This window comes from Agelaius phoeniceus, chromosome 17 (assembly GCF_051311805.1).
Source record: "Agelaius phoeniceus isolate bAgePho1 chromosome 17, bAgePho1.hap1, whole genome shotgun sequence".
Taxonomy (NCBI): Eukaryota; Metazoa; Chordata; class Aves; order Passeriformes; family Icteridae; genus Agelaius; species Agelaius phoeniceus.
The window spans coordinates 11,301,976-11,577,400 of record NC_135281.1 but is presented as its reverse complement, the minus strand read 5'-3'; the positions used below and the strand labels follow the sequence as shown (position 1 = coordinate 11,577,400).

Genomic DNA, 275,425 nt, shown 5'->3' with positions numbered 1-275,425 from the left:
TACACCACAGTGAAGGTGATAATTCTCTCTGCTTATTTCTCTGCAAATTTTTGATTTCATCCCTGGTAGTCTGATGCTTCTGCATGGAACATCCTTAAAACAGGGTTTTAATTCTGAAAAAGTACAGGTCAGCTTGAAAGCCTGCACTGATTAATAAATTATGGCCAACCAAGTAGTTACCTCTCCTAAATTCACATTCTGAGTATTTCTACTTGTGGTCAGGTGTGGGGAGTAATCTGTGCATTATAAGCAGTGATGTTGGTATAAAAAGGATCAGGAAAAATTCAAAACCAATATTAAATCCTAAAGTCTCTCCTGTGTTTTGCTTCATCCCTGAGATTTACTGAGTTGAATTAAATAGAAGTTAATATTCAGCTCTGTTCTTCTGTTTGGATTTGTGCAGCATTTTCAGGCTTCACTGCTGTTCTTCCTGCTATTGCTACATGCTTTTCAACCACTTTTAATAAAACCAGGGGAAGGTTGCCTGAACATCAAAGCTGGTGCATCTTCTTAGCAGATTCTTTAATACCCACAGAGGCTTTTCACTCTCTCTGGCTGTGTTTGAGGATGCCAAGGGCTGCTCCAAAAGCCTCAGTACTGTGAGGAGCTCCCAGCCTCCCTTCAGGGCTCAGGTGTCCCAGTTCCTGCAGGGAGAGCAGTGGTGTTTGCTGCGGTGTGAGAAGCACTGCAGGTTTCCTCTCACCTCCCAGAATGTGCCATTGATCCTGCTCTGGGCTCTTTGTTCTCAGCGTTTCAGCCACCTACCCTGAGGTGACAGCACCAAGCTCCTAAGCCGTGTTCCTAACAGGCTTCAAAGAGGCTTTGCAGCCTCAGGTACTCCCTGGAAAGTGCCAAATACCTCCAGCTTTGCTGTTGGAACAGCTCTTTGGAGAAGCTTGGACTTCCTGTAGTCTTTACCAGCTTGGGTCCCGTTTCTCCAGGGTGCTCCTTCACAGTTAGCAAGAAGAGCTCTTGGGTCCCATTCCAGTGGAGCACTGGACTGAGGAGGAACCTCTGGTTCTGCTGAAAATAAAGTATCTGCAAAGGAAATGCATTTTGCCTCTAAAAACAGGGAAAAAAATCATTAGTTTAATGGTGAATTGTTTTGGGGAACTGTTGTGTGCTATAGGATGTCTTTCCACTTTATTTTGGCAGGGGCTGGGGTGGGTGGGCTTGTTTTGATTTAGGTTTTGGTGGATTTCATCTGCATTATTCCCTTTTGCTTTCCTCTGCTGAACCCTTTGATGGTGACTTTGCTCCTTAAGCTACCCAGAGTAGAAAGATATGGTAGATTTTATTTCTTATTCTGACAATAAGCCATGGGAATTCAATGTGAACTGAAGTGCAGTCAATTCTATTTCCTGGAGAAGCCTGAACCATAATTTTGTTTAGCACTTTACAATTCTAGTACTCTTTTGAATCTTTTCAGTACACAATTACAACATTATTTCAGTGCTAATTGTAGGGGGTTTATATTTATTTTATTTTATTTTATTTATTTTCCACTTTGTAAGTCCTTGGAAAATGTAAGTGGTATCAATTGCCTGGAAAAAGAAAATCAAGTGCTAATGTAAAAGCAAGCATTAGAAAGGACTGCACTTTTCAACATGTGGATACTGAGGACTCATTGCAGTACATTAACTAAAGCCTTGAATCTGTGTGTTTAAGCATGAGATGTTTTGCAATCTACTTTACTCACTGTTTCCTAAAGCACTTTTTTATATTACCTAATTTATTTTTTTTTTTTTTTACATTAGGGAAAGATCTTCCATTATTGCCTGTATCCTTATTAAGAGTCTTCATAGTAGATTTGTGGTAAGTGAATAAGTACTCTTGACTTGAACGTGCTGAACAACCTGTTACCTGTTCATGAATTCAGATTAAAGACTGACAGGAGTGACTGTGAACCAGAGATGCTCATGCACATGGAGTGGGATCTGGTCATAGTTTGTACAGGCTGCTGGACATGGATCCACCATCCAGCTGCTGTTCTGTCCTGCCTTCCATGGGATCTGTTAATGGGGCTCACTGTCCAACAGTGCACTGCCGTGGAAAGGGCTTTGGTGAGAATTAAAAGAACCCCCTGACACTGATAAACTTCATCCCAAGGTCAATTGTGTGCCTGGCCTTTGAAGAACAGCTCTGTTTTCTGCTAGTCTTCCATGCTGCAGGTCCTAATGCCATTCCCCAGCAACAAATTTTTGGTTTTTTAAATAGGGATTAAATGTGCCTGCACTGCAGAAGTCTGGAAAGACTGCAGTTATTGCTTGGAAGGGAGTATTTATTTGGAGGGGAGGTTAAATTTGTATGCCAATAATGATAAAAGATGATTTTGCAACTCTTGATAACAGAACAAAGCTCCCTTCAGGCTGCACTCTTGATTTTTCTCCGAGCAGTTCTGAAATTAATCATGTGGTGTGTGCCCATTTTTCTGAGTCATAAAACCTAGCTGGTAGAAGGACAAAGGCAGGGAGATTTTCATCAACCTTGTTTTAATGTTGAGATTATGTTTGTCCTTCGTTTCCCCACTGAGAGTAATTTTTCATCTCCTCTTTTCTGATTGAAATAGAATTGTCCAAGGAGGCTTTAACAGCATCTGATTTGTCATCCATAGGGTTTGGGGTTTATTTCTCTGCCCTTGTATATATAAAATATAGCCCTTGTATATATAAAATATAGCCTTGGCTCCTTGAACTGTGCATTCCTTACTCAGCTCTCTTCTTTGCATGTTGCTATATTCTGCCATCAAGTTGAGGACATGTATTTGTGTATTTTATAGACATTTCCTGACTGATGAGTGAGAAGACCAATCGTACTACAAATCTATATGATTATGGTTTAATAACTCACTCGTGTCTGCATGTTCCATTTCATTAAGGCTCTGGTTGGTTACTTTGTTGCAATCCATTTTATTCTGGTAACATTCAATTAATGTAATTGGAGTAAGTGGCATAATGCAGTGGTGACCTGGGCTCAGTTTGGTGGGCTTTTAACCTGGCTGTAGCACTGCAGCAAACTCAGATGCTTTTATGTCATAATGTGTACAACAAGACACAAAACATCCTTGTGCTATTCACATATGCTGAAAATGTTTTATCCAGACACAACCACCTTTTAAAGTACAGGTTTAGAAATACACTTTAGATCCAGACATATTAAGACTGATTGAAAAGCTGAAAATGAACTGCTGAGCAAATTATCTTTTGTTATTCAAATCCTAAGCGGGGCCTTTTTGTCTTTGTAACTTGAGAAATCGATAGGCAATTAATGTGCTGGTAACAGTCAATATTTTAGAAAGCATCTGACGGTTTGGGATCAATTTTTGCATATGGAAAAGCTTCATCATGGTTTAAAGATTTCTCATTTGAATCTTGGTGTTCGGGTTCTTGGTGCTTAATTACCTTTGAGACTGGAACATCATTGTTTCCCAAAGACTTGTGAATCCCCACCCAGCGCTTCCTTTGTACACACACTAATCAGCCACTGTCAGAAGTTACTATTCCCTATCTAAATCCAGATAAATTAATCTTCCCCTAAAAGTGGAAAATGCTTATGACAAAAAATATTTGCATGAGACAATGTAATTGCTAAAACACTGGTTGTCAAGAAGACATCTGTGATATTACAGATGAAGTATCCCTATTTTGATTATCTTATTCATGAAATCATACTGGTTTGTGGCTCTTCATTTCCTGTTGGTTTCCTCTCTTATAAATCAGGAAGATGAGTTTGGGCAGCCAGAGTGCTTTGTCCAGACAGGACTCACATTTATCACAATGTCCTGGTTTGACAAGGAAGTGAGTTTTTCGGGAATTTGAAGTCAAACCAATGAGTGGTCAGATTTGAATATTGGCACCTGAATGGTGTGGCCACTGAAGACGTGGATACACCTCTGAGAACAAGGGGCTAAAAGCAGAGCACTCCCAGTGGACTCCAAGACGATGTTGCCGCCGCCCCGCGGGTCGGGCCGCTCCGGGCCCAGGCGGAACGAGGGGCGCGGTGTCTGCGGGCCGGGCCCGGGCTCCCGCTCGCCGTAGGGGCCGAAATTCGGCCCTCAGCGCCACCGGCTCCAGCACGTGCTCCCCGCCCTGCAGCACCCCTGTCCCTGAGGCTCTGCCCATCGAGGCCGGCTCCTGCTCCACCGTCAGCCCCTGCACGTCCCGGGCACTGTAACGCTCCCGCCGGCGCCTCCTCCATCTCCGGGCTGAGCCCGAACTCCTGGTCCATCTCCTCCAGCAGCCTGGCCCTTTGTCCTGCCAGCTCCTTCTCCCTCTGGAGCGCCCGGCTGCGCCCGATCCGCGCGGCCGCCTCGTCCAGCCGCGACTCCTTCTGCCCCAGCATCTTCACCTTGCCCAGTTTCTGCCTGGCAGCTGCTCCTCCTTGGCCGCTCCTCACGGATCCCCCCACGCTGCCCCAGCCCAGGGGATTTGAGCACCTCGGCTCCTCCTCGGTGCCCGCCTCCTTCCTGGCCGTGCTGGTCCCAGTGGCTTCAGTCCCAGTTAGGCTCGGACCTTATTGGTTTCTTCCACGCTCAGGGAGGATTCCCCTCTGCGGATTCGGGAGGGGCGGCTCCTCCCGCTCCTCCTTCCTCTCCCTCTTCGCTCTCCGCTCGTTCTCGGAGCCCCCCCGGCTGTGGCCGCTCCTCCCGGCCTCCTCGGCTCCTCCATGCCGGGGGGAACCGGAGCCTCCCACGGAGCCCCCACACCGGCAGGAACCGGAGCTTCCCCCGGAGCCTCCCCGGAGCCCCCGCACCGGCAGGAACCGGAGCCTCCCCGGAGCGCCCGCACCGGCAGGAACCGGAGCCTCCCCGGAGCCCCCGCACCGCGGGGCCGGTGCTTGCGGTGCCTGCGGTGCCGCTCCGCGCTGCCGCCCCCGGGTACACCCGTGAAACACATTTATAGAGTACCCTGGAAAAATGTCACCGTATTAATCTGAGAGGAATAGCGGATTTGTCTTTACAAACAAGCTGTGGGTCTGCTGGTAGATAAAACCAGCACTGGGAGATAAAAGAAACAATGGGAAGGATTCCACTGGTTGATGAATGGAAAAAGATCTTTGCTTTTACAAATAAACTTCAGGTTTGCTGATAGACGAAATTAGACGTTGAAAGGTGAAAGAAACAATGGGGAAGAAAAACCCCGAAATTCAGTAAGAATTAAAAATGAAAAGGGAGGGTTGTACATTAGAGGGGAATCCTTGGGATCAGGCGTATTGGGAAGTCTGAACCTCTCAAGTACCTCAGCCAATGGGGAAAGAGAGAAGGGAAATGCGGCTGGGAAATTGGGATAAAAAGGGAGGCTGTGTCCTCCAAAAATCGGAGCGATCCCAGGGGAATGCCCCATGGCCTCTCCCTTTATTCGAATAAAGTAAAAGGACTCCTCTGTCTCCTTTTTGGACATAAACCTCTGGTGTTTGTAGATTAATTTTCCTAACAAATCGATGTTTTCTTACTGCATGGCTTTACAAAATGTTTCTTCTCTTCACCTACCCACCCCCACAGCAGACGTGTGATGGAAGTTTAAAGCAGTGGTGCAAACGGGCAATTACTGGGACGCTGAGGTCTTTCTAAAAAACCCCAAATCTGATAACATTAAATAACTCCAGAGCCAGGGGTTGTGGGTTTGAAGCTTGCCCCACTATGCTATGGGTTGGGTGCCACATTAGCTGTGCTTGTGCCCCTTGTATCTATCTATAGGCTGAAAAAAAATGTATTTTATTCTGGCAAGCTAACACAACTCTATTTCTAAATCAACCAAAATTTTCCAGCTTCATTAACTAATTTATGGCCATTAGGAAAATGGTTTTGATGGGTGAAAATTTCATGGGTTTGAATTTTTTTTTTCAATTACTGAACCTTACGTTTCTGAGTGATTTTTTAATCTGATTTCAGTGGTAGAAACTGAATCGTGGAAGGCTGAGGTCCAAACGTAGCCAGGCTTGGAAAAGCCTATATCCCACTGAATTTTAAGCATTTTGAATTAAAATATCTGTCTGGATTTGGACCATAGCAAGTTGCAGAGTCACACAGAAATTCTGTGGCAAAACAGAGGACCTGGAATTTGGGAAATAATCCTCCAGTATCCACTTTACCATCTTCATGCAACTGCAGTCCATGGCAGTGTTCAGGAGCTTTAGGAGAGCTCACTCACACAACTCCTATTTATTTTTTAAAGCATTCAGAAATCCTTTCACAGTAGATAAAACTTAATCTGTAGATGGATAACAACAATTGCCATGTGAAACATGTACAATTTACTAACTGGTGCAATAATTATCACTAATTAAATGTTCTAAAGATAGTGATTTTTGTAATTGTTATTCAATGGCTTGAAGTGGCTTCTGAAGCTGATCAACAGAACAGTTCTAGAATTGTATGTTAAGACTAAATTAAATTAGTGCTACAGAAGTTATTTTCCTAATGTATTTAGCCTGAAATAAAACTGATATCACATTTAGCTTACCCGGGCACTTGATAAATGGGTGCACAGTAGAAGATTTGCTTTTAGTTAATACTCAAGCTGAAAAATAGCTATATTTCCCTCTTTCATGCCAGGAAAGCCTAAGTGCTCATACATTAATCAAGAAAATAATTGCAGAGGGCCACAAATGTGCTTGAATAGAGAAAGAACTTGTTCAGATTTTCTCAGAAAATGCTATGCCTATTCTGGTCTTTCAGTTAATAGACCTGCTTTTTCAAAGGGAATTTGGTAGATTCTGTCAGCACACAGATACCTCTTCAGAGTCTGTTGTAAAAGTGGCATTTAGGCTGACTAAAATGTATGTTCTGTGTTCTTTTGTTGTGAAGGAGGCAATTCTGATTTGATAGCTTGTTATGCCAGAGTTGGGAGTGATTAATATTGATTACAAATATTTCCTTTTTACAAATGGCGACTGGAAGGCACTTTTCTGAAGTGGTGCATAGTGCTGGTTCTCAGTGTAGTAATTGTTGAGGTGAAAGCATGGTTATTAACATGAGTCAGTGGTAATGACCTTAAATTCCCGATTTTCCCAGCTTTTAGTCATTTCTTCAGTACTGCTGGAGCATCTCTCAAGAGGTGAGTGAAGGAAAGTTGAATTTCTGGGTTTTTTCAAAGGAAATCAGTATAATCCCTGTGTTCTCAGGGATTATCTAATTTTTGAGATTGTCACTTCGTAGTAGAGGACAGGAACGTGTGGGACTTGTAGGGGGAATTTCTAAGGTGTTTCAGCTCTTATCTCTCTTAAATAAAGATGAACTGTTCTGCAGGCTTCTGTCTGCACAAGCTCTTCCCAGTGAGAGCTTCAGGAAGGATGTGTTGGGCATTTTGGTCCTCTGCTGAGGTTTGATATTGCCCTGGTGCTGTATTCTTCCAATGACAGTCATATGTGACTTCAGTATTTTCCTTACTCTTGAATTAGCTGTGTGTCAGCATTCCTCTGCCTATACAGTTCCATAAAGTGTTTGCAACCTTCATTTTGGTTAAAAAATTTAATGACAGCAACAAAAGACCTTGTTCCTTTCATGAAAGCTCTTGGATAACAGCTTAATTCCCAGAGCACTGACCACAGGCTTCATAAAAGTATTACACATATTATTTTATCCCTATATGTTTTGAATACAAGCTGTAACAGAGATCTTAAATGGTGTTTTAACCATAGTGGTCTATTAAATTTGTGCTTCTTAGAATATAAAGTATAAATTATTTTCATAATGGAGGGTGATTGCTCTGTTTTGTCAAACATGTTTTCAATTCATGGACACTGCAGGGTGTACTTGCAGCCTTGTGTTCAAGGGTTTATATGCAACCCCCATTATTGTTCTTCAATAAACAGCTTCTAAAGGCTAAAGTCGTGTGTGAACTGTGAGTTAACAGCTAAAATATTTGCCAGAACTGTTGTTGCCCTCCTGGTAGAGAGGTTGTTGTTTGTGAATGCTCAGAGAGATCTGGAATGAGATTATTAACTACTTTGCAATCAGTTTTCCTTCAGTGTTAATTGTGCTGCTAAATCCTAGGATATTGTGTTAAAAATAATTCCAAAGTCAGTGTCACACCACGGACACATTTTTGTGTTTAAAAGAACAGATGGAACAGATGTTTAAGCTGTGGGTCCAGTCTGCATAGAGAAAACTCCAGTTTTGCCATGAAGCCTTTACAACCCAACCAAAGGTCTTGCTTAGTGCCTCTAAATCATTTAAAAAAAATAAAAATCAGGTAATTGCATTTTAAAAATTGAAAAATAGTCTTTTTCTTCCCCCACAGAAGTGCACACATAGCTCTACCTATGATGTTTGGTATTTGGATAAAGTATTAACTCCCTTTTGCACCCAGACTGTGCAAGCACATTGCAAATAATGGAGTAAAAGTGTGGGGCTTGTAAATAAGTAATGCTCGTGCATCCTTAGCAATAAAAATGGTGCTGGTTGAAGGAGTCATTGACATTCCTGAGCTTGCAACAGGAGGTGCAGGGACAGAGCTGGGTTTTTTTGCCTTTGAGGTGCTCACAAGTGTTCCTCCCTCAGGTAGGGGTGGGTTTGTTGAAGTAAATACCAACGATAGTTTTAAATCTCAATAAATGGTGGTGCTGGATTATAGGTTAAGACCTTTCACTCTGCAGAATTCCTAATTTCTGTTCTAAACCCCCATAATTCCTTAATCCTGCAAATGCAACTATATTGACAGAAAATTGTTTTAAGGAGAAAGGAGGAGACTTAAAGATTAAGGGAATAGAAAAGTGCTGTGAGTTCCCTACTGTCCACAGGAACATCTGTGCAATCTTGCATGAAAGGCTGGCTTTGTGGTGTCAGAAATTGAGAGCTTTTCTCTTTTGTGGCACTCATCCAGGGCAGCTCTCAGAGTTTTTATTCTTGTCTGCAATTCTCACTTCAGAAGGAAAGATAACACTCCTTACTGTGCCTCATCTATTTGCAGAACAAGCTCTGTAGAGTGCAGGAGGTCCCTTTTAGGACCAGATCTGTACTGCAAAGTTGTGCTGGTGTCACTGCTCCACAGATGGGGTGGGGAAAAATCAATCCCCTCTCACAGAAATCACATTGTTAAAATTCTTTCTGGCAAGGATATTAACCCCCTGGTCTTTCCATCCTAGTTCTGCTGTGAAAATGAATGGTCATTTACAAACCATTAGCATTCTTTCAAATCAAAATATAATCACATCTTGCTACTTTCAAAGCCTCTCTCTCTCAGCAAATCTCATTAATTATCACAGACAGGTGTTTTTCAACAAAAGATCCTTGCATTCTCTCTTCTTCTCCAGCCTCCTACTTGAGCTAATGAAGCTTCAGTGATGTCTGTAGAACAATGGAGCAATTTCTATAACTGCAGGTTGGAGAGAAAAAATAAGGGATGGTAATTGAGGAGGGGCTGGAGGAGAGGCTGTGGAGCAGAGTTCCTCTGCCTGTGCAAAGAGATCTCTCATTACTGGTGATTAGGGAGGAAGCATTTAGAGAGACAGAAAGAAAGTAGCTGTGCTAAAATAAAAAATGGTTTTTTGATAGTTTATTGATATACAGATGCTGCTGTAGGAAAAGACCACAGACTTCTTTAGGGCAGCCTTTATGTCCTTGAGTTAATGGAGTGGAGATTTGTATCAGGAGAGGGGAACTGGCATCACCTCCACTCTGCTCCTGTGGGAAGTCTCTTATCCAAAAAGCTCCCTGGCATGACTTGCAGCTGCCTGAATGCTGTTTACCAACACTCCCTGCATAAATTGGATGCTTCTCTCTGGAATTAGCCAGGTTTCTTTTCTCTGTGGAGACGTGCTGTGGAAATGAAGCCTGTGTGGTTCCCCAAATATTTGAATCATATTAATTATTACAGCAAGTCCTCCTTCATGGCTGTTGTAAACAAGTCCTGCCTGCTTAGCTTTTGCCAAGACAATAGGAAAGAGGCAATTTTTTAGCCTGTAAAAATAAATGATACACAGGTGTTTTGCTGGGCTGGATGACAAGCACCCCTGCCTCATCCAGTGGTTCTGCATTTTCATAATTCATACTGGATTATGCCTAGAAGCTCCCCAGCCACTGCCTCTTCCAAATGTATATAGACATTTATATTCTGAACACTGACAATCAGCAGAATCCAAATACTCTTTTAAGCATATTTGAATTAGTCATCAGCTACTCTGAAACTTCAGAGCAGTTCCCAACATTTTCAGTATGAAAACCAGGCTTAGGTGTGACCTCATGTCCAAGCATAAATAGTTATTTTTCCTTTTATCTGACAAAGCAAGGGCTCTTATTTCAGGAAGGAATATAAGTATCTTCCCTGCAAAATCCAACAATGAATAAAATTACTTTCAGCCAAGTATAGATAATTCTGCCCACATGGAGGTCAGAGACCATGAAAATACTGTGCAAAAAGCTCACAAGGAAATATATTCTTTTCTTCCCTCTGGGAAAGGAAGGTGTCACACCAGGCACCTTTTTTAATCAGAATGGATGATCCAGTAGTTTCACCTCTCCTGCTGAACTGAAGAGAACTACAGCTGGAAACTGGTGCCTTGGGCATGTTATGGCTTTGTCATTTTTGAGTAAACCAGTGAGGTTTGTGAGTTATAGGAAGAGTTAATTCCGATGGAACCTCTCCAGATCCCAGTTGCACATAACATGCTCTGGAAAAGACCAGAAGCTGGAGAGAACTGAGTGATGTGCACTCACCACATCCTCAGGGGGCTCTCAGGAACCTGCTCACCACAGGTAAGGGACACTCAGCTGTTTCAGGAGCTGGTTTTACTGTGACATGAGTATCTGCCTCCTCAGGTAAACCCATGGATGTTTTGCTTCCAGTTGGATTTTATCATTTCTGACAACACCTTTTTCACCATAAAATATGCAGCAAGCTTCTTATAAAAATACTTTATTGAAGTTTTGAGAAGGGAGCAGACACAGGGAAAGGTACTAGCAGGCTCAACATTTATCCTGTCAATTCACAGCACACATACTTTGAGGGGTGAATTTTAACCCATATATAACAGCCTGACAGAACATGTCACAAGTCTGAAATATCACATACACAGGACAAGACATCATTTAAAACCTGACTTCAGTGACAATACTCATCTACTTGACAAATATCACTGAGATACAGTCTGATGGCATTTTCTTTTTACTTTTAGCAGCAGCCAAGAGCAGTTTGCTTGCAGCAGCAAAATGTAATTGGCGATCACAACATCATAAGCTTTTGGGTACTGCTTTACAATATTTGGGTTTCTATTTGTAAATGGAGTTTTCAGACTTAGGATCTTGAGCTCCCCTGTGCAATACTGTTAAATGCAAGCATTTGCCATGGCAACTAATTACTTATTTGTGTTACTACATCTCTGAGCAGTGCCAGCAGTGGAATTAATCTACTTTTTGGTCATACTGCCTCTGTGCCCAAAGAGGCTGCAGAACAAATGGGCAACTGTGATGGAGCATGAGATGAGAAGCAGACTAGAATGACCAGGATTTTTTGGTAGGACCAAGGCTAGAGCCCTGGTCTCTTGAATCTGGTGCTCTGTCTAATTAGTTGACAGCTCTAAAAAAAAAATTCAAATTAAACAGTAAAAGAATTGATGCTTGTGTTGACTGAATCAGCTCAAGCTAGGTCTCCAATCATGTGAGGTATTTTAAAAGAAAGAATGCAAGAGTTCTGAAACTTGAAAAATTTAAGAGGTCTGAAAGGAACATTTTAAAAAGGAACATAACAAAAACAACACAAGATTTGCTTCTATCTGAGCTTGTCATTCCCTAACGCAGTGCCAGAAGAGTATCTTTAAGATCCTGCAGGAGAGATTTGAAGATGTCTTTGGGTTGTCAGGATGGAGTCTGTGGAGAAGCTGGCGCTGTGCTGGCACCTTTCCTTTGCCATGGGCACAGAAGCCTTTCCTAGGGCCCTTGCAGGGCTGGTTCCTGCTGCATGGCTCTGGCCAGCAGGGAAGCACCCCCACAGGAGCCCTGGGCAGTTCTGAAGCTGGCAGGGATCAAGCAATGCCAACAGCACAATGCTCAGTGCCTCAGAGCCTGGCTGTAAACTCCTCAGGGCAGAGATTTGCCCCTTCTTGGGGTGTGGAAGGGACATCTATTGCACCCCATGAAACAGGGATCCAGATTATGGCTGCAGTTGCTGTAACAAAAATGGTAAATGAGATGTTTTCCTTCTGAGGTTTGTTCTTTTCTTTCTGTATCATCATCATCTATGTGTAATAGGTGTGAGGAAAAATCTCTCCCATTTATGAGGAAGATCAGGTCTGCCAACAGCTAAGCTGTCGTTTAGCACAGTACTTTAATCCAGATATTTATTTTTATTAGCTTTTTCTTTTCAGTTTTCAGTTTATTGGAGCAAAATGCTGGTGCTGCTCAGGCTGTCTAGGTGGCAGCAGAGCTCTTTTGTGGCACCTGCAAGTGGCAGACACAGATTTCACTACCCGTGGTTAATGTCAATAAACCCCTTTATCTTGCTCTGCGGTGGGCTTGTTTGTTGATGAACTAAAATAAGTTAATAGTGGGCTCTCTTCTGCCTTCCTCACCTGCCCCACACCACTGCTCCTGGGCTCTTCCATGGAAATAAGCTCCAGTCCCACACCAGTACAGCAGAAGTAAATCAAGGCTTTTCTCATCCTCACACTGGGCTGACTTCACCCTCAGTAGTTCTGAAGGGCATAGTGAGGCTGAATCTTCAGCTTCTTGGGACAAAGGAGTTTAATAAAAGCCCTTCTGAAGCTGGAGTGGCAGAGAGGGTACAGGACAGGGTTGACAGCTGAGTTGATCCACAGGAGCCAAAAAGAAGCCTCATACCAGAACTCAGAGATGCACTGGCCATGGCAGCCAGCACGGATGATCATCAGGAGAGTGTACGGTGCCCAGCAAATCCCAAAAATGCCCACAATGATTGCCAGGGATTTGGCCACTTTCTTGTCTCTGGAGAGCCTGAAGTGTTGAGTTGTGCTCTGGGACACAATCTTCACCCGTTTCTCTGAGGACAGAGTGGAGGCTGAAGCTTTGCAGCTCTTTTTGTTGCAACACTTGGGTTTCCTGGAGCTCTCCGAGCTCGTTTCCAGCAGGTCTTTGGCATCCAGGCTGGAAGTGGAGGCTGCTGCTTGAGCTTTGCTCTTAGAGAGGTCGAGGGTTTCAGCTGACTCCTTCTGCTCCCACTTACAGCATTTCAAGGAAAGCTTTGCCTCTGGGCTCCTTTCCATCTCTTCGGTGAAGGACTGGCTGTGCACCTCGTGGAGAACATCCAGGCGCATTTTGGTGCGCTTCTGGATGTTCAGGTAAATGCTCAGGTTGAAAAACATCACGCTGATGAAAGGGGTGAAAAACTCCAGCGTGGAGGCTGTCATGAGGAAATACCAGTTGTAGAAGAACTCAGCATAGCATTCCCCACTGGGGATGATGCTCTGGCCTGAAATGTACTCCCAGCTGATAATGGCAGGTCCGTACAGCAGGAATGCCAACACCCACACCATCACCATCTTCAGCACTGCTTGCCTGGTGTTGCTTTGCTGGGCTCTGTAGGCGACCTGCAAGAAGAAAGCCTTGTCTTACACACAGTCCCACACCCCAGCTGGCTGAGGCTCCTCACAAATGGACTATTAGCATTCCTGGTAAAGTTGCTAGGCAATCCCCCAGCAGTCCAACAAATTGATATGCCATAGGCAACAGGAGCAATTGCTAGATAAATCACACTCTTACAGGGAAGATTTAGAACACCCATTTTACAGCTCCAAAATATGGTGTCTGCTAAGTGGAAATGTATTGATTTGGTTGGAGCTGGCAGCTGTCTGCACCCACCACTTACCTGAGCTGTCCCAGCTACTCCCTGTAAGTCCCAAGGAGAGGGACTTGACCAACTCCTGGGCTAAATCTGTGCTGTATTTGTAATCAGGGAACAAGCAAACAGCAGTGGGTCAGATCTGCTGTGAACTGCTCATTACCTCCTGCAAAAGGCCGAGCATTTTGATCTCTCACACTTTCAGGGACCTCTCCACATTCCCTGCCAAAGCTGGCAGTGCTATTTACTGCTGTGAAGCTGTGAGTCTGACTGTAATCCACTTGTTTGTCCTGGGGATAATAAGCTCTTGCAAGTTAGTTTAAAGTCTGCTTACCTGGCTCGCTTGCTTGTACACTACTACCCTGTCACCTGGGAAGGGAACACCTGCACAACGGGGACTGAGCCTTAAGTGATTTAATTATGCCAGGAATGCTAATCTGAAACCACAGCTGAATTATGCATTTGTGGATGACTATTGCCTCCCAGGCTGAAAGATTCATAATTTCTGGAGGATTCAAAGAACTTTTAAGTATTGCAGACAATCTGGAGAATAAAGCAGGAGGAGAGTTATGTCCCTCTCAGCTGCCATGACAGGACTCACCGCTCTTGTCACCGAGAGGAATCTGTCGTAGCTAATTAGTACGATGTTGAAGACCGAAGAGGTGCACAGCAAGTAATCAACCACCAGCCAGAGTTTGCAGAGGCTTCTCCCGAAGATCCATCTCCCCGTCAGCACATAGGGCACGTAGAGGGGGATGCAGAAGGCACCTGCAAGCGGAGCGGTCGGTCCCGGTGAGAGCCGGGCTCTGCCCCGGGGGGGACCCGCGGCTGCCGGGGGCTCCTTCCCTCTGTGCGCCCGGGACTGCGGGAGGGGACCGGGACTGCGGGAGGGGACCGGGGGCAGGAGCGGAGCCCGGGGGAGCAGCCGGGCAGCCCGAGTCGCTGCCGGTGGACTTTACCTACGAGGAAATCCGAGATGGCCAGGTTGAGGAGGAAGAAGTTGTTCTGGGTGCGCAGGCTGGAGTCCGCCACGAAGGCCAGCATGACCAGCGCGTTGCCCGCCACGGTGACGGCGATGAGCAGGGCCATGAGCGCGCCCAGCGCTGCCGTGCCCGCGGCCGCGAAGCGCCCGGCGGCGGCGGAGCCGTTCAGCGCCGCGCCGCTCTCCATGCCCGCACCGCTCCCGCCGCGCCGCCGCCGCCGCGGGGCTGCTGCCCCTCCCCGCCCCGCCCGCTCCCGCCTCCCGCTCCGGCCCCCGGCACCCTCGGTACCCCCCGAGCAGCCCCGAAACCCCCAGAGCATCCCTAAATCCGCCCAAGCGTCTCTGCGTGCCACGAGAGCAGCCCTGAGCATCTGCACAATCCCACGTAGCTTCTCAGCCCCGGGAGCATCTTTGTACTACCCAGAGCATCCCTTCATTCCTCCAGGGCACCCCTGAGAATCCACACATTCCCCTCTCAAGCTTGTAACATCCTTGCATTACCCCGGAGCATCCCTGATCCCCCCCTCCCGGAGCATCTTCTCCCATTTCCCTTCCCTTCTCAACGCTGGAGCATCACTGCATTACCTCAAAGAATCCTTGCCACCCCCTAGAACATCTCTACATTCCTCTTTCCCCTCTCAACTCAGAAGCATTCCCGTGTTCTCCCAGAGCATCTTTGCATGCTGCACAGCAACATTCCTGCATCTCTCCAAAGCATCCACCATGAGTTTATTTCTCCTGCCGTGGAGTTTGTGCCTTAATGAACAGAAGTGAGGTCAGAACTTCATTTGCCTTTTAATCAGCCAGGAGAGCTCCCTGGGCAGGTGGAACACAGAGGGTGATGATCTTGCCTCTGCTCCTCATGGGCAGCAGGAGGAAGAGGTAAAACTGCTAGGTGCAGGCAATTCTTGGTCTGCAAACCAAGGAGTCCTTGTGGTTCCCAGTCCCAGCTCCAGGAAGGTGATTAACTCTTCCTTCTTCCACCACTTGTTCACCTTTCACAGCTAAAGAGAATAATTTCTGTCTGAGGACTTGTTTCAGCTGGTGATTCTGCAGGATGAAGTCACCTCCCACTGCACAACCCCTGTGCACGGTGTCTGCTCCAGGTGGCAGGACAGAAAACATCCCCACAGGTATTGCCACAGGGGCAGGATCAGTTCTGCTATCACCACCTCTGGAGAACAGCACAGGGATGTGCAGAGCAGCAGCTGCAAACACGGAGAAGGGTCCAGGCTGGAGACCCTGAGCAGGCACCCTTCTGTCTGGGGAATGCGAGAAACAGAGAGAACATCAGCTAAGCTAGAAAACTGTGCAAACCCAGAAACAAGCCTGTAGTTAAGGCCCAGGGGGTCTGCCACCTTCTGATTGCTCCAGAAGCTATTTTCACCTCAGCAACTACTACAGCCTCACCGAATTCCTCTTGAAACACGCAGCCACAGCCTCTGCCCTGCCGGCGGCGGCGGATCCTGCTGGGAGAGCTCTGCGGTCGCTGGGAATCGTTTGCTGCCGGCAGAGCCGAGCGCTTCTCAGCACCCCCGCAGCGTGTTGCCCTTGTGGCACCCACCGAAGGGTGGCCTCAGCAAGGGCCAGCCTCATCCTGTCCTGACCCGGCCCTGGCACAGGGCGCTGGCTCCGCGCCCAGAGCCGGGCTCGCCTTCCCCAGCTGTGCGCGCAGCGAGCCGGCAGCTGCCCGCACGTGTGTCCCCCTCCCTCCTTGGGGACACAAGCGTCCCCAGGCCGGTGTTCCATGGGTGGCCGGGGCTCGGCTGCTGCCGCATCCCGACAGAGGATGTCACTGTGCGCTCGTGGAGCCGCGGGTGGCAGCGCTGAGGATGCGGCGTGCCCGAGCTCCCGCTGCAGGTGCTTGGTGCTGCTTCAGCACTGCCCGAGGGGGGGTCAGACCTGACCCTGGAGGTGCTTGGTGCTGCCCGAGGGGGGTCAGACCTGACCCTGGAGGTGCTTGGTGCTGCTTCAGCACTGCCCGAGTGGGGTCAGACCTGACCCTGGAGGTGCTTGGTGCTGCCCGAGGGGGGTCAGACCTGACCCTGGAGGCGCTTGGTGCTGCTTCAGCACTGCCCGAGTGGGGTCAGACCTGACCCTGGAGGCGCTTGGTGCTGCCCGAGGGGGGTCAGACCTGACCCTGGAGGTGCTTGGTGCTGCCCGAGTGGGGTCAGACCTGACCCTGGAGGTGCTTGGTGCTGCTTCAGCACTGCCCGAGGGGCGTCAGACCCAACCACCCACCCCACCACCCTGCCCGGGCCGGATTGCACCACAGCCCAGCAGACAGGACGTGAATTTTATGCCGATCACCACAGATGGGGAAAGATTTTTTTTTTTTAATTTTTTGATGCCCGTGATGTTTAATGAACCCACGAACCACTTTTGCTATGTGGCTGTTTGTGATCTGGTGTTATGTGTAATCTCCAGCCACTCAGTCAAGCATTAGTGTTCATTGAAATGTTTACAAATTCCAGACGATGGGGTGTGTGCTGTGCAGCTCCTATCCCCAGGAGCAGTTTGCTCTTTGTTAGCTGTCAGCCATTATTCAGAATTTTCACCACCCCGATAGAAAACAAACCCCCTACTTTGTGCCTGAGATAATTTATAAAGTGATATGATACAATGTGGACAAATCACAGTTATTTTTTATCCAGATTAAATTGCCAGGATTGTTGGATAAATAAGAGGTGATAGAGCTCAGATTACAGGTTTCTGATCCTGATGTTTCTCTCTTGCTTCAGCAGACAGGACAAGTGCATTTCTAATACATTTCAGGAAAGGAAATCACACAACTGTAGTTAAAGCAGAGCACACTCAGACATGCAAGCAGATGGTCTGACAGCTCACGTTTGGAGCTGGCTCACACACTACACAGGCCATGTGTAGGTACCCCTTGTGCTCATAAGTGCTTATATAATTTGGCATTGGGTGTTCTGACCACCCTGCATCAGGCCATGGGCAGGGAGAGCTCCTGACACTGCTCAACCCCTGTGTCCTGCACAGTGGAACCTTTCTGGATGGTCTGAGCTGTAGCTCAGCCCCAAGATCTCCTGAGCCTCATTTCTGTTTGTTCTGAGGTTGTGCCTGAGCAGCAGCAGCTGGGGGTGGCAGATCACAGGGTGGTTCAGGCTGGAAGGGACCTCTTGAGATTTTCCAGGCCAACTCCTCTGCTGAAGCAGGGCAGGTACAGCAGGTTGCCCAGGGCTTTGTCTGGCTGGGATTTGAATATCTCCAGGAATGGACACTCCATAACCCCTCCAGCTGTTCCAGCTGCCCTCCAGACTGCCCTCACAGCCAAAAAGTCTTCTCTTGTCTGCACCATCATGCCCACAGACAGCTCTCCATAAAGCTAGGACTAGGAGGATATGCACAAGTTGTAGTTTTTCCATTGTTTACTTCTGTCCCATGGAGCCAGTTTGTCTCTGAAACAAACTTTAAAGAAAGAGATTATTAAAAAATCTCTTTGTGTTCATGTCTTTACTGATGAGGGTTGAAAGTCCTCTGGCATTCACACAAGTATCTGTGACTATGAAACCTTTGTTTTATTTCCTTTTCTTCTGCCTTTCATCATGGGACATGTTTATTCTGTTTGGAAAATTCCCTTTTTAAAGATCCCCTCACAAGTTACCAGCACACTTGGGTGAAGAGAAGGGCAGTGTGGCAGAGAAAAGAGATTCCAAATTGGCTGAGGGCAAAATCTTCAAGGAGCCCTTCAGCCCCTGCTTTGCCAGACCCCCAAGATACAGCACAAACCCTCAGTATAAATATTTCACACATAGCACCAATGAGTAGGACGCAGAAAACACCAGGAGAGCATTTCTCATGCTGGAGATGCTTTTGCAGTGAAATGCTACTCTTTGATATATATTTCTCTTAAAAACAAACCCAACAACAACTTGTCTGTCAAGGCTTGGGGAGCTATTAGGACTGAAAACCAGCATGGCAATCCAGACCTGGCTGGGACATGATGAAATCAGTCACTGGATGTGCTTCATCCAGCTCAGCCAGGTGTCAAAACAGCTTCTGCTGCTGGCAGGAGGTCTCTTCCTTACCGTACTGCAGGGGACAAAATTGAGTGAGTTTGATGTCAAACAAAGACAATGATGACCAGAATAATCCTTGGAAATGCTAAGAAATAACCTGTGAGCCAGCTTTCAGAGAGGTGAGAGAAACCAACATCTCCACTCCCAAAGCAACACCTGCTGAGAGCTCTAAATGGCACAAAGCCACCATGTCCCTGAGAAGGATCACAGATTCTGGAGGGGAATTGTCCCCATCTGGGCACAGTGTATGTCCACCTGTGCTCAAAACGTGTCCCGTACCTTTTCACTTCTTTCTTTTCCTTCCTCCTTTCCTCTTCTTCCTTTGTTCTTTCTCTCCATTCCCAGCACCAACCTGCAAATCCAAACTCCCAAAGTGTTAAAAAATGCATCCTTTACTACAGGGAGACTTTTCATAGTTGGACCTGTCTCAAACTGCCATGAGTGCTTTTGGCTTCTTGGGAAGAGCTCCTTAAAATTACAAATCTCCTTGTCACCACAAAAAGTCACATTTCTATCCTTGTTCAATCCAACAGCACTTTTGTGAGCAGGGAAATGCTCACAAAAGTTTGGGGGAGGAAAACAAAGCAGAGCAGGATGAGTAATGCCATTAGTAATGAAGTAACTGTCTGATCAGAGTTAACACCTGACTCTTGTCAAGGCCAATTCAGTGTTGTATTTCAAAACGAGAATTTCAGAGCACGGTGGGGAATGGAACCAGAACTCATCCTACATCTGTCAGCCTGGACTGAGTTGGCAGCTGCTGTTCAGACTGATAGATGTTTGCAGAGAGAGACAGCAGGGTCTGAATATGAAGATGTGAAATCCGTGTGCAGCTGCTACCAACCGTGCTGGAAGCATTTTGCCACATGGAGGAGTGAATGTTGAAGCTCTGTTGAAAAGGTAGCCATTAAATTTGGTACTCCATCAGGCAGTGGTTTAAGAGGCAAGGCTGGCCTTTGTTTCTAATTCTCTTAATGGTAGCAAGCAGGGTGGGTTAGGAGTGAGAAAAAGAGATTTGGGAAGGACTAAAACATTGCTAATCAAAGCCACTTCTGTTCCCAGGCAGATGGAAAGCAGAGCAGCTGTAGAGAAATGAGCTGGGTTTCTCTGGGCCGTGCTGCAAGCTGTGGCACCGTGGTTTCCTTTGCACTCCATCAGACTTCATAAAACTGCAGGTCACTAAGAAATGAGAGGGGGAGGGTTTAAGCCCATTTGTGGAGTCCATGGATATCTCCAGAGCTACCACCAGGTTCTCATGTGAGGAGAACTACAAATGTCAGCTCGCTTGCTTCCTGCAGGAACTCATTGGTAACCTCATGTAATATTTAACAGACTTCCTGGGCTAATTAAGTATATTACTTTATATAGTAACTAACATATCTCTAATATGTATCAAAATTTAATTCAGTTTAATTCATTATTGCTGCTCAACGTGGGCCCAGTTCTCTTTCCTCTTACAAAGATGCAAATCCATTAATTCTTTGTGTGCATCAGGGAGGATGATGGAGCCCTGGGTTCACCAGACCCCTTCCACACACAAACATGGACAACTTTGTTCTTGTCTCTGCCCAACTTAACTGGTCCAAAAGAGTTTCTTCTGAGTCATGCCAGGGCAGTTGAGAGCAGAAGCTGTCCCCAGAGGCTCCCATCAGGTGTCTTACAAGCTGGAGGTCCTTCAGGCACAGTATTTGAGGGATTTAAGTAAAAGCTTGTTTTTCCTGTATGAGACTACTTCCCCAAGCATGTGTGGTTGTATGAGCAATATGGAATAGAAGAAAACACATTTCTCTGGAGGGTAGAGGGCAAACAAATCTCTGTGTCTGAGATTAGGAGACTCAGCAGTCTAGCTAACTTCATCTTTTTTATTTGGCCATTTGGCTTCTGTGAAAATGAAAAATGGTGTCCCCAGGTGCTGGGCAGTGTTTAGCCAAGAGGGTCTGAAGCTTGTTGTTATTCTCCCCCTCTCCAGTGGCTCCTGTGAAATGATGCAGCAGCATCTGCCCAGGCAGCACTCCTTCACCATCTCTGTTATCTCTCTGCAGATGCTGCCATTTCAGGCAGGAATCTCAAGTGTTTGTGTCTCAAAAAGCTCTCTCAAGGTTTAAGGTCCAGCACTGAAGTGTCAGTTACCAAGTGCATTTTCTCCAGAGAAAGGTGCCCTTCCTAGGGAGAGGGTAACCCATCCCTCTGTCCTTCCAGCCCTTGCCACCTCTGCCAAGTTCCCTATTTCACCCCTGTCAGCCACTGTGGCCACTTCTCCATCTTTGCAGGGGCTGGATTCTGTTCAGCTCCCTGGTTTGAATTTGCTGCCGGGGGATTCTGCTCCCTCTGCCTGCCCATTGCCTTCCAAAGCCTGCCCCACATTCTCCAGATCACTCTAATTCAGAAAAACCTTCATCTGTACAAGGATTTTCCCTAACTCCTGGCTTTTCTCATAAAAAACGCCCATGTCTCAACCCCATCTCTGTCTGCTGAGACAATGCCAAGCCTGCCCTTGGATCTGTAGCAAAGGCAGATGGAGAATGTATTTCCTATTGAGCTGTGGTGTGCCTAATGTATTCCCTTCTATTAGTGATTGCTCTGGGTCCTGATCTCCAATTCATCATCTTTTCATTCTTTTGATGTTCATTATAAGGCAGCAGAGACTAACAGAGTGTGTCAGGCATCCAACTACAAAGGCATGGGGAAGAGGAGTGAAAAGGGACTGGAGGAAGGTGAAGCATTTAGGAAGCATCAGCTCACTGCAGGCAAAGCTGCAACCATGCTCAGGACGTTTCTGTGACAGCTTGCTGTTATCTACTGTCTTCCTCTTCCAAGCCCAAATCTGTGTTGCTGAAGCTAGTTTGACCTCTAGAAAAATCATTTGGAGTCAGATTTGTGTAAAGATAGTACAGGGCGAAGGAAACAGAGCCCTCCTGGGTCTGGAGAGCTGAGACGTCCAACAGGTCTCTTTATTGGTCTGGCTTGCAGCAAACAGGGTTTTAGCAAATAAATCCATCTCATCAGCCACCCTGGGCTTTGCTGAGGCTTCTGGCCTGAAGAGAGGGAGTTTGCTGTGGCTCTAAGTAACAGGATTCTCTTTTGTCTGACTGTGATGATGAGAGGGCTCTACTTGTGAAAGCTGCCTTGGGTGACTCCAAACACTACAGAGCTGCCACTGGATGTCACAGCTGCTGTGATCTGAGTTCAGACCATCCTGGAACCAAAAAAAAAAGGGAAAAAGAAGAACTGAAAGTCCTTCCCTCTCCAATGAGTAATCATGTCCTGCTGGCTCTGACCTCTGCTTAGCCAGAGTGCAGCCGTGCCGGAGGGAGAAGGTGAGGACAAGGAACATTAATCACTTTCAGTGGAATTTAAAGGACTGAATAACACAGGAGATGTAGCAAAACAAGCTGTGCAGGTGCTGGGTCATCCTTCTGAAGGGTGTTTGCTGCCATCCCCCTGGCTGTTCTCTGCCTCAGCACAGCAGCATCACTGCTCAGATCCAACCCCTCCAGAGGATGATGGTCAGGCAGGGAATTTCCTGCAGGGTGTAGACCCAGAGTAGAGAAGAAAGAATTTGGGGGATGTAGAAGCCAGATCTCCTTTTAGGCTGCATGACAAACCTGCTTATCCCAAAACCAGTGGCCATAGAAACTCCTCTTACCCCTTTGCTTCACACACATCTCCTCCCTGTGGAGGCTGAGAAACATCACCCTGGCAGGGCAGGGATGCATGAAATCATTCCCACCTGTCTCTTTCCTTTCTTTCCTAGGGCCTACAAGGCACTGTGAAGCTTGGAAATCAATGTCAACCACACAAAATCCTTGCCTTAAAACTTTTGCAGGCAGTATTATGTGATGAAGGCTGGGTTGGTGCTTGGTGGGTGGAGGATTCCTCAGGAATTTGCTTGGGAAAAGAGAAGAGCAGCAAAAATAGGAATGAGATGCAGAACCGAGCATGGAGTGAGGATGCCAAGGGTTCCAGAGGTTACACAGCTCCCCTGGAGCCCAGGGGTGTCTCTGGTCACTACAGAGAGGAGTTTTCCTACAATAAGACAAAAATCAATGATGCCCCATGAGCAGAGAGGTTCTCCTGGAGCTGTGGCTGGAAAAGCAGAGCCAGGACAACTGGGAATAGAGGAGGGGACCAAATTGCAGCCAGGTACCATCAGCATTTTCCTGGTAGGTAAAGGTTTTGGCAGTAGGTGAGGAACTGGGGCATTCACCTTCCCCACAGGGACCCGGGTCCCACCACACTGCCACCCCCTCTCACGGTGCAATTTCTCTTTTAATCTCCCCTTGTTCTGCTCTGCTTCAACTCTGTGAGTGAGGTGCTTTGTGGGAAAGGCTCTGCCTGTCATTTCAGGTGCTATTTCCCTTTTCAGGTGCTATTTTCCCTTTTCCCTTCCCTTGCTTCATGCTGTCCATCAGCATTGTCTGACAGCATGACACAGTTCATTAAAAAAGGGAGGGATCAGGTGCAAGATTAATTTTCCAAATAATTCTGCAAACGACTGCGTGTAGAGGCACAGAAGAGCTTTCTGAAACAGAATTAATAATTCCAGTTGTTAATAATGCACCACTCACAGCTGATGCTGCTCCCAGCACCCACGGCCAGGCTGTGCTGATCCCACTTGTTTGCAGGCAGGTTGGGAAGGAGAGAGAAGTGTTTCTGAATAATATTTCATGTGACATCTGGCATTTAAGAATATGAATATTATGGCATGGTTTTACAACTCTTCATGATTTCTAAGCAATCCTGCCAGAGATTGCATGTATAAAAATGTGCTTATTTGTTTCTATAGGTTGTCTTTATACATGTGGTCTCCTCAGCTTGTCACAGCATTTTTTGAGCATTGGGACACACCACAGACTTCCCCAAATTAAATTGTGCAAAGTGTTTTGAAAAACAGTTCCTAAATAGATACTGGGTATTGAGCAAGGAAGGTGAGCAATTGGGAAAGCACATGAGTTGCTATTTGCAGCAGCTAGATTTCAAAAGCTTTTAACAAGTACAAGCCCTCTTCAGAACAAGCAGGAAATATTCCACAATATTCCTTTAATTCAATTATCGTGATTAAGTTGGGGTTTTTTAATGACACTACTTTTAGCAGCTCAGACCACCTGCAGTGGACCTCCTGCTTGCTGCCCTGGCCAGCAGGGCTGCAGAAACATGAAGGGATGATCAGGGCTCGTGGTGCTTCAAAGAGCTTTTTTATTACTCTGCTCATCATCTTCAGAGCTCTGGTTGCTGTGTCAGGCTCTCAGCAAGTGTGGAACAGTGGAAAAAACAGGGCAAGGACAAGGAAGAGGGAAGATTGTGCCTGTAATTGCTGGCCTGTAACTCTGCCATTGTGCATTCTGTGGCTGCTCCTCATTAGCACAGAGCCGGAGTGTTAATTGCAGCGGCGTTATCTGCGAGCAGAGCAGGGCAGCTCAGCCTCGTGGGCCCTGATGGGGCTCGGGAGGGGCGGCGGGGCCCAGCTGCTGCAGATCGAGAGGCAGAATACAAATCAAGGGTGCTGGGCTCCAGCCTGGGGGTGTACAAGTGCTGCCATGAGCAGGCTGCTCGCTTCTTTCCACTGATCACTGGGTGGTGGCAGAGTCCCACATCCCCCTCAGCGTCCCAGTGTGAGGCCGGTGTTCCAAAGCATCCACGGCTGGCTGTGGGGACAGGGATTTAGGACTGCACCCTCCTGGCTGTGCCTCATCATCCTGTCCTGTGCACAGTCATTGCTCTGAAATTCAGTCCTGGGCTTGCACAAGGGCGGCAGCTGCCTGGAGAGGAGAGGAGGGAACAGAGGTGTGCTCTTGGGAGTTGTGTGAGGAGGAGTGAGGCTGAAGAATGCACTGAAGTCAAGCCATGACTTGCAGCAAAGAGGCTCTGTGAAGCAGTGAAATGTCCCTGGCCACAACTCTTTGTTGATGCTCATGGTGGGGGACAAGATGAATTTGAGCTGCTCTGAGTGGAGCAGCCAGAAGTGGAGGGAGAGCTCTCAGCCTTTACCTTCAGTCTGGCCTGCAGCACAGGGGGAGATGCTAAAGCTGTCCCTCCCTCAGTCCCTGCTCCTGTCACCTGGGCTGGAAGCTCAGGCCCCATTCACGCAGGTGAGTGCAGTGTGGAGCCTGCTGAGCTGCCTCAGGCTGGGGGCACAGAGCTGGGCACCAGGGGGTTCCAGGGAGCTCTCTGTGCCACAGAGTGAGGGTACCAGGGCATTCCAGGAGCTCTCTCTGTGCCACAGAGTGAGGGTATCAGGGCATTCCAGGAGCTCTCTGTGCCACAGAGTGAGGGGCACCAGGGCATTCCAGGAGCTCTCTCTGTGCCACAGAGTGAGGGTATCAGGGCATTCCAGGAGCTCTCTCTGTGCCACAAAGTGGGGGCACCAGGGCATTCCAGGAGCTCTCTGTGCCACAGAGTGAGGGTACCAGGGCATTCCAGGAGCTCTCTCTGTGCCACAGAGTGAGGGGTGGGTTTCAAACCAATGCTCTCTGCTCTCAGCTGCCCTCTCCCCTGCAGGAAAAGGAGTTTTTCTACGGCCTGGCCGGATCTGTGCTCAGGAGCTGATCTGACCTGTGAAGAGGGTAAAATCAACACTGTTACTTTGGCATGTTATCCTGAACATCCAAGTCACCACACAGCTCTGCAGCCACCTCATCTCCTGCTCCCACTCCCACAGCCTCTGTGCTGGTGCCCTGAAACTCTGCCACCAGCATTAGACATAACAGCAGGCCTAATTAAAGGGTGGCAGCCTGCCAGCATCCAAGAGGCAGAGCTGAGCTGGCTGCACTGCTTTCAAAGGGGTATTGGAAAAAAAAACCACACTGGGAAATAGCAGGGCAGGCCTTGTCACACTGCTGCTGCTGTGGGTCAGGCATCTGCTCTGCCTCAGGTCCAGCCCCAGGGAGGAAGGGTTGAGCAGGGGCTCAAGTGTGGCTGACCCCACTCCCAGGATGCTCACAGGGACCTTCCCAGTGGGATGCACAGCCTGGTGTTGAGTCACATCTCTATCCTGCCCTGCTGGAGAGGGAGATGGAAAAGTGCAGGCTGGGCTGGAGCTCAGGAATTTATTCCTTTCTGTCACAAAATGAGATGACACAATATATTTCCATGGTTATCAGAGATCTCAACATCTCCCCAGAGACCCCAATAGGAGAGAGGGATGGTGACCACCTGAGCTGTGTCCCAGCCCTGCTGTGGAGTTTTCATGGCATCTACTCCTCCACCTGATGGTCTCAGTGCAATCTGGATGCTGGAGGATCCCCATGGATGGATACTGACAATCCCTCCTAGAGGAAAAAAGCACCTTTTGCATCTGGCAGCAAGTGGCAGCAGCTGCACAAAAGCAGGACAAGGACAGAGCCACAGTGGGAGGAGAAAGGTGCAGCCCTCGGGTACCCCTGTGCACAGGCAGATCCCTGTGGCACATGTGCTGCTCAGCTCGAGGCAGATAACAGACAATACCCTGATTATTGGAATGCATTTAGCACTGTGCAGTGCCTGGGTAAAGAATAGCTCTTCCAACAAAAAAAGAAAAGACCCGAGAAAAAAAAATCAGCCTTTAGCTTCTGAGTCGTCGCTTTGCTTCACCCTCAAGATTTGGTCTGCTGTGTGTCCAGCATAATTATTAAGCAAGTTCTGATGGAAGAATTTTATTTACTCAACCTCAAAAAGGAAGAAAGGAATCCTTAATAGTGGATTAGATCAAAAAAACCATAATTTATTTTTCAATAAGTGCTTCAGATGTAAGATCAATGGCTCGAGGCTGATTGATAGGAGCTGTTTGCAAAGACCTCAGATCTAATTGTACCCAGGCAATCACACAGACCTTTTCTTTGACCAGCACTAGACACCATCCCCCTTGTGCAGATGGGGGAAGGGACCAGAAAATAGCAATACTTTGCATTGGAGAGTTGCTCAGCAACTGCCCCATATTATTTTTGAGTTATTCTTGAGCACAGCCTCTTTTCTCTTTGATCTTCACGCAATTTTTGTTGCTGTTACCTCTCAAAAAGACAATGTTTTAAAAGAATTGCATCTCCATTTGCCACAATATTTTATTATTTTTTTAAATATTTTTTTTCCCTCCAGCACAACCAAAGCCTGATGACATCAGGGAAAGCAGTGCATTACTTTGCAGAGGAGAGGAAATTAATGTCCACCTACTCTGCTGGAGCCTTTCATAGGGCATGGGAGACAGAGGTTTAGCATCTTTTTCTCTACATGGTCCACAGATGGTATTCAGAGGCAAAATAACTGTGTTTAACTCCTGCCACCAAGCAGCCACGCAGCTGGGTTTGGGCTGGCAAGGTGGTGTTGGAGCTCCCATTTTGGCAGCCTTTGATCAAGAAATGTCTGTGGGGGTTATTTGCCAAGGGAGGAGAATTCCAGGGCTGGGGTTTCTCACCAGGCTGTAATTGCAGACAGAGCTTGGCATGGAGAACATTACTCTGAGGTCCTGATTTGGAAGGAGCACCACATCTCATCCATCAGTTATTATGAGCCCTGCTGATAAATGCCTTCATGTGACACAAAAAGTGATGAAACCCTGAGCTGCTCAGCCTGAACCAGAGCTGCCTTCATGCTCTGGATGACACAGATCCCTCATGGGGCCCAGCAGAATGGAGCTTCTGATTATTGGGGTCCCTCTGATCCTTTTCTCTCTCATTCATTTTCTGCTATTGTCACACACAGAGGGAAACAATCTTTGCACTGCTTTGGTCTCTCCTTGGTACCACACAGAGAAAAAAAAACAGCAAGTATAACACCAAGTCCCTGAAACAGATTAAAAAATAACCAAAACCCTTAAGAAACATAGTGAAGAAAATAACCCAAGATTTTAGATGCCATTTGCAAATATGAGTCAGGAGCATCTTCTGTGAAACTGCTGCCAGCTACACGGACTAATGATGGAATGATTCCAGCACAGCCCCTGCCCAGGGAGCACACAGCCACTCCTGAGCAGGTTCCAGCCCAGCCAGGGGATGTTCTCAGAGGAAAAACCAATTTCATCACTTCTCTGCCTCAGAGTAACCCTGTTAGGCAATCCCTTGCCCAGACAGAGCAGGGGATTTCTTCTTGCACTCCTTCCCCCCAAAGCAGCTTGTTTGTTTTGCTGCTTTCAGGTTTGACCCCCTGAAGGACAGAAAAACAAAACCCTGAAACTTTGCACGCAAATTAACCCCTGAGGCAGCAGGAGGGAGCAAATTTCTACATCTTGTAAAAATCTCAGCTGCAAAGAGCTAAAAATAGACTTTTCCTGCCTGGGGAATTCTAGCCTTGCCTTATGAGTCGTGGTGCTGCAGATTATTGCATTCATAATTTAAATGTTGGATGGGTATAAAATTACTGGTGTGGGAGTTATTCAATTTCTGGTGAGTACATTTACATCAAATAGTGGCTGCACACACAAAAGATAGGAAAAAGTCCTTCCACTTGTGTTTGCCTGAAGCACTGAGAGCATGTGAAGCCTCCAGAGCAGGGCTGTGCTTCGGGTTCAGGGCATCCTTTATTTGGCATGGAAATGAGGACAAGTGGGGATTTTTGCCATCAGGGTGAGCTGCAATTTCCACCAACCTGCCTTCATCGTTAGAGAGGTCTGATTTGACAGTAAAAAAGTCAATTTTTTCAGACTGAATCCACCTCATTCTTCTGATACCAAATATACAAACAGAAACCAAAATTATTCATGGTACTTTAATACAAAATAAAACAAACTCCTTCCTCCACAACAGGGTCCTTTCTTTCCCTCTGACAGCCATTCTTCCACCTCATCACTTGTTTTCTCCCATTTTCTGAAAGAGCTTCCTGGACAAAAATAATGCTGATCATGTAAGAAAGCATTGTGAATATCAATGAAGGTTTCTCTTCTTTTCCTTCTGCTCCCAGTTCCTTCTCTGGGCAAAAAGTAAATAGAGTCAGCTGTAGCTGACACAGAAGCTGACGAGGGAGGCACATTAGTTTGTCTGCCTGTCGGGGATTTCTTGTGTAGCAGCCTTCAGATCCAGAGCCAAACTTCCCAACTCCATCTGGGACAGGATCTGGGACAGGATCTGATTTTTTCTTTTTGTTCATGCTCAAATATCTCATTTACTTCATTGCCTTCTTTTTTTTTGTGGAATTTCATGATGAGACCTTTTTAAAACCAGTCTGTAGATTAGAATAATTTAATTTTTAAGCCCAGAAAATACAGAGGCACCATAAAATTAACCTGGATCTTGTTTTGATGCATATGTGTGAATTTGTAATTACTAATTAATTTGTTCTAGTGGTTGCCTAGGGACAAGTGGACAGGACTTTGTTATAAAGTACAGGAGACCATTCCAGCAAGTAATATGTGCATATAAATATTTGCTGGATCAAAGGTGCTAATTTTACTAAGCTAGGGAAAATTACGTGCTAAACCAATCCATAGTGTATCAGTAAACACAGCTGACAGTCTGCTTTACACAGAGTTTTTTTCTTTTTTCCTGCTTTTAATTTTTTTTCTTCTTTTTTGTAGATGTTGTCACAAGTCATGGGGTTAAAATCCAGGGTTTTTTTTTTGAAAAATCACAGGGCAGAACTGTGCTGAGCCCATTCCTGGGGTCAATAGATGCCTGAGCTCTCTGCTGCACCGTGAGGAGGTGCACCCTGGGTGCCAGGGCAGCTCTGCCAGGGGGCACAGTGCAGATATGTCATCAGGAACACTCTTGGAAAATACATGTGCATGCCACAGAGAACGTTTCATTGCTGTGCCTTCATCCACAAAGCTGCAAAATGGAGAGGGAGCTGGTGCTGCCTGGGGGAAACAACAGCATTGAATTTAGTGAAAAAATGAGGTTAAATTGGCCAACACCGGTCACATCTAACCTGGGCAGTGGGAATCTGGCAAAGGGAATATCTAAAGGAAAATATCCCTTCCCCTGTTGCCTGTGAGGAGTTTTCCTTCACTCTGCCCCATGCACACCCACCCTGCTCAGCTGCTCCTCTGAGTGTGACATCCTGGTGACACAGGGAAGTTACCAAGGAAGCACTCAGGTTAAATTTTACTCCCACGTCAATTCTGACCTTGCATCAATAAGTATAATTAACTTCTATTGACTTGAGTTTCCAGAAGGAAGCCTCACATGAGCTGCTGGATTGATCCACTGCCACCATAGAGGGAAATGTGCCCCAAGAGAACAGGGGTCACTTGCCTCACATGCAGCTAAACCCACACGTGGGAATTAATTCTAAATAAGATGCTTCTGTGGCCAAGTTTGACAAATAAACACCTATTAGTGTATAAAGCATCACTGACTGAAGGCAGATCAGCTGTCAGCAGTGGTACATAGGCATTGGTAAAATCAAATTTCTTCAGGTCTGCTCCTGGAGCTCAGGCTGAAGCTCACGTGTACCAGCCCCTACTGGGAGGGGGTTCCTAAAAGTCAGGTTCCACAGCATCCCCCTAAGGAGCTTCCCAAATCCTACACAGGTGTGTGAAGGACTGAAGATGTGAGTTAAATCTGATCTGTCCCCATCTTCCCTGCCATGAATATCCAAAAAACCCCATGGATTCCCATCCCAGGGAAGATGATGTATGCAAGTGAGCTACTTTGGCCCAAATATTTTTGTCCTGAGCAAATTCTCCTGCTCATCTCTACTCAGCTCCAGGAACAGGATTTCCCAGCACCAGAAGTCACCCAGGGAACTAGCAGAATTCAGGGTTCAGCAGAGGGGTACATCACATATTCCAAAAACCTGTGGATATGGCACTTGAGGAAATGTTTTAATGCTGACAGTTGGATTTGGTGACCTAAAGGTCCTTTCCAATCTTAACAATGCTGTGATTCTGTGCTTGTGTCTAGACTTTGTGAGAAAAGGTGTTTTTAATAAGCTTTCTGGCTTCCTGCAGAAAGCCCCTTGCACTCTCAGGTTTTTATCACAACTTGGACCACAGAGATTCTCCAAACTTTATTTTATATTGAATGGAAGCGGCTCAGCCCCTGAATTGCCCTCAGCTGAACGGGTGCAGCTCCCAGGGAAATTATCACTGAAGCGGAGGATACAGCCTGTTGTGCCTTTTCCTTTCCATGCCACTACAAAGAACATGCTTATTCAGCCCTTTAACAGACTGGCTATTTCTACTTATTCAGCTTTTGCCATGTTCCTCATTATTTACAGATTCCTTTTCCTCTCAAATTGCTTTTCTTCAAGGTACTGGTTAAAATTCACGTGGTTTCAGCATTACCACGTTTTTCATTACAGCCTTATCAGTATTACCAATGTCTGCTTTTTTAATATTTTTCTTATATTAAATAAATTTCTGTGACTGCAGCTCTTTCACACTATCTCCCCTTTTTCAGTGCCAGCAGCTCAAAACAATCTATTACTGCCAATAGAACTCAAAATTACTGTCTTTTAAAATGAGGTAGACTGCAGGAGGAAATCTTTATTTTTCAGACTATGGAAAATTTGTTTGTTTCCCATTTTGCAGAGCTGTGTCAGGCTCGCTCATATGGGGATGCAGGAAGACAGAGACCTTGAAAACCCTTCCATCAACTGCTTTGATCACTTGGGGCTTTTTTTTTTTTGCCCAGAGATATTTTGGGATTCCCGTTCTGCTTTCAATTCACACTGTCCCTCCATCCAAATAATCTTTCAAGTGTGGACAAGCCCCTCACTCCTCTAAGGTGAAGCTGTTGGTGACCAGGAGGGCTGGGAGCATTTCCATTTGGGCAGAGCTGTGAGGACTCTGCTGGGCAGGAGCAGGGGCTGGGAATTCCAGCCTGGAGGAGGGACAGGAGCACCGAGCTGGAGATGCTGGAGCCTTCACAGAGCAAATGGGTTTGGTTTTGAAACTCCCTGGCAATGAGTCAAGAACTAAAAAGAGCTTCCCAGAGCTGGACAACTTGCCTGAACATGTTGGGACTGAGTGACTGCTTTGGCTGCTGGAAGATTTGGAGGAGGAGGGAAGAGGCCTTTTTCTCCATGGGTGATGGATGCACTGCTGACAATCAGCGTTTCTGCTGCAACATGCCACGTTTCCTTGCAATATCTCTGCAGCAACATCTCTAGGTTTTTTGGTCTTCCATTCTGCCCTTGTATCACCATTTAGGATTCCTAAATCTGCTGCAGTGACAAGGTTTGCTGGGATCAGTGTTTCTCCACAGGAGGGAAGCACTTGGGATTATTGCAGGTGGAGCTGATGGTTACACCTATGCCTGAGACAGTTGCCCAACACTTTCCCCTGTAAATCCCCTGTTTAATTACTTTTACATTGCAAAACTTTGCCAACAAGGCAAAATTTCCGTGCCATCTCCTTTAAGAGGTAACTGCTCTCCTCCCTCAATGCCAGGGCAGAAGGGAGGCAAATACAGAGTTAAATTCTTCTCCCTGTCCAGTTTTGGGGTTTTATGGAGTTAGATTGCTAGAGAATAGCCCATGAATATTTAACAAAGGAAGAAATTGTCAATTATCCTCATTTTTGCTAAGCATGGAAATCTAGCTGAAATGCTTACAAACTTGCCCATGAAGGATGTCCATGCCTTCAATTAAGACCAGAAAAAGCTACAAAAATTCAATATATCTTGGTCATCTAATCAGTGGATTTGTCTTGCTGTGGTCCTTTTGGAGAACTCTTCCAGATCAGCTGCTCAGTCATGACAAAGGCCTGCACTGTCAGAAAATAATAATAACAATTTAAATTCCTGATTACTTTCTGTTTGTGGGGCTTTGCTTAAAAGTTGCAGCAGAAATATTTCTATGCTTCATGTTGAGACTTCTAAGGTTGAGCAACCCAAGAGGGGTAGCTGAATTAGAGTTCGCAGGGAAAAAAAATGTATTTCTGAGCAAATCAGGAAAACCTTATAAAGATATTTGGAGTGATACAAATTATCCTTTAGTCCCCAAGATTTGTACTCTCTAAAGAGGGGTAAATGAAGGGGTGAAATAACATGTGGGTATGGCAAAACTGGACTGAGAAGGACCAAGAGACATCCTTGGAGGCAGCTGTTCCTACCCAAAACACTCCTCAATCCCAAGGCGTGTGAGAAACCCCCCTGGGGATTTCATTAAATGTTTACACTTGTGCCAGAGCAAGGAGCATTATCACTGGTAATTTGTGTTTTGTACATTGTCAGCACATGGCTGATGGGCAGGAGCCGCCAGCCCGTTTGGGGGTGAGTAACACTCCAGAATCAACAGCAAAAGTATTTGGGGATAGCCGGAGAGAGCTCTGCAGCAAAGGAGTGGTTCAGATTCCCTGATGATTTTTGGTTCAGATTTTGTGACGATTTTTGGTTCAGATTTCCCCCATTGCCCTTGCAGCCATTCCCTCATTAAAGAACATTTGCATCCACCTCTGATGAGCGAGCGGTAAGAGAAGATAATTTCAAGGATAAGTATTTGTGTCTCATCTCCCTCCTTCACTCCTACCCTTTCATACTCATACATGGCTCTGTGGACCATTTCTCTGGGTTTTGAGGTGTCATTGAGCTGCTGTGAGTGACAGGACATGGAGGATGTTGATGGGATGAAGGAATTCACAACCACAGGGATGATGGTTTATCACTTATATAACCCCACAAACCTGCTTGATTCCATATTAGCTCTCACCTACTTACAGCATCTACAAGTAAACTTGCAGAAACTGACAAAGGGCATGAATTTTAAGTTCCATTTGTGTTTGAGGATACCATATTTTCCTACAAGGTTACAGCGAGCCGAGTTTGCACTGTGGAATCACCTTCTAGTTAAAATATCCCATAAATCCCACAGGTGAGAGCAGCCACAAGGGGGTCATTCTTGCTGAGGAAACCCAAAAATCCTCTGGGAACTCGTTCGGTGAGGCGTCCCCAGCCCCGGGGGCTGCCGGTACTGCCTCATCTGCATAGCCACGCCCTCATCTGCATATTCCCTGCGCCATTGGCCAGCGGTCTCCCCAGCGGTGGCGCGGCCCGGGGCGGTCAGTCTCGGCGCCTCATTAGCATTCGCCCCGCCTCCCAATGGAGGGACGGAGAGCTGATTCGTGGTTTTGGCAACGGCGGGGCGCGGCCGCGCTCTGCGATTGGTGGAAGTGCCTGTCAATCCACCGCGGCCAGGGCCGCACTTCCGCCTCGGTGTCCGCGGTGCCGTCGCTGGAGCCGGTGCAGGTAACGCCGCGGGCCGGGCCCGGGGCCGCCGCGCTGCGCTCCGCGTTCCGCTACCCCGGGGCCTCCGCTCCCCTCGCCGGCCCAGCGCCCCCACAGCCCCGCTCGGGCCCGGCTCGGGGGTCCCGTCCTGTCCTCGGCGGGCCGCGGGCCGCGCTGTCAGTGCGGCGGGGGCGGGCGGTGGAGCGGCCGCCCCAACGCTCCTCTCCCGTCCCGGCGGCCCGGGGCACCTTGGTCTGACGGGGTGTCTCGGGGAGCTGCGGGCCGCAGGCCCGACCTGCAGCGTGGGCAGCGGTGGGCTGAGGTGCTGAGCCCTGCCCGGTGCTGTAATTCTGCCCGGTGCTGTGGTTTCTCTCGGTCCTGCGATTGCTGCCCGGTGCTGAGCCGTGCCCGGTGCCGTGATCCCGTCCCGGCCGAGCCGTGCCCGGTGCTGTGACTCCTGCCCGGTGCAGAGCCATGCCCGGTACCGTGATTTAACCCAGAACAGTGATTTCCCCCGGTACCGTGGTTCCCCCCCGTGCCGTGATCCCGTCCCGGCCCGGCCCTGCCCCGTCCCCCCCATCCCGGGGCTCTGCGGGACGTGGCCGTGCAGAGGCCGCGGGTCAGTGCGGCTCTGGCAGCCCCAGCCTTGGGATATTTCTGATTTTCCCAGATTTTTCCGATTGCTTTCGCAGCTGGGTGGTTGAGCAAAGGAGGCTCCGGCGCCCGGCTCCCCAGAGGAATGTGCTGGGCTCGGTTTCAGCACAGTGCAGAGCCTCAAGGGGCCTTTTAGGTCACAGCTGAAGCAGTTGGGGTTTATTTGGGGTTGGTTTTTTATTTTTAATTTTGTTTCTCAGTTACCTACTCGATGTTTCTCTTACAGAGGAGGAGAAAAGCAAGATGGGAAAAATAGCAGGAAAAAAGGCTTTTTTTTAAATAACATGCCACCAGAACTTCTGCATGCTAAAAAAGGTATAGGTGCCATTTATTTAATTTGGTTATTGATTATGTTTGTGCTCTATGTTTGGATTGAGGACTTCTTTTGGAAGCACTTTGTTACTGTGCAGCACTTGCAGGCCAGAATTTCAGATGTAGTTTCAAAATCACCTCTTGGCTTTTATGTGTGCAATAACTTTGTGTTTCCTCTCAGAAGTAGCTGCCAAAGCGTGTTGAGTGCAAGCAGATACTTCTGCCATTTACTGTGAATTTTCTCAGCTAAAGTACATAGCCTTCATTTGCTATTCCAGGAAAGTAAGAAGGAAACGTGGTGGATCTGCAGTGCTGATTTGCAACACTCTTCCCATAGTGTTTCCTTTCCTAAAGTTTTGTGTGCAAGGGAAAATAAATTTGATCGTTCCAGCTTAACTTTCTGAAGTTCTATAAATCCACATTCATTTTGCCATCTGGGGGCAACCACATGTGTTAGCAGCTTAACAAACTTTACACCAGCATGCTCAGGGACTTCTGAAACCTCAGGGCAATTTCTGGAAGCAGTGACTTGGGTCACTTCCAAACATGAGGCGCTGTTCCGTGGGATGGGACCAGGAGAACTGGCTAAACTAGCATGGAAGCAAGAAATTCCAAGTGCTGATTTTCCCCCTGAATAACCCCTTGGGTTTTCAGTTACAGTAAACACAGCTTTTTCTTAAAATAGTTGTGTAGCCATACACATGTTAGACCACATGACAGAGAGCTGAGGGCAGTCTGGGAGAGGATCAGCAGTGATTCTTATTGGTGCTTTCCTGAACCAACAGCACCTCATGATGAACTTGTAACTTCAGGAAGTCCTCAAAAGGAAACGCTGAGATGTCTGCTGTCCAGGAAAAAATATGGCATTTTTCATCCAGAACTGGCTCTTCAGCCATGCCAAAATTATCTGAGAAACAGAAGGCAAAAGTTTGAGATAAAAAATGGTGATTAGACAACAAACCCTGTGCCTACAGGCAGTTAAAGACTAGATGGGCTAAAGGTTTCAGTTGATGCAATATTGGAAAGCATTGTGGTTATTTGTTATTTGTTTGCTGACATCTTTTGGTAACTGACCACAGAAGATCGTTTCCACCCTTGGATGGTTTTTTAAAGTCACTTTTAGTACTGTAACTGCTTTCCATGATAGGTGCTTGCTGGCAGGTCTTATGACTGGAACTGGTATTTCTTTCAGTCTTTCTTCAGTGAATTCTACTGTGTGAACTTCACATATGCTGACCTAGAACAAAGGTGGAAAGCTTTGCTTTCTGTTATCTTAGTGTTGGCTGGAAAACGTCCCAATCAGGCTTTTTTTGCTTTGATAAGGCTATATTTTTAAATCACTGTTTGTAGTGCCAGTCAGATGATTTCTTTTTTTTTGCTGTTGTTTGAAAGCAAGATTAGCCTGCAACTACGCTGAATTTTTAAGCAGTTAATTTATTACCTTTGATATTTGAAGGAGCTTGTCCTTGAACAAATGCAATGTTACATCATGCTGTTCATATCTAGGCTTTCTGTTTATGAGGTGCCATTTTTCTAGTTCTTCACTCAGCATCAGTTTTGTCACCTGTCTCATGGAAATGTAAGAAATGTCTGTATTTGACACTGGTATGATGTTGTAAAATGCTTAGTGTTTAGTCTCTTCTTTGTGAAGTAACTAAAATGTTTGGTTCTTACAATTCTTGGAAGAAATGCACAAAATGAGGTGTGCAAAGAATATGTGTTAAATTAGGAGTGCTCAAGAACTGGAATGTTGTTGCTGAGCTTGCAAATATGCAGCTGATCACGTGGCTATCTTCTCCAAGCTGAATAAATTGGAAAGTGGGAGCAAGGAACAAATTGGTCACTCTGTGTCTGCCACTTTGGAGATAGGGGACTTTGATGTTTTTTCTGTTGCAAAAAAAAAAAAAAAATAGAGGTTATGCTTTATGGCAGATCTTTAATGGGTTTTATTATTTTATGGAATAGACCACCACAGAACTTGGAATTAAAGAATTCATTATCTCAATCCTTGCATCTTAATAATTATTGTGCAGACAAATGTATGATGATGTAATTATTTACTTTGTATCCTTAAAGGCTTGTAAAAGCAAGTTGCAGGAGAGAGCAACAAGCAATTAGATTGTGTCAAATGTGGCTTACCATAACTTTCAGTTATACTCTTTAAAAATGTATTGTTAATTCAGTGCACAAAGATAATGCCTTCATTTTCAGGATCAATAAGTTACAAGAATAGACTAAGCTTACTTAAACTTGATTTTTTTTTCTTTCCTTAAATACAGTTACAATTGGAAATTCATTTGCTGGTCTAGACAGATCATTTAGATTAATTCAGTTTATTTTATTATGCACTTAATTTAATGAGACAGGTTTGTAGTAGATTGCAGCAGCTCTCCATTCAGAAAATGCAGAGGCTGCAGAGTGTTGTCTTCCTGGGCTTGTTTATCCATCTGCTGGGAGGGAGGGTTCACAAAAGGTGAATTGTCCCTGCAGCTGCAGAAGCTGAGCTGGACTTTTCAGTCTTGGCCCTCCTGGTTTTGTAGTCCCAAACTTGAACTGTCTCTGCTCTGTTGGACACGTAATGGTTGTGCTTGGTGTTAGACCAAAGTCTGTGCTGTTCCTGCTCCAGTCCAGTTCCTTTGCTGTACTGGCCAGTTTTGGATGAGATAAAGGCTCTTGGGACGCTGTGAATCTCTGGGGTGTTGCAAAGTTTGTGTGCTTAGGGTATTTGTCAAGAAATGTGTTTTCATGACAGCATAAATAACTTCATTATATTTTTACTAGCATTATTTTTACATTTCTGAGTAAATTTTTTTTAGGGCTCCCAAAAGAATCTGTTAGTAGATCTCAGTGTTTCGATTCTAGTGATAGTTACAGGCAGTGGAGGTTGAAGGTGGTGAAGTGTGAGAATTCTGTGGTGTCTGTGGTTCACATCCCTGTTCAGCTCCCTACCTCACTAAGCAGCTCCTCTGCTCCCTACAGCGTGTCAGGGCAGTCAGGTGAGGATCAGAATCCCTTTAGGAGCTCTGGGTGATGAATCCTGTGTGTGTTAAGGCTGCAGAGAAATTCTCTCTCCAGCCTGTACCTAAGGGGCCCTTAGCAGCCTGTGCTGACTGAAAAGAAAACTTTTCCAGGAGAGCAGAAGTGCCCCGTGCATGGATTCTTTCTGGGCTGTGCACTAGAACAATGAAACTGTTGAGTGGTTGTTTGACAGTGGAACAGAAATGTTACCCATCTTCAGAGGTGTAAATAACTTTGTTTACTTGTTCTTGTTTGGTTTTAAACAAAGTGCACGTTTTGTTACCCATGTAGGTTAATGTTACTGAGCAGATGGCTGGGTGGGTTCTTTATTAAAACTGGGCTCTAAATGGGGATGTTTGTCCTGTCTTGAGGAGTCAAAGTTAATTTTGTTTAATTTTTAAGCGAACGGAGTAGCAGCATTATACTGGAATCCAGTAGGTATTTACTATAAATGCAGCTTTAAAGTAAATTCCATCATAGCATAAAGTCTGACTTCCTAAAGCTTTTGCAAATTTGTGGTATCACCTTGAAACTCCCTTCAGAAATTGTCTGTTAGCTGTGTGCAGGTGCTCATGCTGTGGAATCTGTGTGTGTGAGGAGTTGGTGGTAGGCATAAAAATATGGTTTCTTCTACTGTAGGGCTTTACACTGGGTTAGTCACCGTCATCCTCCTGCTTTATTTGCAATATAATTGCTGCAATAATTGTCTAAGAGTCAATTATTTACAAAATACCTTGTGCAGAGTGAATGTTAACCTGCATCTGCCTGGAGAGAATGAGTCCACAGAGACAAAGCTGCCTTTGAGGAGGAAGATCTATGAACTTACACATATAACTATTTTTGCTGTTCTAGGGGTTTTCTCAAGTAATATTTTATGCTGAAACTGTCTTCATGTTCATAAGCTTCAGTGATCAATTTGCAGGGGTGGTTGCATTATGATGAGAAATACCCAAGCATCCTTAATTTAATCTTCAAAGAAGTGTTCCTAAATGATTAATTATGTATCTACTGACACTTGTGTCCAAAGCCACTGTGCTTGGAGTTATTGATTACTTCCCACCTTCTCTCTTACAAGTAAGATAAAACAGATCCCCAGGAAACAATTAAGAAATAACTAGTTGTACAATACAATATTGAATTATTTATTTTTTTAACAGTGTGGCTAGAAATGAGCTGATTTATCACTCCTGATCAAACCTAGCATTATGCATCATGCATGGAGAGGTGTGCTGAACAGAATTTTGTCATTTTTTACAGCCATGGGCCATGAAATAGTTTCCAAGGGAAGGTTACAGAGTCTGAAAAATGCAGTATCAGATGCTCTCAGATGGAAAATGTCTCTGATATTGAGGTAGTGTTAAGAAAGGAGAACATTTACAGAATTCTGTATGAATTTCAATGAAGTTTTGTATCAAAAACTATTAATCTGCTGGAATCAAGTTTCTTTGATCTGTTTGTTACACTTGAGGGAAGTTCTGCAAGCCAATATCCTTGGCTGTAGAACAGAATTCTTGGCTGAAGTGAAAGTGGGGAATAGCCATTGATTCCACAGGTAACTGAGATTATTCTAGGAGGATATTTTCTGTCCAGATTCATCTTTACAATTTTTATGCTAAATAAATAATGCTTGTGGTAGCAGCCCTGGAGCTTTGGGCTGGGACAGTGATTAGTGTGTGGGACATTTACTGTCATTTGTTCTGATGCAGAAACAAGTTTTGTGGCATTTGCTCCTTTGAAAGCCAGACTTGCAGTGTTTCATTTGTCTCTTAATTCCTGTGAAGCATCACCAAAAATTGGTATTTCTGAGAGAACAGAACGTGATTCTGCCTGTCATAAATGGCTCAGCTCATTTGTTCAAAGCCAACCTTTCAGATGTTCAGTGTGCTGTCATCATTGTTTCAAGTGCTGGCACTGAAATGTCCCCAGGCCATTTAATAACTCCCAACTGCATAAAAGCCTGTGGTAGGGACAGCTGCAATCTCCCAAGAAATGGAAAAGTGACAGTGGGCTGAGTGTTCAGCTGATCCTCCTCATTCAGCCTCTCTGCACTTTATTTAAGAGATTTGAGAAGGAAGTTGCCCTTCTCTTGCTGTGGTTGCAGAGAACTTTATCTTGCCAAGACATCTGGCAGATGGTATTACATGCAAACTTTGGACTAAAACAAATCTCACTTGGTAAAGAAAGTCCTCTCCTGGCTTCTGCTGTCTGTGTGGCTGTTCTCTGGCTGAAGATAATTTAAATATGTAACAGTTAATCTAAATTGCCAATTAAATTTGCTTCTTGGCTAATTTTTTTGGATGTTTTAGATCCAGTGTTGGTGGTAACCTAATTTCATGAGTCAATTAAGATTCATCCTCGCTGAAGCTTTCATTCAGAGATGAAACACTGCAGTTTGATGTTTTCAGGAGATGTGTATGAATTAAACACACATGAATATTTATCTGTTAGTTCAAGTTATTTATTTCTGTCCCTTGAAGTACTACAGCTATGTTTTATTTCAGCTGGCAACTCAAGAGACGATGGGGTTGGCTCTTATTCCACCAGTCACACTGGGGGATTTTGTGGGGTTTTTTTTTTTTTTTCCTATTTCTTATTTTTGTTGTTTTTATGAAGGATGTGAATGTTTGATCTTCTTTTGGCTCTTTGGGAATCTCTTTCTGGACAGAAGGTACATCTTGAACTGAGGATGTCACAGAATGACAGAATTATTTGGGTTGGTAGGGACCTTAAAGCTCATCTCATTCCATCTCCTGCCATGGCAGGGACACCTTCCACTGTCCCAGGCTGCTCCAAGCCCTGTCCAGCCTGGCCTTGGACACTTCCAGGGATCCAGGGGCAGCCACAGCTTCCCTGTGCCAGGGCCTGCCCACCCTCACAGGGAAGAATTTCATTCGAATATAAAATGTAAACCTGCCCTCTGTCAGTTTGAAAATTCACATTCTCCCTTGTCCTATCAAAGTAATGAAAATGTTTTTCATGGGCAAGGTCCCAAGTGACTTTTTTTTTCCTTCTTCCTTTTTCTTAATTACTTGTGATTTTTCTCCTTTTATGTTAAGAAACTCAAATGATTTTAAAATTTACTGTAGAAATGCACACCCAATAAAACCTTGTTAGGCATGTGAAAAAGCTGATGAATGTGCTAGTTCAGGAATTCTTTGGTGGCACTCTCAATTCCAGGGCATTGAACTCCTACCACCCTACCTGCTCATGCTGGTGAACCTCTGGGGTTATTTTAATGACTGCTTATTGATTCTCTACTTGCTTTTACTTAAATGCTTCTGGATTTCACAAGTAGATTCAATATCTGTGTAATGAGTAGAACCAAGTGTTTTTATATATCATGTAGAGCTAGAATATGTGATTTCAAAGCAAAAAAAAAAAAAAAGGGATTTTTAATTTAGCAGGGTGATGTCAGCAAAGCTTTCCAGAATTGCTGCATGATGATAAATTTCAGCTTGAGGTCTGGAGGAAAAAAGGCACTGCAGCTGTCCCCAGCCAGCTTCAAACCTGAGCTTGCTGAGCCACATTCCAGCCCTGTGAGCCACTCATTGTAAATGCTGCTCTTTCTATAGAAATGTAAATGTTTCTTTAAGGAGGAGTGACTTTTGGTTATCTAGCTGGGTCTTTGTTGAGAATTAACCTGGAAGAACAAGTTAGGATAGAGGAACTAGTCAGTCAAATTAACTTAGGGTAGTTACAGGTTGAAACTCTTACAGAGGTACAAGTTTTTGGGGTTCTTTAATTGATGGAGAAGCTCCTAGGATCCAGGAGCATGGTTGAAATAAGTTGGTTGTTTTTGTTACTTTTCTCCTGAAAAATGAAATTTGACAGGGAACAAGCCTACGAAGTGACAAATTTGAGGGATTACTAATTTCCCAAGATAAAGGCAGTGTGTTCCCACACGCTGATTTTGGAGAGCAGCCCTGAAGGTGGAATGTGCATCTCCTCTCAGAGAGATGCTCACATGCACGTCACAGAATGCCTGCAGCACATTAAGCAGTTTATCAAGTGATTTATAAAGTGATTTGCGAAGTCTTGCGCTTTTGTTGTCCTGGTTTTAAAAATAAGTTCAAGTGGGAGGAAATGGTTTAAAATAGGAATTGTGCAGAGTCTGGGGCTGGTGTATTTCTGGAAGGGAATTTGTGTACCTTGTACTGCTGGGGCCAGTGACCTTGTAGGGGACACTGTGACCTGCAGGGAGCTTTGCATGCAGAGCGAGTTATTGGCAGCCACATCAACTGGGGCTCGTCACTGCGGAGTGACAGGTTCAGCTCTGTGCCTGACAGAGCACTTTGTGGGACGTTATTCACAACCACTTTGTTCCTCTTTGCTCATGGGCCCTGGCTGGGACTGTGGCTGGTGTGAATGGTTTGTTACACGCTCTGCATCAAGGCTGTGGAGAAGGGGGTTTGCTCCTGAGCTCCTCCTGGCACCTGTCTGGTGTTTAGGAACTGCCCTTTCTGTTTGTTCCCTCTCCTGTGACAGGCCCAGTTCTGGAAGGCAGGAATTCTGGAATTCTGAGTCATCCCTCCCCTCTGTAGAACCTATTTCAAGGTGTGCTGTGGATGTGTTCCTGCAGTTTTTACTTCAGCTGCACGCTTTGTTTTGTCCTTTGCATTTGCAAAATCCTCATGCCCTTTAATAAAGGGGCTGTCCATGGTCATCAGTCAGGAATGTGTGATCCTCTCTGATGAACTATGAGAATTTAAAGGAATTTTAATGGTTATCACAGTGTCATAGGATGGTTTGGGTTGGAAAGGGCCTTAAAGATCATCTCATTCCATCTCCTGCCATGGAACATAATAAATTAGTTTATACCTATCCATAGCCTTTAAATATGAGGAAGTAGATAAGCTTTGTTGCTTATCCTGTTAACCACAAAATCCATCCTGGTTGTGGCCAGGGGTGTGTTGTCATCATTAAATGAGGATTTTCCGGTTCTCTTAAGGTGCCTGTACTTGCAGCCTTTCCCTGTTATTGATAAGATGGTTTGGGGAGTGCAGCTGGGCTGAGATCCCCTAAAGAAAAGCACATTTCTGGGTGTCTATCTCTCAGCTGGGCTGAGATCCCCTAAAGAAAAGCACATTTCTGGGTGTCTATCTCTCAGCTGGGCTGAGATCCCCTAAAGAAAAGCACATTTCTGGGTATCTGTCTTGGGCACTCAGGCCCAGCCCCTTGGCTCTGCCTGGAAAGTGAAGCCCACTAAGATAATTTTAGCCTGTAAAGCAGCAAACCTCAACTGCTGAAAGTGTTTTCTCAACAAGTGAAGTCTGTGTGGAAACCTGTTTGTTACATTCCTGTTGATTACTGTGTGCAAGAGAATATCCAGACAGACTTTGTGTTCCTTCTGCTCTGTAGGACTGAAAGGTGAGACCATGACAGGATGTTTATCTGTGTGAAAGGTTTTCCAGGAGAGCAGCTGGGCCTGAGCTCCTGAAGGGCTGTCTGACACAGGAGTGGTGCACCCTTCTTTCAATGGCAATTTTGATAAAAGCTGCTGACCACCCTTGCTGGTGTGCAGGTGAATTCTTCTGGGAACGTCAGGGAATGGAAGAGGAAATACAGATTACAGATGCTGAATATGAAGCCACCAGGATGTTTTTGTCTTCTGGTATTTCAGCCTAGTTAAAAGTAACTTTTGCCGTTGCTCTTAGTAGGAGAACAGGATTTAATCCCGTTTTTTTGGCTCATGAAAGCTGAATGCTGTTATCACTGTGTGTTCAGCTACATGCAAATTCATGTTAATCTCTGCTGTATAAAAGAGCTGAATGTAAAAGAAGTGATGCAAGTGGGAAGTTATTCCTTGTGTAACTCAGCAAAATATTTTTTTTCTTTTTTAAAATGTTCCTAACACCTTAGGAAAATTTGTGACTGTAATTATTTAAAGTGATTTCAATGTATATTTTGTATGTAACTTACAGGCATATGATTGAATTTTCAAATAGCAGTGAGCTTCAGGTGTGGTGTGAGGTAGATGTCAGGAGAGCTCAAGATAACTCTGCTTTTCATTTGTCTCTGATTCTGGTCACTTCATTTTTACTTGGTGAGTGTTTTTATAGGAAAGCTTTGTTGTCTCTGCAGTGAAACTGCACACTGTGGGATGCAGTTCCACTTCACAAGGCCTTTTGTAATGCAATTATTATTGTGCAGGAGAGGGGAGAGGAGAAACTGGCATTCATCTGTATGACCTTATTTATTCTAAGGCTCTTAATGATATTTGACAGTTTTGTAAGTCATAATTTTTATTTCTTAGTGCTTTCTATACAACACTAAACAGAAAAAGGGAAGATGCAAGAAAACATGGAGAAAATAACGTAGTTGTAGTCCTGATCATGAGAGGGCTGTGTCTTGTACATATATAAGTTTCCTTCTGGAAATATTGGCAGCTGTTTTGCTAGAAGGATGCAATGCTTGCAGACAATTGAAAGCATAAATGTCTTGCATCTTCAAAGATACTTGGTGGGTGAGGACTTGTAAATATGATATTGCTGGTGCAGAGATTGATATAAAACCCTGTAGTAGCAAGGAGATGGGAGGTTCCTAAGGGAAAAGTGACAAACTGAAATACCTATCCTTGAAAGACATGAACCACTTCAAGGCAAACCCTAAATTCATTAACTTAGATGAGTCCCACAATGGGCTGGTTTAGCTCCTCCCTCTGAATGGACAGTTAGAAGAACTGAATGTATGAGACATTCAAACAGCTTTTGTTCTGGGCAGTGAGGGGAAAAAGACTTGAAACACAGTCTAGTTTCTGGCAGAGAAAAAGAAGGAATTGGCTTCAAACATGGTACACTCTTCTCCTAGGAGCAGAGTGCACTTCTGCCTTTGTTTCTCTTAATTGGAATGGAATTGTGCAATTATAATTACTCTGGAGAAACTACTGTCACAAAAGCAGTGGAATCTTTGGGATCAGAAGAAATTGAGATTGACAGATTGAGGTTGTTTTGGGGGAGATATTGATAGCATTGCCATACTGTCATTTATTGCTGTGTACTTGGCTCATTGTTGGAACCTGGTGAACATTTGTAAGAATGAAAACAAAATTTTCTCATTCTTCTCCGTAAACTAAAATTGGGTGAGGTAAAAATATTTGCATTACACCATTGTCAACCATCTGGAAAAAACCTAATTTAGTCCATCCATAAAGTAGAGGTAGGAATGCTACATAAATTTGTTATTTGCAGAGTGCGTGGTTCTGTTGAGGAAGAGTTTGTTGGTTCTTTACATTCCTTCTAGAGGGAAAAATCTCCAGTTTTCTCTTGGAGAGTGCAGAGCAGTAGCCTGACAGAACTTCTCTCAGGGTCACTACATATTGATTGCATGATGCAGAGTCAGGCCCAGCATTTTCATGCTGTGGTCAGACTTTGAGATACCAAGGTTCTTTTCTTGTTCCCAGCTTTCTTGGTTAAAGATGCAGTAAGGCTTATCCTCCTGCTAAGGAGAATTTTTGGTTTGCCAGCTGGCTTTTTCTTCTGTCAGTTCTCTGCTCCTTCTAGCTGTACTTGCCTGAAATTTAACTTGCTGTACATAAGATGCATTTTACAGTAATGTATATGAAGTATTTATACAGAGAGAAGTGTGACACAGTAAATCAGCTGTTCTTGTGGCAGGTAGTAGTTGTCTTCAAAATTACTGTGGTTATCAAAGAAAGCTGTTTACTTATGAATGCAGAAATCCATCTTTTGCCATGGGAAGAAACAGGAAAATTAGTGTTTGTCAAGTGTGAGCGTTTGTACACAGGAGAGATGTGGAAGCTGCTAATTCTGTTTCCCTGTCTTGTCAAATAGATCATCTAAAGCAGCTGGATATTTGCAAAAGAAGACCCTGACAGCACTCAGATACTTTAAATCAAGTTCAAGGATGCATTAGAGAGAGCTGCAGTGGCTGCACCAGATTTCACCCTGAAGGATGAACAGTGAAGAGGAGTTTTATGATGCCGTTACGGGTGAGTGGTGGGCACGGTGCCAAGGGGATAAAACCCCTATAAATTGCATTGTATGTGTGGTGGGGGGCTGGTGATGTATGGCTGTTAATAATAAATCAAAAGTGAACTTGAGTTGGTAAAACTTGTAGTGCTGTCTTCTGAAAAGTAGAAGAGGAAAATTGTAGCTCGTGTTCAGGCTTGGAAATGAGGGGGCTTTTTGTTAAAGCTTAATGCCAGTTATTATTTCATCACTATAACAGTCTTTTAGTGGCCAGGTCTTGCTTTTATTTTCTGTGAAAATCAATTTAATAGCAGCTTGAGAAGTAGGCCCTTTGAAAGGTGAAGTCTTACCTGTGGGTTGTTTTTATTGTTATTGTATTCAATTTTTTATTTTAATGGAAAACTTATCCTAAAGAATTGAAGTAGAAAATGTTTTTCTAGTCAGAAACAAATTGCTGTAAAAGTATGTTTTCAAGATAGGGAGCCAAAAGTCTTTGCAATCCTATTTTCTCTAAAAAAGCAAATATGAATCACTTCACACTTGAGCAGTGTATCAAATAGTACTTTGCTTTCAACTAATGAGAATGAATAGTTATTTATAGGAGCTTTAGATGGCTTTAGTGGTGAAATAAAATGCTTGAAGTATTTTAATAAAGAAAAAGGAAATCCTCTTAAAGATTTCAAACAATTTTAAAAATTTCCACTGAAATGTCTCTCAAGAAATCCTGTAGCAGAGGTGAAATGAGAAATACTGAGTGTACAGTAGTTAATATAAAATCACAGGAAGGAAAAGAGAATAATGGTAAGTGTGAAAGCTGCAGGAATGGAAGCAGCATGGAAGATAGAAGTGGGTAAGGTAGACTTAGACATGGTTGGTTGGAAATTCATGTGAGGAACAAACAGAGGGGGCTGGGTGAAGCAGTGTGACTGACAGCAGACTGTACAGGACTTGTCACAACTATGTCACAGAGGAGAGAGGAAATTTGGTTTGCATTCATGCCAGCTGGGAGTGATGGGGACTAGTACTCCAAATTCATGTGTAAAATCAAACCATTGTACCATTAACATCTTTCTGTGTGTCATTAATAATGGTGAGCTCAGGGTTACTGCCATAAATGAACTAGATTTTTTTTCCACTGAAAAAGATGTGAAAAGAAATGTACCTCCAAACATGAGGTCTGTGTTGTACAGCTTTGATGGTGATGCATTCCTTTGTCCCTTGCTGCAGAACTGCTCAGCCCTTGCAGTTTGGCTCATCTGCATTTAGACACTCTGGTTTTGTCCTCTTTCCTCTTCCTCCTCTTTTTTCCCCCCACTGGGGTGTTGTGTATCAGTTCTGTGAGCACTCCTTGTTCCATCCTCATCTTATGCTTCCACAGGGGTGAATGTGCTGGCAAGAGATATGTATATGTGTATATATATATATATATGTATGTTATATGTGTTTCTTGGAGCCTGGTACTTGGTTTAAGAGGAGTGCAAGGTTTGGAATACTTTGCTTCAGATTTGTTCTCCCTCAGGACTGTCTGTCTTTAAGGACAGGTGCTCAGTGCCTTTCTCCAGCTGGGTGCTTTAGGAGATGCTGACAGTTTGATGAGTTATTTGCACAGACCTAGTGAGGTCAGACCTAGGTTCTTTGTGGCTGTGTCTTGTCCAGGTCATTCAGAAATGTGACACCAAGAACCACTGTAATGGGCCTGTCTGCATTCATGTTCCCTGGCTGCTGATGTCTGTGGTAATTCTTTGCTCCTGTTTACACTGTGGATCTTTCACGTGGTGCTTTAATGAATTTTTTAGGTGTTAATGGGTCCTGGTAGTGCCTGCCTGTCTCTTAGTTTTTTAATGGTCTGGACATGGCAGATGTAGGTGCAGTACTCCTAGGAGATCAAGTCCACAATCACAATCCTCTCTGAGCCAAGGTGAGCTTCCACGTTTCCCAGGGAAAACTTCAGGATCTGAGGTTCCAAATTTTGATTAAAAAAAAATGAAATTCCCTTGGCAGGCTCCTCAGTCTGCTCTTTCCAAGGATGCTCTCCTTGTTTTTAGGTCAGATCAGTAGAAGGGCAGAAGCTGCCTTCAAATGTGCTTAATCTGCTCAAAGTCTAGGGTTGGGATGTGCCTGCCAGGAATGAGCAGATTTTCCAGCTGTGTTTTAGTGTTGAGATGAAAACAGTGTTTGCACCATACTTTTCTCTTGTTCCTGCTGCATCCTGGGTCTTGGTTTCCTCAGAAGGAGCTGCAGTGTGTTCCCAAAGTTCACTGATTTTAGGGAATGGGTGCTGGGGTTTGTGTCCTGTAGGGAGTAAACCAGGCTTAGTGCATTTGGACTGTGTGGGAGTTACTCCAGAATTCTGCAGCACACTCAGCAGCAGCCCAGGTAGTTTCCTGCCTCCTTTGAGGTAGTATGGACTCACTTCTTGAGGAAGTCACACCTTTTCCATAGTTATTAATTAATGACATCCACTTGTGGAATATGAATGTCTCCTAAGGAGACCCCTGATTTTTATAGTGCTGGATTTAACTCCTTGGCTGAGAAGTTTCCTGTTTCTGACACTGTCCTCATCTCATCCAAAAGACATGGTCATGGGAGGGAATTGTGTGCTTGGGAATCATCCTGGCACATGGTTTGTCCCTGACTGGATGATGATGGCACTTGGGGAGCTGCAGCATGGACTGGGGTGGTGATGAATCAAGGGGATGGATGAGTTGGTGACAAAGTTTCATGGGGAGAAGTTTCTTTGCAGTCAGAGGTTATTAGCATTGCTGACACTTGACAGCCTTTCCTGGTGAATGAGTACTCCCCTAGGGAATCCCTTGGGAATGTTACCTGTGATCTCACTTCATTCCACACATCACAGCTGCCAAGAATCTGCTTTTTCTCAAATTCCAGTGGCCACCTTCTCTGAGGCTGGATCAGGATAAAGGTGGTCAATCCTTAGATGAATTTCAGGTTCTTTGAATTTTTCTGTGACACAAGGAGCATATAGCTTTGATCTCTGTCACCTCGGGTGTGTTAATGCCATTACAGACTTTGTAAAGACTGTGTGCCATCAGGAGCCTCTTTTGAGCTGTATCCTTCATTAATATTGTCAGGTATCTTTTTGCCAAAGCATTTTGTGGAAGTGTTGCCACAAAGCAGGAAAATATCTGGCTGTTTACCAGGGTAATTTATTTTTGAGAACACAAATAATTTAATTTTGCTTTTTTAAATATTAGCCTGCAGTTCCACAGAAATGTGTTCTGTGCCCATGAGGCTCAGCTGATTCATCCAGCCAGGTGTATTTGTGAGGGTGTTGTTGCTCTCAAGTGGGGAGGAGGAAGTGGGGTTATCTGCCAAACTGATATATTTTCCTTCTGTCTGGATCAGACTGAATCAATGGCTGTGTACGAATTGCAGATGTTGTGAAAGGCCAACCTGCCCCCATCAGCTGCAGCTCGTGACAATGCACTTTGGAAAGGGGAGAATGGTGAATTTCTGGCGAAGAAAACCAATACCTCTTGCTCCACTTGCTGTCTGCACTTGCAGCATGTTTATCCCTATGCCTTTTGTGTGTCTGATGGTTCTCAGTACCAAGGTGTTTTGATTCCCTGTCTGCCTTGGCTGACAATTAATTATTGCTCAGGGAAGTTGCTGGGTGTCCCAAGGGGAGGTGGTGTCCCTGCCCATGACTCAAGCAGGGCCTCTGCTGCCTTGGCTCACGGGCAGCACACTCTGAGTGGACTCAGTTCATTTGCAGGATGTGGAAGAGGAAGGCTAAGAGAACTAAAGTTACTGGCAAGTCACTTTTTCTTTAAGCTCTTGAAATAGATTTATGTTGGCACCCAACTTAAGTATTTTACTTTGAAAGTTTAAGACTTTTTAAAAGCTTTTGTTTCACTCTTAACACATGTGAGTGGGACTTCTGATTAAGCTAATTGTTGACATTGTATTTCTGCCTCTGGTCTCCTATTCTCCTTTTAAATCTCCATTTTTATCCTCACTCCCAGTGGCTTTTCAGTATGAAAACTGTTCCTGTAAGTAACTCTAACTTGGTTTCTCAAGTTCAAAGCTTTATTGGCAGCTGGTGTAAGGCTCTTTTTGCTTAGAAAAATTACAACAAATCACTTCTGTTTTTCTTCCAGATCTACTTTCCCTGCATAAAGCAGTGTCTGGATAGTTCTTAATAGAGCTATAATACCTAGAACTTCATTGAGAAGCATCTTCCTAAGCTTTCTCAATGGGCTTGCAGTGGATAAGTCATGTGATGCTAAGGTGGAAAGTGCAGCTGAAAGTCTGTGATTATCTGGCTGTGTACCATAGTGGTTTTGGTTTGGTGTTTTTTTTAAAGTAATTAGGTAGAAGTGCAGTCTAATAAAAGCAGACTTACCCTTCTGATGTACTTCCTTTTCTGGAGCAGGGATTTAATTTTTGTTGTTTGTCTGCAAGACACTCATTTGAATTGGCATTTATTTACTTACCAATGACATATTGTTGTCCATAAATAATATATATACTCCAAATTCCTCTTGTGCTTTACAGGAACAGGACAAACCAATTCTGAATCATAGGAAACAAACACTAATGTGGATAACACAATGACCATTTGATAGGATTTGCAGGGTTTCAAGTACAATATAAAGACTGAAATCACAGTAACATTTTTCAGAACTATTCCCCTAAAAGCTAGTGGACTAAAAGTGAAGCTTTACTTTTACATTTAGGTGTGTTAATCTCATTGAAGTGATGCTGTTCCTTGTTGTTGTGTGAGCTTGATCAGATTTTTGGGTAAGGGTATTGTACCAAAAAGCTTTTTTTTTTTTTTTTAACTTACAGTTAAGCTAATAAGTGATTTTGCTGCATGTACTGTAACAGGTTCCAAAAGAGCTAATATATGGTTAAAAATACAATTTTAAAATCAGAAATATTTTGTTGTAAGTTGACTGAAGGATTTTTTAAGACAGGTGTTTCAGGGTTGTCCTCATTTTAATGATCTGAATCTATATGTGACTGTCATGCATCCCTTGAGTGCTAAGAGTGCCAAGGTGTGGTTATTGCTGTGTAATTACATTCTTGTGACATCAAAACGTAGGAGACAGGGCAAGACATGACATCACCCATTACACCTGCTGTTTACCAAATAAGATCATATCACTGGGACTTCCTGGTGCAGTTCTGGGTGTTATTGCCATGGTCTTGATCCCTGAAAAAAAACAAAAAAAACCAAAAAGTGCAGTTTTTTGTTTCATTGCCTTGCATGAATTGATCTAATAAAGCAAAAGCAGCCATTGGAGGGGTTAAAATAAAGTTGAAGTACTGCTTTGTAAAAAAGTTAATGGCAGAAGACACAGCATTTAGTCTATTTAAAATTGAAGGAAAACTACATAACTGTAACAAATTACTGTAATTACAGTGCAGCTCTGGAAAAGAGAAAATGCAGCTAATCTGATTAGGAGCTACTCAAGAACTTTTAAGATTCTAAATTAGTGTTATATTCAGCAGTGTGAAAAATGATAATTCTTGATTCTAATGCAATAATTGGCTCATAATATTCCTGGAAATTAGGTCACTTAATAAGGGTTTTCACTCTGATACTCTTTGAAATAAACTAACCTAGTCTAAGTGTACTTCAGGTGTGACACTTGCAAAATGTGAGTGGTACTCTGTGGCATGGTAAGGCTCCTAAGAAAACTGTTGCATTTTGGTTTTTATACAGGCTTTGATTCTGACAATTCTTCAGGAGACTTTTCAGAAGCAAATCATAAAGGTCCAGAAATGCTTGATCTAGAGCCACACCAAAGCAATAAGACTGAAAAGCATAATGGAGAAACAGAAATACAAGAAAATGGAATTAAGAGACACAGGTAAACACAGAGAGCTGCAGAGGAGGTGGGAGTGGAGCATGTGCTGGCTCACACCCTCTGGGGCATTGCTGTTCTCAGAGGGTAATTCTCTGGGGTTGGAAAGTCATTTCATGTGTCTGCTTCCTCTGCCAAGTCTGGGGTGATGCTTTGCTTCCTTTATAAGTTGCTTCAATAGAAAAGAAAAGGGCTTGTTGTTTAGTGGGCTGATAATGACAGTTGGATTTTTTTTTTCCCATTACAGAACATCATTACCTGCCCCAATGTTTTCTAGAAGTGATTTTAGTGTCTGGAGCATATTAAAAAAATGCATTGGACTGGTAAGTTAGCTTGAATGAAGCATCTGTGTTAGGGCTCCTGATGTCAGCTGATTAATTTTATTGCTTAAACATCAAGACACAAAATAACATATGGTGCATTTTCCTTTTTTTACTAGGAAGCAACTCCCAAAATCTCAACATTTATTTATTAACAGTACTATTTCCATATCTTCTTTAGGTGTTAGAGTATATGGATTGGCAGTTCTGAAGCTGTCCTTTAAGAACTAGACTAAAGCCGTTAAAATATAACCAAATATGTTTGATTGACACAATCCTCTCTTGCCTGCTCTTTTTTTTTATTCTTTACTCAGCAAAAGGTGTTTCAGGAGTTTATTTTATTAATTCATACCATCTAGGAGCTACAGTTGTTCTCTCAAAACTCCTTTTGGTGGGATGAGTGACCTATCTATTCAAACTTTTGCTTGGACCAAATCAGTTGCAGTTAGTTAAGGTTAACATTTTTCTTCCCTTCTCTGTGCCAAGGTGAGGAAAATGTTGCATTAACTTCATCTGGTGGCATCCTGCTTTCTGCTAAATTTTAAGCACTTACATAGCTGTTTTAATGCCCATGAGTGCAACTTTAATTAAACAGCCAAATTTGCTTGGGTGTAGTAAAAGACCTGGGGAGTTGGAAATCTCTGTATGAACTTCGTGTCTGTCTTTATCCACACAGGGAACCAGAAACGGTCTGACACAAATAACAGGCTGCTTAAATAAACCACTAAAATCTGTTAGAGCAATTCAAGTGCTATTCTTTATGTAAATGTTCCTTTCAAAAAATAATTTGTGGTTGCTGCAGTGAAATAGATAGATTTTATGCAAATAAGCATGTGAGGTTTTCCAAGGAGTGTGTGGCACTTCAGTATCAGCACGGAGCTGCTTGGCACATTATTGCTGCTACCTAGGGAAATGTTAACCTCTTCTGCTTTACACAGAGCACAGCAGAGAAGCTAACATTCTCTGTGAATTTATTAGGTTAGCTGGATCAATGTTTTAAGTTGTTGTTTCAGATTGCAAGTGGGGTTCTGCAGTTCTTTCAGCTGTAGCACTTGGAGGTCTGCATCAGTCTTGCCAAATATCCTTTGAGGAATACTATAAATAAACTCATCCACATTTTTCCAAAATTGTTGTTGTTGCCAGTTGTTTACTTAGTGTTGTGCCTAAGAAATCAACCTGCCCTTTGGTTATGTAGGAGCTGTCCAAGATTACAATGCCCATTGTCTTCAACGAGCCCTTGAGTTTCCTTCAAAGGATAACAGAATACATGGAGCATATATACCTCATCAATAAGGCTTGTAGTCACACAGATCCCCTGGAAAGAATGCAGGTAAGAATCCCCACCACCTTCTGGGTAATTCACAAGTTTTTTTTCTCACAGTCTTTGATTTTAAGACACACTCAAGTGAGAAACTCTCTCTTTCTCAGGGGCTACAGTTAGAATGCCCAGTTTGTCTGTCCAGATGAGTTTCTTCTTTCATAATGGCTGTGTCAAATATTTGTGACATTTTGACCCTTCATGCATGCAGAGTTTAAAAGGAAAGTGCCACAACTGACCATGCCCAAGGATCTCAACTAATTTCTTTAACTGTGACTTTTTTTGTGGTTTTATGTGTTGTGAGGATGAAATCTTGGCTTTATGTGATTCTAAATTGGTCTGTTGAGTGACCTCATGATTTTGAAGTTCCTGGATGAAAAATTATTGTGACAGAGACAAATGTACCACCATTTTCTTCTCCAAAACTGGTTGTTATTGGGATTGTTATTGAATTTTCTCCTCCAAAACTGGTTCTTATTGCCTTGCTTTCACACCAAGGCAGTGAATATGGTGACACCTGTGTGCATCAGGTTGTGCTGGTGTTGCTCACAGCTCTGGTTTTACTGAAGTGCAGTGGAGGGTTTATCTTGGCTCCTGTGTTTGTGTGCTCCAATCCTCCATTTCCCAGCCTGCAGGAGCTCCTCAGTGTCACCTGAACCTGCTGGCCTGGCTCAGGAAATCTCCTCTGTGCTAGAAATGGTTCTTACCTGGCACAAGGAGAGTGAGGCTCTGTTCCCAGTGAGCTGAGGGTGGGGGCAGTCAATATTGGGGGAAAGTAGATTTAAAAAACCAGGCTGATCTTCTAGAAGTAGGTGAGGCAGAGTATAATCTGGCAGAATTTACCACAGACATTAATTAGAGTAGGAAATTAGATTCTTAAAAAGTGCTTGTATTTCCCAACTTCTCTGTCATTTATTCTATGGCTTACAAATGTTTTTGCCTTAAGAAATATAAAGCAATTCCTTTTTGGAATAATAAATACTGTAATGTGCAACAAGTCAAGTACAATAAACTTGGAGTTTCAATGCACTATTCTCATAACAATGTGTTCTTGATTTGCTTACAGGCTGTAGCTGCTTTTGCAGTTTCTGCTGTAGCTTCTCAGTGGGAGAGAACTGGCAAACCATTTAACCCACTGTTAGGAGAAACCTATGAATTAACCAGGTAGTAATTACTTTCATTTGGGAGCTGGGGCTGTTTGTGTTCTTGAGTTAGCAGATTCTTACACTGGTCTGGTTGTAGTAAAATACCACTAAAGTAGATTTCTGAGTATAGCTAAAATTCTTTTCCTCAAACTATCTCAGAATTTCTGAGAAGTTGCTATAAAAGCAAATAATTTTATTTCTAAGTTTAGGCAGAATATTCTTTGAATTATTTAGAGAAAAATTGGTTCATATTCGTCCACCAAAGATGCTTCCTGAGCAGACACCATTAATTAATTTAAATATTGTTTTGTTGATCATGTCAGATAGAGAAATTGGTCTGAAGGACTTTGAGCTTCCTCAAATAAAAGGGTGATATGTCTGCAGTAAAGAATTTTCAGTCAGACCTTTTCATGTTGCCCAAAGGCTTTCTGTATTTTCATGAGTTATTTCATGAGAGGCTTTTCTGGGTAGAAGTCTGGTTTGGGGCATAAAAAGAAAGTGTTCAGAGTAGAAATCCTTTCATTTCATTAATTGTAAATGTGTCACAGAACTAGAAAAGGAAAAGTCTCACCTTCAGTTTAATCTAAAAATACTTCACTTTTTTTAAAGTATCAACTCTTTTCTCTTGCAATATTAAAATATGCTTACTGTTTAATGCTCTTTTTTTGTTGTTGCCAGGGAGGACTTAGGATTTAGGTTTATATCTGAACAAGTCAGCCACCACCCACCTATTAGTGCATTTTATTCTGAAGGCCTCAATAAGGACTTCATATTTCATGGATCAATCTATCCCAAACTAAAATTCTGGGGAAAGAGTATAGAAGCAGAACCTCGGGGAACAATTACTCTGGAGCTTCTGAAGTGAGTATGAGAAGTAAATAACTTTTTTTTTTTTTACTTTTTGTAATAACCCTGTTGGCTTTTCAGAGGTGGTTACCTAAAAACCCCTTGCTGAAGAGGTTGTAAGAATTGATTTACAAGTTAATTTTCACTGCTTAATTTCAGAGCTGGGTTTTTTTTTTTTTTGTGTTATGCTTCCATAGCTGTAGCAATTTGACCCAGTTTTTCCATCATGAAAATTAGCATTTCTTACATATTGGTTGCTACTGAAAGCTAGTTCTGTGAAGGCATGTCAAATGTAAATACAGAGATAAAATTCTCTTACTGGGCTGTTTGTGCTCATCTCAATTTTCAGTATTGCTATTGGTTTTGGTGGTTTGTGTAGAAAGAGCTGCATCTCACAATAACTGTTCTGTGTGGTAAAGGAACAGGAGAAACTTGTCAGGATTCCACTTCCAGAGAAGGATCAGCTTGCTGCTGAAATCAAGATTGCCTCTGCAGCCTGCTCCCAGGCTTGTCTCTCAGGAATTACGTGAGGTCCCACGAGTTGGTTTGTGTCCTGGTGGCACAAAGACTCCAGAGCTTTCCCAAGTGGGACATGAGGATGCACTAGAACAGTTGCAAATAAAGTATTCTGCATTTGGTGCTTTTAGAAAAGCCTTTCTGAGGCCTAACTCTGAGGTGGTTTTGAAATGTTGACTTCAGAAAGTTCCAGACATTTGGTTTCAATAAAAAACCAACTTGCCTCGCATAGCAGGCATTGACTTTTCCTGTACTTTCTTTTGGAAGTCGTTCCATTTTTCAACTGTTGGCATCTAATATTCCAAAGTTCATAAAAGTATGAACTGGTCTTGGAGAAAAATGATGATGGAAATGAAGGAAATTTCTTCTGAATGTAGAAGGAACTGTGAATGTTAGTGCAGAATGCAAGTGTTACCAAAATTTTGTTTGTTCCTCAAGAGCCTTTCTTTATAGGACTATTAAAACTCTTGTTGAACCTAATCAAGGCTGAGATTTAAACTGGAATATAAACAGTTAAAGCATTTATTTTAAATAATTGCTTCAAGCAGCAGAAGTTGAAATGAAATTTTGAACCTCTCAGTGTTGTGATTCAGACCATTCTCTTACTTTGAGGAGTCTGAGAACTGCTCAAAGCCTAAGTGAACAAGGAGCTGTTTGGGAAGCAAAGCTGTGAGTCAGTATTAAATTGTACCTTTATATTAACCAAGAATATTTTTCAGAGCATTAGAAGACACTTTTCTCTCACTTCTCCAGCACAAAAAGTGCTTCAATTCATCAGCCCTGACCATAAGTGCTTTGTGTTGTGTTTTGGTTTATGCTGTAAAGCTTGTGGTGTCAGAATAGTTCAGGAATAAAACTATGTTTAAAGGCTGGGAGATTAATTGGAGGCATTCTGGTATTCTTTCCCCCAGCTGAAGAGTAGTCATTGTTCTAAAGACTCCTTGAAGAAAAGGAGCTGTGGGAAATAGTGAGACTTCAATGATCTGTTATTTCTCTGCACTGGAAGATGACAGATGGGTTGGAAACGTGACATGGGAGTGTTCTCTCCATACTCACTGGAAGTAGAAATACAAGGCACTTTTTACAGACACTGCTTTTTCTCTGTTTTCTGTTAAAACAGAGTTTACAAACTTTTCTAAGATAGATTGATTGCCTACCAGGTGGCTTCAGTATTTCCTTTACCAGCAAGGAAAGCTGAGTGTGAATAAATGGCTTTGACTCTGCTAGTGATAATAGGAATCCTGTTGTTTAACTTTTTGATCAATTGTGGAATAATGGCTTTTAAGGATTTAGAATCTGTAAACTCACCTTTAAAGCTTTTCACAGAACAACAAACCAAAGATAAAGCCAAGTGGAAAATCAGTTCTAGAATTTTTCCTTCTTCTCAGTAAATCTTTGGGGAAAGGATGGAATTGAGTTGTGAACTGAATTTTAAAATGTCACGTTTGTGGAGCTTGCAATAGTTCTGTTGTGTCCCAGTGCTGTTAAACAACCAAATAAAAAGAAGCAAAAACCACTCACACCTCCAAAATTACCTTCAGTGGCTCTGGAACAGGCCTCAAATACAGATGAGAAAACTTGTGGCATGTTTGTGGAAAGCACTTGTGCAATTTACTGCTGCTGCAGCAATTGAATAGAAGACACTGTTAGGCATTAGTTGGTTAGTCTGGTTCTCCTGCAAATACTATGTTTTATCATTTAAAACTTCAAAAATGCAAATGAAAAAGATGAATTCCTGCACTGCTCTTGATGTTGGGCTGAAGTTTGTAATCCAAAGCACAGCAACAGTAAAACTCACGTGAGAAGGGAGAAGAATAAGGGCAATGCCACTTCATTAACTTGTACTAATGCTTGGATACAACACATTGTTGGCTTGTAAAGAAAAGTCTGTTTCTTTTCTGTTTTGAAGCTGAGTGCTGGCTGTTCAGAGGAGTGCTAAATATTTTGCCTTGTCATGAACAGAATTGAAAGCAGGCTTCCATCTCAAGCTCAAGAAAATGATTGCTTTCTCTTATTTCCTTGACAGGCACAATGAAGCTTACACATGGACAAATCCAACCTGTTGTGTACATAATGTAATTATTGGTAAACTGTGGCTAGAACAGTATGGAGTGGTAGAAATTATAAATCACAGGTAATGCAGATCATGAACCCAGGGGCTGTAGGGATTGTTGTGGTCATTTGTGGTACAGAGATTTTGATTTTTGTCATGCACACAGGAAGCTTTGTTTTGTAACTCAAGTCTTGTGGGAGTTTTTTGTCTTTTTGTGGGGTGTTTTGTTTTGTTTTTTTCTTCTCCTGACACATGCAAGCTCTCCCTAGGCCTGGGATTACTATCATATTATTATTAATGAAAAGGCACAAAGCCAGATGGCCTATGGAGAGCAAAGGTTTTACATTTTTGAGTTACCCATCCAAATTCAGCACCATTACTAGAGAACAGAAATTAAATTTAACTCCAGAGCCATTAAATGGAATAATTTTCAGAGGCAGGTTGGACCTCCATTGTGTTGATTGTGATTTGTCACTTTTTTTAGTTTAGATAATGGACAATGTCTTAAACTAAGGGCACAGCACAGAAAAATGACTGCAGAGTTGGGAAAGGTGAACTTGGAGAGTGTCAACTGCTCTGCCAACTGCCTGTATCAAAGCTTTTTACTTACATAAAATAAATTACCTTCTAAATGATGAGGGAAAGAATTTTGTGAGCAGCATTACTCCTGCACACATTACTCTGTCAGTAAATGAGAGTTTCAATCCAACAAGCTGCTGTTTGATACTTCTCATAGTATCAAATCTGTGATCCTGTCTCTGTACTTGCACAAAATTTGTTAGTTCCGTGGAATTTTAGAATTTGTGTGCCATTTTTCATGTTCTGGTCAGATAATAAACCATAGTTAAATCAAAATAATTATATTTATATAACTAACCAACAGCTGACTGTAACTATATTAAAAAAGCTAAACAAGGTAAAATAAATTTTCTGATGTGTTTAGGGGCTTGCTTCTCTAAGCATGTACTTATTTCCTCCACAGTACTGGAGATAAATGTGTCCTTAATTTTAAACCGTGTGGACTGTTTGGGAAGGAGCTTCACAGAGTAGAAGGATACATCCAGGACAAGCAGTAAGTGAGAAAAGCCTCTTGGTCTCTCTGTTTTTAACACTGGGGCATTTCTATTGCTGGCAATGTAGTTTGTAACCCATTTTAGTTCTCTGTGTCATTATTAAACCCCCTGATCCCAGGATGATAATTTTTAAGCATTATTAGAAAAACTCTCCAGTCCAGGTTTTGGAAATAAAGGGAAAATGCAGAGTAGCTGCAACTGATTTACTATTGTACAGTCATAATTCCAGGCTTCAGTTTAAAATAATGAGAATGTGGTTGTTGAAAGTTTTTAATTAACCCAGACCTGTTTTGTGACTCTGAGTCTCTGTATTATAATTGGCTTTGATGTACCCACATTCATTTAACAGTGGCAGAAGCATGTGACTGTCATGAGGATCTGTTCTGGAGAGCTGCAATGAGATGAAACCTTTTCTTTGCCTATCAAACATCTGTGTTTTCTAAGAATCACCCATTCTGTGATTCTGTGAAATCTGCAAATAGAAACATAAAATGCAGCGAAGTAGGAAGCTGAGTATTTCATGCAGATCAGAATCTGCAAGGCTTGGCTTAGCAGGCTCACTCAGAAGGAAGAGCTCAGTGTCCTTTGCTTTGCTTTGCTTTGTCTGTGCAGCAGGAAGAAGCTGTGTGTGATCTATGGCAAGTGGACAGAATGTTTGTGGTGCACTGACCCTGCCACGTACGAGACCTACAAAAAGAATGAGAAGAGAGGCAGTGAGCCGAAGAAGAAGTCGGTAAGGTGAAGGATTCTTTAGGGAGAAAAGATTCTGAAATGTCCAAAATTAAATCAAAACGTCTTATTTAGGTGAATGGAGCATAAAAGCTGTCATTTGGTAGAGGTTGGATGGAGCAGTGAGAAGGCACTTGGAGCTTTGCAGGCTGTGGTGTGAGCTGCTGGCATGGAAGGGAGCTTGTAGGAATGGTATCTGCTGGAGATTGGTCAGAGGAATCATCAAATATCAACCCCCAAGCTGATGTTGTCCAGTCCTTGAATGAGGAAAGTGGCTCTACTGCCAACTCCAGCAATAAAAATAGTAGGATTTGGGCAGTAAAAGCAATAACAATTTTGTTTAAGTCAGATATGCTTTTTGGTGGTGCAGATTCTCAGAACTTAGTAGAAAGTCTTTACAAAAAAGAGGTCTGAAAACATACAGGGTTTTTACTTCAGATGTAAGCAGTGTCAGGGAAGTTGCTGCCAAGACCTCAGTGTCACATGGAAAATGGGAAATGTTGTATGGTACAGCAGAGGACTTTGGGTTTCCTTATATCAACAGTTACTCACTGAAAATGAAAAATTAAACAGAAGCTAATCACTCTTGATGTTAAGAGTCTCAAACTTTAAAAGTATTCACGTCAGAAGAATCTAGAGCAACAACAGGCCTTGCTTTTGGCTCTGGATTCCATCATGGTACAGGCTTATATTTGGACTCTTTTTAAAAAAATAATAAGGTTCTGTTCATCTTAAGAAAATCAACTCTTTCTTTCCTTCCTTCCTTCCTGTTGAGATTATTTTTAGATGGGGAACTGTCTAACAGTAAACCAGATGTTGACATGGAAAGTAGCCTAGAACTGTCTTTTTAAATAATGAATACTCAAACCAAATGATTGAAATTAGACTCTTAACCATATGGAGCTGTTTTCTGGTGTATAAAACAGGCTCTGTTTAACCTAGTAGGGTATTTGTGATTGAAACAAATGAGCCATGTCAAAGAGGGCAGAAAGAAAATAGAAAGGGGGTGGGAGTGAGGAAAACTGTTACTGTCACTCCAGGATGTTATTGCCTCAAAGTTCCCTTCTGGTTGTTGTGGTTTTAAATGGGTTCTCATGGTGAAATCCTCTGAAATTCCACAGTGCTGCTGTCTGTGTCCTGCAGCAGTCAGATTGTCTCAGATTCTGAGAGCAGCCCCCTGAACCATTGGGGTTTTACGTGTGCAGCACAGCAGTGCAGCTGCTAACAAAGGAACTTTGAAGGAAAGTCACTGTATTCATAAATTTAAGGACACAGTCTTCACAGTGAGAAAACTGGCAGTGATAATTGTGATTGGATCAGACTGAAATGAGGGCCTGTCTTTTTTTAACAACACATCCAAATGTTTTGCAAACGGTGAAGCAATGTCCAAAACCAGGTGTGCCCTATTTATGACTAAAGAACTAACTTGGGAACTGGTTTAAATTTCAGTCTTGGCTCTTTTGCACCTGTAGAAATAATGGTCATGTGAGGTGAAATTAAGCTATGGCATAGGATAGAAAGGAAGCTGGAGAAAACACTTCTGAAAGACATTCATTTACTACTATTACTATTACTGATTTTTTTAAACAGATATTCAAATTTTATTTAAGTGTTGGGAGACTATTCAGGGATATCAGGAGCAAGACATGATAAAAATGAGAGAGGCTGTATACAGAGTGAGGAGAAGCAAACAGGAGGGGTGAGGCAGAAGTACAGGAGTGTTCAGTATCTCAAATGTGAACAGATTCTTCAACAGTCACTGCAGAATCCGAGATGAAACCATCCAATGTTCCTTTGTTCCTCTGCCAAATGTTATCTCTGTTTCAGAATGAAGAAGATATTAAATCTGAAAATGATGAGGCTGATGATATGCCAGAGGTTCAAGACACAGTGCAGTTCATACCAGGCAGTAAATTGCTTTGGAGAATAAACTGTAGGCCACCAAACTCATCACAGGTAACTGTTTCAACCTGCCCCTGCTTTGCTCTTGCTGGTGACTTATCCAGGAGAACATGAGGAATGGTCCAGGGAACCTTGTTGAGTGTCACTCCTTGGCATAGGAGCAGGCTCTGGCAGTTCTTGCTGCACTGAAATTATACTCCAGCAAGCTGTGCTTTGGTCCTGTGCTGAAAGCAGCCCTGCTGTGCCTGAGCTGGCACAGGGAATGTGTGCTCCAAGTGCAGCTGGGAACATGGGGACTCAGCTTAACCTGTCTGGGAGATCTTTGCACTGAGAGTGGCTGAAATGTGGATATACATTCCCTTCTGCTGGCCCTGCTGTTCCAAGACAAGCTGCCACAGGGTGCAGTAGCTGGGCAGCAGGATATTAATTTCAATAGTTCAGCAAGATTTTTTGGTCTTTTAGGTGTGGGTGGTTTTAGTTTTTTTTCTAAAAATGATGATGTTAAATATCAATATCGTAGGAGATCTATCTTAATCCTCACAAGCAAAGACTGCTTAAAAAAATGAAAGCTGTGATTTCTATCCCCATCTGCCCTTTCTTGTTCTTCCTCTCCAACAAAAAATCCACCTGGTGTTGTATGAACCTAACCTTGCCTTCAGGGCAGCCAGTAGGGGTTTGACTCAGCAATTTCTCTTGTAAGTTTTGTATCCATTCATCGTAAGGGACCCAGCACTGCTTTGCTGGAATAACTTGTGTGTTCTCTTCAATTTGCTTTTCAGATGTACAATTTCACCAGTTTTGCTGTGAGCCTCAATGAGCTGGAGAAGGGCATGGAGGCAATCCTGGCTCCCACGGACTGCCGGCTACGTCCGGACATCAGGAACATGGAGAACGGGAACATGGGTATGTGTTTGCTGCAGGAAATACTGGCACTGCAGTGAGTTTTGGGAGGGCTGCCTGAAGGGAGGTCGATGCAGGAAACAGTCTTCAGTTTCTCATTCTCAGAGCAGCCTTAACTCTTTCATCCTGTGCACTGAACATGCTTTTGAACAGTGTATGATGTCTGTTTTCTCCCAGAAGAGCCTGGGAGAGCAGATGCATCCCAGGGCTGCTGTCTAGTCTTGTGATGTTTTTGCATATTTGTTAACTTGGGAGGAGCTGCAGATGTGCTCCACTTGCTCTGGAGTTTGTCTGGAGAGACATGTGGTGAGCAGACATGCTTTGCTGCTCTGGTGTTTGTCAGAGGGAACACACGGCCAAAGAGTGAAAAAAATCACTCTCTCTGTTATTGCCTAATCTCAGTTTTCCCTGCTGTCTCAGTGCAGTGTTTCTGAGAGATAAAACACCAACATTTCAGTTTCAGCCCCATGTTTGTAGCAGCAACTTCTCTGAAATGAGTTTTAGGTTTTTGTTGCTAAAGACTGCGTACAGCAAAAGCTTTCTCATGCTTAAATGAATTCTATTTCATTTCTCTGGTCTTTCCTGTGTTTTCAGCATTTTTGTTTCTTTTTTGCTAAATTACCAATTTCTCTTGAAACATTGGCTAGATGTGGCAAGCAGAGAGAAGGAGAGACTGGAAGAGAAACAAAGAGCTGCTCGCAAGGAGCGTGCGAAGGACGAGGTGGAGTGGCACACACGGTAAGGGGCAAATAAGGAGCAATTTGTTTAAGCCTGGAATAGTTGGGTACACTGCTTGAATTGTTTTTATTCAGGACAGCATGTGTCTGATTGCTTCCATGACAGCACAATTTGTAGTGTCACTTAAAGCATTGCTGGGTCAGCAATTAAATCTGTAGCTGGAAGCCAAAATTGCAGATAAGTCTGTCCTGGAAAAAATATCTAACAAGAAATGCTGAAACTTGTCATAATTAACTACTGTGGTAATGCTGAATTTTTTTTTGTTAACCTACAGAGGTCATGTTTTTGTTAGAATGAATGTTAAAATGTTGACTGTCATCCTCCTTTAACCAATACCTGTCCAGCTTTTGGTAGTTGAGCAAGACAATGTGGCCCTCTAGGACCTTTTATTTTCACACTCTTTGGATTTCTTGGCTTGGATACTTCAGAAATTGCTTTTTTGATTGCATATTCAAGTGATTTCCGAGTCACAGAGTGCATCAGGGAGTGATGTGTGATTTGGCTGCTGCTCCCACAGGGTGCTTTTCACAGCTGCCAGTGCTGTGCAGTCAAGTGTGTGCTCATGGCCAGTTGCTTCCTTCAAAGGCAAGAACTTTGGGATGCTCCATGATTTTATGAAATTCAGAAGAGAAAGCATTCTTTTCCCAAAGCCTGGAGGAGTAGCTACAGATTAATTCCAGTTCATGCCTTGAAAAATCTCTTCCAGAGAATATAAAATTGGTTTTGGTTAATGTGGTTAAAAAGTAAGCAGCTGTTGATGTTCTGTGCAGGGCATAGCTCCATAGAACAGAAACCCTTGGGAGAAATTTCCAAAAATGATTGCGTAACTGATTTGGCATTCTTTTAAAGTAAAAATTAATATATATTATCTAGAGTGTCAGTGTTATTTTTACTTGGAATGGGACAGGAATTTTAAAATCCATTTAATGCTCCTTGACTTTATGCTAAAATAAAAGGTTCTCTACAAGGTGATGATAATTGTGTAGGAAGTTAAATTATTTTCATGTTCAGAATATTTCCTAAGAATTTTTTTATAAGAAATACCAGTGTATTTTTAGAATGTTTTGTGAAAGAAGCAACACTGGGTTTTTTCCCTGTTAATAACTATTCATTCTGTTTGCTTTTTTTCTTTTATTGTTTCTCTCCTTTTTTTGTTTTACAGATGGTTTCATCAAGGCACTAACCCATACACTGGGACTCCAGATTGGCTGTACTCAGGTGGCTATTTTGATAGAAATTTCTCAGACTGTCCAGACATATACTGAAATTCCAGAAGCAATTGCTCATCTCATCCGGACATCTAGTTACTAGATTTCATTCCAAGCCAGTTACTCTGGTTTTGTTGATAGCAAAAACCAGCTTTTCAAAGTAAATTTTAACAGAAATTCTATCAGTCAACAATCAATGATTTAATTCTCACTAACGTTGGATTGCCAAATATTTAAATACTGTTGTGCTCATTCCGTAAAGCTGCACCTGGAATCATCAAGTTTTCACTAATTTTCAGAGGGACCTTTGGTTCTCCATTTCCTCCCCTAGTTTCTCTGCCAGGAGGATATGCTGTATCCGTAGAGCACATAACATCCTTGAAAACTACATAACTTAAATAAACTAGAGATAATATCCTTGATATTTAGTACAATAGAGAAGCAGCTGAAGTTTTTGGCACTCGGAGCAGGGATGAAAAGCCAACGTGGTACCAACAGGATCAAACCCAGTCCTGTCACACTCCCATACTGTATGTAGCACTCCCTGGGGACAGGAGCTCCTGGCCCCACTCTCAACAATTCCATAACTGAGAGGCCTGGGAACACAAAACCCAGCCCAAGCCTCTCACACTGTAGTTGTCTGTTACAGAGTCTTCACAACTTTGGGACACTGTGAGCATTAAACTGTATACCTGTGATAAATCCCATAGAGCATACGTTAGGAGAAGGGAAGGGCACACCCAAAATGTGCTTTTCCTCAGGTCAAATGCTGTTAAATGCTGTTCTTACCATAGGAGAAGCTTTGGAAGCAATAGCAGAATGTCGAGGTGGTTCCAATGTACAATATATTGCTTGCTACCACTTGGAGGCTTAACTCTTGTGCACTACCTTTGGCAGCTTTGGCACTGTGTATGCTTCTAGACTAAACTTTCCTTTGGAAGCACTTCCGTGTGTGTGTCCACGCAGGTTCATGTTTTGGGGAAGTTTTGGTTTGCATGTTTCTCATTATTAGGTCATGTCTGTTTTGTATGTTGTGAAAAAGCAGAATCAATTTAAAGCTTTGGCAGAGTTATACCTATTACAAGTTTCCTGTGAGCACGTGATGTCAAAAAGTGGGATTTTTTTTTAAATTTTTTTTTGTTCCATTCAAACCATCAAAGCCATATAATACTGGAAATAATCAATTACTGAACTGATGCATTCATTTTCTTTCAAGTGGTATACTTCAGAGGCCAGGGTGTGGAGAGAGGCTTGAAAAATTTGGTCCAGTAATTAAAATTTATCCTTATGTTGCTGCTTTTTTGTGAAAGTTTTTAATTGAGTAACAAGGCAAAAATGGAGAGTGGCTGTGCTGCTGTGAAGCTTACAGTAATTTCAAAATTGTTGGTGTTAAGTGCCAGCAACATGAGGAGTTCAAGAAAGAATTGGTCTGATTTGTGTCCAAAACATCTGTGATTTCATCCAGAAAGTAGATTTTTGAAGTGTTTCTCTCTCAGAGGATTAAAAAGCAAAAGAAAACATATTCATAGAGAAATTCTTCCAGCAAATCATGTGTGTGACAATTGGATTACATTTGGAGGAAATTTAGTTTTCTTCATTGGAAAAATAAGAGAAGCTGTAAAAATTCAAGGCAGTAAGGAAGGGCACAATCTGACTCTTGTTCATGGCAACTTGATTCTGTTGCCAAAAATTGTAATTTGTGTTGATGGAAGTCCTCAGAATTTGAGCTGGACTTAGTGGCACAGTGGGGTTGTGTTTGTTCCTGGTATGGGCACAGGCACTTGTGAAAAGACACTGCTGATCCACATGGATCAGCATAAAAATAATTTTTATAAAAACCCGAGCTTTAATGACAGTTAACCCCTGTTAATCAGGCACTGTTAACCCCTTTCCAAACGTGCTGCACGTGCCATAGGGAATTTTTTTTGTTAGGTGAGGATTGAAATGAATCACATATTAGACCAGTGGGAGTTTAAAACTTACTTTAATTACATAGTGTGTTCGATGCTGGAGTGATGTTTTTAAAACAATGCCTATAAATAGAAATTGCCTGAATGGAAAAAAACTGTACAGATGTTCTAAGAGGAGGTGTACAGGTTAGCATCCCTTTTGTCTAAGCCAGGATTTAAATTCAAAGACCTAAAGCCTTGTCATTATGTGAAAGCACGAAACAATTGTACCAATGTGTTTAATCCAAACTTCAGTATAGAATCTTCATGGGATATAAAAAGAAACTGGGAACATTTCCAGTGTAAGAACACTTCATTAGTTACATCTTCACCCCCGTCTCCCTTTCCTTTAGTCTGAAGTTTTCAGAAAAATTTCAGATTAGTTCCAAACCCATTATTTTAATTTATTATTCTTCATTGGCAACACTTTCAGAACCCTTTCCCTGCGCTGCTGACACGGCTCTGCTTGGCCAGCCCTGGCATTCCTAATGCTCTCAAAGTCCGAAAGTTTTTATTTTCGATGCAGATCTCGCCTCAGTAGTTTACGTGTCAAAACATTAATAACTTTGCACCTTTTGAAAGAATGTCACTTTTATAACTTGATTAAACACTGTATATAAGATAACTGTGTTAGTATATGTTAATACAGCTACATAGAGAAACCAGCTAGAAAGAAATTATAATAAATACTTAATAAATAAATACCCTTTGGGCCTCTGGATGGTGACAGAGATTTTTGTGAGACCTGTACAGAGCAGCTTGTGGGGGGCCAGGAGGACTTGGGCTTTGCTCAGCCACCTTGATTTCATTGTGATGGTTACTGGACAAAGATGATTTAAATTGGAGTTTTGGACACCTCCAGCCCTGGGTGGAGGTGCTGGGTGGGAATTGTCAGCAGGAAGAGCCTCGGGAGCACTCCCAGCTCTGACCTCACATTTCTGTGATGATGGATGATGATGGAGAGGCCAGGTGTGAGCTGGAGCTGGGGAGAGAGTGGGCTTCTGGTAAAAAATGTTATCAATGTGAAAGTTCACTTGGTAGTTGCTGTACAGCATTTGTATCTTGGAGGTGATGTCCTGCTGTAAATGAGGAGCAGCTTTTCAAACATCCTGCATTTATAGAACTCTTGGAACCTGGATTGACAAGGACAAGGAACCATCTATCCTAGAAGAGACCTAATGAGAACTATTTAATCTTGTTCAATAATTTAAAACAATTTCCCAGTAAATTTTTCGTCCAAAACCACTTTTAAAAAGCAAACCCCAGACTCTTCACCTAGCGCTGCTGTTGGGAACACACCTGCATTGGCTCTTAGCTAAACCTGCGATTTGGGTCAGGGAAGCAATACTGAAATACTGTGAGGCAACCCGGGCTTTGGCCATGGGCCCTGCGTGCCTTTCGTGGAAGGATTTATTTTTTGTAACCATTCCCAGGAATAAAGGTTCTGTTGGAGACGCGCTGGCCCTGGGCTGTGCTCGGCTGAGGGACGGGATGGGGCCGAGGGGGTCATGAGGGCCTAGGGAGGGTGAGGGGGGAGCGCCGCCATGTTCCGTGACACAGCAGGGGCGCCTCGCCCCGCCCCCTTTGATTGATAGCCGCGCCAGCCAATAGCGCGGAGCCGCGGCGGCGCGCGCCCCGCTCGGGGCGGGGTTCCGGCGCGCGGGGCAGGAAGAGCTGAGGCGGCGGCGGAGGAGGAGGAGGAGGAAGGAGGCTGAAGGCTGAAGGTACCGCTTGGGACCCGCCGGGCACCCCCGGGACCGCGCGCCCAGCGGCCGCCGGGCTAAGGTCTCCTGCCGGGGGAAGCCACGAGGAAGGCGGCACGGCGGCATCGGGGGGCCCGGCAGAAGATCGCGGCCTCCGGGCGGGCGGGGGATGCCCGGGCCGGGCCGCGAGCCCCCCCTGTCCCGGCTCAGCTCGGAGTGTTTGCCCGGCGGCGGCGCCGGGGCCGGGGCCGGCCGGGCTGGGAGCGCAGCGCCACCCCCGAACAGCCGCACAGTCCCGCGGGGCCGGCCGGGCCCGGCAGCGCCGCCAGGCCCGCGGGTCGCTCAGTGCGGGAGGGAGGCCGGGGGTCACCGTGAGGGTCGGTGGAGCACGGGGCAGCCTGCGGGGCTCTGCGGGGTCTGGAGCCGCAGTCTGAAGGTACAGCAGCGCTTCCTGCTTTGAAACATGGCTCGAACTGAAGAAGGAAGCGCCAGGGGACGGTGGCTTCATTTCAAGTGCCTCAGCACACAGGCTGCCCTTTATTAGTGGAGGGCTCTACAGCCTTCTGTCTTCATCCAGGGTTCTGCTTTAGCTCAGTTGAATCACCCTGGAATTCTGCAGGCAGCAGAACAGATTGCTTTTGTGAAGCCACCTGGTAAAGGTTGAAATTTGATACTGGGAAGAGAGGATGTGGGAAGGTTTCTCATCACACCTGCTGCTCTCTCTCTTTCCAGGATGTCTTCAGGTGCATTATTTCCAAGCCTGGTGCCAGGCTCTCGTGGCTCCTCGAGCAAATACCTGGTGGAATTTCGGGCAGGGAAGATGTCCCTGAAAGGCAGCACCGTAACTCCAGACAAGAGAAAAGGCCTCGTTTACATCCAGCAAACCGATGATTCCCTCATTCACTTCTGCTGGAAGGATAGGACTTCAGGCAATGTGGAGGATGTGAGTATGAGCTGATGTTTCAGTGCTGAGGTGTTATGTCATGTTCTGATCTGCTGGCACTGCAGGAAGAGCTCCTCCAGGACAAATTAGGGTGAGAATGCCACTGACAGACCTGCACTTCCACATGCTCTCTGCTCTGAGGAGCAGATGGAAGAAAGTTGGTGGAGGAGGGCATAGGGATTTGGGAGGGGAAAAGGAATATTGATGCATTTTCTCAAACATTTGTTTCTCCTGACACACTTTCCAGGATTTGATTATTTTTCCTGATGACTGTGAGTTCAAGAGAGTCCCACAGTGCACCACAGGCCGTGTGTATGTATTGAAGTTCAAGGCAGGATCAAAACGACTCTTCTTCTGGATGCAGGTTTGTGGGAAGCCAAAGACAAAGGCCTTGGATCAAAATCCCCCCAGCATGACTCATACCAAGAGCAATTCTCTTGCAGGAGCCCAAGACAGACAAGGATGAGGAGCACTGCCGTAAGGTGAACGAGTATCTCAACAATCCCCCCATGCCAGGGGCATTGGGTGGGAATGCCAGCGGAGGCCACGAGCTCTCAGCACTGGGAGGTACAGTCCATTCTCTGCTCCTTCATGTCAGAGGTTTTTTTTCTTTTTAAATTTATGTCTAGACTAAGCCCCTAGAGTTCCCTAGGAAGAAATCCCTGATGGCTGTGGAGGGTGAGCTGGGGACAATGTTAATACCAGAAGCGTAAATGTGCTTTTAGCAGAATAAACTGTGCTGTTAAATAGGTGTAGGTTGAAAGCTAAGACTGCCAGGAGAAATCTCTTTGTTTCCAGTAGATTCTCTGGAGTCTTACCTCTTTATGAAACCAAGTTACATTTATCTTTTATGAAGATCATGAATCAGTAAACACTTGAAACTGTTTCTCCATACAGAATGTGATGCCAATTAATCTCCTGCTGTTTGAGCCGGAGTGCTGTGAAAAAAACCATGTGAATATGTTGTGTTTCAGAATGTTTTTGTTTTTAGGTGAGGGTGGCTTGCAAAGCCTTCTTGGAAACATGAGCCATAACCAGCTCATGCAGCTGATCGGACCAACGGGCTTAGGAGGACTTGGTAAAATGCTTTAATATCTTTATGCCAAAATGGTATTTTCTCCTGCCAGGTTAAATCTTACCTGACAATGTTCTCAAGCAGTGCTATTGATCTCAATAGCGCTTCTTTCATGTGAGAAGGCAAGGCCCTGCCTCGGAGATGAGCTCAGGGACAGAAAAAGGGTACCAGATTCTACACAGCACTCATCTCAGGGCTTGATCTGCAAGGAACTGTGGTTCTGCTCCTTGCTGCACTGAATCTTCTGTTTTTTTCCCTTGTTTTTTTCTATTCCACTTTTTCTTCCCAAATATTCACTGGATCAGGGCCTGAAAACCAGTGATTTGCTCCTGGTGAATGTGCTGGTTACCAAGCTGTGGAATTGCTTGTGTTGTCTCTGATTCAGTGAATATTTGTGTACAAAGTAGAAAGAGTTCAAGAGGAAGGTTGGAGTGGTCCCACCCCACAGCACTCCCCAGTCAGGGGGGCAAGGCTCAGGGCAGGGCTCTCTCCTGGGCAGCCCTGGGGAGAGCTGGAATCACTGGGTTCTGAAGGGGCTGTGGTCTGTTCTCAATGCCATCCATGCTCCAGGAGCATTTTCTGACAGGTCAGACCATCAAGTGTAAATAGGCAAAGGAACACAGCAGTGACAAAGATTCTGTGCTTAAGCTCAGGAGTCCATTTTTGTGGATCTGGCTGATGTCTTTTTAGCTTCAGATTCAAGTCTCATATTGGTGGGATGCTCAGATGCAAATCTCATGGTAGTGTTGGAAAAGTCTGTCTTTTTAGGGTGTGTTTGGAAAAGATCTTCCTCTTGAAGCTTCACATAATCCTGACACTGTCCTCCTTTTTTCCACACTTTTCCTCAGCAATTCCTCTTTCCTTGCCTTTACATCCAGCCCTAAGCCAGATTGACATGTAACAGAAAGAGAACCATCTGCTTGCTGCTGCAAACAGTGGTTATGCTGAGTCCCTGGGGATCATTTCCCCTGGGAGTGTTGTCTTTGTCACAGCTGGTTTACATCTCCTGGGGCTCTGCAGAGCTCCAAAGGAGCTCTCTTGCTCCTGGGTCACTTTTACTGTGAAGTGGAGCAGAGCAGTGTGTGGTGAGCTCCATGTGCCATGCCTGCTGCTGGGGAAGCTCTGGGATAAGTGACAGGAGGTGTTGGTTCCATGGGATTGTTCTGTACAAGGAGGGACTGGCAGGGCTCACTCTGACCTGCAGGCTCGGTAGCAGCAGTTGGCCACGGGTTTGCTCACTGAGTGCTGCTGTTCTGTCCTCTGTTCCCAGGTGCTCCCAAAGGTGGGTGAGAAGTGCAGGTGCTTTGTGTGTATAATAAGGTGTGAAGGAAGGAGCTGCTGATGGGAAATGGAGTGTTTGGCTGATGTGGCTCAAAGGAGTTGTAGGGGAGCAGTCAAGTCCCTGACAACTCCAGGGAGGGCAGCAGCCAGCCCTTTTCCCAGCTGAGGTTCTTGACCCTGCTATAAGTCCTTGGTAGTTGGGAAGTGTGATGGAGGAGGCTGATTGTGGTTTCTTTGGTATAAGGCTGTTGGTTTCCTGCTGGCTGCTCCCCTGAGAGTGCTTGGTGTGTGGAGCTGTCCTTCCTTTGCCTGTGATGTGTTTAAGAGCTTGGCTGATTCTGTTGCTGCATCTCCGCTTTAGGTTTGAAGCTGCAAGCCCCTGGTCTGTGAGGAGAGAGTGGTAGTGACTCAAAGATGCCTCTGGGATCTTCCTCTGAGGGCCTTGGTTTTAAAGTTCAGAGAAAAGTTGGATTTTTGGTGTAGCAGATAAGAGGAGAGGGCTGTGTTACAATGATGTATGTACGGCACAAACCGGAGTAACTTCATCTTTGTGTACACCTAGAAACTGAGTCATTTCTGAGATGTTCAGCTCTCTAATGGGGATGCAAGATCAGAAAAGAAGATTCTCTTAATTTGCAGCAGGGGATAGGAGGGTGGGTTGGGCTCTTTCACCCCCTCCTCTATTTTAGCAAATAAAACCTTTCAGGTACAAGAGCATCCTCTCCAGAGAAGAGAGGTGCAGAAAACCTGAAAAAATAAATGTCTAAACCAGATATTCTTTTATATTCATGGAAGGTGGGCTGGGTGCACTGACAGGACCTGGGCTGGCCAGTCTGCTCGGGAGTGGGGGACCTCCAACCAGCAGCTCATCATCAAGGTAGGAGGCCTTGTCTGCCCTGGGCTATTGCAGTGGGAACTTGCCACTGCTGTGGGAGGAATCATGGCTTATTGAATGGGGAATGTGGTGGGAATCAAGGCTGCTTATTACCTCTCTAAAATGAGCTTTTCATACTGTAAGGGTTTGAAAAGAAGCTTTTCAGAACAGAAGAGGTTTTTGCAGGGAATTAATGACCCTAATTATCTTGCCCAGCTCTCGCAGCCAGTCTGCTGCAGTGACTCCATCTTCCACGACTTCTTCCACCCGTGTAACGCCGGCCCCGTCCGTTCCTGCGGCTGCCTCGGTGACCAGCCCCAGCCCCGTTCCCAGCTCGGGTAATGGAACCAGCTCAGCCACAAGCCCAACCCAGCCCATTCAATTGAGTGACCTTCAGAACATTTTAGCTACTATGAATGTGCCATCTGGAGCAGGAGGACAGCAAGGTAACAGTGCTCTGACCAAGCAGCTGCTGGATCCAGGAGTCCTTTGGAGCTGTTTTACTGTCCTGTCCTGTTCCACATTGGTTTGAAAGGTCTCTTAATTTTTTTGTTCCTGTTTTTTGGTGGTTTTTTTTATTTCAATGCTGGTTTTGACTGCTTCAGGAGCCTTATTCTCACTCCAAAACTGAGAGGAAAAAAGATGGTGGTAGTGTAATAATAATTTTAATACTCAGACCCTGACTAGATCATTTGATTTACATGACAAAACCACGGGATTTTGGGTGTAGTCTAATGGCCAACCCTTTGTTTTCTCCTAGTGGACCTGGCAGCTGTTCTGACTCCCGAGATCATGGCTCCCATCCTGGCCAACGCTGAAGTTCAGGAGCGATTGATGCCTTACCTTCCCTCAGGGGAATCCCTGCCGCAGACTGCAGAAGAGATCCAGAACACCCTGACATCTCCTCAGTTCCAGCAGGTAGAGATGCTGGCTCTGGGGGGAAGTGCACTTCTTCCCCCTTTCCCATGCCCTACTTTTCCAGGTTCCTGGCACTGTTCAGAGTGGGAAGTTGCTCAGTAGAAGTGGAAAGGAGGAGGGACATGGTTTAATGGAGCATTAATTCTTCCTGCAGTCACTCAAGGGCAGATGGGAATGGTTTTTACTTTTTCTTTTGGAGTTGGGCTTTACCTTTCTCTTTACTATAAATTTGCTCTGGCAAATGACAGGAGTAGTAGCAAATTCATTATTCTCTTTCACCAAATAGGTCCTTAATTTCAGACTGAAGGGAGGAGATGCTCATGGTTCCTACACTACATCCCTTGAAACACCAGTCCTTAATTGCAGGACAGACACCATGTGTGATAAAAGTTGGTGTCTTACCGACCAATCTGAACTAGTAATTTACAGCAATTTATTGAAATTTGACCATTTGCAATATTTCAGGAGCTTAAATGACTGGTTTAGATTAAACTGTAGCAACTTCCATGCAAAAGGAAGTGAGGGACAAGTAATTGGTGATTATTTTACTGCATATCTGTTCCCAAGCCCTGCCCTGACAGGACTGCTCTCTTCCTGGGGTTACTGCTGCAGGAATCTGATGAAAACTTTATTTTGATGCTGTTGACTCCAATCCCACAGGCTTTGAGCATGTTCAGTGCTGCCTTAGCTTCAGGACAGCTGGGCCCACTCATGAGCCAGTTTGGGCTACCTGCAGAGGCAGTAGATGCAGCAAATAAAGGCGGTGAGTGCTGGTGCTGGTGGGAGCAGGAGGAAAGGGGGTTTTTTGGGGGTGTTGGCACTGCACATGACCACTGAATATGGGATGTAAGGATCAGCTTCACTCTAACTCTCCCTCTCTGAGAGTTGTGAGTCTGCAAGGTGACTCTTGCACTGATGTTTACAAGGAAAGGGTGGGTGGGACAGGTGTTCCAGCAGACAGAGTGAGGTGTTGGGTGCAGTGAGAGAAGTTGGGGTTCTGCAGAGATGTGTTGGCTTTGTTTCCTTGCTAGAGATGCAGAAGACTCTGGAGATGTCACAGTCACCTTGTTCAGGAATGCCTTTCTTGTGGGAGCCTTTAATGATTCACATGAAATCAGTGATCACAGTCAGGGCCAGCTCTGGCAGTGAGGCAGTCCCTTTTCCCTAATGAGCTTTTGGCATCTCTCCCATTACTGCAATAATTCAACACAATTGAAGTGCATAAAATGCTGTGTAAGAGAGATCTGGATGTGTGTTACTATTGTTCAAAATTTTCCTCCCTGCTAATTCATACTGAAACAACTGTTTGCTTTCTAAGTAATGAAGCTTTAACCTTGTGTGGCTAATGAGCTCCAGCCCAGGAAATGAAATAACTCGTGTGTTTAACTTCTAGATGTAGAAGCCTTTGCCAAAGCCATGCAGAACAGTGTCAAGTCAGACCAAAAGGAAGGAGACTCTAAGGACAAGAAAGATGAAGAGGAAGATATGAGTTTAGATTAAGTTATTTGCTCTTCCTTACAGATACTCCTAGATACTAACTTAAGCAACTGCAGTAGGATTACTAACTTCATATTATGCTTATATAAATCTACAAATAAAGAAATTTTCTTTATCTGCCATACCGTTCCTTCCAATCTGTCCAGTATTCCTTCAGTGCTGATTATCCCTCTTCTTTTTCAGCCTGATGCTTACTCTTCCCAGGTAAAGTGAAAGAGAGTAACATAAAACTTTATTTGACTCCAAAGTATGTACCAGTGATTTACAAAGACCATCTTTAATACTACAACTTTAAAAACAGGTCATAATTACATTTAAGATGGACATGTTAAAAACCCATTTTACAATATTTACCCCTCATAAAAAAACCCCACAATATAATGATATAAGTTACAAGTCCATTTTAGAAGCAAGATTTTGTCCCCAAGTGGCCAGAGATATATATACACACACAAATATATATATGACGTGTAAGTGCACGAGTGAACTGGGTGTCTTGGGAGGAAAAAGCTGCTTCAAGTGGAGACTGCACTACACCAGGGCTGAGGGAGGCTGAGCAGGAGCCAGGGTGGGTGAGGGCCAGGTGTGGAGGTAATCTTTCTATTTCTTCCCTTTAAAGCAGTGGTTTCTTGCTTCACACAACAGGACTTTTGTCAGTGTACTACCAGTGCTGAATGCAAGTGCAGAGCCAGTGGCGGTTGTGCCTTTCTGCTTTCCCTCAGCAGTTCTCCCAGCCTATTCTGTTCTTTTCTGATTCTTATAAATTATTCTGGTAAGAAGATGCTAATTCTGTGAACAGAATTTTGTCCAAGTTCCCCCTTGCAGAGCTCTTTGCGTAGCAGTAGCAGGTGAGCTGAGACTGCCCTTGGGGGGAGGTTAAATGTGCCCTTGCTTATAAAACCCCAAAACCGACGGAATTAATCCAGTTTGTCCTAATTGCATTTATTATAAACCAGAAACCGCCTGCAGCCTTTATCAGCAGACAGTCTGTGACATTTATTAACAGCCTCAAGTGTTCTGTGAACTAAATCTATGTGCCTTGTACGTGTGGGGTGAAGGGAACAGGACTGAGGACGAGCTGCAGGGCTGCTCTGAGCTCCAGCCCACGCTCCCACCACGAGCCCCAGGGCAGCACGAGCCCTGCTCTGGATCCCTGACCACCCAGAAGGACTCACCTGTCACCACATCCCGCTCCAACTTTTTGGTTCTATTTGTGAAACATCACCAAAGTGCCCCCTTCTCCCCAACCATCCTCCCCTGCCCTCCTTCCCCTGGGATTTGTGGCCCCTCTGGTTTGGCCCAGACCTGTTCCTGCAGTCACTGGAGATAAGTGTATCCGAGCACGGGCAGTGCTCTAGTGGTGACCCCGGGGCTGCAGCAGCGTTCTGTCCCTCAGGCTGTCCCTGATGTGGCGCTCAGAGCACAGGGCAGCCCTTCAGGCTGACAGAGCCCCAGGCAGTCCCAGCTCGAGGCAGGTCCACGTGCCTCTGGTTAATCTGCAGGTTCCTGACACAGCCCACAAGGTGAGGGAGGGGAGGTAACAGCAGCCCTGTGCTGGCCTTGTCTGTCTCTGCAGAAGAAACAAGGAAAAGCAGGCATTAGTCTGGCAAAGGCTTAACCTCTCCCTCACACCAGAAATAGTATCTCCATTGTCCTTGGGGTACTTCATTCTGGAGCACATCTTTCCCAACTCACCTGGCAGCCCTCCCAGGGAGAAGGTTGCCCTTGTGCTGGGTGCAGGAGGCTGGCTGGGTCCCACTGTGTGGTTGCCTTCTGTGTCCACATCCACCTGGATTACGTTTTTCCATTTGGTAACTTCAAAAGAAAACAACAGTCAGTGCTGCTTCCTTACCCAAGGAGCAAGCAAACCTCTGCTCTCCAGCCTAGACCAGTGCTGCAGCAAGTGCAAAACTTAAAGGGCCTGGCCTAGCTCTTGGGAAATGCCCAGAGCCGGAACAATCTCCCCCAAAACTTCACCCAGCACTGGCTGAACAAGATGGAAGTTTAAAATAGAGCTGTGCTGAGAGGGGGCTGCAGCTGTGCCCCCACCCCAAAAAGGGCTTGATGCAAAACAGCACTTGCTGCATGGCAGCTACATTAAAGGCTGAGTTTCCTGTACAGGTATGAATCCTGCAATCCCTGCTCCCAGCTATGGGCTTGGAGACCTTTGGACACACTCGACACCAAAGCAAATTGGGCTTTCACTTCAAGCTGGATACAGTCCAGGATGGATCAAGTCCTGTAGCACATCCTTGGCCTTGCCAGCAGCTCCATGAAGCGGAAAAACAACCTGCCTCGCCTGACTACCAGAGCTGACAGCGCTAAGATCAGGCAGGAGTTCTTGTTAATTAGGAAATTGACTTCATGGCAGCTACAAACTCCCAAATTAAGCGCATACAGCAGGGGGACAGGGTTTAAATTGCCAAGCCTGGGCTTGTCCTGAGCTCCCCTAGGAGATGTGGGCTGAGCAGGGCTGGAACAGAGCCACAGAAGCAGGGGAGCTGTCACCTCACCTGCAATGGCGTGCCACTGCCCGTCACAGAGAGCTGGGCTCGTCACCGACGCCGAGAACTCATCAGCCCCAATGCCTGCTGTCACAGTGACCTGGGGTGAGAGAAACCCATCAGAGCTGGAGAGCTGAGAGGGACAGGCAGCAGACACCCACTCCCTCTGGAACCTGTGGGGAAGCCCCGCTCCCGGTACCTTGGTGTCCTCCATGTAGAGCAGGAGATGGTGGCTTCTCCTCGTGCCGATGTGGAAGATGAGGCCAGAGGCACTGCGGGGACGCACCTCCAGTGTCACCTCCAAGTCCTGCTCAGTCATCACTGCATCAGCTGGAACAGAAATGCCATTGGTGAGGACAGGACCAAGGGCATTCCCATGGAATGTGACCCTCCTAGTCCCAGCCCACAGTGGGGTACCTAAGGTGATGGAGCCGCCATCCGTGGTGAAGAAGACGCCGCTCTCCAGCACGCCCTCGTAGCACGGCGTCACCCCGAAGGTGCGTGAGGGGGGACCCAGGGGCCTCCCGTCCAGCTGGGGGTTCCTCAGGCAGCCATCAAAGCTGGAGGCTGATGCAGCCTGTGGAGAGAGGCCACTGAGCACAGAAGGGGCAAAAGCTGGGAGGCACCAGTGATGCCATGGGACTGGGAAGAGGCTGAGGGGGTGATGCCATGGGGCCGCCAAGCCCTTACCGGTATGTGAGCCTTGGCTTTTCCAGCTGGAAGCCCCCCCACGTACAAGGGGCTCTGGGCCACGAAGAGCCCTGTGGTGGCCACTGCAGCACTCTGGGCTCGCAGCCCATCAATAACCAGCTGGGCCCGGCTCTGGTCTCTGCTGAAGAAGACCTGCAAGGAGCAAAGGTCAGTGCCAAGACTGGGCTGGGAGGAGCCCCAGCAAAGGGAGGCCTCAGCTCAGAGGTTCAGCCAGCCCCAGCTGTGATTTTGCTGTTCCCTTTGCTCCCCTGGCACTGCAGGGAACAGCAAGGGAACAGTAGGGATGTGCCATCGAGAAGCAGCACCCAGAGCAGGGCTGCAGGGAGCCAGCCCTTGCAGGGGCACTGATGTGGCTCAGGGAGGTGCTGCTGAGCCTGTGCCCCGCTGCTCACCGTGTGCCACCGGCGGTCACGGTACTTGTCCCTGCTGCGGATGCGCAGCCGGCGCCTGCCCAGCTCCACCAGGAACACAAAGCGCCCGTTGGACACAAAGAGAGCCATGGAGGAGCCCCGCTCGCCTGCCACGTAGAACAGCAGCCCACTGGAGGAGTTCAGCTTCACCTCCAGGGAGAAATGGGACCTGCAGGGACAGAGAGTGATGGGAGCACCCGGCTCTCCTGCAACTGCATGGCACACGTGCTTCCAGGCCATGATCCCAGGGCCAGGATTGCATGGGGTGGGCACAGGGCGAGGCTCACCTCCACCCAAAGGAGGCTGGGATCTCATCAAACTCCCAGCGGCTGCTCGGGGTCCCCCCGAAGTGGGAGGAGCCCCTGGCTGAGCGGGGCTGGGGGTGCAGCTGGCACAGCCCGTCCTGGTCGTGGCGGCGGCCCTTGGGCGCTGGCTTGCCTGGCACCTACACAGTGTGCACCAGGGAATGGAGTGAGGGGAGCATCCCTGCCCTGCCAGCAGAGCTGAGCACCTGAGGAGGATGAGGAGGAGGATGTGGGGAGTTCTGGCAGCAGCTGGTACCTTGGGTTTCCGCCTGTCCTTCTTCGGAGTGACTCTGAGCTGCTGCGACTGCTCGCCCACGGGACAGCTCATGGTGACATTGATGCTCTCCACGTTCTGCTGCAGGTCCACCACCATCTGCGGCTCTGACATCCTACACACGGGGAGAAAAGGTCCCTGTCAGACCATCTGGGAGGTGGGAAGGGGCTGGGCCCTGCTGTGTGGAAGGGGCATGGTGTCACTCACCGTTTGACAAAGACGTTCCCGATGCAGCCGCTGAGGTTGCTGAGGGCCCCTGGCTCCGGGGAGCCCCCGAGGTGGAAGAGCCGGCGCTGTTCCTGGCGCCGCTGCCGCCGGCTGTGCCTGGCGCCCGTCCTGCCGTCCTGCAGCTCGTCATCCACGTACAGCCTCACCCTGGGGGTGGCAGCAGGGGCTCAGCAGGACCCCGTGGCTGTGGGCAGCCCGGCCCCCACGGCACCCACAGCAGCACACGTACCCACGGGCATCGCTGTAGAAGGCCACGTAGTGAGCCCTGCCATCTGCATAGGCACTGTCAGTGATGACTTCGCTTCCCAGCAGGTTCAAGGCCAGCTGGCCCCTCTGGAGGGACACCTGGCACGTCCCCTCCTGCAGAAAAAGCATCACCCAACAGCTCAGCAGCTGAACCCCACTGCCCTCCAGGAGCTCAGGGTGCAGATCTCACTCCAGATCCACATCCTGGCCCCATCAAAATCCCCTCTTTCCCAAGGGGAAGCAGCACTGCTCCCAGCAGCCCCACTGCTGGCATATCTGGGGGCCTGCAGGTGCCCACCTGGGTGGAGTGGTGGTAGAGCAGCCCCTCAGGCTGGCTTGTCTGGAAGCTGAAGCCACTGTAGAAGTCCCTCAGCCCCGGCACATCCGTCAGAGCCAGGGTCAGGTAGCCATGGCCATGGACACTGACTGAGCGAGCAACCTGTGAGAGACAGTACAGAGGCAAGGTGGGAGCCTGGCCTGGCCTGGCTGGGGCACTGGGACATGAGTGAGGAGCTCTGCTTCCTTGCTGGCTCTGGCTGTTGCTATGGCCAAGCATGTGGAGCAAGCACCTCATGACGACCCCTTTACACTGAGGATGTGGGAGGTTTATGCTTGTTTCTGTGTGAATGAGGGGAGATGGGGCCTGTCCTGCTCCCTTTCCCTGCAGACCCTTCCCCAGCAGGCTGGCCAGGCTGCCAGGGCTCTGTGCTCACCAGGAGGTCCGAGGTGCACCCGTAGCTGACGCCCACGGTGCTCATGCGCTTCAGGTCCACGTATTTGCCAAGAGCCTTCAAACCCTTCATGCAGCCCCGGATGGGCCCACCCGTGGGGAAGAGAGATTTCAAACTGCAGGAGAAGCAGACAGAGTTAACAAGCACAGCCCCAGGCAGGGCACAGCCCTGGGCACGATCTGGCCCCGCAGCTCTTTCAAGCAAAGTGCCTGGGAATGAACTGTGATGGTCACGGGTATTTCCAGTGTCAAGGCTGCTCCAAAGCACACAGCATGGCAAAGGACTTGGTGACACCCACCAGCACCTCATCCCTCACCAGAGATGGAAATGTTACCATCCCTAAAAGCTCAGGATGATGGACAGGGAGAGCAAAACTTCCCCCCCGGTTTCAGCAGGGTTCCAACAGCCCTGGATGTGGCTGAGAAAGGGCCAGGGCCACCACCAGGGACTCAAGGGGAACATGCTGACTGTCCCACCCCATTGCAGGCTGGACCCACCTGGGGGGCAGCACAGCTGGGGGCACACCCCCCAGGTAGTAGGAGACAGCATTCTCCAGGGAGTTCTCCTGCTCCACCACAAAGATGGTGAGGCGCTCCACCCGCACCAGGATGCGCTTCTTGTTATTCATTTTGAGGAGGAAAATTTGGATCTGCAGAGAAAACAGAGAAATGATCTGTCAGTCTGGGGCAGTTAGGTCCATCACAGAGGGCAAGACAAAAGTGTCAAGTTAATGTCTCAAGTCAAAAAACTTCCTGCAGCTCTGCCCCCCTCAAAAACAAAGGTCCATGTGCCTCCGCACCCTGGATGAGGAGCCCTCCCTCCAAGAGAGCCCCGTTACCTCTTACCGCTTTGTTTGTGGCGCTGCTGATGGTGAGGGACGAGGAATTGCTCGGTTTTGCCATCTCCAGGCCAGAGCTGAAATCATAGTAAAGAGCCAGCTTCCCATCCCGGATGGCCAGACACAGGAATTGACCCTGGGGGAGGCAGGATGGACACTCAGCAGGTGCCCAGGATGCAGCTGTGGCACTGAGCCCACCCGCCCTTTAGCACTGCTGGGAGCAGGTCCCACTTCCAGTGCCCTGGTCACAGTTATTTGGGATTTATTTTCAATCAGCAGCCCTGTGCTGGGGCACAGGGATAACACTGCTGGAAATGCTCCTTGCAGCACTGCCTGCCTCAGTGAACCCTGGCCCAAGTTCTGGGGAGCCCCTCCAGCACCAGCCAAGTGACTGCTGTGAGGTTTGGGTCCAGTCCTCTCATGGCTTTTAACAACAGTGCTGAAATCCTGCTCCAGGCAGCCCTGAGATCCTCAAAGCCCTCCTCTCCCAAGTATCCTGAACTGGGAACACGTGTGAACTGGGGCTGTCCACTGAGGGATGAAGGCTCCCCAGGGCAGCAAGCACCTGCCTGGTTCTCCAGGAAGAAGATGATGCCGTTGTAGGAGACCACGCGGATCTCCTGCTCGAAGCGCTTGGTGGTGCCGAACTGGCTCTCAAACCTGATCTCGGCGTAGCCGCTGCCGTCGAAGTAGGAGCCGTCCGTGAGCCAGGGGTCTCCCGTGGACTTGGACCTGGGACACACACACAGCAAGAGGCATCACCCCAAGGCATGGAGCAAGCAGGGCTGGGCTGAGTGCCCCGGGGCAGGGCTGGTCCCGCAGTGCCCACCTGGCGCAGGGTTTCTCGGCAGCCGTGTCCAGCTCGAAGGTGTGCTGGAAGTTGTACAGGCTCACCACCTCCTCGTTCAGCGTGTCCAGCTCCAGGCACCCGCGGTAGTTGGGATAGCGCAAGGCAGGAGGAGGCTGGGGGTTAAACACAACACTTGAACAGGGTTTCCCCTCCGGTGAGAGTCTCCTGAAGCCCCCTCCCTGCTGCCTGCCTCACCGTGAAGCTAGAGGGGTAGCCCCCCACGTAGAAGACCACGCTGCGTGGGTCCAGGTTGAGCAGCCCCTGCTCTCCCTTGGCCACGCTGTCTCCCTTGATCTCGTGCACCCTCTGCCTCTCCACGATCACCGACATGTGCCCGTACTGCAGGATCCTGCAGCAGGGAGGGATGGTCAAGATTAAGGGACACCCCAAAGGAGCAAACCCTGCCCTCTCCTGAGGAAAGGCCCCACCTGTTGATGCTGATGGTGACAAACTGCTCTCCAATATCCTCATCAACACTCAGGGAGGTTGGTTCCTCATCTCCCAGTTTGTAGATCCAATGCACTCTGCGGTCCTTGAGCACAATGCCCAGGTAGTCTCCAGTGGCCTGAACGCAGGGAGAGACAGGGTCACATGTTGGCATTTGGGACAGGCAGGAGCTCTCCCTGATGCTCCCAGGGCTGCACTGGACAAACAGCCCCTATTCCACAACCCAGGCTGATGGCTGCATCCAGGGGCTTTGTGTCCCCCACAAAGATATTCAGGGACCAGGTGAGGGGCTGATGTCCAGGCATGGACATCACTGATGCAAAAAGGGCTCCATCACCCTCTGGCCCCATCTCACCTCTTGGCTGCCCAGGTACAACACGAACCGCCCCTCCTCTGCCTCGTCCTGCTGGCTCCTGGGCTCGGGGTTTTGGATGTAGAATTTGAGGGATGTGTAGGCAGCTAAATCCTGCAGATTGCTGGGCATCCGGACCTGCACCCCTGAGCTGCCATTGAATTTCATGGGCACTTTCACCTGTAGGGAGACAAATCCAGCCCCGTGGCACTGAACCCACTGCCACCTGCCTGGTCACTGCCAGTTCTATCAAATCCCATGAGAAAGAGACCCTGCCTAGTGGCCCCAAACACTCTCCCCTTTGCATGCCACCCTCAGGTAAGCCCTCCTGCAGCCCAGGCCCCCAGCCCAGCCCTCAGCCTCACCTTGCTGGCAGCGTTCCTCGCCTGTGTGATGAGCTGCCGGATCCTCACGATGTTCTCTGACACGGTGGCATTTTTGTTCCTCCTGTTCTCCAGGCTGCTCAGCTTCTCCAGCAGCAGGGGAATGGTGCTCTCCAGGCTGGACACTGGGGTTGGAAGAGGAGCCAGGAGTTTTGGAGGTTAGCAAGGAAGGGAAATGCAAAGGTCAGGCAAGTTGAGAAATGCAAGTCAAAGCAGTGGTAGCTGGGACAGTCAGAGAGAGATCCCCCTAAATCCATCATCCTTGAGGGGGTCTGAGAATGCTCCAGTACATGCAACCTCCTGCAGTAAAGTTAGAGGTGATACAGACATTGCAGGAGAGGAAAAAAAAAGGGCCAGGACTTAAAAGCATCCAAGACTGGCTACCTCCCTCTGCTGTTGACCTGGAGTTGCAAAGCACAGCTTTCAAAAATACTCTGGGGGCATCTGTGCATGCAGTGGCTCCTATCAGACTCACCCTGTGGCACACCAGGCTCAGCACTCACCAGATTTCCTGGCATCCTGGACCGCCTGGTTCAGGTCTTCATTTCGGAGGCCTCCATACTGATCTTTCCACTCATCCAGGTTCTTCTTCATGGTGCTCAGGGCATCCTCCACTCTTGCAGCTGTTTCGTTGGCCTCAGCAGCAGCTGCTTTGGCATTCTGGATTGTGTCCTTTGTGTCCTCTGCAAAGAAAGAAATATCTCTGAGGTGTCCAGGAGCAGGGAGCAAGCACCTTGGATCACAGTCAGTGCACAAAGAAGGGAGCAGAGAGAATCAGTCCAGCCACCCCAGAACAAACCTTGCTCCCTGCCCAGCATGTCCTGCACAGACTGCAGCTGGGTCAGGAGCTGCTCCTTCTTCACACGGAGATCAGCCAGCTTGTCCTTTGCTGTCTGCAGAGTGCCTTTAATAGCTGCAATTAAAGAAAGGCACATGCTGTTTGCTGGAGCTCAGTCCAGCCCAAAGGACAGCAGATCCTGCCAGGAGCCTCTCTCACCCCCATTGAGTTTGCTCTGCTGTCTCCTTGCAGCCTCCTCCAGGCTGCTGCTGTTCCTCTTCAGCGTTCTGGAGGTGGCCCCGAGGTTTTCTGATATGACATTCTGTGAAACAAACATGGGAGACTCTGAGGAGGGATTCAGGGCTCTGGCTGCACACAAAAATGCTCGTTCAGACAGCTGCAGTGGGGTGTGACAGGGAGACCCCAACACTGAGTGTGGCCCCAGCTGTGGCAGACTCTGCTCTCAGGCACAGAGCACAGTGCCCTCGTGTCAGAGGGAAGGGAGTTTGCTTTTTGCCCAACTCACAGGGCTCCCCACAGCACGTACCATCAGGGCCTGGCTGGCTGCCTTGTCAGCATCGTGGGCTGCTTGCTCTGCTTTCCTCACAGCTTCAATGATGCTGGCGTAGGCATTGGAGGCATTGACTGCCCTCTGGATAAAGCCATCCTGGTTTGTGTCCTGGATGATGCTGTGTTGGAAGATGAAGCCATCAAGTCCATGGAAAACAGGCTCTTGCCCATGCCCTCACAGACAAACCCCTCTGTGCTGCTCAGCACAATGTGTGCTCCAGTACAAGTCTGGAGGTGACACCCCGCTGATCCCTGACACGGTGGGGCTGCAGCTTCCCATCCCCAGCTCTGGCAGCAGACAGCCTGACCAGTGAGGCTCAGGACAGCGCCTCACCCAGACAGGTTCCTTGCGAGCTCATCCAGGAGCCGGGCATGCTCCTCTGCCTGCTCCACCATGGGGATCTTGCTGCTGGCCGGGGAGAACTTCTTCACCCGCTCAGTCAGGGGCAGCTTGGCCCCATCCAGCAGGGCTGCCAGCTTCTCGTACGCCTGCAAGGACACTTGTCACTGCTGAGGGCTGCCACAGCTCTCCCTCTGCCCACGCCAGAGTGCCTCTGCCACTCACCTCCTTGGCACGCTCCATCATCTGCAGGAAGTCAGAGACCTGAGCAAGGGCGTCCTTGGCCATCTGCAGGGTCTCCTGCACCAGTGCATGCTGCTTCTGGAGCTCCTGGCTCTTTTGCTGGACACAAAGACCCAGGGTTAGAGAGCAGCAGGGCTGGGACAGCCCCCCTCACCCCATGGCCCGGACCATGGTCTACCTGAGTCTCCTCCAGGTTGTTTCGGTTCAGGCTGTTGAGCTCCTCTGTCTGCCTGGTTTTGTTCACAGCCTCGTTGAGGGCATCTCTCAGATCCATGAGCTGGGAGCTGTGCTGGGCCAGCCTCTCCTGGATGCTGCTCAGCAGGTCCTGGTTGGACTGCCAGCGGGCGTGCAGCTCGCTCTTCACACGATGCAGCACTGCACAGGGGGGAGAACTCTCGCTAACTCCTCTTCCTCTGTTGAACACTCTTTCTGTGCCTGGCTGCCTCAAAGCCTGGTCTGGTCTTGGCAGATACCAAGGCCAGAAGAGACCATCTTCCACCCCTCCCTCCCTCCTCTTCAGCCTAGATGCACAGGATCTTGTCCATGACTGTCTACAAACCCTCAGAGAGATGGGATCTCTTTCAAAGACACCAAGCCATGCCTGAAAAGATCCAGGTGATGGACCTGAGGCCTTGATTACTTCCACTGTGAAAAATTACTTATTTCCCACAAGAGTCAGTTTATAATTCCAGCTTTCAGCTACTGAGTTATGCTTTGCCAAGGCTCGTTAATCAGAAGTGTTCTCCTCCTGCAGTGACAGCATCCCTGGCTGGGCTCACTGCTCTCACTCCTGCAAGGATGCCCTCAGGACAGCAGAGCTACTGTGGGAGCTGGCTGCTGTTGTTACTCTATAGGAACAGCAAATAGGAAGAAACATGGTGTGACTTATTCCCATCCATGTGTGATGTGAATACATCACATAATAATGGTGATTCCTGGTTCTAAGTGTTGTCATTTTTGTTCATCAAACAGAACTACCCACTTAGCTCTGCTCTGAAATTTGCCTTAAGGGAAAAGGAACCACAAATTATCCTGTTGGAGTGTCACAGGGGACTTTGTAACTCCTACAAAAATGGCTGGGGGTGCCTGGTCCTTAACAGCACTCTCTAAACACGACCATGATGTGCAGTGGGCTCCAAGTCAGACCCAGCAGGACCTGGGCAGCCACCAAGTTGAACTCACACTTCTTAGCCTCCTCGTGCTCACGCCTTGCCAGCTCCTCCTGGGCTCCCAGGCTCCTCTCCTTCATCTCCCTCAGCATCCTTTCCACCTCGGCCAGCTTCTGCCGGAACTCCTCTCCGGACGTGGTGCTGGCATTCTCTGCCCCGAACCTGGCCATCTGCCGCACCAGCTCTGCAGGGAAACCCACACCCCATCAGACTGACCAAACCAGGGCCTTCACAGCTCCCTGAGCCTCTCCTCACAAAGCACTGACAGCTTTCAGACAGCACTCGGACAACAAACTGCTTGAGACCACCCAGAGGCACTGCCCCAGGTTTCAGCCTCCTTGGCCACTAGCAGTAACAGATGTTACATCCTGAGCATCTTTCTGTGGCTTTACCTCTTGTCCAAGATCCAGCCACTCTGCTTTGCTCAATCTCTCCTGAAGCTGCAGTGCAGATTGCCCCCATTTTATGCATTTTAGTAACATTTGTGGAAGTTTAATTTGTTTTTCCCCAGACTTATGTTTAGCCAAGCAGCTGAGACTCACAATAAGGCTGGTCAGGGTAAAAGCTGGGATTCTGCAGGGATCTTCCTTTGGTTTTTTGTTTTCTTTGCTCTCTCCATGGCATTCTCTGAGCACTGCATTACTTGGCATATCACATGGGGAAAAAACCTCAAAGTGAAGACCCTTCTTGACATACCTGCAATGCCCCTCTGGATGCTCTGGATGTGCAGCAGGAGCTGCTCCCCCCTCTGGTACACGTCCCTCGTGTGCTGCTCAACACGAACCGCTTCTCTGTGAGTCATGGTCATCTACCACAAAAACAATGGCATAGTTCAAGTATAAGATGATATTTTATGTCATTTGTCAGTGGGACTGTTGTTCCCAAAAGGAACACAAGGCTTGGGAATGTGTTTTTTGTGAGGTCCTTGAAGGAGACTGTCCCACAATGTACTGAAGGATGATCTTATTTAGCACCTTCAGAGAAGCACAAGCATTAAATACAGCTCCAATGCAACAGGCTCTGGATGCTGGAACGATCCCAACACCACAGAGTTCAGCACTGTTCTGTGCTCTCAACAGAAGGAAAGCCCCAAAGCCTGGAGCCAGGCACACCTGGGTCCTGATCAAGTGACAGGGGCCTGCAGTCTGGCTGTCTGGTACACACAGGGCAGTTTGTCTTTGCAGCTGTCTGGGGAGGTATGTCATCAAGTAGAGATTTTTCCCCCTCCCTGATTAGAAGCAGGCAGTTTATAAATCAAATCAAGTGAAATTAAATCTTGCTCAGTTTATCCATTCTCTGAAGATGCGACTGTTAGGTTTTAGACAATATTGATTGCATCCATGATGGACCCAGATGTTTTGTTTCCTTACTTGTATGTCCCTTCTAGAGATGATATTTGATTGAATTTATTTTTACTGCTTAAAGTTGGAGCCACCTCAAAAGCAAGCAGTAAATCAAGAAAAACTATCAGTATTATGAAATGTTTCACAGCTCTCCATGGAAGGAAAGCAGGTAATCCAGTTTGAGCACTTAACACTGCAACTTAGTTCTGGTCAAGCAGGAGACCCAACCTTCCTGAACTAGGCTCCTCACAGGCTTCAAAACCCTCATTTTGGTAAAAGGGGGACTTGTGCTCTGGCAAAGAAAGATGGAGAAATGCCCTACTTTGTGCTGCAGCGCGTTCAGGTCCTGTGTGAGATCCATGTTCTCATCCTCCAGGTCATCAGCCCTTTGCCTCACCCTGCTCATGGCTCTGTGGTACTCACGGAGCTGGTTCTAGGGAAAAAAAAATTTAAAAAAGAGGCTAAATCAGGCCAATAGGCCAGGAAACAGGGGCAGAAGGTGATGTGAAGCCTTTCACATACAGCAATGGCCAGAATGGTGCTGTTGAGGCCGTGGAGGCGAGCCCAGGCGATGGAGCTGGCGTTGAGGGTGACCAGCTGGCCGCGGATGGACGGGAAGGACATCTCGATGCTCTGCAGGTCCTCCAGCAGGAGCAGGACACAGCTGTCACACACTGCAGGGACACAGCAGTCAGCACAGGCCCTCTCCCGGGCTCCCCTCCCCTCCTTCCCCAGGACAGGGGCACACAGACCTTCACACTTGACGCTGTCGGGGCCGTTGGCCACCAGGACCTCGTGCTGGCGCAGGCAGACGTCGCACTGCTTCCCCGTGAGCCCGCTGGGGCACGTGCACTCCCCGGTGCGGGGGTCACAGGAGCCCCCTCTGCACTCACACTCTGCAGGGACAAGAAACAGAGAATCATTTGGGGCTTTTACCACTCTGGAGCCCGCTGGGGCATGTGCACTCCCCGGTGCGGGGGTCACAGGAGCCCCCTCTGCACTCACACTCTGCAGGAACAAGAAACAGAGAATCATTTGGGGCTTTTACCACTCTGGGGAGAGGGGAAGGAGAGGTTTTATTCCAGCTGTGCCCATCCACACGCTGCTGCTGGGGGTTCCCTGTGCAAAGCAGGGTCCCTCAGACAGCTGCCAGCTGTTTTCTCCCTCCAACAACTGGACCAGCAGCACAGCCCTGTCCCAGTGCCCCTGGCTGGGACCCCACACTAGTAATAGGAGCTTCTTTGAGCTAGGTACTATAAGCTTTTGGAGGTCTGTTTTTCACTTAAGATAGTCAGCTACCTTTGGAGACATAAAATTAGCAGAATGGCTTTTGCTGGAGTGTTGGAAGGAAAAAGGTTTAATAAAAGGCAAAATAACAAACTCCTTAGAGAGAAAAACCTCTTTAGGTGCAGGAAGTTCTTGCTCCTAGTAAAACAAACACCTCACAAAAGCAATTAGTTTCTTTGTTCTCTTCTTTTTCTAGCAAATTGCCCAAGCAAAACTTTTTGGCTTTTGTCTAATTACCCATCCTTAAGTTTTAAGTGAAGTCTTTTAGGGCCTATGAGATGCCTTTTTTTTTTTACTTAATTAAGAAGACAAACTTCTAAGCTTCTTTCCTTTCCGAAGAAACAAAAGACAGTCGTGCCACTCCGTTTAACAAAAACCCGCATTCCCACCCACACTCACTCACTTGTGCAGCCGCCCTGGCCGAAGCCCCAGTAGCCCGGGGCACACTGGTGGCAGCGGGAGCCGCTGACCCCGGGCAGGCAGCTGCACTGGCCGCTCTGCAGGTGGCAGCTGCTGCCCACGGCGCCCACGTCGCAGTCACACCTCCGGCAGCCCGAGCAGCCCTCAAAGCCGTAGTAGCCCTCCTAGGGAAAAGCAGGACTTTTTTGTTCGTTTTTAATTTATTTTGGTTTAGTTTATTTCTGGTTTTATTTAAGAAATCTAAAGGCAAGCTCATTCTTAATTTCTGGTTGATTTACAGGAAAACGTCAGGAAATAAACATAAAACTAAGGTTAAGTTTTATACTGTGTGGACTTAGTTGATTTGTTATTGGAATACAAAGACTACTGATGGCATGGGATTTAGAGGGAACTCCTCCTCTCTCCTTGACTTGTATGAACAAGGTGAGGTCATATGAACCTCTTAAACTTGACAGGTCAGCAAGTGTGCCTCTCCCCTGGGTCAGTGATGGGGGAATCCCCTTTTCCTTTCCAGGTGTGTTTTGAGCACCACAAAATTCAAAGCAGCATGGTAAAGATGTGGAGCTGCAGTGAGAGCACAGGCATGCCACAGCACTGCCCTGTGAACTTGCCCTTGCCCAAGCTGGATGCACTCAGCAAAATGGGGTTTACTGCAGCTTCACAAATGATGCCACTTTACTGGAATGCTGCCTGCACTGCTTGCTGCCAGATCTTTAACAGCTTTTGCCATGTACTCATGCAAATTCAGCCTTCACCAGGTGCTGGCAGCCAGCCCTGCTGGGCTCACAGGCCTGGGGGATGGCACACCAGGGCTGCCCCCATCCCCATGGCAAGGACAGGCACCACCCCAGGGCCCAGGTGAGCCTCACCTCGCAGCGGTCACAGTGCGGGCCGGTCACTCCAGTCTTGCAGAAGCACTGGCCAGTTTGTGGATGGCAGGAGTCAGTCCCACAAGGCGAACAGCTGCACTCTGCCAGGGAAAAATACATCCAGTATTAAACTGGAGAGCCTGTCAGCCACTCACAACACCTACTGCTAACAGCAAAACTGCTCTTTCCCCCTTATCTATCCAAGTTAAGACAGAGCCTCTCTCCTCTTGGGTCTGCTTCTCACAACTTGTGCCCATGACTCTGGTAGTGTTTGAGGGTCCCCAGGTCAAGGGAAGAGATGAAAATCTTGACCCCATGTTTCTGAAGGCTGATTTATTATTTTATGATATATATTATATTAAAAGAAAATTATATATTAAAAGTACACTAACGAAAGAGAAAGGAGGCATCAGAAAGCTAGAAAGGAATGAGTAACAAAATCTTGTGACAGACTCAGTGAGTCTGACACAGCTGGCTGTGATTGGCCATTAATTAAAAACAATCCCCATGAGACCAATCAAAGATGCCCCTGCTGGTAAACCACCTCCAGGCCACATTCCACAGCCATCAGATAGTTACTGTTTACATTTCTTTTCTGAGGCTTCTCAGGAGAAAAATCCTAGCGAAAGGATTTTCATAAAATACGTCAGCGACACGCGACCCCTTTTACAAGCTGCATTTGGGCTGCTGCTCCTCAGAGGGAGACGAGTGCTGGGAACGGGCACCCTCCCATTTTGCCCTGCCCCCGGGCTGGCTGCCCACTCACGGGTGCAGTTCTTGGCCAGCACGGCGTCCCCGTGGTAGCCGGGCGCGCAGAGCTCGCAGCGCGCGCCGGCCGTGTGGTGCATGCAGCCCGAGCAGGCGCCCGTCAGCGGGTCACAGCTGCTGAACAGCATGTTGGGATCCGTGTTCCCGCTGCAGTCACAGGGCTGGCACGAGCTGCCAATCACCAACGGGTTGCCAAAGTATCCCGGGGCACACCTGGGGAAACACAAGTCACAACACAGTGAGGATCCTGCAGCCTGGAGTTGCACAACTGGAACGGCGTGAGCATCCAACACTTGTAACTGCTGCAACCCTCAGGGATCTCAAAGCACTCTGTGTTTTGCCTTGGGATACCTCAGAAAGGTGCCTGCATCACAGGCTGCAAGTCAAGGCAAAGCACACCTAAGTCATACACCCACAGTAACAGAATTTCAGCAGCTGGGCATTTGCAGGCTGAAGAGGACTGAAGGAAGTGCTGCCAGAACAAAGCAACTGTTTCTGCTGCAGTCCTTAAGGAGAAAACTTCTCTGCCACAGCAGTGTCTGCACAGGTTAGTGAGCCCCCCCATACACGGGTGCCACCCCCCTTACCGCTCACAGTTTGGTCCAGCATAGCCCGGCTTGCAGAGGCACTGCATGTTGGATCCCTTGTGGACACAGCCAACAGCAAAACTGAAATGAGAATGGGGACACAGGGAGGAGCAGTTACTCCTGATGTGGTGCCAGAGGAGCTGGTCACTCCTTGTGGGCTGCTGGGGCCTCAGGTAAGAGGCCATGAATACGGTTTGGGGACAAGGACAAGGCTGGCATTGGGACACCTGCCCTGGTTCCAGTGGTTAAACAGTGAGGCCAAACAGGCAATCCCATCCTGGGGTGCTTACTTGTTGGAGGCAACTGAAAGAGGGCATGGGCACCCAACACAGTGCAGGGGTTCCTGGGCAGAGGGGCTGCCCATGTAGCCGTCCTTGCATCGCTCACAGTGGTCTCCTTCTGTGTTGTGCTGGCAGTTCTGCAAGGAAAAGGCAAATCCTAGGCTCAGCACTGACAACAAGAATGGTGGATGCACTAAAAACTCCCCATCAGGATGCCTCAGTCCTTCCTCTCTCCCAGAGCTGCCCTGCACCCTAAGCTGACCCTGAGCAGGGTCACCACTGAAGCAGTGAAGCCCATGCTCCAACTCAGGCATGGTTCTGCCAGCCCAGTCAGTTTGTAAAGAGCTTTTGAATCACATGCTACAGACCTCCTAACTCCAAAATATCACACTGCTCCACTGTTTACTTACAAGGCATATCCCAGAGCCTGGCAGGCACTGATCTGAGTGGCCATTGCAATGGCAGGGGATGCATTTTCCCAGGAAGAGCCCCTTGGTGTCCCTGTAGTAACCTGGAGCACATTCCTGAGGAGACAGAAAAAGGCAGAGGTCTGAAAAACAGCCTGATACTTTTGGGAAAAGCAAAGAAACTAAATGAGTTTCCATAACAGAATTCCCACTGGGTTGTACTGATGGAGAAAAGATTATAAGCAAATATGAAGATTTTTCAGTACAGTTCCTTCCTGCTCCTTTTAACCAGGAGAGAATTGGCAGAGAGAAGGACCCGTTCCAAGGTACTGCAACACCTGAATGATTTCCCCATCACGTCCCTTCCAAGAAGGCAGATGGAACATCTGCACCTCTCACAAGTGAACAGCGTTGTGATGGGGAAATGTTCCTTCCTTTGGAACAAGACAACTGAAGCCCTCAAGAGCCAGCTTGGAGGCAGCTGGCACCCAAAACATGACTATCTGAGCCCTCTGACTGGAACAGCCTGTCCACTGCCCCTCACCTGGCAGGAGTCCCCCTGGTAGTTAGCTGGGCAGAGGCACAGCTCCACGTTGCTGGCACGGACACCCGTGGCTGTGTCTGTGGCCATCTCCAGCACCACACGGCGCAGGGACACAGAGGAAGAGAGCTGGGAGAAGAGTGCCCGGATCTGCAACTGCTCCAGGTTTGCCAGCACCATCATCAGCTCCTCTCTGGACACAGGGTTGTGAGTCTCTGTGTGCCTGAAGTTACCCTGGCAGGAGAAAACCTGGCATTACTGGCAGGAAGCACAAACATCTGAACATGCAGCCCAGCCTCCACATCCCTGCTGCTGGAATCTTTCCCCTTTGCATGGGTGAAAGAGCCTAAAATTCTGAGCCTAAAACCTAAAATTCTGAGCTCCAAGCACCTCTCCCTCCATCTGCATTGGGTCTTGTATTCTATTTGCTGGGTTCCCCAGATGAAGGAAGGAATGATGAATCTGACCCCATGTTCTTAGAAGGCTAATTTATTATTTTATGATACTATATTATATAAAAGAATGCTATACTAAACTATACTAAAGAATACAGAAAGGATACTTACAGAAGGCTAAAAAGATAATAATGAAAACTCATGACTCTTTCCAGAGCCTCGACAAAGCTTGGCACTGATTGGCCAATGAGTCAAAACAATTCACATGAAACCAATGAAACAATCACCTGTTGGATAAACAATCTCCAAACACATTCCACATGTGAGCACAACACAGGAGAAGCAAATGACATAAGAATTTGTTTTCCTTTTTCTCTGAGGCTTCTCAGCTTCCCAGGAGAAAATCTGGGCAAAGGAATTTTTCAGAAAATACGACTGTGACAGTCTTGTCCTTTCCTGCGTTATCTGAGCACTTCACTTGTGTGTGCAGACTCACCTCCACCAGCTGCAGCTGGCCTTGATGTGCCTCCCCTGGGGACGGGTAGGCACCTTCCAGAAACATGATGCTCATCTGATTTCCCTGGGAAAAGCAAGGAAGGTGTCAGACATCATCTCACCCTGCTCCTGCATTAGCAAGGGGCACCAGGGCATTTCTTGGGCAGCACCTTGAGGATCACGTCTGGCCGGGACTCCATGGGAATGAACACGTCACCCCTGCGAGGGTTGGAGTGCAGCTCGTAGCGAAGGTGCCCTCCATAGGAGGAAACCTGAGGGAGAGAGACAAATCCCACACATTCCTGCAAGTCCACAGCACTGAGACAACTCAGAGATGGCCCTGCTCAACTGGCCATCATCTGTGCCCAACTGCAGTGTGAGCAGTGTCTGCAGGTGGGATCAGGGTGGTTCCCCATTCTCTTACCTGGTCCCCAAGGTAGGAGCTGGGTGCAACCCAGTAGAGCTCCTGGTAGGCATCTGGGAGGTTTTTGAGGTCAGCAGTGACGAGCAGCTCCCGTGGGCTCAGAGCTGTTGGCACCTCGTGGCGGTCGTTGCTCAGCAAGAGCCACCCGTTCATGTCGACAAACTGGAGGGGAAGAGCAACTCTGGGTCTTCTAGTGGAGTTACAGAAAGTATCTGTGTGTTGATGCTCCAGAAGAACAGATCCCAGAGCAGCAGAAAGGGGAGTAACAGGCTCACACCTCACATGCATCCCGATGAAGCCACAGGAAAGCTGATCATCACCCCCGCCCAGCACATGAGACCCCAGAGACCAGGAAAAGGGGCTGAAAGCAGGAGATGGGCACAGGGAGTCAAAGATAACCCTTCTCATGGTGTATCCTCAGTAGGATTAATGCAGCACAGAGACCCGAGGGCAGCAGGGAGCCAGGTGGATGGGACACACCTGACCTGCAGGCTCTGGTGGCCCCTCTCACCTCAGCTCGGTGCTTCTCGGCGCTGCGGCAGCGGTCGGTGGCACCGAAGCAGAAACACTTGGTGCAGCCCTTGGGGTTGGTGGCATCCAAAGAAAATGTCCCCAGGCGGCACTGGTCACACCTTGGGCCCTCCACATTTTCCTGAAAGATAAGCAAAGCTCAAGTGTCAGTGGTTTCTCTCAAGGCCTCAGTGGAGGACAGGGATGGCTGGCTGAGTGATCAAAGCAAAGTGCTGTGGTGCTGGAAGATGTTAAAGCAGTCCCCCAAACAGGTTTGCTTGTACAGCACCCACCAAACATTAAATTCACCTAGAGAAAGCACGTGTAAGCCCTACAAAGAGGCTGGAGCAGGGCAGCTCAGAAGCTGTTTGAGTTACTCTGCTGCCATGGAGCCAGGAGCCAATAGGGCTGACAGCTCCCACTGCAACCAGCTCTGACACAGGGCTGGACTCAGACTGGCCATCTCCTCCAGAGACAGCCCACAGAGTGAAACTTCATGGCCAGGAAGGATGAGGAGAGAAGAGCTTTTCAGGGTGCTCTGAACCCACCACCCCACGGGGCAGGCTGGGCACACACAGCCTCTGCCACCCCCTGCCAGAGCTGGAGAGTCAAGCCAAGGAGAAAAGCGCCACATGGAAGCACTGGGGACTGACCTTGCAGTGACACTGCCCCGTGACGGGGTCACACACGCTGGCCTGGGTGCCAGCCTGGTGGCAGTCACAGCGCCTGCACTCAGGGTAGTGGTAGTAGCCAGGGGCACAGAGGTCACACTGCCGCCCGATGATGTTGGGCTTGCACCTGGGGGGACACAAGAGCTTTCAGAGCTTTCCCCACCTCCTTTCTGCACATTTCTGCACAAGGTGTCCCAGCAGGGGACTCTAGCAGGGAGCCCAGATGTCCCCAGTGCCAGAACAAGGCTGCCCCACCTGCACTGCCCACTGTGCACGTCGCAGCCTGGCTCTGTCAGCTCCTGCACGCCGGGCCGGGAGCAGTTGCAGTCCTCACAGCCGATCAGGGGGTGGCAGCCGAAGGTCTGGGGCTCACAGACAACACACTCAGGCTTCAGGGTGTGGGGAGGGCAGATGCACTGCCCTGTCACCTCATCACACAGACGTGTCCCACAGTCACAGGCTGCGAGGGGCAGAAAAAGGCTGGGTTTGGGTGAGCCAGACCCCGGAGCCAAGGCCAGTGTGAGGAATGGACACAGAGCAGGGGAGGCAGAGGGGGGAACTCACGCCTGCAGTTGGGGAAGCCCCAGTAGCCGGTGGCACAGCGGGAGCACTGGCGGCCGATGACGTTGGGCCTGCAGGGACACTGTCCCCCGAGGGGCTGGCACTGGCTGCCCCGTGCCCCCGCCTCGTGGCAGCCGCACGGCTGCGCCCCGTCGTTGTAGAAGAGGGACAGGGAGATGGCAGAGTCACGGCAGAACCTCGAGGACGTGCTGGGGCTGCAGGGGGAGGCAGGAGGGGTCAGTGCTGCACGTCCCCACAGCCTCTCCACCACCCCAATCCAGCATCTCCTGCAGCCATGGGGGCTTAGTGGGACCCACAGCCTCTCCACCACCCCAAATCCAGCATCTCCTGCAGCCACGGGAGCTTAATGGGACCCACAGCCTCCACACCACCCCAATCCAGCATCTCCTGCAGCCACAGGAGCTTAGTGGGACCCACAGCCTCCTCACCACCCCAAATCCAGCATCTCCTGCAGCCACAGGAGCTTAGTGGGACCCACAGCCTCCCCACCACCCCAAATCCAGCATCTCCTGCAGCCACAGGAGCTTAGTGGGACCCACAGCCTCCTCACCACCCAAATCCAGCATCTCCTGCAGCCACGGGAGCTTAGTGGGACCCACAGCCTCCACACCACCCCAAATCCAGCATCTCCTGCAGCCACGGGGGCTTAGTGGGACCCACAGCCTCCACACTACCCCAAATCCAGCATCTCCTGCAGCCAAGGGGGCTTAGTGGGACCCACAGCCTCCACACCACCCCAAATCCAGCATCTCCTGCAGCCAGGGGGGCTTAGTGGGAGGGAGAGTCCTGTGACACTGAGAGCTCCTGAATATCCATGTCTGGGCAACAGAAGGAAAATCTCAACCTGCCCCTGGCCTGCCATACAGAAGGGAAGGGCTGCTGCTCCCTGAGGAGTGTGTAGCCTGTGGGCACCCAATGGCAAGCATCTCACTTGATGTAGAAGCTGTTGATGCCACAGCTGCTGATGAAATCATAGGACTTGTCCAGGGGTTCTTCCTGCAGGTACTGGGGGGTGTAGCTGTCCTCAGGCACCACAAGGATGTAATCCTGCAAAGCAAGGGTGAGCTGGGTGAGCCAGCTCAGACAGACAAGCACCATCCAAAATGTACCTTTAGGCTTCCATGCCTTGCTGGGACAGAACACAACACACCAAGTACTGCACACACCAGCAGCCACCTCTCCACTGAGGTCTGTCCCTCAGGGTACATTTAACCTAAAGCTCCACATGAGGAACAGCACAAATCCACTGGACTGAAACCAGGCAGAATACCCCCAGAGCACAGCAGGGAGGCAGTCTTTATCATCTGAAATTTCTACACATGAAGGCACCTGGGTTCCAATTGTCTTTCAGCCATTTATCCCCATTTTGGTCAACCTTCTAGTCCTGCTGCCTGAGAACAACAAGGGCTACCTACTCTCATGATGAGGCCTGCCTGAACAAACAGTATTACACAGGTTTAAAATATTGCTAGAGCAGGAATGAGGCTTATTCTGGATTATCACAAACTATGTATGCAAAATAACAGCTTCAATTTCTGCCTGGTTTTGATATCAAAACCAGACAAGGAAGGACAATGTCATATACAGAAGTTGCCCCGGTAAATTCTGCCCCCAAGGGCAGAATCTCCTCCACTAAGGTTGGAGACTTGGCAATTTCTGGGGTAGTTCAGAGATGAGTGATGGTGGGGAACATTCCTGAGCTCACACAGGGACAAAAATCCAGTGAAAAGCCCTCTGCCCAGCATGCTGTGGGAGCTTCCAGGAGAGAGGCTCACCAGCCACAGCTGCTTGCCCTCTGGCACTCGAACCACCACCGTCAGATCATTGTCAGTGACATCCAGGATGGTTTGGTCCTCAGAAACCACCAGGCTCCGACACCCGTAGCCATGGGGGCAGAAACTTGCATTGGTCTGACCTGAAAAGACAACAAATGTGTTTGTCCCACCTGTCCCTTGAGTCCCCATCCTGTGACTGTGTTCACAGGGGCCTTAGGATGAGGGAAGAGACGAGGATCTGACTCCATGTTTCAGAAGGCTTGATTTATTATTTTATTATATATATTACATTAAAACTATACTAAAGGAATAGAAGAAAGGATTTCATCAGAAGGCTGGCTAAGAATAGAAAAAGAAAGAATGAATAACAAAAGCTTGTGGCTTGGACAGAGAGTCTGAGCCAGCTGGGCTGTGATTGGCCATTAATTAGAAACAACCACATGAGACCAATCCCAGATGCACCTGTTGCATTCCACAGCAGCAGATAACCATTGTTTCCATTTTGTTCCTGAGGCCTCTCAGCTTCTCAGGAGAAAAAATCCTAAAGAAAGGACTTTTCATAAAAGATGGTCTGTGACACCCATCCCATCCTCCCACTTTGGAAGGGGTAAATCAGCCTTCCTTCATTTTTGCAATCCCTAAAGAGACCACAGTCATCCCCTGGCATGGAAAGCTCCCAGGGCTCCTGCCAGCCAGCAGCTGCCCAGGTCCCTGCTGCTCTCACCTTGCCAGATGCGCCCTCCATTGATGAGCACCTCCACGGGGAAGCTGGGGTGGCTGGGCTGGTACAGGTGCAGGATGAAGGCGTAGCGTCCCAGGCTCTGGATCCTGCTGCTGAACACCACTGCAGCCTGCCCCAGCACGGGAGAACACAGACAAAAACCCACACCTGACACCTGCACCCACAGCTGGCATGTCCCTGAATTACTGCACAGCTGCCAGGTGTTGGGAATTCAGTGAATCCAGCCCCCCGTGCCTCCACACGCTCTCCCCTCTAATGCTGCCACCTGAAAAGCTATTCCTGGGATCCCAGGAACCAAACAAGGTTGGATAAAGTCAAGACAGGTGAGTCCACAGGAATTACAGGTTCAGGGAGAAGTTTAAAGCTCAGATTAAATTCTGAAAATGCTAATTGATAAAGCATTAATCAACAGGTAAGGAAAATTTCTCCCTGCCCGAGTGGTGCAGTGTCACAGCACCAGCAAACCAGCCCAACCCTTGGCTGTGCCCCTACCTGTGGGGACTGCAGGAGGATGAGCTCTGCAGTGGGGTCCATGGCTGTGGGAGGACGAGGAGCAGGCTCCACTGGCACCCCAGATGGAGCCACATGGACAGCCTGGGCCAGGGGCACCTCTGGGGGAATGGGCAGAGCCTGGGCGCCCTCCAAAATGATTGACTGAGAAAGCTTCAGGAACCTTGAGGGGACACAGGAGCTGCTGGAAAACAAGGAGTAAACAGGATGTGAGTATGTCCAGAGAGAAAGAGAGGAGGGAAGCATGCCTGTGACTGCTGGTGGGTTACAAGGTGTGCCTGCTGAGGACAGCTCACTGCCAGCACCCCTGGGGCTCTGCAGGAAGAACAGGAGCCTGGCACAGGCCAATTCCTCTGCAAATATTTATCTGAAACACTGTCAAAAATCTGGATACAGCAAGGGTGTTGCTGTATGTGAGCAAGCACAGGAATGCCTGTTTGGGACACTCAAGTGTCTGCCCCAGGAGGCAGAGTGGGGCTCAGGCACAGCACCATCAGTCTGATCCCACTCTGTGCTCACAGGACACAAGCAAGGAGCTTCACCTCAGCTGGAGATTTCTTCACCAAGGACTTAAAAAAGTCTCTGAGCCTGAGGGAACCAGGACAAGCAAATGTTTTTGGAAATAATCCCATTGATGCTAAAGCCAAGGGGGACCTGAGACTCTCACCTGTTGGATGAGAAGGTGCCATGGACACTGATGCAGTGCACCTTTGGCTCGATGAGCTCCATGGTGAACTGTGCAGCAGGGATCAGGTACACTTTGTGCTGCACAAGGGAGAGAGACACCTGGTTATGTGACAGCCTGTGCCCCTGCAGCCACAGCCTGGCCACCAGCCAGCAGGCACTCCAGCCAGTGCATGGCAGTCACACCTCTGCTTACTGCCCCTTAGCCCTTGGCACAAACATTATGGCATTTAGAAGCTCCACAGATGGATGGGATTCTTCTATCCTTGGCTAAACAAGGAATATCTTCAAGATAAAAGAACTGCCCCACTGCTACAGAGCTCCCTCTGCACGAGCAGCTGCTTCTCCCCACCTCCTCCCCACTCCCAGCCCCATGATTTACTTCAAAACACCCCACTGACCACACTCTCCACTTGGACTGGTTGTGACACAGACTAACACCAAGTATACAGTCCAAATAGGACTAGAAAACCCAGACTAAGATCCAGTATCCAGTCCAAACAGAACTAGAAAACCCAGACTAAGATCCAGTATCCAGTCCCAACAGCACTAGAAAACCCTCCTGCAGGCTGGGTCCCAGTCCAGCCTTTCCCCCCTGTTGACAGAGCTGCCCTCAGAGGGAGCCTCACCAGGAAGAAATCAGCCAGATCAGAGGTGAAACGAACAGTGGCCTCTGAGGTGAGTTCAAAAGTTGCCATTCGACTCTGGGAATCCACAGCAATCCCTCGACAAAGGAAACTGCAAGAGAAACACACATTTTGAAATCAGCCTTGCACAGGGTCATGACCCATTTCTTGTCCTGCCAGCTCTGTGTCCTGAGGGGATTTACACAAAGTCCCTGGAAATCTTTTGATGTTTTTTCTGGCTGCTCACAAGAGCAAAGTTTTCCAAGGACACCCCAAACATTTGTTTCCTACTGCAAAGGTCGCAATCTGAAGCCAGACAGGGTTTGACCTGTCTCCAATAAACCTGCCTGGAGGCCATTCCCTAAGTCAAGGTCCCTACCAACAATTCAGCTGTAAACAGAAGCCCAAGATTATCTCCTGGCAGAGGCAGGTACATAATTCCCTGAGATGGGGGACTAAAATCCGTGTCCAGCTAGAACGAGTCTGGACACGCAGAGCTTAGGCGGACAACACTGGAGCTTGCTTTGTTTGTAAACCCCAAAAACTTCAAGTGGAGGGGAGGCTGTCCTTGCCAAGGCAGAGAACTGGAGCCCTTGTGCCCCGAGTTGCCCTTACCTGTAGGCACAGGGGTAGAAGGTGAAGGTGCCCTGCTGCGTGGCCGAGCGCGGTGAGCTGACGGCGACGGCCACGCTCTGCAGGGCGTTGGTGTTGGCGTATTCCACCAGCAGCACGTGCTTCCCAGGCTGGGCCACGGGCAGGGACAGCTGCACTTCCACCTGCAGCACAGAGGGAGCACTGAGGGAGCGTGGGCAGGGTGCTACAAGGCAGCCTCCTCTGCAGCTCAGGGGACAAGGCAGCAAATCTCATCCGATCCTCGCAAACCTTTACAGGTGAGACTCTGGGTTTGGGGGGCCCTGAACAAGCACACAGCTGCAGGGGTGATGGGTGCAAAGCCTTTCTGGTTTAGGTAAAGATATGATCAAATGAAATGCAATTGAAAAAAAAAACCGAAAAAATCAGAAAATTGGGAGATTTAGTGACTACGAGAAAATGGTCTGGGAGGAAATGAGGTGCAGTGCAAAGGACCAAAACATGCCAAAACTAACCTGACAGATGCTGCAAAAGCAGGGGGAAAAATCATGGAGGAAGACACAACTTTGAGGGGAAGATATGAGGGACATGGCATGGATACTTAAAAAAGCAAATCCCCAGACAGGGGAGGCAGGGTGGCCAGGAGGGGACAAAACAGAAGTGGCACTCACATCAGTGCCACTGCAGGTGGCCATGGCGGGGTGGGAGGGGGTCAGCTGCTCTGTGGGACACAGCCTGGGGAGCCTGTTGTCCAGCCTGCACACTGCATCCACCCCTGGCACGGCAGGGAAGCCCTCCACAGACAGGTACTTGTACAGGAGGCAGCTGGAAACACACAGAAATAAATGGTGAAGTACAAAAGTTACAGCATGGTTATGAAAGTTGAGAACACCCAAACAGCCAGCCTGGGCCCAGCCAAGTTTGCAAAAGGCTCTGGTCTATCAGGAGAGCCAAGGAGCAGCTCCAGGCAGTGGGAAGCAAGGGAGTGGGCATTACAGGACCAGGGAGAGCAGAAACAACAAAAAACTTCTCCCCTTGCAGTGGGCTTTGTCCTGGGGACCACTACTATGGTGGATGGATGGGACAATCAGTGTCCAGAGCCCAGCCAGCCCTCTTACAACATGGACAGAGAGGTTCTGGGCAAGCAGATACACTGAGATGGTCCAAACACTACCAGACTGCTCATTCTGAATAGTCCAGCAAAACCCACTCAGGGCAGCCATTTTCAAGGACACACACAACCTGCACTGGGAGCCCAGCCCAGCCCAGGTGGGCTGTGGTGTCACTGGGTGAGCTGGCCCTGCAGGGCCCATGAGAAAACACAGACTGGCTGTGTCCTGGATGAGGAGATCTATGGGCTGGCTTTCTGGGCTGCTGCAGGTTCCACAAGCTTTATTTGCCACAGCCAAGTGCTCCATGAGCAATTTTACTGCATCACTGAGTATGCACTGTGTATATTCCTTAACCTCAGGCCAAGAGGAGCTGAGCAAGCCCCACACAGCACAGAGATGTGCAGATCCTTACTTCTGGGTGGCTTGTTCAGGGGCTGGCTGGTAGACACAAGGCTCTGTGACCTTCAGCTGCAGGATTGGTGCTTCGTAGTATGAGCTGGGCAGCAAAACCAGGTAGTCCTGGGAGGAGAGAGGGGAGAGGTGTTATGCTTGGCACACTTGTCCCCAGGGAGCTGCTGAAGCCCCCACGGTGGGTGGAGCACAGGGCCTTACCAGCAGCACCCCCTGTGCTTCAATAACCAGGGACCAGGTGCTGGGGTTGAGCACGAAGGGCTCCCCGAAGCTGTTCTGGGGCACAGTGACAAAGGCTGGCTCCGTGCTGGGAGCAAAGACAATCTGCTTGGTCTGCTCTGTACCTGGAATGGGAGGCATGAGAGGCTGTGAAGGGACTGGAATGGAAAACTGGGGCTGGACATGGGAGGGAATGCTCAGGGAAGCAGCTCTGGTGCAGAAGGCAGTGACAGGTTCCCACTCTGTCGGTGCACCACAATCCCACACTGTCCTGGAACAGAGACATCCACTCAATCTGCTCAACAGCCTAATGGGAGAAATAAATATAAATCACTGCAATCCTCAATGCAAATCCAGAGCTCTCAGTGTGCTCTGCATCCCCAGACTGCAAAGCACAGAGTGTTGCAAGCCAAGGAGCGTTTTGCCAGCTAGAAAAGAACTCATCTGTGAAGAGTTAATCATGAGACAGACAAAAAGAATTGCCCAGATACATTTTTTCCTCAGGGAAATTCTGACCCCAGCTCCACAGGCAAGATGCCTGTCTTCTGGCAAACTTTGAGGCCCCCAAGGTGTGCTCCTGCCTTTCTTCCTGCCAACCACACACTCTGCACTCGAGATTCAGACATTATTTTAAACTGACAGAACAGAATGGGTGCAAGGCTGATCCTGCTGCTGCTGAGCAGCTCCTTGGCTCATCTGACAGTCCCACAACCTCTTCAATAATGGATGCAATCACAATACAGCCCCTAGAAGCAGACTGTGTGCCTGCCCAGCAGGTTTTGAAGGGCACAGGTGAGAGGGATTCACCAGGAATGGCCGCACGGTGAGCAGGTGAGATGAAGGAAGTGGAGAATGTGGCACACTGACTGTCCTGGTGTGCTACATGGACATCGAGGCACAACACACAGGGCCAGAGGCTAAAGCAAGGGCTTGTGCTGCTGCTGGGATGGTTAAAAACCCCTTCCCATGCGTGGCAGCTCTGTGACATGCCTGGCATCAGCTGAGGCTGGGACCTCACTTTTCCAGATGGGAAGCAGAGGTGAGGATTCAAGGAGTGAAGAGATTCCCCTGAACTGGCACTGGGCTAGATTTACTGACAGGTTGAAGTTTCAGATCCCTTTGAGGCAACACACAGCTCCAACTGAGATGGCTTCTGGAGGCAGAGTGGAAGAAACCAGGCTGAAAATCCCATACTTGGAAAAGGCTGAAAATCCCATACTTGGAAAAGGCTTTCCCTTTTGCAAGCCACGTCTTCCAGCTTCTTTCCAGGCTGCTTGCTCTTTGCCACATAAAGCCCTTTCCATCCAGACATGAGGCAGCTCAGCACCCCTGAAGCCTCCCAAGGATGCTGCTGTCCTGCTGTTGGGGCACCAGTTTGGCTGCTTGCCTTCAGCACTAAAAAAATCACGTTGCTTCTGCACAAGAAGTGAAGCACTTTTTAAGGCAAATGAGCTCTGCTGCTTGGATAGGACAGGTTAAATATTTCCTGACCTTTGGTGAGATCCCAAAACATCACCATGGCTCCTGCTCTTCTTTTCTTCTGCTGTGTAATGTGACTGGACATAAAAAATACGCCATTTTTCCTCTCAAAAAGAAAAAAAAGAAGGCAGAAAAATAATATTTTGGCATTTCAAACCTTGCATATCACATCAAAGGCAGAACCTATGTCAGCTCAAGACAGAGGAGAGAACTTCACACGCTGATAAATTAGGTAGTGAGTGCTGACAGCCTTGTGCTGTGGATGTGTGATCTGGAGGAAGAGTTTCAGCAGGACAGTGTGGCTGTGGCATCCAAAGAGGTAAAATCAGCCAGCCAACCACCCACCATGGCCTCAGGTGTGTTCTCATGTTGTCTTGCTCAGATTGTTTCCCAGAAAAATTGCTGTCCAGATTTCTAGGCTTGTTCAGACATCTTTTGGGGGCTCTTCTCCAGCAGCTCATGCTTTGATGAGAGGACACTGCACCAGAGTGCAATGCCTGTGTGTAACGTGTAATTCCATGGCACTTCCAAGCCCCACACCACATGTGAAGCCAGCAGCCTGGTGTGGGAGAAGCACATGGGAAAGGAAGGACTGCCACATCAGGGCATCTGGTGAATAAAACCCCAGCCAGCTGCCAAAGACTGGAACCATTCTTTCTGCTTTTGTGGAAAGTCAGCTCAGTTTTGCCTGGGGCACTGGGGTGATCTCGTCCTGTGCTGGAAAGGTTGTCTGGAATTGTACAACAGCTTTATCTCCCACCAGCCTGGCTGGTGTCAGTCCTCAGTGTGCAGCCCCAGGGCTGGGCCCACCTTGCTGCTGCTTTGGTAAATAAAGGGGGCTGCAAACTCAAATCAGCCTTTCAGCTGGGAGAGCAGGACTAATGGGTAAAGCCACATGGAAGCGTCTTCTGGAAAGGATGATGCAGAAGGCTGCCTGGGATGGGGAGGAGGTGGCGATGGCACAGGGAAGCAGAGCAGTCTGGGATCCTTACCTCTCCTTCGTGGCTGATAAGCTGTAATTGTGCCATACACAGTGGCCCCTCCTGAATTAATATACCTCAGGATGACATGGAACAGATAGAGCTCTGCCTCCTTCACGTCTACAGTGACTCTGATCTTATTCTGCAAAAAGCAAAAGAGCACACGGGGCACACATCACTGGGGGGGCAGCTCCTGAGCGCCCACCCACTGTGGGGAGGGCCTGACCCGCCTGCCCTACCTGCCTGCCTGCCTGCCTCTCTTCCCCCTCCCTTCCAGCCCAGGCGCGGCTCTGGCCGGACGCCTGACAGGGGCACACTGGGGACGGACACACCTGGGGGCAGGAGAAGGGGCACAGGAGCAGTGTCGCAGCGTGGGATGCTCTGAGTTAGTCTAGAAGTGAAAAATGCACTTACAGTTGGCACAAACATTAAACTTTCCTTCCTCAAGGACCGAGACCCTCCCTTGCACACTGGCGGGCCCCCGGCTGACGTAGCGGAAGACGAGGCGGAAGAGGTCGGGGGAGGTCACATTGACAGTCACCACTACCTTGGGCTGGTGGGAGAGAGAAAGGGGAGAGAAGCAGAGCACACCTTCAGTTACCTCCACCACCCTCACTGCCAGCCCAAGCACAGCCCTCACTGCTCCCAAAGCGACATGCCACAGCGCGAGGAGGAGACAAGCACAGGCACCCTGCTGCTCGCGGTACCTTCTGACACTGTCCCTGCTCTGGGGACACTTGGGGCCGGCCACCCAGGGAGCAGCCTGACTGTGGAAGGGGGTGGGAAGGCTGTGATCACACCTGGAGGACGCTGTGGCACAGCAGGGTGGCTTATCTGTGCTGGGGCACACACAATTACACAAGAAAGGTTATGGGGAGTTGTTGCTTTTGGGTTTGTGTGCTGCAACCAGCCACCAGGTACCAAACTCTGCCCTTGTATTTATGGGGCTCTGCCCAGCTGCCTACAGAACAGGCTGGGAATTGAGCTGGTGCCTCATCCTCAGCAATGTGCAATGCTAAGGACCAGCAGGGCCAATGGACCATACAACTGATGGCACATCTGCTCTCCCCCTGCCTGGACAAGACCCTGGCTAAGGAGATGCTCAAGTTTGAACCATTTCAGAGATCATAGGCTTAAATAACCTCCTGCCCACAGAGACTTCTGTTGAGGGCTGTGCTCTCCAAAGCTCCAGTTACACACCATCTTCCCATGGAGAGCAAACTGGGAGGGTTTTGATGGTAACAAATTACAGGTGAGACCTGCCAGCCAAAAGCCACATGTCAGCACTTCTATCAAGGTCCATTTCTAGCTCAAATACCAATGCAACACTGCAGCTATGAGCCTGAGCATGAGTCCATCCTTAAGCTTTAAGGCTGGGATTTTCTCAAGGGAGCCCCACAGGCGTTCACTGCTTAGTTCCTACCTAAAATTCAGTAGGAAACAGCCCCTCTGTCATTTCACCTAAGCACAAAAATGTGAAGAAAACTGAAAGTACATGCACCAGAGTAAGAAGCATCTTACATGGAACAAGACTGTCAGAGAATCACTGCCCTGTACTCCATCCCCAAATGTGCACACACTTCGCAGAGGCCATGCAGAAGAAACCACCAAGGAGAGAGAAAAAGAGTCAACAGAAGAAACAACTTCACTTCTAGGGCTTACACAACTCCAGGTTAGCATAAACCATTGTTACAGCAAACCAGCTAACAGCAAGGGCAAAGGCTGAAAGGTAACAAGAGGTCCAAGCTGAACATGGCAGCTGAGGAGGAGATACTTATTTTTGGAAAGGGGAGGAAAGGTTATGCAGAGTTATAGGAAAGAGCAGAGTCAGTTGAAAGAGGAACAAGGAAACAGAGAGACAGTGTTTATAGACATCCCTGTAAGTAATCACCATGCTGCCACCTTTGTCTAAATAGATTAGGATGTCATGGGATTCCCAGTTTAGGATCTTTCCCCTCATCAGTCTATGCCACCCCCAGCACTACAGGAAGTATCTGCACAAACAGGCTATATATACACTGTGCTGTTTATGTTGGCCATCCTGTGACTTGGGGGGGTTCAGGAGCACTTGGGGTAAAAGATGTGTGCCAAAAGCACATCAGTGCTCCACTGGCCACATCCTCCCCTTGGGGAGCCAGGCTGGGCTGCAGCCAGCAGCGTACCTGGATGGAGGACATCTGCGCATAGCCTCGCCAGCTGAAGCCCTCAAACTCCAAGGGGTTGTAGCCAAAGCGCACAGCCCGGCCCGATGGCGTGGTGCCTTCCTCCAGCTCGAATTTCAAGTGGTGAAGGTCAGGGAAATAATGATCCCGTGCTGGTCTGGGGAACAGAGAGAGCACCATCACCTGCGCGCTACCGGAGGCAGCAGCAGAGGACACCTGCGCCAGGCTGATGTGACAGCGGCCCGGGCGATGAGGTCCCCATCCCCGTGGTGGCAGAGGGCACGGTGGGAGGCAGAGCATGCCAAGGTGCAGCTTACTGTGTGCAGGTGGGCCCCCGGGTGCTGTGCCGGCAGCGACAGGCTCCGCTCCGCGCCTCGCAGGACGGCCCCAGCGCCCCGCCGACGTCGCACCGGCAGCCTGCGGGAGGAAGCGCCTGTTTACATTCCCGCCGTGCTAACGAGCTCCTGCTCGCTAATCAAAGGCACATCCCCAGCGGGCCCAGAGCCTGCGGCCACTATTTTTATTCCGTTGTATCCGTTTTCATATCTGGCCCCGGCCCCACTTGGATGGACACTCTTCTTCCACCTCAGCGCGGAGCTATTTCCAGGCGGCTGATGGAACAAGGTCTGCAAACCCTCACGGCCAGGAGCTGCAGCCCTGCCACCAGCCCTGCCAGTGCTGCATGGGATGGCTCAGAGCAGCCCATCTCCTCCTTTACTCTTCCCACAGACATGGGGGAGAGTGGGATCTCCTCCTTTACTCTTCCCACAAACACAGGGGAGAGTGGGATCTCCTCCTTTACTCTTCCCATGGACACGGGGGAGAGTGGGATCTCCTCTACCTCTTCTCATGGACACAGGGTACAGTGGCCAACCCCATGTACCTGTGCCCACCCTCTCCCAGCAGGAGGAAGGGGCATTGCAGCAAGGATGTGACCAGTGGCTCAAACACATCAGTTTCTGGTACCCAAAGGGGTACCTCACCTGGCTGTTTGCTCCCCAGCCTGACAGACCTGTGTCCAATAGTGGAAAAGCACGACCTCAGGTCTCCAGAGCCACAGTCCATGTTCTGGGCTGTGGTACAGAATCACAGAACCAAGGTTGGAAGAGACTTTTAAGATCATCGAATTCCAACCATCAACCCAGCACCACCACTGTACCCTTAAAGCACTTAACTGCATCACCCCAAAAATGATGACCCAGAACATAGGACATCTCTTGCCCCTTTTCTCCAAGGTCACCAACCAGTCAGGCTGTGCAGTGGGGTCAGTTCTTGTGGCCCCCTCACTCACCAAACACCTCACAGAAGGGGCTTACCTTGGCAGCCAAAGTAATTAGCATTCTCCATGTTGAAGTAGCCATCCTTGCAGGCCGAGCAGAGCTTCCCACACACGTTGGCTTTGCAGAAACACTGCCCATCGCCCTGGGAGAGAAGCAGGCATGGAAACTCATTCCCTGCTGTTGCTTGTCATGGCTAAGCTGTTCCTCAGTTATTTGGGTTCTGGTCTGAGACACTGCAGAAGCAGCAGACTGAGATTCATGCTTCACAGTGCTTCCTGCGTGTGGGTGGGCCAGATAAGGGCCAGATAACTTAAATTACCCAACAATGCAGGCAAACAAAAATCCAGGCATCCTGGGACAGACACAGAAATATTTAGGTGCCTAATTAATGACAGGTCTTAATCCCACATTCTCATGCAAGCCCAGATTGTGGTGCAAGAGCTGAGAGCTCAGTGCTGGGGCCTCTCCAGCAGCTGCTGGGACAGACAGAGCTGAACACTCCCAGCACAGCACACTCAGAGGAGCCTGGAAGCAGAGAACAAACCCACCTGCCGGCACTCTATGATTCCACTGATGGTGCCCTTGGTGTCACACTTGCAGCCTGAGGAGAGGAAGATGAACAAGAAAGCCAGAAGGTCAATCAGCCCCTGAGAAGAAACCTGATGGGGTCAGCACCCACCACGCCAGAGGACACTGGCTGGGGTAAGAGGAGCCAAGAACTGGTCTAGTAGAAGGTAGCCCTGCACAAGGGCTCAGATTTCATTTTATAAAGCTCCTGTTAAGGACACAGCTACCAAAGATGTTTGGGCTGAGAATGGCATAACTCATTGCATGAGCCCTTTGTTTCACCCCAAGTAAAAAGCTCCAGGCTCCAGCCTTTCCCCTTTCCACATGAGGGTTACCCAGAAGATTCCAGCTTAGACACATCACTTCTGGGTGAAGATGGAAGGAAGGCCATCACTTCCAATCCTCCAGTGATGGTGCTCACTGGCTTGGGTTTGGCTCCTGCACCATGGAGGGGACTTTTGTGGGCTGTGAAAATGCCATCTCCTTACTCAGGCAGCCATAGGGGTTCTCTGGAGTCAGGTTCCAGTATCCAGGCTTGCATCTGTCACAAGCTGGGCCTTCCACATATGCCCGACATGCACAGGAGCCCTGGGGAAAGGCAGGGGGAGAAAAGAGCAGGTGAGAATTTGCAGCACAGTGATTGAACATGGGGTCTGCTGCTCTGGCTGAGCTTAAGGAAAGACTTGGTCCAAAAAGAAATAGAGTAGATCATACAGAATGACCTGCAGGGGTTGTGGTAGGTTCATTTCATACTCACTGGGGCCAGCGAAGGATCTGCAGTCTCCAACCCTGCTGGGTTACAGGAGCCCACTAGAAAAGAGGGGTAGAAGAACAGATTTACAGCGCTAGCCCACCCCTTAGCTGTCCCTAACTGGGGTTATTTCTCCCCTTGCAAAGCTTTTGGGGGATGCTAAACATATTTACCAGCACCCGAGAGGCTGGAGTGTGGCAGAGACGAGGCAAAGGGGGTACCTTGGCAGTGGGGGAAGCCGTAGGCGCCGGGCTGGCAGCTGTCACAGCGCAGCCCCGTCACCCCGGGCCGGCAGCTGCACTGCCCCGTGTCCTGCTCACAGGAGCCGTGCAGGGACCCCTCCCGGGAGCACTGGCAGGCTGCAAGAGAGGGGAGAGAGCTGCTGGAGGGGCATCCAGGCCTTCCCAGCAACTGCCTCCTTTGTCTGCCTGACCTTCACCGAAATCGGCCCGACGTGGATTATAAATAAAATTCTCATTCTTTGCTTTTGGTAAAAACCGTCCTATCTTTTAAGAAAAACAATAGAAGTCTCAATGTTTATCACAGCCATTCACATACATTTATGTGTATTTCAGAAGCTTTATGTGTATTTCAGAGGCAGGGAAGAGTTTTGGTGGAAGAGAAGGGGTGTGATCTCATCCCCCAAAAGTCAGTTGCCAGTGACATGTCAGACCCTACGAAGTCCCAAACACTCCAGAGCAGCATTTGGCCATCAGGGTCTGTCCTGTGGATGTTGGGTGTGGGCAGCAGGGTGAGGGCAGGGCAATGGTTCCACAGCTTCAGCAGGACCTGCTGCCCATGAATGCACAGAGATCCCACTGCCCTATCACAGGAAAGGTCAGCAAGCTGCCAGGAGCTGCCCATGCCTTCCTTGCCCAGCCAGCACACCTCAAACCCCTGCCAAGGAAGACATTCTAGGCTGACACCCCCACACTGGCTAAAGACTGCTCAGGAAACAACAGATTTGAAAAAAATATAAAAATCAGGTGGTTCTCTTCTTTCCTTGCTGTGGAAAAAAGATCCGCTGCTGTGGGTCTTCTACAGCTCTGCAATCTGACTATGGCTTTATGAGACAAAAAAAAAAGTGACTACTGAACTCCTGTGAGACCATTTCATCTCTGCCTCCAGCCTCTTCAAAGGCATACTGCCGGCATCAGCATTTGGGAGCAGAGTTCTGCCAGCTGGCAAGGCTCAGGAGTCCACATTTAGGACTGTGCAAGAGGGTGATGATGCTCTTTTGTTGCTTCACGGAAATTGTATCACAGATTACTTTTTAATGAGCAGTAAATTCTTGCTGGGAGACATGAGAGTACATCTGGCATCTAGTCAGGACTGCTGACAGGGAGGGAGGTGGGGACACTCTGCTCAGAGGATTTGGGACTGCAGGCACCTGACACAGGCACCAGCAGCAATAATCCAGGAGTGATGCAGTGCCCAGGGAATGGATGGGAGCACAGAATCATTAAGGTTAGAAAAGACCTCTAAGATCATCACCCAACTGTTCCCCCAGCAGTTCCAAACCCACCACCAAATCATGTCCCCAAGTGCCACATCTACATGATTCTTAAATCCTCCAGTGATGGCAACTCTGCCATTGCCCTGGGCAGCCTGTGCCAATACTTGACAACTGTTTTGGTCAAGAAATTTTTCTTTTCTCAATACCCAACCTAAACCTCCCAGGGTGCAACGTGGGGCCATCTCCTCTCTGGCTACTCCCTCCTCCCCGTGGCTGCAGAGAGCAGTAAGGAGTTACTCACGTGTGCAGCTGGGGAATCCATAGAAGCCCAGGGCACACTGGTTGCAGGTGTGTCCTGCAAAGTTCCCGTGGCATCGGCACTGCCCCGCTGGGCTGCAGGTGTTGTCCACTGCACCCCGGGGATCGCAGGAGCAAGCTGTAAGAGCAGGACTCTGATCATGCCTGTGATCTGTGGCCAAGCACTGCTGGTCTGAACCATCATTCAGCACCCCCAGGAATCAGCCACTTCCATCAGAAATATTAATTTCTTAATCCCTTGGCAAATGGTGCAGTGTTGTCATAGCCATGCCAGGAAAATGCACTGAGGGGTCTTTACAGCCCATTCAGTGTTCCCCAGCAGTTTAGTAGGTTAATACACTAAAATGACACACACAAAAAGGGCATAAACTGAGACAACAGGTCACAGCAGGGTTGTGATGAGGAAATATGACTGATAAAAACTGCTTTGTCTTCCAGGCTTCGCTATGATCCATGACTCCCAAAACAAGCCTGCCAAATTCACAGTGCAAACCACATGGATTTGATACTGAGAAACACCAAAGTCTTTCAAGAACAGCTATGCTCTTTAGAGCAGCAGGAGCTGAAGGTTCAGGTGCTTACCATAGCAGTGGGGGTAGGAGTGGTACCCAGGGCTGCACTGCTCACAGCGTGGCCCTGCAAACTCAGCTCTGCAGAAACAATTCCCAGCAGAGTCACAGCCTCCTGGCAGCGTCCCCACAGCACTGCAGCCACACACTGCAACACACAGAACACCCCCTGAGCTGGGAGCACAGGGCAGAGCTCATGGCAAAATGTCTTTTTCCTGGGGTGCTCAGAGAGGTATCAGGTGCTGCTCTAAGCATTCACACCATCAGTCTCTGCCCATGGCACATAATTTCCAAAACCACTTTCCAGCCCTTCAGTCCCCTGCCAGAGGATTCTGGCTGTGTCCCCACCCAGGCCCATGCAGGACAGGTACTCACACTGGCACAGAGGGTAGTTGAAGTAGCCTGGAGCACACTGGTCACACGAGTGCCCTTCAAAGCCTGTCCGGCACAGACACTGCCCTGTGTCACTGTCACAGGTGCCATCGTACTGACCAGGGCCAGAGCACTGGCAGGCTGCAAAGCAACGAGGCCATCAGTAAATCAGCAGGGTTTTTTTTGTCTTTAGCCTTCCCAGGAAAGGAACCAGAGCATCTGGGGTAGAAGAGCAGTTGCTGGAGAAAGCATGGGGAACAGAGCTGATAGCGAGCATGCCTGGCCCATAGCGAATTCCTCCAGAGTCCCCCACAGCCCGGGAGGATGCTGGAGGGTCAGGGCTGGGTGGAAAACAACAGCAAAAGTGCAGAAGTCATGGGAATTTATCACTTGGAAGTAGAGCTGTGGAATTCCTCCTCCCCAGCACGGGTGGAGAACAAGGAGAAGCCCAGCAGGGCGAGCCTGGGGACGCTGCTGGCCGGGTACTCACGCTGGCAGCCGGGCCCGTAGTGGCCTGGGGCACACTGGTCACAGTGCGTGCCCTGGAAGTTGGGTTTGCACACACACAGCCCCACCCGGGGGTCCTTCCGACAGGCGTTGCCTTCTGTCCCTCCCGCGTAGCAGTCGCAGTCTGCATGGGGACACAGGACAGACACCACACACACACGGCTGTCAGCCCAGCTCTGTCAGCCCAGCTCTGTCAGCCCAGCTCTGTCAGCCCAGCTCTGGGGTCCCACAAGGACACGGCAGGAGCTGCCCTGAGGCAGCTCAAATGCTCAGCCATTTGCCTCCATACCCTTCCTATCAGATAAGAATGTTTTAACCACCCACGCCTGGCTCCCGGGGTGGCTGGCAGGGCTCAGCACCACACTGCTGTGGAGTGCAGGGTGGGCAGCACACAGGGCAGGCAAATGCTGCTTCCACAAGCCCAGGCAGAGCTGAGTCAGTGCTGTGTGGGAATAACCACAGCCTTGGGCTAATCAGGCTTTCTCTCTGGTCACTCCATGCCCAGCTGCACCCGAGACCTTCCCACTTCCAGGGCAGGGTGTGCCAGGCAGGCAGTGCCAAGGCTCTGAGCCAGCCCTGCTGTCACCAGCAGCAGTGGTGTGGGGTGCTGGGCTGGGAGAGGCAAGGACAAACATCATCCAAAAACCAGAGGGAGGGGGAGGTGAGGAAATGAGAAGGGAAGTGAGAAATTCCAGCTCAGGAAAGAAAAAACCTGTCTGGAAGATACAGACTTCAAAATATCAGAAGGAAGGAGAAGGTTATCTGGAGTGTGCTGGGGAGCATGAGACAGGGGAGGATTCGGTGGGAAAAGAGGCAGAATAAAGCACAAGGGAGTAGATGAACAGAGAGGAGTGAGCATGAGAGAGAAGGGAGGTGTGGGGAGTAGGGATCAGAGCATGGATGAGCTTTCTAAACAACAGAGGAAGCGACACAGAGCGAGTGGCTGCCTGTGCACAGCCCTTCAGAGGTGCCCACAGCAGAGCTCCCAGCTCAGCCACAGTCCCTCCACGACCTTTAGGAGAGGTTCCTCACAGGGAGGGCAGAAGGGACATCCCCACATGGCCTGGACCCCAGAAAAAAATCCCACTGTCACTCTAGCCTAGAGCTTCCACATCTGTAAAAAGGGAATCATAAAACCTCCTTTCCCCCCCAACTCAGCTGCTGGTTGTACTCTCTTAAAACCACTCAGGGCTGTCCCATACAATGTACATGTCCAGTAAGCTGAAGACCTGATCTTGCATTGGATGGGAGGTATAACAGAAATGACAGCATTGCCAAAGCATCAAGGAAAATTGCACTGCTTACTTATTATCTGTCCTGCAGGAAGCACTTGTTCTCCAGTACTGTTGTGAGAGAAAGCTGGAATGGCTGTGCAGAAAAAGACACATTGCACAGGTCAGTACACACACTCAGAGAAATCCTGATAGAACGTCATGGACTTGACAGTCCCAAAGCTGAACAGGCTGAATAAAAATGTGGAACATGGAACAAAGCACAGATGTCCCACTAAACAACAAACCATTACAGCCCTTTTTAGCCTGTCTTTCGTAAGAAAGTGGGAGCTGAAACTCCAGCCAAATGTGAAGCTGCTGTTGACTCAGTTAGAGCAACTCAGCTCTGGTGCTGCTCCCACCCAAGCCAAATGTGGACCTGAAATAACTCCTCATAGGACAGGAGTGCCACGTGGCACGGGGAAAGCGCATCCCAAGAGCCAGAACTGGAGCTGCTGGCCCTTCCCAGAGCTGCTGGGTGTGCGTGCTCCCAGCTGTGCCCCGCACTCACGGTAGCAGTGGGGGAAGTTGAGGTAGCCCTCGGCACAGGCGTGGCAGTGCTCCCCGGTGTAGTTGGGTTTGCAGTAGCAGCGCCCGGTCAGGTCCTCGCAGGTGCCGTCGGTGAAGTCAGACTCACAGTCGCAGCCTGCAGAGAGGGACAAGAGTCACTGAGCGAGGCCTCACGCTGCCTACAGCAGGAAAAGCTCCCAGCCCAACCCTCCAGAGCGCCCTGCCCAGTGTCACCCAAGCCAGCAGGAGGTGGCTGCAGAGCAGGTGGCACTCACGGTAGCAAACGTAAGGAGAGTCGATGGGGTGGTCGGGGGATCGATAGTAGCCAGGGATGCACCTCTCACAATTAATGCCAGTGGTGTGGTGCTGAAAGACAGTGGGTTAGAGAGGCATCAGTTCCTCTGCCTGCAGGATTCACACTCATCTGCCAGATTTACTAACAGCTCCAGGTTACAGAGGAAGCAGGTCAGGAGCAGCAGCACACCGATGACCTAAATCTGCTCAAAATTCCACATACACCGACTTGGGAACAAAGAACTTCTTGCCAACTGCATCCTCCCATAAACACAGGGTGAGTTTCAGGTTCATACCTGACCTTGAGCCCACTTCACTTCTTTCAGATGGTAAAATGTCCTGACCATTTTGTGCTCAAAGGATGGGAGCAACCTGTTTCCTTCCAGCAAGGAAGCACAGCCAGAAGTTTCATGCCAGTACATGAATTAACCATATCACTGTCACCGTCACCTTGGGATGGGAAGAGCTACTTTCCCACTTTCACAAAGACTGAAGACTGGCATTTTGGTGAGCAGAGAGACATCCAGGGAGATGCCAGAGCATTGTGAACTAGGTAGGGATTACACAATGTGCTGGGTAGCAACCTGTGCCTCCCAATTCTGGTGTCTCAGCAAACTAAAGTTTTAGGAGGTAGTGGTACTACCAGAGAACACCTAGAAACCCAAATGCTGTTCTCATTACTGGTGCACACTCCTTTAATCCATGGCAAAGAGACTAAATTTCCAGGCAGAGACCTAATTTAGATAACAGAGGGGCTTGGTGGAGAGGTCCCAGGAGGCTGAACTCCAGGCTGACAGCAGAAACAAACACAAACATTTGCAAAAGCCTTTTCCAGAGAAGGGAAGCTCTTCAGGCCTACCTGGCAGTCAATACAAACACCTCCCCCTTCAAACTTGTCCTCACGGCTCCTGCTGGCTTTGTGTCGCTCCACCTCCGGGTCGTAGTAGCAGTCATAGGCATGGCCATTGCAATTGCAGGCTGGAACACAAAGAGAAGGGAGCTAAAGCACCTCAGAGGTCCTTCCTTCAGTCAGCAGCTGCATCTCAAGGTGTCACCTCTCCCTCCTGGGTTTGATGGGTTGGTTTTCCGTGAGGAAAGATGCCTGAATGCATCTGGGGGATTACAGGATCTCCCAAGCTCTCTGAACTCTTTCAGTTCAAAAGCACAGAAGCAGCAACTCCTTCACAAAGTCTGGTCTGCAACCAGGGGAGTGCAGTGGGCACAAAATCACAAGTAAAGCATGTGCAGGCATGTATGGACGAGAAAGAAAAATCACCACACTGCGGGGCCTTGACTAGCCTGGTTTATAGAGCAACATTCTTGCCTCTTTTATCCCACCCTGGATAGAGCTGAGCTGTAAAACCCAGCACCAGGTGAGGGGGCTTTAGAAACTCCCAGGATTTAAGATCCTTTGCCACCCTGTGTTTCTAAGACACCGCGTGGTGCAGCTCTGTGCTCCCAGTGCTTCAGAAATTCCACTGGCGGCGCTGACCAAAGGTTTTTCTGAACAAATAAAGATGTCCTGTATGTAAACACACCCAAACCTAATTCATCTTGCAGACAGAATTGAGCAATGAGACTCGCCTGCACAAACCTTGGACACACTGGAGGAACTGGAAGGCAAGCAGAGCCAAATTCCCACACGGACCCTGGAGATCTCCCTGCGTGAGCCTCACCTGAGCACCAACACCTGCTGTGCAGGGTCCTCCCCGCTGTGTCACTGCCCCCAGCTCACCCAGTCCCACTCAGCACCGCCCCAGCAGTGCAGAGAGCAGCTGCTCTGCAGCAGGGCACGGGGCAGGGCCTGGCAGGAAGGGAGAGCCCAGCCCTGTCACCATCATATGTTCCTAAAATTCCCTTTGCCAGGATTTCTTCTCCTGGGAAGCTGAGAAGCCTCAGAGAAAAAATGGAAACAATAATTATCTGATTGCTTCTCCTGCATTTTGCTGCTTTGGCATGTGGTCTGGGGATTGTTTATCCAACAGGTGGTTGTTTGATTGGTTTCATGTGAATTGTTTTTACTTAATGACCAATCACAGCCAGCTGTGTTGGGACTCTGGAAGGGAGAGTCACGAGTTTCCATGATCAATCTTGTTAACCTTCTGTCCGCATCCTTTCTCTATTCTTTAGTATGGTTTTAGTATAGCATTCTTTAACGCAATATAATACCATAAAATAATAAATTAGCCTTCTAAGAACACAGAGTCAGATTCCCTCATCTCTGCCCTCGTCAGGGGTGCCTCAGGCTGACCCCAGCCCCACTCACGCTGGCACTCGTTGGCGCTGTCGGCGGTGGCAGGCTTCCAGGGGAACTGGTTGTAGCCAGGGCAGCAGCGGTCACAGGAGCCACCACAGGTGTTGTGCTGGCAGTCACACTGCAGCCTGCAGGGACAGGAACAGGGCACAGACAAGGTTGGGATGATGACAGGGATGCGGAGCTGCTGTGTCACCCTGCTGTGTATTGCTGTCGCTGATCTGGTACACGAACAAGTGCTATTTGCTCATCCCAATATTCTGGAAAAGGGGCTTCTAAGGCTTTTTCCCCCAACTTTTAAATTGATTTATTTGTTTTTTCTGAGCCAAACTTTGCTATTCCAGCTGCATTCTCTCCTTTTCTTCTCCTCCACCATCATTCTTTTTCTTCACGTGGAGACAAGGATAAGAGAAAAATCTGCTGCTGCCTAGCCAGCTCTGCAGAGAATAAAAGGTGAAATGGTTGGAGGTGGCAGTGATAGCAACTGAGCTGAAGCTGATTATTTGAGGGAGTACAGCATGATGCAGGGACACAGAGATGTCCCCACTGTGCAGGGGCAGCATGAAAAGAAAAAATGATAGCCCAGAGCTTGGAGAGGGATGGGGCCACACAGGTGCTGTCTGCTCCTCCAGGCACACCTGTGCTGCAGGGAGAAGGGCATGAAGTTTGAATTAAGAATTTCAGTAGATGCTGGCCCCACGCTCCCTGTGCACTGCATTCCTGCTTTCCAGGCAGGGCTGTGCTGGGTAAAGGAATCTCCACAGGCACCCGATGGATCTCGTTCCTGCCCCACCACCAGGGTGATTCATTAACGTCAGTGACATCAGCCCCAAAGCCTCCACTTAGCACAGGGCCATTCCCATCCAACACAAATGCTTTCTGTTGTGTTAGACTTATGGTTAATACAGCATGTTCCAGCTTTTATCTGTGCAATTACTCATTTCCCCTCAGGGCCAGTCTGCCACTCCCATCTCTCCCTCCTCCAATGCTTTTCCATTCAAAAGCAGTGTGTTTAAAAATAAATGTAATTCTTTTAAAACGTTAGAAACAAAAGGAGCAGTCATTCAGGGTGAAATGTAGGAGTGCAGACACTCTGCAGCGAGCTGAGTGCCACAGCTTCCACCTACATGTAATTTTAAGACGTGGGACCTGCAAGTCTATGTACAGTGAATTGCCAGATAGGCAGCAGCACAAGTGACCTCGTGTTAATGAAAATAATGGGATGATCTGAAAGTTTGGGGGAACTCACATATTTCCTTCAGGCAGAGGGGTTGAGAGGCAGAAGGTGCCAGTGCTGCTCCCAGCCCTTCCCTTGCAGATGCCATGGGACACTTGGCTGCAGTCAGTTCCCCAGCACTCACCATGCCCCATCCCTGCCCACATTCACAGGCTGGGCTGTAGCTGGCAGAGTCCAGGCATGAAACTGAACCCCTGGCTGGAGCTTAAGTGGCAGAAAACAGCCCTGAAACATCCACCAGGAACTTTGTTCTTCAAGTGTTTTGCAGACCCAAGGGGGAGTCTCAGTGAGAGGCAAAACTTGGCCGTGTCCCTGGAATGCAACCACCCACAGACCTCTCACCTGGCTGACCACCACTCAGCACTTTCAAGGAAACAAAATTTTATTGTTTTTTCCACAGCAGCAGCTGGAGAGCAAGATTCAGATCCATATACATGCGTGTGGAGAAAGATGGTCACTGAGTCAGGGAACTCTAAACCTGCTGAGCAGTGTTAATCTCCCTGACTGGAGGACGTGGCTCCAGCCACACACCCCAGGCTCCTTAAGGCTCAAGATGTTTGAAAAGAACTGGTTCAGTTCCCAGAATGCAAGGAGATGGCACTGCATGAGTAAAGTTGATCATTTCAGAGGGAGAAGGAGGTATTTATTTAGTCTCTGCTGTCCAGAGTTAGCAATGACCTCTCAGCTCAGCTATTACAGCTTCACTGCACCTTGTGCTGAGTGTGTGCTGCTAATGAATTACAGACAAATGTGCATAAACCACAATATTTACATGTTTCATTGACTGAGTATATACAAGGGAGAAGAGGGAGAGGCTGTGTCCACACAGCACATATTTCCTGGTCATCCTCTGTAAGAAATGAAACCGCAGTCCTCCCGCTGGAATTGATGCTCAACAGCAGAGACTAAACAGTTTCCAGTGAGCAGCTGTGGCAGAACTGAGAGTAGCACACAAACACCACAGCATCAGGATTTGGCTGGGACATCTGAGGAGCACAATCAATGAAAAGAAAATCCCCTTCCTCTGTTTCTGACTGTACTGAGAAAAAAACATCTGCAAAAAGAGACTGATGGATGGCACAAATCTGCTGGCACACACGGTGCTTTGCCTTCCAAATGGGGAAGGGGAAGCTGGAGTTCAGGATGCAGCAGTGGGAAAGCATCTTTCATCTGTGGATGTGCTTCTGACCAGCCAGGCTGATGCTGCCTTGGTGGTTACCTTCAGCACCAGGCACAGAAGGAGCCTGGCTGTCTCCTCTCCTGCTTGTGGCATCTGTGACAGGGCAGTGAAGCCACAGAACAGCTGCTCTTACCAGGCAGATGCAGAACCCTCATAGAGTTCTCCTGAGCTCACTCATTCTGCTAGCACACACCTCCTGTCTGGGTTCTCCAAGGCAGGTTCCTGATGATTCTGATCTCACTGCTCCAGGAGAGAGGGTTGTGCCTCATCCTGCTGGTGTTCACCTTTAAGCAGGAGAACAATTCCTTCCCTCTGCTTCACTCAGCCCATTCCAGCACAGGGCAAAGAGAGAAAGCTGTGAGAAGTGCAGAGAGCCTTGAGGAGGCTGTACCTGTCCACAGACCCCTGCAAACAGGGCTCACGTGTGCTACCAGCTCAACACAGCTGGATGTGCAGCCTCTGTGGCTTGGCACTCCACACAAACTCTCCAAAGTTGCGCGAATGTTATCGCTGATGGCCAGGAAGTCGGCTCATGGACGTGCTTCATCATGTCCTGAAGTCTTTGCCAAGATTTCTAGCTCACCTCACCTCCATCAAAGTGCTCATCCTGCCTTTCTGAGCAGGGATGTGAAACGTGGGGATGTGCAGAAGAGAGAAGTTAAAATGAACAGCAGAGACCTCCCCCAGGCTGAGACTGTGGGATTTTTAATAGGGCCAGGCCAATCCACATCCCTTTATCTGCATTTCCTTGTCCAGCTGCTGTCACACATCAGATTCTGCAGAGGCAGGACATGTGCAGAGGGCACACACCACAGACTGCTGAAGACAGGGTGAGCTCCTGGTAGCTGGGCCTGTGTCTCAAGGGGTCAGTGTGTCTGAGCCCCAGCTGATGTGGCATTACAGGCACCCCCAAGCTGGCTCTGTGCTGTGTCAGGGCAGGAGGGCTGGGATCCCAACCAGCAGTGCCCACTCCCATGGGAGGGCTGGACACAGCTGCTCCCACAGCCTGGAAACGGCAGCATTTCATCAATTACTCATTTTCCCAACTGAAAGTATCACATTTCTGCTGACTTGCCTGTGCTCCTGGGCTTGCTAAAGGGTACAGCAATGCCATGAGAAGATCTATTTATCCAGCACTTTTTCCTGCTGTATCCCAAAGGACTTACAGCTGTTGTGTTCTGACTGTACAAAGCACACAAGTAGGAAATGTTTCCTCCCTCAGGCCAGCGTGATCTGCTCTGGGTGAAATGCAACAGCTGCTTACCAACATGTGCTGCAACATCAGACAGCAGGCTGGGGCCAAGAGTGAAGATGCCAAATGCATCCAAATGAGAGGGGAGGAGAGGAATTTTGGGAGACAGAGAAGGTTGCAAGCAGAAGTGGCACTGAACAAGGATATCCAACATAGCCTTCCTTGTTCGACCTTCACTCCCCTTCTTGGAGAGCCCCAAGCCACTGATACACCCAAGAAAGGTCCTGGCATTCCCACGTTAAAGAATCATTGTCCCCATGAAGCCTTTTGCCCCAGCACACAGGTGCACTTTGCATCCAGCAACACCAATGTCTAAAAAACACGAACTGTACATTCAAATATTTATGAACTTCCTTTTGTCAGAGAGTTTGGCACACTCAGGCAGGCTTGCTTACCAATACCTCTTTGTTTTAATACTTAACAGCTTTAACCTTGGCTGGGACTCACTGGAATTTTATTTTAGATGATCCAAAAGTTCTACATGATCCTGATGAGAAAGAAATACAAGCTCCCCTCATCCAGCTGAATCTACCCACCCCTTTCATAAAGGCAACATTCAAGCTGCAAACAGATGGCTAAAAACAACACTTCCATGGTCTGAAGCAGCTCTTTGGCATTCCAAGTTGCCAAGGCAGATGGGAAGTTCCATTAGCCAAAATGAAACTTCTTTACACATTCTTGTTCTTTTGCAAGAGTTGTTCAGATATGTACATAACCAATCTATGGTTCTTATGAGCAGAAATGGGAAGCAGTCTCTGGTTTCATGGAAAACCATCTATTTATGAGAGCACTGCCCCAGTGCTTAAGAAGCCACAAGGGAAGCAGGAGAGTCCTCTGCACAAGTTCAGAAATGATCCCAGACTTTGATGGGAAACCTCCCTGTTCTACATCAGTATCCCTCCTTCAGTATCCTCACACTCTACTCCAGGGGGATGGCAAAGCTGAGGACAGGGAAACTCAACCAGGGAGCTGATCTGACTGAAAAATAGTCTGACAAAAAGTGTGATTTTTGCTACTTTGTCTGGAGCCGTTTCTGCTTCTTTTTTGGGGCAGAGCCACGAGCAGCAGTGATGGCACCATTACAAGCTCAGAACAGGACACAACTAACACTGGTATCATCTTTCATTCTTGGAATAGCAGTTCAAATGCTTTCCTTTTCAAATGCTTTTGGGATTTGTACCTGTAAGGGTCGTTGGGGTCTTTGGCATCGCAGACGTCGGCGTGGCCGTGGCACACGCAGCGCCCTCCAATGCTGATATCCTTGATGCTGTAGTAGTACTGCAAAGCACAAGAAAAGTTGGCCATTACTATTTTTACAAACCAGATTCATAACCATTCTACTCGAGATTCAGCAGGACTTTGCCCAGTAAAATGATGTGCTGGGATATTTCCCTTACAGTGATATTGCAGGCTGCAGTATCTGCCTGTGTTAAGATCCACCACCTCCAACAGAGCCCACCAGCTGTGACTGGGGGCTTCCAGTACAGTCAGAAAGCCACATGTGACACCAAGAGATGTTTCCCAGTTCCACCTTGTTGGTGTCTTCTCCAGCTCCAGCCACAGCAGCATCTGCTGCAGATGCCTTCAGCTTTAGGGGGTGCAAGAGCGAGAGAGAATCCCCACAGGGTGACCCCTCCCAGAGGTGGCTTGCAGGCCCCTCCTACAGCTCCACCTCAGCAGCACGAGGAGCCAAGGCCTGCCTTACCCTCCTGGTGACCGTGGGGTCCCTCAGAGCTTTGCCCATCAGGTGGCCCAGCAGAGTGTTGGTCTGCAGGAAGCGCAGGCGGATGTTGGTGGCTTTGGTGAAGTTCCGCAGCAGAGGGGAGTAGGAGAAGTTCATGGCTCCTGGGCGCCCGTTCACCAGAGAGACAACAATCTGTGCATGGAGGAGGGAAAAGGCCAGGTTTGACTTCCACTGCTCTAGAGGAAGCTGTATCTGCTCGTGGCAGTGAGTTGGAACCATGTGGTTCCACCCCACACCATTCTGTGAACGTGTGAGAACAAATCTGTGTAACCCTGTGGGGTGGGAGGAAATCAATTGCAATAGGGTCTCCTCGAGCCAGGTCTCATAAGCTCTTGGAGATCTATTTCACACCCAAGATAGCTTAGCTACCTTAGAAAGCATGAAATCAGCAGGATGGCTTTTGTGGTAGTGTTGGAAACAAAAAAGTTTTAATAAAATGCAAAATAACAAAACTCTTTACAGAGAAAAGCTGAACCAGGTGCAAGAGGTTCTTGCTCCTAGTAAAACACCTCACAAAAGCCATTAGTTACTTTGTTCTTTTCTTTTTCTAGTCAATTGCTCAGGTGAAACTTTTTGGCTTCTGTCCCATTAGCTACCCTTAAGTTTGAGGTGAAGTCCCCCAAGTCCTATAAGGTGTCTTTTTTGCTAATTGAGAAAAGAAACTTCTGGGCTTAGATATTTCTGTCACAAGATAGTTTTGTCACTCCATCAACAAGGAGCACATCCCTACAACCAATCTCTCCCCAGATGACTGGATCAGCTCTCTGTCAATCTCATTTGGTTGAACTGAATACTTACAAGTGGTATCCAAAAATGGAGAGGGAGCCCATTAACAGGAGCACCAAGAGCCCCTGAGTGACCCTGGACACTCCAGGGATGGAAACAGGCTCATTTCCAGGCTCACCTCCCCATTCTCCAAGGGCACAATCCTGGAGTACTCCGTGGTGCAGATGGCGTGGTCATCCCTGGTGATGCGGTCCACAGTGTGCTGGCCAAACTTCTCAATGCAGTCCCTCTTGGAAGCTGTTCATCAACCAGAGGTGAGAGCAGTAAGAGAAAAGGGACAATTCCCAGCCCTCTATGGATTTTCCCACACTGAGCACAGGAGAGATGGGTGTACAATCTCTGTTAAGCATTTACCAACAGAGATTGCTTTGTGTCATTAACTCTGTCATGGCTCCATGTCCTCCACTTAGGGAGGGTGTCACTCTGACAGTAACAGGCAGGAAACTCCCCACATCACCTCCCTGCAGTAAATGAGGAAGGTCAGAACAGCCACTGCACCTACTGCCACCACCTGCAGAGAAACCCACCCCTCAATTCTGGCACTAAGCTCACGGTTTAACCAGCCTGAGATCTCACTCTGGCCTCAATCTGCTGCCTTGCTGGCAGTGGATTTGCTACACTGCTTCCACTGAACTGCAGAAAGGCTCTTTGCTGCCAGGGCTCTGCTCCTGGTGTAGGAGCTGCACCATCATTTCATGTGGATCCTAAACCTCCTGGGTCAGTCCTGAGGGCAGCACAGCACCAACAATAAGAGGAAGCACAAGCTACAGTCACTGCTGGGACATCTCCCCCCGGCAGGGTGGACAAGCAGAGATCCTGCAAGCCATTGCTCTGCCTCTCCCAAACACTGCAGGTCCCCTCCTCACACCTCACTCTGAACTCTGCTCTCAAACAGTGCCACAAAGCAGAAATGCCAAGGCCACCCAGAAGCACTCCTTGGGGACAGCAAACCAGGGCTGCTGCCACTGAGTGGCAATGCAAGGCTGGATAAAGCCAGGGAGCAGGCACCACCAGGCAGCCACTCTGCTGGCTTGGTGACCTGCTCTGGGGACACTGAATGCCAACACTGTCCTTGCAGCTACAGGAATGGCCTGGCTTCCCAGTATGACTGCTCCTGCAAGTCCAGCACCCCTGTCCCCAGATGTGTGGCATCCCTGTGCTGGCAGAGCCAACCAAAGCACTGCTGGGGCAGCTCAGGGCCTGCCTGTGCAGGATGGTGAGCACCTGCATCCACCCATGCAGAAACCTGCTGCTTTCAGGGACTGTTCCCTCAGGAAGAGCCTGGACAGAGGCTGCTGCTCCTTCCCACTCCCTTTTCACCTGTGCCAGAAGCTCACAGCAGAGTGCTGAAGTGAATGGCACTGCAGTGCCCCTGAGAGTGCTTCCATGGGGAGAAAAAGGAAGAAAAGGCAGCCAACACAATCTCCTGTTCCTGCCAGAGCTGCTCAGCTCACACAGGAAACTGAAGGGGAAATGTTAACACAATCCATGGGAATAATCCTCCAAAATGTGTCTCAATGTGCCTCCAGTGCCCCGCTCCATGTGCTGCATGGGTAGGCTGAGCCAGGCAGAAGGAACAGCAGAGGTGGAGCAGAGAATTTCTGCCTCCCTGCCTTCACCTCTGGCTTGCACCCATCCACACCTTGTCTTCAGAAAGTGGCCTTGCTCTGGGAAACACTGTTTTGGCAACAGCAAGAGCTCAGTTTCACCCACAGGAAGATGTGGAAATATTTAACATCGGGTCTCTGGCCGAGGTTTGCTTCACCAGGTGCTTTTTTAAAGGCAATTTATTTTTAAAGCCCCAGGCAAGGAACCTGTCACCAGTGGCTCGAGATGATGGATTTCCAGAGCTCTGCCATGGCTGCATGCAGACAGGATGCTCAGCCCAAGCAGCTACTCAGGAAAACCAAAGAACTCCTCCAGTTATTGCAAAATCTGCACAACCACGTGAGCCAGAATCTGGGCATTCTGAGCTAAAACAGAGCAACCCATTGGCCTCAAACCCCAGCAGTGCTTCAAGGAAACAGACAAGGACAGAGCCTCACCCAGCAGTCACTCCTCTCTCCTCCCATAGAGCTAAGCCCAAAAGCAGCCTGGCACCTCCTGTGATGGGCAGCTGGAGGCACAGTGGGTGGGCAGTGCCAGGGCCACCCCTGGCAAGGCTCACTGGCTGCTCTGAACAAACCCTGCATTTCTGCCAGCTGCTTTTAACCCTGGTACTGACCTGGCAGTGCTTTTATTAAACCACCTACAGAACTCCCTATGATAAAAAAATAAACCTCTGCAGAGGACTTCTTGTGCTTGCAAATCTGGCAGGTTTTGGAGCAGCCACCTCTTTATTTCCATGGGAATTTTCCACTGGGCTGTGTCACTGCATCTCCCTTCTCCAGGGGAGGGGTGACAGGGCCTGGTGTTTTGGGAGTGAAGGGGACTCCAGATGTTGCAGCACTGCCACTACACACAGGAACATGCCAGTGGGGGCAAGAGCTCCCTGTGCAGCTCCAGACCATGCAGGAACACGACTGTAATGGGCCCCAAGAGAGGCTTCAGAGCTGGCAGAGAAATTCTCAGAGATGACAGAAAAAAGCAAAGCAGGAATTTGACAGCAGTAATTTCCCACTAGCACACAGCAAAGAGAAAAACATCCACCCCAGAGAGCAGCTACCACACCAAGGCAACACAGGGTAACACATCTGCAGCTCCTTTTTGCACAAGGAGAGGCCAGAAATCCAAAGCACAGCCTCACAGGTAAGCCAGAAATATGAGCCTTTAGGGACAGCCCAGGGCAAGGCCTCTGAGTGCTCCCAAGTCCTTTCTTGCCAGGTTTTAAGCTCTGGCTGTAGATCTTAACTCACATCTTCTCCCAATTACTGCGGCTGCTCCTGGGAGGAGCTGGTGGTTAACAAGTTCCTCGTATCCGGCTACCCCACAGACCCTCTGGGAGAAGAGTTTTGTAGGACCAGCTGTTTCTTAAGGTTTTAATCAGAGGACTGGGAAGCCAAATGCACAGGCTGGATCTCATCTCCCCTCCAGCCAGCTGTCTCTGATCCCACCTTGCACAGCAGCAGGACAGCAGTCCCTGCCCTGCACAGGCTGGATCCAATCTCCGGTACTGATAAGCACGAGGGAATATTTGCTGCATCCAGACATTTCTGTAACATCAGCCACTTGGAAATGAGCTGCTGCTTGGCTTCTGGAGGAGCTGAAATACAGCCTGGATGGTACAGGGAAGAGACTGAAAGAGGAGGGCAGGGAGGAGATAAGAAATCTCACCTTCAGGCCTAGAGCAACAACACCCAGCTGCAGACACTGGTGCCAACTTTGGCACTCCCTACATGTCATGACAGTATTTTAAAAAATACATTTCTTTTTAAATACATTTATTAAAAATACCAGAGAGTAAAATAGCTCTCTTTTCCTGAGGAGCATTCAATCTTCAACTCCTGCAGCCTTACTGAGCAGATGACATGTGCTGCATCACAGCAATAACACAGCTCCAAACCCAACCCTGTATTTGCACAGAGTTATCTTCAGCACAGCCCCACTCCCTGGCACTGAGCTGCAGGCCCCTGTCATACTCACAGGCAAAATACTGCCAGGGCTCATAGGTGAGGCCAAAATCAGTCGATCGCTCCAGCACCCAGAGGTCAGGACGAGGGGAATTGGCAAACTTGATCAGGACATATGCTACATGGAAGAGCTGAAAGAAAGAACACAGGGTTAGCTGGCTGCTTGAGGCATCCTGAAAAGCAGAGAGAACTCCTTGGGATCCAAGTGGAATAAATGAGCTGGCACTTTGCAGCTCCTGCTGCTCACAGGCAGCCTGTGGAGCGAAATCCTCCGTATCTAAAGGGATGGTGATACAACAGGGCTGCTGCAGAGAGCCAGATTAGGGAGCTCAGCTCGCCCTGAATGCAAACACAGCTCAGACTTTGTGGCTGCAGCCTGTGCTGGGAGACACCTCAGGCTTAGCCTGAGCAGGCTGCATTACAAGCCAGCTACAATGCTGCCCTGGGGACTTGGCTTTTGGGATCTCTGTGGGGTAACAGGTGACACACTGCCCTGCCAGCCAAGGAACACCCAACTCTACCTTGCAGACAGTACCACAGAACCCTTCCTTCTGGTTTTTGGTTTTTTTTTTTAAGGCATTCCACATACCAGCCCTGCTTGACCAACATAACCTTTTTTTGGAAGCCTATTCCAGAAAAACCCCAGCACAGCCCCTCTCCCCCAGGTGCCACAGGGAGGGGAGAGCAGGAGGACCCACTTGGCTCCAGCACAGCTCCAACACGGGGCTGCTCCCATTTGTCTGGACACTGACATGTGCACACACACTCCTGCCAAGGATAAAATAAACCTAGTCTTTAAAGGGCTCCAATGTCAGTGCTAGAGAGAAACAAAAGCCCCAGCAGAATTTCCCTTCCCCGGCTGGCACAGGCTCACTCCAAGAATCCCCACTCCATCATCCTGTCACAAAGTGATATTTAAAGGCAAATAAAGCTCTCTTATCAGAGGAAATTCCTAATGTCAAAAACAACCCAAAAGGGAGTTTAGTGCTTGAAAGGCAGAGATTTATAGCCCAAGAGTCCCTCCTCATGCAGAGCTGGGGCTGTATGAGCATACACCCCCCTGAAGAGTGACAGGTATCCAGAGGGACATTTCTGCAGGGGGAGGAGGAGGAGGAGGGCTCCGTGCCCATCTCAGCCATGCAGGAGCCAGAACAGCAGCCAGCACCCCAGCCCTGCCCTGGCCACACACATCACCAAGCCAGAGGACACTCATTAATAATAACATGCCTCCAAAACAGCCCTGACAATCCACAGATTGGGCAAGCAAAGGGCAGAAGAAACAAGAAAGAAGTATTTAAAATCTACCAAGCCAACTATAAAGCACAGACCTTGCTGGGGTCTGAGTGCTGGTGTGCAGATATGGAGCAAGGGGATGTGGGCAGCCCTGAGGACTGGCACCAGCTCAGTCCCCCCCTCGGCAGGGCATTCAGGCAAAAACCTCCTCAGGAGACTCCCAAATGCTCCTCTGGCTCTGGGGCAGCCTGTCCCCCACTTAGCAGGCTGGTGACACCTGGAAACACAGCTGGGTGTAGGCTAAGGGGGCCTGAGAAAGATGCTCACAGGGAGGAGTGAGCCAGATCCAGCTGGGAAATCCACAGGAGGATGAAGCACAGGGGGTCAGAGGCTGCTCTCCAGCTGGGAATGGGCAGGAGGGTGGGATTTGTCACCCCTCTCAGGGTTTGCACTGCTAAGGACTGGTGCCATCCAGAATAAAGGAACCAAAGCAGTCACCCAACTCGGTTCTCTGCTGTCAAAGGACTTTCAAGCCCAGCCAAGGGGCAAACAGGCATCCTTTTCAAAAACTGAGGGAAAACAGACCTCAGGGCTGCCCTAGTTCCCCTCTGCAACATCCGTGCTGTCAAGGCATACAAGGCCAGGCTTTTTTTGAGGAGCAGCTTTTTCTGCCTGCTTACCCTCTCAGCAGAGCTGGTATTTGATAGGGGAGCCCAAGAGGCTTCAGCTCAGGCAGCTGCTTTCTCTGCAGGACCATTCTCACAGCCCAACATCTGCCTCTTGGCATGGGAACAGGGCTGAACACCAACCAGCCTGTGAAGGGACACCTTCCCTCTGCTCTAAACCCTCCTCCAGCTTGATCCCACAGGGAATAAATGAATGCTCCTGCTGGAATCTATAGCACTGCCTGTAGCTGCACAAAATTCCCTGTGGCTCAGAAATACCTGTACATGTTCTGGCCTCAGGCACAGGGGGTTCTCTGCTCTGAATGAACAGCGACCACAAACACAAATTCAGAAATGTGAGGTGCATCCCTCTCTTCTGCCTTTCTTTTTGCAAAGGCAATAATGAATTCACTGCCAGTAAATCCCAGGGAATTTCTAGGGGGTCCATGCTCTTTGTTCATCAGTTCCATGCTGGAACAGAGGGTTCCTAATTAAATGTGCTGGAGTCCAACTCCTCACAGCCCCTGGTTCTCAGAAGTCCCCTCCCTCTGGAGAGCATGGATTACCAGGCAGGCAAATTGGGGCAGCTTTTGCCCAAGCACCGAAATCTGACACAAAACCAAGCCTGGGGCTCAGTGATTCACCAAGTGAAAACAACAGCCAGAACAAAACCCAGGGCTGCTGCTGGTTGCAAGCTCAGGTGTAAATGGGACAGGGCAGGGTTGGGCAGGCTCGGGACCCCTCTGAGCCCTCTCCTGCTGAAAGAAGGAGGTAGAGATGGTTTCAGAGCATTCTGGGCCATGGGACACACACACTGCTGATAAAACAGCGTCCCTGCTTGCTGGGAGCTCTCTGAAAGGCAGTCCCAGCCCCACTGGCAGGGTCAGATATCCAAGACCAGGGCTAGCACAGATTTTATCTCCCATTCCTGCTTTTCACAGCAAAGCACAAGAACCTCTGGGTTCTTGCTGGATACATCTGCAATACCTCAGCTAAAAGACAGGGCAGATATCTGCTCTCAAAGCCAAACACAATTCCTCCCTCCATACCCAAATCCATCTCCAGCACTGCTGTTACTGCTGCTGAATTTTATTCCAGTTGTGACCACAGTCTTGGGACACAAATAAACCAGCCAGCACTGCAGAACCACTCCCCTTCCAGCATGGAAGGGTCATTCCTAATGGAGCACAGAAAATATTCAGGAGTCTGTGACCCACAATGACCTGGAACAAGACCCATGTCCTGGTATTCTGGGGGATTTTTGTCCAGTCTGGTGAGTCCCCTGCCCCTCCATCCAACATCCTTATCTTGCAGATGATCACAGCCTGGCCAGAAAAAAGTAACAGCAAATTGCCTGTTTCCAGTGCATCTGCTGAGAAAACTCAGATGCAAAGATGGAGCAGTGGCTCTAAAAATAGAGCTGGCAGAAAAGCCAGACTTTTCATTCCATGTTTAGTTCCAGTACAGTTCTGCCCAACCAATATTGCAAGAGAAATGGTTGGTTTTTTTTTTTTTCCCCAAAGCCTTTATTTAGCTCCTATTATCAGTCAGATGAATAAAAACCTCTATGATCTCAGCCACTTCAGACATTTTCTTCCCTTCTTCATGGAGAAAAGAGGTGAAACACCAGCCTTGATGCTCACACTTGTCTCCAGGCACACAGATCCCTTATTTTCCCTGCCTCTGAAAACATGCCAGGTACAGCTCAACCTTTGACCAGGCTGTGGAATTCCATAAAATGACCTTCCAGCCAGGAAATTCTGACACTGCTTTAATTAGCAACCAGATTTCTTTGAAAATAGTAACATGTCTACATGGAGTTGATGTTGCTGTTGGTGGTTTTGGAGCAAGTTTCCTTAGTAACAATCACTTGCAGCTGCCCCAGTGCCTGGAAGGATGGAGATGAGGGCATTTCCTCTGTGTCCCACACTCCATCCATTTGTACCTTTAGATGGTGGCCAGCTTTATCCAGCACCAAAATACCATTAAAATATAATAAATACCATTAAAATATAATCCTGATTACTGGCCAGTGTGACAGTGCAAAGACTTAAGGAGTAAAAACAGATTCCAGAGAGTCAGGAGAAACTCAGCTGCTTTTGGAGCAGCACCTTCTCTGCCCATTTGCTCATCCATCCTTCTGTGTAAGCAGCACATGATGGAAAACTCTCACAATTTCTTCTCTACTCCTTCCCTCAAGACACTGATTTCACTTTTCCAGCTCTGGGAGGTACATGTGGGAAGAAGAAAACTGGCTGGACCAGGTTTGCATCCTGTGTTGCTTTGGTGAGGGAGTTCTGGGGAAATCTCACTGATACTCCAAGGCACCTCAAAGCCACGCAGGAACATTCAATAACCAAAATAAACCTCCACATCATTCAAACATTGACAACTACATTTCCACCAGCAGCAAGAGGGGCTCTTTTTGGCTGTGGGATTAGAAGGTCTGAGGCTGTGCTGGCTGGGAGGCAGACCCAGGGAGTTTACACAGCAAAACACTCACTAATTTCCACAGGACAGATTTATTACCTTTGGCATTGACTTATTAAAATAGCACCATGTAAAAACAAAGCAGTTCATCTCTCCTGACCACTGCTCCAGACCCCTGTGGGGTGAGTGTGTGTGTGCAGAGCATTACCAGCACTGCTCATCCCTGCTGGGCATTTCCCTCCAGGGAAGGACCTGCTGAGCCATGCTAGGGTATGGGCAATAACTCCCACTGTTTAGGGGCACATGCAAAAACCTAGTAGCAGGGAAAGCAGAAAAAGAACTGCTATGGAAAGTGTGGGGAAGTCTTAATTTAATTTTCCCCACTTTCAAAAATCAAATTATTTTGCTCTCTCCCAAGCCCATCCATGCCCCCAGGCACTGCCTGGTCCATCACTGCAGCCACAAGCCCACCTGGAAAACGTGGAGATGTCAGAGCCTGGATGGGGTTATCAATCCACAGTGCCAGGAAAAGCAGCTCTCAGGGAGCACAGGTCACCTCTGTCCACAGCCTGGACAAGTGGCTGCTCTGCTGCCATGGGTCAGCGCTGGCCCCACACCACTGGCAGCAGATACAGATAATAAGGTGCCTTTCTGTGCACCCTTTATCCCCACAAACAAATAGGCAGGAGGTGGAAAAGCCCTGAAAAGGCAGAGAGCTTCTGTCTCACTTTGAATTTCTCTAGGTCAGTGACCTGCCCCTTTTGCATCCTTTGCCTGGAATCATTTATTCTCATGGAAGCAGTGAATTTACTCATTAACAACTTGACTGTCCCCCTGCTGAGCTTCTGCAGTCTTACAGCAGATTTATTTCTCCCCAGCCCATCCATCAAAATCCTTTAATAAAATCTCTCACATTTAGTGTGTGCCTACTTTTTATTTTCAATCACACAAGAACTGCTCCAACCCTCCCAGGCAGCAAACAAAGGTGCTTCCCCTCCAAGTGGGCACGGCTCTTTATCCAGTCATTTTTCCATAAAATACTCAAGTGCCTGAGAGCAAACAAACCCCACACATAAAAGCACAAAAGTCTGTGTTTGAAAGAGGGGTGTGCACTGAAATATGCTTTGCCCCTATTTTGCTTTTTTCCTCACAGCAACTCCTGGCTAGTTCTTGTTAGGTCTGTGTCTCAAATCCTCACTCCTAAAAATTGTTTTTCCAAGTTACTCATGGAGGATTACAAGGTGAATGAGAATGGTTCCCTATGCTTGTATCTCAATATTTTGACAGCCAGGCTTTAGAAACAACCAGCCATCCCTTTCACCACGGGGGAAGGACAGAGGTGCCAAGTGGCAGCGATTAAACACCTCAGCAGGGCAGGGGAGAGAGGCGAGCACTGAGAATCCATTTTGCACCAACCTGTTTTCAAGTTTTCCTCTCAAAACTCCGGGGTTTTATTGAGAGAGATCAAAGAAAACACTCTCCAAGAAGCCACAGATTCAGAGCTACCAGCCAGCATGAAACCTGCTCCGTGCCACAACAAGCAGCAGCAGCAACCCAATACTTTATGCTGTTGTTTTCTAAACACTGCCTGTTCCCTTCCTAAGCAGCTTGGCTTAGATGAACAGCTGATGGAGCATTTTCCACAAAGGATTTTTTTTCTTTAAACACCACTTCTGAGAAGGATTTGGCTCGCCCACTGATTTCACACACAGCACTGCTTTATCTTCACAGCATCCTCCTGTGCAAGTTGTCCTTCCCCTGCCAGTGCCACACACACCTCCTGCCAAAGATCCTTGGGGCACTAAATCTGCAGCACTTGGCACATGGCAGGGCAGAGCAGTGCCATCCCTTGGGGCCTGCACAGTGCTGAAGATCTGGACAGCCAAGTATTAGAAGAAATGACCTGCAACAGGGCAGCAGCAAGAGCCTGACTGGCAGCAGGTTCAGCCAGCTGGCACTAAGGAACATCGTGTTAAATCCCTGCCCAGCTGGAGCTGCAAACAGCAAATGCCACACAGCTACAGGTGCAGCACCAGGGATGCTGACACACCAGCCTGGATGTGGTCAAACACAAGGCTGTGCTCAAACCCCAGCAGGTGGGGTCAGCCCTTTGTGTGTGCCCAACAGCCCCCAAGGGTCACCCCAGCAACCAGAGGCAGCAGAAGAGCAAAACTGGTCATGCCAGAGTGGGGATTGCTGGAATTCCTTGGGATGAGGCTTCAGTCACTACAGAGAAGGACTTTGCCCACAGCAGCTCTCACTGCCCAGTAGGAGACTCCTGCACTTGACTGACATGGAACTTTGCAACTTTCTCGGTTGCTGGGCAAAGTGTTAAGTAACCCATTAAAGACAAGACTTAAAGATTTGTCTTTCAGCCCAAACCTGAGCTACAATACCCTCAGGGAACGGCTACATGGACTCCCCTGTCCTTGGGCACCTCGTAAGGCACAAGGCCACCTGGTCTGCAAGGCCAGCTCAGCCAGGAGCTGACTGAGCCCAGACAATGTGGAGAGGGGCAGGGGTCTCCACCAGGACTCCCAGCCTCTCCAGCTGCTTTAATCCTCCTGCAAACACCATCAGAAACCCAGCACAGAGGTGGCTGTAAAGAGGCCCTTAAAACTTCCTGGTGCTGCAGAGATAAGACACTGTAGCTGCATTCAGGATTTCAGACTATTTACCTTGAGGTGTCAATTGTCCTTGATGGTTAAATGCTTCTAGGAAGTTTCTGGGAATGTTTGGTTGGGTGTTTTTTAGGAGTGGTGTGCTCTGGGAAAATATGTGAATTAATAATTAGCTGGCAGGATTAGTGGCAGTTCATACCAGGGTCTTCCTCCCAGTAAAGTATAGTATTACATGAGAAGAGGGATAAGGAAAAAAGTGACTCAAAGGAAAAAAAAAATCCTCTTTTACAGAGACACAAAGTGCCCTGATGGCCCTCACTGTGAACAGCCATGTGCTTGTGCTGTGCTGTCCAACGTGCAGAAGTGAAAAAGCCAAAGCTCCTGCAAACAGCTGCAGACAGGTGAGCAATAAGCAGGTGTCCCAGGAAAACTTGGTATTGTAGAGGAATTTAACTGGGAGCCACTCAAAACCAGCCAGCTAAATAAATCCAGCCACCTAACTTCATGAGAGAGGAAAAAACCCCATAGGGCTCTCCAGGCTGATTTTTGAGGGGCCTTGGGTCCACTGCCTTAATTTTCCTCTCTTAAACCAACAGGAGTTTGAGACTAATTTTAGCAAAATGAAAACTACAGCATAGCAGAAACTCTCGTAATCCCAGAACATACAGGAAAAAAAGTGCCTTCCTATAAATAGAAAAAGTGGGGAATTCCAGCTTGCTAATACTAACTGGTGTGCTTGCAGCCTGAGTCTGAAATTGCTAAGAAAAAGGCTGACTTGAGGGATGTCATCTGCCTGCAGTTATTTGAGACTGTGAGAAGCAGAGTCTCTTCAGGGAGCTGTCACTCCACACACCAGGAGAGTGGGGTTTTTGTGACTAATGGGAAAGAACTGACTCAGCTTTTAATGCCAGACAGGCTTTGAAAGGAAATAAACAAATCTCCTTGGAGTGCCCCATTCTGCCACGGTAAATTCTACACAAGGAGCACATCTCTGCCCTGGAAGGAGTTGAGCAATCCCTGTGCCCAGGATGAGGGGCTCAGTACCTCACACTGAGCTCCAGCATGGCACTGAACTGGAAATGAACCTTTTAATTCCATCTGGGTCATCCTCCAGTGCTCACATGGACAACACCCCTCAAAAGCAGCTGATCCCAGTGCTGCCCTTGCTCAGGGAACAATCTCACACCTGTGTGATTTGTGACTCAAACAACAGACAGGAGACATGAAGGAGAGGATGGCACTGCCGCAACCTCTCACAACGTGGCTAAAAAAAACTGACCTGTCCATTAGCTCTTGGGGAGAAAGTGCAGATTTAGAGACAAACCTGTCCCTCTTCTCTTCTGCAGTGCCTGGCCATGTCTGCATAGCAAGCACAGCTGGGAGGAGAGCCCAGCCCAGCCCCTTCCTCACTGCCAAACTGTGCCAGCAGCTGTGGGTACTGTGTGTGAGGCCTCCCTGGGCACCTGCTGCTGGGACAGACAGCAATGGGCTCCAAGTCAAGAGCTGAAATGCTTTTAGCAACCACAGCCCTGCCTGGTACCTCCTGTTATCAGTGTCTGACAGGGCAGAAACAATGACCTTGAGCACAAGGAAGAGAATTCCATTAAAAACCCACGTTCATTCCTCTACCTGCCAATGACATCACCACCGTGAGAGGATTTCACCCAGAGTTCATCAGTCACTGCTGCTCATCTTCCTCATTTCCTCAGAGAGGGACTGAACAGCTCTGGGTTAATTTGGCTGCAGTGTTCCCCCAGCTGCTTGCGTGCTGACACACAGGGAGCAGTGCCCACAGCCACGGATTGTTTGCTTTTAAAACATATAGGAGGAATCCACGGCTCTGGCAGCGAGTGTGATGGAACCAAGCCATGAAACCAGGGCACATTCCAGAGCCAGATGTATGGGCACAGCTGTGACAGACCCAGCTCAGAGCCTTCTGCTGTGCTCAGGTCTGAAAGGAGGCACAGGGCTCTTCTCCTCACAGCTCCCATTCTCACCACAGCACAGCCTGCAAGGTGAAAGCCACTCATGCCCTTATAAATAAAAGCCTGGGTGAAGCCTCCATGGATTTGCCTCCCCCGAGCCGAAGCTCCCACACAACCAAGCAGGAATTTCAGCCTGCAAGGGCCAAAATTCCTCAATTTCCGCCAAACAGCTACTCACTAAAAAATCTGCTCTGACCTTTTGTACCACTTCACTTCTGCAATTAAAAAGTGGCACAGCCAGGACATCGATTTTTGCACCGTTTCTGTATGGAAGCAGCGTGGGCTGCTGAGGATTTGGGAGTACTGAGGCAGATTTGTGTGGCAGATTATGTGGTACCTACACTGTACAGCTGATATCTGAACTTATCAAACCCTGTCTGTGTGTAAATTGCACCCCAGTAAAGATGGGGAGCCTACAAATATGAAACCCCTGCAGGCATTTCAAGCCAAGCAAAGAAATTGGCAGTCAGAAAGGAGTCTGCCTGGTTCTCTGTTTGGGTTCAACCTAAGAACTCAGTTCCTGAGAGATGCAATACTCAGCAATTTTTAAAGCCATCTTTCAAGAAAGGATTTTTGTTTGAACATGCCTGAAACCCCCTGGAGCCAGTGTAACCCTGCAACCAGTTCCTGCAGCTCGCTCTATCTCCCCATCACCACTCTGCCTTCAACACCTCCCAAACCCAGGCACTTAGAGAGAGAAATGCAATGCAGACAGGAAGGAGACCTCTCTCCACAGGGTTAGCAGAACCCTAATGATCTAACACCAGCTTCCCAACAAGCTGGGGTGGGAGGGTGCAAAATCAAGACAAAATGCACAGTGATTAATTTCTCCTCATTGTAGAGGTGTCAGATATCACAAGAAGGATTTGTGGAACAAGAATGCAGGGGAGGAAAAGCTGAGGAGGGTACATGAGAAATCTTTTGATTTAGGCCAGGCATTAAGAGCAAAATCCATTAAATGGACCTTTAAATCCTTTAAATATTAAAATGAAAATTAGTGAATTAATAGATATGATGTCAAACAACGCTGAACATAATGAACTTGTACCTAACAGGTGGTCCCAGTTAAACTAAAACTAAAAACTAAAACTAAAAGCTGTCTCAGGTACGTCACAAGCCAATGCTGTGCAGAGCAGCTGGTGGGAAAAGTAATCAAGTGGCCAAAAGTTCAAATTTCCTTGAACTTTCCACTCTGCCAGCTCTCATATTCTCTGAAGTACATTATCTCCGCTTGCATGGCTTACTCCAGCCTTTCATTGTTGTCTTATCTCCAGCCTCTTCCTGCCCCAGCTTCAAAAAGAACATAGAGCATCACAGAACAATATGAATGAGCTAAAAAAAAAATTAATATAAATATATATATACACCAATCCCAAATCTTCATCAACCAGGCTACCCAGCACACTTGGAGAGGCAGGAGAGGGTTTTGCAAGAAGAGATGAGGAGAAATAATCTCTCCTGGCTGATGAGGACAGGGTAACTACAAAATTCCCCCAGACCAACCTATTTGCAGCCCATCAGTAATGTCAAGCTAGGCAGCATCCACTGGGACCACAGGAGCAGGGAAAAAGGCAAACACACCTCGGTTATGTTTGTGCCAGCAATATAAACTATGGTCCATTCCTGGGTATGGTGGACTAAGCAGCTTATCTACAACTCACAGGGCAAACTTTCTGGATAACAACCCTGTAAGCAGTGGGTTCCTGCAGTTGTGTTTGTGAGAGTGCACTGAGAAGGGTTTCCCAGGAGCTGGAGAAAACAACCTCCTCTGGCTGGCTGAGGAGAACGTGGCCCAGAGACCTTTTCCTTGGACAGCATCCATGCATGACCACTGGGAGAAATCCCCACGCACGTCAGACCAGCAGGACACAGCCCAGGTGGTGGGCAGCCCTCTCCTGACAGCACAGCAGGATCCACACATCTGCACAGCCCCAGAACAGCACTCAGGCAGGCACCCAGGAGATGCCTCAAAACACACCTGAGCTGAGCCTCTCTACAGCGTCCAGGACAACAGGTCCTGCAGCTCTTCTCATCTGCCAGTTAAACAAAAAATAATTCCAAAAAATGAAACACAAAAACAAACCAAAAAGCCCCAAACTGCCTGGTCCCAGCACCTCCCACACAGTCCAGGGCTTGTGAGTCACAGCCCCATCAGATCCCAGGCTGCTGCTATGGGATTTTTGCACAAACCTATCAGCCCAGGAAAAGCAGAGTTATGACACCAGAGGAGACTGGAGACCAGCATAATCTCCCAAGATAAGGCTTGGCTGTGGTGAAAGGAAATTGGCTGCTGTGTTTCAAAGCAGAGCTCCCTGGTGAGCACCTTTGTGCACAGCCTGCATCTCCTCCCAGCCCTAGAGCCCAGCAATAAATCCTGGGCTGGGCTCTGCTGTGAGCAGCTCTCCCTGGGACCTGCTTAATTGGGCTCTTCAGACTCACTTCACATTTCCCGAAGAGGCCACTGTGCCCCAGCACTGTTTGCCCATTGAAGGAGCCCCATCCATCAAAGGCTGATGCTAACCAAGAGCACGCACCAATTAGCGATCCCCCAGCTGACTCATCAGGGGCGCCTGCATCCTGCATGTGCTGCAGGGTGTTCACCTACTCTGACTGCACTAAAAGTCTCTTGAAAAGCAGCTCTGAGGTCATCCAGGCTATTCACATTTTGGGTTATTTTTAGAGGTCCGAATGCTGTCGGGATATCCGGGAAGAATTCACAGATTTAGTCCCAGTCCCACAGAGTTCAAGACCAAATTGCTCACAAACTCATTTCATCCTCAAGGGTTTTCTCTTAATGCTTGACTTATACCCTCCTGCTTCTACTGGTATGTTAATTAGTTAAAAAAAAGCTTATTAAACGTTATTTTAAAGTGAAAATACGCTGCAGTTTCTATGGTCAAAGAAGATATTTTAAAGCATTTCCCATCTTGGGAATAAAAGCCTAGAACATCTGAAAAGTCCCACACAATACAAATTATCATCTACAGCATCAACTGCTGCTGTTCTGCTCCCAGGAGTCCTTGATGGATACTCCCTGGTTACAGCACCACTGCCATGATTCAGGTCAGGGGTTGCTGTTAGCATCAATGACAGCTCCCATCTCCATCTTTCCCAAGAAAATCCCCTCAGATCTGGACACTGTCCCTGGCATCACCATCCCCTGGCACCTCCAAGCTGGATTAATGGTGTAGCATGCAAGGAGAGGAATAGGGACCCTCTCATCCTTTGGAAGGGTTAGTGTGAGGCTCTGCTGGGCAGAGTTTTGCTTGCAAGCACATGTGCCAGTTGTTATTCCCCATGTTCATGCTGGCACAGGCTGGAGGAGCTGGTCCCAGGGACAGCTGGGGGCTGAGGGAGTGGAGGGACCTCTCTTGTCATCCCAAGGGGTTGGGGACATGTCAGCATCACCCAGAGGGTACCAGCTGGGGTGGAGATCTGAAAAGCTGGATGCAGGGACTACAGACAAACTCTTGCAAATGCCAAATTTATCTCTTCTAACCCCATGCACCTTCTTGACCAAAGAGGAAAGTGAGTGCCAAACTTTGGCAGCTCAGCCACCTAACATGAGCTGGGATGAGTGCAGGGTGATATCCTGCAATTCTCTAATCCGTGGAAGTGCCCAGGCCATGCTGGCCAGCACCATTGGAAGCAAGCTGGAGCATCCTTGCTAGGACCAAAGCCAATGCTGGCAAGGACAGGGTAATCCACAGAGCTGGAATTCACCCCTCCTCCTCCTCTTAATCCAAAATAGCCCCATTGCTGGCTCATCAGGCTCAGCCCAGAGCTCAACTGCTTTGGGGTCAGATGAGGAGAAAGGAATCGTAGGAGGCAGCTTGAAGTGGCAGGGCTGGGAAGTTAATGCAAAGGGGCTGCTAAGGATTGCTGCTGATTTCTGCTGTGGGGCTTGGTTCTGAAGGCAGAACCAGACACCATAATCCAATAAAGTGACTCTGCACAGCCTGGGGACAGCTGAATCCCTGCCCTGTCCATCACACTGATGCTGGCTCCCCGCAGCAGCCATCTCTGCTGCCCAGAGAACAAACCACACTAACTCACTTGTCCACAGCAGATTATCTGGTGGAATATTTATTGCCTCCCCGATCGGAAGAAAGAAACATTTCTCTCTTGGACATAATGAAGAACACATTTCCAGCACTTAACAGCTGGAAGCTGGAAAGGTGGCCAAAGAAAATCCCTATTTTTTTTTTTTCCCTTTAAAGTAAGCATCTGGAAAGCTAATTTGTGGGGAAGAGGAACCTTCCTAAATCAATCCAAGGAAAGAGTCAAACTTGGTCACAATTTACAGGCAGGGGCTGATAAGATCATATTGTGAGTGTGATATCAACAACGTGGTTTTTGTCTGCCCCTGTCAGATTGACTCCAAGAGGACGAGGAAAGGCTGATTTTATTTAATCAAATGCAGCAACTCACAGTGGCAGAGATTTTCAGTATGGTTTTGATCACCCACTGAAATATCAGGCAGTTTTCAGATCTCCACCCCAGCTGATACACTGTGGGTGATGCTGACATGTCCCCAACCCCTTGGGATGACAAGAGAGGTCCCTCCACTCCCTCAGCCCCAAACTGTGCCTGGGACCAGCTCCTCCAGCCTGTGCCAGCACGAACACAGGGAATAACAACAGGCACATGTTCTGGCAAGCAAAACACTGCTCTGCCCAGGCCAGAGCCTCACACCAACCCTTCCAAAGGATGAGAGGGTCCCTATTCTTCTCCCTGCATGTTAACACCATTAATCCTCACATCCTGAGATCCAGAAGCAGTCATTGATGATAATTGCAGGGCTACGCATTATCTGCCAGGGAAGCCCTGTGCCTGGCTGGTTCACCACCTAAAGCCAATGCCAGGCTGCCCAAATGTGCCTCTGCTCCATGCCACAGAAGGAGCTGCTGGATGGGCACTCCCCAGGTGAGTGCTCCATGCCCACAGAGCCCAGCACACCCCTGCCTGCACACACTGAGGGCTCTCCCCAGAAGCACAAGCAGCTGATGAGAACAGAAATGCTCAGAAACCTTGGATGAGATGTCTGGGAAAATGTTTCTCCTCTAACCTTCATGACAGTTTCAAATTCTTTCAGAGGCAGGGCTAATGAGGGTTGTTTTTGAGCAGGGGCTGTGTTGCTGTAACCAATAACAGGAAACTGATAGCTTGCAATGTGGTGGGACACAAGGCAGTCCCCCTGGGGCAGGCAGGCTGCTGACTGTCCCCAGCATGGCCATATCCTGTGGGCTGGCTGTCACTGCTGCCTGTGCAGCAGAGCCTTCAAAGGGACAGCAGAGAGAAGGCAGAATCCAGAGCCAAAGCCTTCCCAGATGCCCCATCCCATGTGTCCTGTAGCTGGGGGGAAAATGAAGCCTGAAGCCTTTGTCCAGGTTTGCTGCAGCTCTGCTGAACACCAAAGGCACTTCCAAAAGCAAAGGGTGCCACATCCCTGCCTTGGGGACAGAGACTCCCCTCCCCAATCCCTGCCTGCACACAGCAGCCACTGGGAGAAAAGATGCTGCTGGCAAATTCAAGAGTCCTCTTTGAGAAGCAGGGTTAGCTCACGCTGTTCCCCAGCATTATCCACCCCAGCATGGGCCTGGGCTGTGCCAGAACAAACAGCACATCAAATAAACAACAATTAACACAGCACGTGCGGGCGCTCTGCTCTCCAGACATCCCCAGCAGCTTCACTCTGCTCCCTGCAAAGCCCCACACTCCTCTGACCTGCCCAGAGCAGGGTTTGCTGCTGACAGAGGAGACCAGCCCAGGTGCAGCAGGTTCACTCTGCTGAGCACAGGTGCTTTCAGCACAGCTCCGGCCACGCTGCTCGCACAGGGTTTGGCACACAGAGGGGCTGCAAAGCTCATCACTGCAGTGCTGCTGCTCAGGCAGCCCCCAGCCAGCAGCACTAACCCCCCTGCTCACATTTCTCACAGAATTTCTGGCTCAGGCAGCAGCCAGGGACAGGAGGAAGTGGCACAGCCCAGCACTCCCCGGGCCCATCCATGGGTGCGTTCCAGGTCAGGCTCCTGACCCAGTTCCAAACCCAGGGGGTTTTACTGGCAGAGCACAGGGAGCTGCAGCACCAGCCATGCACCTGTCACCCCCCTCCCTCCCTTTCAGCAACCTGAGCCAGGGCCACCACGCCATGAACACGCTCACATCCTGTCCCAGCCCTGGGGACACTGAGGCACGCAGGGCAGGAATGCTGAGCTGCACCAGGACTCTCTGCTGACACTGGGATGGGGGAAATAAACCCCAAAGCCTTCCCAACACCAGCACCAAAGATCATCTCATGTTTCCTCCTTCCTGGGAGTGTAGGGACATGATAACTGATCAGTCCCCCCACTGCAGAAATCCAAGTCCTTATCCCCACTCCCTGACCAGAAAATAGCATCACCAGGGGCGACTCACTATCCCTGAACACAAGGAAAAAAAAAGGACTGGAACTCACATACCAGTCATGGATACAGCATGAACAGGGGATTAGAAACTCAGCACGCCTGGAACACCCAGAGCATGTCCTCACTGGACATGTGTGCAGCCATCAGCACCCCAGGCACGGGGGATTCATCTTGATCAGGCTCTGGGATCTGCTCTGGTTCAGGCAGGGACCGTGCACCCCACAGTGCTGCTGAAATCTGGGATCTGTGCTGCTCCTTGGAGCAAGAACCAAGGACACAAGGCTGGGACTTTGCAGATGGCACTAGCATTGTTGTAGCACATCATGCCACTAGGAGATCAACAAGAAGCTTTTATTGATGTGAATGTCCCGAAATACCTTTAGAGCAGCCAAATAATAACTACAATAAAGTAATTCTACCCTTTGCTAAACACTCCCAGTTCTTTAGGAGGCAGAGCCCTTTGAGTGCAATTTAGCATTGAATACAGCCCCGTGTGTGACAGTGACATGAACACCAGGGGGTCTGCAGTAAGTGGCTATTGGGAAGAAGTGGGATTGCAGCAGGACACCAACCTGAGCAGTCAGACAGCTGTACTCCAGTCCACAGGAGGCCACTGTACTGTAAGCATCTGCTCCCAAGGGGCCAGATAAATATTTATAAATCTTTTCCAGGATGAACATTTGTAAATAGTGTCTTTCAACACGCCTTGAGAACAGATTCCTGATGTCCTGTTTTCAAAAGAGAATCATCATCTTCAAAGGCAGGGAGGTGAAGCCATTCATGCAGACAGCACGGGTACAAGCCCTGCAGCTTGGCCCTGGTCTCCAGGGCTGCTGAGGAGGGTGCTGGCACTAGATGTGTGTGTGCCAGGCACAGCCAAAGCCTGTCCTGCAGTGCTCCCAGCCCTGCTCCCAGGCACAGGGCACATCCCCCTGACAGCCCCCAGCAATCCGATCTGCCTGGGGAAACGTGATCAGCTCCATTCCCTGCTGCTGAGGGACAGGGGCACACTGTGTGTGCCAAGATCACAGCAAAGCACACTGGCATCTGCCCCGGAGCCTCAAGGCTCAGGAAATCAATATACAGGCCATGGGAGTCATTTTGTCTCCTCCATTCTTTGAAGAGTTCCCTCCCTTCCTTCTCCCCAGCCACAAAACCTTGCTCTGGGTGGTCCCTTCCAAGACTGTAAATTGACTTGTTGAAAGCTTTAGCAAAAGAAAGGTCAGATGCCTTACAAACACAGCACTGACAGCGCTGTACAACTGTCCAGACATTACTCCAAGGATGTGCACATCCCCACAGCTGCTTGCACCACAGCAGGCACTCATACCTCATCCAGGTGTACTCACATGGCACAGGGTTCCCCCCAAAACAGCACCTGCAGATGCAGCACCTGCTGTCATGGCCCAAAGCTGCATCACCTCTGGCCATGGCCCAAACTCTGCACCACCTCTGCCTACAGACTGGGGTAAAGGTGGGGAGAGCTGTGGAGCTGCTGCCCTTCCCTGGGGATGGCAAATTCCACAGGATTTCACAATATCCTTACTCTGGTTGTGAATAAAGGGGACAGAGAGCAGTGACATGACCATAGCTACACCTGACAGCAAGCTGCAAGACAGTTTTCAGTCTTTTCCTGTTACCTGCAAACCACACAAGAAACTGCAATTCTGGACTGCATCAACGCACTACAAATCCCACTGCCTCCAACCCTAAAACATAAAATCACCTTGCAGAACCCCCCAGCTGCCCAGCAATTTGAGGAAACCCAACTGTCCTACAGGTGCTCTCAGCCTTGCCCTGTTGCTGTTAAGCCCCACAGCATCACTACATGGCAAACAGGCATTTACAGCCCCTCCAGGTTCCCTGCTCCCACTGCCCAGCCCTGGGAAGGAACAGAGATAAGGGGAGTGCTACAGAAAACACAAGGGCTTAAGAAAGCTCTGATTTAGTGCAGATAAGAGGTCTGGGTGAGTAAGCACACACCACTGAAATAAAGCCCACTGCTGAAAGAAGGGCAGGCATATGGGATGGCACATGTGCAGGGTGGGGGCACAGCACAGGTGTGTCTGACTTCAGAGGTTAAAAACCAAGTTTTTAAGCAGTATCTGTGCTGTCCTTCTCAAGGCACCACACCCTGATGAAATATGCCCAACTGGCCTTCGTGGAAGGGGCTCTCTGCAGATGCCTTGTGGATGCCAGAGCAGCCCAGAGTGGGCACTCACACCTCTCAGGCAGAAAGCAGCCCTGGTATAAAATACACAGTGCAGAGCAGCATCCCCCTGACCAGGCTGATGGTGTGTGAGCACAGGCTCACCAAAAGCCCCCAGCATGCTCTTCTAGCAGGTCCACAGACCTGCTACCAAAAGTGCTGGGGAGCTCCAGCAATGAGACACATGAACAACAGGGTGGTGGGAGAAGAAAATAAAGGATAAACTGGATAGAAGAATCACATCTCCAAACAGAGGGCCTGCTCTATCAAGAGGCAATCCCACATCTACAGCAAGCTCAGAGAGGCAAAGGGAGCCTGCTAAAAACAAACTGCAACAACTGGGGCTCTGCAGGGCCCAAGGGAGCTCCACTCTCCTACCCAGGGACTCCAAACCAAGCTGCCAGCCCCAGGGACAACACAAGCCAGCTCAGCACAGCCCTTACTGTGAGCACACAGTTCCCCAGGCTCCTTAATGAGACACACTCATTTTTCACACTGTTAAGGGCAAAGCAAACAGCTCAGACATTTCTGTTCCTACACCAGGCTCTCGAGCGCTTTTGCTGCGTATCTTATCAGCAGCCTCTCCAAGCCGTTTCCAGACTTTGGCCTTCAGAAACCTGCAGAGGGGGTGGAAAAACCCTCTGTTCATTCTTACCAAAGCACAGCACATTTTCAAGAGGACATTCCTACCATCCAGAGCAAACAAATGTTCCCAACTGCATGTTCTGTGGCGTTGTTTGAGTTGCAGCAAGTAAGATCAATACAGGTTCAATGCACAAGGTATTTAAATATTCTTAGAGGAGTTCCTGGGCCAGTTGAGAATTAAAAGGGAGAAGCCAGACAAAAGAATACTTGTCTGTGCTTTAGACAGCTTGCAGGCTGGTTTTTACACCCCAGAGCTTTACAAGCACAGCTCCATCAGTCAGGACAGGCTCTCCAGAGCATGCTAGGAGCTGTACAGATCTGGGACCTGCTCCATCCAGACATCCCAGGCTCTGCAGTACTAAAAATAAAATTTAAAAAATACTATAAAAGAGCTATAGTAAGACCCTTTTCAGTACTGCCAAAGCCTTGCTGATTTGCTAAGTTTGCTAAGGAAGCCCTTGGCTAAATCACAGGCTGAAAAAAGAAACACTCAATACCCTTCCATAGGATACAAACAGGATTTTGTGCTTTGGATGAGACTTGAAACAGCATCTGCTGCTTCTGTGGCCAGCAGTGAATAACATCTCTGTGACATTCCCAGTTTTCTGGAGGTCCTGGGCAGGGACGTCAGGATCTCACTAAAACACAGCATGTGCACAGATAAATGTCACCTGATCTGCTATAACAAACAGGAGCCAAATCTTGTGTCCCACAGTGGGCAGAGCAAGGAAGAGCTGTCTCACCCCCTCTATTCAACACCCCAGGGCCCTGGACATCATTGATTTGGCCACAGCAAGGAGTTAAGTCCCAGACACTTCAATTCACTACTTTTCTGGCCATTATCAACACAGCTCTGAATTTGTGACAAAAGTGACTTATGCCTTCATGGAGCACTCAGGAATCACTAAGCAGAGCCTGCAGCTACAACACACTGAATGGTGCATGGTCAACCAGCATCTTCACCACTAAACTATACTAAAAACCCCAGGCCTGTTGCATCTCAGCTCTTAGTTCAACTAAAAAAACCCCAAGATCGATTTCAACCTTGACAAAGCACAACTTGCACATCTGACACAGCAATTTCCCATCAAAGAGAGGATTTCAGAACCAGCTTGTCTGTAACCTACCCAAGTCCTCTTTCCTTGCATTTATGGGATTAAAAAAAAAAAAAAAAAAAAAAAAAAAACACATGTCATACATTTCACTTCCAGAGCTGCAGGAAATCCAGTCGAAGTTGCATGCCAGCTTCAGCTCCAAGGGTTTCCTTGGGCTGTTCTCTCAGCAACAAGAAGAACAAAACAATCTTGGCAGCAGGCCATGCTACAAGTGTTTCCCCCAGTTCCCTGGGATGGAGTGGATATCCTGTCACAAACCTGTGTGCATAGGAAGGGTGAGGAGAGGAAGGAAACAAGAGGACGAATTAGCTAAAAACTGGCACAACCTGAGAGGTCTCTGCTTGCCACCAAAGCCCCTGAGAAGCTTCTCATTTTAAATGGCCAAGTGCCAGTGATGAATGACTCACATGAGCCTCAGGAAGCCCAAGCTCTCCAGCACCCAAAAGGAGTGTGTTTAAATCCTCCCTCTGCTGGATTTGGGAGGGCACATGGATGCTGGAGCTCTGACACCTGATTTGTGTCTGGTTCTGAACCCAGCTCTTGGAGTTGACAAATGCCTGTCTTTCCTTGTATTTCTCAGACCACCATTTCCAGGGCCAAGTGGGTTTGGGAAGCCCCTCTCTGGATCACTGTCAGGCTTCAGATCCCACGTGTACCAAGGTGACTCATTTCCAACAGGAAAAGTCTCCCTGGCACCTTGTATGAGGTCCCTGCACCAAACCCCAGTGCCCCCAGGCAGCCCTTTCTGCTTTTCTGGAATTCCTCTGCCTTCCTGGAATTCCTGCAAGCCTTGACAGCGCTGGCTGGCTTTAAAGCCTGGTCGTTAGCAGATTTCAACAAAGCCAAACTCGACACATGCAAGCAGGTTTATTCTTCTAGAAATCTGCATCCCAGCCATGCAGCGTGTTGGCATTTGTCAGCAGGTTTCCCCACTGTGACACAGCTGACCCAACAGCAGCACACAGCAGGGTCACAGCAGGATTAACATTCCCTACAGCACAGATCTGCAGCCACAGTGCTTCTGTGGAGCTCTTGCTGCTGGCCAGACCTACAGGGCTCACAAGAACGCAGGGTTTGTCCTCACAATCCCCCCCAGACCCCCTTGTATTTCCAGCCCCACCTGCAGAAACTTGAAGCAAGCCGGCTCCAAGGCAGAAAAGGACAAATGGTAAAAAAAGAAATCATCAAACCCCTTCCTGGAGTCCAGCCAAAATCTTTGTGCCCACTAAGTTTGGGTGGATGCAGACTTTGCCAAAGCCTGGAATAGGATTAAGGAACAGCTTTAGCAAACAGCCAGGACAACAACAGTGAAGTCACGATGAAACCAGCATTACAGATTTCTGTTTGCAGTCATGAGCCTGTGTTTACAGTTTGCAACTATGTGCAAATACCAGAAAGCCATTCTTTTCCTCTTCCCATTGGGGCTTGGCATTAGGCACATTTAACCAGATCCAAGAGATGCCTACAGCAGCATGCCAGCTGGATTTTGGGCACAGGGCATGCTCCAGCCCACAGCGATGGGAACTTGCAGGAACCCATAAATAGAGCTCAGCTGAGTGTGTGTGTGAAGGGGAGCTCTGCATCAAAGCAGGCAGAGAGAGAGAAATGGGAAAGAGAAACTAAAAAAATAAATTGTGGCATTTTCAGTTTGGCTGTTTGCTTGTCCCTGCATGGGTTACACAAACAACCACTGGCAACACTCAGGATGCCAAGCAGAAGATGCAAAGTGATTCTCAGGCAGGGCACAACAACCAGGGCAAGATATAAACATAAGCTTTGCCAGGAAATCTGCTCCATCAAAGACACAGTTTACAGCACACAGCTTCATGGAAAAAGCCATCAGTGATATGCAAATCTTCCAGCATAAAGGCAACTTCTTCTAAGGGAAACTGTTGTAACTTCCAGATAACCAGGCAACAGGAGCCCAGCTGGTTTAACCCTGCTGCTGAGCCCCAGGTAGATGCACATGGCTGGGAACAAGAGGCATGGTGCTTTCTGCCACAGCATCTCCCATGAACGTTTTGTTGTTTGACAGAGGGAAGGACAAGAATGTCAAACTACCATCCTAACCCTGCTCTCCAGGAGCTCTGACTGACGAGTCCTGGCAGGACTTGGTGCAGCAGCAATCGCTGCCCCAGTGCCTGCTCATCCTCTCCCTGCCTTGCCAAAGCCCTGGGGCCAGGTTGGGGTGCCTGGAGGAAACAGGCAACGTGGCTTCCTGCACTGCACAAACAGGAGCTGGCACCCTCCAGACCCACCTTCCATTAGCACTGACCTCATGTTAACAAAGGCGGTTTTATAGTTATGCTTGGCAAGTCCTTCTGTGGGGAACAAAACGTCATTCCTCTCGTCCTTGTCAGAGCCTCTGGTGACCAAAGAAGCCCCAAACCACAGCTCAGCCCTTGCCTTGTGCAGAGTCATCCATGTGTCACTCCCAAGGCTTTGTCCTGTTCCTCCCTGGGTGTCCCAGTATGACTCACCCTGTTCCCATCTCTCCTCTCTCACCTCCAGAAGCACAACCTCAGTTACCAGGTCTGTGGGAATAGGCCACATTGCCCCCACCAACTGCCACTGATCTGGAGTCTGCTCTTAATCCATTTAGGAAGCCTCTTCCCCAGCACACCAGGCATGTGCCTTCCCCTTGTGCCTTCCTGCTGATCTCCATTTTCACTTCTATCAAACGGGAAGCAGTGAACTATTTATTGCACTGCTTGGCATTACACATGGGAGGGGAAGTCTGGAATTTGAAGAGCACTGATTCCAGAAAACAGGAAACAACTGAGGATCAAGGCTGGGCACAGCCTGAAGGCCCACGTTTATGACTGTAATAAAAGGATAAGGCAGAGATGAATGCAGGGCTGAGCCAGGCTTGGTAAAGCATCAAAAGAAAGGTGCAGGGGGCTAGAACAGGCTTGAAAGAGCAGAGAAGCTGACTAGGCAGATGATCAAGAGTGTATTTAGCATCCTCCCTGCCAGCCCTGTGGCTCTGAGCCAGGACATAGCAGTGCTGGAGCTGTGGAGGGCAAGGACAGCTCCTGGAACTGAGCACAGGAAGCAGGAAAAGCTCACTTGAGGGGCTGCTCATCCCAACCAGGACAGGTACCAAGAACTGAGCTGGCTGAGCAATGCCACAGGATGAGCCTGGCTGTCACAAAGAGCAGGGCTGGCAGTGCCTGCAGGCTCACAGCCCTCAGGGGTGTGTGCAGGACACGAGTTCATGGGCAGACAGCACTCACAGGGCTGAGGAATGCTCTCACTTGCTCAAAAAGTGACAGACAGGAAAAGGGCTGCACAGAGCCAAGCCAAGAGCTTGGCTCAAGGAATCATTGATTGGTCTGGCGCTACACAGGCTCCTGCACAGAAAATGATGGCGATAAAACACAGTATTCCCATTCTGCAGGTGGGACAAAGCAAAGCACAGAAAATGCTAAACCACTTGCTGGGATGCCAGCATGCTCTGTGTCAGAGCTGTGAGCCTCTCTGGCTATAGAGACCTTCCCAAGAAGCTCCCTGTACCATCTCCCTGAGGCAGGAGAACAGCACCAAGAGGGGCCTGACCCAGGCAGTCCTGCTGTGATTGAACCCCCCTGGCACAGCCAGGCACGGCCAGGCAGGGCTGACCCGAGCACGTGGAGCCACACACACACCCCAGTCAAGGCACACTCTTGTTTTCCAGCCCAGCCAAGCAGACACTTTCCAGGAGAACAGCACGAAATGACCAGGCTTGCCTTCCAGCTATTCATTACAAACTAAAGCCTCTCCTGCTCCAGCCTGACCTCTCCCCAGCCCACGCTCACCCCGGGGCTCTCTGCTCATCTTTGAAGAATCCCAGGGAGTTGAGAAGAAGGGACAGGCTGGAGGAAATAAAAAGCTCCACGGCAGGAGACCTCACTGTCAGCCTCTTTGCTTCTCATCACACCAACGTTATAAACAGGCAACAACACCTAGGGAGAAACTAGAATGGAAATCTTGCATGCATTGCTCAGAACCAGCAATTATCCTTTCATCAGTCATTACCTGGAGCTGTTCTGGGGGTGGGGGGGGGAGAGGCTGAGGCTTATTTTAACACCTGGTTCAGGTCTAGGCAGAGCAAGCACAGCCTCTGGGAAGATTAAGCTGTTGAAGCACAAGGGTCATTTGTATGAGATGCAAAGACCAGGCAGAAACAACCTCCTGAGGCCACAGAAGGTGCCAGAACACTGAGTGACCTGCCCAGAGCCTCCCTGTGCTCACAGCCTGGCAGACGTGAGCCAAGGCAGGTCTTTTGGGATTCACATGTCACAAGTGAAATCCTACTCACTGCAGCCCTGGAAGCCTGATTTTAAGCAGCACTGGTTTGGTTCATGACTTGCATAAACATAACATACAATTAAAATTCACGTGTCACCAGTGATTTACCCACACCAGTATTCTGCACATCTTTTCCTTTAACAGCAACCAACAAAAGAGGAAAAAAAGTTCCAGCGCTGGCTGCTCTGGAGCTTGGCATCCAGTTTGGCAAGGCTGCTTGAAAAGGAGAGGATGGCTCTGCTCTCGCTGCCAGAGGAGACAGATCCCCGCTTGATTAACAACCAGACACTCCCTTCCTGCTCACCTGAGCAGCTCCCACACAGCCCTTGGAGCCAGGAATCTGGTGGGAGCTGGCAGATGGCCCTTCTCGACCTTTCTGTGCTAAGTGAAAGCAAAAATCACACTTTATCAGCACCAAAAAAGGGGAAAAAAATTCAATAGCTGCTGGTCCAGGTCAGGGGAACCTCAGCTTTGAAGAAACAGGAGAGACTTCACAGCTAAGTTAATTTAAACAATAAAGTGTGAAATAAATTGGGAGAGCAGACCCATCCACTTGGGCTGGGTGCCAGCTCCCAGTGCTGCACGCTCTCCCAGCCACACCTTTTCTTGCCCAGAAGAATTACAGATGTACAGCCTGCTTCCATCCACATCCATGGCCCAGGACAGCAGCACTGAACTCTCTCTGCAGTTAAATGTGAGCCACAGTTCTGAAACCTATAAACAAAGATCCTGATCTGCTTTTGAAGGGTTTTATGGCAATTGGAGAGGACTCTACACAGGAAAAGAGACCACAGGCTCAGCTGTTGAAAGTAAAAAAGATTTCTGCTCAGCCTACTTAATGTGCTTTATTTTTAAGGCTGCTTCTGCTGCAACAGCCAGAGAACAATTTGGAGAAAGAAGGTCTTTGTTAGAGATTTTACGCCCCAGCCCTTTATTTAAGGTGCAAAAGCTCACAATAAATGTCACTAAGCTCTCCTACCCCTTTCCCACAGTGGTGCCCCAGCACAGTGAGGACCAAGGAGGAGTAAATACCAAATAGTTACTCCTCAGCAGTAAGAGAAGTTAAGAAAAGTAAAAACCACGTACAAAAAAATTAAATCTGAAATCCTGACCCGTTCTTGCAATGCTCCATGGAAAACACCAGGCAGGTAAGGCCTGAGAGAAATGGACACTGTGCATTTTCCAGGGATGTGTGCTGGGGAAAATGCTGCAGGAGACATCCCCAGTGAGGGGAAGGAAAAAAAGAGACTTGAACTCTCCCCCTGTGCACAGCAAGAATGAACAAGAGTGCCCTTGAGGGCAATGTGAGCAGCAGCTTCATCACCCAGAGGCTGTAAGGGCTCCCAAGCAAAAGAAATGAAGCTGCAAAAGCAACAAGGTGAAAAAAAGGGAGAAATTTAAACAGTTTTCAGCTGGAAATGCTTGGATGACCATCACCCCTATCCCACACCAAGCAGCCTCTAGGACATCATCTTTATTCATAAAGAACCCCGAGGGTTCTCTTGGGATTTCAGGAGTTAACTCCCTCAAGAGGGATTTTTCAATTAATTAAGCCAGAGAATGAACATCAGATTCATCTCCATGTTGAAAGCTTTTGCTGGGAGCAGGGAGGTGAGCCTCAAGCCCATCAGTTTGCAGGGATCTCCTTCCAGCTGCCTTTCACAGAGGGCTCCTGGATACCTCCACCAGCAGCTCCCACCACTATTGCAACTAACTGAAAATAAAGGGAAGGTGAGAAACTGAGGTGAAAGAAAATTTCAGTGTTTTTACACATAAAGTACTATACTCTGCATCAGTGGTGCTGCTTTAGCATTAGGCCACATCTAACCCAGTCCAGATCTGCTAAAGATAAGAATTTAATACTCATTAACAAGAACACAGCTCACACAGCAAGGATTGAGCTGTTCATGCAAGTCAGGCATTCAGCTACACCTGCACATCTGCAGGCATCCTGCACATCAAACCATTGTGCAAAGCTGGTCCTGAGGGGCCACGTTTGCAGTGGCCTAAGGGAAAGGAAGCAGGATTATGTCCTGAAAATCCACCACAGGAAAAACACCCAGCTCCTTTAGAGCCAGCTCTCACACTGGAAGACAGCAGCCTGCAGCCAAGGGCACCTCGTGTGTTTTGTGTATCAACACCTTTCCTCTGGAGCTGGGAGAGCCTGGCAAGCACAGGTTAATCAGTTCAGAGGCCAGAGAATGCAGCAGCCTTGGCAGACCCCATTGCAATCACTAGAACACTCAAGAGGTGCTCCTCAAAGCACCTCAGAAGTTATCAATGACTCCTTTGCTGAGACACATCCCAGTGAGTACAAGCCCCACCTTGGCACTGCCGTGGAGCATGGCTCACAATTCCTTCCATTTCCTTTCCATCCCTGTGAATTACCAATGGATGCAACTTCTTTTCCTCCTTCTAAGCCCAAAGGGGGCTGCATTTCAAGGAGTTCTGGAGGTCTCCAGAGGAGGAGGCTTCTCCTCTCTCCTCAGCAGAAGTGAATGGATGTCAGTCAGTGTTTCTGTCAGGCCCATCTAAATACCTCTGGGGTATCACCCTAAACCCTCTGCACAGCCTCAGTCTGGAACCCTGCTGCTCTGTGGTGTCAGCAGAGGAGGCAGGGGAGATGGGGGCTGCTGCCCAGCCACCCTCCCACTGCAGGAACCAACCTCCAGCAAGCGCTGGCACCAGGCTCCTGCACGACTGCAAGCATTCCTCCCCCAGAGTTTATCATAAAGCTCCAACCATCCATAAACATCTCAAGGAAGGGCTGGCCTGGCTTCACCTTCATGCAAGGAAGATGTCAGGCTCTGGCAGGGAGCCAGCCATTCATGTTTCCCTAAACCTTCTCAGCTCTGACTCAAACGACCTTTTTAGGGGGGGGGGAAGAAAAAAAGAATCTTCCATCCCACCCCTTCCTCCCCCTCCACCCACTGTGGCATTTAATCACAGCAGGATCACAGGGGACAGTTCCCATGGTGGCTGTGAGTCACGGTGTCCTGTCCCCCTGCAGCAGAGGCACGTTCCCATTTCAGCTGGCCTGGAGGCTCCAGGCAGGACAGGAAAGAGCCTGGAGCTGAGCAGCAGCACAGCAGGTTTAGGAGCCTCCACCACAACATGGACCTTTGCCCTCCAAGCCAGGTAGGACAGCCACTTTTGGGGATTTTGACAAATCCAGATTGTCCAGTGACAGCAGCATCTCTCAGTTCTACTCCAAAACCTGAGCTGTGCTTCACATGGTGCCATGATGTATTTCACACCAAATTCGTGCAATGGCCCAGCCTTTTATCCTCAATATACGCAGCACAAGGCCATGATTAAAAGCAAGAAAAAAAAAAATTCCCTCTCCACACTCCTCAGCATCTCCTAAAATCCATTTAACTTTCCTCCCTGGAGCTGTTTGTCATCTTCCTGGCACTCAGACCTGGGTCTGACATGGAAACCTTCAAGTGACTTCTCCTCTTGCAGCCTTTCTCCCCCACCAATTCTGACCAGAAAAATCACTCCTCCCCAGGGAGGCAGGAACAGACAAGGTACCAGCAGGAGCAATTCCCATCCAACCCCCAGCAGATACCTGGACACAGCCCCTTCCCAAGCCATGGAGGGAGCCCTGATCCACCTTGCTGATGAAGCCATTAAGATTAGGCTGTGAGGAGAGTGTTTAATATCCTCACACCAGCTGGGTGGCCAGCCCAAGCCATCCTGGAGCTTATTTTCTGGCTGTGAATATTCCTCCTTCTCTCCTTCCCACAGGATTTCAACACCCCTGTGAGGACAGCAAGCTCCCAGCCAGCAAAAAGCAAAGAGCAAGAGGCTGCTGAATGAGCTGCCCCTCTCCCAATTGCCACAGCCTTGCCAAAGGCTGGAGAAACCCAATTCCAGCTGGTAATGAAGCACTTAGGGCTGGAGAGGGATGGAGCCAGCAGGGAAGCACAGCAGCAAAGGAAGGGGCTGACACCACAACCCCCAGTGCCATCAGCACTCCAAGCACTCGTGAGCCCCCAAAGGGACAACAGCTTTTAGTGGCTGTGAGACCCTTAAATTAAACATTAATTGGTCCAAGAGCTCTCTAGATTGGTACACAGAGCAAGGAGAGGCTTTGTTTGCCAGCCAAAAAACAGCCCTGCTGTCAGACATGCCCAGGAGGGCGTTCCTACCTGTGCAGTTCTCACTGGAATCCAAGGAATTTGGGAAGCCTGGCTGCCAGGTACACTGGCCTGATCCTGCACCTGCCCTGCTGACCACACTGGGGCCCAAGAACTTCTCTCTCCTATCCTTTCAACCAGAGTCAACTTCAAAAGGAGGAAACTGGCGATTCTCTAACATTTAATCTGTTTCTATTGCCCGACCTACCAAAACAAAGGAGTTAAAAGCAAATAACTGACTCTCAGCAGGAGCACAAACAGGTGATTACAGCAATTACATGCAATGAGGCCATGTATGAAGGGGAAGCCACTAAAACCAGCTGAAGATTTATTTAGGCTTGTGCTGCTCTTGGCACCAGCTGGGTTTATCCTCATGTACTGCAAAGGTGACAGGGAAGCAGAGGGTCTGTGAGCCCAGAGAAAACCCACACCAGGTGAAGCATCTGCCACCAGCACACCACATGCAAATTCTGGTATCAGTCCTGCAGAAATGATGCTGCAAACAGACTCAGGAAAGAGAATGTCAGTGTAGACCAGCTCAGGTTTAACAGCACTGAAGTGCTCCCAAATTATTCCAGGCTCTGGCTCCCAGCACAGCAGCTCTGAAGGCTGCAATTCCCCAGGTAAGCCAAGCCCAGCAGCTTGCAGGCACAGGGTACAGCTGGGTTAGCTCTGGCCCAGAGCCAGAGAGCTGCCAGGGAGAGGGACAAGAGGAGGAGAAGCTCCATTGCAGGCTGGCCCTTGGTCCCAGGGGAGTGAGTGCAAAGCCATGCACCCAGCAGCACATCCCTGCCAGCTGGGATGTTTCTAAGAGACAGACAGAGCAGATGGGGAGGGCTGAGCCCCAGCAGGCCTGGCCCACACAAAGCTGCACTGCGATGGAGAGTACAAAAAACATTTAACTCTGGCCAGAAAAACGTGGTACAGAGCAGTCAAGGATCAAGCAATTCAGAAAACAGACAGTTTCATTCAATTCAGAAAATACAGCCTGATCATGCAAATCAAGATACAGAAAGGTTTGTTTGCACCAATTTAAAGTGTGGGTGCAAAAAGGTACATGAAAGGCTCAAAACCCCCACAACCACCCAGTGTAGAATCTGGGCTGCTCAGAGCAGCATCCCTCCTGAATTTCAGATATGCAGAACATTGACAAAGGATCCCAGGCTCAAAGGACTGGTCACTAGAAGCAGGAGTGGCTGAGGGAGCAGCTGCACTGCAATGGAGAGCAGAGGCTCAAACTCCATGGTCAGCAGCTCCTGTGCCCTGGGCAGCAGCAGATATTTCACTGCTGCTGGTACAGCACAGCTTGAGACAGCTGGCACTCATGGAGAGAACACATTTATGAAGGGTGTTTGGCAGACTCCAAACCAGTGCTACAGCAAGGCAGGGAGCAGAGCAGAGCCAGTGCTGGGGACTGAAGTGTGTGTTTGAGGCATCTAACTGAAGGGTACATCATCAATACCGACTGGCCATCTCTGGGTGTAAATTTGGAGTCAGGCGCCTTGCAAACTGCACTGACAAATGAGCCTTTAGCAGAAAGATCCACCTGTAAAAAGTCACTGTAAACTTGTGGTATCTGAAAAATCTTGAAATCCATGCAAAACAAAGCAAACTCCCAAAGGGGCTGTGACTCAGCCCCCAAAAGGCTGCTGAGCAATCACAACAAACAGGTCTGCTGGGGGAGAGGTGAGCTCCAAAATTGCCCCATATCCCACAGACTTCTCTGACTCGCCACCATTAGAGAGGAAATATCATTGTCACCCTGTGTCTTTTATAGGAAGGCCTTCAGCAGGGACTTGCTGTTTTTTAAAGAGTTTTAAATGCACCAGTTAAAAGTTTTAGAGCCTTGAATTTCTCAAGGCTGTATTTTCCCATTTTGGGGTGAGGCCTTGCTAAGTGTCCCCCTTTGAGAGGCAGGTGCCCTCTAAGGGCAATGGCACCTACAAAAGATGAGGAGTTTCCACAAGTGACTCAACTTCCAGGGAAGATCTAAATAGTAACAAAGAGCACAATGTAGTTAATATAACAAGCAGACAAGAAGTTTTCCCTCCCCTATTTTAACCAAATTTAACCCTGTCATTGAACAAGTGGATTTTGTTCCACACTTCCAGCAAGGTCCACTGAAGGATTTCAGAAGCAGAAAAGCAGTTCCTCACCAGCACAGTCTACAACATAAAGAAGAAAGGATTTGTGTTACCTGTCCAAGGTCCAGGGTGACGTTGACCTGGTTGAACTCCAGCCCTCGGGACAGAGGGGGGCTCTGCCACCAGCGCTCTGTGCCATCGATGGCATTTGTGATGGGGTGGGCCTTGTTGCTGTTTGCAGAGGAGCAGATGTCACAGTACTGGCCCTGGCAGAAAGTACAAAAAACAACATTTAATTCTGGCCAGAAAAACGTGGTACAGAGCAGTCAAGGATCAAGCAATTCAGAAAACAGAGGGTTTCATTCAATTCAGAAAATACAGCCTGATCATGCAAATCAAGATACAGAAGGTTTGTTTGCACCAATTTAAAGTGTGGGTGCAAAATGTACATGAAAAGGCTCAAAACCCCCACAACCACCCAGTGTAGAATCTGGGCTGCTCAGAGCAGCATCCCTCCTGAATTTTAGATATGCAGAACATTGAGAAAGGATCCCAGGCTCAAAGGACTGGTCACCAGAGGCAGGAGTGTGTCTGGGGGAGAAGCTGCACTGCAATGGAGAGCAGAGGCTCAAACTCCATGGTCAGCAGCTCCTGTGCTGGGGCTGCCACTCACAGCCAGCCCTTCCCAGCCCAGAACCATTCAGGCAGTTCTGTGCTCTCAGACTGGCAGCTCCCCTGCCCAGCTCCCTGCAGTGTTTCTTGCCCACCTATTCAGCTCACAGTATCGCTCTTTCAGCTGCATTTTCAGGCTTCGTCTCACAGCCAAGTTCCTTTTGCTGCTGATGCTGCAGTGCAAGGCCAGAAAGGGACAGCCCCAGCTGTCAGCTGGCCAGGGACTGCCACCACTTCTCTGCCTTGCTTTTGTGGCCTGGGGTGGCTTTGTCAGCTCCATGGACACGCTGCCAGAGAAAACAACCCCACAACTTCAACGGCACCTCCTGAGCAGGATCAGACAAAGCCCTGAGCTGTTAGGGGCAATTCTTTCTCTCTCATTAATGGACAAATGAATCTGACCCACGCTCAAAGAAACCTGCAAAGCCCCCTGAAAACTGGCAAATTGTTATGTGGAGCCACTGTTGTGTCGCTTGAATTGCTGCTACAAACAGCCTGGAAGGGAGCTGTGTTAGAGGCAGTTTTCCTTTTAAAGGCACAGTTGTCCCCAGGCAGGAATGCTGCCCTTGCCTGCCCCAGCTGCAGCCAGTGTTAATATTGCACCAGGTACAAGATCTCAAGACAGGCAATCCCCTTCCTACCCGGGCTGAGGCAAGGCAGGGCCACTGCAGAACATCTGATTTTCCAGATGCTCCAAACTGTGGAGCAATCTCAGTGCAAATGAAACAGATTTCACAGCATTATTCCCCACTACCACGTGCTTTGTTACTTACAGACAATTATGCAATACAAGTTATCCTGAACAAAACCACTTTTAAATTAATTCCTCCAGAGATGTGAAAATAGAGATGTGGCAAGCACAAGGCCAAAGAAAAGGGGAGCTGAAACCATCCAGGTAAGCCTGACAGAGATGCAGGGAGCACTCAGTGTACAGAGAGGTCACAAGGCTGGTTTGGACATGCTTTGAGCCAGGAGGGAGAGCAGACCAGATAAAACTGACCCAACTCTTCAAGCTCAAAACTTTAATGGGAACCGGTGCAACAGGTTGTGTGGAAATTTCACCACAGCACTGAGGTGGGGGGGAAGTGAGGCAAGGTTACAAAACAGGGATAAATAAGAAAAAAAAAAATAAAGTACTTTCATACTTTAAATTCTTGCCACAGATGTAAAAACCATTTTGAACCCAGACTTCACATTGATGGGAGACAGTCAACTCAAGCTGAGTAAGAGGGGAGTAAAAATTAGGATCAGCTGCTCCACATTCATAATGCTGCTGTTGTCCCTCCCTGGGCAGCCTGCTGGGCTGGGAACACATCCACAGCTGAAGCAGGTTTGCTGTTCCAAGTGTGATTAGCCTCTCTGATGCACCAGGTGCTCATTAGTTGTTTCATTAGAGCCAAACCTAAACCTGACCAGAATCATTTCCAGCTATTTGTATTTTAGAGCAGCTCAGGCTCCTGCACATTGTGTCAGGTTCTCTACAGGGAAGTTCTGACATCAGCAAGAGGATTTTAATTAAAAAGCAATTGTGAGCAGCAGGCTTAGCAGAGACTGCAGGCTGCCAGAGCAGTAGAGGTGTGGACACTACAGAGGAATGGTCAAAGGAAGAACTTGAGCAATGCAAGGAGCTGCAGAGCAACTCAGGGAGCACCAAACTGCCACTATCAGAGCAAACTGCAGAGATAAGGATGAGGTTTGAATGAGGGGCAGCTTCCAGGGACCTGCAAGGGCTGATCCTGCTCAGGGCACTGGGAACTTTGAAGTTTCCCCTGAGCATCAAGACCAACTGGGCGCCCTGCTGGCACCTCTCTCAGGGGACACAGGTGGCTTTGTCCCAGTTTATGTGGCCCTGCCATGACCCAACTCCAGCTCCCCTCACCTGATTTATCAGAAAGCCACAGGGAGCATGGGGCTGCTGGGGATGAGGTAAAAAGGGCAGGAAATGGGGTGTAAAAAGTTCTGTTTGAGACAAAGTGCCTGTTGCAAGCTGCTCCCAGGGCTGTCCCTGCAGATCAGCTGCTCACACAGAGTTAGGCAGGGGCTGGCTCACCATGTGTCTTTCCTGGAGGAAAGAACTTCTTCCAAACCTGTGTTTTCAGCCAGTTAAACCACTGAAATCCAACACTATCATAGGTGCAAACACAGAAGAGACACCTACAGAGAGGTACAGCACCAATGGTCACCTGGAGCACTGAGAGCCCTGGGCTGAGCCAGATTCCTTCTGTCAACACCAGAGACAGAACATGGGCTAAAGAGGCACAGCACAAATGGTCACTGACACCACAGTGTATCTAAAGAGTGACACTTAATTCTGAGACTCTCAGGGATGAAACAGCTTCAGATTCCATCTGTTATCAACACCTGGAAGAGTGAGAGGGCCAGAGCTCTGGTCAGCGCCCACACTGGCAAGGACAGCTCAGGGCTGCAGCTCAGTGCTGTGAACAGGCTTCTGAGGAAGGCACAAGCAGCACTGCCTTCAAATCAGTCAAATTTACTGTACATTCTTAAATTCTGAGGTCTGTAATTGCTTTAATTAATGCCAGTAACCAGCCTCACTGCTACAATCCTAATCTGAAACAATAATCTACAGCCCTGCCCCACCCTGAGGAGCCGTGCACCATCCCTGCTGGCTCTGGAACAGCCCCCAGGCACAGGGTGGGATGGGGAATATGAGCACACAGCTCTGCCCTTGCAGACTTGTAAAGCTTAAACAAAAAAAGAAACCTATGATCCCTCTTCTGCCTTATCCTCGAGACATTATCATTGAGGCAGGGCTGACCCTCACCGAGGAGTGAATGTGACAAGGGAAGCAAACCTCCAGGGCAAGTCCCTTTCAGCACACCTCAGCCTTGCTGTGCCTCACATCCTTCCAGGCTGAAAAGCCCCCCGCAGTTGGAAATGCAGCCTTCTGCCAAAAAAGCCCCGAATAAAGCAAAGGAAACTCCTTGAAAAGGTTTACAGCCTTCCCACAAGCTGTGCCAAAACTACTGCAAGTGTCTTTAAGGCAGTTTACTTCAGAAAACTTAATGATTATTGACATTTTAAGACCATCATGTTTAAAAGTCAGTGAACTCCCTTTTCTGAAGCCTTCTATAATGTCAAATTAAACCAGCAGAAAATAGAGAACTGACTCAACTAATTCATTAGACAACTAAATTAATGTTTATCCCAGGTCTTTAACCAAGCAAACATCCCTTCACCACCACAGCACGTGGATGGCTCTTGGAAGGTCCCAAGTGGCATTTTTCCAGTATTCCTGATGACAACTCCTTATGCCACAGCACATCACACAGCATTGAGCAGGTGAATGGAGGGGGGCAGGGGGCTGGGCTGGTGGGACACGCAGGCAGTGAGGACACGCATGTGGAGTTCATTATTGTTGTTTCAGCCTGCTCAAATTGAACACTTCCCTCCCACCTCCCTCCTTGCTTCAGTCACCGGGTGGTGCCAAGACCCCTGAAGGGGATGAATTGGGAACTCTGACCTCTGCTCTGATGCCTCCTGTTTCCTCCCCTCCCTTTTAGGTGCTGCCTGTGGTCATGGAAAGGAGCCACTACAAAAGGAATTTTCTAAAGCTTTCAGACTGAGTGAAGCCCGCTGGCCTGGGAAGTGGTGCTCAGATCAAAGCCCCCCTGTGCCAGAGCTGCACAGGGGACAGGAGGGGGTCGCTGCAGAATTCCAGAGCTCAGGAGCTGTGTTTGGCACTGGGGGGATGCCCCCGGAGCTGGGACAGCCTGAAGGGGTTATTTCAGTCAGCATCCTTAGTGCTGTGTGTCATGCTGAGCTAGCAGGGTGGCCAGAGCGCAGATGGACACACGTGGAGTGATAAATGCACACCCACATTTGCCAGCTTTTCCAAGCAGCATTATCCTCCCCGTTTTGCTTGGCACATTGTTCACATATTTGTTTGCAAGTGCACGGAACAGCAGTTACTTCTTCACCTTTCCTTACTCCTCTGCCTCACTAGAGGCAGAATTACTACACAGAGGTCCCTGTAAGCCTCCTGCTACTGAGACTTCAGGCAAAACTTCTTCTGTTTTACAATGCAGTGAAGTGAGACATGGCTTTAAAAGGTGGCAAAACTCACAGGAGGATACGTCAGGTTTTTGCCATCCAGTGACATCTTCAACCATTTATACCACACAGACAGCAAAATTCCGTGTCACAACCACACAATGGCTGGAAAATTCCTAGTGCAGCACTAACTCAGGAGAATGTGGGCCAGAATGAGAAAAATGCTTCAGAGATGATCTTGTAACAAAGCCACCCCCACCGAAAGGCTGAGAACGGCTCGGTCCGAAAAACTGACAGTTTTCCTTTGCTCCTCCTTGTTACGTACAACAGGGATTAACGCTGCTCCACTGCAACAGGTGAGTGGCACCACGGCTCTCACAACTCTCGCAAGCAGAAAACACCGAGGAGCAGCTGGTGGCTCCATGGCTGGCTTCAGGCTGCAGGAGCATTTCAAACCAGAGCTGCTCTTCCCGGCTTGGGCTGCCCTCGGGGGGACACTGGGTCTGGAGTTCCTGCAACTAAACCCCGGTGTTTTACAAGCCCCTTTACAACTGTTCTTTCCTCCCTTCAAGGGAGTCATGGCTGTTTCAGTGCACTGCGGCTTTTACCGTCCGCATTCCTGGCTGCAAGCTCCCTCTGGGCAGCTTAAAATGGGACCCCTGAGATAAATAATCTGACGCTGACTTGTAAAATCCACTCTTGTAACTTCCCCCTCTGCTCATCCCAATGCCCCGCCGAACACACCGAGTTAAAACACATCAGTGTAAATATTATCAGTTCGGGACGCACCAAAGCAATCACCATCACATTCACCGTAACGATTCCCTGACTACCAAAGGGGATTTAGGTGCTGGTTTGCCCGGGATTTTATAAACACAAAGAACCCACAACTTTAAAAAGAACGCCCCGAGAGCCCAGCGAGCCGCGTTCCATGCGAGCAACTCCGGAACACGTGCGTGCCCCCAGCCCCGCTGCTCCGGGGATGGATGCCCCAGGACCAGCGCTCCCTGCGCCCCCAGGCACGGACCCACCCGCGGCCGCTCCGCCCGGGGGCTGCGTGCGATCACCGGGGGAGCGGGGCCGTGCCCGCCCAGCCCCGCTGCCCTCGGCGGCGGCACCGGCGCGCACAAAGCGGGGCTCCGTGCCCTCGTCCCCCGGCCCGGCCGTACCTGGATGGTCTGGTTGGGGTCCCCCCCGGCCACCGGGCCCCCCACCAGCTTGCAGTACAGATCCTCCACGGCGCGCCGGCTGCCGGCGCCCGCCGGCTCCTCGCCGCAGGTGGCGGTGGCGGAGATGCGGGTGCCCTCGGCCAGGTTGAAGTAGGGCGGGTGGAGGCTGTGCCCGTTCACATCGCTAGGGAAGGAGGCGGGCGGCTGGGCAGCGGCGGCGGGCAGCGGGGACAGCAAGGACAGCAGGAGCAGGAGCCGCGCACCGCCCCGCTCCGCCGCCTTCGCCATCTTCGCTCGGCGGGGCCGGGCAGCGCTGCGGCACCGGCTCCGCTGGCCCGGCTCCGCTCGGCTCTGCCCCTCTCCGCCGCCGCCGCGCTACTTCAGCCCCGGCTGCGGGGAGGGGCCGGGCAGCCCCGCCGCCCCGGTTAACCCTTCACCGCCCCGGGAACCCCCGGCCCCGCCGCCCCGGTTAACCCTTCACTGCCCCGGTTAACCCTTCACCGCCTCGGGAACCCCCGGTCTCTCCGCCCCGGTTAACCCTTCACCGCCCCGGGAACCCCCCGGTCTCTCCGCCCCGGTTAACCCTTCACCGCCCCGGGAACCCCCGGCCCCGCCGCCCCGGTTAACCCTTTGCAAACCCCCGGCAAAGGAGGAATGGGGTGCAGGATGCCGCCCCCTCCCCAGGGAACAATGTGCCCATTGTGTCTGCGGGGCTGCGCTGCCCGCGGCGGCTCGCTGGGGTTTTAGTACGGTAAACTCCATTAACCGATAGATCGGGTTATCTGCAGGAAAAACTCGATTACTAATTAACAAAACAGGGGAAATGGGCTTGACCAAGCCCAATTCGCGCTCCTCGAGGTACGCTGTAGGTTCTCATTTAATTTGGGCAGTGAAAATTTTACTTCCACTTTCCCCGGAAAGGATGGCTTTGGGGAAACGGCTTTAGCTTCTCACCTAAGGGGGAAGGAAGCAGCTCAGCGATAACCCAACTTTCTCCCATCCCTTGGCTGCCCATGGACAACCCCTCCGTGCTGTGACACATGCACAGTCAGCTCTTTATATGCTGCTGGGGGGGAAGACATTTTACAGATAGAAACCTGAACATAAATACAGAGCAACACATAAATTAACTCATCAAACCACTGCTTTGATTTTCTGGCAAACACAGACTGTTTTAAAATCCAAGAATTCAATAATACACACGAAATGTTGTGCCTGAACTGGACAAGACTGCATCTTTAAAGTAGGACATACCAAGAGACCAGGTCTGGACTCCCAACAGTTGGATTGCTGCGGTATTTGAGCCCCGCAGGAAGCAAAACCAGCTCTAAAGCATGTCCAGATCTTCACAGGCTGCTGCTGGGCATTTGGTCTTTGCATCACATCATCCTCTTTGTCTCTTATTCTGTATGGACAGGAGGTACCAGTCCTCTTGGAAAAGCTACTGTCTTAAGTATGAAAAGCTTTAAAAAGAAAACAAACAATAAAGAAACAAAAAAACCAACTGTGATGTGTGCAGTTCAAATACATAGCTCCATAAACTAAATTTCCACATGGTGTGTACTAGCCAGGCTCTGCAATTACACTGATTTCAGCACTTCTAGGGACTTTTGAAAGATCCCTCTTGCTGTATGTGGAGCACCATGGATATAAGTGTATATATGGATTTATATATATTTATATATATATATATATTTAATAGATTTATATATGTTTTATATATATTTATATATATCCACTTATATCCACCATGGATAGAAGTGGATATATATGGATTTAAGTGTATATATGGATTTATTGTCAGGTTTCCTCAGGGTTCTGCAGGCGTGGGGGCACTGGCAGCCCTCCAGCCAGGTGCTGCTCGGGAATGCTGGTGGCTCCGAGCATCGGGAGGCGGAGGATTTGCCATTTCTCCCATTCCTTTCCTGCCCCACGCCATGGGGAGCATCCAGTGCCAGCTGTTTCCCGGGGATCACATTGTCATGACATCAGGATTTGAGAGCCAGGGCGGGGAGAGGTGCCCGGTTCCACATGGTGAGGAAGCGCTGAAGCACGGCCGCCAAACCCATTCAGTCAGAAAGATTTCCTAAAGCGCTTTCAGACATCTTTTAACCCCTTCCTGCTCGCCCGTCTCTTTGGAGACCTTTCCCCCGGTTTCCCCACTTAATGCAAGATCTTATCTCCAAGCGGATGAATGTATCCTTTAAAAGCTAAATAGAACCTTTAAAAAACAAATTCTTATCAAGAGAACAGACAGTCTTTGCCCTTTAAACCGTGCTTGAAAATGAGTAGGTTCCGCTGGGAACAGCCACCTTTGAAAATACTTCTGCTCTGCAGTAATCGTTAACTAACATGTTTATGTGGGGGAGACCAATACTCCACAGGACAGGAATTAAAACTTCCTTCAACTTTATCAAATGCCATATTTAATTAGCTACTTACACCCCATGGCACCTGTAAATGCGTAAAAAGAGTTAACAAGGAAAGCAGGGCACAGATTAGGAAAATAACTTTCTCCCACCCCCACAAGAGTTTCAGGGCAAAACACTTGGGCCAGTCTAATATCTGTAATCCCTCTAGTGGTAATATAATTAATCTCCCTTCCAAAATGCAATTAAGGAAAGTGAAATCACAGTTAGCACGTGGGTTTTGTGGCACAGACTCAAGAGTACCACGCAGAAAAAATGACCCTTCTGCAGTCTGAACTGGCCTCCAGTTGACTGCACAGTCAAAGACAGTTTGAAGACTGAAATCATACTTAGGCTACCTGTAACTGAGGGGATCTGAAGTTTTCCAAGAAGCAATAGAAATACTTTAAAGACAGGGCATTCTGAAGGTCTTTATCCAGCACAGGAAGAAAGAGAGTTTCTAACATTGCTAAACGTTCAATTTAGAGGTTAACCAAAAAGTTGAGGTTAACAACTTAAACTCCTTCCCTGATGCCATCTCTTTTTAGCCACACTTAAGAAAAAAAAGTCATATTTACTAATTTGGACGTGAGTCCCATCTGGCCTAACACCTCACCTGAGAGTCACCAGCAGCAAAAATTTCCTGTGAAAACCCCCATGGGTGGCTGAGGAATACTCTGCTCCCAGAAAAGATTTATAACAGCTAGAACTGAGCTTGAGTAGTGAAGCCTTTCTTCCACTTAAGAGCTTTTTCTAAGCATAAATTTCAACATCCCTGGACATTTGCCATTCCTTTACTGCTCTGATCCCTCTTTGAATTTTACTGGTTTCTTGAGCCTCGCACTGGTGCTTCTTGGCTCGGCCTCACAAAGCTGGTCACAGTGACATGCTCTCAAATAAGAGGTGTTGAAGCAGAAGAGACTTTTCATTTTAAACCCAAACCACGACCAGTGAATGCAGAGAGAACTGGAAAAAAAAAAAAAGAATCCAGCCTGTAGCATTCCTGCTCCAATCTTCTGTGAGCCTGCATGTAGTAACACGACCTCAGCCATGCTGTTATCCATCTGCACCCGCTAAAGGCATCCCAGTTCCACTCAGGGTTTTACTTTTGCCTCCCTAAAAACTGCAGGACCATGAGGAGCTTGCCCAAAGCTGCCACCAGTAACCACAAGCTCTTTCTTCAAGCAAGCTGTAGAGCTTATCTCTATGAGGGAACCCAGTTCCTAAATCTGAACAAAGATTCTGCAAGTAACAAGTGAGAGTTTTCCTGTCTATACAGAGCCTTTTAACCTACAGCAGGAGCACAGGGAAGCATCCCACAGCCAGAAGTGAGTAATTCAGCAGTGACACAGACACATTCTGCTTCCTGTGAATAAATTCTCTGGTTTTATCTTGTCTATTACACAGAGAAATGTAAGGAGTTCTTTCACTCCAGGAAAAGCAACATATGGCCAATGGAGAAAGACCCATTTCCTTGCAGTATTTCCTACCAAGGCAGCACCACAGCCAGAGCCATCACTGAGAGCAGGGCCTGAGCCAAGAGAAATGAGTGAGCATATGGTTTTTGTATGGTGTAGGGTCAGGGACACGTTATCTCAGGGAAGATTTAATCACTTTCCTGCTACCCTGCAGCAGGCTGTGTGAAGGAAGGTGTTTCCTGAGCTGTGCTCTGTGCTGACCCCAGAACTCCACACCATTTATAAGGGTGTTGTGCCTTGACTCAAGTGTGTCAGGAGCAGCTACCAGGAGCTAAGAACTAATTCTGCATGAGCTGGAGTTAACTAACACAAACCAGAAGTGCAATCAATATCCTTCAAGCACATCTCCAGCTTTCTAATTTTACAGTCTCCACAGGCTCTACCTGAGAAGGTTGTAAAACAAACCCACAAAAGGCATCAGCAGGTCCCATGTGAGGTTTGCAGGGGTTTGCTGAGTTCACAGAGGCTCAAAGGAGCTGCCCTCCTGTTCACACAGACCCCCACGCATGCACATACAGACAGTTCTGCAAACAGCCCCAAACAGAGACCTAAAGTACATTTCCCCTGTTTATTCTTCAAACTGACAGCTCAATTACAGCTTTTTAAACCCTTCTGCATCAGGGGAGCTGGGGCACAGCTTGAATCTGCAGTGGGAAAGGGCTGGAGAGTTTTGTTGAAGGCATGAGGAATTTACCAGGATCTGCCTTGGTTTCTCAGACTGGTTCTTAGGAACATATAAAGCCAAATCCAGAGGGGATGACCAAACTCATCACACTACCATCTGGTGTAGTCTGCTTTTATGAAAGTATTCCCAGTGCTGGTTTTGCCACATTGACAGAAATAGTTAAGACTGGACAAACCAGACCAGACTGATAAGGTGATTCAACAGGAAGCAACTCTAGGAAAGACACAATTCTTTATATCTTTTTTGGAATTGAATTACACCATGTGAAAATGCAACCCCCTAAAACTGCCAAGTAACAAGGAGGATTGGCAAGAACCAGATTAGGAGGCACCTGGAATGAGCAGTTATTTTTCCTCTCTCGGTAGAATTGCTTTAATGTGTTTTATCTTTGTTTCCTTTATAGTGTTCCTCCTTTAACATTTATTCAAAATTGAAAAAGACTGTTTTGAGACAGAGCTGGTCAATTTGCCATGCCCAAGCAGCACCTTTAAGTTAAAACCAAAAGCAGCAGACATCTGTGTTTTGTCTGCTGTGGACATTTTCACCAAGAGATCAAGAAGATTCATAATGCAGCAGGACATGTTACTCTACACCAGAGAATTCAATTCCCTTTAAGGTCAGCCTGTACCTTCCCAGTAATCAAATGGTTCCAAAACCCTCCCAAAGCCAGAACAGGTGTTTCATTCATACTGTCTGTCTACCTGGCAAGGTCCCAAATACTTTCTTTTAAAGCCTGAACTCTGTATTATTCTGGGGCACATGGAAAACACACCTTAGTGCTGTCTCCTAGGCACGCTCGGGGCTGGGGCATCACTAGCTGTGTGTTTTTCTTTGCACAGCTCAAACAGGAGCACAGCTGCTTTTCTGTTAATAACTAAATCATGCTTTAAATGTGCCACACAGCCCTGCCTTCAGCCAGAAGGGCCCTGCAGATTTAACGAGCTGACATGTCAACAGAGATCAGTTCACCCACCAGAAAAGTGCAGCTACTCCTGGGGTGAGCTTTGGTTCTTGTTCAGCACTGCAGGAGGACCAAGAGCTCTGTGTCAAGCTCAATGCATGGAGGAAGCAGGGGGGTGAGTGAGTGTGCTCAGGGTGAAAACCAGAGCAATGCTGGGGTGTGACCGTGGCCACAGGGGTCTTAGGGTGAGGGAAGAGACCAGGATCTGACTCCATGTTTCAGAAGGCTTGATTTATTGTTTTATGATATATATTCCATTAAAACTACACTAAAAGAATAGAAGAAAAGGTTTCATCTCAGAAGGCTAGCTAAGCTAAGAATAGAAAGAAAAGAGTGATAACAAAGGCAGCTGTCCCACACTCTATCCGAGCCAGCTGGGCTGTGATTGGCCATTAATTAGAAACAACCACATGAGACCAATCCCAGATGCACCTGTTGCATTGCACAGCAGCAGATAACCATTGTTTACATTTTGTTCCTGAGGCCTCTCAGCTTCTCAGGAGGAAAAACTCCCAAGGAAAGGATTCTCATAAAAAGATGCCTGTGACACTGGGGTTACACACTCCCCTGAGTGTGACAGAGCACTGGGGGCAAACTGCAGACACACAGACACACAGACACACAGACACACAGACAGAACATGCTTTTGCTCCTTGTCTGAAAGGTGGGACACATCCAGCACTGCAAATGGGAAACTGACTCAAGCCTGACTCAGAGAATAGGACTTCTCCTGCTATGTCATTGTAACTTCTCTGAATGCCTGGAAGTTCATCCTCCCACAGATTACTTCACCCGGGGCTGTTTCTGTGCCCTGTGGCTATGTGCACATAAATACTCTTCAGGCATGGGGTCATGACATACCCTTGTTGGCTTCCACCAACATCATCTCCTGTTGGAAATTACTGGTAGCAGATAAAAACCCAGTAGCATTTCTAATCTCTGCCATACAGGATACTTGTATTGCCATTCTCCTATTAAATCCTGTATACAGGATAGTTGTATTGCCATTCTCCTATTAAATCCTGTTTCATTAACGAGAAATAATACACAGCTAATGAAAAGTGTAATTAGGAACAAGCACCAGAGCCCTGCTGCTGGCCCAGAGGAAAGAACATCTCAAGCAATATCCCACACCAGCAGAGGCCCTTTTATTTTCCCGTGTTTTCCCAGAGGAAGAGGATGCCCAGTCCAGCACACAGAGGCTGTGGCTCCCCAAGGGAATCAGCAACAGCTCTTGAGTCAGTGGCAAGGAGCACAGTTCGGGGAAGGTGCACAGAGCCAGCAAACAGCAGTGACAGCCACAGCCCTGAGGTGTGAGGGTGGCCCTGTCCCCGGTTTGAGGGCACCAGCCTGCACTGGGGCAGGCTGTGCTGCAGCCACCCTGAATGGGAGCTGGCACAGCTCTGCTGCTCTGCCTCTCCACACGATCAGGATGAGTGCATACCTGCATTTTCCATCTATTTCACAGCTGGAAAGAGGGAGATTATTTGCTACCCAGGACTCTCCTCAGGGCACAAGGCAGTGCTGGATGACAGAGTTTAGCTCCAGCTGTGCATTGTGGCTCTGCCTAAGGGAAATGCTTTACCTTTTTTTTTTTTCCCCCTCTGGGATACATTCAATCCAAGCACAATATTGACAATCAACTTTTCTTTCTGAGATTCCCAGTCCTAATCCATGGGACTTGCAGAGGGCAGGAGCATTGTAATGAAATATTAGCAAGAGTTGCCTTGGAAACTGCCCAGATGAAGCCCTCTTATATTCACTGAAGTCCTCCCAGCGTGACTAATACCTCCTGGGCTGGAGTTACACCAGTCTGAACGTCCTGAATGCATGACCAAGTCAGCAGAGCAAACACACTCAAGCCCCATTTATACAGTTATGGCTTAATCTGATTATTTGTAGTTTGACCAAGTGCAAGAGAAATTTGTGGAGCTTGCCTCTGCACTTTCATCTCAGCCCTCTCGATAACACAGGCTAGGCTTTCCCATTCTGCAGTTTCTAAGACAGAAAAAAGCCAGCAGCTTAACAGCTGAGTGCAAATTGCAGTCATCTGTTAGAATGCATTTGGTAACATTTTCTTTATCCTGTTAACCTTATCAGAGAGCAGGACACGTGGGGAATGCTGAGGGCCTTCATGCAATGCAAAGTAAGAAACGCTCCATGCACACATCCCAGCTGCCCTTCTGCCACAAAATCCAGATCTGGGCAAGCCTCTCCCCTCCTGTCCCTCCCAGGCTCCCTGGCACTGCAGGCACTCTGCTCCCCATCTGCTGTGTGCAGCCTGAGGTGCTCAGGTTGTGCTGCTGACCATGTACAGCTCAAGGCTTGCACAGAACAGAAATTCTCTGTTTGAGCAGATGCCTGTGAGGAAAGCCCTGGATGACAGCCCTGCTGTCCCCATGAAGGCTGGCACCATCTCACCCACAGGGCATTGACAACAGGGGAATTTCAGCTTCAGCTCCCTTGCAGACTGCCCCTGAGAGCCTGGAGTGCCACCCCTGCCCCAGACCTGGGCTTGCTCCCTGTGCTGGCTCCTCCATCCCCACTGTCCACCCCAAACCTTAATTTTCATTTTGTGAAGCTCCTTTCACAGCCAGGATTGAGGATTTACAGGTTCCAGAGAGAACAGCTCAGTGAGTGCCCTGATCCTCCCTGCCTTTCATTCTTGCTCTCATTTCTGGGAAAAGGATTCATTTCCCTGAGTGGGATCAGGGCAGAGTGCCTGCAAGAGAGGAAGGCTTGCAAGAGCAAGAGTTGTCATCATTCACCAGCACCAGCTGACTCCCACACTAAAAGCACACCACAGGCTGCACTGTGGGGATATTTGTGCCTTTCTTTAGTGTGTGCTCCCCGTGTGCAGCACAAGACACATTTCACACCTGTGTCCACCATCGATAAGAACAACCCATGGTTTGGGCTCCCTATCAGGAAAAGATTTTATTTATTTCCATTGTCACTGCCATTAATCTGAAATCTAAATGACTTCCTATTTGGGAAAGCATCTGAGGTTTTTTTTTCCATGCAGATTAATCCTACAGTAGCTTAATAGGAACAGCCAGCTGTTTTGTGCTTAAAAATAATTCCCTCCTGTAGGAAGAGGTAACAAATAGGAAAATAGGTGCTTTCTCCACAACAGAAGAGCAATGAGCCTGTTTCAGACATCACAGAGAGAGATGGTGCCACAGCCAAGAACTTAAATTATTTCTGAGGCTCAAGTCCCTTCACTACTGCTTCCCTGCATGACCTTGGACACATCACTGAACTTTTTCTTTCCCTCTTTACATCAACTCAAAGTGAGAAGGAGTAGCAGTCATAGGGGAATGGTAAGAATAAAAGCTGTAAGATGCTCAACCATCCAATGTAGGTGCATTTTGAAGTTTGTAAAAAATGGATTTAACAGCTAAGCCCTGCTTGGACTCCATAAACCCAATAGACCCCAGTGAAAATCCCATATATTCTGCCCAGCCTCTTCCCCTTCCAGGAGCTCAAACAGCAAGCACAAGAACTGCTGGTGTGTCAGTTCAGAAACACAGTGAGCCCTAAACTCAGCTCCAGGGGCTGGTGAATGGAAGGGCCATGGCCAGCTCTCATCTCAGGGCAGCTGAGGGGCTTGCAGACATCAGGAGGGATGTGTCTCTACACACAGCCTTGACACACTGGACAATCTTGGACTGACCCAGAGGATGAGCTGAAGTGCAGAAGTGCTGCAGGCCTGGAGGTCAGGAACCCTCTTTCATACCAGGGGGAAGCACTTTTGGGTCCTTCAGTGCAGAACTTTGAGTGCAGTTTTGCAGCCCTAACACTTCAAATAAGGCAGCTGGAAACATAACAGAGAGCAGCCCTGGGCTCCTTCTCTGGCTACTGGTTTTCCCTTGCCATAAGCTCCAATTTCCTCAGCACTTTAGGGAAGGTTTACGTTGTGCATTACCTTTGTACAGCCCAAGTAACCCAAGAAATTTCAAACCCAAATGCCTGGTTGCTGGGATAGATCTTATTACTGCTTTTAAATGCTTTGCATTCATATAGAGGATGATATTTTAAATAACGAAAAAAGAAACCTCATAATCACAGCCAGGCTATTTGTGGGAGGTTTCTTCTCAGTTTTCAAAGATCCTTGAAAAGCTGGCAAGGAAACCAAAAGCTATTTTACTTTCTTTAGGAGCACCAAAGGGAAAAAGGTACTTTGCGGATTAGGAGATTAAAATTACAAATACACTGTCTGATAATTTCATAGTAATTAAAGTAATTAACTTGATTGTGTGCTACCATTTCAGCTGGCTTGGGCTTTTAGAATCTTATTTAAAGGAGCCACATCATTAAAGATCTTCAGATGTGGAATTACTGCTGAAAGGTATCCACTCTGGATTGATCCATAGCTCTGAACTCATAAGGACTCCCAAGATGAAAGCCACTTGGAAACTCCTCATGTGATTTATGCATATAGTGCCTGACATCCTCATCTTCATGGCAGGGGATTTATTCCTTGCCTGATGAGGTGAAGGCCAGGCCTGCCACACTCCTTGTGGCAGCAGAGAGGGCAGGGGCGTGTGCCCATTGGCATTCCTGCCTGGGCTCTGCACTCCGAGGCTGAATAAAGCAATTTAATTAGTCCTTGCCTGCTGCTACTGAACAGCTCTGGAGGGAGGGATGCAGAGACAGTGCAATAGGGAGGAAATGTGATTTGCATGCTAATAAAGGCACGCACGCTTTCTCCGGACAAGCCTTGACTTGACACCAAGATGAGAAGTTGCCCCAAACCCAACTGTGTTCCAAAGTGAGCCTGCCACACACAGCAGCAGGAGTTTCACAGGGTTTAAAGTTAATTACACTCCATTCTGCTTCTGCTCTTTCATGTCTCTCTGGCTGTTCCCTGGCCTGCAGCTCCCTGAAAAAGCAGAGTAAGTGCTCTGGGGTGTTTATCAAACCCTTATTATTGCAGGCTGGCTTTGGGACAGGAAGCGTCAGAGTCCCTTTGGTGTTTGTGGATGGCGTTTGGGGCTGCAGGGAGTGCAGGGGACCTGCTCCCCACACAGGAGGGACTGAGGCTGTGGCTCCACAACATGTTGTGCTTGGCAGCAGCACTGACACCATCACTGCTCACCCCTCTCCCCCTTCTGCTTGTGCCAGCAGAGCCGTTTGTGGAGCCAGGTTGTGAACTGACCCAGCTATAAAAAGGGGTGTAAACAATTCTTTTGGAGTTTGTTTTTTTTTAAGCTCTCCTAACCCATTTAAGGAATAGCCCTCCCTGTGAGACTGCACAAGGCAGGCATGTGGAAGCACAGCTATTTCTGTGTGAGGCTGTTAACACAGGTAAGCACTGCAGGCTGCTGAAAGGCACATCCAGCTCTTGCTGATTTAAGGCAGGAGTTCCTAATATTAGGAGTAATGATGTATAGCCAAGTGGAGTGTCATTAGGCCAGAACTGAAAGTGATCCATCTGTTTTGCAGGAGAGAAAGACAGGTCAATGCACTTAAAGCAGAGTTTTTAATTCTTAGAGCATGCATAAGCTGTGCTGTTTCAGCCAGCCTTACAGATCTTGTCAGGGCAAAATCCCAAATGTTTTGCTGGAGTAGTCTCCAGCCAAATACAGATTTTCAATGGGGATGGCTGAGTTTGTCAGGAAAGATAAATGAGCTGCAGTAACCAGCAGCAAAAAAAGAAAAAAACCAAAATATTTTAAGTGCTTATCTGGAGTCTGGATTAAGTTCTTGATTTTCATGAGTTTCCTACGTGGTCTTGGAAGGATTGCTTGCCTGCACCCCAGTTTCCCAGCTGGAAAGCAGATACAATCAGACTGCAAACATGTTGAAGTAAAACTCTCCTAGGAGAACGGGAAAAAGACTCAGCAACAGCACATGGCAGCAGCTTGTACCCACTGCAGGGGCAGGATGGCAACAGAATCCCACAGCAGTTTCAAAGCACAGCCATGTTCTCAGGGAAGAGTCTGGGTGGTCTTTGCTGCAGCTTACATTGATAATTTGCAATAAAACACCATCTTGGCAGCACACCTCAAACACCTTCCTCCTAATGAAAGCCTGACTTTGTCCCTGGAGCTGTTCAACCTGACACAGCTGCTCTGAACACCGTCCAAGGGCCCTGCAGAGCTGGGAGGTACCTGGGAAAACCCTGCACAGGTGTAGGTGAAACAATCTCCTCATTTCCCCCAAATCCCTCAGCTCAGAGCCCAGGCATGGCTCCTGCACTGCTGTTCAGCCACTCCACAAGTGCCTGGTGGTTTGTTCCCTGTAGACATTCCCTGTCCCACCAAAGCACCTGCACCAGCTGGACTTGGGACCTTCCTCCCAAGGCCCCATCCCACCCCAAAGGATGGGACCATCTCTTGTTGGGTGCATTTTCCACTTCCCCAAACTGCCTTACTGTCACCAACCAGCAGAAACTTAATTTCAAAGCCAGCAAATATTCCACATATGCAGCAGGTTGGATTTTTCAAAGGCTGCAGCTGTCATAACCCAGTTCCCAACTGTCCCGTTTTTGGGAAGATCCACCTTCACACTTTTTAACCCCAGAGTATTTCACAAACTGTACTGAAGGACTGAGCTTGGGTTTTTCTTTTGGAGAGGGATGTGACTTACAATCTGCATTTGTACACTCTAAAATGGGTACATTTTAAGGTAAACTATGAACTCCTGAAAATCGGGTGTGCAGCACGAGACACCAGATCAATGGCTGTGTTTGGAAGTTCTGCCTGCTGTGCTGAAGATTGGGAAAAAAGGATTCCACATGAACACTCTGAAATGTATAGCATGACAGAGAGTTGCTGTTCTGCCAGAGAGCAGAGATGCTTTGGAGTCAGAACTCCTTCCCTGAGAGCACCACACACGACCTGAGCCAGCAGAAAAGCCCCAAATTCTTTGACAAGCACACACATCCTGTTGCCCTGCTTCACAAGGGGTGAGCAGCAGTCATTTACACGAGGTTACACTGAATCCATGCCAGACTTCTTCAGAAATACTTGAAAATCCTCCATGAGCATCTCCAGACAGCAAGTTTGAAAGGAGATGAGCTGGGGAACAGCACAAGCCCCACCAAGGAAAAGGAATCCCTGCAGAATTCCTCAGGAATGCAGAAAAACCTTACAACTCTTCCCAATATTTTTTCTACTCTTTTGGTGATTACTAATCTTTATGGAGTTTACATTCCATCTATCATTTTTATAACCAGAGATCAGAGAGGGATTATGGCTGGGGGTTGCAAGCTATTTACACAGAGACCCTGTTTATCTAGGCAAAGAGAGCAGCTCTTCTACTTTAACCATTTAGAAGGTGGCAGAAACACCATCTGGGACATGTTCAGAGCTAATTTTTTGTCCTACACCAGAAATTTAGGTGGTGCCATTTATATTTTGTCAGAAGCATCTCTAATACACAGCAGTCAAAACGAGGACATGCCCCAGCAGATTGTCATTTTTACATTCAGTTCACATCCAGCTTTTTTTTTTCTTTTTTTTCTCTTTTTTTTTTTATTTTAAATCAACATCAATAATTGCATCCCTTCTCCCACACTGGGAGTGTGCTGGGAGCTGGAAGTGCTCTGATGATGGAGAGCTGTGACCCCAGGACCTCTGGCAGCCATAATTTAGAGAAGTCTCAGTGCAGATCTAAATTCGTACTAAAGGTCAGATCATCCCTTGGGGGCTCCGGCTGCAGGAGAGCTGGGCTGCCCAAACCGACCAGAAAGGAGCTGAAATCCAGCCCCCTCCGCTGGATTCGGTGCGTCTCAATCACTCGGATGAAAAGGTTGGTTACTTAAAATGCGGCTGCCACCTCTTAAGGGTAACAATGATGTTTGAAAAGGTTCCTTTGATCTTCAGCAAACACTACAGCCCTGATAGCAGAAATACTTGAGCCACCCAGATCCCACTTCCCGTGAAGCTGAGAGGTTAAAAGGAGAAAGAAAAATTAAAAGAAAACAAACACCAACAAGCAAAGCAAAACGACGACAAAAAGAGGAGCAAGAATGTTTTTTAAAAATAAAATATCTGTAAATATTTGGTGGCTAAGAAATGAAATTGATTCCCTGATGCACAGCAGCATGCTCTTAAATATCAGGGAGAGCTTTAATCCATAAATTTATGTGTAATGGGAATAAAGCAACTGATGAGGGAAGGAAAAGGGACCTTGGGAGACTTTTTGGAAGAGAAGGGGGGTCCAGGTGACAGCAAAAAGGGAGAGGTGGGGATTTAATGCTTGTAAGGTCATAGTGCAGACTTTCTGAGGAGCGATTTCCCCAAGTATTTTCTTGCAGAGAGCCCTGGTACCTTTGAAGTGCTCTATAAATGATCCAATAACCACCAAGAGTGGGACTTGCTGGCCTGAGAGTGAATCCTGGCAGTGAGTGCTTTGCCCTAATTCAGAGAGCACTCCCTCTATGCAGATACTCACACTCACTTCAAAGGCAGCTGGCACCCACTCCTTTCTCCTCCAGGTGTGGTTTTTATCTCCTGCCTGGGTGTTGTTTCTGTGGGCAGCTCAGAGCCTCAGCAGGCACCAGCCCACCTTCAGCCCCTGCAGCAGGGTGGGATGGCAGCTTTGGGATGGGCATGAGGCCCTTCTGATGTGCTCTGCTCTAGGAAAAACCACGAGAATAAGCTGCTGTGGCATCTTATATAACAGCAAAACATTTCTATTAAATAGAAAATCTGAACATCTTGAGTTGATGGGGAGAGGAAGAGTTATTTCAAAACAGAGCCTGAACCCCGGCATTTAGGAAGGAAATGCTTGCAGCTCTGGGAGGTCTCTGCATCACACAAAGATGAGCAGAAATCTTCTGAAACAGCCCTTAAGCAGCTAATCCAGCCCTAGGGATCCTTGCCAGAAGCAGATTTTCGGTGTGTTGGGGGCAGTGCCAGCACTCCCAGGGCAGGAGAAGCTCCCTGCCAGGGCAGAGGCGTCCCCAGGCTGCAGCACAGCCCTGCCAGGGGAGCTGAGCCTTCCCAGGGCATCCTCCCAATGCTCCCCACTGCCAGCCCTGCAGGCTCCAGCAGCCCCAGCCCCTCCCCAGCTCCCCCACAGCCCACGGGGGCATTTTCAGCCAGAAACAGCCCCGGGGACAGCCTCAGACAGCTCTGAGGCAAAGGTTACAGGTGTGAGCCCGGGCAGCCCGGGTGACAGCGTGATGGATGAGATGCCACGGGCAGGCTGGCAGCTCCTTTGCCTGGGAGGAGCAGGGAGGTGCAGGAGCATTCTTCTCCTCTGAAATCATCTCCCTGCCTGCCTGCCTGCCATTTCTAGCCCCTGCAGATCAGGTTTTTTCCCCTTAATAAAATGTTTTCAAGACAAAACGTACCAGGAGAAGATCCCCTCCTTGAGATGAAGACAGTCAGCATTCCAGGGATTTCCACACTTCATGGCTGGCAGGGGGACCTGGCCAGGGGACAACTGGCCCTGGTGACCTGGCACTTCTTGCACCTTTCTTTGGGAGAAATAGGAGAGAGAGGACAGACCCTCATCCCACAGGTCACTCCTGGTAATTCAGAGCACTATAATCTGTGCATTTCTGCTTTATCTTCTTCCCAGTTTGGATACTGGGAAGAGTTTGGCTCTTTTTAGCTCTGAAAAGGACCTAGTGAGGAGAAGTGAAGGACCTTACCCTTCACTTCCAGAACAGGCAGGAGCAGAAATCACAAGCCATTAACTCAGTCCCATTCATACTTCAGGCAGAGCAGAGAGATGCTGCCTTATGAAAACCTGAGAGTTTCCCTTCAGAGTCCTTTCCTGCTATAGAGGAGAGGCATTCTGTCAGCAAGAGACTCCCCAGGCAGCTTTGGATCAAACCCAGGGATCTGCACAGCCCCACCATGCAGACTCAGTTCCTCACCTCAGCTCAGTAACAAATGCACAGAAAAAGCCAAGTCCACATAGCAAACCACTGTTTCTTCTTTTAAACTGAAGATGTGAAATAAGCAAAATTAAAGAATAGAATTCTTATAGAATTCTTTTTACCAATGGAAAAAAGCCAAAGCAAGGAGCACCAAGGGAAAGCCTGGCACCTGAGGCTGCAGGCATCACTCCCACAGCTGTGGAGTGTGTTACACGTGCATGGGAAAGGAGAGCCTGCAGCAGGGACACACATGCATGGGAAAGGACAGCCTGCAGCAGGGACACATGCATGGGAAAGGACAGCCTGCAGCAGGGACACACATGCATGGGAAAGGAGAGCCTGCAGCAGGGACACACGTGCATGGGAAAGGAGACCCTACAGCTCTCCAGCACATTCAGTAGGCCCAGTGCCCACCCCCCTCTGTTTGGGCAGTTTCAAGTGACATCTGACCAAGGCTCATAAATCTCAGCTAAGCAGGGCATTTCCTTAGGCCCTGTATCTTTGTTTAATCTCTGTCTCTAGACCAGGCTGACTTCCCAGGTCTTGCATGCAATAGCTCAGCAGTTCCAGCAAGTGACAGGAATGAATGATGACCCCATGAACCACCCCAGGGCCCCATGTCCCAGTCCAGGGCTCCGTGTACCACTCCATGAACCACCCCAGGACCCCATGATCCAGCCCATGACCCCATGTACCACCCCATGTCCCCACATATCACCCCATGAACCACCCCAGGGCCCCATGTACCAGTCCATGGCCCCATGTACAACTCCATGAACCACCCCAGGACCCCATGATCCAGCCCATGACCCCATGATCCACCCCATGTCCCCACATATCACCCCATGAACCACCCCAGGGCCCCATGTACCACCCTATGAATCACCCCATGTACCACCCCAGAACCCCATGATCCACCCTGTGGCCCCACATGTCACCCTATGACTCACCCCATGGCCCCATGGTCCACCCCAGGACCCCATGTCCCACCCCATGGCCCCATGGTCCACCCCGAGCTCGGGCTGCTGCTGCCCCTGCTCACACAGCACAACATCTGCAGCCACCCTGTGCTCCTGCTCAGGGCTCACAGCAGTGCCCCACTGCCTGCACAAAGCTTCACTGTTCCACACAGGCTCTTGTGTGGCTCACCATGCCCCATCTCCCATGATGACAAAGATTAAATGAGTCATTCTTTAGCAAGTGTTGAGCTGGCCAAACACAACCTCATGGGGCTCTCTGATTGTAGCTCAAGCTACTTAAATCTGTTCTACATTAGATTCCCCTAAGCCACAGAGGGTTAATTTAAAACTTGTGTTGGGGTGTTATCACAGCTTTCACTGCAGATTTGATAAAACCCACAGTGCTCCAAGACCCAATGTGGTAAAAATGAGTTTTCAGGAAGATGCCTGAGTCAGCCAAGCAGTGTGCTCTTCTGGGAGAGAGGGAATCTGACTCAAAATGCACCTCACTTAGATCATGTCTGATACCAATCCATGGGAAAGAGTTGGTATTAGCAAGGCCCAGTAGCAAAGAGTTTAACTTGTCCAAGTCTGGGGACTGTTCTTTGAGTTTTCAGTGAGTGCCTGCTATTAAAATCCTTGTGCTGTAAATAGTCCAAAATCAACTATAATTTTAGCCTGTGACTCAAGCAGAATTTAAAAAAAAAAAAAAAAAAAAAAAGCAAAACAAAACCACCACAAAAACATTTTAAAAGCAAAACAAAAGATGCTTCACTTTCATCTCTGAGTTACAAAGCAGCTGAGACTGGACTGGGGGAGGGGACACTAATTCACCTACAGAAGGAATGAATGAGGCAGTGGCTTGTATTTAATGAGTTTTAAACATATTGGCCATGAAACTGCAGGGAATACAGTGTCCCATGCATCCTGGCATTTTCCATCATTGGAAGACTCCAGCCTAACATTTAAAAATTAGAGATTGGTGTTTGCATGGGATAATAGTTTAATCTTTTCAACAATGGAACTGCCTGCCTGGCAGTGGTGGGGAGGATTAGGTATTAAGATGCAGTTTTATGAATGGGGACAATCAGTCAGAGCTGTCAGGCTGGTTTTGTTTGGATTATCAAAGTAATATCCAGAAGTGAAGGTGTTCATAGGGAACCAGATGCCAAATGCAGCAGGGCTTTGCCTTGCAGCAATTAGCAAACAGGTGAGGAGTCATTGCAAAGGAAATGTGCAGCCACAGACATGAAAATATTTACAAACAGAAATCAAACAAGGCAAAATAGGCTGTCCTGATGTCACTTTCAGAAAGCATCTAGTACAGATCCCCCACTTGTCCCAGTCCCAGTGGCTGCCCTAACCCATGCTGAACATTTATCTCCATATGAAGCCATTAAAAGTGGTGCCCTGTGTGCTAATGGGCACCACACCATGGCTGAGCTGCTTCTACATGCACAGGACTCCTGCTCATGAAGTGCTCAGTGTCATATTTGCCTCCCCACCTGCTCCTCCTTGGGTGAATTTGCTGGGAAGGAGCTGTGCAGACCCAGCTGGGACACAGCCACACCAGGATGAGGTGGACTCTAATATTAATTTCTGACTCTAATATCAATTTCTGACTCTAATATTAATTTCTGACTCTAATATTAATTTCTGACTTCTGTCCCCTGGACCAGTTCCTGAAGGGAACATCTCTCCATTCACTCAAAGACATCACACTTGTCTGAGTACAAGCTGATCTTTCAGAACACTTGGGGGGGGAAAGACCACACCACAGATGGTACAGGAGGGATATTCTCAGCTGCCTCCATTCCCAGCAGTGCAGCAAAACATGAAACACATGAGCAGGTGAGGTCAGAGCACACAGGCAGACCCTGTCTGTCATCAGCACAGCACAAATGGCCCCTGCAATTAAAAGCACAGGCTCTGTCTGGTTCTGGCATCATTCATTTCTGATAGCTGCTGCCATGCAAGAGGCTCTAGGTGAAACTAAACCTGGAAAACCATCATAATATATCACTTTTATCCCAATATCTGAAGTGAAAAGTATGCTTATGCTGGAATGTGACAATTTAAGTGCTGTTCCTGTCAATCTCCAAAAGCATTTGCAGTCACATTGAGCTGCCCAAACTTCTTTGCTCCATTTGAAAATTTATGAGTAATAAAAACCAGTGTTGGATGATGAGCAGAGGGGACAGGTGATGCTGAAATGGATTAGCATATGAAGTCTTGGGAACTTCTCTGTACCTCCTCACCCTGCAAGCACCTATCCCTTGGAATATTTTGATATACATATCAAAATATTATATATGTGGCCCTGGTTCAGAGGAACAGAGGCAAGTGGGAGCAGCAGGAAAAATGTGGGGTCTGAGCATGTCTGTGTCTGAACAGTGTGAAACACTGGGGTGGAGGCAGGGGAGAGAACAGGCTCAGAGCCCTGGGGGAGTCACTGAGGGGCGACCTGCAGAGCCTCTCCTGTGGGATGGTAACCAAACAATTCCCATCCCACGGGGAAGGCTTCTCCTCCCCGCCCCAGCGCCTCCATCCAGAGCACACTGTGTTCTCAGCCCGAGCACTCCCATCCCCACACACCCTTTTGCCATGTGGGAAGCCCGAGGGCGGCCAAACAAAGGGATTTTTCAAATTTCATGTGCTGGAAGTGCCGCGGCTACAAACAAGATGAAAAGAGGCCCCAGCAGCCTGTGTGTCCTCTCCGAACGCTCTCCTGCAGGGGCACTGCCTGTGCCAGGGCTGTTGCACGTCCTTTATCAGCGCAGCCAGGGTCCCCAGCTCCCCATCCAGCCTGGGACACCCAGCTCAGGGCTCAGTTAATCATCCACAGAAGGAACACAGCCCTCTTTGTCAGAGCCCCGCGGGTGTAAAAGGCTCCCCAGGGAAGGGCTGGGCATCGCTTGGAATGATGACACTAACGAGGGTCAAACACTCCTTGTTTCCCTTCCATGAGTCCCATTGAGCCTGTGCAGCGCTGTGGAAAAGCTGCATCTGGAGCAGGGCGCCCACAGAGGGGACCCTGCCCGCCGTGCCGGGCTCTGGACAGGGACAGGCTGGAATGGGTGGCATGAGGCCAAGCACTCTGTGCCTCTGGCCCCTTCCCCAGCAAGGGACACCTGGGCACGGCACAGAGCACTGCAGAGGCTCCCTGAGCTCTGGCCTCGGAGGGAAATGCAGGTCAGCAACGCTGCGATGTCACAGGCGTCTTCTATGAAAAATCCTTTCCTTAGGATTTTCCCTCCTGAGAAGCTGAGAGGCCTCAGGAACAAAATGGAACCAATGGTTATCTGCTGCTGTGGGATGCAACAGGTGCATCTGGGATTGGGCTCATGTGGTTGTTTCTAATTAATGGCCAATCACAGTCCAGCTGGCTCGGATAGAGAGTCCAAGCCACAAACCTTTGTTATTCATTCCTTCTTTTTCTGTTCTTAGCCAGCCTTCTGATGAAATCCTTTCTTCTATTATTTTAGTATAGTTTTAATATAATATATATCATAAAATAATAAATCAAGCCTTCTGAACCATGGAGTCAGATCCTCGTCTCTTCCCTCATCCTCAGACCCCTGTGAACACAGTCACACTACAAGACTGGCTGTCACTGAAGCTCTGGTTGTCACTGGTGCCTTGGGTGTATAAAATCTGCATCCACGTGTGCCTGGCAGCATCCCTCTGGCTCAGAGGGGATGGAGCAATTTGGATTTTCCAAATTTTTGGATTGCTGTCTTGAAAACTGCAGTGTTCTTTCATCCCTTGCCTTCCCACTGCAGATATGGCCTCCCTTGTTTTGGGGTGAGGCACAAATCCTTCATTAACAGAGTGGGGTTTGATGTGAACCCCATCAGCCTCTTCTCAACCAACTACACCATGACAGCTCCTTAGCTCAATATCTTCTTGAAAACTGAATTATTTTGCCTGCTAAAGTGCAGCAACTCAAGCAACAGCTTCTAGAAGTGCCTCCTTTGGGGCCGAACCTCAGAACAGCCCAAACCACTCCACAAATGCTCCCCACATTGCTTGTGTTCAATCACAAATCTTAAGGAAAGCCCAAGCCATGGTGGCCCGAGGTGAAGCCACAGTGGGCATGGTGACACCAGAGCTGTGTACACTCTCAGGATGGTGTTTTTAAACCCAGAAATGGGGACTGAGGCTATGTTGGTGTGGGCTGGGGACTGGCCACAGGCTGCCCTGCGTGGGCCGGCCCACTGTCATCCCAGGACCCACAGCAGCCAGGAGAAATGTGCGTGGGCAGAATTCCTGCATCCACAACTGGCCTCAAAAATCAGATAATACCATGGGAAAATGCAGGGATGACCCCTGGGGAAGCAATCCTGTGTCCCCAACAGCCTTGTTGAGAGCGGCCCTAAAGCTGTCACCCCTGCACGTAATGCCCCTGGGCTTCTGTGGCTACAGCAGATGCTGAATTGTTTGAGAGCTGAATCCCAAACAAACTGCCTGGATCTGAGCAATTAGAGAGAAAAAGAAGTATATTCTACCAGCCAACTGCTTAATTATCGAGGGTATTAAGCACAGCATGCAGCTAATAGCAAAGCTTTGGATTTGCAGGACAAGCCTTTCTCCCTGCTCTGTTTGTTGGAAAGAATCTGAGAAATAACAGGATCACCACTCATTCCCAGCAGTACCAGCCCTACTGGGGGCTGAGATGGAAATGCCACTGTTCTGGGTACAAGCTCTGTGCTCTGCTCCCAAGGGAAAGGGTGGACTTTTAAGAATTGGGCAAGATTCCCATGGTGGAGAGAATTCCCTGGGTAGGTTTGTTCTGCCCTGTGACCATAGCTGGCTTTCTGTCATTCCCTGAGCCCCGGGACGGGCAGGGCAGAGGGCTTGGTGGTGAGGAAGAGGGCAGAGCCCTGTGAGCTCTGGGGATCTCACACTCTGGAAGCCCTGCAGGGAGATAATGCTGGCACTGGGTGATGAGCCCACTGGCACTGCTGACACAGCGTTGCTTTTCAAATGTAAACACTTGTTCATGGTCCAAGAAAGCATTTCACACTGCCCAGCCCAAACATTTTAATAAAAACCCTCCTCTCCCCGAGTCTTGTTTAAGAACCTCAATTTAATTTCCATTAAGTTAATGAACTTTAGTGTTTGTTATCTTCACTTTGCTTTCTGGACTGCCTGTGGAGTGTGTCTAAGTTTTTCCCTACAGGTTTCATGAGAAGAAATGCTGCTTTTTTAAAAAATGCAAGAGGAAAAGGAAGCTAGCAGTAAAACATCTGATACTGCAAGACATGATAAAATCAGGGGAGCTGGCAGAGCTGGCAGGCTGCCCTCTCCTCCTCCAGCCTGGCCTGTGTCCCTTTGTGAATTGGCCTTTGTTTGCCACAGATTCACTCTAGCGGTTTCTCACACCAGAAATTAAGCCCTATTTTATCCAAACCTGGCCCAGAGGGCCTTTGGCTCCCAGCCAGAACATACAGAGCATTTCTTTTTATTTGCTCTTCTTTTCTCAGTCTCTCTCCCTGCAGGGTACTGCTATTATTATTATTATTATTATTTTTAATCTTGCATTTTACTGATTAAAGCACTTACATTCATGTTGATACATTTGGTTTGTGGTGCCTTTGGGGTCATCAGGAAAAAGAAATTATTCTGGATTGGATGGGAGCTGGGAAAAGCTGAGGAGAAAACCAGGATATTATCAGGCTGACCAAAGCTACACCTGCACTCCCAGCTGGGTGTGAGTGGCTTCAGAAAGGGGTGGAAATCTACATCTGAGAGACAGTGAGTTCTGACATGAATCCAAGCATGGAGGCTTGAGAGCAGAGAGCTTTCAGCAGCTCACAGATGCCGAATGCTCCTCATTCACAAGGTTTGGGGAGAGCAGTGCCCACGGGGTCAGGAGCATCTCAGGAGTCACTGAGTGTCCCCTGCAGGCTCTGTGCCCCTCAGGGATGCCAGCAGCACCTTGCTCTGCCTCTGGCCTCTCTGGCTCTGCTTGGTCTCAGACCACAAGATGTAGGCTGAAATCTCTAATGGGGGAGAATGAACAGATTCAAATGGGGAAATATTAGAGGATTGTAGGACAAAAAAGGTTTTCTTGGCATCTTACAGATTTCCCTTGCCATCCTCCTGTTATCTCAGTTCCTTCTTCATATCTAGTTTCCATTTCCACCTTCAAATTCTCTTTCCTGATCCTAGAGATCTGACTGTGTGCAGGCTGTTTCCAACAGATAACGAGCTCCCCCCTATCACTGAGCCCTTTCCCTCCCTTCTGTCCCACCCTGAGATGAGACCTTGTGCAATTGTCTGGTTTTTGCCCCCCAAGGGCTGTCTGCCTTGGTCTGATAAGAACTGGACCCTGTAAACATTTGCTGAAAAGCATGGAAGAAATAATTGCATCTACCACAACCTCAAGCAGGTTAGAGAACAGTGTCTTTATCCAAATCTGGAGTTGACTGTCTTCTTAAATCACTTTAAACTGAAATAAGATCCATTCCTCCCTCGTTCCCTATGCAAAAGTCAGCTGTAATGACAGGACACTGAGTCTTGCACAGGCTGGGGAGCAGAATGTGCCTCTGACAGGAGTGCTGGGCAATTTATCACAGGAGATTACACTCGAGGGTGCTCATGTGACTGGGATTTAACAGTCAATTAAATAACACCAACACTTCTAACAAAGGAGCTGGGGTTAAGGAAGGACTCCAAAATGACTCCTTTTCCTTCCCAGCTCTGATGCCAGCCCTGGGAATCCCCCTGTTATTAACCCAGATATTCAATTAAAGCTGACAGGAACAAATAAAATTGTTCTGAAATGTCTCTACAATGGAGTCAGACAGCAGGTCTGCCCCTGAGGCAGTTCATAGGAAGCTGTCCCATGTCTTGGACTTTATCAGAAAGATTCCAGCTGTATGTTTAGTGCAAGTGATGGCACTGCTGCTGCTCAGGTCATTTCTGAGGAGCAGGCAGGGAAGTGCTGCTTCTTGTCAGGGTTAGCCAGTGCCAGGCAGGGCAGATGAGCACGGTGCTGCTGCTTCAGAAGGACACATCCACCAGAACACATGGCAGGGCAGGGCTTGCACACTGAGCTCAATGTCTGAGCCCCAGAGAGCACACAAAGACACAAAACCTCTCCCTTCCCCATCCCTTCCAGCAGGCAGCAGTGCCTCCCTCCAGATCTCTTATGGCTTTCCTTGAAATTCCCCCCAAATTGTGAGCACCTCAGTCTTGCCAGATGTTCCCTCCTTCCTGTCCCACTGCTCCTGAGTGTGCCCATTGCTCCTGCAGGTATCCTGCTTTATCCCTCCTCACAAGCAGACTCACTCCCAGTGCATCTCCTGCTCTGGTGTGTGGTGTTGATGGGGGTCCCCAGGACGAGGTGAGAATTTGACTCCAAGTTCTCATAAGACTGATAATAATATTATATTATTAATATAATATAATATAATATAATATAATATAATATAATATAATATAATATAATATATCACATCACAACACATTATATTAAATAATATCATATTATATCATATATCATATATCATATATCATATATCATATATCATATCATATATTTTGAAACTATACTAAAGAAAGAGAAAGGAGACATCAGAAAGCTAAACAAGAATGAATAATAAAAACCTGTGACTGACCAGAGTCCTGACACAGCTGGACTGGGATTGGTCATTAAGTAAAAACAATTCACATGGCACCAATCAAGGATGCACCTGTTGGTAAGCAACCTCCAGACCTCATTCCAAGCCATCAGGTAATTGTTGTTTACATTTCTTTTCTGAGGCTTCTCAGCTTCTCAGGAGAAAAATCCTCGCGATTTTTCAGAAAATATCATGGTGACAGTGGTGGCCTCAGCTCCAGTCCCACATTTCTCTGCTCTTCATCAAACTACCAAGCCATTCTGCCCTCACAGCTCAGCTCTGGTGTTCTGGTGGGGTCCCTGTGTCCCTCTCCCCTGCCTGGCCAGGAGAGAGGCTGGCACAGAGCTGAGCAGCATCTCCTGCACCTTGTGCAGCACCTCCCAAACCTGCAGCAGGACACGCACAGGCTCATGGTCTCAGAGTTCATGTCAGCAGCTCCTTTCAGGACAGCAGGAAAAGCTTGCTGCTGTATTCACCTTTCACTAAACACCAAACATTTGCATCTGTTCTTATATTCCAGTGGCTTTTCACAAGAATAAAGAAAAAATATTTGTGGTACTTTTTGCTCATTTTATCAGTTTCTTCCTCTAAATTCTGCTTCCCGGGGCTGTTCTTTGGGAACCCCACTTTACACTGGGGATTCAGAGCTGTTGCAGCACTGGGTGTTAGCACACAACAGCCTTTCTGCTTGGGCACAAGCAGCATGTTTAGAAGTTACCTGATAAATAGAAGGACACAAACTTTGTGACCCAAGTTTCCTCACCACACAAGTCAGGAAAGGGCTGTTACACTCTTGTGAAGCTGGCCAAGATGCTGAGTTTTTTCCCATAGCAAAAGAAACAACTTTCCCCATTCCATATTCTGTCTCTCTCATGGGGTGAGTCCAGAGTTTTGTTTTATAGGTTCCTCTAAAGCATCAGAGCTGTTCCCAGTGTCCTGTTCTGGACAACTCGTTCCAGCAGTGTGTGACATGGTGTTTTCCTAAAAGACCATTTTGTAGGGTCACTTCATCATCTGGTCCCTGTTCCACGAGGTCATTCAAAAGTCACAGCACTGGAGTCAAAATCCCCTCATTTTGGTGTATTGGAAACTACCAGAATGTTTGCTGGAAGAGACAAAATGTGGCTGAAATAAATCCACAGATTTTCCCCTAACAGGGTTGCTAGAATAATATCAAGATCATGACTCCCCCTCACTCCTCATAATTGCTGCAGCACAGCCCTAAAAGGGGTGGCTGACCACAATACAGATATTTTTTTTCATGTAGCAGGAAGGAGTTGTTGAGAAATCTCTTGGAGCATGTGAATGCCAGCCTGATATTTTACTTGGGACCAGCTCTTTGACAGGATACTCATTTTCTCACATCTACATCATTCTTTAACACCAAATCCACACCTCTCCATGAAGAAGCTGTGGGATTTTTTCCAAACAGTAAATCTGTATTCTCTGCCTTGTTCGTATTAGGATGTAGTACCTAAAAAACCCAAACTAATGCTTGAGGTAAAACTAGAATTAATGGACAAAACCATGGTATAATCTTGTGTCCTTCTCCTCAAATAATCTTCCTCTGCAGCGGCAGGGATGACACCAGAGGGTGACAGTGACCAGAGAAGGTGGTGCTGTCCATGTGTTTGTGCCTCAGACAGGGTAGAGCTGTCAGGTGTCTCTGTACAGCTCCCAGGAGGGACACTGACCTTGTGTCTTAACAAAGACTCAAAATTCCACCAGACACTTGAAGCTCAGACCCAAAAGCCAACACTTAAACAAGCTCCCTGCTTCTGGCATGTTGTTTTTGCCAATATTTGCTGCATTAATCACAGGTGACAGCCCAAGCAGTAATTTGGGCTGTTCATTAGAGCAGCCCCATGTTCTGCTCCTTCTGAGGCCACACAGATATTCAGAATTAGCATTCCCACCAAGTTTTGCAGGAAGTGGAGGCTTCTGGGAAGCTGAAGGATAGAATGGAAATTGCTGATCGGAACAAGAGGCTGGAGCTCCCTTGAGGGGACACACAAAGCAGCACGGGATGCTGCTGACACTCTGTTTGAATTGGGTGGATTTATGAGCTTTTCTGATAAGAGCTGTTATCTGGGGCTGGAATCAGACCCCGCCCCCTTTGCTGGAATTTCTCTTGGTTTGTTCTGTTTCCAACCCCGAGCACTTCTGGAGAGTGTCCACCTTGTCTCCTGCAAATTCATGAGGATGGGAATCTAAGGCTAATGGTATCCTGTGGATTTGCATGCAAGGCTGCTCTGACCTTAGGGATGCAGGAGCTCCTCGGGCTGGGCAGGAGCAGCAGGAGCAGCCTGGCAGCTCCAGCTCTGTGCCTTGGGCTGGGCTGACAGTGACCAGCCCTTGCTGGGATTTGCACTCCTGGGTGCCAGCTACTGATACCAGCAAGGGCTGACTGAGAGCAGGCTCCCCATGAGCACAGCATTCTGCATTTCAGAGTCTCCAAATACCAGAGGCATTATCTCAGGCTGCAGAGCATTGTAAATCAGAGTTAATTCTTTCCAGCAGTCAGCTTTGATATGGCCCTCCCTCTCATTACCCACTCCCTAAAGGAAGAAAGAACACTCTAAGGGTCCTACCCCATAAATGTTCCTGGATTCAAAAAGCCAAAAATGACATTATTTTATTTGCATGCCCAGTAAATTGGTGGTGTAAAATTCCCCTGCAGGATAGAGGATAAAACCAGGGGTTAAAAAGTAAATTAACACACTTTCCTCTGGCTCAACTCTACTGAGTTCATTGCAGATCTTTGAAGTTTATCCTCCTCGTATAAGTTATTTAGAAAACTATGTCACCTCCTTGTATAAGTTATTTAGAGAACTTTTCGTGAGCACTCTTTATATTGATTTAAAGCTTCCTACTTTTTAAAATCACATTCATTTGAGAGATGGGTAAATTCTGGTATAGGATATAGCAGTTGACAGGTCTTGCTCAAAACCAACATCACTGCTGGAAGCAGAAATGAGTCTCCTGAGCCTTGGTCCCAGTGCTGCAGTTTTGTGGAATGCCTGGGATGCACACTCAGTGGGAAGCACACCAGGAACAGTTCCCTGCTCTGCAGAAACAAACAGAACTTTTTTTAAATTTTATTTTTAAAGGCACTGAAAGCAGTGAAGGCTGAGTAACAGAGCAGGCATAAGCCTCGAGGTGTCTGATGAAATGACATAGTTTGAGATTTTTATGTAACCACATGGAAAGTTGTGATGTGTGCATCAGACTTTCCTGGATATTCAAAGTTTTCAGGGAATTATGACTTGCAGCAGTGAGTCAGCACTGTTTTAATGAGGCAAGGATTAACCTTCCTGTCAGGACAGTCTCAAACAAGCTTAAAAAACAAAAACCACAGAGATAGGTGACAATACATTTCGGGAAACAAAAGATCAGCACCTGGGGCCTTAAGACCAAAGCAGATCCTTATCAACCATTCAGGCAAGATCAGAAGTGAGCAGTGGCAGGCAGGTACCTTCCACCTGTCCCACACCTGCAAAGCCTCCTGTTTCCTAGATAAGCTCAGCATTTGGGAGAAGGTCAGAAAAACCCTGTAAAATTGTCTCCCTTTAACCTGAAAGAGGTTTATCCCTACTGTGGCCACACTTGTACCACTCTCCAAGAAGGCTGCTGAGATGTTAATTCCCTATTCAATGAAAAAACCCAAAGTTTGGCTCTGTTGTCTCCTGCAGGATGCTCTCCAAAGGCAGAGCTGTGTCACCACGTGCTGGGCTCCCAGCCAGATGGGCTCTGCACAGTGATCAAGCTCCCTCTCAGGTAATATACATCCCAGCCTGAAAGCTGCTTCCTCCACCTCCCTTTGTAGTCCGTGTTTTAATCAGCACCATCTGGGATTAGCTTCCTTTTATTTACTTATTTTTGGGTACAGGCAGTCTTAGATCCTCAGATTTTGGTCAGCCTGCCTGGAAACTCTTCAAAGTTTGGGATTACCAGCTCATGAGCTGGGGACTGGGTCCAGGCACTTGAGAGCAGACACAAGACAGGAGCAGAAGTGACCCATCAGCAGCCCCTGAACTCAGCTGCAGCACCGACTTTTTAAGGTTATTTTCTCAGCACAGCTGGCTTGGGGGCTGTTCTGTCACACATCCATGCTTGGCTGAGTGATCCAGCACAAATGACCCCATTTTCCCAGGAATGCAGAGGGAGTTTTCTGTGAGCATGGCTCCACTGGCCGCAACAGAAATCAGGCGTGTAAATCCCTTTCTTTTAGCCTCAAACTGGTCAAAGGGAGAATGAAATCCCCAGCCTTTCTAGCCCTTGTAGGGGAAAGAAACTGAATGAAGCAGGGACAAGCAGCAAGTAATGATCTCTGCCACCTCCCCTGTGCACTGCCCAATTTATTTTGAAGTGCTATTTTTGTTCAGCCTCAGACATTTGAAACATTTTGCCTGGAGCAGGAAATATCACATTTCCCAGCTCAATGAGCAACCTGCACAGAGTTGTGCTAAACACTTTATGGAAACACTGTTCTGTGAAATAAAATGTGGTATTTTAGCATTTTTGCTAAAAAAAAACCTGACTTACCTGACAGGCACTGCAGGTCATGAGAGGGACACAGCCTGAGTGACTTCACATCAGGGCACCAGTGCATTGTGCTTTGGTATTGATGGATGGATGGATCAAGGTGCTTGTCTGGGCTCTGGTGCCCTGTGAAAACAGCAGAAAAATTATTGTGCTTAGAGCCAGATAAGCAGCACCTTAATTTTGATGGATGTGTTGTGTCCAGCACACAGCTTACAGCTCACCAAAATACAAGTGTGACTCTCACTTCCATCCCTGCAGAAACCCCCAGACAATGCCCCACAGGCCTTGGCTCCCTGCACAAGGATTGTCCTCCACCCTCTTGGAAGGGCACCTGAATGAACAGAAAATGTATGTACAGCTCTGGGGCTCCCACAGTCTGCAGCCTAATCCTGGTGCTATCAACCCCGTTCTGTTTTAATAAGCAATAAATGGATTTTCCTGTTTTGCTCATGATGGTAATGGGTAAGTGACCTCCCTGCTGTCACCCATGTGTTTTTCCACCCTGATTTCTGCCCTGCTGTGGAGGGGGAGAGGGGAGCAGCTGGGTGGGCACTGGCAGCTGGCCATGGTCAGCCCAGGAGTGCAAACAGCAGCCAAAGGGGCCCCAGTGCTCAGCAGAACAGGCACAACCTGCTCTTCTCCATGGTCCCAGTCCTGTAGAAACAAGCCATGAACAGGGTTTGTTAACAAATTTTTAAGTTTGCTCATTGTTAACACGCTCAGGTGTGTACATTGCAAAATACACTTGGATCAGCCTGGTCACAGTAGTTTTACTCATTATCAGCTATCTGAAAATAGATGTTGAAATAATACCTTTTCCATAATAATTTATTAAAAAAAATAAATCTCACATTGACCTTATCAATTGTTCTTGATTCTTAAAATCTCAGTACCTGCAGTTCCTGCTGAGGATTTAGCCAAGCAGAACTCCTGTCTGATGTTAAACAAAAGTGTGTTTCCTAGCAGGGAAAAAAATGCCTAATTAATTTTCTTTTGTTTTTTTCCATGGTTGATTAGTCCAACATACATACAGGGAAGCTGCCTCCCTAGGGATGCCTCAACACAAACAGCCATAAATGGATTAACTAAAATCAAAACGTCCCCTAACCTGCTCAAAGTAACGTTTGCAGCAGAGGTGTATTTATCTCTGTGTTTTACTCAGAGTGACAGCAATTGAACAAAACAGGAGCTGGGAATAGACAGCTCTCCATAACATCCAACTGGAAAACAGAACTGCTGCCAAATCCAGTGGAACCAGATTATCTCAGTGCTCTAGGTGGGCTTCCAGCAGCCTCCAGCACCAGCACGTGCTTTGGGAAAATAAACACCATCCCACAGAGCTGTCCCAGGTTCCCTGCTCTGCAGGGAGCACTGCTGAGACAGCTCTGCTCCAAAAGCTCTTTTGGTGCTTGGACACACACAGAGCAAAAGGACAGCCTTTTTTTGTCCTTTTTTTGTCCTTTTTTTTGCTCCTCCCCTGAGTCTCTGTGTCCTCTGTGCAGAGACCCACGAGCAGTGCCAGGGGAGCACTTCTGGCAGGGTTGTGCCTGTTGGGCACCTCGAGCAGGGCTGATGTGGTCACAGCTGTCACATTTGTGCCAGGGTGACAGGAGCAGCAGTGACCTCCTAACCCAGGCTCTGGTCACAACAGGCTCACAGCTGAGACCACTGAAGCAGCTTTTTAGCACTGTGCAGTTCATTGGAAGAATGTCAAGGCTTAAAAAGAAAAATCAGTATTATGAGACATCGACAAGCTCCTACCAAGCCCCCAGGTGTTTTCAGGAGTTTCAGGCTCTTGTCTGAGCAGCAGAATTTTGGCTGAAGACACTAAAATAGCCCCAGCTAAATCAGATGTCTTTAGGATGCCACTGCCAAGTCCTCGTAAGTAACAGCAAAGAATTTCACGACTTGGTGCAATGTAACCATGTAAGGGCAACTCTGTCCATCTTGTACAGTAGAGTACAGTTCATTCCCTTTCATGGCCCTCAAACATCTGAACTATTCCTGTTCCAGGAAAACAAAGAACATTTTACATCACAATACTAGAAAATGCAACTGAAAGTGGATTTTTGAAGGGACACGTGTCCCCCCCTTGACAGGATTCTGCAGGGATTTTGGTAGGACTCACGTGCAATGGTGCTGGTGATGATGGTGTGAACTTCAGGAAGCCTTTAGCACAGCACTAATCCATTCCCAACTGAACTGCTTCAGCATATGGCACCATTAACATTTCATATTTTGACCAAAAAAAAAATTAATGACAGAACAATTTGCTTCAATTTTTTCTAAAACCCCAAAAACCAAATGGCAACAATCAGTGTTACAAAGCACAGAACATTTTAACTTACAACATAATCCTTAAATTCTCAAACCAGAAGTGTAATTTTGGGTCAGCTGTATACTAATGGGGTTGTACTGCTTAAAAAGACATCTGAGAGACCTCAAGTTCATCTTGAACTTTTAAGCTGTCAGTTCACTCTGCCTTATGGAGGAATTCCACTGAAATCCACATGGATGAACAGAGTCTCAGGGGATTAGGAACAAGTCAACAATATTTAAACTCTTTGGTAAACCAGGCATTTATCAGCAGCAAACAGTTAAGGGTTTTATTTAAAGTTCTACCCTAATGCCAAGGCAGAAGCAGCTAATTTAAGAGATGTCAGAAAAAAATATCAAGTCCAATTAAAACTTATCTCCTCTTACTGTGTACAAAGGAAAGTAATAAGGATTGGACATAGGCCAAGCTGAAACCTTTCCAGTTTGAAGACTGTATTTTTCTTTCCAGAAAATGTTTTCACAGATTTATCTCCTGGAAAAATGGATTATTTCTAGGAGAATCACAACACTGTCATACCTCCTCCCCCTTTTTTTAATGCATCTTTCATGGTTAACTTAGATGTCAAAAGAAAATAGCTCAAAAATAAAGTATGGATTAACTTCCCCCTCTGTTTTAATATTTAAAAGGTTTCTCTTATGTGCTTTGTGTATTAATTTCAACATGAATTCAACATGAATCAATTTTTTTGCCTTTTTTTGGCTTGAGTTCCTCCCTACTTGCAACACATATTTTAAGAGTTCTATCAGCTCAGAGTAGTAGTAAATTCAAGTGTTATCAGTGGGAAGGGAGACTGTGCAGCCAAAGAAGTTTCAGGCTATGGCTCTGCTAAAAAGGGCTCTCAGCCTGTTGAGTTCTGATTCTCTGCTGTAACTGCTCCTGGAATAAAGGTTTAGTTATGGACTTCATTGTATCTATACAGTAGCTTACACTCTAAATCCTAATTTATTATTTGCAAAAAAATCTTATTAAAATTACTAAAAAGACCTCACCACACTGTAACTCCACACTAACATGGCCTGATTTGCTCTGCCAATATTCAGTAGGTATCCATGGTGCCAAACCAGAACCTTCCAAACAAATATGCTGCACTTTGTCATGTCTGACAAGAAACACACAGGTAAGGAGAAAGATGGCACACGTGGGCAGTTCAGCCATTTTCCTCAGTCCAGAGGGAACAGCATCCCTGCTCCAGGCTGTCCTGAGCCTCAGCTCCATGTGCAGCCACAGTAACTGGCAGATCAGAAATAAAGCACATGGTAACCTCTCTCAATGGTGACAGCTTGCAGCATAAACAGGAAAGCATCACCAAACAGCCTCTGTCACTTGGAACAGCTCTGGGAGGGTCTGTGCAGAGATCTGAGGGTGGAAAGTGCAGATGTTAACCCAGAGATGACCACAGGCAGGGAAGTGTAATCTGGATTAACCTCTGAGCAATGGGCAGATCAGGATACACAGGCCCTGTGTAGTTGTGGGTATTGTGGAACTGGTAAAATGCAGCTGACAGGGGAAATTTACCCTATTACCTTATTTTATAACCCAAACCCATATATGACATTTATTTCAGCGATAATCACAAAGTGACAAATAAACCTGCTGTGTGCAAAAAAAATCTACCAACACAAAAGAAGCACCTGAAGAAAGGACAGACCCTTTCTTGAACCTAACAAGAAGAATTCTCTCAGTTTGTCCAGTGGAAAAGCAGCAAGCTCAGTTAGATTGCTACACTGCAAGTGTTCTGTTACAGATGCCAAACTTATTAAATCTGGAAAAGAACAATGACAGTGAAGCCAAGAACAAAGTGGAAATCCTTGACTCTGGCACTGCTTTTCAAGCTGATTTGTTTGAAGAATTCACAGTGAGAATCTGTATATTTTTAAGACACATTTCCAAGTCTTTCAAGACTAACTATAATAAACCCACTCATCTTTATGACTTGTATAAAAGACACAGCACAATGTAGTTTTGAACTGTTTATTTCACATATTCCATCCTGGAGTTTCTTCAGTTAAAAGTTCCTACAAGAAAATGAAATAAACATTGTTACAAATGAGTTTGTACTCAAGTAAATATCTCTGACCAACTGTGTAATCATCCTATAAATACAATGTACAGATTGTCCTCCTAAAAGCTGGATTTGGGAATGCAAGTTCCCCCTGCAGGAGTTAGAGGGTAAGATAAACATACGTACTTGGACACAATTCCATCATTTTTTGCCAGACGCAAAATGGAGTCATCTGATTCACCCTGTAAAGAGAGAAAAGGAAATATTCTCAAAGGAAATATTCTCAAAGGAAATATTCTCAAGTGCCCAGATAATTACTGACACATGTGGAAGGAAGAGAGGCAGCTGCAGCAGTTAATGCAGACTAGTGTTTTCAAAATAAACTGTTTACTTTTTTGTCATCCTTAAGGGTAAGGAATTGCTATTACTGCATAAAAATATGCATTTGGATGAACAACGTATTTATGGGCAAGTGGACTTGTGATGAACTCCTCATTTTAAAGTCAAGATAGTATCATCTCCAGTAATTATAAACAGATAAAAGCCAGAATTAGTACCTTGATACACATTCTTAAAAGAAAATCATTGGCATACTTTACTTTAAAAAAACAACAAACATCTCCAAAAGAAATTGATTATTCCAAGCAATCCAAGGCCCTGGCACAGGGTGCCCATTGAAGCTGTGGCTGCCCAGTTCCTGTAAATTTCCAAGGCCAGGCTGGACAGGGCTTGAATAACCTGGGACAGTGGAAGGTGCCCCTGCCCACAGGAGGGGTGGAATGAGATCATCCTTAAGGTCCCTCCAAACCAAACCTTTGGTGATTCTGTGAATTTGTTCACGTGTTTACTCTGCCCCCAAAACCCCTGTGGAAACACACTTCCCACAGTGTTTTCAGGGCCAGACACACAGCTAATTACTGACTAATGATCAGCAGCACAGCAGCTCTGCAGGTCAGCAAGGCACTCACCATTCTCCGGATGGGGCCGCAGATGGCGTAAGTCTTGAACTGGCCGTTCACCCTGCCTGTCACCTTGTCCACCTGCAATCACAGCAAAGTTTTACACTCTCACAGCACACTTGACAAGCACCCCAAAGTTAAAAACTGCAGAAAAATACTTGCAGTGTTGAGAAAATAAACCACAAAACCTCAAGGCAAACACTGGAATTAGAAAGTCAACTACAATGATCTTTGCACAGCAAATTTGTAGCTACATAGTGCAGCCATTAAATTTAGTGGATCACACAGATTGACAAGAGTGGTAGCTAAAAGAAAAAATATTTGAGTTCTGAAAAAATGGAAAAGCTCTGTGTAAAGTAGATTTTCCTGCCTTTATTCTTTTTTTTTTGTTTGTTTCTTTGAACTGAAGTCAATAATGGAAAATTGAACTGAAGAGGGAAAGGGACAGAGTTGTTACATGGGTAGGAAAATGTCCAAGCTGAGAGACAAACTGTCTCACTTTCTCAAGCTGCTGAGACATTTAAGAGGAAAAAGACTAAAACATATAAATCATGGATTTAAACACTGTAGTGAACCCTGTAATACCAGGTGGGTTCATTTCCATATTCTGCTAATCTGATACTTGAAAACAAGGAATAGGGATCAGAAGGGAATAGAGATCATTCACTGAAGGAGTGAGACATGGTGAACAAGAGAAGTACTTCACTTAACAATTGCAGGAAATCAGGATGGTTTTTTAAAGGTTTCTTTCTTTTTGGATGAGATAATTCAGGAGACTCAGATTTTTAAAAGATGTGGGGATGTGGTCTCCCATTCAAGAACCAAATCAAGCTCTGTAGCTCCTAAGCTACAGGAACATTGTGTCCAAAAAAATCCTGAAACCTGAATTTAATAAACAACTGGGGAAAAAAAACCCCAAATCATGCTACAAGGAGCTCAAATTAATTGGAACCCACATGTATTAACTGGGAACCTGCAGGAGTCAAGGTCTATTGTGACATTCTTTACTGAATTACTGAAGATACATCACAAGCTGTTTAATTCTGTAGCTTTTATCAGAAGTTTAAAGGTTTAGCTCTCCCATCACATGTCCTGTGGATAAACTTACCTCAGAAATGTTTATCTGAATAGAAGCATGATCCTTAGCACCAATGATTCGGTTGCTAGCAGAGCTGAGGAATGAAGCAGGACAGATTTAAACAAAAGGAAACAGGCAGTGACAATGACAAAGAAAGCTACTAGAGCCAATTCTACAGGCAAATTAATGCAAAAGTAAGTCAAAATAATTAATAAGATTAGTTCCTATGCCGTTTTTGCTGAAAGACACTACAGCTGTCAAAGACACTCAGGATGGAAATGCTCAGGGATCACAGGCTGTAAACCATACTTGACTTAATCTAATAAAATTCATACAAGTGGCTTATTTTTAGTGACTTTTTAAACTGCCAGCAAACTGATTTTTTTCTCCCCCTACAGATATTCACTGCTACAAAAAGCACCTCTGCACAGGTGAGGGCTCTAGGGATGTTTTTGGGATGGATTTTGGGGGCCCCTCCAGCCCTGCCTGGCTCCTGGGTCCCTGCTCACCATTTCCGAGGGACATAAAGGTCCACGAACTCCCCAGCGTCGTTCTGCATCTCGCCCTGTTCCTGCTGAGGCACTGAGCAGAGACACCTGCCAGAATCATGGAGTATCGCCGTTTGGAAGGGACCCACAATGATCACCGAGTCCAAGGCCTGGCCTTGCACAGACCCCCCAACAACCCCACCCTGGTCATCCCTGGCAGCGCTGCCCTAAGGCCCCTGGAGCTCTGGGGCTGTGCCCATCCCCCGGGACAGTGCCTGGTTCTGGGGAAAAACCTTTTCCCAAAACCCACCCTCACCCTCCCTGACTCAGCTCCAGCCTTTCCCTTGAGTCTCATCGGTGACCACAGCGACAGGAGCCGTGAGGTGATGCTGGAGCCCGGCCGGGCCCACGGGCTGCAGCCGAACCTCTCGGGCAGAGCCGTCCCCGCCCTCAGCACCGCTCCCGGCCCCGCTGCCCCGGCCCCCATCGCTCCCACCGGCCCCGCTGCCCCGGCCCCCATCGCTCCCGCTGCCCTGACCCCCATGGTTCCGCCCGGCCCCGCCGCCTTCCCCGGCCCCGCCGCCATGGCTCCCACCTCGCGCGCGGCCGGGCGGAAAGGAAGGGGCAGGGCCGGACACGGAATTACGTCACAGCGCCGCGAGCGCTTCCTGCACGGCCGCGTGACGTCACGGCTCGGCCCAGCCCCGCCGGGGATCCGGAACGGGGCTGGGCCCGGCCTGGCCCTTCAGGCCCGTGGCGCTCGTACCCCTGTCCCTCATTGGGGGCTGCTCACCTGAGCGGGCCCCTCAGGTGCCATTCCGAATGCAGCCGCTCCCGGTGCCGCTCCCTGGGCAGGCGGTTGGACGGGATGGGCTCCGGAGGTGCCTGCCGTGCTGAACCCCTGTGGGATTCTGTGAGCAGAGCAGCCCGGAACCCCCGCGGAAACCAACAGAGCGTTCCGAGCCACAGGGAGGGCCCGTGGAGGCCCCAGCGAGGATGAGGGGTCTGGGGTTTCTCTCTCAGGAGGACTCTGGAGGAGCTGCTCAATCCTACAAATATCTCAGGAGAAGGGACTCTGGAGGAGCTGCTCAATCCCTACAAATATCTCAGGAGAAGGGACTCTGGAGTCCCTGGGCCTGAGAGAGGCTCCTCAGTCCGTACCAATATCTCCAAGGAGTGGCAGAAAATGTTCCCGGACTCTTTGTAGCAGTGCCCAGCAATCGGGCAAGGAGAAATGGCCATAAACGAAAACACAAAAAATCCCACCTGAACCTGAGGAAGAATTTTCCATCAAGGGTGGCAGATGACTGGAACAGCTGCCCGGGGACATCGGGCAGTCTCTATCTCTGGAGACATTGCAAACCCACCTGGACACATTCCTGTGCCACCTGCCCCAGGTGAGCTGCCTGAGAAGCAGGGTCAGAGCAGGTGATCTCCAGAGGGCCCTTCCAACACCACCCATGCTGTTATTCCAAAATGAGACATTTGGTTACAAACCATGTACCAAAACCAGGTTTTATTTCACAGCATCTTAATTTCACAGAAGAAAAAACAAACAAAAAACCCCAAAACAGGCTACAACTCAGACTTTTAAATAATGGAATATGACAAAACTAGATGAGTGTTTGTTTACAGGAAATGTACAGGCTCTTCTCAAGAGAGTTCTCCGTGCTGAGCCACCCCAGCAGCACCTTCACAAAGCACCGAGCCCCCCTCGGTGTAAAGCTGTTTCTCTTCAGAGCAAGAGGAGTTTGGCTGTGCAAACGTGAACCGGCAGGTCTGGCTCTGGGTCCCGCGCTGAGTTTGTGAACGCAAGGTACTGAGAGTCCTTTGCCACATGGTGGCAGCTTTTAGGTGAAAAAAGAGAGATTCCAGCCCAGGGCTGCGAGCTGCGCTCTGGGAACGGCAAACCCGGCGGGCAGAGCAGCTGGAGCTGGGGGAGGATCGCTGCAGAAGGGCTGGATGTCCCTGCACGCACACAGGTGCCTGCAAAAGCCCCAGGCTCTGGGCAGCATCACCCCAAACCCGAGCTCTGCCAGACACAGCTGGCACAGCCCTCGCTGCCCTGCGTCATCCTTGGCTTCCCAACTCGAGTGTGTGCCCGAGCCAAGGGCTAGAATAACTGTCAGACAACATTCAGCTTTCTGTAATTTAATGCTCCTTTATCCCAATTTGTTCTCCTGGAAGAAAACAAAAGCTTGCCGGTTTTATGACGTAAACCCACAGGTTCTGGGAGTGTAATTTCAGCCCAAATGGCCACTTGAACTAGACAAATTTCCACTGAATACAGACTGCAATGTGTTGCAAACCAAAGTGCGTTTTGTTCCCTCAGAAAGTTAATTTTGTTACAGAAAAGTCTTTATACACTAAATAAAGAAGTTCCCAGAGAAAGACACGTTCAGATTTCATTCATACCAATCAAGCTGTTCTGTAAGAAATTTCTTTGCTCTGTTGTACCTCTGGCCCCTCCACAATGCTTTGGGAAGTGGTGGAGCACCTCAGCTGTCTGCACCACTGTTTGCTAATTTGGAGGCTCATTACACACTAGATGTTTAGTACATCACTATTTCTGCATGCAAGGACAGTTATATTCAGTAGAAAGTTTAACTAGTAGGCAGTTTTTTAAAACCTTTTGGAAGATATCTGGCAAGCTTATTGTCTAAGCTATTAGCTACATCTTACTTCTGGAGACTGGAAAGTCCTTCTGTGTTAGAGAAATCACAAGCATATTAAATTTTACACAAATAATTTGAAGCTACATACAGCTGAACACAGTTACAAAAGGTTTGATAGTCACTCTAATTATTATATATGAAAAATACACTTTGAGCCCCACTCTGAGAGGAAGGAACTCCAGTAAAGTTTGCTGCAATTCTAATGAAGCCAAATTAGCTTCAGACAAAACACAGCTGAAGAGCAAGGATTCAGCTTTGGTTTTGGCTACAACCAATATTTAATACAAGGAACAGGAATTTACATTACTTACATATTGGATAACAAGTCCCTGACCTCAGCATGAGGTCTGGCAGTTTATAAACCAAACTTAAATGACAACTTTCTCAGTTGGAATAACCAAGTATCAGTTTTGTTCCTTGCAAAGGGACCCAGTAACTTGTATCAATAATATTGCTTCAGAAAATAAATCCAAGAGCCAATACCACAGAAGGTTCCATGTGTAATCAAGAATTCATTCCCAACCTGGATACTGTAAAAATAAAGGAAGGAATAAGCCAAGGGGCAGAGAAGTTATTAGAACTCAAGAGAGCTGCTGGGCACCAGCCAGTAGTGGCTGCTCAGATGTGCAAGAAATGCCAGTTTTATGAGGACCATCACAGTGATGCAACGCTTGGAAGAACAGAGAGTAAAAAATGTAGCATTTTAAATACCGAGCATGCTTTGTTTCACTGGCCTCAGTTGGCAGCAGTAACTCTACTGGCTTCATATTTGCTCAGATAAGACCATCTATAATACAGTCAATCCTAAAAAAGGTGCTTATTTCAGGCTACAGAACAGAGAAACAAATAAACCCCCTAAATTAAACATTAGACAGCAAATTGCTCTTAGTCAAGTGCTCATCTTCCACTCAAGAGTGAATTAGGATGGCAATCACTTGCCAGCTACCTCACTCAATGTGTGGTACTTCATGACAGGTTTTCAAACCGATTTTCCTTCTAAAGCAAAATGTATATTTTAAAGTTATTTATAGTAAATAAATTGAAATGGAGTAATTTCAATCTCGCTACTTATAGATCATAGAATAGATGCCCTGTATATTATTAGTGCAGATATACTGGAATTGTTTTCCTTGTATGCAAGGCCAATGCAGGTAAAGAATAAATGGCTATACAAATTCAGGATTCCCCACTAAATAACAGAACTAACTTAAAAAGCACTGGTACCAGACCAGCCAGTTTTAGGCACATCTTTAAAAAAATAAAGTATGCATTTCATTAATGTAAAAATGTGAGAAGGTTCTTAGAAACATCTGAACTTTATGGTGCACTGGAATGGAAGTGATGTCCTTTCAGTTTCAAGGAATACAATAAAGGCTTAAAACAAAACAAAATAAAAAGAACCAATACCATAGTATTCTTCATAGGGAAGAACAGTTTTAGTAAAACCAGGAAGATAAATAAGGAATAATAAGCAGCCATGACAGCTGACTGGTGAATATTTGTGCTTTAAATGTCCAAAAGAGAACAAAAGTTCAATAACTCTTCTCGTACCATGCCCCAGATTTGGCATCTGTGTCCACAGACCTCGACAGTTCCCATCACCCTGCAGCCTTCCCAACGAGCTGAGCCAGTGGCAGCTCCACAGGCAGCATCCTGGGGTGGGATCCCAGCACAGCTGGATGCTGGCTGGGAGGGAGCTTTGGTTAAGACTGTTGTGTGAGCCGTCTGTAATGAGGTAAAACTTGGTTTTCAGGGAGATACAGAGCCAGTTCCAAAGCCACGAGCACGGTGAATTCGAAACCAATGAGATCCCTTCTGTTGAATCTGAATCTCTCTTCTAGTTTCTGTCACGGTGGTAACAAAACAAAACAAAGGAGGGGAGAAAGAATCAGTTAATCCAGGTGATTTCAAGGCATTGTTAGATTAAGTCTGTGATGCACTGCCTGAGCTGTATTTTCAGAATCAAACCAGCTTATCAGCTCAGCTGTGACACCCACACAACTGTTACTGCTTCTCTGGCAAACATATACAAGTGCAAAAATAACTTCACTGGAGGATCAGTAAGATACTAGCCTGCACCAGGCAGATAGTTTTAATGAATTAAAAAAAAAAACCAAAGCAAGGAAGAGCCCTAATGAGACATAAAACTGGCTGAAAGAGCTGGTCTTCCATACAAGCATGTGCCACTGAAAACTTTGCATTTAATCTTTGCCTATGAGCTAGGGAGGAGGCTCTGAGAGCAGCTGGAACAAGGCTCACAGCACTTACATCTATCAGGTGTTTCACTTCGTGTTTCCTGAGGTCACTGCTGATCTTGGCTGCCAGCAGAACACAAGCACCAGCGCACAGTTTGCGGTTCTGTTTGTTGAGCTTGCCTTGGAGGACGAGCTTCTCAAAGTAAACGTAAGCCATGGAGACAGTCACTGGCTCCAGACTGCACTCCTCACTCAGGTTTCTCATCTCTCTCTTTAAACTGGGAATAGGAGAAAAGACAGCCCCCCCAAACATGACAGATTTTATTAAATGCTGTAGAAATACTGGAACTCAGACGAGCATATGGGCAAGACTCCTCTTTGGAAAACCATGACAAGTATTATCCTAGAGTGGAAAAGCCCAGCTGGTGCTGCTGCACAAACTGATTTCACCTGGCTGACAACATCCACTGTGGTAGAACAATTCCTCAGCTGCCCATAAACACCAGAGCTTAGCTGCCTCATTGACACACAGGCTATTGCTGTAGGATTTCTTCTGGGTTCCCAAACTGGTTTGTGATTCAGATCATAAGAGTGAACCACTCTGACCTACAGAAAACCATGGCAGAGCCCTGCAGATGACTGCTGCACAGAGACCTGTCTGGTGGACACCTTGTGTAAGAGCCAGGTGTGAGGGGAAGGCAGCCTGCTTTGCACACTCCCCACACAGCCAGCCCTTCACCTCAGCATTCAGCAGGCTTGGAGGTGGATGGCTCCTGCCAGGGCTGCCATCCACACTACAGCTGCACGATCTCTGCAGGAACACACTGCTCTGAACTGCTGCAAAGAGGAGCATGCAGGACTCACACAGGACAGAACTGCCCAAGCAAACCTTGCCCTGGAGCTGAGCTGCACCCGGCCCTGGTGACTCAGCAGAATCGTGTTCAAGCTGGCTATTTCAACAGGCTCTGATTGCATCAAACACCAGCAAGATTACAGCTCTCTGAAGGTGCAACAGTGCATCTTGGTGAGGAGCAACCAGATGCATTTACTCAAGGATGAGAAATTCTGTGTGGCCTCCACAAAAAGCTTTTCTTTACCAAGTCTCCCCAGATCGAACACTCTTTATCCTACAATCTTGTTAGAGTCTGTGGTCATCAGTAAGTCTGGTAATTGAAAGGCAAAAATAGCCAGAGGGCCCAGAAAGCCAATCCAGTTGGAGGGGATTGCACTGCAGCCAAGCAATCAGGTTACAAGGGTTTGTTTCAAAGCGAATGCTACTCCACTGTTAATTGGCTCCTAGTGTTAGTACACCACAGTTGGTGAAACAAAACCCTTGAGATGGAACTTTGAAAACCAACTGTTACCCTTTCTCAGCATCCTAAAGATTCCAGTACAGGGCTGTCATCCTACAAGTCAGCTCAACTGACAACAGGAGATTAGTGTTTAATCATATATGCTATTAATAGAGTTAGTATTTGCTGCATACAAGTGCAGCCTCAGACACTGTGGATGATGTCCTTGTTACTCAAGGCTTATTTCTTACCTCCTAATTTTGCTCAGTGTCAACTTGATATGAGGAAACTTCTCTCTAAAGGTTTCATTCATATCCTTTTTAAGGTCTGAGGGTTTCACATACTCTATGACTGTAGTCTGAAATGCAAGAAGCAAAATTTATCATTTGTCTTGTGAACAGGACTGACAGCCAAACAACTCTTCCAAAAACACTAATGCAAAGGCAAACTTGAGTTTTATTATTCAATTTAACATTTAACAATTTAACATTTAACAATTTAACATTTCTGAAATGTCCCAAAGTTGAATCCCAACTATAGACAAAGTCTTTAAAAAACAGTAAGCAAATGGTTACAAGAAGTAAATTACAACATGAAGACAGGTTGGCCTTTGACAAGCTCAATGTACAAACTCAACTGTTTGTATTTTTCCTAATCAATTATCAGAAAAAACCACTTTTTCTTCCTCAAAAAAAAGCTCTTTATAGGAGGATCTGTCAGGGAGTCCCTCCTCTTTCAGGTATGCCAGTCACTCACCATGTAGGAGGCAAAGATGAGAACACGTTTATGTTTTCCACAGGGCCACTGAGGATCATCCAGAAGATTTGGATCATACTCTGCAGCTTCTCCAGCTTCACTTCCTGAGGGAATGAGGAAAGCACATTGGGTCACCAGAAGAAGAGCTTTAAATTCCCTGTTTCCTCCTTAAGAAAGTTTTCAAATAGCAAACATTAAGTGTTGGCAGATCTCAAAGTACAGGCAAATTGCAGCTACAGGCACATGCTTGCATTTCATAAATGCCCCAGTCACAAATTAGAACAATTAAATAAACCACACAAACTCTTTCTCCACCACACACACATCATGCCTGACACACCATTTTAGATTTAGTGCAAACTGAGTTTGCATCTACAAATTTACCCAGAAAACAACTGCCCAACACTGAATTCTTCTGCCTGTCCTTTTAACAGACAGCAGAGTAGTGTCAGATTTGCTCTTTTACACAAGAGAAGGGATTCTTGGCACAAACTCTGGCTTATGCATTTACTGTGCTAGAAGGCAAGGAGAACCACCTGGATCCACGTACACCAGATGTTTCTTGGTGAGAAATATAAAACTTTACATTCCCAAGGAAAAGCTTTGTGCCTCCTGAATGGCATAAACAGAACTAGGTCAGATATATGAAGGCTGTAAGGAGTTTGTGGAAACCTCTGTCCTAAGGCTCATGATTTGCACTGCACTAAGGAGCTGCAGCACCTCCATCCCTACAACACTGACCACCTGCAGTTGTCTCAGACAAATCTCTGCCTTTTCTGCTGTGTGCACCAGTGATGACAGAGCTGTCTGCTGTCCTTACCAATGTCTGTCCCTGCTGGTATTGTTTTTGCTGTCACAGGTTTGTATCTTGATCCAGGAAGACTCCGGGGAGCACTGGCTCGACAGGGAGGAACAGCACCGTAGGCGTCGGCTTTGCGAACAACCAGAGCGTTGGTCGGGTACAGGAATTTTGCATAGGACACAACCTGAAAGAAGAGAAAGTTGTAGTGGTTATGGAGGGAAATTTCCTGAAAAGCTCATTTCCAGACACCTAGGATTTTCCAAATCAGAGTCCCCTAGAGTCTGTGTTTGGGAGTGGGGAGCTTGGAACTGTAAGACAGGAGGAAGGGAAAAGTTGGATGAGGCGTGCCTTGTTTTCACAACTTTAAAATGAAGAGATGTAGAAAATTTGGTGGGATGGCAAAGAAAAAGAGAGAATCACAATTAAATTCTGGCATTATAAATTTAACTAAAGCAGTATGAATTTCATCCATATTTCTAACAGAATGTCACTCACATGTCGCCTCAGATAGCAAAGCCAACTCAATTCTCCAGAAACAAGAGGCAGAAGCAATAACAAGCTTCAGCAGCCTTTTCAGAAGTAGCATTATCACAAGCCACAATTTCAAACTAGGGGTCTGCTCTGAAAAGCCACAGTTCTCACATAATGGACAGCTAAGCACTGCACAAACTGATTTGTGAAATCTGGGGTGAAAAAATAAATGTCCTTACCTTGCCATCAGCACCCAGCTCTACTCCTTCCAGTCCAAGCACCATCTCAGTAGATACTGAAACTCCCCCAGAAGGATGTCGCTGTTTCTGTCCTTCCATTTTCAGATCACTAAATGCAGGTAAGAAAGAGCACTATTACAGAATGCAAGCCCAGCTCCCCATGGTAAACACCAGCCAACACCACCAGGTCAGAGTTCTCCTGTGTGGAAACAAGCCAACCCCTCCATGCCACCTCCAGGAGAGCATTAGTTTTTAACTACTCTTTTCAAAATGTGGAGATGTTCATTAACTAAAGAATCAGATTTCATTTCAGTTTAACACAAATCTACCAATCTGCCTATTGAAGGTAAACTGGTTTTAATATGATCTTTCTGCACAAGACCACACCATTCCCAACCTTCTAATGTTCAAAAACATAACAGCAAAGTTGATTTACATTACTTGTTTTCCAGGATTAGAAACCTGCCTTTCAAGAGCAAATTTGCAACCCCTGTGCACACAAGCTCAAGTTCAGAATGAAGCTTCAAGTCTCTGTGTCAACGATGGCAGCACATGGCTTTGTCACCAATATTCCAATACAAAATCCAGTTTTCAAATGAAGAACTGCCTTGCCAGCTTGCAAGCAGAACAGCACAGTGCTCAGAACTGCTCTGAAATAGCTCCAGTGACCTTGCTGCCTTTCTATTATGTGGGAGAATATTTTCCCATCAACTATTTTTATGGCATGTATTTGCATACAATACAATTCCCACGACTAAGCATCCGTTTCCTTTGTCCATAAGTTACTGACAGGACAGAAGTGACAACACAATTGTTTTGCCAGAACAGAATTAGTGTTTTGTATGGTATATTTGTAGATAACAGACCTTCACAGAATGGACTTAAACTTCACAAGGGACTGAAGAAAGACGCAGGGAAATCCAGTTTGTGGGTTTTGTTTCTCATAAATGATCATACTGACAGTTGTAAATAAAAATGTAGTCCAAACACTAAAAGCAGTGTGAATCAGTCTAAACTGTTTCTGCTTTTCTTAGGTTGCAAATAGTGACATTCATGGCTTAAAACTGAGAAACAGAAGAATATCTTTAACTTATTTAGGTGCAAATTCACTATAAAACCTTGAGAATTTCCACTGAAGGCAACATCACCCTTCCCTGAAACTCCCTGTGCTTTTTTCCTGACACCACTGTTGGTGGCTCTAAAGACAGTTGATTTCTGACCACTTCAGGAGTATAGAAAACCTACCCAGCAGCCAATCACATTATCTGTTCAAAGTTGATTTCAGAGATTTCACAGGACTGGAGTGCTTTAAAACGTGAATAAACACTGGAAGAAAAGTCTGCTTTTTCCAGTATTTTTCTCTTGGAGCTGGAATGAACACTTTGACGCTGTGGCAGTGTCTGGTTTTACAGCAAGCTCTTGTCCTTACACATGAATGGCAGGTTGAATAGGCTCACTTGCTTCAGAACAGGAGACACCAAGCACACTCATTTCAGGAGATCTCTTGAAACAACAGAGCAGACATTTCAACATTTCCCAGAGCAGCTGAAGAGGCTCACCTGATCCGTAGCCCCTCCCCGTAAGGTAGGATAGAAAACGCCACGCACAGGGTTCGTTTGGCACAGATCAGCACTATCCTGGAGCAGATGGGGAAAGATCAGGGTATCAATTAAGATCCAGAAGTTACAAAGCAGCTTTTTATGGGGTATTAACACAAGGCTCTTCTTATCTTGCTCTGCAAGTCATAGATACTGCCATGGATTTAACAGTTTCAGAAAGCAGCAGAAGAGCAGAGGTTTAACATTGACCCTGCAGGTCCTTGGGGCTCTCTATCAAACCTCAGTGTTTAGGACCTGCCATCACCTTGGGAGCAACTCAAAGGAGATCCCAGTCCTTAAATATATATCTGTATTTATGTAATTTTTACATAAACCTTATATTCTACATTTAGATGAAACCTCACACTTCTATTAATAATAAACATAAATGCAGCCTCCCTTTCTCTTCTGCTCAGCAACTATGAGCCAAGAATTTGGCTAAACCAAGCCATTCTCCTTAATGGCTTCTCCATTTCTTCTCCATTCTCAGCTCTGACCTCTCTGTGCCAGAGATAAAGAAAGTGAGAGAAATAAGAAAAGTGAGGGAAGAAAAGAGAGAATGATTTAACCTCCTCAGAGTAGGATGGCAGAATCATCAGTGTATTGCTGCAAATGTAGCAGATATGAGCACCTACCACTTTTGACAGAAGTCTCAATAAAGCTAACAAGGCCCCAGGGGCATCCTCTAATTCTCACTGATATTAAATGTCTCACTGCATGGAACTGGAGGCTGCTTCCTACCGCACACAAATACAGGGGGAACCTCAATCTCCACATGTTACCTGCTGTTCTTGGTGTCATACTGCCTCATGTTCTTGATGAAGTGCATCTTCTTCAAACTTTTGTGTCTCGGAGACCCAGATATATGCTTGGTTCTGCAATGATAAAAAACAAACAAAAAAAGCCAAATCTGTTAAGTGTTCTGAGAAAAATTCATGCCACAGTTGTATGATCAGATGGCAGCACTAGCATGCAGGACCTCAGATATTGGCGTGGAAGAGGGTGGAGGGAGGAGAGGACTGCATGCAACGAGCTGAGGTTAATGCTGCTTTTGAAAACAAGTACCTTCGGACACTGGCATATTCCACTATGTCTTCTAAAAAGTCTAGAGAGCAGCGCTGGGAGATAAAACGCCTTCTGCAAAATGCACAACACCATGAAGAGTGAACAGCATTAGTTCATGGCCTCTGAGTTTATGAACTGCAACAGATCTATGAGCTCTTAGGATGCGTGGCAGGCTTTCTGGATTTTTGTTTTTATTGCAAGAGCGCTTAACTAAGAGTTTAAAATTCCTTAAAAGGCCAAGAACTTGTCTCCCCCTCTAGGACCCTTGAAGTACATATTTATACCAACTTCATCAACAAGACCATTCATTATCTGCCACACAGAAGAACGCCTACCTATAAGTTAAACGCCTAAAAAGCTTCCAAATACTCATTTAAAATCTGGCAAGAATGTCACAAAAGGATCCCTCCATCAAGGCAGGGGAATCAATAATTTTCTATCAATTTAAGCAGAGATACAGGTACATCTGTATGATGACCAAACATCTGTGTGCATTCTCCATTCAGAACAGCTGTCTCCAGCTCCAGGAGTCAGCAGACTGAGAGTCTGTGGCTGCAGCTCAATAAAACTGACAGATCTCTCTGAGAAACAATAGAGAGGGTTATTAGAGGAAGCAAAAAGTATTTGGCATCCATGTGAAGTCCCAGAATGGAAGATGCAAGAATAATAGTAGGGCTCACGTGAGTTAGTGTAACAGTAATAGGATATTACGTTCAAGCAAAAAAAAACAGACTTTGCCAAAGTAAGATGCATTACTATTGTCCAAGTCAAGTCTTTCTTTGTTGGTAGAGACTTACAAATGAATTGTGCAACTCTGACTGCAATTTCTATAGGAACAATGCACTCTGCCAGCAAAAAGCTGACACTACAACTATCAGAGTCTGTATTTTCTGCCTTTGTTTGAGCACGCATTATGCTACACTTCCAGCACAAGCCATGTGCGCTCAAGCCCAAGGTTTTCCTCCCAAGTAAGACAGGAACTCAACTAATGGGCAGTGCTGCCATGGAACTCAATGCAGAAGCAGCACAACAAGACAAAAGTCACAGGACTCTGGTTTGACAAGACCCAGCTTCTGGAAAAACAAACAAACAAACAAAAAAAAACCACCAAAATAAAAAACAAAAAGTCAAACCTCAAGCTGCAGCAGAGCAGACTCTCAGCTGCACTGTTCAGGCACTCTTAAAAGGAAGTAAAGCTCAGAACTCAAACAGGTAGGAGGATGAAAAATTAAGTGTCCCTTTCTGCAAAACACAAGGGAGACAAGCACTCCCACAGGACTAACACCTTCAGTATTGCTAGAGACTGCCTCCTACAAATCCACAGCCATTAAGGTGCAACTGGAGAACATTCCTGGCACAGCTTCAACACCCTCCACCAGCACTTCAGTGTTAAAATTATTACTGGTTTGCTGCTTTTCAGCAAGAATGGCACAGGAACGTTTAACACTTTCACATTTACACAGCTCTCCAGTCTAATCTAGCATCTAAAGTTCAATAAAAAACCCTTGATGAAATGAGGAAGTAACTGCAAACCTCCTGGCTCTAAAGCAGTTGGTAACATCCACAACCTTCCTCCTCTCCCAGGGGAGACCTGGCTGGATGGAGACAGAAAGACGCCGTGTATGGCAAGCAGAGGGAAAACACAGCTAATGCCAGTGGGCACTGGTACAAAAAAAGCACACAGTTCTGTTCAAGGATGCTTGGTGTGAGTAACAGGATGGATTGGGACAGCCATGGCTAGATCCTAACTCCTAACTCCATGGTGGAGGCTCAGCCAGGGTGCTACACCTTCTGAACACCCCCTTGTTTTCTCAGGAACAGGGACAAGAGTGCCAAACACCTGAACCGAGAGCAGATCTGGAAGTAAAACCCTGCTGCAGCGAGGGGAAGATCCCACCCCTTGACTCAGAACCACAATGACTCATCCCCACTCTGCCAACAGGAAACTTCATTTTTAGCTACACTTGTAAATAATTTCTGCCCTCAGCGAAGCTGTCACCTTGGAGGAATCCCTGACACTGAGCCAGACGCTCTCCCTCAAATCCCAAAACGGGGTGTATGTAAAGAATTCTCACTAACCCAGACTACCTGAAACAGTTTCTAGGCCCAGCTCAACACCTTCAAGCAACACAGCACCTTCAGCACGTTCTGAGAGTCACTAGTGCAGTACTTAGAGAATGCACCAAATTCTGACACTTTTTGAGCAATCTGCACTTATAAATATGCACACACACATATATTTGCTTTAGTTTGAGTGCTCTTCTCATGCAGCCAACTCACACTTGCACAACAGGCTGCACTGGGTCACTCCAGTGACTGCTAACTTTGATGACAGAAAAAATGTCAAGTCACCTATGCTGCTAAGCAGCTTCACCCAGGATACACTTCTTGCTCTGGTCCATGGAATTCAAAGGATTTTAAGTGGTTTACACAGTGTGTTCGTTGCTGGAAGCAACCTAAATACTAAGAATACCAACATCTCTACAAATACTGAGTTATGTTATGCAGCCTTACCCATTTGTGACCTGGCAATTTGCAATTGAAATACCCAATATTAAAATGTTCATGGGTTCCATGGAGCAGGCTGTAATTCCAACAGAAAGTCCAAACGTGCCTGTTTGCCAGCACCAGCCACTGCTGTGACAAGCTATAGAGGGTTTGGGTGCTTGCATGTCCCTGACCAGGAGCTCATTTTTGGGTGCTTCCCAGCCTTTTATTTCAGAAGCCAATAAAGCCAAAGCAGGACACTCCCAGATCATTAAAACAGCAACTGTGTTTACAGAGCCAGAACCTCGAGGGGACCCATCAAGAGCAAAAACACACAGAGCCCATGCCCAGAGATAAGGGGCTATCAAGCAGAGGAATTCTAGATTACGCCTTGGCTCCTTATCTCCATGTGCACACCCGGGCTCACACAATCCAACACTGCTGCCAAATCCCTGACCAGCTGAACATGCACTTAAAAAAGCCCACAAAACCCCCTTGTGTTTGGGAAAATACCCAACAAATTATCTTCAGAGCTACATTTTGACTCCTGCCCAGGGAAGCAGTAGCCAGCCCCCACATTTGTTCTTCCTGATGGATCTCCCACTGAGGAAACTCAATGTTTGAGTGCTTCCAGCTTCAGAGCTGTCCTCTCTTGGTCCTGACTGAAACCCTCTGCAGAGGCTGGACACTGGATAAGCAGCAGTGGGATGCCCAGACCTGAGGGTGACACAGCTCTGCAGTGCTCCCAGCAGGACAGGACACAGCTAAGAGCACTCTATGTATAGCAGTGGTAATCCCTACGTGTCCTGTCTGATGAATGGAAAGAAGAAAGCTTGTTAAGTCACAGCTCCAGATTAGGGAACACTGACCTTTCTGCTGGCTTGCCAAGAGTTTTCTCCCTCCTCCCACTTGCACTGGGCTACCTGCAGACACCCAGGAGGACAAAGATGTTCCTGCAGTTGGAAGTGTGCAAGTTCTTCAGCAGGTACTGAATGCAAGGGATGCTGGCCTCGTGCTGTCAGATGTGGCTTGAGGCACAGACAAGCCTTGTCCACTCCTGCTGCTGGGCCACTAACAGTCCTCTAAGGCACTCCCTTGGGCAGCATGGCCCTACTCTGCACTCACAAATTCTGCAACAAACAGCCCTACAAATCTTCTTTTAACCCCTTAAAGTGGGGCCTTAACCCCCAGTACTGGGCCTGACAGTGGCCAGTGGTGCAGTTGCCATTTGCCCACTTTGAAGCTCCTTTCCATTTTGTCCTTCTGGCTCCTACATTTCTGCCACAGCAGGTGAACTGACCAGCTGGCCTCCTGAAGGGTGAAACTGAAAGCTTCTAAAATCTCACAGTGGTTCTCCCCCAGGCTGATGAACCCCCATCCCTCTCAGGGACATCCCTCCCCAGATAGCCACAGTTCAACCAACATTCAGATGGTCCCACCAACACAGCACCCCGAGTTCATCCTACGCTGTGATCTCTTGTTCTCATCACCCCCAGGATCACCAAGCCCTGCATCAGGACTGTTCAAAGATGCTGCCAAAGCTGCCCATCCTCCAAGGGGCCCAGCAGCATGGATTTGTTTCCATTGGAGCTGCATCCATGGCCCTGCAGATGCTGCATGCACGCACAGGCACACACCCCAGGCACTGGGCTAAAATTAGCAGCAGGGCTGATACCCTCTGCTGCTCTTTAGCCATCCATACTGCCAGCAGATGAGTGGAATGGGGGAGGTCAAGGATTTTTAATTACTGTGGAAAATTAGGGCCTAATAGAATTCGGTTTCCTATTTCTCACTCGAGTTTTATTTTAATATGATGTCCCTTTCTAATGTCCTTTACAGGCCTCAGTATGATCACATTTGTCAAGAGGTTGAGTTATTAATATAACAAGGACAAAAAATAATTTACTGGTTTTTGGAAGCACTAGCTTAAAAACAACTGTCAAAGGTAATTTGCACAAGAAATCCAGATCCCAAATCCTGTTTACAACAGGAAGACATACCTGTCAGCTTTGTTTTTCCAAGATATATTTTAAAGATTAAGTTGTATTGTTTTCATTCCTTAAGGCAAGACAACAAACAGATATGAACTGTGCTTGGGCTTCACTCGGTAAAATCCAGGCATTGGGGGATTAAGAAAGCTATTCCTTGTATTTGAGCTTACTTTTTAGCAGGTGCCATTCCTCCTGCAGCCCAGGAGACATTCAGGGATTTCAGAGTGTGTGAGTGGGAGCATCCCTGTTCTGCTATCAGTGCCCTGTGCCTCACCACCCTCGGCGCTCACACTAATGAGTTTCCTGCTCAAGAGCAGATTGAGTACAGCTCACTGGGAGCAACAAGCTCTCAGTAATTAAAGCCAAAAGAAACCCAGACTGCATTTACACTGAATCACATCAAAACCGTGTCTTTGGTAAAACAAATGACTTCTCAAAGGATCTGTGTCATGAAGAGCCCAGCATTGAGCAGGCCATTTTCATGGCTGGATGGTTTCAGCTCAGATGCTCCTTGAGAGGCAGAGAAGAAAGAGACTTTGCATCACCAAGAGTATGTGCACAGCTCAGTGCTCCTTCCTCACAAAGTCAGCTCTCGCTGTTTTATGGCACCACAAACATGCATTTGGATTGCAGGCCTGTCCCAGGAGCTTTCTGACATTTAAGTACCAGCTTGCCAGACAATAAATACAAGTCTCACAGCAGGGCTAGTTTAACTTATTCATTTTAATCTTCATTTTAAAGGATGAACTGTAACCAGCCACATGAGTATGAAAAATACTTTTAGGCTACAGATCAGGTCCCTCTGTGAGAGCCCAGGATGAAGGAGGAGGCCCAACTCCTTCAGCTTTGTGTTCCTACTCAAGGTTTGCTTGCAAAATTGAAAGGGCACCAGGGGCTTTCCCGCTGGTCCCAAACAGCCAGGAGAAAATCCTGCACTCCTCCACCAGTAAAGCCACATGCAAGGGAAGAATGTGTCACACAGCCCATGGAACAGATGAGAATGAGCAGAAATGAAGTGTAATTTGAATGAAGGTGGAGGCCGAGTAAGTGGGAAGCTCACTAAGCCTGGAGAGTTTTAAATACTAATAAGGAAAGAAATTAGATAATCTTCACAGCAGCTGCTACTTCATTGCTGATTCACAACCACATATGATTAAGACCCAATAGAGAATGAGCTTTATATTCATTGAGTTTCATAAATCACATTGTTTTGGTGCTCAGAGTGTTTAGACAATGCAAGGAGAAAATAATGCCTTCCAGTAAGCATTGTGAAAGCCCAGCTGTTGCAACAGAACCACCAAACCAGATGTAAAGTTTGCTGTGCCCACAGCCCTCTCCTAAAGCTCACTCCTAAAATCCCTGCTGCTGCTCACAAAGCATTCACCACCAGCATTTCTCCAAATTTCTCCCAGTTTTGAAGGTGTTCATAGCTCACCAAGCTGGCTGCCCCCTGTGCTTTGTGCTCTGCTTACTCAGCACTGCACTGCTGACCAAAACAGGCACGTGAAATGCAGAGCGTGTCCTTGATGACACTCTGGGCATTATGCTAGAAATATTCATGCACTTCACTGAGAGATGATGCTGTCATTTCATCATGTGCCTTGCTAAATAAAAGCCTTCAGCACAATAAACTCCCAAGCTGAAAAAAAAAAGGGAGAAGAAAAAAAGAAAGAGAAAGAGAGAAGCTCTTAACTGGGAAGGAGAAAATTAAAACTGGTGACTGGAGGAAACCAAATCAAAGTGAGTTTAAAGAGGTCCCACAGTGTTTTTATGGGCACCTGGTTTTTTCCATTTCATTAGCCATCCCCTTCAATGCACAGCCAAGAGGTTGCAGCTTTACTAGGACAAAATTTTATTCTTAAACTGCAGCAGCCACAACAGAGCAAGGGCAAATCCATCCTTGCTGTTGAGCAAGCAGCCCTGACCAGCAGCAGTTCAGCCCACGCTGTGGGGACCCCAAATTGAACCAGCTGGCCAGGTCTGCACTTGGGTACCACCACTTGAGCAAGAGCAGGCACGAGAGGAGCACTCCCTGGAGAAGAGCTCCAGGATCACAGCCTCAGCAATGGGGTCAGCTGGCAGCAAGCTTTGAGTTTTAAGGGCTTGGTAGGTCTTGTGAAACAGAGGGCCAGCTTAAAGCTCTTCCTTTAACACCTTTTCAGGAAATAGGTAAATTCCTCTTACAGTAGATTACAGTAACTCCAGGTGAATTCCTGTTACAGTAGGTTAAATACACAACAGCTGTAAACCAAAGGTCAGCAGTTTGGAGCTCTGTCTGAAGAACTGGGTTGCCTGAGTGGCTTTAGCAGAGCACCTTCCACCTGCAGTCACCTGCTCTATCAGCAATACCTTGTGCTCATTAAAGAGCCTAAATTTCATTGTGCATTTTTAAAACTCCAACTACAGAGCCAGACACCTTCAGAACAACCTTCAAAAGAAGGCTCAAAAATATCTTCAAGCTCGCTCAGCCTGACAGCCTCACAGCTTTAACTGGTTGACAGATGGAAAATAGGAGAACACAGTATTTAATATACCATATATCTAATATACTATATATAACTAAATCATTACTTTTAATATTCTATTCTGTAAGACTCCTATAGGACTTCCTCACTGGAGGTTTGAATGGGATTCCCAAAATTAAGTTATTCTGGTTTTTATATTTAATTTGGTAGCATTTTCATTCTTGGCTGATGAGTCTTTGACTTGAAGCAAGACAACATCATTCTGACTACCCTCATCACCTCCTGCAGAAAGGAGCTCTGAGCTGGAATCCCCAAACCTGCAGCATCCTGAAATCCACGGCCAGGCCTCCTGTATCACTCTGTAAAGCTGCAGAATCCATCCACAGGTAAAATCAGCTGCAAGTGCAGATAATTGTGCACAGACTACTCCTGCCTGGAGAGCAAAGATCTCTTTAAAGCCTCTGGACTGTGTAAATTGAAGAGGTCAAATGACCTTGGTGTTGGAAGTGTCTCGGATTGCCTGACCCAGACCCATTCACAGGAGTGCACAGGATACAAGGACTTGGATGTTCTGATCTCCAAGTTTCCTGCTAGGCATACAACTCACTTCTTCTGCTTAATTTATCTGGCTGGGAATGTCCACAGGCAGCTATAAAACACTTAATAGTGGACACATGTAATTCACCTGCAGTCGAGAATATGAGAGAAATCTGCTGAAGCAACCTGGGGAGGAGACTGCAGCCTTAACATTCCAGCTGACTTTTAAATGAAGTTCAGGCTTAGAATATGCTCATTTTGAGCCTCAAGCAGCACATCCCAGTCTGCTGTTCACCTCTGAAAGGTCAAAGCTTGTCATCTTTGACAGAGCTCACTGCTTCCTGAAAGGCACCATGGGCCCAGCTTGTTCCAAATTTGGTTCAAAATTTAAACTCAGACTTTTTATTTCATCCATCTTAACAATTTCTGTTTATTAGCAGAGGGGTTTTTATAAAAATATTTATATTCCTTGAAGTGACAACAGCAGCCAAGCTGACAGTAGGACAAAACAACACATTAACAACCGTAAGTATAAAATCCTGACAAAGCACTTTTGCTTTTGCTGTTCCACCCACAAAACTAATCTGATCACACCTATGTCAGCAATCTGCCATCCAATTAACACTCAAAAGCAGAGTAGGTCCAGAGTGTTGCTGTTATCAACTACTGTTTAAACTCCCACTTTCAAAATGACCTAAATTTGCTGATAAATCAGAAATGACTGAGCTATCACAAACACTCAGTTCAGCTCCCTGACCACTGAACTCCAAGGACATTAAAGCATCAGTCACAAATAATTTAGTCTCTGTGTTTATTCTTAGGCCCAGCAAAATGCAGCAAATTATGGCAAAACCAGCTGCTTTTACATTAGGCTATAATGAAACCTCAGAAGCACAACAAGCATTGACATCCAGGGCTGTTGTTTCCATTTTTCATGCTTTCATAACCTGGCTATTTCCAGGGCTCTCTGCTATCTGTGTTTCCCCAGAAAGCTCTGCCAGTTTCAGACCCAGCTGCAGAAATTCATTAGAAATCTGTGAATGCCGATTTGTTCCCTGTTTGCTGCCTCCCTCCACTGCTTTCTGTGAGGCTCGTTCTCTGAAAGAACAAAAGAACAGAGCAAGATGGAAAAGGAGAAGGGAAGAGGGATGGCAAGCAGAGCAGGCAAGCTGCTATAACACAGCATTGTAATTTAAGATCCTGTAAACAGAAGATTCCTTAGGAAAATCAAAGTGGAAGGGTAAAGTCATTCAGTTTATAACGCTCAGCCAGCAGCACAATGAAACTGAGCACCCAGGTCTGAATGGTGCCTCTGCTAAGTTTCCATCCTAAAGGACCTGAGAGCTGTGGAGGAGCTCCAGGTTACAGCAGGTGAGCAGATCTGTGGTGCAGATCCTGCCTGTTACCAATAACCAGCCCCCAGCTCGAGCAGAGGCGCTGTCACACCCTGCCCTGAGCCACGCTGGCCGCTCTCATCGGCTTCTTGCAACCTCTCAGTCAAGTCAAACAAGGTCAAGTTTTGTAATAAAGCTCTGCCCCATGATACTGTCAGTAGATAGAAGTGCTGATAGTAGATAGAGATCTCCATGGATCAGGGCAAGCCCCAGCAGGATGAAATTCCCAGACACGGCACAAGACTGGCCACTGAACACAGGCAGAGTGAGTCTGGAGACCCTGCAGCCAGTGATCCTCGTGCATCTGAGGGAAATTCCAAGCAGCTCTTGACAGTGACTCCAAAAGCACTCTGAGGAGAACAGCTGCCTAAAGTGGGCACCAAGGATGAAAAGTCCAGGATGGCAGAGCAGATTCCACTTCCCCTTCCCTCCACCAACTTCACTGGCCTGTACCTCTGCATGATGCAGTTAATGATCTAGAACAGCAACACTGCTGTATGGCAAAACAATTCTCAGATTCCCAAGCCCTGATAAAAGAAGATCCATTTTGTAATTGCAGATTTTGGAATCTTAGTTTGCAAACAGCTCACCCAACACAGAAGGGGATTGAGTAAAAGCACCATTGTCCCGAAGGACATTCCTCCTGCAATTCCCTGAATTATTCCTCATGTATTTCCAACAAGAAGAGATGCCTCTGCTCAGTGGGGATGGAGAGATATTCTGTCACAGACCAAAGCATGAAACTGTCCAGCGAAAAATAAAGAGGTAAGTCACTCATGCTGTTAGTTGACAGTGAAATTGTCATTACAGAGGGATGGCCCATTTCACCCACTCCTGTGCCCAGTGTGACAGGGGTGAGGTACATTGGCTCTAACACGTCTCCACAGGCAGCACAAAACTGTCCTTTTGTCAGAAGATGTGTGTGTCCATGTGAAGATGTGAATCTCCTGTCTGATGGTTACAGCAGATGCTCTTTTTCTTTCAAGATGAAAACCAGATGAACTCTAAATCACCCTCGAAAGTAGTATGCAAACTGATCAATACAACACTCCCTTCCAGCCAGATCTTCCATGGTTTATTTTGTCATTACTCAGACAGAAGCCTTTTGATTCCCTTGATTGCCTCTTGCACTTCTCTCTACCTTTTATTTCTGATTCATCATTCTTTCCAGCCAGATTGATTAGAATTACCGTAGTGGAACAGCTCAAACCTGATGCCAAAGAAAGAGGCAGGAAGGACATCAAGTGAGAAGATCCAAGGAATATTTTCTTAGTGTCCTATTGACTTGGCATGGGAAGGGGAAGGATGATCTCTCCAGAACTCTGCACGCACAGGCACAACAAAAGCCACATCCACAAAGGGAACTGTGCTTTGAAACTCTTGATGCAAACCCTGCCCTCAAGAGCTTTGCCTACAATATAAAAGCAATGAAATTAAACCACACAGCACCTCCTGTGCTGGCTTTTGTGGACCAGGAGTGCTGGGTAGGAGTTGTTCCACAGCAACACCCACACTCCAGGCTTTCCTGCTCAACAAGCGGCACACAGCTGCAGAATACAGGGCACCCAGCTGGAGCCACAGCTTCAATTTCTCCAACAAACAAGGAGGGAAAAGTCTCTTCCATGACAAGAAAAGGAGTAAGTGAAAATAACGTTTCAAGAGGAAAACACCCCAGGAGTGATAACACAAGAGGACCCCCCACACTACTGACAAACAACTACTTCTCTTCAAATTCACCTCAACCTGCAAGCTGGGGATACACAGGACATCTCCACAGCGAGATGCACGCTGAAAGGGGATACCCATCAACTGCATTAGCAACCCCCCCAGCTTTAAAGCACGGACAACATCTCTATTTCAGCTCACTGACAAAGCTCTCGAAGCCACTGTAAAGACCACGGAGACTTAAAGCCTTTGATACTGCTGCCTATCTGCAGGCTCAGAGGGCCAGCTCACTTTACAGAGCTGTTTATGCAAGAAACGGCCTGAAAAGAGTTCTTTCAGAGCTCAAATCCCCAAGATCTGAGCAAGAGCCTGCCTTCCAGTCGATTAGAAAAGCAACACTTTCAGCCTGACAGAAGTCCCTTGGAATCGCAATGGTAATCCTGCTCTGAAGGCCAGAGCATCCTCCCCCGAGGCTGACAAGTTCCCTGTGCACAAGCATTCATTAACACACAGTTGCAGAGACAAGCAGCACAAGAGCAGGAGAAGGCACGACACCAGCAGTGCAGGAAGCGCTCTGCCTAACAGTGACCCTGGCAGCTTCATCTGGAAACAGAGAAATGCAGAAACCGGGCTGGGGAAAAGCAGAAGGCAGGGTTCAGGGTACCGCAAACCTGCAGACAGAGCCTCAGCGAGAGATCCCCTGCGCAGATCCCCCTCACCATCCGCCGCTGCGCCGGCCGGGGCATCCTCCGCGTCCCCGGGCCCGAGCGGCGTTGCCGAGGCGGCGGCGGCGCGGGCCGGGCAGCGCTCCCCGGCCGGATCCCCGCGCACCTCCGGCCGGGCCGCCGGGCCAGGTGCTGCCTCCGGGGGCCGCCGCGGGGCCGGCGCCGCCTCCCGCGGCCGCTGTCCCCGGAGGCGCCCGTTTCCCATGCCCCGCTCCCCCCTCCCGGAGCCGCCGGCCGGCCGAGGGCCCTGGGAAAGTCCGGCTCTTCCCAGGCCCGCGGGGGGTCCCGGCGCTTCCCACGGCCCGCGGGGTCAGCGCGGCGGGGGCGGGCGTGTGGGCTGGCCCAGCGAGCCCCGGCCCCTCACTCACCTCTGCCGCTGCGCCTCCAGAGCGAAGCCGCCGCCCGCCGCGCTCTGCGTGGGGCTCAGCAGCCCCGGGGCGCCCGGCTTGGGGGCCGCCAGCATCCCCGGCAGGGCGGGCGGAGCCGGGGGCGGCGGGCACAGCGGGCCGCCCAGCAGCAGCTGCGGCAGGAAGATGCCCCCGCGGGCGGGGTCCGCATCCCCCTTGGCTCCGGCGGCGGCGAGCGCGGGCACGCCGGGCAGGAGCAGGGCGGGCGGCGGCTGGCATACGGGCGGCGGGGGCAGCAGGCGCGGGGGGGCTCCGGCCGGCTCCGCCGCCGCCTCTTCCCCGTCGCCCGGGCCGGCGGGCAGCGGCGGCTTCTCGGCGGGCGGGCAGGGCGGCCGCCCGTCCAGGGAGATGTTGTTGAGGAAGAAGAGGGCGGCCTGCCGCCGCCGGGAGTCGCCCCGCTTGCGCGGCGGCGGCTGCTCGCGGGGCGGGCGGGGAGGCGGGGAGCCGCACGCCGTGGCCGCAGCCATTCTCCGAATGAGCCGCGGCCGCCCGGGCGGGGCGGCTGGAACGCAGCGCGGCCGGCGGCTCGCGCGCCCATTGGCCGCGTCGCGCCCGAATGCAAATGAGCCCGGCGGCGGCCCCGCGGCCATTGGCTGCCCGCGCGAGGCCCCGCCCCCGGCCCGCGGGGCCGTGCCTGTGCTGGCGCCGCCGGCGGGGGCAGCGCCCGGAGCCCCGCGGGGACGGGGCGGCCCCGGCACCCCCCGACCCTCCCCGGCCTCTCCCTCCGCTCCCTCGGCGGTTCCCGGCCGCGGCCACCAGCCCACCGTGCCCCTGTGTCCCCGCACGACCACCCACCGTGTCCCTTTGTGTTACTTTCAAAAAACTTCTCCTCCCCTGGTGTCCCCACCCAAACCATCAGTAGCGCTGGTGGCCGCCTGTTCCCAAGAGGTCCCGGCTTTCCTGGAGGCAGGAGGGCACATCTGCTAAACCCATCGCAGGCGCTGAGCACGTCCAAGCGCTGCTGTAAAAGAGGATGAAGATGCCCTTGCTCCATCCCTGCAGGCTCGGAGCCGAGCCCGTGTCTGGCGGGGCTGGGGCGGACCCCGACCCGCCGGCCCCGGGGCGCAGACCCCGCGCAGCGCCCCGAGACTCACCCGGAGCCCGTACCCAGGGATGGATCCGCACGCTGGCAGCTCCTGAAGCAAAGCCAAGGCAGTGCTGATCCTGGGCCGTATATGGGCAAGGCAGACCCGGGGCTGGGAGGACATAAACTCAGTATTTATCTCCACAAAATGACTCAAGGCATCTGTGCGCGATACGTTGCTTCCCGGACTGGTGTGTTTATACTGCACGGCATAAACATTCCCCTCAGGCACTTGAACCCATGTCTGTCACATCCCGGGATGATGCTCTGCCCTTTCCTTTCCTCGGAGCACGCTGATGTGCACTGACAATGTCCATGCCACTGGAAGGGGAGGTTTGGGAGCTGTGCTGGGCGCGATGAAGCCTTCGGAGCTGAGAACAGCAGTGTGTGGGTGCTGGTGGCCTCTGTGTTCCTCTGAAACCGAAATGAAGCCTTCCCATGCTTCCCACCTCTCATGCCCTGAAGCAGCTTGTGCTCTCAGGCAGGATTTTGCCCACACAGAACATATTTTAAAGTACAGACCAAATCTGCCATTTGAGATGTTTACCATTGAAAGTTACAATTACTGCATTTGCAACACTGGACCCTCGGAGTGGTGAATGCTTTTGCCAAATAGGCTTAAAGAAGCCACATGGCAACTCTTAATATCACTTGCAGTCTACACCAACAATCAAACTGATGTCTGATGATATGGCCTGAAATATGAGCGCTGAGTAAAAGATGATAGGTTTTGAAACTGTCCTATAAAACACAGACAGGTTCTGTGCCTTTTCATATGGCTGTTTCATAAGATCCTTTTTAGTACGCTGTTGCAAGTGGGCCATCAACATGCCTTATAGTATTAGTAACATATAATAATAATTATAATAATAATAATAACAACAGGATTAAGATAGGAGATGTAAGACAATGTTTTCTTGTAGGCTTCCATTAAAAATCCTACAGTGAAATACAGACTCTGCCCTTAAAATTCCAAGAACATGCTCAGCATCTTATACTATTCAATATAGGTCAGATTTTGAGCCTAAATTATTTGGCAGAACCATTTCATATCACAGCTGTGGAAAAAATAGTTTGGGATAAAAAGGAATTAAAATCCTTCCTGCTGGCAAGCTCATCAAATAAGCCAGGGGATGAATAGGCATGGAAACCTATCTAGGCTTGCTGCAAACAATTCTTTAGAACCCAAGACTGGATTTTGAAAAATAAATGTGTGGCTTTTTTCTCATTCTTTGCCTGTAAAAATAGCAGTGGGATGTAAATCGTCCCACTGAGTCAGCGCAGAGAGGAGCAGCCTCCATGGCTTAGTGGGTTGCTAACTTCAAAGCTGAATTTAGTGGTTGGAGTGTTGCTGCTGTTAATGTTGGGGAGCTTTTATCTGTGTCTGACAACTCACAGTGTTTGAGTACAGCGAGCTCAGCGCTGTGTTTCAGAGAATCTGATGCTAAAACAGACGAGTGGCACATCAGCATCCCTCCCCCAAAAGGCAGAGACTGGGTACAACCCTGAACAACCTTTTCTCCCTGTCTTCTGCAACGAGGGAATCCCTGGAGCGGGGAGGGAAGGAAGCCCAAGCTCACGAATGTTCTCTCCCTCATACACAGGGATGCTGTTCTGGAGAAAGGCTGGACTCTCCTCCCTTCTGCTGCACAGCAGCTTCAAGTTCTGGCTGAAGCCTTTTCCAGCCTGAACCACCATGAAATCCTGGACAAAGAGAAAGGCAGGCAGTTCTGCATCTACAACAACAATATTGCACAGATGTAAAATGTTACTCTGAGTCACCAATACTCAACTCACACTCCTTTTGCTCTTGGAGTTTCTGCTCTACCTTAAAGGATGCCCTGGGTTGTTTGGATCCATGTCTGAACAGTCAGGGGCTGCTGGAATAAGGAGCTGGTGTGAAACAGGACAAGCCTGCAAATCCTTATTCCAATACTATTTCGGGAGCAGAGTCACCAAGGTCATAAGGATTTTTCTCCATGCAAGAACTGCAGGATCTGGTCTAAGCATCTGATATGAGACAGCATTTAAAAGTACTTATGTGGGCTGGCTGTTATATTTTTTGCAAAATCATGGCCCTGAATCAAGCAAAGATAAACAGGTCATAAGTATATTTAGGCTGGGAACCAGAAGTGCAGCTTCCAGTTGGAGGAATGACTGGTATTAAGATAAGGGACCAGAAATTGCTGTAGATATTTTTCCAGTCTAATCAGGGTGGGAATGGGGGTCCAAGAGACCTCACAGGGACCAGGACAATCTGGAAGTCTGGGAGGATGACACAGAAGTGCAATGTGCATCCAGAACTTACTGTCCCTTTTCTCCTGAACAAGCTCTAATCCTTGTCCCAAAGTTCCTATCATAGTTTACTCTGTTTAAATTCTCTCCTGAAATCAGCACACCTGGGGGCACCAGCACTCTTTGGAGCTCAGCCTCACACTCACCACATCCATATAAAGGAGTTTTTGGGAGTACACATTCCCCTAAATTCACCTTCTCCCTCCTCTTTGGTCTGTCTCAGGAATGGCAGGTGCCATTCCCTCCCTGCTTGTGTTCCACGTGCAGGGAATGATGAAACCCTTCCCAACCACACTCACAGGCTGGACCACTCCTGCTCCCTGCTGGCACATCCATCCCCACTGCTCTCCTCCTGCATCCCAGACTCGTGGGACAGGTTTGACTCAAGCTCTCAGTGCCACCAGCTGTGCAGCCTGAGATGGCTTTAATGTGCCTCTATAATCTGCCTCCAGTGGGTTCCAGCTGGGGGTCCTGGTGTCTTCTGGCTGCTGCTGGAGCAGAGCAGCAGAATTCCCTGGATTGCCACGGGCTCACCCTGGTGGGTGCCACAACCTCTGCTCTTGCTGTGTGTTCACAGTCACAGCAAAATCAGCTGCTGCTCCTCAGGAGGAGAACATTGCCAGCAGCCCTTTGTGCCCTGGGGAACCACTCAGGTTCTCCTGCATGACCCAGAGCATTGAAAAGACACAGAGCTGATTGACTTCATCCTGTTTCTCTGTACTCTGAAGGGCCCTGTGCTCGAGTCAGGAAAGTGTTGTGCGCTGTTTACAGGAGGATTTGGGAATGAATGGATCAAACTCTCTTCCCTGAAGCACATGGTGCTGCACTAAATGCTGTTATTAATAAATCAATCATTTTTATGGGAGAATCTTGGAAAATGTGCTGTCTGAAGAGGTTCCACTGGAGTGGGACAGCCAGGAGCAAGTTTGGTATGAGCAGGGTGTGCAGCACAGCCTAGGGAACTCCTGAAGTGTTAGTGGTGATATTCAAGGCAGAGCAGAAAGCTGTGATACCCAAGGGATGCCAGAGGAACTTGCATGTTGGTTCCAAAATTCCTACAGTAAACTTTGCTTGAGATAAAGGAGCAAAGGAACTCCCCAAATCTCTTCCTTTCAAGAACTGCTGCTGCTTGCTGGATTTGCTAAATCTATCCACAACTTCACAGCCTCCTTGAAAAAGTGTGAAGGTTTGTCCCTATGCTCTGTTCTGAACACCCAAGCTGTCCCTGTTCCCTCTGAGCTCCTGGCTGTGAACTGCAGAGCTGCAGGAGACTGCCAGGATCCTTTTCCTGCCTTTTTCACACATTCAGGGCACATCTGACCCTACACAAAATGCCCATCCCACTTAAATCCCCAAAACAGGATTGAAGCAAGACTTGAGTAATGCTTGGAATGAGTTTTCCTGTGGTGGACTAAGGAGTGAAGCTGTGTTTCCAAAGCCAGCACTGTAAATGGGCACTGCTCACAGACCAGACTGCAGCTAAAAGCATTTCACTGCACACAAGGTGGTGTCAGGCTCATGAAAAGGGCATGGGTTAAATCACCTTCAGATTATCTATTGCCAAGAAGGCAATGCCACAGCAGAAGGTTGGGAGGGGGAAGAATCTGATGTGCATATCTCTATTTCTGGAGCTTTTGGAGCCTGCATTGCAGCCAGCTGAGCTCCCAGCACAGTTCCCTCTTGCTTTGAGCTTCTGGGACTTCCTACCTTTCCTCACACATGCAACAGAGGAACTGTTGTAAGGAAAGGAATGTGTAAGGAAATTTGTGTGTGAGAGATTTTTTCCCCCCCTTGAGATGGAGATTTATACTCACGGCTCAACTTGCACAAATTCACTTCTCACAAAATTTTACAAATTAAGCCTAGAGAGAAACAGAAAATGCCATTTTACTGGTGAGTTTGGTGGGAGGCTGATGCACAGGGAGGCCTGGAGGGTCTGAGAGCTGAGGTGCTCTGTGCTGTGAGGATGATTCAGCATGTGCAGGTCCTTAAGCATCAGGAAGCAAAGGAGTTGCAGTGGTCTGTCACTGGAATTGTCTGGTTTGACAGGCAATAAAGGAACCACTCATTGCTGTTTCTGATGGACTAAAAGTGAACAGAAATGGTGACATCATCTCTCTCCCAGATTTCTGTGCAATTTCAAATCCAGCCCCTGACCTGGGTGAACCCAACCCCTTCCTCTGGGCAACCTCTGCACTGGCCCACATGCCCTGCCTGCATCATGGCACTGGTGACATCAGAGCTGAAATTTGTCTGAGCAAAACAAGGGTGAGCTGCCAGCCTCCCAGGAGATCTGATCTGCTCTTGGGACAGCTTCCCTTCTGCTCTATTGCTCTGTGGGATGTAACTCATGCACTCTGAGGGTAATTTCAGTGCATTTTTGAAGGTTACTGTGTGAAACCTCCTTCTCATACTGAACAGAAATGTGGCAACAAAAGGGATTAACTCTGCAAAAAGCAGAGACTGCTGGGTCTGGTACACAAATGCCATTTGGAGCCATTAACCAAACTCCTGTGGAGTTATTAAAAGGCTCCTGTGCTGAACACTGCCACATGTGTTCCTGCAAACAGCACCTCAGGCAGGGCTGAACCTTCACGTGGAAACCTCTGTGGAGCTCCAGAGCTGCTTGCAGGGCTCAGATTTCTTCCTTACAGCAGAATAATTCAAGTCTGAGGCTGCCTGCATATCACCAGATCAATACATGCATTTACCTGTCAAGAATGACTTGAACAAAAGACTGACAAGCATAATTTTGAGAGTTAATGGACCTCAGCAGTTATCCATCTTTCTGTAGCATGGTGGGGAGGTAACAGCAAGCCAGGGGATGGTAGGAGCAGAGAAATTCCAGGGCTGGAACAAGTGCAGCATAGAAAGTTTAATTTACTACAACAACTTGCTCAGAGGAGCACTTTACTCAGAGCTGACAAAACTATTTCTTGTTTTTTCAGATATGGGATTGCCCTAACTGTGAAATGTGTCCCTGCCAGCCCCTCAAACACATCCAGCACGAGATATGGGTGAAAAAAATCTAATGAAAAAAGGCAACATAAAAGGTACTAAAAGGCCACTAATTTAAGGATTCTGTGGTGGTGTTGTGCAGTGTGAGGGGAAAAAAAATCTTCGTTGGAAGAAAAGGAACTGAGGACTTCATTATTTTTGGCAGGACTTCTGCACATTTTGCTTATCAAGGGACAGTCATAGGGAGGTGATTATTTTATAGCCCATGGAAGTTCCCTCCCTCCTTCATTTTCCTGATCCCAAGCAACCTCCCTACAGTCTGAGGGGCCTCTTTATGGGATTGCATTTCTACTTCTCTTCTTTTTTCCTTTTTCTTGCTGGGGTATTTTTAAAAGACAGATGTATCCAATTCACCACCATGGTCAGTGGGTTATTGCTCTCCCCTCCAAGCTGCTCTGAGAAGGGACAGAGGTTGTGCTGAGGGGAAGGCATCAGTGATGGCCCTGATCCATTTCCCATGGCCATGATCCAATGAGTGCTTCGAGCTGGGACAAATCAGCCCTGCAACCCTGGTGACCCCAACCACTGCCCTGGGCTGCTTGTTCCAGTGCTCGATAACCTATTCAGTGAACGTTTTTTACATAACATCCAATCCAAACCTCCCCTGATGCAACTTGAGGCCATTTCCCCCTTGTCTTGTCACCTGGGAGAAGGCACCAAGCCCCACCCGGCTGCATCCTCCTTCCAGGGAGCTCCAGAGAGGGAAGAGGTCCCTCCTCTCTCCAGGATGAGCTCCCCCCGTTCCCTCAGCAGATCCGTGCTCCAGACCCTTCCTCATCATCCGAGGAGCTCTTCCAAACCGTGAGGACAGGAGGAAGATGATGGCCGGCTCAGTAATTTTTCAGTTTCGCTCCTGTCAAGTTCCGTGGCAGCAGCGCCGGCCCCGCGGGACTCCCGCGCTCCATCCCCGCTGCTGGAGCTGCCGGCTGTCCCCGCTCCCTTCCCGCGCTCCACAGCCACCGGAGGCAGAGCTGCTGTGCCCTGGGGAGGCTGAACCGTAACCCCCGTGCTCGGGGAGCGGCCCCGGCCCGGCCCGGCGCTGCCCAGCAGGCGGCACTGCCCGCCCGCCGCACCGCCCGCACCGCCCGTACCATCCGCACCGCTCCCGCACCGCTCCCGCACCGCCCGCACCATCCGCACCGCCCGCACCGCTCCCGGTCCTGAGCCCGCACCGCTCCCGGACCGCCCGCACCGCTCCCGGTCCTGGGCCCGCACCGCCCGCACTGCCCGCACCGCTCCCGTTCCCGGTCCCGCACCGCTCCCGCACCGCTCCCGGTCCTGGTCCCGCACCGCTCCCGGACCGCCCGCACCGCTCCCGTTCCCGGTCCTGGTCCCGCATCGTCCGCGCCGCTCCCGGTCCTGGTCCTGCCCGGCCCGCACCGCTCCCGTTCCCCGTCCTGGTCCTGCACCGCCTGCACCGCTCCCGCTTCCGGACCGTCCGCATCGTCCCCGCTCCCGGTACTTCACCATCCGCACCGCTCCAGCTACCGCTCCCGGGCCTGGTCCCGCACCCGGTCCCGGTCCCGCATCGCCCCTGATCCCGGTCTCGCACCGTTCCCGGTCCCGCTCCCGGACCGTCCGCACCGGCCCCGCTCCCGCACCGTCCGCACCGGCCCCGGTCTCGCACCGTTCCCGGTCCCGCACCGCCCCCGGTCCCGGTCCCGCTCGCGGTTCCGCTCCCGCCCGGCTGGGTGCATGCGAGGCTGCCCCGGGCAGTGCTGGGCCTCCCCCGCAGCCGGGGCTCTCCGAATGGGATTTTAGGGTTGTGGAGATGGGAGGATGCTATGAGCAAAGGGTGCTGCTCCTGGCTGGCTGTGCTTTGCCTTCGTTCTTGTGAACAGGTAAAAGCCCCGCGTTTAAATAGAAATAACTGCAGGTAAAGGAAGTGGGAGTGTGCCATAACAGGAATTGGCTCTGGCACTTCTCTGCTGGTCTCTGTTTTGTCCCTGTTCTCTCCACCTGTGTGCCAGGAACAGCCCAGCCTGGCTCCTGGATCGATGTTGTGAGCAGGGATGCTCGCTGCAGCCCTTCCCATCTCATCCCATCAGAGAAAGATTACTAAGAACAATTTATCCACGTGAAAAATAGCTCCCAGCAATGCTGCCAAGGTCAGTGTGAGCTGCTGAGCTGGTGCTCTGCTGTGAGCTGCAGCTGGGTCTCACTCACTGGCCTTTTCCAGGCAATGCAGCACCCAAACCCTCCCTGCCCATGCTCTTCTCCCTGCCCTCTCCAGGGACAATCCCCCTGTCTGCCCATGTTCTCACTCCTCACTTAACTAGAAGAGAAAACCGTGGTCAGACAAGACTCACGTGTGTATGAAACCTGGGAGGGATTTAATTGAAGCAGGTTGTGCATGGGGCTCTGCAGTGTTTGGTTTGGTCACCACCCCTCAGCCAGCCACTGGCACATCCTTCATGAGGAGAGGGGGCTGGTGTTCTGCTCTCCAAGTGTGAAACCCCAGGGGTGGACACGGTTCTGATGCAGGGCGAGGGTTCCAAAGAGACATCTCCTCTTCCCAGCTCCAGTCTGAAGGTCTGCTCTGGCCCAGGGCTGGGATCACTGACTGTGGGGCTCCACCAGCAGTGACCTGGCTGCTCCAGGGGGCACCTGCTTGGCTCATCCTTGCCCAGCCTCTCCTGTGGCACTGAGTGAGGACTTTCAGGGTGCTCTGCTCACAAATGAGTCCTTATGAATTCCCCATTGCCTGGCCCAGCATGACAGGAGGATTCACTCTCCCAGCACGGGTGGGATTCTGAGGTCTCTGAGCTCTGTCCTTTGGTCTGCAGCTGCTCCATCCTGCCCTGCTGTTAACTGTCCTTGGAGGGATCATTGTGGGAAGCAGAGCAATTCTCCAGTTCCTTTGGGATCCCCACTGGGCATTGCTCCACTTTGATTTTCTTTTTTCCTCTCATTGACTTCTTAGATCCTGTAAACAGCCAGATGACAGCAGGAGTTAACCACAGAGAAATGGATTTACACTTCTGGAGTCAGCATGGCCTCATCCCAAAACAGGGACAGCACAGGAGGAAGCAAAGCTCAGCACAGGAAAGATGGAGAGAAATCCCTCACATGTGAGATGTATGGGTATCCAGGGGAGACTGCTGTGATCCTGGATACAAAACAATGTGAAGCAGAAACAGGGAGAGAACTGACCTGACGCAGAAGCATCCCAGAGCAGCAAGATGTATTCTGTGGATTTCTCCCTGTTCTAGTGTGGTTCATGGCCCACATCACATGCTGAGAGAGGTGCTATGCCCCCCCATCACCCCATTCCTGCCCCAGCTGCACCCACCCCTCACTTGGGACATCCCCATCCCGTCCTGGAGGGTGGTGTGGTCTGCCCTGGGCTGCACAGCACAGCTGTGCTCCTCCCCATTGCTCCAAGTGGCTGTTTTGTACAGCAAACCCTCTTGTCACCCAGCTGTGCTGGTGTCCCCTGAGTCAGCAGGGCCCTCTGAGGGCCAGGCTGTTAAAAATCTCCCTTCAAGCTTAAGCAACAGCCCTGTGTACATTTATGGTTGGGCCAACACTTGGCTGTTTTCACCACCAGGACAGAGAGAGTGAGCAGCAGGGTTTTTCTGACAGAGCATTTTTTAAGGCTTGACAGACAAACTGTCTTATCCTTGCCCTTATCAGGAGCAGTTTTCTGCTTGTTCACCTGGAGGGAACATGGGTACAACACATTCCTCTGTCAGCAGGGAAACCTCCACACCACACTGGAAGATCAACAGAACTGGCAGGAACCTTTCTCTGACTGTCAATAACTCCCCCCTGGGAATTTGGCCTTCCCCAGTCACCACCTCCCTGACCAGGTAAGCAAACACAAGGGACTAAGCTCTGTTAGCTTAGGTGCTTGGGGTGCTCTCCTGGCCACCCTGCCCAGGCTGTCCTGGCTAACCATTAGCTGGGGCTCCTCTGCCTGCAGCTATGAGTGTTGCAAAAACACGGCTCAGAGGAGAACCCTCCTCTGCCCTGTCCTTGGGCATTTCTCACAGGAGTCCCTCTGGAAGCAGCAGAAGTTGTAGCCTTGAGCTGATGCCCCAAGGAACTTCTCTTCCCTACCTTTTATCCAGGGATCCTGTCCTCTTTTTCTCTTCCTCTGCTGCACATGAACTTTGTCTTTGGTGCAAAAGTATTTCCCGTCAGCCTCAGCTTCTTGTAGGATCTCATCTTCATACTTCTCCTACACCAAGGAGAAGAACAGTCAGCCTACAAACCACCCTGGCTTTCCCAGGGAGCTGGTGGCTTTGCCAGGGACCTTTGTGACCATTGCTATGCAGTGATGACAAATGCTAGTGCTCATAAAGACCCGACTGGCTGGAAAGAGTGGCACTTCTACCCCTCAGCAGCAAGTTGTGCAACAGGGTGGGAATGAGGTTTGGCACCTGGTGCAGGAAGAGCCATCACCTTCTGGAGGGAGCTTGGGCTGGGACAGCCTGTCTGATGCCTCTGGGACCCAGCAGCCTGAGCTGATGGCTGAGAACAAACAAACAAACAAACAAACAAACCTCACTGTCCGTTGTGTCTGGCTCATCGGATTCTTGCTTCCCAGACTCGGCATCGTTGTCATCTAAAGAAACACAAAAAGAAGATTTCTTGGCTGCAGGGAGGCTTGACAAGCTCATGAGCAGATGCAGAGCCACTGGCCCAGGCTCACAGAGCCACTGAGGCCGAAAGCAGCTCCAGCAATAAACTGAGTTGTGAAGCAGAGGCACTGCAAGCTACGTGGCCTGGAATCAGTGTTTAGGAGTGATCCAACAAGACTCTGTTGGGAAACCAGCTCCCAGGAAAGCTGTGTCCACTGGACTTGGCTACACTGAGGTCACAAGAGCTGTCCCAACATCTGTGGCTACACACAGGGGGGAAACTGGGGGTATTTAAGCCCCAGACTGCACCTTCCTGTTTGAGCCCCAGGTGGGGAGAAGCGTGTTGGGGTGAAGAGGCCAAAAGGGACAATCCCCTCTCTGCTGCTGGTTCAGTCAGCAGCTCTTGGCAGGGAATGTGTGCTGAGGAGCAGAGGAAGGAAAGGCAGGGGAGATGCTTCCCTTCCCAGCCAAAGCATCTCACTGTGCACAGCCCCTGGGGCTGCACAGCCCCAGACAGGTGCCTGCACACACGAGGTGCCTGCACACACCTGACCCCTGCACTGATCTCCAGGGGCCAGGGCCAAGCCCTCCTGGTGGTGGCATCACCCTGTGTGCACACACAGTAACACAGCTCAGCTGCCCATGGTGGGCACAGAGGGCTGGGCACAGGGCTGTGCCTGTTCTGAGGGGCAGGGGCACCCCCAAAGCTCAATACTTGTTGCTCATCACACCCAGCTCTAGCCAGGATGGAGCTCAGCAGGGCAGCCCCCTCTTGCTGCCCCTGCAGAGGTGGGAGAGCAGGGGATGCTGCTTCCAGGCACTGCTGGATTCCCTGTAGCCTGATCCCATCCTCACCTTATCCTTCTGCAAGTTAAGGTTCACTAGAAAGTGCAGAAGTATTTGTGTATTGTTTCCCGGGCTTTGTGTCAGCCTTAAGGTGAGAACTGAAGAAAGTCCTGTATTCCCACACCCAGAATGTAATCAGCTGAAATTCTTCTGCCATGATGATATCTCCTTAGCATGTAAATCACAGAGGACTCTTTTTTTTTTTTTTTTCTTTCCTCCACTGTGAAAAATCCTGTTCTGGAGAGTGTTCCCAAACCACTCCGACACGCCCAGACCAACTAATCCAGGCGAGCTCAACTTTCTGGCCAAGCCAGTAGGGCTGGTACTGAGCACAGACGTGCTTCCCACTCTGATCCCCATGGCTGCTGCCTCCCACCTGCCTGGACAAACCTGGCACCTGTGTCTCCTGGGGGTCAGGCAGGGAGAAAGCCTTGGGAGGGCTCTTGTGGAGGGTGGAGCAAGGGAAGGAAGGAGGGAAGGAGGGAAGGAGGGAAGGAGGGAAGGAGGGAAGGAGGGAAGGAGGGAAGGAAGGAAGGAAGGAAGGAAGGAAGGAAGGAAGGAAGGAAGGAAGGAAGGAAGGAAGGAAGGAAGGAAGGAAGGAAGGAAGGAAGGAAGGAAGGAAGGAAGGAAGGAAGGAAGGAAGGAAGGAAGGAAGGAAGGAAGGAAGGAAGGAAGGAAGGAAGGAAGGAAGGAAGGAAGGAAGGAAGGAAGGAAGGAAGGAAGGAAGGAAGGAAGGAAGGATCCCTGGCTCTGTGCTGTGTCATCACAGGACACGCTTTGGAGCAAGGGGACAGACAGGGGTGGTTTTCCAGTGCTAGTCCTGCAAACCTCTTGCATTTCCCCCATCTCTGCTGGGACATTCTGAGCTGCTTCTTCCCTGAGAGGAGTGGGAAATGCTGGAGCAGCAACATTGGTGCTCATTGTGGAGTGGGTTTTGCCAAGAGGTCAGAGCTATGCTGACTCCTCAGCTGCTGGAGAATTCCATGCAGGGTGCTCTGCTGAGTGTCCAAGGACACCCCAGGGGTGGCTCCTGTCTGTGCTGGACACAGACACTGGGCCTTTCTCCAGAAAAACCAGGATTACTTTCTCCCCATTTATACTGAGCCTGAATTTTGGACATATCTAGGGTAGAAAACTGAGCTCTCAAGGACAGAAATGTGAAAACTGAAGTTCCCCCAAAGGCCCAGAAGAGCTGGGAGCCCTTGGTCCCTGGAAGGTGGCATTGCAGGTGTGTGCAGGGCCCAGCAGAGAGCTCTGGGCTGGGAAATGCCTTCAGCAAAAGGCACCTTTCACTCCTGCCTTCTCAAATGCCACATTTGCCTGGGGCTTCTTACCTGCATCTCCCTTCTGTGCACCGACATCCCGCCTCAGCCCGGCCTCAGGAGGGGCCTCTGGGTCACTTGGTGTGGAGCTGTTTGTCAGGTATGCCCGTGAAAGCCTGAGCTGTGGGACACAGGGACACACACACTGCTGTCACCAGGCAGGAGAGGACTGTCCCCAGCCCTTACTTGGTGACAGTGACACCCACAGGGACGAGCATCACAGAGAGGCTCCTGTGCACAGTGGAGTGTTTGCAGGGAGCCCAGCACCCCCTGCAGCAGCCTGTGGGAGGGGGCACAGCCATTGCCTGCCCTTGGGCATGGATGGAACCCTGAGGGCACTGGAGGGGAGGTGTGGAGTGAGAGCCAGGGCTGAGCAACCACTGCTCTGCCATGTGCAAATCGGCTTCACACATAGCGAACCCATCCTCCCACAGGATGCTGGTGCTGTCACAGTGGTCCCAGCAGCACTGCAGGGGATGCAGGGGATGCCAGCAAGAGCTGTACTCACCACAGCTGCCTCTTCCTCCTCCTCCTCCTCCTCCTCCTTGGCAGCAGCGGGCAGTGCCCAGCGGTAGGGGCAGCGCAGGCGGTCCCGCTGTGCCCTGTGTCCCCCTGCGGGCACGGCTGGGCTGTCCCCGGGGCTGTCCCTCGGGCTGCCGTCTGTCTGTCTGTGCCAGTCTGTCTCCCTGCCGCGGCCGGAGTCGGACAGGTCCAGCGGCGCGTCCCCATCCTCGTCCCTCGCCTCCTTCACCTTGGCTCGCGCCTCGGGGCGCTCCCTGCCCCGCCAGAGCTGCCTAGAGAATAAACTACTCAAACTCTAATTAACTCGAACAGTTTATACAAACATGGCTCTTGTAAGCCAAAGATTGAAGACTAAACCCCTTCTTAGAGTTACCATCCTAGCTCAGGAAGAAAGGATTCAAACCCTCATCTCCAACTCCCAAGGCTGGCATTTTCAACTGAACTGCCTCCTGACCCTTCCACTGAACAGCCCGAATCGCCCCCGAGACAACCCCCGTGTAAGATCCAACACCACAGAGTCAGCAACACTCCTCACCCCTCTTCCTTCCCATCCGCAGCATCCTCCAGGAACTCCCTCTCCTCCTTGCACCCCGTGGCCATGCCCAGCCACGGGGACAGTGGCCGTGTCTCGATGTCACCGTGTCCCCGCTGGCCCGGCTGGCACTGCCGCAGCAGGAGATGCTGCAGCCGCTCCCGCTGCTTCAGCAGCTGCAGCTTCTCCTCCAGCTGCTGGTCCCTGACGTACACCATGGTGGCAGGGAGCTTCAGCAGGGCTGCCTGCTCGTCCCAGGGGTCCCGGGAGCGTGTCCTGCTGTCAGCAGCCTTGCCCCGGAGCGGGTGCATGGGGAAGGTGCCGCCGTCCCGCTCGCCCGGGGCGCAGGGACCCGCCAGCCCCAGCTGGTGCAGGGACAGATGCTTGTGCAGGAGGCACAGCTGCTCTCTCCGGGCACTCAGTTTGAGGTTTTCGTAGGATGGAGCGACCTTGGGGGAGTCTGGGTTGCTCACTGTTAAATAACTAAAAAAAAGCGTGGAGAAAAAAAAATAAAAATTACATATTAGCAACAGAGCTTTCCCATGGTTTCCCCAGCTGTGTGCAGGGATGTGTGTGGTCTCTCCTGCTATTTCCATGCCCTGTTGCAGCTCTTGGTCAGTACATCAGGTTTGTGTTTGGGGTCTGTCCTGGTGGCCAGGGGCATCAGGCAGTCAGCAGTAGGAAGCCATTCCCATCCCACACAGCGTGGGAAGCCATTCCCATCCCACCATCCAGCAGCAATCCCCTGTCCCTATGCCATGGCAGCTCAAGGCAGGGGGTTGTGAGAGGGTAAGGATGCAGTGAACCTCTCACATCAGTACTGCTGCTGAGAAGTCACTTTTTGAATAAAGTCTTACAGCCAGCACCATCCTAACTACCCCGCTGGGCTTTCTTAGTGCCTGAAGACCCCCAGGACATAGGGACAGCCCACCCTCCCCTAATCTCACTCAATGTGAAACTTTCACAGCCATCCTAGGAAGGCTGGTGCAGTGCAGGAACCTGCCCTGCAAACCCAGTCCCTGCTGCTGCTGGTTATTTGGCAGCTTCCCTGAGTACAAGCTGTTCCCAGGAATGCTCTGCAGAACTACTCACACTCTGGGAAACTCTCTGTCTACAGGTGAACTCCCTGGCCTTGCTCAGCCCTCTGTGCTCCTGACATCAGTGGGGAGGATAAGCTGAGCCCTGCAGGAAAGCCCATTAGAATAGATAAGGAGGAGCAGGAATTGCTGCCTGCCTGGGACAGTCCTCCTGCCTGCATGTGGGGACACCTGGTTCACTTTGTGGGTCTGTCTGAGGAGCTGGAATAACGAGAGCCTGACCTTGTTGGGCTGGATTCCAGTCATTTTTCCCTGCTGTGAGCTGGGATATCCCCCCTTCCTGAGAAGTTTGGGGAGGGAGGAGGACAGACACAGTGAATGCTGGCCATGCACCCACTGAGGGGCAGCTGCAAGGGGTCAGCCCATGGCTCCCAGGTACTCACGCCTCCAGGCTGGGGCTGTGCTCACGCTCCGCAGGGACAGGAGCCTTTCTGGCTGGTGGAGACACTGCTGCCTCTGAAGGACTCTTCTCCAGGAGGCAGGGTCTGGAGCCAGGTCTCACCAGGGCAATGGTTCCGTGCAGCTGGTTGGAAATCCTCTGGGATGCCTGTGACACAGGACAGAAAGTCCAGGTGAGCCATTCTGCAGGCAGCCTGGCTGAACTGGGACACATCTCCTCACCAGTGAGGACAAGGCAGACAGCTCCTGAGTGCTCTGCTTGATATGGTTCTGGTCAACAGCTCTATCAAGTTTTTTATTCATTTTTCCAGGAAATTTTCCCTTCATGTACTCTCTGTTTTCTGGCTGCACTGATTTGTAGCACAGGAAGTTTTGCATCTCCTCTTGAGTCATGATTCAGTGGCTTAACCAAGATAAGACCCTGCAAATTCCTTGTCCCATAGTCAGGCCTTTTTACTCATGCAAGGCTTTATTCATGCAGGCTCCTGGCACACACTGCTCTGGTGGGTGTATTTCTGGTGGAGCACCTGGGCCAGGACATCGTTGTCTCCATCAGCTGCCATGAAAGGCTCACCACATGTTCTGACTTGACTTTCCCCTGCCCACCTGGAGATGTCACCAAGCCTTCCTGTGATCCCTATTAATTATCCCCACAGCCTGCCTGCAGCCTTACCAAAACCCCTTTTCACCTGCTCTTTCAAGTTTTTTTTTGTGGAGGTCGAGTAAGCAAAACCTGTGCCAAAACAGAGGTGTCTGTGTGGGTGTGTATGTGGGCTTGAATTCCCATGAGCAGGAACAGGCCCAGGCCCTGCAGTCTCATCTCCCAGTGCCCAGTGTCCCCATGTCACTCAGCAGCCCTGGGCTGACACCCTCTCTGTGTTTGTCCTCGCAGCCACTGAATGCCAGGCTCTGGAAATGACAAACTACCCGAGTCTGGATGATTGTTCCACTCCCCAAGTGCCTCCTACTCTTTCCCTATCCCAGACTGATCCAGTTCAGATGGCCACAGCAGTGGGGACAAGGCCTGAGGCCATCAGGCTACCTCTGACAACTCACTATTTCTGCAAGGCTGACTTCTTGGAGGAGAGTGCCTGGAGAAGTCCTGCTGCTTGGAGAGCTTCTCTGGAGCTTCTCTGGAGGCTTTTCTGCAAAAAAAGAACACAACCAGCTGCTGTAATGGTCCCCCAGAGCTGCTGTAGCCCTGCCCTGAGTGGGCTGGAGCCATGCAGCCTCCCAGGGATGCCACTGGTTGCTACCAACCACCTCTCAGTGAAGATTTTGAGTCAAAATTACCTTTTGGCTCAAGCCAGCACCTGACTGAACATGCTTTTTATTACCTGTGTGGGTGGCAGGAAGGCAATGCCATGGTCTCTGCATGAATTTTCTTTCAGTGGGGGCACTCAGCACTCCTTTGCTCTAATGCAGAGCAGGTTGTTTCTCCCCTCACATGCATTTCCCCCATCAGCTTTTCTGCCTGTGGCAATGTCCATCTGAGCTGCCAACAGCTTGGTCTTTGCTCTCCAGACCCTTTCCCAGAGCAGTTTTGCAGCACGGCTCAGTCACTTTTCACATCCCCAGGTGTCCCTCAAGGGTGGCAGGAGCCAGCAGCACCCACCTTCACTGAGCTCGAGCTCTGGCACATCCTGCTGGGCTCCTGCTTCCCGGGGCTCTGCCTTCTCTGTGCTCACATTCCTGCTCACTGGGGACAGCAGAGTCAAAGGGGAGCTTGGTGTGGAGCAGCTTTCTCTGGAGGACACTCCTGGGGTCTTTGTCCTGTCCCTGTTGGAAGGAAAAGGACCTGAATGAATGAGAAGGGGCAGGAGAAGGAAGGGTTTGGAGCTGCTGTACTGAGAGCTCTGAGCCTGATGCACAAATATACATATTTATCAATGTGTGTATGTGGATATTCCCGATCCTCAGCCTCACCTTCTTGCACTGCAGCTTATCAGCAGCCCAGCTGCAGTCTGGAGCATGGACAGCCAGCATGCCAGCCCCACTTGGAGGTGTGATTGCCCCACTTGGTTGTGGGTAACGTCGCAGGAAGCCACGAGGTTGGGTAAGCCAGGACCCAGCTGTGGCTGTTGCAAAAGCCCTGTGGGAACCTGGCCCTGGCTGGGCCTTCAGCCTGATGGAGGGGTGGATTCAGCAGAGGGATGTGGTGTCTGCTCCCTGTCACCAAACCAGGATGGAGAGGGTGATGCTCAGTGCCACGAGGGAGTGCCTGAGCCTTGGAGACACACACAGAGCCCTGGCTGCACTCTGATGCTGAGGTGTGGATGTTTGGCTGGAAATCCTCCTATCCAGCATCTCAGGGGAGAGCAGAGCAGAGCAGAATCACTCAGTGCTCAGCAGGCCCAGCCCAGCCTGATACACAAATATACATATATATATATATATATGCTCTGAAAGCACTGGGGAGTGAAAGCCAGAGTTTCTCTTTAAGTGGATGGTGCTCCTGTGCTCCAAAGAAAACACATTTCTAAATGAATCCCTCAGTGCTAATTCCTCTGGACTTTAAACCCTTGAGGAATGAGCTGATTTGTATATATTGGCCAGCCTGGCAGGTTACTTGGCTTCCAGCACAGCGCTCTGCTGGGCTGTGAACCTGTTGGTGCAGATCACTTCTCCCTCTTTAACCCCATCCCTGTCCCTTGTGTGTCACTGTCCTTCCCCCAGAGCCACCTGCTTCCTGCAGACCCTCTCTGGCTGCTGCAGGAGGGGAGCTGGTGCCATGGAAAAGCCATGGAATCCCAGGCTGAGCTCCATGCAAGCTGCCCAGGGCTTTGTTTCCAGGGGGTTAAATATCTTTGTTCTCCAAAAATTAATAATTGGATGCTGGTGAACAGGGGAGTGAGCAAAAGTCAACAAGGATTTTGAGACTATTAGGGATTTTCCCATGTCTTACATACACAGGAACCCATGGGAATTAGATGCTAAAATACCCCTGAGGATGCCACAGTCTGGACCTTGCCCTGCCCAGCTCTGGGGATGCCCTTGCCAATGTCCCTTGTAAAGAATGAAACCAGGAAAGTGCTTACTCCAGGCTCTGGAGCCTCTTCAGTTCTTCCTTGAGAGCTTTATTCTCCTCCCTCAGGCGATTGGTCTCGTTGGCTGCAGGGACAGAGGAGGTGCTGTGAGTTCAGATGCTGCAAGGATGCTGCTCACAGCTCGCTGGGGTGCCTGGAGGGGGAGGAGGGAACGGCACCGACTTTTGGAGGGATGCCGAATTTCCTTCCTTCTTTGTAAACGTGCTGGGCTAAGGGATAAAAGGGAACAACTTTCTGACTCGGGTTTCATCAGGATTGGGTCTGCTTGCAGATTCCCAGCTCAGGGGAGGAGCACGACCCAGAGCCAGAGCCAGAGGAGGCAGTGGTGGGTTAGGCACAGTGAACATCTGTCCCAGACATATTTTATGAAAAATCTTTTTGCTAAGATCTTTTCTCCTGAGAAGCTGGGAAGCTTCAGCTTCTCCATGTTTTGCTGCTTTAGAATGTGATTTAGAGAATTGTTTACCCAGCATGTGAAATTGTTTTTACTTGATGACCAATGACAGCCAGCTGTGTTGAAGCTGTAAGCAGTCACAAGATTTTATTATCATTCCTTTCTTTGCTAGCCTTCTGATGAGATCCTTTCTTCTATTCTTTTAGTATAGTTCTAATATATCATTTCCTTTTAATATAATACATATAATAAAATAATCAATCAGCCTTCTGAAACATGAGTCAAAATTCTCATCTCTTCCCTCATCCTAGAAGCCCTGTGAACACCACCACAAGCATCCTTCCCTGAGCAGCAGGGCAGGCTGGTGAGTGGGTGCTGTGCTAGGGGGAGGGCTGGGGGTCTCAGGGGGGTCAGACAGAGGCCAGGGGAGATGTGAGCACCCAGCACCGGGTGCTGCAGTGAGGGTGAGAGCAGAGAGCCACAGAGAGCACAGCTGGGCTCCCAGCCATGGTGCCTTGCTCAGAAGCAGCACTCAGGCAGCAGTGGCATAGCAGGGGAGATAAACCAAGGGCTCTTGGCACCTCTCCATCCCTCCTAAATGCCTTATCTCCCTCACCCCATGACCCTCCCTGGGCTGCTCAGATCCCCAGGGAAAAACAGCCTGTGCCTCAGCGGTGCTGGGAGCTGTGCCAGGGGCTCAGGAGAGGATCCATCACACGTGTTGCTTGATTCCATTTACCCGTGCTGAGCTGCTGCTGGGACTTTCCTGTCTTTGCCAGAGTGTTGCTTCTGCCGTGCCAAATGCATCCTTTCCCCAGGCAGCTGACACAGCCTGGAGTCTCTCATTTTTCTGGAGGTGTGGAGGGCTGCGACGCCCAGCTCTGATGATTTGTGGGAAGGGTTATGTCTCCTTGGACAGTCCTGCTCCCTCCCTTCTCCCCATCCCCAAACCCTTCCCAGACTCCTGCTCACCATGTGCAAATATCTGGGAGAGGGATTAACTGGCAAAGCCTCAGCCTGCCAAAGCCAAGCTCACAGCGGGTCTCAGTACGTACAGAGGATGAAGATGTGCTGCAGGCTCTGGAAATGAGAGGTCTCATACTCATTCTGCTTCTTTTTGGCCAGCTCCTGAGTGACCATGCACCTGTCACAAAGACCAGCTCGCAGCCTGGAGGAAGGAAACCCCACAGCTTGTTACCACATGGGAGAAATAAGTTCCTGTCCTCTGCAGGGGGAAGTGTGAACACCCAAACCATCACTGAGAATCACCCCCACAGCCCAGCACTGGCTTTGCCAGACCCAGCCCCACCACACTGGCCTAGGAAAGCTCCTATGCACCTGCCCAGGCTCCTCCAGCTCTCCCAGCAGCTGAGTATAGGAAAAATAGAGGTTCATGTGCTACATCCCAGTCCTGGGGAGACAGCAAACCCCAAACTCTCCCCCCAGGACTGTGCAGCCACTGTCACTCAGCAGCACCTACTTAAAAACAAATCCTACCTGTTCTCTAACACCTTAACATTTTCCTTCAGGACCTTCTGTTGTTCCCTTAATTGGTGATTTTTAGCAAACAGCTCTTCAATTCTCTGAGCATCGCTAGTTGAAGGAACACAACAAAGAAAGGAGGGTTATTAGATTTCTTCCCAAAACCCATGCCTTCATCCACAGTGCTCTTTTTCTTGTGTGGCAGGAGGGGAAACAAATGTATTGGAGCCTGGATCCTGCCCCTGACACCCTCCTTGGAGTTAGCAGTTTAATTCCTCCCACTTATTGCTTTCCGAGGGAGAAAGCACCGGGTGGCACAAGCATCACCTGCAGTGGGAAGGCAAACTGGAGCTGGGCTGGGATCACCCCAAGCCCTGCCTCGAGCCAAAATCTGGCAGTGCCAGAAAGGCAAATGGTGCTCTGTAATCCAGCAGCGTTGGAGAATAACTCAGAAGTCTGAAATTGCAGTGGTGTGGCTGCCCCCGTGCCCCAGCCTCGCTCACCGGCACTTCTCCGTGGTCAGCTCCGTCACCTTGCTGTGCAGACCTGGAATCATGAACAGACACACAGGGGGGTGTTTGTGGCCAATTCCCCAGCACTCAGAAGAAAATGACACTGATGGAATTTCAGGAAGGTGAGTGGCTTTGCAGAAATCTCATCCATCCACAAGCCTGATCTCCGATAAGGAATAACACATTGCACGTGTTAAACACAGCCACAGTTTAATGTAACTGGGAAAAGCTGTACAAAATGGGAGCTCCTTTTGTATCCCCACTATTTAATGAGTCTGCATCTCCTTTGCAGTCCCAAAAAGTCTGGTTTAGTTTTGTTTCTACTTATTTCTCTCTACAGCCTGCATTTCCCAGGTGGGCAGTATTTTATAGCTTTCATGGTTGGAAAGCATCTTGGAGAATATTTACAGCTGAACAGCTTTCCTTGATGGATCTGCAGACATTGTATCCTGTCAAATCCATTTTATGCAAAGTAGATGTAAACATGTGGTTTAAATTGCTCAACAGTTTCCTCTAACTCTCACACGGCTTGAAATTACACAAGAGAAGATTGAATTCATAAGCCAGAATCATCCAAAAGTGCTGAAGTTTTGTTCATAATATTGATACTGGGAATTATTCTAATAGGAAAACAATTGGACTTGGCACTTGGTTGCTTAACCTAATGGGTTTCATTTTAATAATGTATGGCCTGAGAAATAATTTATTCCCTAGAGGAATAAGCTATCCAACCTGACTCAAATGTTTTCTTTAACAGAGCTTCATCTCCTGCTGCTTCTGTCTTATAGATTATTGCATCTCTCTGCTTTCCCTTTGATCCTCAGTATCCAAACACACTCCAGTCCTCACTGATGGAGCAGATGCCCAGCAGGTGTGTGTGCCACCCCTGCAAACTCCCAGCTCCCAGACCACGACAGCAGGGGCAGGAGGGGCCAAAGCCCCCCTGGTTAATGCTGGGAGCACCTGGGATTCCTGCAGGGGCTGAGCATCTCCGTGTCCTCCTTTCCAGCAGCATGGAGTGCAGGAAAGTCCTCTCTCTTCTGAGAGAAGAAGTTACTTTTCAAAAAGGAACTTCATCCAAAAAGTCACTTTTTTCTCAGTGTGCCAACGAGAGGTACAAATATGCCACCAGTGGGTGTTGTCCCCTGAGGGGCAGGCTGTGATCTCATGTCCCAAGCCATCCCCAAGGGTGCTGCTTGCTCAGCACTAATCCCCAAATCTCCCTAATCCACACCTGCTCCTCCTCCCTTCAGGTTATTTGACACCAAAGGGATCAAGGTGGTATTACAAAGAAATGGATCTTGGCCAGGTTTTGGTGAGAAAATTTTGTCTCCTACCTTGGACCTCTTTCTCATGGATTTCCTTGAGCTTGTTCAGGAACTCTGCAAAACTCTCTGTGGTCATGTTCAGGGCTGAGCCACACCCCAGGCTGTGTCCAGCGTGAGGGTCTCCTTCTGCTTCAAATTTCAGCCTAAAATAGAAAGAAAAAGTCCAACAAAAGAGATGTGTCTGGTGCATGTGGTGTTCTGGAAAGGACAAACCCCAAAGCTGGGAAGGGAAATTGTTTGCTAAACCATGGGATGCATTTTTGTCCAGCCTGCCTCAGTGCTGAGCATAGCAAAGAGCATGTCTTAGATACTGGGAGAAGCCCAGCTGGAAAATCAGGCTTTTCCTCTACTTGTTGAGCTGTTTAAATTGCATTTCTCTGGGATGAGGTGGGGCAGGGCATCTTCTTGAGCATAAAGAAGGGACTGCAGAACTTGTGCTGGGACCACATGGGGACTGAAGATGGGGAGTTTCACAGCAGATTTGGTGCTTGAGCCTGATGGACTCATCTCCTGCTGGGATGCTCTCTTGCACCCCTCTGGCACCAGGCACAGCTTTTACAGAGGCAGCACACAGCACTTGGCCCTCCCACTGTCGCTGCCCAGGCTTCCTGCATGGCCTCAGTGGCTGTAGCCTCTTCCAGCCCTTGGGAGACACTCAACAGAGCTTTTCCACCCAGCTTTACAGAGAAACCAGGAGAGGTGGTGTCCAGAGCCAAGAGCTGCAGGAAGCTGTCATGGGCACATCCATGGGGTCTTCTGGAATCACCAAAACCACACTGGGAAAGAGGAACTTCCACATGAAGGCGTTTAGCATCTCCTCATGGGAACTTCTCCCCCCAAATCATTCTGGGTTACTGAGTCATGGTGAGTTATTCTGATCCTACCAGAGCACCTGGACACTCAGCCTTCAACCCCAAAGAGATGCCCAGGGGGCAAAGCTCCCCTCTGGAGCTGGGCAGTGAAGGGTGGGCTGGCACCCAGGCTCTGTATCCCCACAGGAAGGTTTTGCTGGGCTCCAGAGCTCTCCCAGCCCGGCTCCCGCCCGTGCCTTTATCTGCATGTGCAGCAGGGATGTGCCAGAACCCCTGCATATGCAACATGTGGGCATGCAGAGCTGGAAGAAGAAAGTTTCCCCTAAAGCATCTGATTTTCAAAAGAAATGAGGCACGTGGCAGCAAGCAGCAGCAGCGAGCTCGGCACGCTCGGCTCGGGAGCAGCGCCTGAACACGAACCTTCCCCAGCCACCCTGCCTGGCTTGGGGCAGATCTGCTGCAAACTGAGTGGAGATCTCATTCTCTGGGGAAACAACTGAAAATATTCATGACTCCTGCCTCCCTGGGGTAACCCACCCATTCTTAGGGATGGGTGATCTGAGCCAGCAAATGACAGCACAGTGTGGCTTGTCCAGCTTGGGATCTGTGAAATGGGACTGGGAGCTGATCTCAGCCCCAAGAGCCACAGCTGAAGAACCAGCCAGGGGAAATAATGTGCAGCTCTAACAGAAAAACCCTCCTGGTGTTGATGGGATTCATTCCCAGGATCACTGAGTCCCAAATCAGGCTCTGCCCTGGGCAAAGCACCTCCCCAGGGCTGAGCTTGTGCGATCAAGCACTGCCATCACGGGGCTGACACCCCAGGTGCCAGCTGGGGAGGCTCTGAAGCACCCAGGCACTAATTCCCACTGCATTCTCCAGTGCTGTAAGCTGGGGAGGGATTACAGCTGGGAGCAGAGGCGTTGGTGGCTGCACGTGCTCCTGCTGCTGGACCAGGTCCTGCCCAGCTTGTACCAAGGGTTCAGCTCCTTCCCCAGGGCTGGCATCTCCTTGGGCTGAGCCCAGCACTCTGAGGCACAGGGGTTCAGCTCTGCCACCCTGGGAAGGTGACACCCTGTCTGGGACCGGTGCCAGCCTCTGCTCAGGGAGTGGGGCTGGGCTGGCATGGGGTGGGAGGTGTGGGGGCAGCCCAGGTGTCACTGCTGGGTCTGGATCCCTGCAGCTGTGACTCAGAGCCTGGCAGATCAGGATTTGGGGCTGGGCTGTGGCAGCAGCTTCACTTCCATGCACAGCTGAGGCTGTGGTGCCGCCAGCGTTGGGGTTTACTCCTGATTTTCTGTTCCTCGGAGCCCTCAGGTGAGTGGGGACCTGCTGCAGATCCAATCAGCAGGGGAAAGCTGCCAGTTCTGGTGCTTTCTGAGATGCCAGAACCCATCTCTGCCTGCAGATGGAACAGCCACTCTGTGGCAAACCTGGTGAGGACCTCAGGTCTCCTCTGTGCACACACATGGTACCAGAGATCCTTCATGAGCGTGGCTCCCCACGTGTCTTTTCTCAGGATTCAGCCTCTTCCTGCAGCAGAACAGCCCCAGTGACAGCCCAGGCTCCCTGAGGGCTCAGCTTTGCTCCCTCTCACGCTGTGGATGGGTGAAGCTGTGAAGCTGCAGCTCCCTGCTCCTCTGCCCTGCTCTGGAGGATTTATTGAGGGAGATTTACTGCTGAAGCCCAGACCACAGAGTCCCTGAGTGTGGAGCTGGCTCCCTGAGACAGGGATTTCATTTGGAGCCCTGTGCAGAGCTGTCACTGTGATGTAGAGCTGCTGGTGCTGGCTGCAGCCCCGTGGCAGGGCTGGAGCAGCCCTTTGGCATCCCAGCAGGGCTGGGAGTATTTCACAGTGACAGGGGCCCTCTGCAGACACAGCCCCAGAGGCAGGAACCAAAGGCAACTCCTCATCCAACCCTAGACCTGGAGGGTTTGGGAGAGCCCAAGATGGGGGGAGCTGTTGTTACCTGCTGTGGCTTTGCTGCTCTCTGCATCCCTTGATGCTCAGCTCAGGGTGGGACAAGGCTCCAGGTGGGGCACTGGGGTGTCTGCTCTCATGCACGGGGCTGGAGCAGCCCCCAGCATCTCCTGGGTACCAATGGAATCACTCCTTGGGCAGGGTGCTGCTGCTGTGGCTGGGGAAGGGAAAGCAGCAGGAAGGTTATTTATTTTCTGTCCCATATCAGGGGGCTGGGGAAGGGATGGGCTTGGACAGCTGGCTCTGACAGCACAGCCAACCCTGATTCCTTGGTCCCCAGGGAGTTCCTGGCCTCTCAATGCCATCCCCAGCACTGCCTGTCACACTCACAGTGTGACATCCCACCCTGAGCCCTGTCTCCTTTCAGGAGGATAAAGCAGCTCATTAGCTAAACGAGCTTAAGTCATTAAAAAAGAAAAAAAAAAAAAACAGGCAGAAAAGAAAAAGGCATGAGAGTGACATTCTGATACTGTGGGATCAGTGAAGCTTAATGGATTTACCACCAGATATTTCCATCAGCAGTCTGGAGCTGCTCAGCTCCAGGCTGGATTGATGGCACACACCTTTCTCTGGGCAATGCTGGGCAGAGCTGCTCTGACCAGCCAAACTTTCTCTCCTTGGCTACCCTACTATGTTCCTGGTCTAATTTTAGAGTTACAAAACAAGTTTGTACTTAGAAAAACTGCCTGATCACTCATGGAAAATCTGCAGTCCAGGAGTATTTCACAGGCCAGTGTGGAGCTGATGCTCTTTGCTGATGTACTTCACTTGGCAGCTTGAGGAGGGCCTTTTTGGTACATTGGGGGATTCTTTTTCTTTTTCTTTTCCTGGGCATTTATTTATTTGCGTGACTTAACATGGCACAGACTGCCCTAAAATGGAGCCCAGTGCCTGCTCTCCACCGTGCTGGGTTTGCTGTGGGTGCCAGATTGCAAAATTACCTCCCAACAAGTGAGACAGGAGGAGCAGCCTTGGCTCTTGCCTCTCCAGGGGGGAGGATTTGCTGCCTTCCTCTACCTGGCACAACCTGAAAATCCTCCCCAGAGCAGAGCAGAGCAGAGCAGAGCAGAGCAGAGCAGCTGCTCCGTGCTGCTCCACCAGCCCAGGGCCCGTTTGCAGCCAGCCCCAGGGTGGCTCTGCTGGCTGCTGCAGGGGGTCCCACTGGGCTGGTGTGGGGCTGCAGCACAGCTCTGACCTGCCCCAATGGCCCTTTGGGTGTGTGGGACTGGTGCTGGGCACAGCCCCCTGAGCAGGAGCAGCAGCACAGGGAGATGCTGCCCCTGCCCACAGGGCTGTCCCTCTGCAGGGAGAGCTGAGCTGCAGCAAACCCTCCACCGTGCAGCTCCAGCCTCAAGTGCCAGCCTGCACACTCTGGGGCTCTGATTTACTCCTAGCCCAGAAAGTCTCTGTTGCCATAATACAGCAGAGCCCTGCTGATCACAAACTCAGCAGCTCCACTTCTCCCCCACCACCCTGGCCCTGTGGAGGCAGCTTCTGCTTTTCCAGCTTCTGTGGCAATCACCAACCCCCCAGTTTGAGTTTTCTTCCATTTCCTCATTTCTGCTAAGAGCCATTATTCCCCTCACTCAAGAGTCCTTGTTATTCCTTGCCATAGGAACATCCCTCCTCCCAGCAGAGCCTTGGCTGCCCTGGGCTTGCAGGATCACTAAAACCAGAGCTGTAGGTCCTCTGCAATGCCTGAACACACCCAGAGCTCTGACTGGCTTTCACACGGCAGGGTGGGCAGTCTGGGGGTCTCTCCTTGTAGTAGCCCCATCTGGGAGGGAGGTTTTGTCCTCCCACTCCCCACTCCTGCTGCCTTGCTGAGGTTTGACAATAAATATTTGTTCTGCTCCCCACTTGAGGACAAATGACATTTGGAGCCACCAGCCATGCCACGATGCTCCCCAGAGCCTGGTGGGCTTTGGGCAGATCTGTGGGCAGCCCTGTCTGCCCACAGGAAGATTCAGAAGATGATTAAAAGTATTCACTTATCTGCCTGTGCACCTCGGGGTAACCACAGCTTCTATAAACATTCCTCAATTAACACCTCAAAACGCTCTGGGAAGTGGCTAATGGGGCATTATCACGTTTTTTGGGCGCTTTAATTGAGAAGCGGTGAGGCTCAGGAGTAGCTCAGGGCCCTGCTGGGATTGGAGGCACGAGGTCACTGCCCATCCCAAACACTTCCACTGCCACCCCCAGCTCCAGAGCCCCAGGCTGGCCAAAGGGGCAGGGAAGCACCCTGGGAATCTCTGACGGATGGTGGGGATCACCCCACCCTCTGCTTGTGATCCTGCTACACTGCTCAGGTGCCTGGAGAGCATCTTGGTCCCTCTGCCTTCTCCTCCATGGCCAGAGACCCCCCCAGCATCATGGCTCAGAGCCCACTCTGCCCCTGACATGGGGAATTCACCATTCCTGGTCCCAAGGCATGGGGAAGCAAGTCTAGTGTGGGAGAATGGGCACAAAGATTCCTCCAACCACACTTCCACAAACTGGCACCGCTGCTCCTGCTGTGGGAGGGTGCATGGGCACCCTGAGCCAAGAAAATGGCCATGCACATGGAAAAGCAGAGCTCTGTGCCCTGGGTATGGAGATAGCCCTGGAAATCCCCAGAGGATGAACTCTTGGGGAAGATCAGCTTTTCTCTTCAGCACCATTTAAAAAAGGAGAAATGTGCTAGGGAGAGCTGGCCCTGCAAACCCCTCCTGGGTGATCAGCCCTGCTGCAGCACCAAGGATGAGTCTCAGCAACTCAGCCCCACGTTGTGCTGTCCAGCAGCTGGGACAGACAGAACTGGGCATTTTCATAGACTGAGGCATCTCTGCACGTCCCAAATGCCTGGTGACACACTGCTGCTGGGGACACGTGGCTAGACTAGCCTTGGAATCCATGCCTCAGGGTCCTGCATCCCCCAGGGGAGGATCTGTGAGAGCCCTCTCAGGACATGGCCCATCGTGGGACTGTCCCAGCAGAAGGGACAAGGAGGGGGCAGTGGGGACAGCTCAACCCACAGCAGCAAACCCCTGTGCAGGCAATGTGTGGGCACAACTCTGCCCTGCAGCAATCCCACCACCACTTCCTTCCTCCTGGGCTGGGGAGAGGCAAGGAGGATGCCAGCCCTGGTAGCACTGCAGCTCCTGCCTGGGGCTGCCCAGAGAGCTTCAGCCTCTGAATATTTGTGCTGCCTGAAGGAACAGATGTGGACAGCCCAGGAGGGCAGGATGTCCCACAGGGGACACAATGGGGACAGATGGCCACCTTGCCCAGCTAGCAGGGGTCACCACAACCCAGCTCCAAGCTGACACTGAGGGAAAAAGCAGTAAATTTGTTCTCAGCTTTGGCAACTCAGAGATGGGTTCCAGTTGTGGAATGGGGCGGGAAGGGAGACCCCCCAACTCCATCTAAAGTATTTACTGCCCAGCATGTGCATGGCCTGGTGCAGGCCAGGGCTGCCTGAGGTGCTGCCTGGAGGGTGGGTCAGGTGTGGAAGGGGGGGATGCCCCCCAGCACTCACACCCAGGTGCTGCCTGCCCAGGATGGGCACGTCCTGAATCCCACACAGTTTCACAGTCCATCCCATATGGCCACAGCTCTGCTCCCCCATGGCTGTCACTCTGCTGGATGTTTGCTCACAAAAGTTTTCTGTTCCTGCCTCTGGTCCCCCCCTTGCCAGATGCAAACCCGGCTGGGGCTCCCCGGTACCCACACAAACCCTGACACCCACAAATTGCTCTGCCCCTCCACAGCTGTTTCACTCCATCTCAGTGGAGCTGGATGCTGTTTCTCAGCATTTAGGATCGCAGGGATATCCCTTTAGTGTTCATGCTGAGGTGGAAAACGCCAGAGGAGGAATTTTTAAGAGCAGAGCCCCGGGGTTGTGTCTGGGCAGTGCTGCACAGCCCGGGCAGGCTCAGGTCTGCTCCCCACCGACCCTCAGAGCTGCCACTGCCAAAACCCCCGGCTCCCCAGCTGCTACACAACCCCAAATTTCCTCCTCGAGCTCTGAGAGGGGACAGACAAGCAAGCAAGCCTGTGGCACACCAAGCTCTGCCCATCAGATGGGAGCTGGAGCAGGCTCCGTGTACCGGCACCCAGTGACAGCTCTGCCGGAGCTCTGCTGAGCCCATTTTGGGCAGCTCTCCATGCCTGGCTCACTTCATGCCAGCTCCCTTCCCAGCCACACAACACCGCCCAGGATGCTGGGGGACAGACAAAAAGCAGTGCAAGCACAATACTCACCTTGGAGCTCTGTGCCTGTGTCTCTCCCGCGGCTCCTGGAGAGGTTGAGGTCTCGATCAGGAGTCGGTCATCTGGGACACGGGAGGCAGGAGTGAGCAGTGTGGGTGAACTTGCACAGACAATAAGCCCTAATTTTTTTCCTTGCAGCCTGACTGGTTCTACTGGTTTGCGTTTCTTTGCCCCAGCAGCAGAAAGGAGGCTCAGCTTGGCTAAAGCTGCCCAACAGGTTCTGCTGCAACACAAAAAGTGGCAAGACCAGTATGGTGTGAACCCAGATAGAGATTTGATTGTTTTCCCATAATTACGACTCAGCCTGTGCTGTTGGTTGAAGTCAATCACATTAGCAAACAGACCTTTTTAAATAATTCATCCAGCATTAAGATGGGAAGTTCTTTTTATACAAGTTTTATACAACTTGGTGCTTTTTGAGAAGAAAAAAAAAAAAAGAAAAAAAAAAGAAAAAAGAAAAAGAAATGTGACAGCAGCAGCAGCAGCTGACTAAACTAGAGTGGCTCAGCCCAGGGCACAGAGCAACCCCCAGCCCCAACACTCAGGAGAGGGAAAGGGATGTGCCCAAATTGACACCAATGGTGCTTCAAGTGCAGCATGAAAGCTCATGATCATCCTGGATTTCCTTCTGGGGGCTCTTTGCAGTGGCTTGGGATGCTTTAGGGACCAGTGAGGAAGGGTTGGGTGACCTGAGCTCCAGTCCTGGCCAGCCCCAGCTTAGCCCGGGTTTCTCCCAGCTCCAGCTGCTGACACAAGCAGCTTTCACCCTAAACCGTGGGCTGGTGGAGCCGAAGGCAAAATGGACACTTCCTGAGCCTTTGAAGTGCAGCTACTTCAGCATCCCCGGGGGAAAACGCTGGCACGGATTCCCCTGCCCAGGCTGGGCAGGGACAGCCTTCCCCCGCAGTGCTGCAGACAGCAGCAGCTCCAGCCAAAAGCGGGAGATGCGCTCGCTCCCCATCAGCCTGGCAGCGATAAAAAGGAATAGAAAGCTGTTGCCCACGTCCGTGGGGCCCAGGCAGCCCATCCTGCTCTGCCCGAAGCTGCCCTGTGAGGAGCGGGGCCCTGCTGAGCTGGCGCAGCCGCTCCGGCTCGGGAGCGACGCGTCCCTCTTGCCCAATAGGACACGTAAGCCGAGCAGGGTGGCTTCCCTGCGACATTTCCAGCGGAGAGGGACAGCTCCTGTGCCAGGGGATGTGGAGCAGGGAGGCTGAGCTGCTCCTCCTCGGTGCCATCCATCCCGTGGCATCCCCAGAGCTCGGTGCCCACCGACAGCTCAGAGCCTCCAAATCCCCTCCGTCCCCCGCAGCGGTGCCGCCACCCCGGCCTCACAGCCCGGCTGCTGAGCTGCCTCCCCAGCCCTCAGGGTCTCCATCTGCTCACAGGGACCCCGAGAAAAGCTGGAAAGTCTCTTTTCCCAGCCCGGTGCTTGAAGAAGGAGTCAGGGCTCTTCATTTCTCGGTCTCAAGGTTGTTTATTGTATCTTATCTATAAAATTCTTTCTCCTGTCCTGCCGAGGTCTGCGCAGCAAGACAGACAGAGGCACTCTGCCTGCCCCTGGGGTGGTGTTATCTTTTTATACTAAAAACTACATGTACAATGTTTACAATTACTTTCCAATACCTATCACCTATGTTAGACAGTGAGCTTCTACTCTAAACCAATCTAAAAGTGCCACCATCACAGCAGAAGATGGAGGCTAAGAAGAAGAAGGAGAAAGGCTGGACACACCCAGATTCCTCCATCTTGCCCCCTGAATCCCCATTCTAAAAAACCCCAAAATCTACTTTTTCACCTTGTGATAAATTCACTATCATTCCACTTAATTTGTCGTGGCTTGCAGATCTTCATCCAAGGTTGGTGACTTGCTCCACGGGTCATAATCAAACCCACAGGGGCATCTTGGGCTCTGTGCCAGGGCCTCTGAGACCCCTGGCAGGGGTCTGGGCTGCTCAGGACAGCCAGAGGGATGTCCTGGGTTCTGACACTCAGCCAGCCCAGCAGAGCTCTGAGCATCCTTGGCAGTGCTTCCCTGTGGCAATCACATCTCAAACGGTGGCTTGGACAGGTTGGGCAGGCGGGGGCAGCTGGGGCTCCCAGGAATGTGGCTGCACACCCATCCCATGGAAATGGGTGCCAGGTAAACAAGCAGCTGCTGGGTGAGCCGTGGTCCTGGGCAGACCTGTAGGGGCTGTTTGGTGATTGCTCTACGTGCATGAAATTCCTGACTCATTCCTCTGCAAGAGGGACCCAGCACAAGGTGAAGGGGGTGTTTTCCATCCAAGCCTTTTTATGAGCCACCTGCAATGGGCAGAGGGAAGCTCTTGGCTTTAATATTCCCTCTTTCCTTTTGAGGCCTTTGTTTTATTGTCGGAAATGACAATTAGAGATCGACTGCTTGATGTGGCCTGGCACCTCGGGCTGGTGCTTGCGGTGGTGGAATTGATGGCAACCACATGGAAGAGAGATCCCTGCTCAGACCAGCCTGGTGACATCATGGGAGGGGCAGTGGGGGAACTGGGAGCTGTGGGGCTTGGGGAGGTCCCCTGCAGCAGCCAGAGCTCCGAGCAGTGACACTGGGACCTGGGGCACTGATCCATGGGGGCACGGGCACCATCCCACCCCTGCCTGCAGCAGGTCTGTGGCAGCTCTGGCTGGAGCATCAAGGAGAAAAACACCAAAAGAAGGGTTTGATGGGAGCAGCTGCTCGTGGGTCTGGGCAGGCCTGAGGCAGAGCAGCTGTCTGGAAATGTTGTGCTGGTGCACAAGAAGGCAGAATGGACATTTCTGGGAATCATCTCCATGTTACCTCCTCTTGTCTTGCAGGTGTCTACTGATGATCACACAGATTGCTCACAGAAACCAAGGGTTGTCTGCTTCCTGGCAGATCTGGGCAGGAAGGGATTTCTTTACATCTAGGGACTTGGGGAAAAAAAATCAAGCCCTTTTTCTAGAAGGAAAACAATAAAATAAAAAAGGAACACAAATCCACTGATGCAATGTGAAGGTATTTGGTTGAGACTGAGACAGGTGGGTGCAACTGGAAAGCCAGGGAGATGACAGAGCACCTTCACTGGGCAAGACAAGAAGAACCTTCAGTAGGTTCCAACCTGCTTTCTGGATATTTAGTGGAGAAACTTCTCTGATGGTGACAGAGCTCACCCCCAGAGCTGGGTCATACTGACCCCCACCCAAAAGCAAAGGATTAGAGAAGTTAGGCTTTCAGGAAAAGCTGGTCAACAAAATTAACATCTGTTATGGATGCAGCTTATCCTTCACTGCACAGGATCAATAGGATGGAAAAAACCCTGTTTCAGGAAAGAAAGCTCATGGTTTGTTCCCGTTGAAGGGGACACCACAGGGCACTAAAGACACCCAGGGGAGATGTTCCCTATGGGCTGGGCTACCTGAGCACAGAGCAGGGCTCTGATCAGATGCTGGCACACCCAGGAGCCCGAGCCAGCAGGTGATTTCATGGGGACGTGGCCAGAGCTGGGGACCAGCATCCTGCAGCATCCCTGGGACAGCATCCCTCGTTCTGGGCTGGAATGGGCTCCTGGGCCATGGATGTGCATGGAGGCCCCAGGTGAGGATCTGTTAAAGCTCTTTAGGGTGCTGACAAAAGCATCCCCACATCATTGGCATGAGGAATCAGGCAAACAACTCCTCTGGGACACGTGTGCCAGCACCCGGAGGATTTCTCCCTGATATTTAACCTAACCCCGCCCTCTGCCAGTTTGGAGCCGTTCCCTCATGTCCTGCCACTCCTCACATGTCAGCCTGAGGGCACTTCACAGCCTGATCCTCTTGGGCTTTTCATCAAATCCCATCGGAGCAAACCCAAAAGAGTTCCTGCAGCAAGAGCAAGCGCATGGGACCAGCATCCCTGGGCAGACGCTGCTCACGGCAGACACAGAAACAAAGGCCAAAATGTAAAGAGGAGGTAGATCAGCGCTACCAGGCGGGTGCTGCAGTGAGGGAAGGAAATATTCCCTGGAAGAGCCGCCCCATGGCCAGGAATCCCGAGCGGCTCCGGCAGCACGCACATAGCAGGCAGCTTCCACCAGAGGCTGCTCGATGGCTTCGGAACGTCTCTGCCTGCAGCTGCCTGCACAGCACACAGCCCCGGGACACGGCCCGGGACAGGATTTGGGAGCCACAAGCTCGCAGGGCTCCCGTCACCCTGGGCAGCACCCGAGGGATGGAGCATCCTTACCTGCAGGACCAGGGCAAGGGGGCTGCTGGGGGCTGTTCTCACCTTGAAAAGGTGGAAAGGCTCTGTAAGAGTGAGACAAGGAGAGGCTTGGCTAAACCGGTAGTTTTCTGGTATTCTGAGCATTTAAATGACACTAAATAACAAAGGCAGCCTTTGTGGGCTCTGGTTGTGCCACTTCTCCCTGGATTTGCATGGGGTGACACTGGGTGACATAGGGTGCAGGTGAACAAGAGATGCTTTAACCCTGGAGGTCACCCACACATCCCAGAAACATCCACAGAAAAAGCTTCCTTGAGTTTCCATCACTAAAAGACACGAACCCAGATCAGCTGGGAAAAGGGCAGCCAGGCGTGAGGCTTCTCTCAGCTGGAAGGAGAAGCAGATGAGCCCTTCCCACTCTGGCTGGGCTTTCCTTCACCTTCTCCAGCCTCCACCATCTGGGCTGCACATCCCTGGGTGTGCAGTTCTTGCCTTCCAAGGTGCTGGGAATGTGCAGCAGAGTACACAGACACCATCAGGCTGGGTGGCAGCTGCTCCCAATGAGCTGCAAAGGGGTGCTGGGCAGGTGACTGTCCATGCCAGGCTTTGGCACAACTGTCTGGTCAGGAAACACCTTGTAAGTTTTTGTGATCCCTCCTAAATTCACCTGTTCCTGTTCCTCTTGGTCACATTTTGCCAATAAACAAAATTTAAAATATTTTATACCCTGAAAATGTTTGTCTGTCTGTGTGGATGGTGTGGCTTGCAGAGCTCAGGGTGCCTGGCTCCCTGCTGAGGATGCTGAGGGCTGGGTGGGCTGGGTGTGCCAAAAGTTGAAACAAACACTTTTAAACTTTATAAAAATGTTCTTTTTTTGGACCTATCCATCTTCATGGCAGCTCTCAGCCAGCAGAGGCTCAGCCCAGGCTGGGGGTTCACAAATGAGCTGAACTGTTGGGGTTCCTCTCTTCACCTCTGCCTTCCCCTCCTTCTGCAAGGAGGAGATGAATGCAACTGGGGTTTTGTAACCATTTCCTCTCTCACATGAAAACATGCAGGGGGAGTTCACAGCTGGCTCCCACTGCCCAGGGATGGAGGACAGCCAGGCAGCTCCTCTTCCAACTTGCATTCCCATCCAGGCTGCACCAGGATGCCAATCTTGGCAAATCTTGCCCAAAATTCCTCTTTTGTTTTCTATGGGTAGAAGGGAGCCAGGTCTTTTTTCATCTGGCTCCCACTTGACTAAACCAAGGAGGACCCTGCTGTCCTCTGACACATCCTGGCTCTCTTTTAAGCAGTCATGACCCATAGTTTGAGAAACTCTGCACTTAATAGTCCTTCCTGTCTCTTACTCCTCCATCTCTGCTCTGTCTCCTGCAATATCCATTTTCCCTTGCCCCTCCCTCCTCCCCTGGCCAAAAAGAAGTAAAAAATTAAGTGTGAATTTCAGAGCAAAAGATGCTTTTGGGGTTTTTTTTTTGCAGAGACACTGAAAAGTGAAGGCAAAACCCTTCCCATAAATTACAGTCCTGTGAAAATGGCTCAAATTGCATGGAGTTTGCAAATTACAGAAGATGCAGATGTCAATTGAAGAAACTCTGGCAGTAAATATTTTTCTCAACTGCTTCGTTAGCAAAGCTTTTCACTGGAAAGGCTCCTGCTCTTGAGAGCTGGGGAAGGATGACAGCTCTTAGGCTTTAAATGGTTTACCCATAACACACAACTGTGTCATTTATCCCTCTGTAATTAATTAATCAATAATGTATCAGTTTTAAACACAAGAAAACTTATTTTGAACTTCATTTCTGGCACAGATCCTTGGAAAGAAAGAAGCTCCATAGCTCTCCTTGGCTCCCCCTGATGTGTTATCTCCAGTGGGGCAGCACCTGAAGACCCAACATAGGAACCCTGAATGTGCCAGAGCTGGGTTTTTTTCTGTTTCCATCTCCTCTTTTCCATGATGGAAAACCAGCAGCAAAGTGCTCATGCCACAATAAAAAGCAGGACTATGATGATCTGCCTGAGTCCAGTTGAAGTGGAAAGAGCAAACCAGCTGTGGAGCATCTAATCCACTGATCCATCACTGGTTTCTCACCAATCTCTAATTATTAATATTTTTTTAAAAGAAAAGATCCCAGGAAAACTTATTCTTTGGTTTGCAGGGTGATCAACTTTTAGGCAATCTACAGCAGCTCTCCACCAAGTGTGGCATTGTCAGTGGGGTGCACATGGTTGTGCCATGTCTGGGATTTATGTCCCTTCCTCCTGAGCACAAAAAACGACAACATCATCCCGGGTATTTAAAAGAACTTCTGCAAAATCCTTCTCCAAGTGTGAAAACCCCTCTGTGGAATGTGCTAGATTTGGGCCAAGTTCTCCCCCACAAGGGCTGTGTCCAATTCAGAGCGTTCCAGGATGGGGAGCAGGCTCCCCTTGCCTGCCCTGCTCCCTTGCCTTGCTGTGGGGTGGGATGGAGCTTGGCACACGGGGCTGGGATGGATCCTGCAAACCTTCCCTGTGCCCTGCATCTGCCCATCCTGCCTGGGGGGCTCAGAGCACACCCACCCCATGGAACCACTGCAGCCACACGCTCCTGGGTGCCCCAACTCCTCATTGCACAACCCCTCTCACACAACTCCTTTGGGGAAGTGTTTTAGCACGTTCCTCTCCATCACCTGGTGAAAGCAGCACCCACTCCATGCTCTTTGCAGCACTGAATGTGAACCCAGGAGTGAAGGGCTTTGCTGCCTGCCTCCACACTGGCCTGGCTGCTCCCAGCCCCATGATTTATGCTTTGATTTGGGAATGCCTCTTCCTGCCAGGTGATCGCATGGGCCCTTGCCTGCACATTATTTTTGTATTTGCTTTTGCTTCCCTTGCCTCCCTGCTCCCCCCTCAAAATGGTTTTCATTTTTATTAAAGCAATTTATTCTGGTGGTTGCCAAAAGCTTATCGGGTTCGGCGCACGTTCAGACAAGTTGAGCATGGTGATTTTGGAGCTGGGGGGTGCTTGGGGGTGAAAAAAATGAATGAAAGCAACTCCAAAAAGGCAGTTGAGCAGGGCTGGAGTGATCGTGGCCCAGCTCCAGCACCAAGATTTCGGCCCCAGTTGAGGGTGGAGGTCAGGAGCAAGACAGCCTGCATGGAGCTGGGGAGGACCAGAAAAGGGTCAGAGGGAATGGGGAGAGCTGTTTCCACCCCCTCGAGCTGCTTGCCATGTGGCCACTGCCAACCTGGAGCTGTTGGTATTTAAAATGGCACATAGAGAGGCATGCCTCCTCCCTCAGAGGTATGTTAATGAGCATCCTGTTAAGAAACTCCTTGGAAACTTCAAGTGAAGACAAATCCTCTTGGTTGATAAATTAATTTTCTCCCTTTGCTTGACCCGTCAGTCTGTGCTGCCAGCAACATTCCCATTAGCTTTGGAGGAGTTTGCCAACATCTGCTGAGATCCAAGACCCACAGAAATCCACTGGAGCCTTTCCATGGGTCTCAAGGAGCTTTGGGTCAAGTCTTCTGCCTGTGGGATGAGGCTTGGGGTCTGTGCGTTGGCTGCCTGCGCGGAGCCTGCCGGTGAGTGATGAGCTGTTGAACAATGTCTTCATCTCTGGGCAGGGCTGGGAGGAGGGATGGGGATGCTAACTGGAACCAGCCTGCAATGAAGTCATTTGTTTCGCTGTTTCCCTTCTCCTGAAGGTTCCCAGGGAGGGAAGTGGAGCTCGCAGGCAGCGATGCCTGCGAAACCCCAGGGCTCTCGTTTCCTTGTGTTAAAGCTTCACCGCCTCCGAGGACGTCACCCAACTCCAAATATTGCCCCACACCCTCGGTCCCACCACAGGAGACCTCCCACTGCTGCTTTCCTGCAAACACCGTGGCTCTGCTGGGAAAGGGCTGTGGCAAATGCCAGCAGCATGAGGCAAAGCACAGCCCCTGGGAAGGCTGCCCTGTCCTGCCCAAAGAGAGTGAAAAATCTCCCGACCGCCGGCTTTCGAGCGCTCCTCGCGAGGCAGCTGAACACGGCTTTTATCAGCATATGAGAGCTTGCAAAGATAACACTTCAAAGGAAACACGTCCTAAACACACCTTTAAGAGCCTTAAAATGTAATTCCATAAATGTTTGTGTTACTGGGGCAAGAGATAAAGCCAAGTGGTATTACTGAATTGTAGTGGGGCTCAATACCTGCAACTTCCCTCGCGTCCCTATCAGATGAATGGTTCACTTATTAATCTGTATCTGGGTGCAGTGGAGCCCTTTCCTTTCTCCATAATCTTTTTCCCCCATCTCTCTGCATGCTGGCCACTTTGCTGCTCTGACAGGAGCTCGGTGTGGGTGTGAATCCCAGCAGGATTGTATCTCTGGGTTGATGCAGAAACCCTGCACCCTCACCCCGCTCCTGACGATTAACAAAAACCCCAGGGCTGTGGGGAAATAACAAAAAGCAATTGTCACTTAATTGGTGATGCTGGTCCCAGTGGTTTGGAAGCGGTTGGTCCCTTTTTCCTCTGCTGTTGGTGGATCAGGACTGTGATGTCTCCCTGCCCCAAAGGATGGACTGCAGGGGCCATATTTACATAGGTATAGATTAGGGATTTAGATTAGGGCCATATTTATGTAGGTTTAGATTAGGGATTAACAAGAAATTCCCTCCTCTGAGAGTCTCAGGCTGCCCATAGAAACCATAACTGCCCCATCCCTTGAAGTGTTCAAGGCCAGGTTGGATGGAGCTTGAAGCAACCTGGGATAGGGGAAGGTGTCCATGGCCACGGCAGGGAGTTGGAATAGATGGCCCTTAAGGTCTCTTCCAACCCAAACCATTCTGTCATTCTATGGTTCTATGATATTTCAGCATTATAAAAATTCCAGGAGACATTCCTGACACCCAAGGACTGTGGTGTCAGGAATCTCCTGGAATCAAATATTCAATTTTGGGTGTATTAAAGAAATAAAATCAGAAAGACAGGACAGAAGCAGCCTGAATTTAATTCCTTCCCAACACTGTAATCAAGTGAAAATGACTCCCACTAACACAATTCCAGAGAGCCTTGGCCCCGCCTGGGGCAGGAGTGAAGGAAACCCCTGAAATCTCTGCTTTTCTTTTACTGTGGGTGTGTGTTCACATGGGGCTGAGAGTCTGGGGGGACTGAGAGAGTTTTCCAATTAATTAATTGGAATTAAATAGTTTCCCTAAAGCTTGTTTGGTCCCTGCACTGGTTATCAGGGAAGGCAGCACATCAGAACAAAGCATTGCCCTGACACCTCAGAAAACGTTGAGCCCTGGAAGCATCAATCCCAGAGCTATTTTAGGAAGTGAGTCCACCCACGCTGGCACATGTGCAACCCTCCAGCTGTCTGGGCTGGCAGCAGGATTTGGCCATTAATGGGAGATTTTGTGCCTATTCACCCAGTCCATGCTTGACTTAGGCTCAGCAGTTCTCCTGCAGCTCAGGATTTGGGATCTGCCCGGGGTCCCCCACCCACCAGTGACCAGGGGCACGGGGGAGCCAGGTAAAGGCATTTGGTTCTGAAGGGCTGCACAGCTCTGAGGGCTTTTTCCTGTGTGAAGAGGATGAGAAGTTTCCCAGCAGAGCTTCTAGCCCTCACCACAGGCAGGTCCCTGGCAGCACTAAAGGTTCAGGAATAGAAATCAATGGTGGTGCAAAGGCAGAACAAATTGATCCAAACCCTTGTCTGATGGACAAAAATTTTCCAGTGTATCATTCAGTGCATTTAATCTTAAATACTTAATTAATTTCTGAGGGTGTTTTCTTCTTTAACCCCCCACATTCACCTTTCTTTAACCTGTCAGACCACTTTACAGTTCTCTTCTTTCTCCCAAAAGAAAACTCTCTGGATTTCTTTGGATGTCAGAAAGCAAGTCTTTGAATGTTTGGGTTTGATCCAGAAACACTTCACTCACTCAAAGCCAAAGGAAAGGCAGTTGCAACTTTTTTTTGCACTGCACAGTGCAGAAAAGAGAGAGCAGGGATGAAGGGTGGTCCAGGGTGTGCCACATCCCTGGGACCTTGCATCCACAACTAGGACCCAAAACCCCAGCTGTTTTTCCCCCTAAAACCCCCCCAGTTTATAGGGAACCCTGCTGAGGACATGGTTTGCAGGGAAGGCTGCTCCACCCTGCAGAAATTGCCTCTGGAAGCCCTGACACCAAGGGATGGCAGCTGGGAGCCATCCCCCCCTGGGCTGGGAGATTGCAATCAGGAGCCAGCAGAGATGAGGGATGGCAGAGGAGAAATCCTGTGTTTTCTCTCCAGGAGGTGTTTTCTCTCCTTTATCTGCTGCACACACAAGCCATCCAGGCTGTGTGTGTGTGTGAACTGTCAGTGCCTGGGACACTTCACATATTCCCTGCTGCTCAGCATCCCAGGGCAGTCCCAGAAAAGGCATTGGCTGCCTTTTGACAGCACCATTGGCAGCTCAAGAGCTTTATCCAGGGCTGTAAGCACCCATCCTTCTCTAAAAGTCCCTTTTTGAATCCTAATCCTGTGCTTGCTCAAGGGCTCCTCGGGCTCCCAATGCTCAGGATGAGTCCCCAGCCCGTGGGGTTGACAGGTCAGTGCCACAGCTCAGTAAACTCAGTCATTAATGGTAAATAAAGGCTTAATCATTTGTGTAATCTTCCTTAATTACCGAAGAAAAGCAACTGGTCTGAGCCCACCCAGAGGCTGCAGTGTCAAACATTTCTCCCCATGGTGATTGATGTGATTGGTGCTGGGTCCCCGAAATTCAGACTGATAGGAACATGTTGAGTGAATGCTGATGGGCAGGAGAAGGCACCTGGAGGGGACACATCAACCCAGGGCTTCATTTTCAGCCCAGAGCTCCTCAGCCCATGGCTGGGAGGGGTTTCCACCAGGGCAGTCCATCATTCTTGCTGGGTCTGTCCACTCATGAGAAGAAAGCACATTAAAATGCCACTGCTATTATTTTTGCTTTTCTTTCAGGCCAGGATACCCAGTTTCATTGCAAAGAAGCTACTTTTTAATTCTATTTTCTTTCTATGCTTTTCTTCCTACAAGAGCCAAGTGCTATCCATGGGCACTGCCCAGGATTTTGGATCTCTGTGTCCATCAGTGCTCAGTGGAAATGAGGGACAGATTTCTTTAGTTGTGTGACATCTTTGCAGCATGAATTGCCTCATGTTTTACAGCCCTGACTTGCTGTGCATGCACGCTAGAGCTGATAATTTTTGACTAACAGTGATATTAAATCATCAAATAAAAACTAATGAAGGAGAGAGCCTGAAGATGTGATGATGATGAGGGGGAGGAATTCAGAGTAGCAGAGGGGGCCAGGCATCATCCATCCAGGGCTGCTGAATTTATGTGTGTGTTAATTAACATTTTGATTCATTAAGCTTGGCTCGTGGTGGGGATTCATGGATGAGAAGACAATTCAGGGGCTGGTGCCAAGCAGGAGAAGTTTCTCCATCTCCCATCCTCCCCTTCTTGTGCTGGTGAAGGATAGAAGTGGATCTTAAATTTAAGTGGAAATAAAAAGAGAGTGTAAATGAGAAGGTTTGGGGGCACAAGGCAAGAGTGGAGGCACCTGAGAATGGCCACAGAAATGCACAAACAAGGCTCCTGCCCACACCAAGTTTTGGCCGTGGGTAAGAGAGCTCACCAAAATCTGGCACCTGGGTCCCCCAGCCCTCATTTACACCTGTACAAAGCACTGCACATCTTCTCCTGGATGGCATTCCCTGGCACAAAGGGGTCACTGCCATGGGCAGAGCCATGGCCACATCACTCATGTGCAGCCAAGTGCTGAATCACCCAGGTCACCTTATGAGGTGCCACTGATGTGTGTTTTATACATATATATATATTACAGAAGGAATATTTCCAGGGTGTTTTATAGACCATTAATATCCTTGATATGTATTGCTTCTTTTATCCCTTTGCATAAAAAGCCAGGTGTACATTTTTTTTTGCCATGAATTTTGGGCACTTGGGAGCGTGTGAAGAGAGAAGAGTTAAAGCTCAAACATTTCAGAAATCTCTAAAATGCACCTGCAATGGTCTCCTCATCCATCACTGCACTGTTATTTTAAGCTTCAAAACCCTGGGACATGCCAAGGCTCCAAGTGAGCATTGCATGTACTCTTTTCACACCCTCCCAGAAATTATTGACCACAATTAAGAAGATGGACCAGCTCCTCATGGGTGTAAATCAGCCCAGCACACTCCAAGCCATCAAGCCTTGCCATTGTACAGCAGCAGAAGACTTGAGACCCTGAGATCCAGACAAGGAAACACTGATCCAAGAACCAGAGGGAAAGGAATGATTCTTCCTGAGGCACTTCCATGTCTCCTCCTCCATTCTCAGAGTGGGAATTACAAGGACTCATAAGCACAGAAAATAACCTGATTCATTCTAACTCAAATTCAACAAACAAAGGGGTCAAAATCAGAAATTGGTGGTTATTTTGGCCATTCTGTTTTGCCCAGGGCTCATTGCCCAGGTTTTTTACTGATAATGTTTTTCCTTCAGAAAAAAAGCCCAGCCAGGTTACTCTGCTGGCTCACTGTACTTTTAAGAAATGCATTTGGCCTCATGAGGATGCATCAAAATTTTGATGTTTAGCAGAAAATAAAAATATTTGCACTCAGTTCATTTATAGAGCTGCACATAAAATCCTTCCCCTCAGGGCATTTCCACGGAAAAGACTGGAAATAAAAATATAAATTCTAAACAGCAGTAAAATGTTTATCGCTTTGGGGGTTATGAGTGTTCAGCTTTTATTACTACAAAAATCAATTTACTGATCTTGGGTTTACTGCAAAATCACAAAAGTGAAAAGCTGAATTCATTTGTTGTCCAGGGCTCTGCTGCTTCTCCCTTCCAATGTCTGGGGAGAGATGTGTCCTGCACCTCCCTGCTCTCCAGGCTCCTCTCCTGAATTCCCACCTGAATTCCCACCAGAATTCCCTCCCTGCCTGGCTGCCCACCTGAGTCCCTCTCACTGCACCTCTCCAAGGAGACCAAGAGTCCAACCTGAAAAAACAAAGCTGGAAAAAAAAAAAAAATAAAGGAAATGGCCAATTTCCTCTGGCAGGGTTTTGGTTGTCTCAGGAGCTGCAGTTTGGGATGGGAGTGCAGGATATTGCTGAGGAAAGGGGCTGCTGAAATGATCCTGTGTGTGAAAACATTTACATGGACTTAATCTGTGGATTATCTGCTGGAAAGTGCAAATCTCCATGTGCACAGTAATATTGTGATGTTGTGTTAGTCATTCCAATGGGCAAAATAATAAAAGAAGAAGAAGAAAGGGAAAGTAGATGCTCAGATGTCACTCTGCTGTGACACTTCAGTGCTATCATTCAGTGCAACCCAATGCTCCCATGTAGCCACCCCTCTATTTTAATTTCCAGAGTTTTTAAGGAAAAAAAAAAAAAAAATCAATGCGTGTTCTAACAGATTTAGTGGAAAGCAGTGCAAAGAGTTTGGACAAAAATCTTCAAAAATCTTCAAATATCTTCAGGCTTGCTGTCCCCCAGCAATGGTCCAGAAGGGACTCATGGCTGTGCTGCTGTGATGGTAAAACTTTGCAAATCCTTCCCAGTCTGACACATTCACCTCCCAGAGTCCCAGTCCTCAATCCAAGTATTTCATGTAAAGAAAATTTCAGCCCTGCTGATAATATCTGGGGAAAAAAAATGTAGCAGAAAAATATTTTTTTCTCCAAATATTGCAAGAGGGCTGGGTCAACTCTACAAATGGTCGAAGCAAATGTTTTGGGGAGTGATGAGGATGAACCAAGTGAGTCAGCACATAGCTGGGGATAGCAGCAAGTTCTGGGAAGGAGAGGAGCAGGAGAGGGTGTTGGGGTGGGAGGGTGAAACTCCCACCTGATATTAAAAGCTTTGGCCAGCTCTCTGTGCTGAAATGTGATCAGAAAGTCATGGAAACAGCGTGCAGGAGGGAAGGTTTGTACACGCTGTGCTGGCACTGCTGATGGGCAAACTGATTTCAATCCTGTTTTGCCCCAGCCCGTGGCCAGTGGCACCCAGCAGCCTTTGCCCTGTGAGCTGAGCCCAGTTTGCTTCCACCCTTCCAGGAGCCCATGGGACAGCCTGGGTGTCTGTGGAGGGGGTGGTGTCACCTCTGTGTGCTCTGACAACAGGAACCTGACCCACCCCAGGTGCAGTGGGACTCCTGCCCCTTCCCTGTCACCTCCCCACTTCCCCAGCAGTCCCAGCCCAGGTGGATTCTCCAGCTCTTGCACCTAAGCAGCCTCACTAGGTTTATCTCTCTATCTTGCAAAAGATGGAAAGTGCTTTGCAATTGTTACAGGGGTCATCCAAAAACCCTGTCAGGATTAATTGTGCCATAATTAAATCCCCACCCCAGCCTGGCACAGGGCTGGATGAATCAATTGGGAGCAAACACCACTGACAGACCCCACCAGTGTGAAAGGCATGAGCTCACAAATAATTCATTAAAAGTGTGCATGTTGGAGAGGATTAATTTTCATTTCCTTAAAAAAAAAAAAAAAAAAAAGGTGTCTTGGCTTGGAAGGCAGCAAATGAGATGGGAAAAGCATTAAACTACAGCCTGAGGCACACAGACATGCTCCTCTTGGCTCTGCTCTGCTCAGAACACAGATATCCCAGATCCTGCACCAACAACCCTCTGCTGGCAGCTGGTGAAAGAAGGGGAGCACCTTTCCATGCTGCCACAGCACCCCAATGTGAGCAATGTCCCCATTTCCAGGCTCCTGTGACAATTAACACCGGAGCGTTTATTTCTCAGATTTCACAGTAAATGTCCCTCTTCCCCCAGTTCTGCAAGCCAAAAAGGATTCCACAAAAATATCCCTAGTAATCAACCTTTCAAGCTGCTGGTTTCCAAACAGAAAAGTGCAGGTTTTATGTAGATTATTTAACAGACACCTCCAAATCCACCCAGCCCTCGCTGCTCCCTCAAGCCACGATGAGAACCACGATGGCACCGAGCTGTTTGCCATACAACTCCTGCAGAAGTTCCATCACACAGACAAACCTCATTTCCTCATTTCCTCCAGGACCAGGAGGAGCAGCTCACATTAAACATGGGAAGTGAGTGCCACCTCCAGCCCTCCTCCTGCTACTGGAGCCAGCAGCTCCTTGGGAGGAACCTGGGAACTTGTTTTACTGCCTGCTTGTGCTGCAGAGATAAACACTGGGGCTGGAGAGCAGAAACACGAGATGGCAATTAGCCCAGAGCTATTAGCTGTGCCTGAATATCATATACTCCAAGCTTCCTTGATCCACTGGAATTTATATGACTGTTAATGGACACTGTAAATTGCTGTCAGCGTGGATAACTCAATCCTTGCCTTTTTGCAGAGGTGAAGCAATGGGGGAAGTGGAGGGGAAGGTGGCCTGAGATGGACACAAGGAGCTGTACAACAGCTTTAAGGCACTGCTGTCTACTGGCACATAGCAGATAATAAAAATATGCTTTCATTTAGAATGTAAGGATATGGTGTCAAAATAAAATGTCTCAAGGACAAGTAGGGAACATAAAAAAGTCATAGCCCATGCTGTGAGCATCAGCTGCACATCATAAAGATACATTAATGGTATATTTCTTTAAAAGAAATTTTCATACTTCGGAGTTTTATGAGAAATAAGATTTTTAAATATCAAAAGTGGAAATTTTATGGTTGGAGGGGAAAAAATGTTCAGACAATGATGATGGGAACAGCAAGAGCCCAGAAATAAAACGTTGGTACCTTTGGTGGTGCTGCAGTGACCAAGGGGGTGACCCTGCTGTGCTGAGCCTGGTGTGCCAACCCTTCCCTCCACCCATTCTGCAGCCATGGAACCAGTGGGATTTTTTATTAAATGGGAGCAGGGCCAGGCCCCAGAGATACAGGCACAAAATAATGTTGGGTTGTAAAACAACAGGCAAGCAAAGCTGCTTCAACCAGATCCACTTATGTGCCAGTGGTCAAAAATAAAATCAATGAAAGAAATGAGGTTTTGATGTAAAATTCAAATGTTAGAGATGAAATCAATTAATCTGGGTATGGATTATTCTGTTTTCATTCTGAGCTCAGAGAAATGTTGTAGAAAATCTCACAGCACTGGAGCATCTTTGCTTCCTGGGTTCATCTGGGCTCTGGAACAAAAAAGAATCCCACGAGTTCATTTTTATCAAGGGAAAAAAGCATTTTTAACCCAGTGACCAAAATATCCATTCCTATTGTTCCCCTTCTCTGTCAGCCACTGGGAAGAATAACCTGGCATTTCCTTCCTGTGTCCTGCAGCTAAATCTGCAGGTTTCAAGGGAAAGCTCACAAAAATGGGGAATTTCCAAAAATTTGCTCCCATGTGCAAGCATCAGTGGCAAGCAGCTGTTGTTGGCCACTGCTCACCAGCATGGTTCTGAAATGGATTTCACTGACATGAGTGTGAACAGGATCAGGGGATGGGATGCTCCTGAGCTGGCTTGCAATCATTGGCTGCTTTCATATTTGGCTTTAGAGAGTTAAACTGAAAGAGGGCAGGTTTAGATGAGATATTAGGAAGACATTTATCTCTGTGAGGGTGGGCAGGCCCTGGCACAGGGTGCCCAGAGAAGCTGTGGCTGCCCCTGCATCCCTGGAAGTGTCCAAGGCCAGGCTGGATGGGATTTGGAACAATCTGGGACAGTGGAAGGTGTCCCTGCCCATGGCAGGGGTGGAATGAAATGAAATTAAATCCCTTTGAATCCAAACCATTATAAGATTCTATGATATTTTTCTGCAGCTCTTCTAATTCCTAAAGATGAAGAGATTTTGCTGCAAAGCAGAGCAGAAGGGTCAGAAAAGGATGGGCATTGCTTGCTCAGATTGCATTTGGGGTCTCAGGTTTGCAGGATGGTGCCTGCCCTGCTCCAGCTGAACACTGGAGGGAACTGTGCCAACCCAGCCTGGGAATGGCAGATCTGGAGCAAGAAGGACTAAAATTCCATCCAAACCTCTTAGAAAGGCACCTTAATTTCAACTATAAAGCCAAATCTGCAATGTCTTGGAGAGTATATTGTGCTTGTGTAGTGTGACATTGATGGTGAATAAATATCAATGTCCTGCACCCAAAACCTCTCTCAGGGCACTCAGTGTCCATCAGCAAACCCTCACAAGAAGAGATCTATCCATCCCTCCTGGCTTTTATAACCTGTGCTCAACCCAGTTGTGCAAAAATTGCCACTGTGAGCATTTCCCTTTTAAACCTTTTGGGAGAAACATCCTTAAAATAAACCAAGCCCTGTTCTCTTGGGCTCCTGATGCCATCACAGCACAGCCAAGGACCAGGAGGATTCTCCATGAGGAAAAGGTGGCACCCCTCTTCCCCATGGTCCATAAAACGTGCCTACCATTCATTGCTGGGCTGCTCGGAGCCTTGTGTGGTCCATTATATTTTATGCCAGTTTCCTAAACATTCACAGTTAAATAAACTATGATAACACTTCATAAACATTTTTCTAACATGCGGAATGTTTGACATGAATTTCAGCTATTTTAAAACTAATAAACAATTGTCAATCGGATGTTGGAGACTAAGCAGAAGCCACAACTGTTCTTATGGAACATCAAAGGCATAATAAATATCTGATTTTTTTTTTTTTAAGTGAGGCTTTTGTACTTTTGCCTATGAGCCTCTGTCGAGAGCGTGGAGGGATGAGTGCTGGGGCTGTGGGTTATTGACTGCTGTGCTTTGGGTTTCCAGCAAAAAATGGGAGAGGTTACACTTCATGGGATCAGCTTGCACTTCAGAAATCTCCTGGTGTTTTGAAAACAAGCTGAGCAGACACCAGGCTCCTGAAAGTGCAGATGCTCTTTCTCCTCACAGGTGAAAAGCACCTTGCAGAGCCCCACTGGTTCTGGCACCACTCCTGGGGTGAGCATGAGCAGGGGCACAAAGCTCACTCCCCAAAGGGCACCTCTGCAGGGTTTGGCCCTCCTGCAATGCCCACACCATGTCCCTCAGCATTTGGGACAGTGCAGCACAGAATCAGCCACCCCAAACACTCACAGCTCCTCCCCAGAGCAGCACCAGCCCTTTGATCATGCCCTGATGGGTGGGAAGGGGAGACAGCTCAGAAAAATATTTGTCAAGAGAAATACCACGTCAGTGGAATATTTTTTTCTGAGGAGTGCCCTGGGTTGGAAAAAAAAAAAAAAGAAAAAAAAAAAGAAAAAAAGGAAGAAAAAGCTGATTTTCAAATAACAGCAAGGGGTAGTCTGTCTCCTTTAATCTATTGTTCATCCCTACTGGTTAAAGGTTTCTTGCCCAACAACAAGAGCCTGTGAGCTGCAGAGAGGAAACCAGCACAGCCTAATATTTATCAATCTCTGGGCACATCCATCACCCCCAGCAGCAGAGCCAGCAGGCCTGTGCTCATCTCTCCTGTGCCACGAAGGATGTGCAGCTCCAGAGAGATGAAAGCTGTTCCCCTGCTTGGGATGACGGATGGTGGCCAGAGCTGGGGAGGACTGCAGGGATAATTGTGCTGCTTTACAAAAACTGCAGAGTTTTGGAACCAAATCTGAGGGAAAGTTGTACAGCCCGAGGAGCAGATGCACTGAAATCTGTGGTTTGTGCCATGACACAAGACAGAAGCACAGGACAGGTCCTTTAAAGCCACCCTTGAGGCTCACAGGGATTGGGGATGCTCTTGCCAAGCTGCTTCAGAGCCAACAATCCCCAGTGCAGGGCTGTCCTGGTGCCTGAACAGCTCTGCCCCCTGCCCTCACAAACCCTCCACTCAGTAAAACCCCAGAGGTCCAAGGGATGAGGAAACAGGAAGGCATGGAGCTGTCAAGCAGCTCTCCCACCCTTCCCCAGCTCCTTCTGTGGGCTCCCAGGTGTGATGCCATGCAAACCCCGCAGGGAGCTGCTGCAGCTTCCACTGCCTGGCTGCTGCTCTCTCCACCTGACAAAACCCCCTCTAAACTCACACCTTTGTGAGCAGATGCCTCGTGCTGCTGCTCAGGCTTTGTTTCCGTCCCTTCTGCTCTGGGATGTCACTTCTTGCTGACACATCAGAGGCTCTCACCTCTGTGCTGCCGCTGTCCCCCTGTCTCAGAGAGCCACAGGAAGGGTTTTGCCAGCCCATTTTCACCCCTCCTGCTGCCCTGGCTGGGACAGGGCCTGCACCCGGTTTTTCCCAGCAGCAGGAAAAGGCTGGTGAGCCCCACTGGAGCCAGTCTGGCTGCTCTGGGCCGAGCTGGGCGCTGGGGCAGATAAGTAAACACTTGCAGCTCTGACATAAATTACTTCAGTCCTTGACAGCAGGACACTGACCAGGGTCGCCTGATAAGGGAGGGAAAGCCTTGCATGTCTCTCAGTCCCACTCAGATATTTCACAATAAATGTCACTGGGAAAGAATAGACACTTCTGTAGCCATTAGGCAGCTGCATGTTCCTGTCACCTTGAGGAGAAGGGACGCATTGTCAGAGCTGTCAGGGCAGGCAGGAACCAGCTGTTAATCTGCTCTGACATCCTTTTTCACAGAGAGAGTGTGAACGGGGCGTTGCAAAAACCCACTGGAAAGGTGATTAAAAATAGGCCCTGCATGATCATCCACAGGCTCTGGCACTGTGCTGCTGCTGCTGCTGCTGCTGCTGGGGAGCCAGAGGAGCAGGATGGAGGCACCAGCTCCTCCTGGCCTCAGCTCCATCTCACTCTGCAGTGCTCTCTGCCCGTGCCTGTTTCCTCAGCTGCAGTCACCCTGCCCAAGGACAGGCCATTTCCCTTCCCTGAGGCTTTCAGGACTGATTGCTCAAGCCCAGGGGACACAGCTGCAAAGCTGGCAGTCTCAAGATGAGCTGGATGGAGCAACACTGCTTCACCTGGATGGGTCCTGGCAGATGTATCAGTGACACCTGAGGATGCCACCAGCTCCACCAGGACACCCTGCTCCTCTGCCAGACATCACCCAAGGGAACCTGCCTGCAGCACCTCCACTGCTCTGGTGAGGGGCTCCTGCTCTTACAGACCCTCATTCCAGGGACTGCTCACACTGATGACAGAGATGGGGTGCAGAGGTGCTGGGAACAGGAATCCAGGGAGTCAAAGGCACCTGATGATGGCTCTGGAGTTCCTAGAGGGCCCACCTGGGAATCTCTGTGGCTTCACTGCAGGCAGGCAAGAGACACAAAGTCTGGGCAAGGAGCAGTGTGCCTGCTCTTCCACAGGGGCTCTGGAGAAAGTGGGATGTGGGGTTGGAGTTGTATTACCTGCTCATCTTGGAGTCTGGCTTCAATGATTACCCAAGTCAAAGATCCCACACCATCTCCTTTTCTTAGGGACATTATTGACCAAGGTACAGATTTCTGTAATGGAAATGGGTTTGGGGTTTGTCTCAGTGGTGAGATCCCTGCAGAGCTGTTTCTGGGCTTGTTGCTGTAAGTCACCTGCACACACTCTGCCAGATCCTTCATCTCTTCTTGATCACCACGTCCTGCAGATCCTCAGGGTTTGCTATGAAGTTTTTTTAGATGCAAATCCCTCTTAGTACTTCAGATACTAGGAAATCTTGTATGGAAGACATCTGCTTAGTGTCTAAAGCATTTAGGACGCTCATTAAAGGGATATTTCCCCTGATATCTCCTGTGTGACCATAGGAGGAGGATGATGGTCAGTCTGGCTGCAGGCTGCCACATCTCACCCGGGTCCCACCATGGCACAGGCTGTACCCCTTGAGCCCCTCACCCCCTTGGGGACCCGGCCTTGGCTCCTGTCCCGGAACGAAAGGTCTGGCTAATGCTGAGAGATGAAAGCTCCCTCACAATCCCATGTTCAATATTTGATTGTGCTCCACTGCTTAGCCTTTTAATGTGGTTCTGCTTATTTTTACAGGTTTCCCAATCTGCCCCCTCCCCAGATTGTTTATATATTTGGAAAGCCTTCTGTTTAGTGCCTGTAATACCCCTGACGTTCTTTCTCTGCAGTGGTCTTCCCTCAGCCTCTCCTCTGCTGAGACTTAACTGGGATTTGTTTCAATACTAATCTCTCAAATTGTTTATTAAACCACCTCCTGATTTATCTGCGACAGATTTTTCTTGAAGTTATAAAATTTCAATCAAAATTCCTCCGGGCATTTCGCATTCCCCTCTTACGATCACTAAATCCTATTTGTTCTTGGCCTGACCCCCCTGGCTCCCAGCCCAGGCTGGGGCAGTGGGAATGCACACTGCAAGCCAGTGGCTCCAATTGCCCCAGCAGCCTGCAGACAAGAAGACTTCTTGAGTCACTCTGCTGAAACCATTTCTTCCCTTTCCACCTCCAGCTGAAGGTGCAAAAGCTTCAGCAAAGCTTCCCTGCAAGCTGGAGGGAGTTCCCTCCTTCTTCCATCCCCTGGCACCTAGTTCCAAGCCCCTAACATGCTAAATAATTCCTCTTCCACCTTGGTGTTTACATTCTTCAGATACTTTCTGCTGCTTTTCATGTCCCAGCTCATTTGGCCCTTTGCTGGGGGGTACCCAGCCCCTTTCATCTCTGCCCATGGAGCAGCCTCCCAGCCCTGGCTCCCTCCAGCCTGCCCAGGGCAGCAGCTCCAGCAATGCCCAGGCTGCTTTCTCCCCCCAAAAAAAAGATTTATCCACCCACCCCAGCGTTCCTGGGATGAGGTTGGCCCAAAGGATGAGCTCGTTCCCTGTGCCTGAATCCCAGTTATCCATCAATGTTCCTTGCTGTCTCACCTCTCTTGGCATAAATTAGATATCAGCTGGATCAGGCAGTGGTTTATCTCCATTTCTGGCTACACAGGGAACACAGCTGACCAAAATCCTGGTTTGAGAGGCAGTCCATGGATACACTTCATCCATGGCAAAACTTCATCCTCCCAGGCTCTACTGTCACCAACTCTGCAGCTTTCAGACACAGATGAGGACAGAAAATATTTCACCTATCTGGGAAAAAAAAGTTTGGTGGTCAGCCCTTCAAACAGCTTCTGGGATCTATTTAATAGGAAGGAAACCCTCTAATGGTCTGAATACCAAATAATGTCACATCAGGGATTCAAATCCTTCCAAGGGCTTTATCCTTGATGTAATTTAATTATATACTTACTAGAGCAAAGGAATTATGAGTCAGTAGTTGGAATAACACATCCATGCAGAGAAGAAAAAATCCACATTTTTAGTTTAATAGACACAATTTCCCCCAAACACAGTTACTGACCAAAGTTAGCCAAATTAAACAATCCACCTACTGTACACAGGGCACTTCAAAGGGAAAATTAAAAGAGACAAAACCGATATGAGAGGATGAGGAATCGCAGAGGGTCCTTATCAGGATCCCTTTCAGTGGATGTTCCCATGTTTTAGTGGGGAAAAAAAAAAAAAAAAAAAGGCAACAACAACAAAAAAGACCCGGGAACGTGAGCCTCTGTGGCTGATAGAGGATTTTCCTCTGGCTAGACACAGAGTCTTTAAAAAAGCTGCGGCAGAGTGTGGGATCATTAAACACCTTCAGATTCCTTCCCCACTGCCAATCACGGCATCAGCAACCGCCCTCTCGGTGGCGTCTGCTGATCCCGCTTTGAAAACCTCCCCATTTATCACTGCTGGGAGAGATCCTGCTGAGACCGCTGGAGCCTGCTGCTTGTCAACAGGGCACCTTATCTTCTCCAAACATTTACTTAACCCTTTGTCTGGCAGGCCGGGAACAATGGGAGCCCGGCCCCGGGCTGGGGATCCCAATTCCAGCCCAGCCTCCTGCCTGGTCACAGGCACTGGGATGGGCTGGGCAAAAGGAGGATGTTGGACACCACCAGCTTCCACCTCCATGGAAAAGATTACTTGCATCCTGGTAGAGCAGAGAATTCTTTTTGAGCTGTTTTCTACCAGGGACAGAGATGGAGCTTTTCTAGCTCTAAGCAGGTAGTGAAATACATCATCAGAAATTCAAATAATCCCCCAAAATCAGCTATGTCAGTACAGAGTTGCTGCAACCCTACTCAAAATGACATGACCTTCAGAAGATGTAGTTCTTACTGTGTACTGCTCAGAAGTTAATATAATTTTACTCTAAACTCATTGCCATTTTAAGTAGAAGATTCCAGATGTGTCTTCATTTAACAGCTTATTTCAAAACAGGTTTTCTTATAAAAGCTGGTGCTTTTTTTTTTTCTTTTGAGACCTTTCCTATGATGCAGTGAATGAACCAGACTTACAGGTTCTCAGTGGAGATGGGTCTGACACTTGCAAGAGGAAAATGAGATCTCAGCTCTTGACCTGCAGTGCAACAGGAGAGAAACCCACAGCCCAGATGTGCACCGAGAAACCCACAGCCAGATGTGCACTGAGAAACCCACAGCCAGATGTGCACCAGCACGTACAGAGCCATCACTGACGAGGCCCCTGCTGCCAGGAAGGATGCCTGTGGGGGCACAGATGAGGAATTTGGGCATTTTGGCACGAAGGACCCCAAGGCTGCACATCCCCACGTGGTACCCAGCCTTCAGCAGCCCTGCAGCAGCTGATGGCAGGGATGGACACACTGGCCCAGCAACACAGAAGGATGGAAACCCCTCAGGAGCCTGAGCTCTCCCAGCTCAGCTCTCCCAGCTGTGAAGAGCCTGGCTGGCCCAGGCTGAGGACAGTAACAAATGGCAGCGTGTTTGGGGCCGAGTTTGAAGCCTTTGTGCTGTCGCTGTAACGCTTTGTGCCGTTATCTGTGACAAGAGCCGGGAGTTCACATCTTTATCTGGGAATAAAGGCTCACAGATCATGGCAGTGCTTGACAACGTGACAGCCTTGGGAAATCTGGAATACAGGAGGAAACAAACAGCCCTTCCAGCAGAGCAGTGGTGGCAGGCTGACGCTCCTTTCTCAATCCCAGTCTGGATTAGTTGGTTCTTTGAAGTGTTTTTAATTATCTGCTTTTCATGTACTCGTTACCAACCTCTCCAGAAGAGAAGTGAGCTTAGATATCCGCAGGCCATCCCTCCAGGACAGGGGACCATGGCCATTTCAGTAAGAAACTGGTGATACAGGCGGAGAGTTCTGGTCACCTTCTGAAGGGCACCAGCATTTACCCTTCAAACATTGTCCACAGCAGAGCCATCAATGGAGTTACTCCATGTCCTGAATTTAGGCAAGGGCCTAAATAGCATTTAAGCAAGTCTAAATTTCACTAAACTAGGAAGTCTGCCATGGACATTAGATTGGACAGCATGCACTGATTTTTTTCTAGTGAGAACTGGGCCCCTCTACTTAAAGAGGAGTTCTATTCAGAATTATTCAGTAACTCAGAGAGCTACACATTGGTCTCAGATCTACAGGAAATTTTAGTGATATTTTATTACTTTCTGTCCCGTTTTCGGACAGTGAAAGTGCCAGCTTGCTCCAAATGATAACTTATTTTTTTGTAAAGGCCTTTGACTGAGAACTGGTGTTTCTTCAGTGCTTCTCCACCCCCATATGCCCGTTCTGCAATTTTGGACAAGGAAAACACAAGCTTTGTACTGCTCAAATGGAGACAAGGTTCCCTTATCTTAGGGCCTGGTGTTTAAGTGATATTGTGATATAGAGAGAAGTACATAGAAATAGGTCAAAGAAATGATGTTATATTTGCCTGAGAAGTAAAAGAAATCCAGGGTGTAAGTGGCTCAGATAGCTTTGGGTCTAGAGGGACCTTTGAGGGAGAAGGAAAGCAGACTTTGGATGCAGCTTGTACAGCCTGGCAAGAGCTATAGGAATGTGACATATATTTAGCCAGCATGCCTTGAACTTCAGAGGACACTGCTGTGCAACTCATCACTCCCATTCCCTCGTGTTTTTAGTGAGGAAGGCTCCCAGGAATTGCCAGACGTCTGATGTGTTCCTGTGGGAGTGCAGACAGTCCCTCTGGCACGGAGGCACCTTTTGTTTCCCCGGCGCGTTGCTGGACTGGCTGCTGAAGTGGCTGTCACGCTGACACGGCCTCTGTCCCCAGGCTGGGGGGCACTGCTGTCCCCTTGGCAGCAGGAGCTGTGCTCCTCCCTGGTGGAGGTTTTGGAGAGCAGCCCTGCATGCCTGGGCCGGGCCTGGGCAGGATCACCCAGCACTGCCTGCCCTGGCTCCATCCCATGGTGATAACGGGGCTGCAGCTGCTCCTGCCCGGCCAGGAGCAGGGAATTGTCCCATCCTGAGCAAAGGGAGGACAGCCCTGTCCACAGGGATGGG

At 48.7% G+C, this 275,425-nt stretch overlaps 7 protein-coding genes, 1 long non-coding RNA gene and 1 pseudogene across 14 annotated transcripts; 2 read left to right on the top strand and 7 right to left on the bottom strand.

Annotated features, from left to right (window-relative positions):
• Positions 1 to 3,836: 3,836 nt before the first annotated feature.
• Positions 3,837 to 4,895, bottom strand: LOC143695429 (U4/U6.U5 tri-snRNP-associated protein 1-like; annotated as a pseudogene).
• Positions 4,896 to 10,837: 5,942 nt separating this feature from the next.
• On the bottom strand, positions 10,838 to 14,949 carry HRH3 (histamine receptor H3). The gene is made up of 3 exons (XM_054644524.2): positions 14,708 to 14,949; positions 14,350 to 14,516; positions 10,838 to 13,497 (listed from the first exon to the last, which is right to left on the bottom strand). Exons 1-3 carry the CDS (start codon positions 14,916 to 14,918, stop codon positions 12,619 to 12,621), a joined length of 1,257 nt encoding a protein of 418 aa, XP_054500499.2. The 5' UTR covers positions 14,919 to 14,949; the 3' UTR covers positions 10,838 to 12,618.
• Positions 14,950 to 33,719: 18,770 nt separating this feature from the next.
• Positions 33,720 to 67,741, top strand: OSBPL2 (oxysterol binding protein like 2). Of its 2 annotated transcripts, none has more exons than XM_054644290.2 (15): positions 33,720 to 33,865; positions 34,725 to 34,813; positions 45,619 to 45,776; positions 51,449 to 51,596; positions 51,838 to 51,913; positions 53,106 to 53,240; positions 54,295 to 54,392; positions 55,052 to 55,234; positions 57,762 to 57,869; positions 58,771 to 58,860; positions 59,474 to 59,594; positions 61,418 to 61,546; positions 62,272 to 62,395; positions 63,040 to 63,130; positions 64,293 to 67,741. In XM_054644290.2, exons 3-15 carry the CDS (start codon positions 45,740 to 45,742, stop codon positions 64,393 to 64,395), a joined length of 1,443 nt encoding a protein of 480 aa, XP_054500265.1. In that variant the 5' UTR covers positions 33,720 to 33,865; positions 34,725 to 34,813; positions 45,619 to 45,739; the 3' UTR covers positions 64,396 to 67,741. The 2 variants fall into 2 exon arrangements, with proteins under 2 accessions (XP_054500265.1, XP_077043377.1); XM_077187262.1 differs by lacking the exon at positions 33,720 to 33,865 and adding an exon at positions 34,185 to 34,325.
• Positions 67,742 to 67,894: 153 nt separating this feature from the next.
• Positions 67,895 to 74,700, top strand: ADRM1 (ADRM1 26S proteasome ubiquitin receptor). Of its 3 annotated transcripts, none has more exons than XM_054644299.2 (10): positions 67,896 to 68,011; positions 68,723 to 68,933; positions 69,181 to 69,297; positions 69,377 to 69,500; positions 69,925 to 70,011; positions 72,085 to 72,166; positions 72,380 to 72,609; positions 72,924 to 73,081; positions 73,742 to 73,844; positions 74,475 to 74,700. In XM_054644299.2, the coding sequence occupies exons 2-10, from the start codon at positions 68,724 to 68,726 to the stop codon at positions 74,579 to 74,581; spliced, it is 1,218 nt and encodes a 405-aa protein (XP_054500274.1). In that variant the 5' UTR covers positions 67,896 to 68,011; position 68,723; the 3' UTR covers positions 74,582 to 74,700. The 3 variants fall into 3 exon arrangements, with proteins under 3 accessions (XP_054500276.1, XP_054500274.1, XP_077043355.1); XM_077187240.1 differs by lacking the exon at positions 67,896 to 68,011 and adding an exon at positions 68,052 to 68,072; XM_054644301.2 differs by lacking the exon at positions 69,925 to 70,011 and having other exon boundaries at positions 67,895 to 68,011.
• An 88-nt stretch (positions 74,701 to 74,788) lies between these two features.
• Positions 74,789 to 162,800, bottom strand: LAMA5 (laminin subunit alpha 5). 2 transcript variants are annotated; one of them, XM_077187239.1, is made up of 80 exons: positions 162,427 to 162,800; positions 156,685 to 156,837; positions 126,759 to 126,876; positions 123,295 to 123,413; positions 122,352 to 122,522; positions 121,827 to 121,924; positions 116,990 to 117,105; positions 115,583 to 115,701; positions 114,705 to 114,795; positions 114,431 to 114,565; positions 113,954 to 114,016; positions 112,632 to 112,772; positions 112,145 to 112,282; positions 111,783 to 111,917; positions 111,184 to 111,318; positions 109,600 to 109,785; positions 109,433 to 109,485; positions 109,164 to 109,263; positions 108,657 to 108,709; positions 108,145 to 108,250; positions 107,146 to 107,245; positions 106,829 to 106,985; positions 105,081 to 105,219; positions 102,190 to 102,332; positions 101,990 to 102,096; positions 101,137 to 101,290; positions 100,490 to 100,650; positions 99,878 to 99,986; positions 99,232 to 99,329; positions 98,547 to 98,748; positions 98,037 to 98,163; positions 97,313 to 97,452; positions 96,469 to 96,584; positions 95,520 to 95,731; positions 95,211 to 95,415; positions 94,938 to 95,082; positions 94,286 to 94,426; positions 93,775 to 93,936; positions 93,521 to 93,622; positions 93,352 to 93,435; positions 92,464 to 92,694; positions 91,923 to 92,036; positions 91,522 to 91,649; positions 91,232 to 91,312; positions 90,643 to 90,857; positions 89,877 to 89,977; positions 88,991 to 89,171; positions 88,053 to 88,196; positions 87,823 to 87,974; positions 87,623 to 87,733; positions 86,654 to 86,765; positions 85,971 to 86,141; positions 84,967 to 85,163; positions 84,771 to 84,887; positions 84,540 to 84,694; positions 84,183 to 84,324; positions 83,855 to 83,957; positions 83,657 to 83,770; positions 83,361 to 83,540; positions 82,840 to 82,982; positions 82,478 to 82,654; positions 82,104 to 82,240; positions 81,871 to 82,024; positions 81,655 to 81,788; positions 81,395 to 81,557; positions 80,833 to 80,961; positions 80,485 to 80,636; positions 79,970 to 80,102; positions 79,555 to 79,695; positions 79,240 to 79,370; positions 78,990 to 79,157; positions 78,765 to 78,897; positions 78,491 to 78,648; positions 78,186 to 78,372; positions 77,773 to 77,925; positions 77,500 to 77,659; positions 77,282 to 77,412; positions 77,092 to 77,182; positions 76,274 to 76,393; positions 74,789 to 76,148 (listed from the first exon to the last, which is right to left on the bottom strand). In XM_077187239.1, exons 1-80 carry the CDS (start codon positions 162,712 to 162,714, stop codon positions 75,994 to 75,996), a joined length of 11,121 nt encoding a protein of 3,706 aa, XP_077043354.1. In that variant the 5' UTR covers positions 162,715 to 162,800; the 3' UTR covers positions 74,789 to 75,993. The 2 variants fall into 2 exon arrangements, with proteins under 2 accessions (XP_077043354.1, XP_054500273.2); XM_054644298.2 differs by having other exon boundaries at positions 109,648 to 109,785.
• A 24,201-nt stretch (positions 162,801 to 187,001) lies between these two features.
• Positions 187,002 to 193,164, bottom strand: LOC143695411 (uncharacterized). The gene is made up of 4 exons (XR_013184561.1): positions 193,060 to 193,164; positions 191,825 to 191,890; positions 190,932 to 191,054; positions 187,002 to 187,491 (listed from the first exon to the last, which is right to left on the bottom strand). It is a non-coding gene; the product is annotated as an uncharacterized LOC143695411 (long non-coding RNA).
• Positions 193,165 to 195,226: 2,062 nt separating this feature from the next.
• On the bottom strand, positions 195,227 to 198,462 carry RPS21 (ribosomal protein S21). The gene is made up of 6 exons (XM_054644450.2): positions 198,392 to 198,462; positions 197,818 to 197,904; positions 197,339 to 197,402; positions 196,240 to 196,311; positions 195,458 to 195,513; positions 195,227 to 195,284 (listed from the first exon to the last, which is right to left on the bottom strand). The coding sequence occupies exons 2-6, from the start codon at positions 197,865 to 197,867 to the stop codon at positions 195,275 to 195,277; spliced, it is 252 nt and encodes an 83-aa protein (XP_054500425.1). The 5' UTR covers positions 197,868 to 197,904; positions 198,392 to 198,462; the 3' UTR covers positions 195,227 to 195,274.
• Positions 198,463 to 199,297: 835 nt separating this feature from the next.
• CABLES2 (Cdk5 and Abl enzyme substrate 2) lies at positions 199,298 to 221,050 on the bottom strand. 3 transcript variants are annotated; one of them, XM_054644656.2, is made up of 10 exons: positions 220,522 to 221,050; positions 208,890 to 208,961; positions 208,607 to 208,699; positions 207,786 to 207,863; positions 206,227 to 206,335; positions 205,535 to 205,700; positions 204,715 to 204,818; positions 204,210 to 204,316; positions 202,740 to 202,944; positions 199,298 to 202,315 (listed from the first exon to the last, which is right to left on the bottom strand). In XM_054644656.2, exons 1-10 carry the CDS (start codon positions 221,025 to 221,027, stop codon positions 202,175 to 202,177), a joined length of 1,581 nt encoding a protein of 526 aa, XP_054500631.1. In that variant the 5' UTR covers positions 221,028 to 221,050; the 3' UTR covers positions 199,298 to 202,174. The 3 variants fall into 3 exon arrangements, with proteins under 3 accessions (XP_054500631.1, XP_054500633.2, XP_054500632.1); XM_054644658.2 differs by lacking the exon at positions 220,522 to 221,050 and adding an exon at positions 211,404 to 219,283; XM_054644657.2 differs by lacking the exon at positions 208,890 to 208,961 and having other exon boundaries at positions 220,522 to 221,049.
• Positions 221,051 to 229,366: 8,316 nt separating this feature from the next.
• RBBP8NL (RBBP8 N-terminal like) lies at positions 229,367 to 243,100 on the bottom strand. Its single transcript, XM_054644648.2, has 14 exons — positions 243,034 to 243,100; positions 241,688 to 241,730; positions 241,200 to 241,295; positions 240,758 to 240,870; positions 239,300 to 239,372; positions 237,877 to 238,040; positions 237,318 to 237,406; positions 236,246 to 236,409; positions 234,769 to 235,248; positions 234,223 to 234,505; positions 233,724 to 233,832; positions 231,466 to 231,527; positions 231,020 to 231,140; positions 229,367 to 229,883 (listed from the first exon to the last, which is right to left on the bottom strand). Exons 1-14 carry the CDS (start codon positions 243,098 to 243,100, stop codon positions 229,765 to 229,767), a joined length of 1,983 nt encoding a protein of 660 aa, XP_054500623.2. The 3' UTR covers positions 229,367 to 229,764.
• Between the last annotated feature and the right edge of the window lie 32,325 nt (positions 243,101 to 275,425).

Excerpts from the sequence above, each read along its gene's own strand:
- HRH3 (XM_054644524.2), bottom strand. The coding sequence starts at position 14,918 with ATGGAGAGCGGCGCGGCGCTGAACGGCTCCGCCGCCGCCGGGCGCTTC. Across the intron at positions 14,517-14,707 it reads CATCTCGGATTTCCTCGTAG|GTGCCTTCTGCATCCCCCTC; the intron begins GTAAAGTCCACC and ends CTCCGCTTGCAG. Across the intron at positions 13,498-14,349 it reads TCCTCTCGGTGACAAGAGCG|GTCGCCTACAGAGCCCAGCA; the intron begins GTGAGTCCTGTC and ends TTCTTCTTGCAG.
- OSBPL2 (XM_054644290.2), top strand. The coding sequence starts at position 45,740 with ATGAACAGTGAAGAGGAGTTTTATGATGCCGTTACGG. Across the intron at positions 51,597-51,837 it reads AATGGAATTAAGAGACACAG|AACATCATTACCTGCCCCAA; the intron begins GTAAACACAGAG and ends TTCCCATTACAG. Across the intron at positions 55,235-57,761 it reads ATTACTCTGGAGCTTCTGAA|GCACAATGAAGCTTACACAT; the intron begins GTGAGTATGAGA and ends TTTCCTTGACAG.
- ADRM1 (XM_054644299.2), top strand. The coding sequence starts at position 68,724 with ATGTCTTCAGGTGCATTATTTCCAAGCCTGGTGCCAGGCTCTCGTGGC. Across the intron at positions 70,012-72,084 it reads AACGGGCTTAGGAGGACTTG|GTGGGCTGGGTGCACTGACA; the intron begins GTAAAATGCTTT and ends TATTCATGGAAG. Across the intron at positions 73,082-73,741 it reads CATCTCCTCAGTTCCAGCAG|GCTTTGAGCATGTTCAGTGC; the intron begins GTAGAGATGCTG and ends CCAATCCCACAG.
- LAMA5 (XM_077187239.1), bottom strand. The coding sequence starts at position 162,714 with ATGGCGAAGGCGGCGGAGCGGGGCGGTGCGCGGCTCCTGCTCCTGCTG. Across the intron at positions 102,333-105,080 it reads GTTTAATGTTTGTGCCAACT|GTACAGAGCAGACCAAGCAG; the intron begins GTAAGTGCATTT and ends CTCCCATTCCAG. Across the intron at positions 87,975-88,052 it reads CGACAGCGTCAAGTGTGAAG|TGTGTGACAGCTGTGTCCTG; the intron begins GTCTGTGTGCCC and ends GTGTCCCTGCAG.
- RPS21 (XM_054644450.2), bottom strand. The coding sequence starts at position 197,867 with ATGCAGAACGACGCTGGGGAGTTCGTGGACCTTTATGTCCCTCGGAAA. Across the intron at positions 196,312-197,338 it reads TTCAGATAAACATTTCTGAG|GTGGACAAGGTGACAGGCAG; the intron begins GTAAGTTTATCC and ends CTGTGATTGCAG. Across the intron at positions 195,514-196,239 it reads GCGGCCCCATCCGGAGAATG|GGTGAATCAGATGACTCCAT; the intron begins GTGAGTGCCTTG and ends CTCTCTTTACAG.
- CABLES2 (XM_054644656.2), bottom strand. The coding sequence starts at position 221,027 with ATGGCTGCGGCCACGGCGTGCGGCTCCCCGCCTCCCCGCCCGCCCCGC. Across the intron at positions 207,864-208,606 it reads TATGACACCAAGAACAGCAG|GATAGTGCTGATCTGTGCCA; the intron begins GTAACATGTGGA and ends CATCTGCTCCAG. Across the intron at positions 204,819-205,534 it reads ACCAGCAGGGACAGACATTG|GAAGTGAAGCTGGAGAAGCT; the intron begins GTAAGGACAGCA and ends TCATTCCCTCAG.
- RBBP8NL (XM_054644648.2), bottom strand. The coding sequence starts at position 243,100 with ATGACCACAGAGAGTTTTGCAGAGTTCCTGAACAAGCTCAAGGAAATC. Across the intron at positions 237,407-237,876 it reads AGAGCTCGAGCTCAGTGAAG|AAAAGCCTCCAGAGAAGCTC; the intron begins GTGGGTGCTGCT and ends CTTTTTTTGCAG. Across the intron at positions 231,528-233,723 it reads TGCACAGAAGGGAGATGCAG|ATGACAACGATGCCGAGTCT; the intron begins GTAAGAAGCCCC and ends GTGTTTCTTTAG.